General features: G+C 40.1%; 4 protein-coding genes across 7 annotated transcripts; 3 read left to right on the forward strand and 1 right to left on the reverse strand.

Moving 5' to 3' along the window:
- Nucleotides 1-18141: 18141 nt before the first annotated feature.
- poc1bl (POC1 centriolar protein homolog B (Chlamydomonas), like) lies at nucleotides 18142-35448 on the forward strand. Its single transcript, XM_029513754.1, has 11 exons — nucleotides 18142-18297; nucleotides 20582-21031; nucleotides 24496-24665; nucleotides 26690-26879; nucleotides 27030-27215; nucleotides 27306-27423; nucleotides 29073-29249; nucleotides 30348-30479; nucleotides 32199-32309; nucleotides 33412-33564; nucleotides 33715-35448. Exons 2-11 carry the CDS (start codon nucleotides 20649-20651, stop codon nucleotides 33844-33846), a joined length of 1752 nt encoding a protein of 583 aa, XP_029369614.1. The 5' UTR covers nucleotides 18142-18297; nucleotides 20582-20648; the 3' UTR covers nucleotides 33847-35448.
- A 2365-nt stretch (nucleotides 35449-37813) lies between these two features.
- galnt12 (UDP-N-acetyl-alpha-D-galactosamine:polypeptide N-acetylgalactosaminyltransferase 12) lies at nucleotides 37814-47815 on the forward strand. The gene is made up of 10 exons (XM_029514216.1): nucleotides 37814-38648; nucleotides 38929-39098; nucleotides 39529-39718; nucleotides 39865-40050; nucleotides 40199-40316; nucleotides 40702-40878; nucleotides 42681-42812; nucleotides 42972-43085; nucleotides 44004-44159; nucleotides 44422-47815. The coding sequence occupies exons 1-10, from the start codon at nucleotides 38293-38295 to the stop codon at nucleotides 44557-44559; spliced, it is 1737 nt and encodes a 578-aa protein (XP_029370076.1). The 5' UTR covers nucleotides 37814-38292; the 3' UTR covers nucleotides 44560-47815.
- A 14473-nt stretch (nucleotides 47816-62288) lies between these two features.
- Nucleotides 62289-206053, forward strand: gabbr2 (gamma-aminobutyric acid (GABA) B receptor, 2). Its single transcript, XM_029514678.1, has 19 exons — nucleotides 62289-62603; nucleotides 102419-102556; nucleotides 135064-135234; nucleotides 142056-142157; nucleotides 147311-147376; nucleotides 147804-147992; nucleotides 149082-149324; nucleotides 155759-155819; nucleotides 160665-160745; nucleotides 161738-161888; nucleotides 162208-162340; nucleotides 163696-163803; nucleotides 166693-166815; nucleotides 195798-195908; nucleotides 197643-197867; nucleotides 198172-198354; nucleotides 199028-199157; nucleotides 203027-203144; nucleotides 205888-206053. Exons 1-19 carry the CDS (start codon nucleotides 62289-62291, stop codon nucleotides 206051-206053), a joined length of 2814 nt encoding a protein of 937 aa, XP_029370538.1.
- A 4434-nt stretch (nucleotides 206054-210487) lies between these two features.
- elp2 (elongator acetyltransferase complex subunit 2) lies at nucleotides 210488-235170 on the reverse strand. Of its 4 annotated transcripts, none has more exons than XM_029513612.1 (22): nucleotides 235038-235170; nucleotides 234811-234889; nucleotides 234571-234641; nucleotides 234323-234467; nucleotides 232966-233043; nucleotides 232667-232731; nucleotides 232508-232574; nucleotides 229107-229253; nucleotides 228774-228857; nucleotides 228496-228596; nucleotides 223432-223563; nucleotides 222334-222483; nucleotides 221190-221381; nucleotides 220857-220926; nucleotides 220599-220691; nucleotides 219081-219138; nucleotides 217970-218042; nucleotides 217176-217368; nucleotides 214454-214575; nucleotides 214234-214376; nucleotides 213699-213812; nucleotides 210488-213401 (listed from the first exon to the last, which is right to left on the reverse strand). In XM_029513612.1, exons 1-22 carry the CDS (start codon nucleotides 235167-235169, stop codon nucleotides 213206-213208), a joined length of 2505 nt encoding a protein of 834 aa, XP_029369472.1. In that variant the 5' UTR covers nucleotide 235170; the 3' UTR covers nucleotides 210488-213205. The 4 variants fall into 4 exon arrangements, with proteins under 4 accessions (XP_029369472.1, XP_029369470.1, XP_029369471.1 ...); XM_029513610.1 differs by having other exon boundaries at nucleotides 222334-222495; XM_029513611.1 differs by having other exon boundaries at nucleotides 232508-232577.
- Nucleotides 235171-240100: the final 4930 nt, after the last annotated feature.

Below are 240100 nucleotides of genomic sequence, written 5' to 3' on the forward strand. Positions count from 1 at the left end.
GCCTGTGATAGCCGATTTGTTCACAATAGTGGCCCAAGTGGGCAAGTCTTCTTTTTTTTAAGACAAGTTAAAATTAAAAGTAAATACGCAATCTACAATAAAGAATAAAATCAATGCAGAATATTTAATAATTTATGGGTTATGAATCTGATTTACTTTTAGCCTAATGGTTGGAGGAAAGAGGTGTGACCTATCGGAAATAAGGATACAGCCATAAAATGCTGACAGTAAATTTTAACACCACTATCATTAACTCATTACAGTTTTTATTTATCTACTTATTTGTTTGTTTTTTGTGTGGATCCAACAATTACCAGTTATCAATTTAGCGCAAGTGCAGCCAACCACTCTGCGATGTCGTCATTCCTTAGATCTTATTGGACAGTTGGATTTACCAATGTTAGGCGACAGTGGGGTATATTGACATCATTATCTGCTGTATCCTGCGCATATCAGAGCTCTGACAAGCCAGCTCTCTGGGGCTTCAGAAACACACACTTTATAACCCACAGTTAATATACCATAGCGACCCCTTGTATCGCTTGAGTCCATGTAATTCCTGCTGGATCCAGTGAAATTATTCGGATATAAACGGCAGACAAAGAGAGCAACATAATGAAATTGGATATTTTAAAGCCGCGGCGGCAGCAGGAAACAAGAGGAAGAGATCTGGGTGCGCACTGATGAGCACCCTCCGGTGTGCGGATATCTAAAGAAGCAACCCGTTGAGACAGCGGCCCGGCGGAGCAGAGACGTGAAATGACAAGCAGAAGTTGCAAAGAGAGTGTGTTCAGAAGCGGGAAGGATTTCATTTGGCAGCGATTACAAAGATCATGGTCCGCTTGTATCACAGTGTCCAAGAGCCGATTCTCGGACCGGCGCGTTTTACGCACACCTTTTCCCGGAATCTTCATCATCCTGCCCAACAGTAGGTTTTCACGCTTTCATTCATGACTAATGCTGACATTTTAGGCACAGACAAACAACCTGTCTTAGCCATTTAAAAAAAATCACACTCCTACCTGAACTCGAGTTTAAACAGAAATGGGATTTAGTGACATAATTTCAATTGTCAACATTCAGCCTCTACAATGTTCCTTTCAGAACTTTGGTATATGTGACCAAAGTAGCCTAAACTATAGAAAAGATACTAGTCATTAGAATTAGACCGTAGTAGGTTAAAATACAAATAGCAGATAATTTGTCAGATTGTTTTATTCCTATTTATTGTCCTATTTGTGACCATCATGGTTTAGTTCCATTTGATGTTATTCAAGAGGCTAAGTGAACATTTTGCGGAGTCCAAAGCCTCCTACGTTCTTTACAGGTCACACCGTGGCAGTGAGGCCGATTCTGAAGAGAAAGAGTGGAGGTGATTGGGGGGGGCGCTGAGATATTCAATCAGCAGCCCGGTGCGTAGCGCACAGAAACTGATGGAGGAAGCTGAAGTGTGAGGGATTTCGCCTCACTTCGTCCCCGGCTGAATCTTCACTTTATCAGGCGCTGTCAGGCAGCGGTGGAACTGCCGCCCACTGCTGCTGCGCGTTAGGTGTCGTCTGCGGATAAACGGATTTGCCCTTTAGTACTCACACCAAATTGACTCTCGATTCCGAGGGAGAGTTAGTCAGACGGAGAGACAGACTGACAGGCTGGCAGGCAGGCAGGAGGGCTGAGAGGCTGACGATGGAGCTCAAAGTGCGACCAAATCCTCATTCCGGCTCTGCTGCCGTCCACATGAAATGGAAAAGGGAGGAGGAATGTGATAGAAAAGGTAGGCAAAAGGTTTTTTTCCGCTTCATTCTGAAGTATCACTAATATAATTTGCCATAGAGTCACGTTCAATCTATGAAAAGCCCCCCCCCCTCAAAAAATAATAAATAAAATATATATAAGTAAATAAACAAATAAATACAATAAAAAATAAATAAATAAATGCAGACATACTGATCAAAGACTTGTGGAATAAGCTGCTTTCATTTAAAAATGAATCTTCATTTCCAACAGGACACATGAGAGCTGAAGCCTATGGCGCTCAATCAGCCAGACTACCAGGCAGTATTGTAGTGTTAGTAAAGCCTTGAAAGCTGCCTCGGAGTGTAAGGAATATTAAATTCCAAACATTAGACGTGCATTCATTGTAGCTTTTGAGTTCACAGCTGTGCACATTTTTAGAGCCAGCTTTATCACTGGGAATTTTATACTCCAGAACCAAGAGCGTGGCGCTCTGCTGACTCATAGATGGGACCCGCAGCCCTGCACCTCTCACTGTGCCACAGGACCACACCTGTCTCCACTGTGCTGTGGTGAGACAAGTCCGGTGTTGCCAGGACTTCTTCTTTCACCTTTGCAGGGTGTCACAGGGGAGCAGGGACATCGCAGATTGTCTTGTCAGCATCTACAGGGAAAAGCCAATCCCAGCAGCCACTGAGCAAGCTATCACTTCCGAAACGCAACACCAGCTCCAATAATGCTGAGAAAGCGTATAAGAAAAGACACAATGTGCTGTAATGCTCTCTGTGTGCATGCTTAAGTGCATATACGTGTATGATTGCAATCATCTTGTGTCTACTGTACATTTCTGTGATGACTTCTTGCTGTCATGCAGCTGTAACAACTCAAAGATCCACTTCAATCAGTTTTCTCTTGCACAGTGGTGTTGACCACAGATAAGCACTTCTCTGTGGCTGTTATCTCAGGTCATTCTCCTGCAGAGCTCCCACACTTTACACCTCCATAGCAGGAGGTGAGTTTAACTGTATATTCTGTAATGAGAGCAATTATCCACTTCAATTCATAATTCATGGAAGTATAAGGTCATTTAATGAGCCAGTTTTTCTGTTGATAACTGCATTTGTTTCAGTCTGTTGTGCATCATGCCATGTCTGTCATCATCCTTCTAGTGCGGCCTCCTTAATCTTGAACTTACTTTTGACTTTTCAGCAAGCAGGCTTTTATCTTTATCGGTACGAACATGCTTATGCATGTCTGTAAGCAAACCATTTTCCAGATCTGTGTTTCGAAGTTGCTTCTTCTCTTTTTAAAAACACTATTCAGAGATGAAGTATTCTTTGAACATGCTCAAACTTGTGTCACATGTATTACAGTTGTTCTTTTACTTTGGTGCAGATGAATGGTCTGATGCAGGAGCATTGAGTGAGAGAAGATCAACCAAGGTCACAGCATCATCCGCTAAGAAAGAATTTTGTCCGTCTTCAGGTTAGAAGGTGCTTTTTATTCTGTTGTAATTATCACAGACTCCCAAAGATAACACTACAAGGACGACAGCTCTCACACTCCACTTCATTAAAATTAGTAGTCTGGTGGTTTTGAATTGCAATTTCACAAAACTGCTCTGTGAAATAAATATAACTTTATATTCAATATCTGAAGTGATTGCACACTCCACTGAGATTATTTGTGAAGAGGGTTGAATCACTCATCGTTTACTGGAAGCTGTGAATGTAGAGGCCAATAAGCTTTTTCTCTGATGCTTTCTCCAATAGCAGCTTTCTGTTTGTCCTACACTTCTTGATGGAGGAATATGTAAAAACTTAAAAGGAGGTGTTCTGATTATACAACCTTGTTACATATTCTTCCGTTTAAACACTGCCCCAGAGCAAAATTCTTTAATGCTCTCATTTTGTAGGCAATGAAAGCATGTGTATTTTTTCATCTCTGAACAAGGCAGTGTGCAAGTGCACGGAAGCACGTGCACATTTGTATGTGGCTATGGATATATGTGTGCGCTTGGGAAACAGAGGTATCGCTGCAGATTACTACTTTTCTTCACCATGCATAATCGGGCTGAGCAGAACAAAGATAAGTCTACAAAAAGGGTTTGTTTTGATCAGGACGAACCCAGCACTGAGAACATAAGAGAACAGTGGCTCATTCACAAGGCACCAAGGGAGAGGACCCAGTGAAGGGACCAGTGAAGGTCTCTGTAAAAGCTTCCATATCCCTGGGGAATAATAAGGAGAGGAATCGTGAGGGACAGTAAGGCCTACTTCCATTATGTGCTTCTCATAATAAAATTGCAGAAAGTTAGCTTTCAATGATGTGTCCTAAGAAGCATTAATGCACTTCATTGATGTGCATAACTTTTATGGTAAAGCAAATATTACCAAGCCTCTTGGCACATTAGTTGGGAATAGATGGAATAAGAAAGTACTGGTGCTGTTCCTCACAGAGAGGTAACCTTGGATTTTTGTGAACCTTTTGTCTATATAATTCATCCAATGTTCAACATTTAAGGTCCTTGTTGAAAACTGTAGGTTGGATGTGTGCTTAAGGTTGAGAGTCAAAACTGAGAAAGGTGGCGTAAGATTTTGATGGGGATGTAGAAATGATGATGCCTGTTTGTGTGCTACCGCCCCGTAGCCTTGATTAAAATGAGTGGGCACACAGCCTAACATTCAATGTCACTGCCAGACAAAACTCTTCTTTCTCTCTTAAGTCAAATGTCAGACTGCTGCTTGTTTCAGAGCCATTTGGCACCCTCAGCAACCTCAAGCGTACAGGCATATTAAATGTGTACGCATACAAACATGCAAATGAATGCATGTGAGTGAAGTTTTATAATAGCATCATTGTTACATTATGGGCGCACACAGCAATGCCTCATCACTGAGGTGATAACAAAAAGCCAAAGTAATTGATATGAATACTCTGTACAGTCTCATTATAAACAAGTCAATCCAGCTTCGTTGCTCATGAACATAGACTACAGATAATGTAGGGGTAAGATGGGAGCGCTGGCATTACATAAAAATCTGGTATGCAGATTTTCTGTTGTTATCCAAAACTGTTTTGTCTTGATTGTAAGAAACACAATATAGCAATTTTTAAACTGTGGTTCATCTCCTCGTGGTTTTCCAGCAGACTGAGATTCTGCCTCCGCACACTAATCAGAGGAGGAGAACCACTGTTAAAGCTGGCACAATGCACCATTGTTAAGCTGGCTTTTGTGTACTGTATTGTCTCTTTCAATAGGGGAGGATCATTTCAAATGATAAGGTTTTGGTAAAGGGATGCATGGCACGTATCCATTAAACTCTCTGATCATTGTCCTGATTATGGAGAATAAGTAGGACTTATTATTCAACATCAATACTTCAATTACAAGTCCTGTTAATTGCACACTGTGTCTGCGGCATTTTCATCTGGCAAAGTCATTTCGGCTCTGTCAAAGCCCATTGTTGCTGTGGTAATGAAAGGCAATTCACGTAAACGATTAAATGTAAAATCTGGGTGGCCTCTTTCTCTCCACCACCAAGTAGCCTTGAACAGTTTTCCCGTACTCTGCCATCCATTATTAGACCCGATTTCTTATGTGAAGGCAGGGGTACAAAATGAGCCAATGCCTGGTAACACGTCGTGCACTTGATGTAGGTCAGATATTCCTGCTACCTGTGGAATCCTATCAAACATTGTTAGCATCATTTTGACGTAAAAGCCACTTAAACTCTTAACCGTTCTCTTTTTCCCCCAGAAATATGTGACATTTTATGCCATTTTTTTTTATCAGTAATAGAAAGATAGGGTTAAAAGAACAGAATTTTGCCCCTGGACTATTTTCTTGCTTTGTCGTTCCACTCATTTTGTCTGTCCTCTGAGTTCATATCCCTCTGGTCTCAAAATCTAGGTTGGACCCATTTTCATAAAAAGAACTAGGCAACGGAGAAGTACTCATGTAATTGTCCAACCGTGCTACAGCACAAAAGTAGTAGTATCAATGGAAAAGTGGGAGATCGGGGAACAAACCTGACAAGAATGCATTACAACAGAAATTTAGGGTAAATGTCACAGAAAAAGGGCCTTGGTTTGCCCGTTGATGCCCAGATGAGGCCATGTCTGTGAAACCATGGCATTTTCAGACCTTTGTTTGTGATACACACAGTTTAGAGATCACTCATCTATGACCTTTTAATGCCTGTTACATGGTAGACTCCCCGAGAGAGACGAATAGAAAATGAGAGAGAATAACAGATGCTTGGTGGTCGTTTGGGAATTGATTGCATGTCCTCTACCTCTTTGATGACAAACTGCTTCCCCATAAGACCATTTGACAGCATAAACACAAGGTTGCTTGCTCACATTTCTAAATTTTACACCTAAATCACCCAAGTTGATCTTAATTCTTCTCCATGTGCAATGTGCAGCTATGGAAATTATTACATTTATTCTCAATGACATGCTCCAGTTTTGCCACAGGGCTTGTATATAAGGACATTGCAGACAGATCTTTTTCTGTGGACCCGTGGCACTAGTCATTAACCTTCTAGTCAGGCAATTTTGTCCAGTGAAGTGTTTTTCTCCGGATCTGGAGCAGGGTGGATATGAGGTGTAGCTGGGAAAGCCAGCTGCCTTTTCACAAGGTGAAAAAGGCTATTTTCATTGGCCAATTGATAAATGTGGTGTCTGTGCAGGTGCATTGCCCTTTCAGCACTCTTTTTCTCACCCTCATTCATTCTCCATTAGTGCTTCTTGATTCTGCTTTTCTTCTCTGCTCACCAGCTCGTTCCCTAGTGCCACCACCCTTCCTCTCATTTTTCCCCATCTGGTCCCTCTGTCTCTCACACAGAGTCTATTGTAACTGACTTTATCTCTTCCACCTCCTCTCTTCATTTCCTTCTTCTCTGACTCCCTGTCTTCCTCTTCACAGTGGATCAGCTGTTGCCGGTGCGAGTTGAAGGTGACCTGTTGGCTGGGCCAAGGGCTGCAACACAGGACATGGGTCCTGCTTCCTGTTCCCGCTCGTGTCTTGTGTTGCAGCCAGTGGAGCTGCCAGTCTGCTGTAGTTCTCTGCTGGTCTGTCGGTCCGCTGCTGCTGGACTGAGCTCCAAGGACAGATGGATCCTACCAACCATGAACCTGCTCACCCCACTCCACATTTCCAAACAAACCCTCTCTTATCCCCTCAAATGTTCTGTGTAATTTTTAAACTCAGTATACTGTCCCTGTTTAAAGACAATAAAATGTTACTCCTGTTGTATTTGAAACCATACAAGTGGGATACAGTGATTATTTGCTCCGATCAGATATGTGTGTGTGTGTGTACTCGATGCCTTCAGCTCGGCTGCAGCTTTTGTTTGAGGTCATGTCTTATTAAGTGCACAACTGCAGCCCTCAGAGAGCACCTCCCTGCTTGCATGATTGCACCGTGACATTTAAAGCAAATTTAGCACCACCACAGATTCTCTGGAAATCACGATGCCTGGCAAACCAAATAGGTTTTTAATAAGAATTCTCTTTCATCAAATGAAGTAGCACTTATGTCACTCCCAGGAAACAAACATCATTGTGAAGCTTTCACTCCTGACAAGGTCATCAGTGATATACCTCCGAGCAAGGCAGGCAGGTGCTTGCATGGCAGGCACTGGCTGTCCAAGCCCATTTAAATGCCTCGTTATCTTCCCCCCAGGTTGCAAACCAGCAGCATGGATGAAGAGGTTAACAGAGTCAGAGGAGATTTAGCTTTTTGTCTTTATTCTCCTCCCAAACAGGAGAAATGCAGTGGAAATGAAGAAGTAGTACAATGTTTCTTGTTAGTAAATGTAACTTGTGATGCTTTACACTGTCAGTGCAACAACTCTGACTTCCTCAAAAAACGATGCTTATGGGGGAGACAGAGGGGAGTGCAGTGGGGTGAAGTAAAATGGCTGGGTGTTTGTGTTTTGTATGTGTGGTTGGAATCTCTGCAATAATGGGGAGTGGGGAATGTCCTATAGATTAGAGAAAATGAAGCTATTTTCAGAAAGGGGTGTCACTTGATCTGGTTGTGGATGCTTGCTGTTTCCAATCTCTCCTCACCCGTATTGTTTACCAGAGAGAGTGAAAGGAGGCCGTGTGCTGAATGCTGTTTGAGCCGATATTGGCTGACTGTGTTTAGCCCCATGTTCACACAGATGTCTTAGAAGCAATATTATTTATTTACCATAGGCAGCTCCAACATGCAGCTTGGGATGTTCCCTGATGTTCAGACATGTTTAAGTGAAAGTGAAAGTCTGAAGCAGTATGTTCTCATTGATGTTTGTTTTTGTGGCCTTTCTCAACTATTCACTTCAGAATAACTTTCAGCATTTCTTCTTCCATTTGGTTTCTATGTTTAGAGTTGACTTTGCAAATGCTTAGAATGAAAAGGATATGTTTTCGGTTCGAAGACTTATTGAAATTAAGACTTTATCACCATTTTGGAAAGTAATTTGCAGTCAATTTTTTTTGCCAGATTTAGGACAATAGGTCTATAGGACAAATGTGAAGCTACATGCAACCTGCAGCATTTGGATAAAGCAGTAAAAGATGGATGTTTGTGTGCAGAAAAAAAGGAAAAAGAAAAAAAATATTTTGTGTTAATTTATGAGGGATTTTGTGGTGGACTGTTTCTTTATTTCATGTTAACTTTGGACACAGCCAGGCTACATCTTTCAATCTTTCTGCTAAGATAACTGGCTAGCCATACCATACAGAGATGAGACAAATATCTGTTGTCCTAGATTTTACAAATGTGATATGTAATGTATTCTTTTGTGACCACTGCAGATATTTTTAACTTCTAGTAGAAATGAGAGGTATCTTCTCATCTAACTAAAAAGAGTGTAATTGTTTGTTTACTAAGGAGCTACTACAATATTTTTTTCCTGGTATCATTCATTGAAAATGTGTCTGACATCTTTTATTCTGCTGTGTATAAAGAAACCATTTATACCTTCAATCCTGTGCTATCAGAAGCCTAACCTTTTAAAGGACTGAGCAAAATGAAACATTTGCATCTCACACCCAGAGAAGTGAGCAGGACAATCTAAGGCCTATCAGATTGCTGGGTCTTAAGAAAGATTTGCTGTGTCGCATATTTTTCCCCGCCAGTGCAATTTTGTCTGCAATCAGCAGTTGCAGATTTAGAGGAGGAGAGTTATTCTTCTTGCTGCTGTGGTTTAGCACTTGGTATGGAAAGACTGAAGCAACAATTCGAAGTTAAGGAATTTAGCCAATTCCCAGTGAGAGGCATGAAGAGAGAAGGGCTGGACGGCAGGTGGAGGAGTGAGCCGGATGAGTCAAAAGTCAAGCCCTCTAGTTTCAGGTGTCTTGTCACTTTGTTTTAAATCAAATGTGTGTGCATTGCACTGCATGGCAGGCACCCTGAGCTAAATGTCAAACCGCTGGATTAAAAGACTGATGTCGGTTTGATGATGATATGTGGTGAAATTCGCCTCTATCGTACTCTAAGTAAGAGGGAAAAAAATTCTGGGAACGAATAAAAATAGGAGAAAAAGACCCATGTCACACATCAGTTCCACAGTATGGTTAATTAACTATGCATTCAATGTGCAGCCATTCATGCTGAAGAGCAGGTATTGAAAAAGGAATTAGTGATGACATGGTTGAATTCCCATCATCAATTACAGCGTATTAAATGCACCCAAAGATAAAGAGTGGACACTAAGGCCTCATAAAGCCAGGCTTGCTCAGCGTGATAAAAAGGATTGCCAGGATACATCAACCTCTTTTACAAGATGGAGGATGTGGCAGCATAATCAATTATGCAGTCTATTCCAGTGACTGTAGATCCATTCACATTAATTTGTTTAGAATGCAGTGTGTATTTTTGATGCCTCTTAGAAAGGCTGTCTTGGACAAAGGAGGAGAGAATATGGACATTGAGAAAATGGAAAACATGGAGCTCACAGCATCTGACTCCATCTGAAGACCCTGAGCTTTGAGAACTGGCTCAATATGCCAGCCCTCCCAGGGGAGATGACAAAGGAAGGCTCCTTTTGAACAGCTTAGCTATGATAAGAGGCTACAGAATGACCGAAGAAGAAAAGGAGACAGTAAAAGAGAAGGAAGGAGAAGCCAAGTATTAAAGCGGGGGAGTTGAAGATGGTAGAAGAGGGATGAAGCGATCGGCAGCTGGGAGCAATAAAGACAGACTATTGCAGAGAGAAAGGAAAAAGTAAAGTACAGAAAAGAGAATGGTGAAACTGAAATTGAGAGCAGAGAGGAGGGAAAGGCAGAAGCTTAGATAAACAGTGAGAGAATAGAGGGAGAGGGAAGCCAAATGACAGGGGTTGATCTATTATACCTGAGCACTGCAGAGACAGCTGCCACTTTTCACTTTCATTTCAAACAAGGCCAGTGACATTGACACATCGCTTTAATAACAAAAACAAAACCTTTGCCCGATGGTTCAGCAGAAAACTTCAGAACAAAGTTTGATGACCAGGTTGTGGACATCAATGACTTTGTAGATGCCCAGACAAAATGCATGTCGGTGGTTTGGTGGGATGTGGTGCGTCAGTTGTGATGGTGTGAGCACTTGTTTTTATGCTCTTCATACTCCCCTGGAGTTTTTTTCTGCAACTCTATTTAAACAGTTTAGGCAAAACAGAGTGTAGGAATACATTTGCATCGGAAGAAGCGGTTTGAGAGAAAGATTGAACATGTTCTCCTTCTGCAGAATCTGCAGAAGCAAAACAATCATTGCATGCAGTACAGTGAGCACCTTCCTGAGTTGTGTTGTATAGATCTTTCCCACTCACTGGGAATATCTAAAAAAAACCCAAAACACAATAAAATAGATTCTATAGTAACCTGATCAGAATTATAAACACAGGTAGGTTGTATGAGGTTGAGTGTGAGGATTTCTCAGCTTTGAAAGAACTCCAAATACTTTGATGTAAGTTTTCAAAGCAGCCATTTAATCATCAGGTTCAGACAGATTCACATGCAAAGAAAGGCAGTTTTAGAAGATACGACTGTATATATCAAACACAAATTAAGGTTCCAGTTTGGGCCTGTTATAGGGGCGTTTCTCTTTTCACATCATGCATAAATTGTGCCTATATATTCTTATATATCTGCATGTGTGTGTTGTGAGCCCTCGCAAACCTTTGCTCTCTAAGGTTCATGAAGTTGACGGACAGATTCAGATCACAGCTGTCCTCTAACATTGCTGAGCCGTGTGGAAGGAACAGGCAGACAGAGGTTTCCGGGTGCCCCTGGAAGCCCTTTTAAGCTGCTAGAATGTGACTTTGACAAACCAAATACCAACATATGCTAAACCTGTCATGATTTCTGTCCCAGAAATGTTTTACTGGCACTGCCATACTCAGCACACCCACAATGTGTCTGTGGACTTTCTTCCTTTTTGCTGGATGCACCTCTTCACCTATTTTCCATTTACAATACTGGAACTTCTCCACCTACATACAGACCTGTTCCCCTAATCTGCTCCACGATATTTATAATAGCCACATGCCCAATTTCTCTGTGTTTGTACTTTGTGCTGCTTTTGCTGTGGGTTTCATTTTTGCAATTTGTACCTTCTTTCATTGCACCAGTTTGTCTGGGTGTCTTTGCTTTTCTCCTTCCTGCCTGTGGTGCTACCACCAGCTGTGACAAAGCCTTTCTGGACTGATGGAAGTTTTCAGTGATTTGGTTGTGAATTTAATGAAATCCTCTATTTCAACACTGCATTGACACCTGAAGTGAAAATGATTCCATGCTGCCTTTAGTTATGGGGAGTGGAATTAAATATCATGTCCCTTCTCAGGGATTGTCACTTTGCAGAGAATAATAAGTAGAACTTATGAATGAATTCATTTATTTGCCAAGTTGAGGTAATTTATATAAAGGAAATAAAAATCTAATTATTCTTTTAAATGTCATATTTCAAATTTCTGACACTGAAATATTCCTTCTCATCTGCTGTGACCAAAATTCTCTCCACATTGGTACCCATGAGTACCATTGTTCTAGCTCAACGGTGTGTGTATGTATATGCATGTGAGTGTGTGCATGAAATTAGAAAGAGACAAACAGGCAGGTAAAGAGACAAAGAGCTCTCACAGTAGCATCAATATTTCTATAAGTGAATTTGGAATAAAGTGTTGCTTTTCCTTAAAAAAGCTAAATTCCTACAAAAGGGAAAGACAGAGAACCACGGAGGCAGAGGAAAGTGTGCAGATCAAAACACAGAAATCGTGTTAAAGAGGGAAACAGGCTGGACTAATGAAAAGTCTGAGGAATTAGGATGGACAAAGACAGTGTAAGATATAAAAAACAGACTGCTAAAATGTAATAATGTTAGATGGACAGCCATAAAAAGGACATAGAAGGGACAGAGGAAGAGAAACAGAGTCTAGAGAGTGATAGAGACTTTAAAAGATGTGAAATGAATCTCCAGCTGACAGCAGATAGGGGACCGTCATGATAAGTTTCATCCTCTCTATCATCAGTGGGACTACGGTCCAATGCTGACTTATCAGCTGCCAGTCCCCTGCTCAGGTCCCACAAACACAAGGTGACCTTGTGTGAATCAGCCAGCCGGTAGCAGGGAGCTGGAGACTGCTGACAGTGACAGGTGTTTGCTTTCAGCTCCCAGCTCCCACTGGCACACTGTTATTATGGTTTATTCATCCATTCTGAAAGCACACCAAACTATAAAGGGTAAGAAGATCCCCTGAAGAGTGAACATGAAACAGACATGCTTGCACATACTTTACTCCTTTCTTGGTTTAAAGTTAGATTTCAATGTACATTCAATGTGGTAAATCCCATTGGTTGTGAAAGGAAACTTGTAAATGTTGACCCCTTGTCAGAAGCCCTCGCAGATGATGTGAGGCCAATTATGACGTTGTTCCTTACAGAAAGAGAGCTTAAAAATGAATTAAGAAGACAAAGACACGAGTGATGAATTGCTGCATTTCCTAAATTTTGGGGATAATGTGTTTTCAACAGAGCCTGCTTTTCTACTGAAAGAGATAACGACTGCAATATATCAGTGAAATGTGAATTTAATGTGCCTAGGTTGCAAGAGATCTGGAGAATGAAAGTAAGGTTTTTCTGTTAATTTACAACCACAATGCAATTTTCCATTCCATTATCAACACATTTTAGTTTATCACCACCCACATAAGGAGATTCACCTCGGAGTGTGCTTAAGTGAGAAGATCTGAACTCATCCTGATGACAATAAAGCATGTGTTTTTAAAAAAAGGAGCAGAGAGAAGATAGCTTCAGGAGCTTTGAGAATCTAAACCTGCCAAGAAACTTCAATGTGGTGGCCTCAGTGGAAAAATTGAAGATCAAAAATCTTTATCTGTGCACAGCTTGTTGCCAGTTGCACATTTGGGAGCAGGACACTGAGACTGCAGAGGATGGCCTGTACATTACTGGTTGGGTGAGGATGTTTTTATGAGGCCAGCAGCAATGGAAGCACAACTGTGCCGACTGGTTCTGAACAATTGTGTTGTCTGAGGGATTGTGATTAATATGGGGGGTAGCTGAGAAACAATTCCAGCAGTGTTATCAGGAACAGACAGAGGGAGACCAGGGGCCTAATTGCTGGATGCCTATGTTAAGGTTATGTCTAATATTAGTTTGTTTCTGTGTATGTGCTAAAGCAATTCATGAAGTAAAAACTGAAAGATAGGCTTTTAGATAAGAGCAGATTCTTCATTGTCTTATGTGGAGATCATTTGCAACCTAACCAAAAGCACATACCATATTTTTATAGTCTAGAGATGCACTTTATCTTTAGCAGCTGCATGACAATTCCCTACGATGGTCGTCTGTCTCTAATTGCAAATGATTCACTGTTTCCCTACAAATGAGGCTGAAATATGAACAACTAATTCTTCCAGTCTAGCAGCCCCTCGGCAGACTCAACTGAAGTCCCAAAGGAGAAAAAGCAAGAGAGAAAATCACCTTCCTGGAAGAAACCGTCAGCAGCTGTCAAACTCATTTAAAAAGGAACCAATTATAGCAATTTGAGTTGAGTTGGGCCTGCTAATTTCTGAACAGGTCCTGTTTCAAAAGCAGCAGAACTGGCATTCTGCCGGGCATTCAGAGCTTTGGCTGTTTCTGGCAGAGGAGCCTCGTTTACATGCTACTCTCCTCTCCTCTGTTTTCTCTCTTACTCTTTTCCGTCTCTCTCGCTTTCTCTCTATGTTTCTGCTCTGCTCTCTCCAACTCTTTCCCTCCGCCCGATCCCCTCCCATTGTAAATCTGATGTGAAACAAACAAGTTCGATGCTCACTGGACTGAATGTGATCTGTTGCCGGGACGACAGAAGGACAGGCCGGGGGAGTCTGGTGCTGGATGAGAAATTGGAGAAAAGCGAGGAGGTGGTGGTTGCGGTGATGGTCTGTGTGTGTGTGTATTTTAGACACTCCCATCGGGCCCCTGGTAAGCGCGGACTGACTGCTGAGTGGGCTGATTGGCACGCAGACACAAGACCCCCCACCCCCATCCTTCTCTGTGTCTCTTTCCTTCTCCTGCTCATCTGCCTTCTCGCCTTTCCTCGCCCTCGCTCCATAATGCTGTGTTGATGCTCTCTGCTTCGGGTCACGTCATCTACCTAAACCAGAGGATGCTGTTCCGTCCTGCAACCTTGGTACGGCCATCCAACACACATTAAAAAAAAGAAACAATCCTACAAACATACTCAGCCTTGGTGTGCAAATGCCAAAGAAGACTTTGTGCTAAATGATCAAGGTTTTTTCCCTACACACACATACTACTGATCAGCATCACAATATGCTCTTTTCAGAGTTTCACTTGGGAAAAACAAAGGCACTAATAACATTAGCACTAAAAACTGCAATTAATGGACTCTGCAGTCATAATTATTATTATTTTTTTATTTAGATGCTTTGTGATATATCTTGTCTTTAGTGATTATCGAGTGATGTTTTCAAAAAACTGCTATAAATCTGATGTGCCAATTAGGGTTTCACGTAGCCCTATGATAAGGCATGTAACTGACTCATGACTCAAGTAACCCAAGACAATGACAGCAACTATGAACAGTGATGTCAAGTTGCAAAAAACAAACAGGTACTTCAAAGAAGTAAACATAAACTGTCTACTACTAACATCCCAGTATGACTGTGCAGCAGTGCTTGCCACACTGTGAGGTTGAGTCGCTTTAAATTTTAAATTTTATTTAGTGTCAACTTTATTTGTCAACTTGCTTTCACCCTAATCAACCTTGTCACAATGACCATTATTTTTGTTGCTTCTCTGGGCAAAGCCATGTTTACATAGCAATTGGACCAAATTAAACTGCTATGTAGATTCCAAAAAACTCATTTCGTTAATCAGCGGAAATCAACCATTCAGTTTCTTACTGTGAGGGGGGGGTGTGATATGAACACATATTGCCATTTTAATACTTTAAAGTGACCCTTTTTCAGCCAAACACATAACATATTGTAAAAACTCACAATCCCATATGAAGCGCCCAAAGCTCAGACTGATGCTTCACAGCACCAGCTTCTGGTCTATAATCCAGATCATACTTCCGTCTCTGACTATTCAACACACTATGTACAAATCTGCCTATAGCAAGAAAAGCACCAGGTTGACCTCAAAGTGCAATGGATTTTTCTTTTTCATTTGTCTTTCATAAGTCATGTCCTGTTGGACAGAGAGATCAAATATGCTTTTTTTGTTGACTGTTTGTCCAGAATAAATTCCTGTGTGTCTCAGTCTGAGCCTCGTGTACCCAATCCACTTCAAAACAGACTGCAGACGTGCCAACCTGTTTGAGGCATAAAATATGAAATATTAACCAGTACTGTGGGCATAATGATGCGTCTCTGATGGATGCGCTTACCCAGCAGTTTAGGCACACAATGAGTGAGGTCTGACTGCTATATGTAATAATTCCATTGTCAACAGGGTCATAAAACAGGCTCACCCTTCACTATCAGAATCATTAATTGATAACCACGCTCAGTCCTTATGGCTGAAGGTCACTGTGTCTTCTGCTCTATAGGGAGCTAATAAGCTAAGGGAGTGTGTGGGCCAGAATCTATCTCCATTAAATTAAAGGAGCCTGCTCCTACAATGTGACCTCTATTCACTATGATTTATTGCACGAACAGACTAAATTAACATCAAGCACAAAGGACACCCAGCTAATGAAATCATTGGCCCAATAGTTAAGTCACTTCAGATGTGAATGGAGCTGTAATTGAACTGCAGAATAGTAAATAAATAGAAGGCCTACGTCACTGTCGTGCCAATCTTGCAGTGTATTAGTACACTGACAAACTCAGCGTGTATGTCAGTTTTAGAGGTTAAGTTACTAGCTCAAACAAACTGCCATTCATTAGTGGGGAAAAAGAAACCTGAATCTCACAAAGCAATCTTACTTGCACTTTGATCTTAATGTATGAACCCTTGCAGGTAGATTATATGACCCAGAGCTACTGTCTGCTGTCTACTGAAAGAGGAGAGGAAGTTTCACCTATCACTTGTTATCACTTTGTTACTTTATCATCCACCAATTGGTCCCCTGATATATATGTATATATACATATATATATATGTATGTATATATGTATATGACAGGGTTTAGACAAGGGACCTTCAGACCTACGGGCAGTTTAGAGTCACCAATTACCCTAAACATGATGTCTTTGGACAGTGGGAGGAAACCCACGCAGACATGGGGAGAACATGCAAACTCCACACAGAAAGGCCCCATACCTGGGAACCAAACCCTCAACTTTCTAATTGTGTGGTATCAGTGTTGACCGCTATGCCTCATTTCACCCATGTTAAGTGTAATTTAATGAGGCGTATTTTATGCAGTCACTAGATGGCGGCGTTTACTTGAGCTGTCTCATCTAAGAGTTGGCCTATACACATATCCTCATATAGACTAGAACACTAACGTATTTAAATGCACAATTGCATCTGCTGCTCCCTAATAATGGGAGAAATGAGACCAGGCTTGATGCTTTTTTTTCATTACGAAGACTTTTCCCCTACATTAGGAATGAACCTGTCTGTAAACCAATTAATAGTTTGAATCAAGAAAGTTTAAAATGCAAGATTTATACAAGAGTTGTCTTTTTTTGCTGCAAGGCCCCAGATCCTCATTAGGGATTTAGGTCTATTTTCAGATTTGATGAAAGCCCATTGGATGCAGGTGCCACCTTAACAACAGCATATAGATTGTATACTCCAGGCAAGCATGATCCGGCCTGAGCAGGACCTAAAGACTATGGGAAAACAAACCCAGCCTATAATGGCAAACAGACAGAGGGAAGGCCTGTTTGTGTGCGTGTGTGTATGCGGCACATTGTTCATTCATGCACTGGGCACCAATAGATCCTTTCAGCATCAAGACAGGATTTAGGACACTTTGAGACTTGTCACATCTATCTGAAGCACCAGTAAAACTATGTGGCATGACCACACACCAGCCATCAATTCTCAAAGATTACAAATCTACAAAATTCCATCCAAAACAAAACTGAGTCTATCGGCTCAAAAAAGTCTACTTAATTTCTCTGATGAATTGCATAAATTAAAATCTGAATCAAACAGAAACCTTATTTAAAGCTTTTTGGTGGCTGCTTTATAGAACTCAATCAGCTGCATCACAATCTTTTGAATTGTCCCTAGTTGGAAGTTGGGCCACAATTGATTTTTTTTTTTTTTTTTAGTCTTTTTAAATGTGAAGGGCTCGATCCATTGAGACGAATATGCTCGTGTTCACACACAACATTTCTGTTCTCTGCTGTCTTTAAACTTCTCGGGAACTCACTTCTGTAAGTTTTCATGTTTCCATTGTGAAGGTAAAGTTTGTCGCAGGTCACACGCTGATTGAGTGAACCATTAAAATAAAGCACAAGTATATTAATACACACAGAGGTTTAATTTGCATTAAGTTAATAACTAGAGGCAACTATTTGCTGAAACTTATTGCAGCTAGCAGACTAGCTTGAAGTGCTGCGTCAAGCTAACTGCAGGGCTCTGGTTACTAAACCGGAAATACAGTACAAGCATGATTTTGCGCTCTGATAATGTGGAAACAACGAGTTAATATAACTATGCACTATATTCAAAACAACACGTATGCTGTGAGTAAATAGTTTTAATCAATATTTATGTATATTTTTCAACAAGTCTAATAGAAGTCCGAGACATTTACCATATATAGGGCTGTCCTAACTTTAACAGTTTATACTTAAATTAATTATATAAGTACCTCTTGTATATTGTATATTTCACATGTTTTGTGTTGCTGTTGTGCCCTGCGGCGTCCGTCCAACGTTAACTGTGCCGCCGTGCCGCTTTTACTCCGTAAGCCTGTGCCGGAAGCTGCGGAGACGTTGCTGCGGACTCGACTGTGGGTCCGGAGCCCAACGTGGAGGAGAGGATGTGGGTATGCTGACATCTGCAAGCCAGAGGTTTGACTGGAGACGACCGCAGACAGGCGGACCAACAACAGCCTTAGCAACCTCGAAGAAAGTCTGAGACATGTAACTTTTCCCGAAGGTAAACTATTTCTCACACAGACGAGCCGAGCTCTTCGGCTTTTGGTGGAAAATGCGCCGCTGTAGTTGTCACGCAGCGTTACGTGGAGTCCAAAGTGTGTTTGTCTTTACTGCGCTGTCTCTGACTTAATTAGCATTTCCGACACCGTTTCAGACAAACCGCCAACCGACGAGGTGGTTTGACAGCCAAACTGCTTCTGACTTAGTCATGTCAAGTTGAGCAGATTGAAGTAATTAATCGGTTAGTTTAAAGTTGCTCTTTGTTATTCTCCTGAGTCACAGCTATTAATCTCCCAATGCGATGCGATGCTTCCTTTGAGACGTCGCCGTCTTTTGACTTTAACAAACATCTTGGCATCGATCCGCTTTAGATTGAGTGACCTGTTGCTGAGCTGCGTGTTTTGACGGCGGTCGGATCCTGTACACAGACATTACACTTGTCTCTCTAACCCCCCTTCTTTGCCTTCAGCCGCATTTCTCTCACTGCCGAGATGAAACGCACCAAAAGATGACTTCCTCAAGATAAAAGTTTCATCAGCAGGCAGGCCGCACAGAGCCAGGGAATGACGTTTCACTCGGTTTATATATAAGCCAGGGGGTTTTACTTTTGCTTTCAAATGGGGCCTTTTTTGGCATCTTTTCTGTTAAAGTGACGAGAGAGAAAAGAATCAGCATTTTCTCAAAGCGTCCTGTTTTATAGCACAGTTTAATTCTCTGGCCAACTTTTAAATTAAGTCTGTCATTAGTCATCACAGCCTGGCACATAGGAAACACTTGCTGTCAGCGTTGCATACACAGATTGTAAACAGCAAGGAGCATTGGAGAGGAGTCACTGAGTCATTTTCACAAACTGAAAACTGGTTAGCTGGGCTCTGAGAGTCAAGTAGCTAGTTCGTTTTCTCAGCATAACTGTGATTTAAGTTATTTAGCTATCTTGAAATCCTCTTAGGGTGAAATACACACCAAGTGCAAATCTTACCCCTCTCTTGCTTCTTTTGTTTCAATCCCACTAAAAGTGGGGAAGGGTTCAAGCTTCATCTCAGACGGCTCTTCCCTCCAGCAAGTTTCAATCAGTTCCCTAATAAGGCTATCAGATTCAGAGAGAGTGGAAGGTGTGACAGGCAGTCAATAAAAGGGGGTTTTGTCTCAAGGCGTCTCCATTTTGTAACCTCAGGAGTCCCTAGTCTTCTGGCCAGGGCCCAGACTGGAGTGAAAGGACAGTCCCCTCTGATTTTCTAGCCTGGAACCTTTGACTCTCACATACCACCCTTTCACAGTTTTATTTAACAACATTTTCTGAGCTGCAAACTGAAATATTTCCCATTTTAATAATCTGCCTGGGCTCTAGTGTGCATGTGTGTCTGTGCACAAGTATTGCTGCTGAATCTTTCTGGCCCTAACAGGCACCACTGGCACTGTGCTCTAATATTAATGCTGCAATTATGTGATTCCATTCACTTAATGCCAGTCTTATATTTGGCTCAGTAGACGAATGGCATGGATTTCAACATGCTCCATACAGTAAATTATTTATTAAATCATGCTTGTATATTTTGAAGTTTACAAGAACCTGCCTGATGATGACTGAATGTGGAGAATGGAGTTGAATTCTAGAAAATTCTTTAGTTGTAGCTCAAACTATTAAATTTATTATAATCAATGCTTTTTTATTATTTGGGGAAAAGTGATTTGTGCTTTAACAAATAAGACTTAAAACCTCTGAGATTTTCTTAGTAATGGTGCTCACAAGCATTAATTGACTGATCAAAAACCTCACTTGACATGTAAACTTTAAAACTCTTATTGTTGTAAGATTTACTGGAATTACAAGGTGATAAAAACTGCTTCAGTACAATGAAGTTCATAAGTTAACATGCGTCTCATTTGAGTGCACCACAGACTCAATATATTCAACACTTTACCGTAGTGTAAGCCGTAAGTGCCTCTTTCATTTTTGGAATTTGTAGTTAATGAGCATTACGCCCAAGTTTATGCGATAATACTTATGATATCTGAGTTGATTACCAGTAGTCTCGTCTATTGGAGTCATTTCTCCTGAGGGCATTTGGAGTCCAACACTTTTTTCCTTAGCTTAGTGTTTAGGGAAATACCCTCTCATATTTGGCACTGTCTATTTAAACGTCACACTAACATTAGAGTTTAGAGAAAGAGTTCACATGGCAGATATGTTGTCATTTGTAGATGGTGCAATGAATGTTTGTTTTTTTTTTTTTTGATAATAATCAATATTTTTGCTTAACCCTGTGTTTCTTTTTGTTCTCCAGAGGCCTGTGTCCTGTAGGGCACCACAAAGCTCATCTGCCTCACACTGCCTCCTTGGGGCTCTCCATCATGAGAGGGCGCTGCTCTCGAAAACTGGGTGTGCTGGCCAAGGCTAGCTTTTTACTCTGGCTGCTGTGGCTGGGCTACCTTTTGTTAGCACGCTCCTCTTTCCCCCCCACTTCCTCTGAGGAGGAAGACGGGGACCATGACCTTCAGGTGAGGCAGCTCTCCATAGAGGAGAGTGGGGCTAATGGGCAGCTGGCTAGGCCTCTCTACAGTAAGCCATCACCAGACAACAATGTACCAGGGGAGTGGGGTCGGGCTACACACCTTACCCTCAGTGCTGAGGAAAAGAAACAGGAACAGGACAATATAGAACGCTATGCTATCAACATCTTTGTCAGTGATAAGATTTCCCTCCATCGGCACATCCAGGATCACAGGATGAATGAGTGAGTAGAGCAAACTGACCAAACTGACCCATTTATCACTCACTGACTAATTTACTGTGACAGCCAATTACCTAATTTTTTTTTCTATAGTAACTAATTCTTATTGCTTACTTATTTATTTGAAGTTCTAGCCAAAACATATTTGTATCTCTGACCTTGAACACTGCATGGAGCTGATAGCTGTGCTGCAGCTGTGTCAGGGACAAATATTCAATAGAGATTAAGTTGAGCTCTTTACTGGAATCAGTTTTCCACTGACAGTTAGAAACAGAGATGAAGGCTCTCATGATGCACTGCCAGGCTCACCGAAACTGAACGGGTTTAAGCAGCTCTGTCCCTAAATGGCTTTATTCCATCTAGGATTGTTGTCACCAGCAGAGCTTGCGATGAAAAACAGAGTATGATCCATTTTATCAATTTAAAAAAAAAAAAAGTATCTTACTGGCTATCATCCTAATTAACCCCAGATGTGAAATCCATCAGTATGGGAACAACCAGTATTTCTTATAAAGACATTATGTTTGTTTTATATGCCCTGGTGGGTAGCAGTGAAGCATTGATTCTCAAGAGTCAAGATTCCATTTGAGTATAATCTTTCGAGATCACTGCCATTAAATATGACAGATTGAATGGCCTCAAATTGACTAACAATTAACTACCAACGCAGAAAAAAAAATATTGCACAGGTTGGTGAAAGGTACAAGTGGTGTGAATTATTTTATCAGTGAAATGGCTGCATGTCCAGAGACTGACATGAGTGAGACTGGTGAGATGCTCTCATCTTCTCCCTAGGCTGAGGAATCTGCCTGCACGGTAGAAAGTCAAGCCCTGTCCTCATTCAAACATAACAGCCACAAAAGTGATATAATTATCAGAATTATAAATATTCTTCAGATACCACTGTTAAAATATGCTATGAGTTTAAAACTTGGTTTCCTGTACTGACTGTCATTATTTGGCAGAGGATGATGTGTCTTCGCACTGACACAGTGACATTCCTTACGTTTTTTTTTCCATTACATGTGTCGATAAAGCTGTAACAATTCCAAATGTTGCTACACAATTTATTGTCTCAGAAATAATTGTGATTAACAACATAACTGTCTCTTTCTGCCCAGTCTTTTGAAATGACCTTTTTCATTATCCAAATCCAATCGTCATCACTGTTTGTAAAACCATGTGTCAAAATAGTCATCACTGCTTCTCTGTTAAAAAAAAAAGGTAATTTGTCGGGCAGGTTTCGGGCCAGAAACACAAGCATGTTGAGTTTCTCTGGCTTGAGGCAGGACCTCACTGGGCTGAGCATTCGCTGTCACGTTTATATTTCGTCTGCTGTCTGAACGACTCCGCTATGCCCAGCTGCGGGGAGGGGCCATCCACTAATCGATTTGTTTAATTGTGCAAACTGTGAGTCTCAAATTGGTTGTGATAAAACAAAATTTTACCGCAACCATTTTCTTGCATAGCCTGCAAATCGTGTCTTGAAACCAAACTGTCCCAACCTCCGAAGGGACAGTTACTGTTGTGTCGTGCTGCATGATACAGACGGGCACTGGAAACGTGTTTGGATGCTAACAAAAGTGTTACGATGTTTTGACCAATCTCATGAAAATAAATCCCACCATCCCCCCAAAAATTGCTTTAATTGCAGTTAAACAAAGAAACCACGATTACGTCAAACAAATCGCGGTTATACAATTTTGAAATAATTGTTCCAGGCCCATGTGTGAGTTTTAGTAACTGACTGTGAATCTAACATAAAGTGGTAATAGAGACACAGTGAGGAGTGTGTTTACTGGAAAGAACTGTGTGCACTCTTGGTGTTAAAGGTGCTACTATTACTACTACACTGCCAATATTAGCATGAACAGCCAGTTTACTCATTAGTCGAGAAGAAATGCTGAATCAAACAATGAGCCATAGCCAGTGGTGAAATAGATTTTTATGCCTTTAGAGAGAGAGGAGAATGACCTGCAGCAGAGGCCCCTTGGTTGGATTCAAACCTATGACGTTGCAGTTATATGGAATGCACATGAACCACTTGACCGACCGTGCTGGCAGCAGCATTGGATTTAACTTGCTTCTTTTTTTCTACTGCTAAATTCGCATGCTAATCAGCTAGTCCTGGTAATAAATTGTGACTGTGAGTTGAAGTGCATGGTTTTCTCTCAGTGCAATATGAGAGAAAGAAGTAACATTGATCAAGCAGCATAGTTTGACTCCTAGCAAGAATCCATGTTCAGCTGTGGAGACTTACATATAGCCTCTTTGGGGGACTCATATCCATCAGTGTTTGCGTATACTATGATGTTTCAGAAAACAGCGGTTTCTTTATTAACTTTGAATGAACAAAATTAACTCGCAAAGCTCAAGCATTGTTCTTTGACCGATAGAAATAATATTTTTTTCTAGTTTCACACATGTGAATATTTGTGTACATGGCAGTAATCTAATAAAGACCTGGCAGTCAATTATCATCTGCTGTTACACTTGGAATGAGATTAGTGGATCGTCTCATTCAGAGATGATGGTGAATGCCCCTTCCTAACGACAGCCTCTTTAAGGTGCACAAGTTTTTCAGTTTGGCCTTATGCCTAGCAACTATCTTGTTATGTGTGTCTTACCCAGGTAATTTATTTTAAGGTGCTGTGTATGTGCTTGTTGTAGCTTGCACCTACTCCATAATTACGTCAGTGTCCTCTCAGGAGCAGGATTTGTAGCAGACTTGCTTTAGCCAGTTTTCTCTGTCGTAACAGTGTAAACACATTACTAATAAGGGACAATGGCAGATTTCATTACTCATGACTGATACTAGACCATAATATGTTTGTTCTAATCTTAGAACAGACCCAGCCATCTCCTGATTGTGGGTCGAGCCCCTGTTTGCAAAATTACCAGAAATCATTCAGCCTGTATTACTGGTTACATTCACATTGTTGTACACAATGAGCCGCAAAAATACAGCTCATGGAAAAAATGCTTTCTCACTCCCTTTCCCTCCACTTCTTGTCTGCTTTTCTTCTCATCCCAGAAAATTATTAAATTCTTGTTTTTCACATTAAATTTTCATTCATTTCCATCTGGTTCTCCTGTCCTCTCGGCTCTTTTCTTTTTGTCTACATTTACCTACGTTTTTCTGGTCTCCTAGAGGACTACAGTGACATGTAACGCATTGATGTGATACTGTCCCTCCCCCCGTTCATACTTTTGGAGCTCCTTATTGTTTTAATGCTTCCCATCTGGATTAAGACCAGGCATTTCTTCCTGCCACAATAGTTGCTGAAGTCATCGCCCTGACCATATGCAGAAAAAGTCATTGAGTTCATTTAGGGAGTTTATTTTTTTTGTTTTTGTTGCTACTTTTTTCCTTTTCACAAATATGTACCCTATATGTGACACTATACTGAAGCTTAACCCTGTCTCTCTCTCTCGCCCCCCCACCCCCAAACACACACACAACTTAGATGCCGCAGTAAGAAGTTTAACTACCGACATTTGCCCACCACTTCTGTGATCATAGCCTTCTACAATGAGGCTTGGTCCACCCTTCTGAGGACTATTCACAGTGTGCTGGAGACCACACCTGCCATCCTGTTGAGAGAGATCATCCTCATTGATGACTACAGTGACCGAGGTTTGACTCTCAATATCAATAGATAAACCAATGAGATATAGTTGTTGTTTTTTTTTTGGCCTGTAAAAATAAAACTGACAAAAAACTAAATCTTTCAATCTTAAAACTGTTTGTTTAGTATAGTAAACAATCCATAGTAAACAAATCAAACAGGACTCTACTATAAATAGGAAAAAGACGCCATCAGTGGAGTAGTGAATTATTATGCCCCAGCCTAGGGGAAACCAGGGCAAAACATACAAGTGTGACTCCCTTCTTTCCCAATTCCCAAGACATAGAAAGACCCACATCACGGCTGCTGCAGTCCAAAATATGCTTTATTTTACAATAAATGACAAAGTAGCAAAGGTGTTGGGGAGGGCACAGTCAACATTCCAAACATAACCAACTAAGATTTTAATCTAACCTGACAAAAAAATTGAAACTCAATGACAACAATCTTACCTCCTGAACAAAGAAACTGGAGTAAAATGTTAATGAAATCAAAAAGCTACCTCCCCTACTTGGACTTCTTTTATACCAGTCAAACTACATACATTGTGATGCCAAAAAAAGGCAGTAGTTTAACTCTAAGCAAAATGCAAATGTCCAGCAGAGCATAGCACGGTCCAGTGTTTGGAGCAGGAAGGGGGAGCCACTTCCAGCACAGGCGAATTTCCCTTTTAAACCCCAGCCAATCCCACCTCTCCAGCTGGAATAGGAAATACGCACACATACAGGGTGGACTCCACCCTGTAAACAAGGAAGGCAAACAAATACTTAAAAATTACTAAAGGTCAAAAAAAAATGGATAAAGCTTCTCCATGTATTCTGAAAACAATCCAGAAATTATCTTCACAAACAACTCAGGACACATTTGAGTTTTAAATGAGGCTGGACAGTATTTATGTCTTCATGTTAAAAACCTGAACTTAAGAAGGGAACTGTATTCCTGACCTCAGGAATATATGTGACGAAAGTCTCAACTCAAAATTTTTTGGAGGTTTTAACTGCATCTCACAATTTCTAGCAGCAAATGTAATTTCAGCTGATATTTGCAGACTATATGTTAATTCTGGGAATGATACTACTTTGTCTTAGAAACTGGATACAGTGTAGCCTCATGTCTGTCTGTCTTAATGGGATTAGTATTTAGTCCCAGCTCATTTAGTATGTGTTCACTTGAGACATTACATCATAACGGTGACTTAAGTGAGCACTGAGCTGCCACGATGACATTTCCTCTCCTCTGACCAACCTGATTGCATGGAATGCCAGAAATGCAACAGTGGAACTGAGCAGTTATGTTGGACAGAAAGAACACAGTTCTCTCATGTTTCCATACTGGTTGAACAAGGTCTATCTTATCAACCCTCTTGATGGCTTTGGCACATAACATGAGCATTAATATGCTACCTCTCATATAAGAGTTTAGGCATCTGTGAAACAAATTGGAAGTAACTAGGAATTCATTCCTCTGCAAAGGTTTTAATCTGAGCTGATGATGTAAATTGAATTAATCCATATTTTTGGTATTGGTATGGATTCAAATAACTGAAATCATGGTTCATTAAAACAATAATCATTCCATTGTGAAGTCTTTTTGCTAACTGTTTCAGTTTAGCATCCTAATTAACTTTGGCTGAACCTTTTCTGTCTCTTCAAACCCTTGCGAACAGAAAAGAACTTTGATAAATCATTGCACTCGACCTGACAGCCCCAGTAGCAGAGGCATAAAGTTAAGTGATAGGGTAGTGAACAAATGCAGGCCACATAAAGAGCCGTAGTTTATTTTTTCAAAAGTTCCTGAGTTACTGGAAACTTCATTTGGTGACCAGAGACTCCAGATAAATGTTAGATAATAAATGTGTTATGTGTGACCCAAACGGTGGTTTAATGTCGGTCATATTTTTTATATTCTTTTCTGTTCTTTAGTGGCCAGAAATTGAGCAGCTTTAAGGACAAGGAAAATGCACATAGGAGAATAAAATAACAAAGCCTTGAAATTGCAAATGATGATTATGTTTGTGTTTTATGGAAAATAGGCTACTTGAAGTCTCAACTCGCCGACTACATAAGTAATTTGCAACGTGTACGGCTCATACGGACCAACAAGAGAGAAGGGCTGGTCCGGGCACGTCTCATTGGTGCCACTTATGCTACCGGTGATGTGTTGACGTTTCTTGATTGTCATTGTGAGTGTGTCCCTGGCTGGATTGAGCCTCTGCTGGAGAGGTGGGTTGACTTATCAAGAATGCTATAACTTCTCCAAACTCACCATTAATAGAAAATTGAAAGAACCACAAAATAATAAACCATAGTTTCATACTTTTTTTTTAAATCACGTATTTCTATTTCTCATTAGTGGCTATACTTTGTGTTTAGGATTGGGGAGAATGCCAGCACCATTGTATGCCCTGTGATTGACACTATAGACTGGAACACATTTGAGTTTTACATGCAAACAGATGAGCCAATGATTGGAGGATTTGACTGGAGACTCACCTTTCAGTGGCATTCAGTCCCTGAAGTGGAACGAAAGAGGCGCAAGTCACGCCATGAACCCATCAGGTAACATTTGGATAATTCACAAGGTCTGCACACATCAAGATCACTTTGTGACATTGATACATGACTGTATTTTCCGTGCATCTCTTTCAGATCTCCTACAATGGCAGGTGGATTATTTGCTGTAAGCAAAGCATACTTTGAGTACTTGGGCACATATGACATGGGTATGGAGGTGTGGGGCGGAGAAAACCTCGAGCTCTCCTTCAGGGTGAGTTCTGTTGGGGCCGCTGAGCACTTATCTACTTAGCAATTTGAGACAACAGTGTGGTTTTGAAAATATTGAGAAAGAGTGACTAATCTACCCACATATTTACCAGAACCTCTTGCTCACAGACAGAGCAGCCTATGAATCATCTTGTTTTCGTTGTTTACTGAGATGAAACATATCAACGAGGACGGATTATTGACAAATCATTTTGAAATCTTCAAAATGATTTGTCAATAATACCATTGATCATTATATTCATCAGTCTAAAAGCTAACCGATCAGGCAGTAGTTGGTGTGAAAGAGAGACATATCGGTGTCAGATCCAGGGCAGCTGAAACTGCACCCTGATATTGACTGATACCTTGTTGTGACATTGGTGTCACTTTTCACTTGTTTACGTCAATCAAAGTGGCACAGATTTTAGTCTATATGTGAGTTTACAGCATGAGCATGCACAGGTCGGCAATGCAAATTGTGTGTGTATGATTTATAGTGTGTATGTGGTTATGGTGTGAAGACAAATGAGCTGTTCCCCTGAGTGATGTGTTATGCATGTGGAAATAAAAGTGCCTCTCACTGGGACTTTCTCCATAAATAATTTATATTTAGTGAAACGGCTTCAAGTTTGCTTTTGGAGTGCCAGAAATAAATGGTGAGGAGTAAAATCCTGGTGAATTGAGATAGTAGCAGCCATCATGTACTGGCTGTTTGGCTGTGGATATACGACTGTGCCTCGTGTAATTGGAACACAGCTCAGTCAAGTATTAAGAAATATCGTCTCAACAACCTTTCATCCTTTTATGATGCTTGTTTCTTTTTGTTTTTCCACGGTGAAAGATCAAGCAATTATACAATGCAAATTTAGACCAAAAATAAACTGCTCAGATCCAGTTGTGGGATTTGCGAGAATCGCTGTGACTTTATACTCTGAGGTTGAAGGGTAAAGGGCAGCTAACTATGTAATTCAAAGAGGATCTTTAGCACACAATTAGTCACCCCAAATATTTAAATTCAAATTTCTATTATTATCTCTCAGAGGAAGGATTTCAGCTCCTATAGATATTAACAAACCTAGAATGAAAGTACAATTTTGCATATGCTCAAGTACTGATTTCTTGTTTCCTGTTTTGAAAAAGCTACTACTTGGATCCACTAGTTCATTGGGTAGTATGTCATATATGCTAGCAATTGTGAATGCAAGTCAAATATTATACACCTGTCGGGTTAATGATGAACATGTGAGTGCAACCTCTGATTATTGTACGTTAAATTGGTAGGCACTTCCTCCTTCAGGACCCTGCAATATGCACTATTACGGATAGTGGAAAATATAATTGTTGCTGATTCCATTGCTGATTTTCATTCAAATTAAACATGGATCTTTTTTTTATTAGTTGCTACCTTTCTCATTGTTAATGATTGATTAAAAAAAAAAAAAAAAAGATGTTGGGTGAGTTCAAACTTTTTTTCACTTTTTGAACGGACACATACTGAAAAACATTATCCATTCAGGGATCCTGTAAACTTCCTTTTGGGGAGTATTTGACTGTAGTGACAGTATATTCCTCAAAAGTGTTAAAAATGGCAAGGAATATTATAAGGTTATAAATATTATCTTGTCATTGTTTCTCATGTGTTAAAACCCTTAGGTGTGGCAGTGTGGGGGCAGTCTAGAGATACACCCCTGCTCTCATGTTGGCCACGTGTTCCCTAAAAAGGCCCCTTATGCGCGACCAAACTTCCTCCAGAATACAGTGCGAGCGGCAGAGGTTTGGATGGACTCTTATAAACAACACTTCTACAACAGGAATCCTCCAGCCAAAAAGGTACAGGCCTTAACCAAATTTTGTTTTTGTCTAGCCAAACCTTGGACCTCTATCTAAGTCGGTCTGTTACATGCTTGGTTTTCGTTCAACCACTGATGCTACATCCTGATGCTTCCCTTCCATGTTAGAGTTAGATGAATCATATAATACCAGTCACCTGTCTAGGTGTCAGCATGATGAAATACTGCTTGTGTGACTGGGTCAGGCTGATGTGTGTGCAATGTGTGCGCCATGCCTCTCAGGTTCTGAGTATTGGGCATCATCAAAGATTCATGTATATCAGGTTCAGCTATCAGAGAACGGTGCATTATTAATGCCATGGATCTTTGATCAAACACTAAATTACCTGGTCAAGGGGAGATTGAGCACGGTACTGCCAGACTAGACCACCAGCTCCAAAATATTTGGATCTTATTTAAGTACTTGTTTACAGACTATGGGCAGTAACAATGAAGCTGTTATTTTTTGTTAAGGCCATTTTCCTGCATAAAATGATTTGTTTTTGTTGAGATAATAAGGAAGCCACCCTGCTGCACCCCTCAAATGAACTATTATAATCGAGTAGAGGTTTTTCAAAACTACCAGCATTCTTTTAAAATAAATATGTACATTTTGGATTGCAGGGGCTATTGTGACATTGTTTCTTCCAAAAATAAAATAATATAGCGAAACAGCCTACTCCCCTGATTGTCATTCTGTATTTCTTGTAATTTAGAAGGCGTAATTCCAGTTTTTGACTGAAACAGTTTGGTAATTGTAGTTATTTTACAAATTCAGGAAGGGGAAAGGTACAAGGTATGTTGCTGTTCTGGCCTTAGAGCTTTTGAAAGCTTTCTCCACCTAGGCAAACACAACAATGGGAAATTCAGTATGTTCAAAAGGTGTGACCAATCTAGACTGGTGAGGAGGATATCCTAGTGGTAACAGGTTGTGGAGGTGAATGTGAAGGATTCAGTCATCACATGCAGAATGTAAATATTTACTTTTATGGTGTAATTCAGTTGCATCTTAAGTTTTAGATACATAAAAAAGTGGCATGTGTTGCAAAATGTAGGCAATGAACAAAGATGAAGCATACATTGTGTCCTTGTTTTACAGGAGAACTATGGCGATATCTCAGAGCGGCTGCTGCTGAGGGAGAAGCTTAAGTGCCACAGTTTTGACTGGTACCTGAAGAATATCTACCCTGACTTACATGTACCTGAGGACAGGGAAGGCTGGCACGGGGCTGTGAGTTTCTCTCATCCATATCAAAATTCTGTTTATTCCAATCAAAAGCACAGAGACATTGCATTGCAGTCATGGATGTATATATGGTATCTTTCACATTCAGAAATTTTGGCATTTTGATATGAAAGCCTGACAATGTATGCGTTGCTGTAAAAATAAGAAAACAGTGGTAAAAAATGTCTATGAAGATTCACATTCATCCAGGTCATTGTTCTCTGTCTCAAAATTGATTTGAAGGCAATTGGACTTGTATTTGTCTATGACAACGTTCAAAGACGTTTCGCCTCTTATCCAAGGGGCTTCATCAGTTCATGCTTGTTGGTCTACTAGTCTGCACTAGTTTGACCAAGACAGCGGAGAAACACCCAGGTATTTAACCTCTGTGGGTGTGTTCACCAAAAGTATCTGTGAAACCTGTTCCCCTGAATTCCAACTTTGGAGGCAGAGGAAACTGAGGCATCACTTAGAACAAAGATCTGTCAGTTAATAGATCTATGCCTCTACACCACATATTTCCAGTTTAACAGCAGATTCTACGGACAAAGGAAAGGAACTCAAAGGAACACTTCCAAGCCATTGGTTTAGGTATGTGGGTGACACTTGGGTGAAGATCAAAACCCAAGATTTACAACCCTTTGAACTGAACACATCAACGCAGTGAACAAAAACATCAAGTTCACTAGAGAAGGTGTCAAAGACAACCACTTACCATTTTTGGATTGTGACGTTCACTTTGATGAGGACAGAAGCCTCCACATCGGGGTAAACAGTAAACTCACACACACAGACCAATACCTACTTTTTGACTCACACAATCCACAGGAGCACAAACTGGGAGTTATCAACACAGGGCGGATAATGTACCAACCTCTACTCGGGCCCAAGCAGAGGAACATAAACGTCTGAAGGGAGCCCTGAAAACTTATTGCTATCCGCATTGGACATTTGGCAAGACAGCAGCACGGTCCAGAAAGAATACCAACATGGATGATGCTGAGAAAACAAAACACAAATGCAAGAACATTGTCATCCCATACATGTCTGGATTTTTAACAAACATCAAATCCCTGTAAGCTTCAAACCCAGTAACACTCTCAGGCAAAAACTGGTACATCCTAAGGACAAGGTACCACACAACCAAAAAGCAACCTGGTATATGCTGGCCAATGCAGTGAAGAATGCAAGGACTTATATACTGTGCAGACTAAACAACCTTTAAACAAATGCATGGCCCAACACAGAAGGGCAAACTCCTCAGGTCAGGTCTCGGCTGTCTATTCCCATCTAAAAGAAAAGGCACACTCCTTTGAAGACAGCAATGTCAAGCTCCTGGACAGAGAGGACAGATGGTTTGAAAGAGGAGTAAAAGAAGCCATCTATGTAGTAAAAGTGGAAAAAACATCCCTTAACAGGGGAGGGGGTTTGCGACATGACCAATCTCCCATTTACAATGTCGCCCTTTCATCTGTACCCAGGAGAATGAACAACTTAACCTCAGATGACTGTCAACGATCGTGGTTCACCAGTAGTAAAAAGTCTATATTTATTGCGAGGTGATATCTTGGGGATTCATTCAATTAGACAAACTACTTGAACAGCTTTGGGGATGCTGTTCTGCATCGAAGCTTAGAGTCTGATCTGACTGTAGAGGATGAAACCTCTTAGTGTCAATAGTGCAGCATTTAAAGTTTTTACTGATATTATTTGATCTCTTCACAGGTGCGTAGTTTAGGGATCCATTCAGAGTGTCTGGACTACAATGCTCCTGAACACAGTCCTACAGGTGCCCACCTTTCCTTGTTTGGCTGCCATGGCCAGGGAGGCAACCAGGTACATTAACTATGACACACCTTGTTTATTCTGTTCATTAATCTCTTTATATGTCTCATGGACATATTCTCTTCTGTCACTATCTCATGATCCCTTTCACTCAGTGGGAGATGTATCTTAAATGCCAATGTTTTCTGACAACCGCTTAAACGAGCTGCCACAGTTGATTCACACCATAAAATTGGTCTCTGCTAGTGTGTCTGCCTGACTGAAATGTAATGAAGAGAAAATTTATGTTGGTCTTGTGTCCACATATACACAAAAATACACAAAAATATCAGGCAGTCAAATCACACTGTTTAAACTGAACGCCTACTAGTTTCAGTGATGGATGATTTAGTGAGCAGCAGATTATGTGCCTGTGAGGATGTAAATTTAATGCTACAATCGGGCAATAGGCAGTGCTCCTTCCTGTGAATTTCCAACCTGCATGATGCTCTGATTACCCCACTGATGCAGCGCATCAGGCATCCGCAGTCACAAAAATACTATGTGTGACTGAAAATCAATGTTTGAATGGCTCTCTGCTGAAACAAAAACCTTTGGGCTTTTTACTTCTCCCGCCTTCCCTGGCCCACATAAGAACTACGTTCCATTTAAAAGATATATGAGCCTTGCAAGCAGAATGAATGGCAGAGTCTGGGTAAATAAGTTTAAAGCCAGCCACATGGGTCCTGAGTGAGTCTTTTATTAGAAACAGCCATTACGGGCCCCAATGCCCCTGAAAGATGTATTAGATGAAGAGCAGCATGGGGAAGTATGAAGATTGATTGCAAAACCCTCCATTTAACAAGTGTCCCAGGGTTCTTTGCATCAGTCCCAGTGCACCAGGATGTGGAAGTGAGACCAGAAGTGGGGTGGGTCTTTACTGATAAGATCTCTTGACATCAATGCAGACACGCCATACTGTCAAACAGGACAGGCAAGAGAAAATCATCCTGTAATCTTGGCAGAAAGAACAATGAAAAGAAAAATAGTGTATTAATCTCTTCATCAATACTGCTTTTCCAACTGAGTTTCAAAATCTTGTCTAAGTACAAACACAATTTAACTGTATGTGCAAAGCAAACAGCCACATAACCAGGTCTTGATTCTGCTCCAGTACTTTGAATACACATCTCAGCGGGAGATCCGTTTCAACTCTGTGACAGAGCTTTGTGCTGAAGTGCTTGAGGGTCAGACCACCATTGGGATGAGGCACTGTCCACGTGATGGGGAGCTCAAGCCTCCCAGTATCATCTGGGAGTTCAGAAAGGTAAGAATTGTACACATTTACAAACATACTTTCTACCTCCCAAGCACAAACCCAAGTGAACTTTCCATATATGCTACTCTGCATGACTAAACACATTTCACTCAAAATTTCATACATTTCTCAATTTACCCCAATCTTAACATCTCCCAGGACGGAACTATCTACCACTCTCATTCAGACATGTGTGTGACTGCCTACCGTACATCAGAGGGCCGCACAGACACCCAGATGAGGCGGTGCAATTCAGGAGACAAAGCCCAGCAGTGGAGGTTTGAGTGGTAGGAGGACAAAAACTGAAAGTAGCAGGATGCCTCAAGTGACCTTCTTTGACCATAGTGCAATTACTGCAGTGGATGTCTTCTCCGCTGCTTCCAATTCTCCAGCTCTCCCACAGTCCACTCTCCTTTTGAATAGGAATGAGGAGCAAATGAATGGGGGTGAAAAGTCACTTCAAGCCAATGATTCACCCAATTCAGTGCTTTCATACCCACAAGAATAACTGAATATGTGCAGATTGTGTTGGAGGGAGTGAGAATTTCAAGATGAGGTTTATTTGGTCTTTTGAAAGAGACCAATTGATCTTTAAAGAAACTTCCACTTTTATGTTGCTTTCATCCAAGTGCCTCTGCAACCAAAATAGTCCAGCACGCACCGCAAGTGTCATTATTGTCACATGTTCTTGCAACATAAAAGCAGTGAAACTGGTTTGGTTGCTCAGTACATGAGAAAGTGCCTTTCAGATGTCAAATTAAAGCCGATGCAAATCCTTGAAGATTAGATAGGAAAATCATGTTGCACTTAAGAATTTTACCTTCATGTAAAATTGTCTGTTAATTGTTAGATCATCATACTTATTTCTTTAGTAGCTAAAAAATAACCCATTCAAAGGCTCCCTGCTCTAAGTAGATATGCCAGGAATTTAAGGTCAGCATGTTTAGCCCCAAAGCAGCTACTGTACATCCTAGCACACCCGATCAGGTGAGAGGAGAAAAGAACACTTTGGTCAAACCAGACTGTCTGTCAATTCTGTCTCTACCTGTGGAGCCAGTTTCGTGGTAGAATGCTGCTTGAACATGACTTGAAGCATGCACTAAGTGCAGTTTGCACCAGTCAGTTGACAGGAATGTTGCAATCTATTCTTCCCAGATATTCAGCATTAAGAATACTCTTTAAACCCCTCTGTCACTGTGCCTTTGAAATATTGTCATCTTAAGATTTCTTTTGTGCCAAAATACAATGTTCCAATGGATGTCAAATGTATGTGGGGCATATTAAGTGCTAAAATCCAAAATAGCACTGGCTTGATGCACATATTTTTAGTCACAAAAAAGCCTTAAAACGAGTGTCTGTTTAATCTTTAAACTTGGCTGTGCCAGAATGTTTTGTCAAGACTCTTGTGTGTAAATTGTACTTGAAATGGCATCAAAAACACTCCTTTTGATTTTTTTTTTTTTTTTCACTGTAGATGCTAACGTTCCTACTGGGATGTCAAGACAAAGAGTTGTGGTATAACTGTTGTTAAAATGTTTGTTGACTAGCAGCTATATTTGCCGAAAACTGCTTTAGATACAGTAGCTAAAAATGTATGATGGCTCCTGTTTTGTGGTGCATTTGTAAATAACGGTTGAAATAAGGGACCAGAGGGAGGCTGTGCTATTGTAAAGCACCTGAAACTACTGATTATGCAAAAGGGATGATGTTGATTACTTGATATGAAGAAGCGGCTGATTGAAATGGGATGGACATTTTAAATAAGATAATAGCTGTTGGGACAATTGGATTAATAAAAAACTAACCACAAATGTACATTTGTCTTCTTCTTTTTCTTATCAACTGTAAACTGTTATATATAAATATATATTTATTATGTTATATTGCACAGTAACGCTTTCATAACTCCGCCCAGGTATAGTGCTGTGGAAAGAAGTGCCTGGAGGAAAACCACACAGGTTTCTTGATGTGACTTGACAGTGTTAACCACTGCATCACCGTGGTGCCTCCTGTCAATGTGAGGGCAGAATCTTTGTGCTATTATGACCAATATTATGTAAAGCAAATTAATAAGAAGATACATTGCTTTTCTTGTGCCATTTAATTTGGGCTGTGTAATTTACTGAAAAGCTACTACAGCCCTGGTCTTTACTCAGTTCCAGTGAAAGCACAATATGTCATTAAAAAATACAGACAATGAATTACAGGATTCACAGATATTTGGCTCCATCTACTGGTAAGAGAGCAAATGATTGACTAATAACCACAATCTTTTTGGGATCCTCTGGATCAAACGAGGACGATGCAGTGGAGACCATAAAGTTGGCCAAACATAAAAACAGAAATGCACACATTTGGCACATTTGGCAGCAGATGACTTGAACAGCTTAGTCTGTGTCTGTCTTTTAGTCCTCTGCCTGGGGACAGCTGTTCAAATATTTTCAGACAGGTTTCATTAGTGAATCTGGATACCTGATAATGGAAGACCAACTCATCAATCCAGTTTTACTTATTAGAAAAAACCTCTGGTCTCTTGACGAGTTGTTACTGTGTTTTTCCAACTTTCAGCCATAATACTGTTTAAGCTTTTTGCTCCAGAGGGGATTGATTAGGGCCATCCCAATCCCAACACATTTCTAATCTCACAGGCTTTTTGGGTGCTTTATATTTTTGTTTGAATGAAACAGGCAACAAATGTGACTGAATGTGACTCATAGTAAATAAGGAGTGAGTCACAGAGGCAAATATGAAGGGCTTGGTTCAGTTAATAGAAGACTGTTATCACATGGATGATTATGAAATACTTCCTTAACTGTCTGTTGGTTCAGTTGAACATGGGTGTTTCTGTTGTTTCCCATTTAAACACTTGTAGCAGAGACAAGACACACTAAAGTAAAAATAAAGGAAATATTACAGTCTTGATGCCATGATGTCTTTTTTATTGTATTTACTAATTGCAACATATAACATGCACTGGATCTGTCTGTTGTGGAGTTATAACTCCAATGTGAAAAACAAAAAACAGAAAGAGAAGTCTATCTCCATCCTGCAGATACATTTGCATCAAATATCTGTTGCATGAAAATAATTTTCTATCACACTCACAAGACTGGCCCAGTCATCCGTGGTATATTATAATTCCATGGATGACTTATTGCCCTCCCGTGTCTCTTTGTGGTTTTCACAATATGGGTACCAGATCAAACAGGATGCCACTCAAATTACCTTCTCTCCTTGAATGATCGCCTTAATAATTTATCATTTTAATTTGTTTAAACATACGTTTTGTGTCAGATTTCATAGTTAGTATAAAGAGCTTTCATATCAATTTCATATGAATGACAAGTAGCTTTTTATGAAGTAGGGACCCAGGTACATGACATATGAGTTTGCATCCATTTTTTTTAAATACTGAGTACTGAGTAAATGTATTATTATTAAAGAAAGCTATGAGCTATATTTTAATGTGCTATAAATAAAAAAATGTTGGCCAATAGGTTTTACCGCCAAGATACGTATCTTATCTCAGGCTGAGCTCGCAATACGTTTCAGTTAATGTTTAATGAACAGGAAGAAAAAACTGCTCTCACAACTCGTATCTAATGTTACAGCCTTAATTAACGTTACAATTGATTACAGTTCAGAAAGAACCGCAGCCCTGTGCTGTATCTGTCCCCTGTCTTCCTCTCATCGGCTGTCCAAATAAAGACAAAACCAGATTATGGAAAGGGAAATGGCTGACATTTGACCAAAATCTCAGCTGCAGCTGCTTTAAAGGATTGACCAGCGCTGACTGCGGAGTTGAACTTCACCTTCATCAAATAGATAAGACATTCTGAGCACTTCCGTTTCAACTAGCGCGCTTTAAAAATAAAAGCACAAGCTTGGACCGATTGTTTATCTCGGTAATTTTAAAACTCCTTTCAAATTAGTCCAATAGAAGACAGTACAAAATTCCCACAATTTCATCCAGCCTTATAAATCAGAAGTGTGCTGACAGAAATGCTTTACCGGGAAATAGTCTGAGTCCTCCTGAATGAAACAGTACAAAATGACCGCAACTGAAAGCTGTAGGCGTTTTTTTTTTTTTTTTACATTTATTTTTTTTAGCATCGCATAATATATTTGCACGGCGCGGTGGTTTCTAATTAGCATGTGCTACACGTTTTAGCTTCCTCTCCTTCACAAACCTGCACACTGCGGATTTTACTTTGAGATCCGCAAACCGGAAATGTGGTCGCTGCTTCGGTCTGGACACAGTTCCTCCTTCAACACAACTTGACGCGGACGAAGTTTACGACGGGCCCCACACAAACTTTCTCGCTTTTTACACTGACGGACAACTCGGCAAGCGTGTACTTATTTATTTGTCGCCTTTTGTTGAAGTGAAAGCTGAAGAAAACCGTGACCGGGATTAGTTTTGTGCGCGTTGGGCAGCGAGCTAATCCTGTCAGATAATTAATCCGAGCCGTTAATCAGTTCTCGGGAGGCGGGAGCTGCCCCGAAGTCCTCCGAGACACAGGCGGTAAAGGTCCGGATAGAAGAAGAGGAAACAACCCCCCTCCTCCACACACACAGCTGGCTGAAGTCCCTTCCGACAAAATGAAAACTCTCGGTAACTCCAGTTAACGTCGCCGGAGAGTATGCGGTTAAAACTGCAAGTATCCAGCCGGAGTGAGAGTTGAGCTCCTCCGGGGATGAAAGCTCCGCTCTGCTCGGCACAGAGGAAGGGACACTATGGCAGCCTGCGGAAGGAGACATCGACCCAAGCTTGTGTTTTTCTTCTTTGGTGCCACTTTTCTTTGGTATCTGATATTTTCCAGACACAGCTCCGGGGACGTGGGGGAGACGAATCGAAGAGAGGCCCCTGTGGAGGGAGCGGAGCTGGGAGATGAACACCTGAAGAGGACCGTCTACGAAAAGCCCCCGTTAGATTTAAACGCTTTGGGGGAAATGGGCAGACCTGTCAAACTGAATCTGCACGGCGAGGAGAAGAGGAAAGAGGAAGAAAGTCTGCAGAAGAACCAGATTAACATTTATGTCAGTGACAAAGTGTCACTACATCGCAGACTGCCGGAGAAATGGAACCCGCTGTAAGTGTCTGTGTCAGAGCAAAGAAACACTGACCAGCCTGTTTGTCAGGATTCATGTTAAAGTACACAACAAGTGCCACCGCAACACCACACACTGCACTATGACATTATTTGCTGTTTGGGTGGAGTAATAACTCTCTTTATCTTATAAAGCTATCTGTTGTGTTGACTTAATTTGGTTATGGAGGTGTATTTACTCAGCTTCTTACTCCTGCCAACAGTTTGATATACAGCTACACTCCACACCCTTTGCTGCCTCAACTGAATTCTTCCCTTCCAGTTGCAGAGACCTGAAATATGATTACCGGTCATTGCCAACAACCTCTGTGGTGATTGCCTTCTACAACGAGGCCTGGTCCACCCTGCTGAGGACAGTCCACAGTGTGCTGGAGACGTCCCCTGACATCCTGCTGAAGGAGGTGGTCCTGGTGGACGACTACAGTGATAGAGGTCAGGCACAGGGAACTGAGGACAGGTGGAGAGGGTGATGGGCTGGCAGACTGAGGGAGAGGACAGAGCAGTTGTCAGAGGGACACACAAAGAAAAGTTGCTGGTTTGTCAGACAGAAGGGAGAATGATAGACCGGCATTTCAGTTATTAGGGAAGGAAAATCTTATGCTGCATGGGCAAAGATAGTCTCACACATGATTTTTTTTATCTATAGAAATATGCTGGGATCAATTATTTTCTAGTTTGTATTTGTTTGGTATCCAGAGACACATTGAATATTAGTAGGCACTACACTTTGTGGATTGTTTCTCAAATACGTCGCTATATAAATGATTCAATGTCTGCCTCTCCCACTTAACCACTGCTGGCAATACAAAGGCTTGTGAATAATTAGAATTGTTCTGTTTTTTGTCTGTTTAATTTCCTGAAGCTCATCTGAAGGAGCCATTGGAAAAGTACATTTCAGGATTAAGGAAGGTGCGTCTGATCCGGGCCACCAAGAGGGAAGGGTTGGTGCGGGCGCGGTTGTTAGGGGCGTCCATAACTACAGGAGATGTGCTGACCTTCCTGGACTGTCACTGTGAATGTCACGAAGGCTGGTTAGAGCCCCTGCTCCAAAGGTGAGGAAATCCACATCAGGGAAAAGAAAGGATTCCTCCTGCCATGCATTCTGCCAAATATTGGACTTCTGTTTTGTTTTTCCAATTGAACACTATAGTACAAATTTTGCCTGCTTTATAGCACTACTCTCTCCTTTTTCCACAAGAATCAAAGAGGAGCCAACAGCTGTGGTGTGTCCCGTCATTGATGTGATTGACTGGAACACCTTCCAGTATTTAGGCAACTCCGGTGAACCTCAGATTGGGGGGTTTGATTGGCGGTTGGTTTTCACCTGGCACACCATCCCAGAGCATGAGCAGAAACGCCGTCGCTCACCCACTGATGTCATCAGGTGTGTCACATGTGAACATTATTTGCGGATAACAGATGAGATCTTACTTTAAGGCTTACTGAGACACTGCCCAGTTGCGCTAAACCTCATCCAGAGTTATAGGTTATAAAATGAAGGCAAGTGATTGTCTGAACTGTTTCTCTCCCAGGTCTCCGACCATGGCAGGTGGTCTGTTTGCTGTAAGCAAGAAGTATTTCCAATACCTGGGAACATATGACACAGGGATGGAGGTGTGGGGAGGCGAGAACCTGGAGTTCTCCTTCAGGGTAAAAATTCTGTTACCTTTGTGTATTTGTCTTTGTACATGTGTTCTACTTATTCACGCTTCTGAGTTATGGAAAATTGGCATAATTCGCATACTCTCTCCAGACATAGATTATAGCACCAAGTCACAATTTAAAAACAAGACACATCTGGTTCACATTTAGACCTAAACTATATGAAAACCAGTGAAAAAGGGCTAAAGAGCAGTGAAGAATTTGAACATCCCATTTCCTTTGATAACAGCATAATCCCAATGTCAAGGAGCCCAAAGCAGCATTTTGTTTCCAAACTCTTCAACAACAAGGCTGTGCTTTGTGGTGCCTAATTATGATCGAGTCATGACTGAGACACTAACCAGGTCCTCGTGCTGATGTTGATGTCTCTTAGATTTGGCAGTGTGGGGGCAGCCTGGAGGTCCACCCTTGCTCCCATGTGGGCCATGTGTTCCCGAAAAAGGCCCCTTACTCACGGAATAAAGCTTTGGCAAACAGTGTGAGAGCTGCAGAGGTCTGGATGGATGAGTACAAAGAGCTTTACTACCACCGAAACCCACATGCACGATTGGTGAGTCTGTACAGATGATACGTGGATGTAGAAAACTATTCTGTGAGCATTTTGACACATTTAATGAGTGAACTTATTTTCTTTGTGGAGTATTGTGATGGCAGTGTGTTTTTCAACTGCATTTTAATTACTTGATTTCACCATTGGCACACAAACATGCTTAAGATAACATGCACTCCCTTCTCTTACAAACTAAACACACACTACACTCCCACTGTAGTGACAAAGCTTCCCTGATTAAGTGACACTTGGGATACATGAGCAGTGGACACCCAAGGTGACAGGGGTGTCAGGGCATTCTGGTGTGTGATTACCACCTTTCCATGTCCCTCTATGCCAACGGGTGTCACCAACCTCACCTTGACTTGATGAGTGCAGTACAAACACATGATGTGCCCCGCTATTGTATGTTTGCGTGCATAAGAGTGGGTGGGTTAGTGTGAGATCGTGCTCTCTAAACACAGATCAGATGGCTCCGATGAGGCGGCCTTTCCCACCTGTTGCAGGATAAAGCCAAAACACCAAGGCCTCCAAATATGTACTACATGACTCAGCTCCCTCAGCTATTTTAACAAAAGATGATATATTCTCATTTTATCCTCAAATTTTCATAATCTGTTATTTTTGCTCATGCTTCTGAGCTTTATACATTTTCAGAAACTTGCATATTTTGTTGAAAATTATGAGTAGTCTTATAGTATTATTATAATCCTATTACACTAAGCAAAAAACAGCACATTTGTCAAGATTTCTTTGCATATTCCTTTTGAATCTCTTGAATCTACCCCCACAAAGTTCTAGATTTTGTCCCTTTAGGATCACTTGACTACCCGAGGTTTGTTGTTAGTAGACATCACCCCCTTTTTTACTAATCACTAGCATATATCAGTTTATATTGTGTCAGTCACTTATCTATTTTATCATACCCTTCCAGTATGGTAGGCCATTAAATGCTCTCTCTGCAGAGCAGAAAACCATATATTGGGTAACAGGTCACTGCAGCTGAAGTCAATGACTCGATCCATGTAGTTATGTTGCCAACTGCTGTTTGAATAATGAAATGTTCACCTTTAGCTAGATTCAGTTACATTTCTGGGATGACTAAGAGTAGAGAGTGGACATGGGACTATCTAAAAGCATTTTTCTGGCCTTTCCTCTTCATTGGCTTACATTGGCTTCTAATTGCACTTTTAGCTTTGTTTCTCTCAGTGACCTCTTATTAATCCAGTTTTGGATTATCATGGGGCTGTTAGTCACCATTACATTACATGTAACACCTGCACTGGCACTTTATAGTCCCATGTAAGTGGCCCCTCCACTTGCCGCCATTGTCTTCTTATGGTCCATAGCACTTCTCCCCCTTGTGACCTGTCACTTTTGGAATCCCTCTTTTGACCTAATAAATTGATGAAGGGCCAATTAGAGCGCTGCCTGGGCAAACCGCCGTCATCCATCATCATCCTGCTGTGCTGCAGACGGTGGGGTGAGCATATGTGCACAGGCAGATCTAAAGAGAGACCATCTTCTTCCCAACACTGGAGCAATCCTTATGCATGATTTCTGTATTTTAGATAGGTGTTACTACTAGGTGTATGAAGCCATTTACATGAGTTACAATGTTTGTACCACATTCATAGTAAACCCTGGTTGAACCTGTCACTCTTATTTGACTTGGCTGAAGGGAAGGTTTACTGGCATGAGCCCTGTTATTTTGCAGTGGCTTATTCTTTGCAGGATGTTAAGACATTAAGGTGGAGCTGAAATAATGAACGTGAACTATGATTTGCGGCCTTTTTTTCTAGGAGGCCTTTGGAGATGTGACAGAGCGGAAGACGCTTAGAGAGAAGTTGGGCTGTAAGAGCTTCAGGTGGTATCTGGATAATGTTTATCCTGATGTTCACATCCCAGAGGATAAGCCAGGCATGTTCGGAATGGTGAGAATGGAGGCACTGATTTCCATCTTTAAATTGAAGAACAATGAACCAATTTTCAGAAATTAGATTGCACCTTGTTCAGCTGAGCAAAAAAACACTAAAATAGTTTGGAAAATCCTGAAAATATTCATTGGTGTAACAGATTTTTGTTTGTTATAGCTTAAAAACCGGGGCAAGACCAGCTACTGCTTTGACTACAATCCTGCAGATGATCACACAGTGGTGGGGCAAAGGGTCATCCTCTACCAGTGTCATGGCATGGGGCAGAACCAGGTACTGGACATTACTCTTTCAGGATGACAAGTCCTCGTTTTTGAATTAATCTTGATATCTGGTGAAGAGTCCACTTACCCAAAACTTTCAAAAACTATTAAATGTCACAGATGAAAACCTGTCTTATCAAAAATTTCAAGTACTTTTCACAAGGCCCACTGACATTTTAATAATGTTTGAGTTCATATAACCTGAAGTCTTTCCTTCAGTGATATAAAATTGTGCCACATATTTGTTTACAAGAATTTGAAATGCCCCTGTAGTCATCTGACCCAGTCAGTAACCTCATTATGATTAATCGCTTCCCTTTCTTACCCTTCTCTTTCTCCTCCTCATCTTTCTTCCAAACTTGCACTCTTTTATTTTTCTATTTTTATCTTTACAAATCTTGACAATAGTGGACTGAATGCAGCTATCTCAGATAGAAAAATTATATGCTGGTCTTGTTGATACCAAGGAAAATATATTTCCTTGCTTTTCTCCATGTGGTTGACAATCGTCCAGGAAACACTGTGAAATTCATCATTGTTATACCAGCAGCTTTCTGTGGACACACACTGACGTCTCTGTGGTGTTTGTGTGGTTCGCCTTTTGTTATGCAGGACCGCAAACTTTTGACAGTTAAATTGCCAGTTTTTTTTCCATTAGTTGAGATTCACTGGAAATTTGGCATGCAAGTCAAACAATGTCTTTCTTTTTTGATTAAGTGATTTATTGCAGTCTGTAAGTGAAAATCTCATCTTCATTTTTGATGGCATTCATTTCCATGCAGCAAATTCTATTTTAATTTCTATTTCAAATGAAAGATTTGAAACTTTCATTAAAAAAATGTGTATGTTTCCATTTACTTGCCATTTCATAATTGAAAAAAAAAAAAAAAAGTTTTAGATTGAAATCCAACTGCATCTCCTCCCACAGTTCTTCGAATACTCCTCGAATGGTGAGATCCGCTATAACACGAGAGAACCTGCAGGATGTGTTGTAGGGGACAACATCAGCACCTACCTGACTGTCCAGCTGTGTAAAAAACCAGGTCAACCTGTGCCTGCAGATCAGAAATTTGTCTTTCGGAAGGTACAACCATTTATTTCTGTTTGTGTCTGTATTTATGAATCTATATTTAAAGAATGAAGAGTTGTAAGACAAAGACAAGTGTAACACAATATATCATTCGGTGTTACCGATTATTTATTGTATTTTTTCATGAGCCACCACTTACCTTCAAAATAAGGCAGGGACCAAGTTTTCAGTCACTGACTGTGAAAAGTGATTAACAAGCATGGACCTATTGTAATTAATTGTAATAGTACATATCGTCCAACTTGGCTTTTCTCAGGATGGAAGTCTATACCATGTGGTGAGCCAGAAATGTGTCGAGGCAATAGTCAAGACAGACAACGGGACCCCAGCACCCTCCCTGCAGCCCTGTTCAGACAGCCCCCACCAGAAATGGTTCTTTGAGGAGAGAACTTAAAGGCATCAACCCCGAAGATATGTACAAATCTCTCTTTAACCTAGACTGGCCTCCTGAGGAGGAACATTGGTGGATTGAATTACACATTTTTTTGTGCGTGTGTGTGCCTTGCCCTGAAATGAGCTGAGAAGAGGAAGCTTTTATGATGCCCTTCCAAACTTCCAAACTTCAACCTTTGCACATTTCTGCTGGCTGGATTTAATGAATCAGCAGAAATTCTATTGATGATATTTGTGGGAATATTTTTGATTTTGATGCTGTTTGTGGGACGCAGGAGTTCACTGGAACGGAAACTGCTTTTCTATATAAGGAGATACTTGACAATTAGTGATAATCTGTTGATGGCTGAAATTTTTCTTTCTACATTTCCTCACTCCACTGCTGGTGAAATTTTATAGAATGAGCTGAGATTAGCTCAGTGGCTATGTACGCACATTGACAGACACAGAAACCTGTGTGCTCCATCTGATAGAAAAAAACTGCTTAACATCTCAGTCAAAAACAGAGATTGCTTATTAGGTCCTGGCTGACATCAGAGATGTTCAGTTACATCATGAGACATTCTATATTCTCCTCTAGAGGGGGCCAACACACCTCTCTGCACTAAACTTTCCTCCTCTGTACTGAATATCTGTACTCTGCTTTCTATTTATCAAGAGAAAGTGGGACAAATCTTCAGGTATTTTGTTAAGAACCTTTTCAAGACATTGAAGACTTGCTACTCTTAACATACTGGTGGCTTAGATAAAAGCCTTAAATCACAGGCATATGCAAGTACCCAGCAAATCTTGAACTGAATCACTCAACTACTGATAACAGTCAAAACTTTTATTCTCCTCTGAGCTCACTGAGGTAATTTTGAAATACAGGTCTAACTTAAAATAAAAAGGGCAGTTTTTTTCACTCATACAAAGACACTGAGTGTATTATACCTGCGTCTGCAGCTTTAAATGATTAATATTAGCCAAATTTAAAGGATTGAATTCATGCGTTCATGCAACTATGTTGTTTTTTTTTGTTTTTTTTAATGATGTATATTGGAGAAGAGTGAACTATTATTATCTTACAGTAGCAATATAAACATGTAAACAACAGTCACAACATTGTATGCAGGTGGGTGGAATTGTGTAAACACTGAAATTGCAAGAATTGGATTTTGTTTCCCCCTCATCGTACTGGTCCAACAAGAACCCATAGAAAGTGATAGATGCAAAAGACTTGTAATTTTATTTCTCTACACATTTTGCAACCATGAAGGAAAGTGTTGAATATGTATGTTTTGTTTTTTGTTTTTTTTTTACACAATGAGACCAAATGAAAGCAATAGTTTAAGTTATGACTACATGTTTATATTACACATGCCCTTCTGCTGATAATATACAAGGGAAATAGAACACTCCTGTCTAACTCCTGAGTAAATGCATGCAGTTTGGAGGGTTGTGCTGATTTGTGTACACTGCCTCTGTTTTGACAACTATAGATCCCACTGTTTGGAGCTGTGGTCACTTCTGTGTCTGCTCCTCAGGCGCTGAAGAGGGAATAAAAGAAACATGGCAGAGGAGGAGACGGTTATTGGTGTCTCCAGAGTGCTGGGATGGCAGATGGCTTCCTGGCTGATTTTTCTTTTGTTTCGATTTTTTTTTTTTTTTTTTTTGGTACTTTCCCAATTCTTTACCAGCACCTCTCCTCTGTGTCAGGGGCATGCACCAGCATATTGTCTTTTGAACTTGCACCAGCCAAATCCTTGTGACATGAGAGCTAGTTTAGTCATTTTCTTAAGATTTGATTTATGAGAGGAAATCAAGAGTACAGTTTTTGACAGCAGAAGTAGATAATGGAAGAGGACGGCTGAAGTACTTTGTGACCTCTTCCTTACCATTAACCTTCACAGCCTGTTGGCCATCAGTCTCAAAGGTGCTCCATTTGGAATTGATGTTAAGGGATAATCAGACTAAAATAGATTTTTGCTATTGATTGAGAATGTATACTCACAATAAGATAAACGAGAGATGGGAATGGGAGGACTTTGGCTGTGTCACAGCTGGGAGAAGAATAAGATGTATAATGGAGATTTTGCAGGAACATGCTAACATCTGTCCATATGAGCTCACTTAGTACAAGCCTAAAGGGACTGAGCAAGATGTGCATTACGCACCACCTGGAACTTACCTTTACAATTTTACTGCAGTGTGCAGAGCAAAAACAAAAAACAAAAAAAACATTGCAGGATAACTGCACTGACACAAGCATAAAATCAGTTTCAATCATACTAGAATATGGAGTAACTCCTGGGGTCAGAGTTCCCAGTAGCCCATAAAGGCTTTTACTGCCAATACGAGTCGACCACGATTATGGACACGATTATTGTAATAAATGGACCAAATGACCAGGAGGAAGGTTGGGGTGTCCTTCACCCAGAGAGGGAAAGAGGAATCATTTCAGGGCATTAGTTGTTTTGGGTTTTTAAGCAAGAGCACCATATCTCAAAGCTGTACACGGTTGCTTGTGTGGTTGAGCTCTCTGTGATATCAGACTTCAAAATTGCTGAAGTGAATAATATCCACAAAACATCACACTCATCGGGAATATGTGAAACTGCTCTTTGAATACAGTGTTTGTGCTTTATGGTTTGAACACTTAGGAAGTGACAGTGTTTTCATTTTCTTTAGCCTGTGAATGCTGTATGAATATTCTACCCTGTCATTAGGGGGGTTAAGTTATTGTTCAGTGTGGCCATCTGTTATTCCAGACATGCTCTCCATACGATGGTGTTATATTGTATGCTAATTCGACGTTCTACACACAGTTGCAGTAAAATTGATATTCGCAAGCTGGGGTCATATTTCTCTGGCAGGTGATAAAGGATTTTTATACCAAGCAGACGTTTGTAAATTGTGGTATTCCAGGAATGTGTTAGAGCTGTTGAACCTGTAAAGGGGCTGATTGAACTTTGCCAAACCCTAATGGACCAGACCGTGTTGCTTTACAGCAGCATATAGTTCTTTGCTTATAATGGGAACTCATCTATATGGGAAATTCTGCACAAATAATAATGCTGGAATTCAACACTGAGTTTGATGTATTAATGCTCTTAGATACTCCAGTGGCCTTATATTGTTATTAGGAAAGTGAAGGATGTGATAAACATTATTTTTGTATTTGCTGGATTCAGTAACTATATTTGAATCTTGTGAGCTTGCTTAAATTTGTTGGAAAATGCAATACAGTATAAGTAAAAGAAAATTTTTCATATGGATGAATGCCTCTTCTTGTTCATCAATTTCTTTGTTTTTCAGTGTTCAGCTTTATGTTAAAATCGAGAATCAACACTTGTAGTTGAGTTCATTTCCGTGACAGCAAATTCTTTTGCTCTCACAGTACACCGTTGTTTAACTGTAAGACTGTGACTCATCAGCATCCCGAAGCAGCGAAACAGGCGATCCTCCACATTCAACTGTGATGGAGAGGTGAATCAAGCTGCTCAGAGGAAAGTGAGAAGAAACAGATTTTCCAACCATATCTAAATGGTTTGATTAGCAGCGACAGTGCGGTGGAGAACAGTGGCTCTGTTTCCTCGTGTTTTGACCCTCTGCCCTGCAGTCTCTGTCAGTTACTCATTGATGATGTGTTCCTCTTGTTTTCAGTGCACACACAGGCTGAGTGTGGACTACAGGGAATGATCCACCATGTCAACCTGGTTTTGGCATTCTCAGATTAAAATCGAACACCTCAAAGGATCAGAAAAGGTCAAAATACATACAAGTGGAAGCTCCAGCAAGAGACAAGGTGGTTTCTCTCTTGCAGAGAACGACGTGGTCTGATGAACTTCCCACAAATCTTCACATTCTGACAAATCTCTGCTGCTTCCTAAGAAAATGAACCCTGCTGCCATCTTCAGTTCTGCCTCATCCTAATCTTTTGGATGCATCTCTGAAGTTTTCAGTACAAAATTGCATTATATGTGAAGTTCGGTGACTCTCTCCACAGAAACTCTGTATTTCGTTGTAATTTTTTTTTTTTTTTTCCTTTTTTGCAGCACCAGTGTCCAATAGTCGCATGCACACGCTGTATGATGGTTTAGTTTATGTAATCCCCAACACCCAGGACAGCTCAGGAGCACTGGCTGCTGGCTGCATACATTAGATGACACACTTTCACTTTCAGGAGGGCCTCCAGACGGTGCAGCAAACATGTGAGGCCTAGATACAGAGATAGCACAACATTGCTTATGTGCTGCTGCTGCCTTGCGTCTGAAGTGGATCAAACAGTGAAGAAAGCAGCAATGCTTCCTTTAAGTTTCTCAGTTGATATAGTCACATAACCCTGACAAATTATCGGTTTTTTAAGCAAGCAAAGTCAAACTAAAACAGTATGTGACCTTGCCAGCTTGAAAGACAGCAGAATGCTCACAATGACATCTAATTATTGGAGTTAAGACGCAAAGGTGTGAATTTCAGGTGTGTATGCCCTTAAAAATAGGCATCTGGAGAACACAGTTTGTGAAACATAAATATTGCTATAACACTTCAGTAGAGCGAGGATGGGAAGAATTATGGGTTGCAAATGATGTACTTAGAAATACTCAGAGTACCAGCTTCCCAGATGTAGCTTGACTTAAAGCCTTTTTCGGTGTTGAATCGAGCTCAGCTAATCCATTTCAGTGTAACCAGCCAATGCGGTATCAAAGGCAGATTGCTTCTTCCTTATTTTCCCTGAGCTACTCCCTCTGTGGCTTCCAGTGGAGTTGGTCCTCACAAGGATCCCACTGAGAAACTGAGCAATCACAAAAAAACTGCGCTTCCATCTTCACCCTGAGCAGATTAAACATAGGTGAGAATTATCAAAGCAAGGAGGTGAGTCTTTGACTTTGATTATGAAGGTGATTACAGAATGGATCATTTCTCACCCCACAGTCAGAACGTAGCTGTAAAATGGTGGACCACATCTTCGTTAATGACATTAACGGACTAATCCTTGATAATGACTCACATGTCACTTGCACAGACTTGCTACACAGATGGTTCAGTTTGTAACAGGGTGCCCATGGCTGTGTGTTTTGTGTTTGTTGTATTAGGAATTGCCAAAAGAAGAAAGGAGGACTCCTGAACACCTTTTCAGAATCCTGATTTTTATGTGCAAAACCAGATTCGAAACATTGTATGCAGCAGCAAAAGAACTCATTTCACTTAAAATGGCGATCTTGTGAACAGTATTTTTACTTCTTGCTGCAGTGATTTGCTGTTCCAATACATCCGAATCACAGAATGCAAATCTGGTGATCCTGGGTGACACTTTTGATGTAATTAATGAAGCATTTCCATGGTGAGAGAGGCGAGGGAGTCACAGTGTGTTTCACACTTGTCTGCTAAAAACTCAGTCTGTCACTCTTTTCTCTCCCACAGCAAATGGACATGGCAGAATGTGGGTACGTATTTAAATGTCATAGATGGAGGCAACAGTTTGGACTATGGCGTGTTGTTCTGTGCAGATATTTCTCTGTGATGCAGTTTGACTCTTCACACTCTGATTGGTGTTTTTCCACTGAGTTTTCTTGTCGGCTGCAATGTTGAAACCTCTCAAGGAGCAAATCAAGTTTGGCAGAAATTATGTATTCTTCTAAAGAACACCAGAGTCACATTGATTCACACCCCGGCAGACTGTGATTTTTCACAGCCTCCCCCAACATAGCCTACATTGACAGAATACCTCTTTAATGTGTTCCTACGAGATAAAAATGCTTCCACAGGCGATTAACCATTCTGTCCCGCTCTCATTCATTTCACTTCATCAGATTACTTGATTGCTTGCCAAATGGACTGCCTCCACCCCTCAGGGAAATATACTGTATACATTTCCCGTGGACAGAAAGAGATGTGGTTGATTTATTTCTCCCCTCTAACTGTGTTTTTAGGTATTTGATCTGGCTTAGTTTAGTTCACTCAGGTCCACTTCAGTTTTTGAGATATTATTAATCCTTCTAAGCACTCATTTTATAGTCAGATTTATTTAGTTGCCTCAAGGATTCAAGTCTTGAATACTGAAAATGAAAAGGTATCCGTTTCCAAATTTTGTGGGAACATATTACCATTCTAGTCTCACATATTTTCATCCTTAATTGTGTAACCACAAATGTGCTCCATCTCTGTGCCAGATCACCTGAGCTCCAACTTCCTGTCTAAAAGGCTTGACATGTGCTCAATGCTGCAGATCACACTAGAAGACATATTTGTAGACACTTTATGAGAAGATTCTGAACAGGGACGCTTGAAGACAAATTTGAGACTGAGTGAGAACTCGCTGCCTGATACTGTTTTCTCACCACATTCCCAAGAGATGAAATAGGTCTCGCACGCTGACATATTAAAGACATGGGCATTTATTTTCACAGAGTATGACTGAATTAAATTCTTCCCTCTCTTGAGGGGCTTTTTCACTGAAGCGGGTCAAATGCATAGATCCCTTGCTATCTGGGTGTGCTCATGTGCGAATGAAATGCCTCATCACTTCGCAGGAGTAGTGTCAGCTGTGTAAGTTAGTTATGATGGTCCTCCACATGGTCCTCCAACGCGTAAGCATGAGAAATATATCTAAATGTGCTTGTTGTACAACAAATACACAAACAGCACTGACACAGCAACTCCAATATGTATGTTTTACTTTGCTCTGCAGTGTGCTTCAGATCCAACTATTCTGAACCTGTTCTAAATGCAAATATTTTTTTTAAACATAATTTTCCTGCCAAGGCACTAATGACTGTGGCCTATTAATATTATCTGTTGGTGCAGAGGCAGTAGACAAGAAACCGATGAGGGAAAAAATGAAGCTGGAAATTGTCAAGCTCCAAGCTCAAGCATCTCAGAGCTGACTAATGCCCTCTTAAGAGAGAGGCAGTACTTAGAGCTTGCAAAAAAAAAAAAAAAAAAAAAGAGAGAGAGAGAGAGAGACTGTCCGTGCCTCTGCATAATTCATTACTGATGTGATGATGATGTGCTTGGTCAGATAGACAACCAACTGCCCTGGTATTGGAGATGTAGCTTGGATTGATGCAGCGTACACATGGTATTAATCATGTAAATCATTAAGCTGATGTCTTTGTCAGAGTTATTTAATCATACACACCAGTGCATCTCTGTCAGTATGCCAACCTCCCAAAGTTTGACCAAACTTAACAGAAGCCACCTATCAGCCCATTTAAAGCTCAATAATTAACTTGTTTGCCCAGTTTTTGCAAATCAAGTCCCATGATAGAGCACACCCGAGGCTCTTCCTCCATCGGAGCTCACTTAACTAGCTGCTGGCTGTACAGCAGCCTCCGACGGACGTCTGCTCAGTAGGTGTTCAGTAAGAAATGATTGAGGTCCATTTTTAGGAAGGTTAAGCTTCGATTCTCTAAACGTGTAGAGTGTTCCCCTGCCTCCACTGTGCCACTGTGGTTGGACACCAGCTCACTGTGGGTGTGGTGGTGGGAGGGGGGCAGTGAGCCAGGTTATTGCCCTTTCCAGTGTGCCAATCGATAAGGCTCAACATCGCAGGGCTCAGAAAATCTCTCAGCAGAGACAAGAGGTAGTAGTCTCACACTGTCAGACGATGCACTAATTGCTTGCGGTTGCTACCTTCACCTTCCCTTGCCGGATGATCTCAGCGATGAGAATCATTCTCTCGGCCCCTGGGTGTCTGTGGAGTATGGGCCCTCAAACTGTTGGGGCCATGGGGACGGCTGACATTAGTTTTACAGGTTTAATGAACACATGATATGTTATGAAACACAAGTTGTACTTTGGATGTTTGGATACTGTTACACTGCTACACCGATACGAAATGAAAAGAAACTCACGCGCACACACACACACACACACACATACATGCACAAGTGTTAACACTGCTTTCTATGACGGCCCTGTTTTTGGAGTAATAGTACTCCAGAGTGACAGGTGAGCAATGCTCAGCGGGTATGGAAATGGAAATAGTGCATGTTGGACTTTGCTCACTGAGCCTGCTTACTGATAATGAGCCTACAGACATGTGGAGGAGTGGCAGTGAGCAGGGCCAACTCCTCTTACTGCCTAACTGCTTTCATCGGCCTGCTTTCATCAAGCTCAAGTGCCACAGCTATTAGACCTTTGTGCAATGTTGAAGGGGGGAAGCTGAGTGTGCCAGCACGGTTGGCTAGGTTACTTCCAAACTACTTTCCACAGCAGCTCTTTGATTAACTACTCAAAATTATGATTAGCCTTAAGCATTTTGAGTCATTTAAACATACTGCATGAATACATTTTAATTGATTTTTTTTTTCCCTGTGACTTTGCAGAAACAATCAAATTTCACAGATGTAGATTTGATACATTTTTCTATTTAATGTTGAATCCACTAACATGATGAGACTCCACAGTAAAGTGTTCCTCATTTCAGCCACTTCACAAGTACCTAAAGTTTCATTTTTGCCTGTGTTAGAATGGCAAAGGGTTTCTCATCTTTATCAATAGATGCAGTGACATAGCAAGTGGAATTCACCCTGGAGTCACTGACAGAAAGGCATGAGCACACTTTTTCTCTCAGTTCCTATCAGAGGATTGACTTACTCTTGACCTGTGTATGCTTTCACCATTAACTCGCATCTTTTGCCCTCTGCTCTTTGTCCAATTTATTCTTTTTATCATTCGCTACTTCTAGCGAATGAGGGATGCCAGAACACTACTCTTGATGGGTATCAGTAATATGGAAAGTATGGTATGTAGTTTTCTTTCTAAAATGGCACACCTCCATGAAGCAAACACTCAAAGGATGCAAGAAAAGACACAGACACAAAATCTATTGAGTGCAGGCAGCTAGGGGCATACTGTGGAGTTCCTGCCAGAGAGCAGCCTGGGAGTGAGTGGCAGGTGGCCTGGCCCCAGGGACTCCTAATGAAGAGAGTCTGCCAGCCTGCTTATCGATCCAGCCACATCAGCTGATCTGATGCCTGGCTGAATGGCAAACTAGACGGGGAACTTAATGGGCACCTGGGGCCACATACACACACACAAGACATGTTCAACAGGGTTGTGTAATTGGCTACACATATACATATCTCTGAGCATGTATGTGTCAGTTATATTTCATGTTTATCAAACTGAAAAGGCAGAAAAGACAACAGTTGCCCACCTGTCACTCAGCAATGCAACATTTCTGAGACACTGCCCATAATCTATTCACAAGTGCACACACACACACACACACACACACACACACACACACAAAACTCTGCCATCACAGATGCTCCTTCAAGCTCATTATTTCTGGGACTGTTAGCTTATGGCTTGTCGTGTTGGCTGGGTAATGCATCTTAAGCCGAGCTATCAAATATGAATGAAGCACTGACTTCCTCATCTATCTTTCATGACTTTCATTTGTTAAACTATTTGCCTGCAAAAATATTTTTGGATGTTCCCTTACTGTTGTGAATAATGTGCTCAGGCAGCAGCAGTTGGTCTATTAAAAAACTGAACACATAGTTCTGGTTTGTGTGAATATTATTGTTCAAGGGGGTGGGATTGTTTTAAATATTTGTGTGAAAATGCTTAAGAACCATAATTGATATTTTACATTTAATGGTTTGTGTGACATCATGATTAGTCATGATACAATACCATGCTCTCACAAGCAGTGTGAACCTACAATTTACTGTGTATATATCTGCGAGTTTTTTCACGTCTGTGTGTGTATATGTAATTTTCATGAGAGGATATGTAAACAGATGCATTTTGCATGTTTTCTATGTCTGCATATACATTTTTTAGAGTGTCTACATTTTAATGGAGAATATCAATGCAAACGTATTATGTAATGCCACTGACCTAAGACATGTCTGTTCGTTTATGCAGACAGAAGCACTTCTCAAAAAATAAATAGTATGTATGTAAGAATCTATTATAGTAATGTGTGCGACTGTATGATTACATACCATCTTTGCATATAGTTACCGTGTTAGCTGTCCAGTGTCAATATGCAATTGTGTGATCTAAGTTTGTGAAGCCCTCCTTGTATATGACTCTCCTGCCACCTGTCCCCTTTTGTTTTGTGCTCCATACAGGAGGTGAGCAGCGTTGTGAACCAAAATGTCTGTTTATTTTCAGAGTTAATCCTTAATTACTTTATGTGTTGTTTGTAATTTGTGTAGAACTAAGTCAGTTTGTCACCTTTGACTGAAGAGTTACCTATTTTTTGATTGTTTTATCTGAATAAGCAGAGATTGCCTCCAAGCAGATGTTGTCCTAGTCTCAACCTAAACACAATGCTGTAGGCAATCACTAATCAATACACATGCTGAAGCCCAGAGAGTCTGCGTGTCTCCTGTGTCCATTAGTACAATCACTGGTGAAGAGATATAGAAACTCCGTCCTGAAGTCATATTTTTCATGGACAACCACCCCAATCAGCACGCACATGGATAAATTATCCAACGGCTTTTAACCTCTTAAAAGCAGGCACCTCTTTGTCTTGCTGGATGGAAAGAGGCTGTGTATAATTAATGCTGGTCGGTTGAGTTGAGGTGGGAGGTCTTGGAAAGCTGAAATCTAGCCCTTCCAACAATAAGCCATGAAGTGGCACATGCACATGCATCATCGGCTATCATTAACTTGACCCTGCGAAATACCTGGAGATTCTTTTTCTCTGCAGCTTATTCTTTGTCTCTCAATCTAATTTCCCCGCTGAACCATTTGCTCTCTTTGCCCTTTTCTCCGGCTCCCTTTCACTCTCCTGAAAGTACTGTACTATCACTTTGAGTGAAACTTTGTACAAAGATTTATTTTGTTGAAGAATGGCCATGCATGTAATGATAGTGAGAACTTGGAGTAAGTGAGTGCACGTGCACACGAGCATGTATGTCAGTATAAGGCAGTATAATTGTGCTTGATTTTCCTGTATATTTATCTGTTCTTGCTCACTGATCAGACTGACAGTTTTTATTAATAATTTTGGGCTAATGTGTGATAGCGTGACTCCAGCTTTCCTACTAGGTCATTTATGCTGCTCTCTTGCCACCCCAGGCCCTCATTATCGAGCTGACAATCTGACATCTGAACAAGAAAACAGAGGCGACACATTGACATAGTGTCACTTCTGACTTTCGAATGGAGCTCTTTAAACCTGAGGTTATGCTGCATTCAACAGACTTGTTCTATCTTGTTCATTTACCTTTAGGCATGTCTGAAAACTGCACTGGGTCTGAATTCTAAGGCTATACATATTTGTTTGTCTGATTTTCAAGTCTGAAAACAATATCATGACAGCAGAGAGCGTTTTTCACCATGCTGTTAACTGAGGAGTGGTGAAGAATAGGAGCATAATTTTAACTAACTGCATGAAAAGGTTGTATGTTTTCAGGTTTGTTTTCTGACTGTGTGTTTGTTCTAGGGTGGAAATAATGTACCCTTTCGTCTCAACACACGCACATACACAGCACTGTTTCTTCAGAAATCCTCTTTATACTCCACATATTTTGAGGAAAATATCTTTTTATTTATTTATTTTTGCATCATGTGCATATTCTTAACTACTCTGTTTTAATCTTGTTATATTCATCCCACAGGCATGTGGAATTGCTGTTGAAACAATCACCCTCGCTATGAAACAGTTATGCTGTAGATGACGTTGGAAACATTCATTGTAAGTGTGATTATGTAAGACATAGTTCTTGCTATTACTAGGACTTGACAGTAATCAAAATAGTGTCCTCCCACAGTACCACCGCAACTGAAGCTCTTTTGAAGGCAGTGGCCTACTTTACAGTCTCTTCTCATATTCTTGATTTAATGTCAAAATGGAAAGTCTTAGATAACCCTTTTCTGACCAGGACTAATGTAGCACGACCATTCAAAATTATCTATTGCAGGTATTTAACAGAAAATATTCTTTAAATCATGTTGTGCGTATTTTCTGGCCCAAAATTAACCTGGAAATAGTAATAATTAGTTTATGCTCATCTGTTTTTTTCTGTGAACGTGAACGTTGTCCTCAGGTTTACAGACATGCATGTTTGCAATCATAGTGCGTCTTAAAATCATGAGCCATCATACAGTATATGTAAAGCACATCCACAATAATCATAAGATGGAATTAAATATAAAGTTTCAATTGATGTCAGAAGTGTATTGTGAGTGATGTCAGCAGTAGTGATGGGTCAGCTCAATAGCCAAACACAAGTTACACCGTGTTATATAATTTAACAAATAAAAAAATATGTGATGAAAAGGTGCACTTTAATAAAGCAACAAATCTAAATTAATTTCAAATCATATTTTTGCCGAGATGGACAGTCAATTTGAATAAAGTTATTCTGTTATTACGTCATGACGCAGCTTATGTCATTACGTAAGGAAGTCATCGCAATGTCATTTAAGAGCTTTTAGCGTTAAGTTGACCCACCTGAAGCAATTTCCCCAGAAAATGAATTGGTTTCAATGATTTTCCGCCTCGTCCTTTGTAACGCCGAGGGTGATATTTCCGAGTTTATTTTTTAAATCGAGCGCAGCATGAAACTTGCCAACCAAATCCTCCGACAAAGTGAAGCCGCCGTTCAACAGGAAGCTGGCGGCCATTTTTTCTTCTGGAACGCAGTGATTGGCGGCGCCATTTTATTTGCGGCTGCGCAGAAGAGTGGAGCGTCAGGTAAGGCCTTCCGGAAGGGCCGTCTGCGACGCTGCGAAGGCGAGTTCACGCTGTTGAGCGATGGTAAGGTGAAAATGCCCGCTGGGGCCTCGCTAGTGTCGTTTAGAAAGCCTTAGACTATGGCCTAAAACAGGAGTAGCACAGTTGTATTTACTAAACCCTGACCATCTGTTTACAAACTGCTTGTAAACACGTTGACATGTTGCACGGGTGTAAATAATGATTAAAAACAGGGGATTGCTGTAACCTCCGTTTAGCTGCCTCAGTTTCGATGATGTTGTGTGCAAAGTGTCACTCTGTCAAGGTTTACGAGAAAACCTGAATGGAACAGAGCTGTTGTTGATATTATTTGAAACACCTGTGCATTTTAATTATTCAACATGTCTGCTGCTCAGAAGAGATTCCTGCATAGCTGGCTAAGTCTGTCAAACAGGACAAGTGACAACATTTGTAGGGCTCTAAGGATGTGGTTTGTTAATGTGTGTATGTTTTTTATTTTTTGTATGTATTGGTCTTGTGTTTGTAGACTGCCAGTGGACAGGTGATGGTGCCGTGAGGATTTTTGCAGCTGTCTTAAGCGTCAGCAAATCAAGGTAAATTTCTTTTGGTGAATATATTGTGTGTATGTATGTGTATATATATATAACCTTAACCCTTAAAAAGAGGGCATTCACAATTTTAAATCGTGCCTGATTCAATTTTTATATTTTGTATTCGATGGCATGATGGGATTTATCTGCTTTTGGAGTACTACATTACTTCTTAAATATTTTTACTGCATTGAACACCAGTGAACTTTCCGCCAATTTTGTCCAGAGATGGTGTCCCACAGCATTTCTCAAAAACTGAGTTGCACAACTGTCTTTGGTAACCACAGAAAAAATTTAATTGGGAAACTCCATTTTCAAGCTCCCCAAAAAAGAACAATGTGACTCAACCCCCTCCTTTATCCAAAGGGGAGATTTCCTCGTTGGCATCTGGATTGTTTTAATCTTTTCCAAGCTCATAAAACATGCATTCACCACTTCCATGCATGGAACATGGCCTGTTGAAGAATTGCTCCTCAACTTGTTGGTATGCATGGAATGTAAAGGACTGTGACTCCAGATTTTGAAACCAATTATTCAAATAGCTGCCACTGTAACTGGCAGGGCAAGCGTGTCGAGAACAAGGGAGAGAAGCATCTCAGAGATTCATAATAAATTGTTCTCTGCTGTATAGTGCAGTAATTTTTCCATGCCATTTCAAGATATTTTGTGCAGGTAAGATCACAATTAAGCGTTATTTTTTTTTTCCTTCCCCATGTTAAAGGATGTGAAAGTGATAGCATAACTTAATTTACTGCACCTTTGTGGGTAAATAGTGGATTAGTGGCAAGATGGATGGATAAATGCACTAACCTTGTTTCCATTCTCACACTTATTAATCAAAACAGCATACAGGCGTGTAATTGTGTTGCTGTATTTAAAAAAAAGTTACAGAATGAGTTTACATGAAAGTGACATGAAGTTGATTAATTTTCTGTGAGACTGTTCAGTCAGCTGCTAACTCTAATATCTTGCAAACTATCTACATGGATATTTCTTCCATGAGCACAACCATCTGAGGAATGAAATATGCGAGCATCATAAATATAATTTTTCATTCATACTGTTCTGAATACCTGCCATTTAAAATTCATGGCGCATTTGCGTTGTATTATCAGAGTTTAGGTGAGGGATGTCCTCTGGTCACTCCATTAATCTCTATTAAATAGGAGCACGTTAGGCATGTCTCTGTGTGTTGATTGGATGGACTTTTGAATAATGATTTTTAGGTGTTTGTAAGCATAATTTTGTTTTTCATTTTGCTTTTTTCTTATTGTTCTTCAATACCACAGTTCAAAAGAATGTCAGACACATATTTACAGCTGTGTTTTAGATTTCTACATGAGCATGGTCACTGAATCTCTAGCCATAATATTAATTTCTTCACTGCTTTCTCTCACTGCTCAAGTACCAACACAATTATTTCACTGTGTGCCCTTCATAGCACACAAGTATGTTCCAATTAGTGTTGATATATTGGCTTCACATCTTGTTTAGTGAGGACAGACAGAGCCATGATTGAAAGTTTAATGAATGATTCATTATCTGGAATAAAATGGACATTTTCATTTGCGTTTCTGCAACAATCATTAGCTGGTGATGTCGCATCTCTGATTTTGGAAAAAAAAAACAACCCAAAAACAAAAAAAACAAAAAACGCTCAAGTGTCCTTTTGGAGTTGTTTGTAATATCTGGAAGTACAGTTTTGGTATAAACCCTGCTGTGTGCTGATTAAGAAACACTTTCAGACCCTTACGTTGCCATTTGAATTGTTTGTTCATTGTCTTGTGTTTTAAAGTTTTGTCTGTAGTTGATTGTACTATCTTGTCTTTCTGTCTGTGTGTTGAAGGCATGTTTAGAGCAAGGAGGGTGTTGTTTCGGGCGAAACAAACAGATGGGCTGACAACTTGACCTACTTTTTCATCTGAACTGCTCTGAATAGAAAAGTGGGATGATGAGAGAGAGGAGAGTGAAAATAATTAAATGTCAAAACTCTAATGAGGAAATTATGGAAAGAGTAATCATTGCGAGTAAGAATATTAACTCTATGAACGAACATTGGAAGAGTTGGTGTTTTTTACAGTACACACGCTGACGTCGTCCTTTGTATGATGATTGGAAATTAAGACTTATTTTATATTTTCACTTGTTTTGCACTTTGGGCTTCAACATGTCTAGGTCACAATAACATATTTAGTCTAATCCTGAAAAGGAAGAAATGTATTATGCTCTTACTAATGCTTTTATTCAGGCACTTTTTAAATCAACCTTTTTGATGCTGATTGTAATTGTGCTTGTGATATAACTGTCTAGGTCAACGCAGGACTTGAAAGGCTTTAATTTTTTCCCACATGTGGAGAACAGTTACCTCCTTGTAGCATTCTGTTCTCTCCCCACGCCTCTTTAACAATGCCATGAATTGTGCTGCAAACTACTGCAATTATATATATATATATATATTTTATTATTATATTTTTTTTGGGGGGGGGGGAATCACTGTGATGAGGTAAAACACTATCTGTGGAAAGTGCAGGAATGTTATAGATCCCATCCCTCAGAGCTGGCCAACACTGTGGAAAGCTCAGCTGGAGGAATCGTTCCTTTTCACAGTAAGTGATGCCCTAGGCAAAGGTGGACTCAGTGGTCACAGCCCATGTTGGAAGCGACTGCTGGATATACACACTAGTCTGCTAAGATTAATCACAGCATCCAAACTATAGAGTGTGCTATTACAACTCCTTGTGTGTGTGTGTGTGTGTGTGTGTGTGTGGGGGGGGGGGGGTCAAAGTGCTGCAGTGTATAGCATAAATGTGACAATATGTCATAAGCCTGTACACTCAATGCCAAAAAATGGAAAGGAAGAGATAGCCAACTATAATTAATTTTATTAAGGCTGCACTCATTTTTGCAACCCTTCATCTAAACAAAGTTCTGCAGATGTTTATTTTAGTCTCTGTATTCCATGTACTGTGAATCCATTCATCGCTTTCACTGTAAATATGGGGACAGGGCATGTTCAGCACCAGGGACAGCGCACAGGCTTTCCAATATGTAGACTTCGCTGTCCCTGGTTCTGAAATTCTGCTAAATTCGTGGTTAAGTATCGATGAGTAATATGTGATTATATGTAGACGCTCCAGTCAATCAATAGTTAAGGCGATTGGTGTATATCCACGCCAGCTCCATTGGAACGATAGAGTTCACTTTTACTGTGAAATTGAACTTTTCCTGGGACAAATATACAAGGATCTGGTGAGGACTCAGTCTAGCTTCAGTCTGGTTTGGCAAATTTTGTGCTAGATGGCTTTATTTTTGAGACATTCCACGGAATGAAAGTACATACGTTTTGTTATGCATTTATCGTTGGCCATAGTGAGATTTTTTTCACCCTCCGCTTCAGAGGCACACATCTACCTAATACACCATTTCTTATGCTGTTCAAGGATACTTCGGCAGGTGCTGCAGCTACAGAGCGGCTCAAAGCTCAGCTGCCTGTGGGAACAATCTCACCATCACCGAGGATCATCATTTTTAATGAATCAATAAAAATATAGCTCGAAGAGCCGTTTTCCATTCCGATGTGATTGTTATGTCACCTGCAATACAGCACAGTTATACGCATATATACAGCCCTATATAGTTTAACTGCTATGCTCCGTGTATGCCTGAAACGTCGTCTTCCTCCTATAACATAAAAGCCCTGTAAATCCTCCCCTCCCTCCCTCCCTCCCTCCCTCCTCTCCTCCACATTCAGTGCTCCCTCTTGTGCGCACGGCGAGCAGCAGCAGCAGCATCCAGGGCTTCAGCGCCTCTCTGACGCACCATCGTAGATGAGTGTCCCGGTCCCACAGGCTGTCAGGGAAAACTGTCGATATCTCCTCCTCGGACCTCTGCGGCTATGCTTCCAACGTCAATTGTAGCCTGTGTGTTTTAGTCCGTTTTCCATTTCCCGTGGTAGTGTAGTGCTTGTCTGATTCGGCGCTGCGTTTGGCTGGGATGCCCGCAGTTGACATGTCTTGACTGGGAATTTACTTCGCAGGCGATTCTGTTATCGCAACAACTGTCAGCCAGTGACTGAATTGTGTCTACACTTACAGGTTACATACTGTTTGCTGAGCATCATACTGGACATTCTTTTGCCTCTGAGATAAGTAATTCAAATTATTGGGGAAACGCGGGATTGAATCAGCACAGTTTGACAGGAGACAATTTGGATGACGGACACCGAGAGGCAATAGCTCTCTGCAACGCACACCTCTGCGCCCTTGGAATATTCTTACTGAGGGACTGTGAGTAGAAATATTTTCAGTTTGCAGTCATTCCTTAGGACGACTTTGCCCACTGCTCGGGCTTTTTCGGCTTTCGTGTCTGCTGTGCTTGAAATACGATTTTTGCTTGACGGGCAGCCGTCAGAGCATCCCGGACGAGCCCGAATTTACGATGCCCAAACAGTGAGGAAAGGTAGGATCTCGCTCGGTCACCCTGCACGGTAGCATGGCTCCAGCCCGGAGGGACTGCAGCAGCTGGGAGATGGTGATCCCGACGGGATGCCTGCTCCTCTCTGTTTTGCTATTTCACCCAGCCATGGCCAAGGTGTGCAACGACCGTACCAAACACGGACAGGACAATAGCTGGTTCACCAGGGACGGGGAAAACTTGCCCATCATGGTTCTTATGCCCATGAACGAGTCGGCCTTGATGAGCAGCATCAGCCAGGGGATCGAGCCGGCGGTCCAACTGGCCATCCAGCATATACGGGAGTCCAGGAAGTACTCGTTCTCACTCATCACCAAAATCTACGACACAGAGGTAAACGCACGAAATCAAACTAAATCCTTTCCCTGAACTGCTGCTGGTTGTGGACGCGCGTTTAGTTGTACATGACGTGTATGTCTGTGCATGTGTGCGCGCGCTCTTGCCCCGCAGCGCTCCACAGTGTGCGTCCAAGGGGAAACGCTGGGTTCTGTTATCTGCGCAGCCTCGTTCAGGAGCTTGTTTTCATTGCGTTAAAGTCAACTGCCTTCTCATCTCCCCAAATGAGAACGCGGTGCTGCTGTAAGGCACATCTCCCATTTTCGCCTCTGTTGCTGCAGTCGCTGATCATTGACGGGGAACTCCAATGTATAGCAGCACCAGAAGGCTCTGCATCACCCGGACACCCCAGAAACACACTCATTCTCTCCTTATAGGCTGTGGGACGGTTTAATGGTTTCCGCAATCTCAGGAGGAAACATCCTGACCAATATGTCTGATAATGCAAATACCATCCAGCGCTGACACCATTATTTATTCTGTCTCTCTATAATCGCCACTTTAGAGGAGTACGACTCAGCTGTCTATGTTAAAAAGATTTTCAGTCACGAATCCGGTATGTCGTAAGGATGATAAAGCTGTTCCCATCGTACCTGAAGATGGCGGTAATTGGATGTACGATTTCTTAAGACTTGCATCCTTGAATCTCGCAGTTTTCAAGATCAAAATTAAGATCTGTTTATTTGATAATAGCAGCAGTAATATACCGCTTCAACCAAATTACTCCTGAATTCGCGCCGAATATCTGCAGTCTGAGAATGCAGGCCTGCTCTCCATAATTTGTTTATGCTTGACCAATTTGAATCAGTCAACAGTGCTTACACTGGCCTTTGAGTTTTTGACAATTTCATTGCTTTTGAGGATAGGCTGTGGTTGGATGGTTAGCAGACAAATCTGCTGGAAAAGATGACTTGCTGCATACATAAGCAATGGTGATGAATGATAGATAGGCCTAATGTTAATGTATTTTTAATCTTTGGTTAACCCACGTTTGTCTTACTGAAACTTGGTTCTTATTTCTTTTGGCTTGTTCCTGTGTAGCACATATTCAGTATACTCTGTGCACAGGTGTCACAATGTGACAGAACACACAATCTCTGTTGGCTGAGGTAAACTCTCGCAGACAGCATGCACTCAGATCATGGGATTAATATGCTGTTAAGAGAGTTATGATTTTTTTTCTCCTTCAATACCCCTGAAGAGAAAGATGAGCTGGAAGCAAGAGGTCAGTGGGCCAGCCTGACATCTGCTCACTGGGAATGTCTGATAGTGATGCCAGCTTTCTAATTTTAGCAATCAAAGGGAAGAGCAGAGAATTGTGTTATTTGATGACTTTGTGGTCAATCACTTAACTCTACTACACTGTGGCACTGCCAATCCTGTGGTATTTGACATTTGTTTTGTATACTTGCCATCTGAAAAACCAAGCTATGATCATGCTTTTTGAAAAGCCAGAATAAAAATATTCCATGTCTATTCAAGAACCATCAGTTTTTCCATCAATTCCAACAGTGCACAGATACATCGATAAACTATGTATATTGCAGCACCCTTCTGTTGTTATCATTCTTTTGGTAGCAGGCCTTGTAGAAATATATTTGTTAATTTTAGATCAATTGTTTTAATGTGGTGTGTTTGCTACTGTCCAAATGTATCCTGTCAGCTTTGGTTTTATTAACACTCAGAAAAAAATAACTCTGCCAGCAACATATGAGTATATTTACAAGCTACAAGAAATAATCTGGTGCAACTTGGCATGGTTACAGTCAAGTGACCACAGAGGCCACCATCAAGTACAAATGGCAGAATATAACAACACAATATTGTTATTGTATATTTACAGTGAATAATAAAATAACAGTCAGGGACTTGAGTGAGAGAAACACGAGTCCAATAACATCTTAAGATATGAGAAACTATTATTGTTTGTTTATATCAGATGAGACATTGGTGGTGTCTCAGTACTCGAGCATTTACAGGTAGCAAAGACCTTTGCCCAGAGTTATCACTGTGGGGTTGACTATATTGGTTTTGGAGCCTTGACATGTTTATAGGAACAATAATATGGAGTTTATAATAGTGCAGCCATTAGCAATCTACCATACATGTTTTCATTATAGATTTATTGCCATATAAGCTCTCACTTGCACATGAATAAAAGTCTGCAACACACATACAGATGCACCCAGCCTCGCTGCATACCACATGCTTATGTCAGAAAACAATACATGCATCAGTGCATTCATTGCAGCTAGCAGCAGGTCAAGCGTGTATGTGTGTTTTTTTTTTTGTACACATGTGTATGTGTGGGCACTGGGATTTGGCCGGGCAGATGTAAGTAATCAGTCCCTAAGCAGAGGCTCTTTATCCCTTTATCCCCTGTTGCCGGAGCCATGGGTAGACTGAGCAGGCCCAGTCCATCCCCTGGTGGTGTGGATCTGGGTGGTGATGGGGATGCTGAGGCAATGAGGGGCTGTCCTGCAGTAAAAGGCCTGACAACTGCAGTTGCGCTGTTAGAATGAAACAGGTGAAAGTTAGAGGATTTCACAAGCAGTTACTGGAGGTAGAGCAGATGTCCTGATGTGGAGATGATGATCTGATGAAGGCTAGTGTGAAACTAGTTTGAGCAGGCTGATCAAGATATTTCAGCTATCTACACATTGTAGCTGGTGGAAGACAATTCCGAATAAATTTTTTGCTTTAAAAGTAGGGAATTGTAGATAGAAAAGAAGCGAGATGGATTATAGCAGCAGCTCTAGCTTTGTGAGTGTGGGTTTTAGTGTAACCGAGGAATGATACCGTAACTCTGCAGCCTTAGAGGATCAAAGCTTTGGAGAGGATGGAAGCACTGGAAAAGGATGGAGGGGAGACTCTGGGCAGTTCTAAGCTAAGCTACGCTACTTCACAGCTTATAGGGTGTTGGGCAGGCTCTTGAGATGGACCACTTTGGGAAAGATTACTTTTTAGCAGAATAATGAGCAGTGGCATGCAAACCTTTTGAAATAAAGTAATTTTGTGGTCAGCTATGGCCAATCATGTCAGACAAGAGATACAAATTTAAATGTCAAATTCATAAAAGTGACATTTTCTGCTAAGCAATCTAAGACTGCAATATTTCAAAGGTTCTCATATTCAAGTGTGGGGAAAATGTTTGTGTAGTGGCATATTAAAGAAATAAACCTCATGCATAGAAACGTTTTAGTTCTATGTGCTGGCAGTATGGTACAGTGGTTGTTATATTAATACTAAAGCATAAGGTTTACTTCAGTATTAAAAAACATTTGTTACACAGCCCTGTTGACTCACAAATGGATAAAATTAGGAGAGAGGAGGACAGATATCGTCTGATAGTTCAGAATAATTTAAAAGCAAATTCACAAAGGCCTAGTTAGAAAAACTGTTGAATTGACTTAGTCAAATTGAACTGCTGTGCATCCACAGCTTACTTGCTTACTTTAGATTAGTTTCTGGGATCATGTTTCTACAGGCTGTTATGTTTTGAAAGCAGCATTGAACCTCACCTTTAGTCCCATTACAACTTGTTGTATAGTACAGTACATCTCAGCTGGTATATTGCCATTATACATTCAGTTTGGCTTACTGACTCTATTTTGAGTTGATGAGTACATGACAGTGCAGTTTATAGACAGAGTAAGAACATTAGTGTTTTATGCTGTGATTGTAAATTTGTGCTCGTGTTTTAAGTCTTTGAAGTTTGAATAAAAAAGTGACTGTCCCACCAAATATGCGTTTACAGTGACCCAACACCCTTTGTTTAAGGAATGTAAAATTTATTTTTAATGCCATTGAAGCATATAAAAAATATTATGATAATGTTGTTGCTGATGACCTTTTCAAAGTGTGGTTGTGAAGTGCAAATATAAATAATTACACCATGTTTGTTTTTTCCTCATTGGTGAATGTGGAGCAGATAAAATGTGTCGATTTGTGTTGTATTGCTTCAGCTCTTTGGGCCTCACCTCTAGTTCATCCTAATATATAAAGCCGGAGCAACTACACTTTGGCCACTTCTGCTTTCTGCTTACACCCAGTGAATTTTTGCATTGTGTGCTTTTCAGTCGCAGCCTAGCACATTCCTCCTGTGTAGGTTAAGGTCTAAAAGGTAGTAACTTTGCTGTTGAAATTCAGTTAATCAATTGATTATTTCCAGTTACTGATTCTCCTGTTGTATGGCCAATTGTGTTAGATTGCACACTTTGGGTTTTAACACCAGAGGTGGATGGTGTCATCTGAGGTAACAAAAATTCAATATCAACTCTTGGAAACTTCACTTTTCTTTTAAAAAGAACAGTCCCCATTCTTTGAAGGAAGTGTTAAATTCAATGAATGTACTTTAAGGGAACGTGCCTCTGTGGTATCATGTGTCCTGTATGCTAGTGCAATGATCCTGTATTTTAAAGGCAAATCAATCCAACCACAAAGACACAGAGTCTGCAGTTGGATATGTAGATCATATACAGTGTCCCAGATAAAGTAGGATATTTATAACATATGACTGTCCATCCATGCAATATTTTGGGCCTCCTGAGACTGTGTTAGCAGTGACCTGTGTTCAGAGTTACTGCACTTAGATTCGTACAGTATAAATCGCCTCTCCTTCTCCCCTCAGAGGGCTAGATGCAGAATTTCACATTTGTGCACGTTGGCGAGCCTGAAACCAGTGTACAGTACATTTGTTCACAGGGGGAAGAGCACCCCTCTGAGTGTATGTAAGGCATTCTGTCATTTTGTCAGAAGAAGTTATGTTTTCTGTGAAAAGGCATTATCATATTGGAGGTCAGGGCGCAACTAAGTCAAGATGAGCTGGTTCGGGGCTGTTGGCTTTTTTCAGGGTTGAAGATTCGTTTTAGCAGTGTATCATTAGTTTAATTTGAAAGTTCATTCATTCATCTTCAACCGCTTATCTGTTTCTGGTTCACAAGCCAATCCCAGCTCACACCGTGCAAGGCCGGGGTACACCCTGGACCGGTCGCCAGTCCATCACAGGGCTAATTTCAAAGTCTTTGAGACATTTATTTAAACCTGATATTCGTAGTACTCAGTGTACCTTACTATTGAGCTTCTTTGTAGGGCAATCTGACATGGGCAAAATGAAGCAATTCCTTTGGACATCTTGAATGTTAGCGTTTTATATTGTATGTCACTTATTATCTAAATATCTGACACCCCCTCAATGCCAGAGCAGTGACCCAGGAGGGTCAACAGAGATTACCTGTCACTGTTCCTAGGAGAGAGTGAACCTTCAGGAATAGGGAGAAGAAGCCTATGACAGCCTGGGTACTCTCCAGGCAAACAAAGTGCTGAGTGTGGCTGTATCCACTGACCCAACACAGATAGTGGGGATCAATGTTCAGCAGCCCTTCTCATGGAAGGAAGGAAGCAGATCTCAGGGGACAATCAGAGAGAGGCGAGAGAGAGCTGTGCATGGTTAAGCGATGGAGATCCCAAAATAGGATTATATCATCTTCTGTACAGGAAGAGGAAATGGCTACCCTCTTAATTCCTGTTGGATCATAATGCAATACCATTTATGTTGTTTCTCCGAGGCTACATAGTTTAATGGCCATAAGAAGGAAAGCAATTACTGCATGCAATGAGGTATAAGAATTAGAACAGTTTAGGGATATCAAGATCTTGTGTTAAAACATCAATATGATTAGAGTATTGTGTCTAAATCATTGTAATGTTTTTTTCTGCTTTTTTTAACCATGATTCTTTGAAAATGAGAGAAACAGGGGTCACTGTGTAATAAAGTTGCTAAATTTGGGTATTAATTTCTGACCTTCTGCCTGAGTCAGACTTGCAGTGGCCCGGAGGGCCCAAGCAAGATAACCAGAAAAATGAACTTTCTTGATAAGAGACCCTTATGTGCCCTGAAGCTGCCTTTACAACAGATACTCTGACACACAAGCATGCATTAAATGGACGACAGTATGCTTGTTAACACTGTAATTTTCATTTTTGTGCACCACACACACAGACCTCCCTCCTCCACACACACACACACACCCACACCCACACATATGGTGAAGGCTGTTTTCACTTGGCCTCCCTGCAGCACTGCCTGAGGTCAGGACAGTGTGGTCAGTTAGGCAAATACATGCAAAGTGTTGTTCTGTTTGAAAAGTGGAGACACATTATGGTCAGCTTTATAGCACATCAGTTCCATCCACCCTGGGATAAAATTCAACCCTAGTAATAAAACTATGGTCGTCAATAACTAGTGTAACATCACACCTTTTTTCACCTTTTCAAATGTGCTGTTTCTTTCTTTCACAACATTTGTTTGATTAAATTTGACGAAAATAGAAAAGCATTTTCTTTTTTTCTAAAACAAAAGAAAATGTAGCACTCTGGGTTTTGTGCTTGGTCACTAATGTTGGATTCAAAACTTGTTCTTGTTTCCATCTCTTGTTCATCATTACAGTGTAATACTGCAACAGTTGACCAACTTCGAATGTTTTTCCAAGAGGTTTGTCCCAAAGCTTCCGAGGCTGCTTCAGTATACAGGGTGTCCATAAAGTCTGTTTTAGAATTTCAAAAAATTATTACAAAAGAAAATGGACAAATATGTGGAAATTATTACAAAATGAGGAGTAGATATTGAAGTTTTGTTGCCTCATTTAATACACCTCTACGTGGGCACCATTAGTGGCACAAGGCACATCAAGACGATACTCAGTTTCTTTCCATGTTTGCTGTAGCATAGCCTCATCAATGTCCACAATGGCATCAGTGATCTTTTTGCTTTAGGTCAGTGATGTCCCATATCTTTGTTTGATACGAGATATATTTAACATAACCCTACAGAAAAAAGTTCAGGGGAGTGATATCTGGTGAACGAGGTGGCCACCCCTTCCAAGAATTAGGCTAAGGGTCAGAGCATTGACAACTACCTATTTCATCAACATGGTACCTGAAATACACAAATGGAATGTGATTAAAAACTGTGATTACCACTGAGTACATACAACAAATCTGATTAAGATATCTCATCAATCGCCTTTGGAATATTTTTTTTAAATCGTAAAAAGACTTTATGGACACCTTGTATTACTTCACATCAGCCACTGAGCAACATCTTCTTGCTAATATGCTAACACATTGTTTTATTTAATATGATATTGGTATTCTGAGTGTAAAGTTTAATAGGTGAGTTCAAGTGTGACAAAAACAAATTAGCCTTCTGGCTTTCTCCACACCTTGCATTTGTGGAGTAGATTACAGTGTGTTGGACTCATTGTTTCTGAATCTCATTGTTTATGTGACTATGTTGCTAATTTCAAAGTGCAAGAGAGAATGCAGCATTAAATCTTGTCTGTGGAGCCAGCCTGCAGGGCCTGATGTGCTGACCAAATCAAGGGCTAATCGCAGGAGAGAGGCAAAGGCTGACTTCAGTTTCAGTGAAAAACCAGAAAAATGTATATTTGATCATGAGTGCCTTTAGTGATGGGGAAAGGATGGGAAATAGTTTGTACACTGGATCTGTGTGCGGAGGCACTTATGTGAATGTGATTCTTTCAAGTGGATACAATCACCCCACACTGATGATGTCAAAATTTAGGCAGTTACATGGCAGTGTAGTTGAAGTTCAGCACAGCAGAAGGCTATTGTGTATCTCACCCATGTTTCTTCACTGGTAAATCTGCTTTAGTGTGTCTGACTGAACTCTAATTTCACTCTTTTGTCGCCCAACTAAATAATATACAGTCAATGGCCTATTGTCAGCCTAGACTCATTCATGATGTGGTCAGGACAACACTTGGATAGTGTTAATTGAAGAATAACCTATAAGCAAGACTAAGTATATATAGATGTGAGAAATGGCAGCCTCCTCTTCAGAAAGTAGTCCTAATGGCTTATGTCTTAACATGCCACCAAACCACTTTCGATAAATACATTCTAACACAGTACCTTCCCTGAAAAGATTAAAACTGAGTCCAAAACTCTGCATATGTTGCCTGTAGATAATTAAGGGCAATGGATGCTTATACAGTAAAAACTTTAATTAATTTAATTTGAAATAATCAATTTCAGTTTCAAATTAATTTGTCATTGTCACATTTTAATCTCCTTTTCTTTGTGCAATTGTGTTTCCCTAGCAGATGCTATGATGAAGCATCTGTTGGCTTGTCCCCTCCTCATCTTTCTCTTTATTTCTTTTCTTTGCTGTTGTCCAACTCCCAGAGGTGGTGAACCAGGCATCTGGCTGCCATTAAAATTAAACAAGCAGATACTCTGTGAATCACATAGCTTTATTGTTATACTGAGGGACACCCACTGGGAAATCACCCAGGAGATAGAAACAGGATTGGAGAATGGATGAGGATGTGGGGGAGCCAGAAAATGGAAACTTAAGGAAGGTGGAAACATAGAAGGTGAGACAGAAAAACTTGAGGGTAAAAAAACACTGCAAATGAAACTTTGAAGTTGGAACACACAAGATCTGGGATGAGGATGTTTTTATTTAGTACAGCCAAAAATACTGACAAGATGACTGCTGCTTAGTGTAACACGAAGTCAGTTTGTCTAGCTGCTTCTGCTGGTGCATCTGTAAAGCTGTCATTTGCACAGAATGTTGACATAGTGAGTGTTTTATCTGAAGCTATAGCATGTTTCACTGCAAATGACTATAAAATTGCTGTCTCTAACTCCCTAATGTGGAATGAGCATCAGGATTCTTTCATAACGATATTTGTGATGTTGTTTTGTTTATTGAGCTCCCTTTTCTGCAGACAAGATCTAGGAGAATATGTGTTTGTGTGCTTACCAACCCCAAGAGAGGTGCCCTGTTGTTACATGTCTGGAGAATTTCCACCACTCAAAGGCTGTGTGTATGTGTGTGAGCAAGAGAGACAAAAGAGAGTGAAAAGCTGTAGGTGTAAACTCTGTTGCTTCTCTTAATGTTGTTTGACCTTTAACCCTGAAACACAGCAGACTCTGACCAATGCAATACTATTCCTGATGACCTTTTTGAAGGATGACTTGTTTTCTGCTCCACATTGTCTTTGTCAGCCACTATTATGCCTTCATCCGTAAAATTTTACATCCCCCTCTCTCCATCACCGTCAGCTTCAGTCACTCCTCCACACACACATACACACACACTTTTGTGCCTCCCCATCCCGCTCCCATGAGTGGACAGAAATGAAAGTATTATCATGGAAAGGGTGTGCAAATACTCTGTGCATGTTCCTGTCTTTGGTTCTCAAGGGGGTCCAGCGGAGAGAGTCTGTCCTTGTCAGTCCTGTAATTACATTAAAGCTCATGTAATTCATTCCCAAAAAAAAAAAAGAGAAGCCAACTGCTGTCTGCTTCTTGGGAAGAGGTGTGTGTGTGTGGGTGTGTGCGTGCGCGCGCGCGCGCGCACGCACGCACGCACGCACGCGGGTACACGTGTATGGGGTGTACAAGCGTATGCTGACTTTAAGAGAAAATTACTTTATGCTGGTGCTTGCATGCATCCACACATACAGTGTGTTCTTGACTCTGATGGCTTCTGACCTGGTATGTGTGTCTCTGTCTGTATGCGCCTGTGTAGTTGCGTGATCCAGGAAGCACGCAATGTGTATGGTTGTAGCATGTGTGCATCTTGTTCCCAGGGGTGAATGGCAGTTAACACTTATTCCCAGCAGACAGGTTGGCTGTCATGGCTACAGCTGGGTGCATGGAGAGTCAGACAGGTGCCACAGAAGAATAATAGCCCTTCTTTCTTTGTCTCTGTCTCTCTTTTTCACCATGACATGCACCTACATGTGCATACACTTAACAGCAATGTTTTCTCACACACGCATTCACACGGACACACACGAAGCCCCTGCCACAAAAAAACTGATGTTACCAGTTGTTACTGGTCAACAGAGGGCACCAGGATGCTGCCCATCCCTAAGATGCCTTTTGAAAAGTAAAGTCCACTGTAATGGAGGCTCTCTTACTGATATAAAGCAATTAAAGAATGAAAGTAAACAATAAGATGAAAATGTAACTTTCTATAATATATCTAAAGGATAGCCTTAGTGACTTAGTGACTGCAATAACCACTTTTAAAATTCCTCATCAGAAGTAAGACCTAATCCAGCATTGACAAAACAGCTTTTCAAACCAAGATTTTGCTATCCCAAATAAATGATCAGACAGATCAGTGAAGCAGTTTCAACTAAAATGCACTTTGGCTAGAGCTGTGTCTTTTGTATTCCATGAAGATTTGTATTTCGCATCAGGACATATCATTGTTAGTGCTTTTTCTCTCTCTCTCGGGAAAGGTGCTCCACAAGAGGAACAATTTTATACTTTCAGTCACACTGATCAGGACCTTCACGGAGCACCTGTCAGAAACACAGCTTTACAGTTATTAATTTACATAAATAGACTTGACTTGATTTAGTGCATTAAAGCTTCCTTGAGCAATATCTCATGCTTTTGTGCTGCAAGGTAACAAACTGTCTATTTGAGTTTTGCTTTTCCTCTTACGATTTATGCCATTTAGATTTTGATGTTGTGTAAGGATTGCCCGAAAGTGTAACTTGTGTTTTGTTGCTGCTAGTTGGCCTTAGCATCCATGTGCCTCACTGTAGCTATTTATTCCAGCAGTCTCTGGATACACATCAGACCTTTGTCCATTTGCTGCCCACTCATTGTGGCTACTGCTTCCCCATCCATGATCATTGAGGCCTGTTTGCCTAAAGCAGTTGGTAAGCCCATTGTGTGCCAAGAGCGATAATAACAGACAGTAGAATCGCAGATGTAACGTACACACAAATACACAGTCCCTGCTACACTCTAAGTGCCCATGCACGGTATCAGTGGTATACACATCTGTCATGCCAACCAAGAGCAGGCAATCATGCCACATTCAATCACAAAAGCCTGTGCAATGTTGATAAGAGATCGTTTGCTCTATCTGCTGAGGCACAGTCGTAATCTTTGTGCATGTATGTATTTCTGTGGATATGTACATGTGTGTATTTTCATAGCTGGATGGTTGGATAATTGGATAGCAAAACAGATTAAATTGTGCTTTCTTGTGTGTATCAGTGGAAATGTGTTTTATCAGAAAAAAATAAAAATAAAACAATAACATGCAGGAGTGGGCAGCATTTTGTTTTCAGCCATCCTCACTCCATTTGTCAAACAAACCACAATCCACAGCCCTAAAAAAACCAAGAACAGAGCCGTATCCACATAGCTTCTCCTGCAGTGTGACGCACAGAAACGCAGTTTTTTACTCTGTGAATGTTATTCTTAGCTGCTATGCATACTGTAAGGAACTAATGCTTCTTTGTTTGATACATTTCCGAACAAACTATGCTATGGAGCAGGAATTGACTGTGACTGTCAGACTGCAGCTGATAGATGTGATAGGGTCCTGATTGGACAGACCTTGGGCTGCCTGTCTGACTAATGAACTGTTACTGTCACACAGGAGCCTTTTATTGCTTTCTTTATGGGGAGAAAGAGCTCCTGTCTCTTTACCGAGTCAATTTCTTGCTATGCATACACACAGACACGGATTTGCTCACATCGCCCTTCTCATTTTATGATTAACATATTAAATGAACACGTGGCCTAAGCCTAACACTGACTTAAACCTTTATCTAGTAAAACTACACACACACACACTCTCTCTCTCTCTCACACACACACGATTGTGAAGTATTACATTGAGCCATGTTAGTAAAACTCAGTTAGTTTGGGGTCTTGGGTCCGGTTCCTTAAGTATGCAGCATTTGACATGATATTTGTGATGTTTAATCACTTGTCATACATGTGTCACAAATAAATTACAATCTCAAGAGCTAGAAGGACCTCACAGTGCACACTGAAGTAGGCAATTTGTAAGTTTTCTACCTCATCATTTTAAGAAGCATGTGACCATTAAATACTTTCAGGCTAATATAACCTAGAATATTATTTTTCTTCTCTTTTCTTTTTTCTTCTTCTTGTTCAAAAAACAAATGATAAAGAGAATGTAAATATTTATAGTTCGGACTAATGTCCATTGATCTATGGGAATGGGGCCTTGAATATTAACTTTATAAACTTGTGTAGCACAGCAAGAGTTAAAATATTTGTAATTACTAGTTAAAATGTGAACTCTGGAATGGAAAATTGCTGGATATATTTAGTATATTATAATTTTTATCTCAGACGGTGGTATCTAGTGAAACACTACATGGTTACATGCTCCTACGTCCATGCTCATTTCTTGCCTTCTGTCCAACAAGTCTCTGCCAGAAAGCAGCTTCTCTGTTCTTGTTGTTCAATGTCTGTATTGGTTTCATGGCTAAAATCAGGGTGAAGGCAACATGTCTGTTTTATTCTTCCTTTCGGGAAACATCTAAGAATAATCAATGCCACCCTTTTGCTGGTTTTTAGAAATGGGCCCCTTGTTAAGATGGATCCAACTGCATCTGAATTTCATAATTTAATCACTGTTAGTTAAATCATATTCTAAATAGTCATTTATATAATTACTATTAAACTTGATTTCTTGTTGTGTGATGTTTCATGGCCGCACTGGGATAATTGAGGAATACACTCCAGAGCTTTTGCTACTGCTGCCAAGAAATACTGGCCATCACTTCCTCCTCCTATCCATCTTTTAGGAAACCCTTTCATTATTTTTCCATTATTTGAAATTCCAAGGTAAAAGACAGTCAAGGGACTGAATGTCAACAGTTGTGTTCAGCCAGTTCAATACGCTATACATGACGGATAAGGCAATTAAGTCACCAAGGCAATGCATACAGTACACTGAGCTCTTGCAATAACAAGATAGTGGTGCATAGTTTCTTTGAGATGGCAGCCTGTGTTTAGGAGGATGCATCTATTTTACAGCAAAACAAGAACATCCATGCCATCTATCATCCCTGCTTTTTATACTGTGATGGTTATGGGGATTTTCGTGAGCTTGTATTGCTTCAGTTGTGTGTGATGGATGTGCCCAATGAATGCTGAACACTGGTTTGGCTGATGACCCTCCAAGCTGTGAGAAGGATACCTATCATAGTAATGCAATATAAAGCAGTTGGATAGTGAGTGAGATTTCATTATCCCACGTAAAGCAGATAATTCCAAGGGCCATCTGGGGGGATGGAGGTCATTATTCCTAAAGCAAATTCTTATTAACATTTATATTTGCATATCACAACACTTTGCTGATGTAATTGTAAACAAGCTGTCTATTGGGCAGGATGGTGTTAGGCTAGCTATTTTTGATCTGGTAGAACACCAAAAAAGGTCTGCCAATGGTAACAATCTTGAGTTGCAGTAACTTGTGGCATTGAAATTTGCTAGCTTTAACCATCTGTCAGACTAAATGCTAGACTAACTATAGAAAATGCTAATTTTTAAATGTCTACTTTCTTCCCATTTTACAGGCTCTTTAAAAGGCAAAACCAACTCTTGTCCACACTGAGCTGCAGTCCATGTTACACTAATTACTACATTTATCAGTATGCTAGTGAAACATTAGTGATTAGCATAGCCATTAAAGCCACAAGGGTCTCCCGTGGCATAACACAAAAGAAAACCAGGAATGAAACTAAAATGTTTTAACCCTATTTACACGGCTATGTTGATGCAATTACATTTCCACCTTTTGGCCTTGGATGACAACAGTGTGAAGGGTCCTTTGGCACTGCAGCACTGTTTAATGTATGCAAATTGTGTGGAAAGGGGACATCAATTAGAATTGGCAATGTGCACATGCTGTGCGTTTATTCAAGAGGCTGGTAAACCTGTTAATTGTATGTATCTGAGGTATCTGCTGCGGAAGCTATTGACTGGATAAATGCAAACAGACATAATGACATGGTTGCAAATGAGCTGTCCTGTGTTCTGTTCTAGCTGTGATGACACAGCCTCATCTTCAGTCCACATACATAAGGTATACCGACAGCAATGGATGTGCGTTTTTGTGTATTCAGTCATCATCCAAACTTAAAAAAGAATAAGACTCACAGTCATGCCATGTGCATTAATATTTAAAGGAGGCATACTAAACAATTCTCCAGTGCTGACCTGTTGCTCAGTGCACTCTTATTGAATAAATGAGCATGCCTCATATTTACTAAATCACTGCTTTCAAGATGTATGAATAAGAATTATACATGGTCCCTAGCGGTTGTTGGCAGCCTCCCTCTACATAAATATTATCTGTATGCCCTCTGCACTTTGCTCTGTTGACTTGCTCTTACACACAGGGGAACTTGTATTGATTTCTACAAGGCCTTCATGTTGGTTTCTTCAGCTCACTGGAAACACATTCACAACACATTTCAGGAATGGCAAATCCCTGTTTCAGATCGCAGATTAAGGAGAGAATTAGTCTAAAGACCTTATGACTAAAATATTGCTTTATTAAATTAAAGTGTCTGCATGTTGTTTCTTAACCACTCAGGTTGTCACTGGTGTTGCAGCAATGGGGAAGTCAGTGTTAGCTCAGTTCTTCCTTGAGGCAGAATGTGTGACAAAGATGGCAAGATGGCCACGGGGTCATGACCATTCTTCTTTCTTTGATAGAGGCCAAATGTAAATGTCAGCGATGTCTGAACAAGAAGGCCTGTTGGTCTCTGATGCTGTACAGAATAGGCTGTGACAGATGGCCAAAGCATTGCAAACTAGAACTTACGGAAATGAAGCTGAACTGAGGAGATGTAGTTCTAGAAGAGCTCAGGATCTTTAAAAGTAGTACTCTTGTATTGAGAAGAACATATAACATAAAATTTCCCTTTAAATCCTGTAGAACTGCATTGATTTGATTGATTTTCTGAAAGCAGTCGTAACCATTGATTTGTGTCTCGAACTTCTTTGACTCTATTGATCAGTTACGTTTTGTCCTAAAACCCAGAGTTCAGATGTCATATTTTGTTTTGCAGAAGCCTATAAATAAGCACTGATATACAAAATGATTAAAATGATTGCTTCTTGCACCATCAATGGCATCAATAGTTATGCATTACTAGTATACTAGGCCAAGAAAAGCTACTTTTTTTTCTTACAAAATAAAAGATTTTGTTTGAAGAGCTGAAGAGCAAATCTGTATTCCACTACAGCAGACAAGGCAGACCCAGAGTAATGTGTGTATTTTAATTAATTTATTTATGAGGGCAACTGAAATATTGACAAAGCTACTTAGACACTGGAGACTGAATGTCTTCAGTGCTCAGATCCTGCAAAACTCATAAAAGAAATGGTTTCCTTTATACATAGATTGCTACCCTAACCCTAATATCATAATCTCTGCATTCAATGAGGATATGGAGCCCAAAATTCCAAAGGACAGATATTCCATTTCATTCCAAGGAATATGTTCATGATATGTTGATGATATCCACGTTTGCTCTGTATGTGGGTTACCAATAGTTAAAAGGGTGCGTATTTTGTTTATGCGAATACGGGTAGTAAACGGAAGAACTGAAGAGATATGTTGAATAGACAGGAAAATATGCAATATGAAAAAGGTAGACAGAAGAGAATTTTTAGAAGAGGAAATAACAGATCAGCTAGAAGAGTGCAACTGCTTGATGAGACTAGTATGAACACAGCCTGGCATGTTTACTCTTGTCCAATGACAAGAGAGTGGTTCTGGAAAAATGTGTGTGCAATAAACACCAGACATGGGCACAACATTTCTGCATCTGTGAACAGTTTGATCTGCACAGACTGAACTCATGGCTTGATGTTCATGTCCCGAAACTTCTGTACTCATGTGTGTCATTATGTGAGTTTAATTGCACGGATATCTGTCGAGGTGTATCGTGTGTGTCTGTATGAATGCGCTTGCCTCCGAGATATTCATTTGGGGTTGCTGGCTGGGGAACGGAAAGGCACATGACAAGTGCGGCAAGCTTATAGCAGAGGTTCTCAGACAGTCTGGGGGGGCAGAGGAATGGGGTGGAGGGATAGGGGAAGTGGGAGCCCATGTGCTGCTCCTGTCACATGTCGCGCTTGGCACAGTAGTGGGCGAGCGGCAGGCGGGCAAGGAAAACACCACCCACCGGGATCTGTGGGTGTGGGGGCTGGGTGAGCAGGATGGCTGCTTCTTCCCCAGGCTTTATCAAAGGAAAAAAATAAAATGCAGAGAGATAGATCTGCCACTAACAATCAGACTAGTCGCACACTCTGCATACCACAGAGAGAAAGAGAGATACATGCATACTCAATGTACTCTATGCATGCGTATAGTAATGTACAGTGACAATGGGTTTTCACTTTTTCTGCAGTGTGCTAAAATAACATTGATGGACGTGTTCTAAAGTAGCAGGCAAGGTTTTTGTTATGTGCAATAGATATTGCTGAAAAAGACTCATTTCATTTCTGCATGCTCCTGAACAGGTTTTTGTTCAGGGCCTGTTTTGCATTTGGCTGCCTCCACTGCTTAAGAACAATCATCCATTTTTCCAATGCCCCATTACCCGTGCTTCATTTTACTAGGAGGAAGGTACAGTAGTAGCCAGGTGAAATTGAGCATTAGTTTATTTTTTTGTTTTGTTTTTTGGTCAGATCATCATTTAGCATTAAAACTTAAAGACCTTAAAATCCATGAAGTGGCATATATAATTCTTATCCGATAAATGGTTCAAATAAATGTTTACTGTTCTTACATATTTATAATACAAAAACATTTCAATAATTTATAATTTGTTTTTTAAAAAAACATTAATTCAAACTGCACAAATAACAATAATAAAATATGATAATCGTATCCCAATAAGACTCTGTAAAGCATTGCCTCGAACAGTTTGATCACTTTATGATTTTGCCTGCATTTGTTGTATTGTGATGTGCACTCATGGAGAAAGAAAACGTTTTCTGCTTTCAAATGCTCTGTAACTGGTGCAACCTTTTTGACAGGTGCATGCATGATGTCCAGTCTCATTTAGATCAAGAGACATCTCAAGTAAGATCAAAGGAAATCAGATACATCTAGGCTCAGTGTGTCACAGGAAAGGGGGGGGTACATTCAATATGTAAATAAATTATGTCTGCATTTCAGATTCAGCTGAGAAACATTCAAAGTTGTATTCTCAATAAAACGCAACAGAGAGCTCTAGCAGGATTAAGAAAAGAAAAATTAAGAAGCGGGGAGCTGGGAGCTTTTTAATCTCTGGTGGAAACCTGGCTGTGTGTAGTCACACTCTCTTAAATAGAATGTCAGACATATGCCTTTTTGCCCATAGCACCCACTAACGCTGAAACACAGACAAGGTTCTCCGAAAAATACCTGTTGATTTTTAAGCATAAACATGTAGCCACACAACAACATTTGTTTGAAGACCTCTGTTTACCCATCGGGCCTTCATGCCTGTTGTTTGATTCTCAAGGCATGCAACAGTCCACATCCTCACACTTCTATTACAACATCCCAGTTTCCCCCTTTACTTTCTTCCTCTCCATCACACCTTCCCCTTGTCTCCACCATTTCTACCCTCTGCTTGGAAGTGATGGATGCTGTATGCAGCATACAGCAGCCCTGTAGAAACATTTTGTCACACATTATCATTATGCACCCAAGGACCCAGGGACGCCTGTGTTAAAGCCAGGGACCCTGATGCTGTCATGTCCCCCGATTATTGTGTAACCAATGGATTAACCCTCAGGTAGAAGTACCCTTTTCTTTCATTGTGCAGGTTACTACCACTCTCTGGGGTGTGCATTTATAAATATTTATCTCTCTCACTCAGGTATGGATGAAACCTGTGACTGATTAACATACCTGCAAAATCAAGTTCTTTAGGGTAATGCGACTTTTATTCACACATGCCACAGCTAGAAGGGGTTGGGAAATGGAATGGGGAGCTTCAAGATTTGTTGTTATATTTACTTGTGTGCCAGGATGGAAAAGAGAGAAAAGGGGGAAAAAAAAAAAGATTTCTTGGGTTTAATCTGCTTCTGACTTTCTCTGAACGGAACATTAAACTGCTTGGCAAACTCTGAACTAGAGTCACTCTTTGTCTAATCTGCTGATTTGGCTCTTGGTGAGATTAAGGGTTATGGTTTAGAATGAAAGAGAGTGGGAGAATAGCTGAAGAGATGAGATGATGGAAAAGGCATGGATCGAGACAAGAAAGCAGAGATGGAGGAGGGGGCAAAGCAGAGTAGGGTAGGAGAGATAGAAAAGGGGAGAGAATTGCAGAAGCTAAGTGGGCAAAAAAAATTACAAAGAAAAGGTCTGTTCTTTCTTGGTTTTCAGATAAATCCATGTGGTTTTATGAATTTATTTAGAGCCATGGTAGGCAGGGTGTTGATATTGATGGATGGGCCTTGTGGGACAGGGGAGGTCGCAATGTCCTGACCTCCTTTAATGAAGCTGTCGACAACATACTTACAGGTTACGTCTAAAAATGCAGCTTTTATTGTACTGACCAGTAGCTTGTGCAAAGGTGCAGCAGTTTGTAGTTGAAAAATAGTTGTAGCTTATTTCAAATATTTTTATTCTCTGTTCCAAATTGCAAAAGATATTTGCAGTGGCATGGTGGGGACAGAATTTGAATCAGTCTCAAATGTAAATCAATTTATATTTTGTTGTTGCATTAGAATAATTTGCAATGAGTCACACTTTCATTCTATTGTGTCACTCAAGAAACTAATATCACAGCCTGCAGTCTGACAAGTAACAATACTAGTGTTGTCATCCTGCTCAGCTATGGATTCATCCTAAGGCCACTCATTATTATTGCATGCTACCAGTAATAGGTTTGACTTCTGATGACTGAACTAAGTCGCAGATTACAACTATAATTCTTCCTTCACTACTTAGTCCGCAGCATCTCCAGGTGGGTTTAAGTTCAGTCACCACTGCCGCACTAAAATCTGTACAGAGTGATGAATTATATAAACTCTGTTTATAATGGGGGATCAGGGGGACTTTCTTCACACAAATATATCATGAAAGGATATTTGTAGGGTTTTCTCCCATAGGGATCTGTTGCTGTAAGAACCCATATTTGATGGTCTCACCCCCACCCTTCTCCTTCTTGACAGGCCTATTTGTCTTGCCTGGTCAAACCTATTCATTTGGCTCACAACTGCCATAAGTACAGTAGTGGTACATTTTATTTATAGCTCTGATTCAAAGCTCAGTCTTCTGCCTGGCTAGCAGTGCTTGCGTGCAGTACAGCGTAAATATAGCATCTCTTGTGTTTTGCTCTCGCCCCTTTGCATCATTTTTTTTAATCCCTTTGTTCTCTTGTTTTTCTTTTCCTTAACTTTGACTCACATTAAATGGAATACTTGGATCCATGTGCATTAAAAACATGCACACACAATCTTTATAACCTGTAGCAGTGCCAATGTCTAATTGGGCTTCTCCTCTATATTTCCTGTCAAATAATAATACCCTGTATATATATGGCAGTGTCTTCACTTTTCTTCTTTCATCTAAACACGTGTGTGTTTTTAAAGAACATACAATATATTTTCTCTTCCCATGCAATGTGCTGGATGCACAAATTGTGGCATGCATGTGAACATGAATAATAGAAATCTCTGATTTCTTCCCTATCTGTCTTCAGCATGGTTGTTTGAAGCATGGCTAATACATTGTGTTCAACCTGCAGGGCTAAGAGGAGGAAATGTTTGGATTACTACTAAAGTGTGTGATTTTGAAAGTGCCTGTACTGAAAATTTGCTCACTGTCTACTGTTGTGTATCTTTGTGTGAATTTTGTGTACATGCTGGACTGTGTGTCTGTTTCTGGATGAAAGACGGTAGACATTCTCCAGCAGCGTTTAACCATGACGGTTATCAGGAAGAAGACAAGTGTATTTTTTTCCTAGTAATCTTAAGTTTCATTCACTCAGTTAGTACACACACAGAGGGAGAAAGAAAAGTTGGTGAAAGAGAGAGGCCCAAAAAACAAAGCTCTCTCCTGAGTTTAAAAAGTGTAAAAAGGAGAAATACACAGTATACAGTATTTAAAAGATCTTACATACAACTGAAACCAGCCGGAAGGGCCCCTCGCTGGCAGCTGAAGATGTAGTTGTAGCACACACACATTCTCAAACCCTGCCCACCTACACACACTCTCACGCGGTCCTTGCCCACGTTGCTCAAATCCCCAACAGTCCGGGCCCCGTTCCACACCAGTGGCTAAAAAGATGGGGAGCACAGCTGACACTTGTGCCGAGGAGAGGAAGAGCAAACGCAGCCAGCTCCCTCTTCTTCTCTCCTCTTCCAAGTGCTGCTGCTGTGGCGGCTGCTGCTGCTTTTATAGGCTTCTTCTCCAGGCCATTTAACATTTCATAGCATTTCATAGCAGTGATGCATGGCTCTCTCCTGGGCTGAGAGTCCCAGCTCTAGTTTATTCATCAACTTCTTTGTTTGACTAACTTAGCCAGGAGAAGATAGTCCGATTTCAGACCAGACAGAGGGAGCATTTTTTTATTTTATTTTTTTTAAGAATTGTAGTTGTGTCCGCTGGTTGCACAAAAACAATTGGTTTGCCATTGTATATAATAATGAGCAAAGAGAATAGGATATAATATCATCTTGTTCTTTCATTTTTAAATATGAACAAAGTTTAGTTATTTGGTGGCCGTGTAGTAGGATGTTGCTTCTCACATGCTCTCTTGCGTCACTTTTCTGTTTTTAGCTCTTCTTATCTGAGTTACAGTATATTCATCTTCTCCATCACCTCTCCATTCTGTCTCCCTCCTCTCTACATTTTCTGTTCTTTACTCTCTAATTAATGCTCCCCTGTTTCTCCTCTTCGCCCCACAATGTTTTTCTCCCAGCCTCCTCTGTCAGGAGGAGCATGGGGAGCTAGTGTTTTCTCATTAAATTAGCAGGGAACTGTAGAGCACAACATTTTTATATCTGCCCAGATGCCCATTAGTCCAGCAGCTTGGCCCAACTGATGGGAACACAGATCAGAGGGCAGACAGTACAAGTCCCCACTGGCTCTGCCTGATAAAACATCCTGTTTCACGAGCAGTGTAGGAAGTTGGTTGTGACAAAGCCACAAAAAGGCTGCTCGGACAAGTAGTACAAAAGAATGGGAAATGTTTGCCAGTTATTATATATACCTAACAATCTGCACAGCAGAGTACATGCCCTTAACAAGGCACAGCATTTCTGATTTGATTAGACAAGTGAAAACCAAATGCCTTTAGTGCATAGCTTTGGTGGAAATTACATTTAGTCTGGCGATTGGAATCATCCTTTAATGTGTTTCCTCCATGCAGCTATTATATTTAAGATAGTAAAGTGTCTGATGCCTAGTGTTTACCTCGGCATGCATCAGGCATCCTCTCATCGTATTTTCTGAAAATGCTGATTGTTCATGTAGACTTCAGTGTGTTGTGACAACAGAGAGACAGCAGGCAGGAAGCAGGGGGATTGAGAGAGGGAGTGGAGGCAAAGACCAGTGAGAGTTGGTAGGGTGTAAGGAAATCAGAGCTGACATAAACCACAGCCACAAACCTGCTAACATGTGCGCAGATAGGCCAATTATCCATTTATCTTAGTTAAGGTTTTGTGCATCTCAAGTTACTACAATTCTTTTACGTTCACCACATACATTTCCTGCTGTCATAATATTAAGGTTGATCTGCCTTTGTAGATCTGAATTGTAGAACATGTATATTTTTTTCTGGGCTGTAATTCAAGGCCTACAAGGTATTTGTGTCATCTTATGCACCCTAAAGTTGTGATCAAGCTGAGAAAACAGAACTGACAGGTGACATCAGTCCTGCTGAACATTTTGATGACAAGATCAATCAATGGGAACAATTACATAGTTGCTGTATAGATTGAGCAGCGTTTGGATGTGAATCAGAAGGATCTTTTTCTGTAGCTATGTGTGTAGGCTGTGTAACACTCCCTTCTGTGAAAAAAGAAAATGCTATTGATGCCAATACTTCAAGTTGTGCGTGCAGGTGTACTGTGTAAGTGCAGTGTACATTTGCTTGACACACAAGACCTAAATAAAGGCTGAATAAGTTTGGGCCACTTTTGTGAACCAGCAGCATATAGTCCTATACTGTAGATGACTCTGTGAATTTACATCACAGGTACTATCAGCTATTTCTCCTACTGCTATCAGCAGCCCATTTTTAAAACACAGATAATCAGTCCCTGCCAAAACACCTCAACTCTGTAAGTTATGAAGACGTATTAAACAGCCTCTCCCAGCAGCCCCCCTCTATGTGCATGGTTGGGTCAGATAGATTGTACAGAAGTGCCTGTGGCTGACTTTGCTCTTCACTGAGGCCAGCCTTAGTGACACCACGGAGCACTGAAGGAGGCTAGAAAACGTGCATATTCAGTGAACCAGAAATGGAGCTTGTGTGCTGTGTTGGCAGTTTATGTGCATCATCTGATTGTCTAATGCTAATTAACTGAATCACATTAACATAACAAATAGGAGGCATTTAAGCATATGTACACACATTTTCAGAGAGAGAAGTATCTTTAGACTAAGAGTTCATGTTACACACACGCACACACACGCACGCACGCACACACACACAAGTACGTCTGTGGAGTGGGCTGCATTATGACAGTCATGCATCTAATTGAAGTTCCACCTAGCATTTGAAACCTTTCTGGTTATTTGCAACAAGCTCAGTGGGAGACTGTGACACACACTCAACACAGATTTATGATGAATTGGTTCATTTAAAAATATATTGAACTTCTGCAACCATGGAGACAATAGCATTCAACGATTTTGCGCTCATTCATTCCCATTCATGTTCTTCCTCTCCCCCTCGTCAGCCTCTTACACACACGAAAAAAATGTAGACAGTGCCTGTTGTTTCAGAAAACATAGACACTGATAACATGCACACACATGCGTACTTTTAGGCGGGGGACCATTTTAAAACTGCAGAAATGGTCACATGTACACCAATGATGCAGTTAACCCCTTCAACAGGTTCTCTGTTGCCATGGAAACATGCTGCAGGCTGACCGAGCTTGATGTGAGTGAACAACCCATTTCCTTAATGACCAGTGGAGACATGCAGACACATCCAATGGGGTGGGGGGTGAACTCATGTGTGGTTATTAGAGGACATGGTCAGATCATCAGTGCCTTCGCCAACCTGCTTTGTATCCCATCATTGGAAATGATGAAAGAGACTAAGTAAGGGGCTGGTTTGTTCATCAGTGATTGACATGACTCCTCCTCCTGCAAAAGCAACTGATTCACATTGCATTCAAACACCGGCATGGTTCCCCTTGTTTTCCCTAATGACCTCCCCCATCATTATCTACCCGCGGTTTGTGGCTATGTGCGCCAGTGTGGAGACATGGAAAGAGAACAGTCTCATGTTCAATCTGCATCTCTGTGGATAAGATGGGAGAGTCATAGAGTGCGAGTGAGCAAGAGATTTATGAAGCAGTTCCCTCTGCATTCTTCTCTCCCATGAATCTGCCCACGTGCTGCCTTCTAACCACCTCATCACAGCAGTCATGGAACTTTTCAACATCCTCCCTTGATTGTTTTCTCACTCTTCTGCTTTTGTTGTTCCTATTCACATTTTCTCTACCTCTTTTCTATCTGTCATGCTTCCTTCTGCAATTTGTGTCTCACTTACTAGCTCAGTCTTTGTCATTCCTGAACTCACTTCATCTTTTTCCCCATATACTCCTTATTTCTGTCCCTCCATCCCGCCTTCGTACAGGCTCTTCTGATGGAAAGCACATTCTGAAGGATTTCTCTGCTTCTGTATGAATCAGTAATGTGCTGCCACTACACTTGTACCCTGGAGAACCCAAATTAGGTGTAAAGAGTTTACACTGTCATCGTAATGCTGTCAGTCCTCATTTAGAGCACCTGCTTGTAAATTAATTTGAAGATTTGATGGAAAGGTGTAACACCAGGTGCAATCACCGTGTTGTGACTGTGCTTGAAAAAATTGTGATACAGTTAATTCAGCTGCACTTACAGGATCCAAAATAAGAGTTATTTTCTTGCACATTTTGCTGGATCCTTATCTACTTCATAAAAATTCCTGAAATGCAGTATCAAAGCTCAGCTGTAGCACTGAAATCCCAGCTCCTTCTCACACTCACAGTTATAGCGTCATATCCAGGGGCAGTGAATGAGAGGGGAGCAGTTTTATCTGATCACAGCCAGTGGTGGTGCCTCATCAAAGGCCTTCCGGCCGGGTGTGTTCCCCTGGGGCATTGCCATCCTCCAGGAGATGTATCAAACACATGAAAGAACCTCCAGAGTCACACCCCTTGCCATCACAGCAGCCTGGATTTAACATCGTACCTCTCCGGTAGTTATTTCCTGTGATTCTTTTTGCACTTACATTGCTCATTCTTTCCGGTTTTATTTATGTGAGCTGCTTTTTTCCAGTTGCTTTAAGCTAGAAAAGCAGGGTTTAAATGTAGCAATTGTTTTAAAAGTCAATCTGAACTTAAACATTCTCCTTTCAAGTTTATCAATCGCAGGATCCATTTTCACCGCCAGACACCACAAAGAATTCAGTTCTCTGGCTAAATTTGAAAAAACTGGAGCAGTTTTGTAAGAACAGATTTGTTTCACATGCTATAGCCTGTTTAGGAAAAAATGCAGCAGCTTTCTATTTTAACTATTCAGCCATTCTTCTGTGCTCCACAATATAGCTGAAAATACAGTCACACCTGGCATGTGCTTTCTCACAGTCAGCTGTCGGTGACAACAGTATTCACAAGGATGGGGGCACAGATGCAGCAATTTTAGAGGCAATGGTGCATGCCAACGTCTGCCTGATGAGTTCACAGAGAAAGTAGTTCATCTTGCTCCCCTGTTATTTTATTTATTACTACCTGTCGGAGAGGGGAACACATACATACACTAAATAAAGTGTAGGCAAGCCAGACAATCAGATGGGCAGAAGAACATGTTTTTATTTAGCGTTGCTTCCTGTCCTATCTTCTTTTCTTTCTCTTTTCTCTTAAGCATTTTTTGGTTCATTATTTTCATCGCATAATGGTTATTCTTGTTTATCTACGTACTATAGCCCTTGTTTATACGGCATGTCACTTTGGCTCATTATATTTGCCAGAGGCTTTTAAACACATCTTTAAATAGTAGCTCTGAAGCCATCGGAGGATTAAGTGGAGATGTAAGAACCCTGGCCGCCAGCAGTAGTGTGCTTATGGTTTGTGTGTGTCTTTTGTTTTGTCAATTTGAGATGAACTGCTTTGGCCTACTTGTGGTGGGGGCAATTAAGAGAGAACCCTTCGGCAGTCGCTGTTGTGGATTTCCGGATTGTCTCACTTGAGTAAACAGTAGTACATTTCCAATACACACATGTACACAAGCCAAAGCACATGGAGTGGGAGTTGTCACTCTGTAGGCACCAGATACCTGCTGCATCCATGAAAGACAGTGACACAGGAATGATGATGAGCATGATTTAGACTGAGGCACTTGTACAGATGGATAGTAATCACAAAAGTCTTGTGACAAGACAGATAACAAATGAGATATATTACTGACTGCTGATTGGTATTGGCAAAATGAAAGAAAAAACTTAAGATGGTAATTCAATTTTGAATATCACTTCTGGACTGTAGAATAAGCTTTCATCCATCCATCCATCTTCTACTGCTTTTCCGTTCCCGGGTTATAGGGGTTGCTGGAGCCAATCTCAGCCAACGGTCCTGGTGAGGGTGAGGTACATCCTGGCCAGTTTGCCAGTCCATCAGAGACAAACAGCCACCCATGCTCACCTTCAGACCTATGGAAGATTTAAAGTCACCAGTTAACCTAGACATGCATGTCTTTGGATGGTGGGAGGAAACCCACGCAGACATGGGGAGAACATGTAAACTTCCCAGGCCGGGAACTGAACCTGTGACGCGACAGCGCTAACCACCACCTCGCCATGTTGCCTAGATTAAGCTTAGAAATGAAAATTACCCAGTCAAGATTATAGTGTGGAAATTTTGCTTAAGTCTATCCACAGCCCATGCTGGTAAATTGTAAGACAAAGTCCAGAATGAGGAATGGAGACATTCTACTTTAATGGTGTTTGTGATTGCAAGAAGCAAAATCTGAATATTGAAAGTCTGCTATAGCAATTTAGTCTTTGCAGATGCTGAATTCTTTGATTCTTTCAAGTTTAGATGAATATGTTTAGAAAGACAGTCCTCAAAGAAACATGAATAAAGCTCTTGCCTTTACCAATGATGAAAATCCTTGTTCAGTGATAGAAATATGACTGAATACAATAGTTTGGTAGCTGTATTTTAAGCCTCTGTTTTAGGACGAAGGGCTTCTGGGGAGACTGAGAATGTGTGAGCATGGGCTGTGACGTTCTCATGTTGTGTTCTACACAGAGGGCAGCAGCCACACTTTGTGTGGGCTGACTCTCCATCAGTGATACATCAGGAAAAAAATGTATGTTTCCCTCTTTCCTACTTCTCCTCATATATGCACACCACCATCTTTTCTCCCTCCCTCGTATACAGCATTGCAGACTTTCATAGTTGAGAGAGTGAAGGTGCCCAACACTATTTGTTTTATTTATGAGGGGAATTCAATACTGGCTTAAGGCCTGTCTTTAAGACTGGCCTCTTATAGTCTGTGTTTATTGACAGCGTTTGTGGTCTTCATTAATATTACATTTTTGACATCCTGACAGGCATTCTCAGAGGACAGCAGCAAAATAAAGTTTTCTTCTTCCCCAAAAAATTCTCCAAACTTTCATCCAAACTTTTGACAGGAAGTTTTTTTTGGGTCTAGTTTATCTTAAATATAAATATCAACTTAACTGGTGAGCATGTATGGAGAAGTCAGGATTTTTCTCTTGACGTGCAGGAATGAAAGGGTAGAATGGTTAAGTAAGTCTTTTACCTGGAGTTTGAACCTAGTCTTAATTTACTCTGATAAAAGAAAGAACTTGTTTCATTTTAGCTAAAAAAAAAAAAAAAATCAGGATTATTACAATATAAACTTCATGGCAGGCAGAGTAGCTTTGCCTGTTGGTCGAAGAAATGGCAAACATTGAGGAGCATTAGAAATAAAATGTTTTCATAGATTAGCAGCATGTTATGATTGCATCCTGATCTTTTTTTAATGTGGTTTCCTTGCATGGGATTTTTGCTCTCTTTAAAATAATTCAGACATATAAACAGGCATCCAAAGACCCACCCACCGCACCACACAAACAGGAGCGTGACAGGTGTGATAGGTGATGCAGTCACAAAGACTTACTGGTGGTGACTGTCACTAGAGGTCCCTGGGGTTTGTTCTGTGGTCAGAGATTTGGGATGCAACAAAGGAAGACTATAATTGTGATCTACTCAATAATTCATCTGTGGATGAACTCAATACACAGAGTGGAAGAGAGCGACGTTTGGGTTGACATTAAGCATATCAGCCTCGTGCCCAAAAGATTACATTTCTGTCTATTGTTTTAACATGATTCTTATTAATTAAATCTGGGGCTATTCAAGCACCAAGTTATTTTGTTGTGTAGGTTTCAGTATCACTAATTTATGCCTTAGAGAAAGACATCTTATTTATGAAACGCTTGTAAGACGATCTCCCACTACAGCTCTACCAACAAGGTGTAAAACACCATCTCTAGATTGTGCTTCCATTGTGAAGGTACATCCCAGGGCTTATCTCACCTGCCTTCACTTTGTACTTCTCCCATTCAACTTATCTGAATGGAGTGTATCTTTAAAGATAGCATCACCATCCAGTCCATGGCTACATTGCTGGAACACAAAATGCTCAACTTGCTTTTATTTTAATCAAAATTCAGCCAAATATTGGCCTGATTTCTGTATGCAGCAAAACCTTCCATCATAAGTAGCACCTATTCAGTAAGTGGATTGCTGCATTATAACTTCATGAAGATCCTCGGAAAATAAGGAACAGTCGCAATGCAACTGCCAGAGAAGGAATTTTTATCCCATGTTGTGTTTACATACCAGCAGAACCACCTTTGATGGGATTAGAATCACTAAAGATGTGCTTTAGCCAGCCTGGGAAGCCGCTAGCAGGGAGAATGTGCAGGGATTTATGCATTTTTGATGCAGCGTGGGGAGGAGTGGAACTCTGAAAAGGCTGCATGACCCATTTAGAGAGCCGTGGAATTCAGACGACTTGTCATGCCACAAAAAGAGAAAAATCTTTCTCTCTCCCTCTGTGTCAGGGAGATGTATGCAAAATGTGTGCTTACGTATGTTCTTTCCTGCCTGGTAGGAGTTTTGTGTGCACGCAGTACATGCAGATTTTTCTTTCCTTCATTTGTCTCTCTACTTTGCATTAGTGTAGATACCCTTCTTCATGGGCTTCATCTTATTTTAAGCGTTTCAGTCTGTTTTATTTAAAAGCTTCTGTAATGAAGAGCTTTGTGACATCCTGCAACACTTCAGCCCGCAATCCACTGAGATGGCATCTGGGAGGCTAAAGACACATGCGCGCGCACACATGCAGACAGACATTCACTTTTATCCACACAAATAGTGGATTCAGAATGGCTTCTCCTTCTGTCCCCATCTACGGGAAGAATGCAATTTTCTTTGTGACATGGCCTTGTACACAAATTAATTTCCTTTGCAGTCTAGCCCCTTCTCCCCCTGCGCCCCCTCTCCATACACACATACTCACACATTTACTTTCTCTCTCTCTCTCTCTTTCTCAGTAGCTATGGCAACACAGTGTGGTACGTCAGTTTCTCAAACGAGACAGTATTGTCCGATTGTTCGGGCTGTCACATTCCACATTCCTGCTTTGCTGTCACATTGTAAGGCAAGAGAAAAGAAGATAGGGCGACAGGGGCAGAGAAATTCTTTTCATATTTCTGTGTGTTTCAGTCACCTCAATGCAGACCAGTCAATAAGTGATTCCTTATAAACAACAACCACTCATAGTCAATGCCATCAACTAGAGTGGGGTCTTAGTTCAGAAATGAGCTATTGTGAGATAACAGTTGACCGCCTGGTCAGATGCTGCATGTGTGTGTGTTCATGTGTCCATGTGTGACTTCCCATTCTTGTAGGTCTCAGTGATTGATGATTGTTTGTGCACACTGTTGGCATGGACCCCAGTCTGGTTAAATATATACTGGGTGATGAATGTCGTATGTCGTGCGTATTGTAGGTGTGTGCTTGCATGTGTTTGTGGGAATGAGTGCACGTGTTCTGGTGGTAGTGAATGGCAAGCACAATTTAACATTTAATCCGTACTAAAGTAACGAAAATACCAGGCCTCTGAAACTTAATTATAACTCATGCCAATAGACTGTTGAATGTGCTGATGTATTGCTGTTCTATTGAAAGTCAATAATTTTTTTCATGGTTTTTTATATATATATATATATATATATATATATATATATATATATATATATGTGTGTGTGTGTGTGTGTGTAGTAACATGTTTCAAATATTTCAAATATCTTAAATCAACATATGAAATCTTAAATGTGGAAAAAAAATAAGTAATTACTGAATCTGGATCTGTCCCACAGTTCAGTTTAGTTTGGGCATCATTTTAGTCAATGTTAAACATTATTGTGGATTACTCATCCTTCATGCATACTTCACGTGTCATTTGGATGTATTTATCCATTTACCTTTATAGGCCATTCCACAATCCCTCTGCTCTCCTGTCAGTGACTACTGAATACATTTTCAGTTAATGTTAATGATTGATATGCACATTTGCTTGCCTTGTTATCAGTTTACTTGAAAAATTTGGTTAGGTGATTTACTAAGAAATTATTTAGATTTAACTGAAAAATGCAAAGTTAACATTCAGAGAAGATGAGTTAATGATGCAATACTTACAGCCATGACCATTAATAACTTTAAACCTCATGGACCTGAGGGATGAGTGAAAAATGGAGAGTAATAGAGAGGCTGTAGGGATGAAAGAAGGATAGGAAGTGGGAGGGCAGAAAACAATAGTGGTGGGTAAGTGAGAGAAAGAGGGGTGCAAGTAACTGTGTTGCAGGAGATTAAGAGGGAAAGAATTAACCACTTTGGTGAAATGGAGAAAGAACTTGTGGATGCAGAAAGAAGGGCGAAGGTTTGGAGATTGAAAGAGGGACCCAGGATTCCTGGGAGGTGGTGTTCTGCCATAACAAGATTGATATGCATGGACAGAGGAATCACTAGGCTGCAGACTGTGCTTTGCTCTATCTTACATGGTATACTCACAGACCTCCACAGCCCACTATACCTTTACTAAAGACAGGTGCTGCACTCTCTGCTTGTTACAAAGGTGTCAATAGATGGTCCCTGTAACTTTGAGGAGGATAAGTAATCCACAAGTGTTTGTCCTTTCAGACCAGATTAAATATCATTTGCAATATCTACCTATTTCTACTTAAAATGGCTGTTATTAGATAAGCAATCATACACTGGATTGCTGGCAAAGTCATCTAAACATACATGAAAACATGACTATAATTGTGGGGAAAAGTGTTGTAACAAAAGACAATGTCAAACTGAAACCGAATCTAAAATGAATTCTCATTATGTGTTTAATGTTAGAAATTAATGAAACAATCATGCCGAAGAAGATGACCCATTAGGTCAGAGCAAAACAAAGCATGCAATCACAGGTCGTTCCTACTCTTTTTTTTTTTTTTTTTTTTTTTTTTTTTTTTTAAACCCCCCCATCATCACGTATGCATCGTGTCACAGAGAGTCTTACTTAGCCTTTTGAAAACTGCTCTCTGCTGTCACTCTGGACTTATGAGAAAAGTATCCTTTATGATGTTACCTAGCATGGTCTGTACATCTATAACAGAAAAAAGACTGATGCAATCTATTTTTTGGCCTTTCTGGGAAGGACAGCTTGAAAAGTGACAGGAAATGGGGAGTGACATGCAGCAAATGACAGCAGTTGGATCTGAACCAGCTTTGCTGATGAAGACCTTGTAGCCTCCTGCTCGTGAGGAGAGTATTCTGTCTATGACCGGCACCCCAAGGGAATGATGGGGGTTTTAAAGAGACAGGGAATGACTAATGAAATGTGCCCTGCACTAAATCGTTAGCAAATGGAGTACAGAATACAGTTAGCAAGTGGGTTAAATTTCCTAGCTTTACAATACAATTCACTTGAAATGCCATGCACAGATAGTAATGTTAATGTCGAACCAAAAATAATGAAGTAACGATACTCAAACTGTTACAACCAACTACTTATTTTTCTAATGTAAAATAACTATATAGGAACAAAATAGCACAAGATAAAATCTACAGGAAATGTTCTTACAGGAGAAGTTTCCTTTCTTGCTTTCTTTTAATAAAAACTTCAATACCACTATCATCGTTCATTGGACATAAGGCTTGAGCCTGCAGCTGTTAGCTTAGCCCTGTATAAAGGCTAGAAAAATAGGAAACCAGCAACCTATCTCTCCAGTTTTTGCATGGGAACTTCAGTGATGACAAGACCCCCAGAATCTATTGCATTTAGCCTGAACCTGTTCAACACATTACCCTGTATGTCACAAATATCTATCTTCTTTAAATAGCTGGCTGATCCCATTGAAACTCTTTTGGGACTCTTAAGTATACTACTTAAATATTTCTTCATGTTTTTTAAACCACATATGAGCCTAAATTAAGTGAACTTGACACTTGTTCTTAGTGAGAAAGAAGGGGTTAAGAAAAAAGAGAGGAATTGGGATAAAACTTTCATGCAGTTGTCAGTAAACCTTTCAAGTCCCCAAATGAGTAAGTATATGAAGGTGTGTGTGTGTTGTCTTATTTACTTCTTAGTCTGTGCTTCATTTCAGGAAAAGTTTAATATAATCTAACAAGTACTTTGAAGCAGAGCAACTTCTCATTTTGAGTTCATTAGGGCAGCGGTTCACAACCTTTTTTCAGTGAAGTACCCCCCTGTAAATGAATTTTTCAGCTGAGTACCCCCTAACAGTTCAGGGGTACTCAGCTAAATAGCCATAAACCATTTTTAAGGGCTTTTGAATTGATTGCTATTTTTAACATATATTAAAAAAAATATCACATACCCCCTGGAATGTCCTCAAGTACCCCCTGGGGTACACGTAACCCCATTTAAGAACCACTGCATTAGGGGTTGTGCTGTCAATGATAAAACAGAAATAAAACATAAAGTGAAGACTGTCTTGAACCAAATTTGGCTGTGATGCTGTTTGTAGCAGCAGATATCATGACTACCAAATGAAGAAGAATGAGGAAGAATTGCTAACAGACTTTCAGAAAAGTTTCTCATTTGGCCTAAACTTAGACCTAACCCAAATACCACCAGACTGAGTCTGATTGCAATGCTGGACTTATTTACGCATGTACAATTACTTAGAATCACCCTCCTTTTCCTTCCGCTTCCTTTCTCCTCTGCTCTGATTTACTGGATTCATCCATGGGAGAGAGAGTTGCAGACCAAGAAACAATTAACTTGATAAAGGGCTCTCCATCTCTTTTTCTTCTTCCCACTGTCTGTCCACACCCCCTTTCTCTCAGTCTTCATCTCTTACTAGTTAGCAGGTAGACCAGCTGTGTATGGTACCTCTGTGGTTTCTAAAACCTTTATTAAATAATTCACAAATACATGACATATATATTGAACCCTTGTGTTCAAATTCTGCTGGGAATGTATGAAAATAGCCAGAGGTATCATTCAGGAAGAACTCAAACTCTGGACACTGAGCTGTGAATGTCCATTGAGTTTTTTGCGCTATGGTGCAGCTTAAGTGGGAAAACTGCAGAATATTTTCAACTATCTCCAAAGTGAATTTAACTGCAAATGACTTTTCTGTTTCATTTCTGTTCACACTCAATACAGTCAGAAACTGTGATAGGTATTGTTGTACTCACTGTTTCCTGGGATGAACAAGAAAATTCCCAAATTATCAGAGTTGATATATTATTTATCTGGGAACAATGCAAATATGAAACCAGTACTGTTCTGTGTGAAAATGACTTTGATCAAACGGTTGACCCACTAGTTGGTTTCAGTTTAGGCAAAAGTACCCCTCCTAAACAGAAAATGTCAAATTAATAAAATGCCAGGACGTGAAAAAAAAAAGGTAACTCTAACATTTCTTTTTGATTGAATAAGTAAAATTGATTGTTTCCACATTCCTATCCTTTCTTTTCCTCTCCTCTGTTTCTACTGTCTCCTTGGGGATGGATTGGCTCATTTCAGTGGGATTAAACTTTGGTTTGTCCCCCTCACTGGTTCCTGCAACATGTTCCAGCTGTTGTCAGCCCTTAAGACAGCGTCTGCTTCTCACACAGCACAGATTGCTAATAAAGGTGCAATGTGTTTGCTGCTGGATGGCTGGATTTTTTTTTTTTTTTTTTTTTGTGGTGGTAAAAGTGAAGAAGAGTGAAAAAGACTTGAAATTACCAAAGAGCCTTTCAGTGTGCTATTATAGTTATCCTGGTGGCCATCTAAGCTCTCTAGAAAGAGAGATAGATTGAGTTCAATAATAAGAGCCAAACTGCAAAGGGAGAGAAGAGGCGATGGAGGGCAAACAGCCATCAATTTAAGCGTCCCAGTCTGTCTGCAGTGAATTTTAAAGGCCAGTCTCTCCCAAGATAAGTGGTGGGTTCCACGGGTTTTTGTACAGTACAGTGTGAAGAGGACGTGGAAAAAACAAAACAAACAAAAACAAAAAAAGAAAAACCCAACTCTCTCACTCTAGTCTGCTCTCAATTTGACTTCATCCACTTTCACTCAGTGTGTACTCTCTTTGGATACACTGGGGCCCACTGTCTAAATGTTACCACAAGGAGACTTGATGCTTGTTGCATTCACAATTCAGTGTCATCCTCTTCTTTTCTCCATCCCCTTCTCTTGCTATTATTGCTCTCTTCAACATACCTCACTATTGCTTTTTACACTGGTTCCCTAAGTCTGTAAATTACCTGTCAGCCATGTCTTCCTGGTCGTTTAGAAAGAGAAAAGCCACGGTGGGTTATATGTTACACCCTTGTGGACCTCACAAGAGGCTCATTGATCGGGAACAAATGGCTCTAGCTTCTTGAAGATCTTATGTCTGTGTGTGTGTAGGGGTGGTAGAAAGTAAAAAGGCTGCCATTGATGTGGGGGAGGTAAGTCAGCGGTGTGGAGTGTTGCGCTAAATTGACTGATGAATGACTTCTCTGAACTCAAGGGAGCCTTCTTTATCAGTTTTTTTTTATTGATATACTATTACAATAATCAAAGAAACTTTATCCTTTACACCGAAATTGTAGAAGTTTGCTGCAGACTGGTTCACATACAAAAGACTCAACCTTGTTACTTCTCTTCTGAGAGTAGTTTGTATTGACAGCCATGACGGAGTTTAGAGGATTAGTTAGGTTTGTACATGGGGAAATAGATAATCTCCTTTAGATCTGACCTGTTGGCAGCACCCTGCTAACTCTATAGGGCTTTATTATGCCAAGCATATGTTTTAACAATTGCTGGCTTCAGTCTGACTTGCATTTCCTCTGCTGGCTTGGAGATGTGGAAGTAATTCAATGAGGATTGCATGCAGGAGGCAGATGTAGTTGTTACTGTAGAAAAGACCAGTTTTTTGCAGCTGCTGCAATTTTGCTGCACTGCTCAACACATCAGGGAGCTCGGCAGCACAAAGGCAGGAGGGATGAACACATGTGCCCTGAAAGGCAACAGCAACATTTACAGTGCTGTTTCTGTTCTTTGTGCAAAAATGGGTATTAATAACATTGTAGTGTGTATAATTTGAAGGGTTTATGGTAACAAATGTTCATAGTTTTAGTTGTATATTGTTATTTATTGTTTCTCATGTTTGCATTTGTAGAGGCATATTATGAATAGGGATGTTTTTATAGACAAATTTTTCAATTCTCAATGAATTCTCCTTTCCAGTAGTGTGTGTGTTTCTCTGTGTTTGTGCTCTTATTTGTCCCCCCTCTGTGTTTTGGGCTTTCCCAATATAAATATTCTTGTTATGTCAGTATCCTTAGTAAAACATTGTAAGTAAAATCTGCTGGCTTAAGTCTGGAAAATTATTTTAAAATAAATGAAACCAGGAGTGAAAGTTAACAATAAATTGTGTTTATTGGGTTGAAAGAAGAAATGTTATGTTGTTGAATACATCCGATTCACACGTAGTTAAAGCTGCAATACGGTCACAGATTTTTGTTTGTTTTTTGTTGGGTTTTTTTTTTTTTTTTTTGGTAAATTGCATCACATCTCAGCCGACAGTGTGTGAACATCTTATTATAACCTATAAAGACACACATTATGTGATGGGATTCTTGTACATTTTGTTCTCGGTAATCACCTGTGCTGTTGGCCTTGTCATGAATAAATGTAGTGTTTGAAGAGCAGATTGGTTCTGACATTAGATCAGGCTCTTCCCTCCCTATTTCTCTCTTTTGAAATCCCTCTTCCACACACACACAGACATGCACACACGTGTGTGTGCGTGTGTGTGGGGTGTTGGGCCTCAGGTTGCTGATTTGGGTGCAGTAATTTGCCATTAGACAAGGGACAGGTGCAGCTGCCTCTGTTTGCCGCGCTAACAAGGCATTTCATCATGGTTAGCTCCAGCCTGGTGCTCTTATCAGCTCTTGTTCTTGTCACAATATCGCACACTCAAATGCACTCACGCATACAGTACACACATCGCAAACACTAGTGGTTTCCACTGGGTCATTGTACATTCAGGGGGTGAGATGGAGGATTTGGATTTAGAAGCCTACACTGACGGGTTAAGGACAGGATTTCAGGTTCCCTACAGAAAAGATATTCAGTATCTTTTCGGTTTTGGCAAAAGACTTGGCAAGACAAGGCCTTGTCTTATGTACAGTTTAACCCTTTTCAATAAAAAAGAAAATATATCCCGCCTGTCAAACTTGAGGGACACCATGCCTCAAAATTTTCTCACAGTATTTGATGTTTTACAATCTTGCTTTCTACTTGCTTCTGTGCATACTGACCATTAAATATATGCAACATATCCCATTAAATACTAGGTCATTCATTCATTCATTCATTCATTCCAGGACATCTGTTTCCTCACATTAAGCCTGACTGAGTGTGATTTATAAGTAGCACAATAACAGTAGGCTAATGCCATCATGTAATGCTAAATCGATAAGAATGAATCTGAAAATGCTTTGAGTAAAGGTCAGAGTGAAGGAAATGTAATGGAGACAATAGAATGAGGACCATTTGAAAATAACTCCTCCTTGGCCAGATGTCCCATCAGTAATATTCTTAAAATGGTTGGAGGTGGTGCAAACTCAGTGGAGTGAAATGTCAGGGAGACATTGAGCTACAAAAAAAAAAAACATTAATATCCTGAATATTGTAACAAGTAAAGTTTTAAAATTTAATATACATTTCTAAAGTCAATGAGTGAAGCACAACATTGTTCCACCATCAGCCCTCACCCACCAACCACCAGTCCCACCCTCACACTCACAAAGCGGTCAAACCAATTACTCTGGGCGTTAACTCCATCGATCGGCTCCAAATGGCCTCTGAGTGCCAGGATTTAGATTTCAAACTGCATAAGAGGGATATAAAGTGATGTGGTATTTCTTGCTGCTCCACTTTGTAGTTCAGTGCTGCCATGTATTTCTTATTGTAACAGCTTTACAGAGATATCAGTATCTGTTTAGAGCACAATTCTCACAAATTAAAAAAAAAATAGACTAGAAGGTACAGTCTTCACCAAAACCCCTCAGAAACTGATTAAGAATCCTTGAAAAATAAATGTCCAAGTACCATTAAATGTGGTTATGAAATAGAGATGAGTGAAAGGCAGAGAAAAGGGAGGAGAAAGGGAAAGGCTTGCATACTGGAAGGAAATGCCATAAGGTGATGGAAAGATTTGGAATATAGTCAAAATAGTCAGTGGATTTGATAATAAAATGTACTAGAGAGCCACCAAATCAATCCCATGGTCATGAATTACTCCATTGTGGGGTTATAATGGAGGGCAGGTTTATAATACTGGTTGACTCAACTTTCATTAGAGCACGGTTAATGTCGGGCTAATACCTCTCCACTCTCCTCTTTCTCCCTCTCTGCTCGTTTCTCCCCCATTCTCCTGTCACCTTTCCTATCTCCCTGTCCCTTTACTCTTTGGTCCCATTATGCTCTCCTGCCTTCTTCCTGGCTTTGCCTATCTGGCATTAAGCTATAGAGCGTCTCCATAGCAGAATAAGTATTGATTAATGTCTGAGTAGTTGTACTACCTAATGAGAGGCTAAATATAGCCATCATTATACTGGCACTGACACAGATTCCTCCCTCATCTTGTGCACAAAGTGTGGATAGTCACACGTTGGCTTGACAACAGACCAGTCAAGGTTCTGTGAGCAGTCACAACAGTGTGTGTCACAGAGTGTGCATGTGTGTCTTGCAAAATTAAGAGGGGCAGAATGACGTGGGGGGGGTTAATGAACAGAAATAGAGAAAACAGTCTATCATTTCTTTATTTTTAACTTGAAACTTGCTTTGCTTTCTTTTCTTTTTTGGCTTGCTTTATTCTGGTTATTTCTTTGCCCTATATTATTAGGATTTAGAGATGATAAATCCCCAAAGTCATTTATCAAAGAAAAATGTAAAAAAGTCTTTCAATCCGTCATTTTTGCCATTTGCTGCTGCTCTTTACTTTGTGTGATTGTAAACCGAGTAGAATCTAGAATACAAAACCAAATGGGATGGGACTCTTTCATTATTTATTCAATTTCATTGACCAAAATAATTAGCTCATCAAGAATTTTATCAGCAGTTCATTGAGTTTTCACCCTTTTTCTTTTGGAAGCATAACACAAACCTGTTTTGAAGACTGAATCTGAATTTATTCATCTGTTGTGGCCACAATGACCAGCAAACTGATCTCACACACACACACACACACACACACACACACACACACACACACACACACACACACACACACACACAAATGTAGACTGACTGTTGTTGGGTTTTAAATGCTGTAAAGGAGTTTTATTTGCTGAAGAGCATGTGAGGAACATAACCATTCTTACACTTACACAAACTGTCACTCACCATAATAAATCATCTTAAACCTGCAGTATCAAAAAGCTCTATTTTACTCATACTGACAAGTTTAGTTGCCCACATTTATTTTCTGTTGCATGGTAACCAATTGAGAGTTGCAATCCTACCAACCCACCTTATTATGGCCAGCTGGAGAGAAATGAATGATAAGAGTATGCAAATGGGATATCTCCCTTAATAGCCTGCTGTTTTATTCAGCGTTGTGGCCAGGATAAGGAATCCCCACTGTGTCTAATCACATCTTTTCCCTCTCATTTCACCTGAGGCATATCCGCAATCTAGTCTATTTTTGACTAGCACTACAGCATACATTCTTCTCTACAGTGTGACTCTGTGTGCACAGGGGGAAACCATGTTTTCACCAGTAATTGGTCTACTACTTTAAAAATTGAGAGGCATTCACACAAAAAGATTCTGATGACTTCAATCTTAGCACATGATTAAACCTGACTGTGTGAGTGAAATGCAGGGAGACAACTGTAACAGTTTGTGTTCTCGCTCTCAACTTGTGCACTGAATGAATTCACAGCACCATATTGTTGTCTTCTCAATGTAACAGGCAAGACTAAAGCAGGATGTAAACTTGTCACTCCCCAGTCATAATGCCTGCCATGCTCTCAATAAAGTTACCAACAGATCACAACATACAGCCCCATATGTGTAGCGAGGAGTCTCAATCCACCACATTTGATTTACAATTTTTCAATCTACACTCTGGAGGACTTGCTGTGCTGCTGTTCAGTGGGAAATCTCATTCAGTTGCCGGCTGATGGCTAACAAGGTCAAATGACTCTCCAGATGAGATTGACTATGTCAGAAGGCGGATGCACACAAACACACATGCACACACCACCTGCCATTCAGTCAGTCAGTTCATCTCTCTGTCAGCCACACACAGGAACACATCGTGAATTGAGAGGTTATAAAGACGTGTTTACTGCTGATAGGAATATCATTGCAAACTGTGGATATCAGGGAATCACAGGCAAAACCAGCTCATGTAGCAATCAATAGAAACACAGTTTTTTTTCCTCTCTTCTCTCTCTCTCATTTTCACATGCTCTTTTCCTCCGGTTGCCATAGTGATGTGAAATGGCTGCATTCTGCAGCACTGGATCAGAGTGGGGGCCCGCTTCTGCAGCTCGTGAGCTACATTGTTTTACATCATGATTTCAAGATAGACACACACAAAAGGCTGCAATTATGTTAGTATGTGCCACGAAGCTGAGAGAGTGGAACAAGTTCAGTGATGGTTGAATGTCAGATTGTTTTATCTGTATACATTACCATTAAGTGATACTTGTCAGTATACTATTTCTGTGTATTCATCAGTGACCTTGTGAGCACAGCAGTATTTCCTTGTTCAATTGATATTGAGATTTATTGACCAGTTCACAGTTCAGCATATCAAGTATTGTCCTCATCAAACTATTAAACAGGTTTTGAAACTCCTGACATAAATGGAAAAAAAAGAAGTAATATTTCTCTATAAGCTGGAGTTTTTGCAGAGGAACATAAAGTCTGGATCGGCATTAAGGTTTTCTTTTGTGTCCCAACTACACGTAAAGCCCAAAATTGGCAGGGTATACCTTTATCTTTTTATGTGAATGCCAATAACTTTTCCCTCCATATCTTCTTTGTTCCTAGCCTATTCTTTCTTATCAACCAACTTTTTGAACTAGCTCTTTGCATTACTTTGCACTTGCTCTTCGCTCACTGTTTTTGCAATAGTCACTAATGAAAATGTCCCCTTTCTCTCCTCTTTCTGTCTCTTTCATCATCCCTGCTCTCCCTTCCACCCTGACCATAACTCTGTCTGCAGTGTGACAACGCCAAGGGGCTCAGGGCCTTCTTTGATGCCATATGCTATGGTCCCAAACACCTGATGATCTTCGGCGGTGTCTGCCCCTCTGTGACCTCCATCATTGCAGAGTCCTTGGAAGGTTGGAATCTGGTGCAGGTAGGAGATGTGCTGATTGTGTCACACTAAAATGCATCTCAAATGTATTTAATAATGTTGGAAAACACTGGATTGTGCCAAATCACTTTGTAGAATCAAGTAGAATAGATATGCTAACTGCAGGTATACATCTTCCGAGGCTTCTCAATTTCCCTGCGTTACTACAAGAAAAGTAGATTTTGCTGCTTATACTATCCCAAAAGGTTCTGGTATTTGAACCACCTTGTTATGCAGCACTGGGGGGCACTGAAAATAGGTTTTTCAGAGTGTTTTGTCATTCATATGAGCTAATACAAGTTTTGATTATCAGGTCAGCCAACATGAATTAGGTATGAATTATTCATTTAATACATTTCAAATAGATAATAGGTTTTACCATTCAAAGATTCTTGCTTTCTAAATGTTATCATTCCCATTAACTTATTAGAGCTTTGAGTGGTGTTTAATGCCCTAACTGGACAGTCACATTCTTGCATCTGGCATACCTTTGACCTCTTGAGTTATTTCTTACAGTTTCTTTGACGATGTACTGTACTGCAGTAACAAAAAGGGAAATGCTCCCTTCCAGACAGTACAATTGATTTCCTCCAAAGCGCCACAAAGGTTATCAGGCAAAGATAATGTAGGAGTGAAACTTGTGTTTGGGAGAGAGAGCATAATTCAAGAGGCTGCATTTTAAACTGAATGTCACATTATAGGGTATATTTCTTCCTTTTGCAATCACTTTGCTCTGCTGTTTTTCATGTTCCTTTTTGCTCACTGTCTTGCCAGGGTCACTTGTGAGTAGAGAGATCAGCAGAATAAGGAAATGAAAGGAGTATTTTTTGTTTTTCCGGTCACTTACTTTCTGTGACTCTCAGACAGATTCAAGTCATAGTTGAATTTTAAGTCCTCTTTAGTCTTTGGGTTTGGGGATGTAGATGTGTGCGTGCAAATGCTCCTCTCTCTCTTTATTGGCTTGCTACTGTATGCAATAATTACCTGTGAGAAGTGGCAGTCCTCAGCTCTGCAGAACACTGGACCTGGAACAGTGTGCTCCTCAGAGCACTTTGGCAACCAGACCTTTTTACAATACAATATATAGACCAACACTAACAAATTGATGCTGGTCTGATATGCTTTGTGATACTGCATGAATACCAGACAGCAAGTCTGGGCATGTCACTGTTGAAGGAAATCTGACTTCTGTTGCCACAAATACCTGGATGTCTTTATTCAGGCTAGAAAATGTGTAGTTGCAAGGACACTCAGCAGCTGTAGAGCTGTAGAAAGACAAGTACTGCCACATTTTCAGAGTTGCGGCATCAACCTCATATTAGGTTTTTGTTTGCGTGACATGCCTACTCACTATTTAGCACATTGTGGAGACTCATGACTTTTTGAATCAGATGCCCATAAGCTTTGTAGTGTCACATGGAACATAATTATTTAGCCTATTAAAGAGCTAATGTCTATAAAAATATGTTTAAATGTGCATGAATGCTGTTACATTTTTGTTTTTAGGTTAGCAACAATATTGCGAAAAGACAGCTTTTACCTTTTCTTTGGAGTATAAATCAATTAAAGAAACTACTTTCTGAGTAGTTAACATGTACATATCAAACTGGTTCTTGCACTTTGTTCCAGTCCACCAATTATCATTTACAGTACTTGTGTGGATATGTTTGAGAACATACACACAGGTGTGTATACATGTGTCAAAGTGTTTTCATGCTTAAGTGTCTTAATGACAGACTGACAATGTTCTTTTTTGAGAACTTGTGATGGAGAGTATTTATCAACTGCTGCAAGCTAGGATGAAGTGTTTATCTTTAAGAAAAAGTGCTCCCTGAACTGAAAGGTACAGGGGAAAGGAAAGATGACTGAAAGTTTTGAATTCAGCACGTCACAATGTTTAGCCTGCCATGTCAGCAGGAATCAGTTTTTATAACTGTGAATTCTGTCACCCTGCATATTTATTACCCAGCCCTGGCATCCTGTCTGCAGGATTGTACTTGGTGTGGAAGGAGATAGAGATTTTTCCATGGTGATTTTTTTATTTTTTTTTTTTTTATGGGCCAAGCTCATCATTTCCACATCAAAACAGGGAACTGGCAGATACCATCTACAGTTGAGATAGCTGAGAGAACAACCACTCCTGGAAAAAGCTTAATCATACGCCCATAAAAATAGCTTTCAATCAGTTTCAATGTTGATGCCTAATGAAGTCAGCTTTGAAACGCTCAACTAAAATAAACTCCCACTGCATACCCGTTCATTACACTGCATGCACACACTTAACGTACATGCTTGTACTTAAAGCAGAGGCGGATTTAGAACAGTTGTATTTTTGTATTAAAAACAAACTATCAATAATTGTTTTAATCCTTGTAGGTGGAATAATGACTGACAAGAACTACATGCAAATACTATTAGCACTAATTGTGGGCTGATCTACTTGTATCAAGGTGAGGGACGTGTAAGCAGAAGAGTCACTGGGCTACTTCTCAGCAGCCTTACCAGCTTTTGGACTTTAACAGAGGCTTGACAGGAACACAAACTGGGATTTTAATAATTTAAAGCAAATATAATTCTAAAACTAAACTTTACTATAAAATAATCACATTTAAAAATATAATTTCAGTGAATTAACTGTCCTTCAAAATACAAGTCAGTACAATTTTGAAAGGTGCGTTTGAGAATCCTATTAATAAAAATGACTTTGCTATTTATGTATTACAGTTCTATCATTACTAACACTCTGATGTGTTGATTGTACCTAATTCAAAGCAGGCCATTGACTTCACAGCCAGAGTAAAATGGTACAATGCAGAGATGGATAGCACATATAGTAAATCACAAGATAGTATTTCACATACTGTAATATAGACTGTCCATGTGTGCGCGCGCACACACACACACACACACACACACACACACACACGCTTGCGAACATGCACACACTCGCACACACCAGTGTGCACAGATGGCAGGCCATAGTGATTTCACCAGCAGTGGAGAATTAAGCTCTTAATGTACTGTATGTAAGGATTTATTCATTCTCACTCTTTCCAATGCTGATTCTGTCTTATGATGCTTCTGTTGTGGTTCATTTGTCCACCTACTTGCCTGAGGGGTTCTACTCGGCTCTGTAGCTACAGTCACTTTTTGTAATGCCGCACTATACATGTGCAAAAATGACTGCCAAAGCAAATTAAAATGGTGGATAAGAATGTTGCTCGGGCCAATGGACAGATGGTGAGGAGTGGATTGAAGAAATGATGGAAAAATAAATAGACAGGAGCGATTGTAATGGCATAACTTGAAATTCAGTAGTAATAGATCAAGACACAGCTGTGGATGTGAGCTTTTATCAGTGATTGATTGCTTGTTTTTTTTTTCTTTTTTTTTTTTCCCCCAGAAAGACAATGAATGTTGAGGCATTGTCTTGGCAGCCATCTTGGTGTGTGATTAATCTTGTGTTGTTCTCACCACGACATTACATAATTCCAGTAAGCATTTGGCGAGCTTGTTAAATACTTGTTGGCACAGGTATTTGTAATGAGCCAACATGATGCACTCTCTTTACCCTGTTTTCTAAACTTACAAAAGGCCTTTTCCCTCACAGCAGCAGTGTTTTTTTCTGTAAATGACTCTTTGGTGTGCCAGAAAATAGTCCCAACCCAACTTCCCATCAGTTGCTGGCCCCATTCTCACCCGTCAATTTGGGCTATCAGTGGTAGCAGTGTTGATTTTCAGCTGTATCAAGTGTCTAATGATAAATTATGCGTGTATTTGCCTGTTGTAATTTTGAAGAGGTCACAGCACACTAGTGCTACTCCTTCAAAAGATAATTTGTTGAAGTGCACTTGCATTGATCATGTCCAGTATTGTTTGTAATCATGCTAAAATTTTGTTCATAGCTGCTAAAAGCAATTGTAAACTTTACCTGGCATCAATTTATGGCTTTTGGGACAGTCTTTTATTATGCTCATTTGCAGACATTTCAAGACATGGGTTGAAAGCTTCAGCTCTGTTTCTTCAAGTTTGTTGCTGCTATGGTGATTGTGTGTGTTTTTAAGAGCGAGAAGTCAGTATGGATATGTACAAGACTTATAGCTTGAGGCTTCAAAATCATGAAATGTGTGATGAGCTTTTATTTATTTATTTATTTTTTGTTATCACAGAATTTATTATCTGTAATAATCCGAAAGCCAACAGAATAATCCTGATGTAATCAGGGTGATGGTAACTTCTGGAGTTGGTTGGTGAAAATACATCTTCCTCTCAGCACTCTACTTAGCTGTTTCATGCATAGCACTTGTCAGTCAATATTTTTACAACAAGCATTTTTTTTTTTTACTCTTGTTTGTAAACTTCAATAAATAAAAAAATAAATAAAAACACTGAATAATTAAGCCAATATTTAGGTGGAGGGAAAATCTGATGCCAACTCTTAGGTATTTCATCATGGCCTGGGCACAAAGCTAATATTTACCTGTATATGAAGCCCATTTTTCTTTTCCACTTGCTATATTGATTGTCAAAGCCTCATTAAACCAGGCAATTTAGGGGCAAGGAAGCTGCATCCTTGGCTCTTCCCAGTGCAGCATTCTCCCTCTCTTTTTTTTTTTTTTTTTTTGGGGGGGGGGGGGGGGCCACAGGGGACGCCTCCAATTCTTTAGGGTTGTATTTTACCCCATTTTCTTTCTCTCACTCTCCCTGAGTGCTACACTGGATGCTTCAATAAAACATGTGATGCCTAGCACTGCAGTATTCTGCCTTACTTACGTCAAATCCTCCTGTGTACCGTATCAATATTTCATGACTTCCAAAGTTTAGGCAAAAATCTCAGAGTGCAGGGCAGGGATAGTGTGAGCATCACAATAGATTATCATCATGTATCAGCATTATGAGCAAAGTCCAGCTTCATTTTTGTTTGTGTTAAGTGTAGAGTGCGTGTTGGTTTTGCCCACTTGGCAACAGAAGGATTTATAAACTTTTAGAAACTAAAGCCTTTTGACTTGCCCAAACCAATCGTGTGTGTTTATTACCATGTGCAGGGTTAAGTTTTCTGGCTTAATTTCTGAAGTCAACTCCCCCCAGCAAGGCCTGATTATCTCTCATAGTTTCTAGGCAAAACCTCTGTCTTAACCACTCCAACTCTGATGAAACGTTCACTGCTACATTTTAGGGGGGCAGAGAATTGCTTCTCTCATGTAATCTGTATACAAGGGGGTACTGTTTGGAAATTTTGTGGTAGGATGACTCAACATCCTTTCAACGGGTTGTAAATTACAGTCCACATTTCTGAGACAGCCTGCTGATGAAGTTGTACAAGGCAAATGTTGACATTTATTAAAGCAAAGCTAATTCAAAGACAAAAATGGAAACCTTAATTCCAATGTTTTCTGATTGAATCTTTCACAATTTCCCTCTTTTCTATTGCCAAAGGAAAAGTAAATGTCAGAGGTTGAAGAAAATATTAATTACTTGGCATGAATCAAATTAATTTATTTTTTTTTTATCATCATGAATGCTGCTTGCACTTGTTGAATGCATCATCATGTATATAAAACTCAGCTCACACTATTCCAAGTGCTGAATGCACACCATTTGATAGAAAACACGGTAATTAGCTAATTAGCAACGTTTGTTGAATACAACACGTTAATGGGATGTAAGTGTTGGTGTCATATAATGAATAAACATTCTAGTTCATTCATTATGTGGCACTCAATGACACCAAGCTCTTTGACGGTACGTCTTTGTTTTTGTTCGTCCTGAGGAAGTAGGAACAATTCTTTCTTTTTACCTCTGACACATCTTTGACACAAAGGTCTATGAGACTCATTCAAAAGGAATACAAGATGAATACATGCTGAATTTCCTCCCTTGGATTCGACTGCTATCATTCCCCAGTAGTTTTCTGAAAGAGGGTAAGTAGAGTAAAAAGAAAATCAGTGTGTCATACTCACACTACTAATGATGGTGTGAGAGCTGCCAGCCACCAGCAACAATAAAGAAACTGGACACATCTTGTTTTTGATGTTTCTGTAGTACAACCGTAAGATATCTTTTTTTTTTTTTTTTTGTTCCCCAAAATCCTGGTTCCCTTATACTTTCTCTCCTTTCTCGTTTGGAGTTTGTAGTCTCTGATATTCACTCTATAGGTCACTTTGAAGAGCTAGTTTGCTGTATACAGCTTTTAGCGTCTAGATGAAAATAAAGCTTTGAACAAAAAACCTCCTATGATAAATTCAGAGTACCATGTGCTATTTAACAGTGAGATTTACCAAACCTTTAAAGTCTTCTGTCATCCTCAACTCTGTCTCTGATTTTTCTTCCCACAATATATGGACATTTTAGAACCATGGGACTAGGTAGCTGATCGACCCAGAAGTATTTGCCGGAAACTGGTTTCTCTGAGGCCAGCATCAGGAGGATCCTTTGTATCGATATCAAAAACAAGGGCGGACTCGCTGAGCAATTGGACATCAACGAGGACTCGGCTCCATTACAAGCCATTAAAACCATAACGGCTGCTTGGAAAGAGTGAAGCTTAGAGGATCGATAAAGGGCAGTTTAACTGTCTGACACAGCTCACTAATATCTGAAACATCAACTCCCTTTCAAAGAGAGAGAGACATAGAAGAGAGGAGAAAGTTAGTGGGTGAGAGTAAGTGGAAAGACAAGGAGACCATTAGAATCCTTTCTATCCTTTGCATACTCTCCTTGCTTTCCTTCCTCCACCCCTCCCTGCTGTGTAGTATGCATCTATAAAAATGATGTAACCTCATTTTTCACACACTAACACACTCTAGAAGTGCGAGTCGAATAAGAACCTTATTTTCAACAAGTCTAACCTGAAAAAAGAACATTTAAAAAATGTTCATACTTTCATTCTAAATGTTCCTGTTGAATATTTGTAAACATTTTTGAAACAGTACATATGAAGGTGATATTTTACCTACATGTGCCAACTACAGACCTGCCCATCCTTCAGTGCATGGCACTGAATATGTCTGAATGGGCTGATCAAAACAATTCATGTCACATCAATAGAGCCAGGCAGAAAAGCTTGAGGACTCTTTCCACCTTCTTACTTGATTAAATTTCTTTTCCTCTGTCACTCTTTTCTGCCCCTCTTTCCTCCCACATGATCCTCTTATGCTTTATCGGGGCATCAGAATGCGGAAGCGTTAAACCTCCTTGAGATTGATACTGAGCTCAGTGCTATTTTCATTTCCTGTTGGTGGAGTCATTGAATACCTCTCTTTTTAGTCTACTGCTGCAAATGGAATCCATTTTGATAACATGTTATAGTGTCAGGCCACATCATTATGGCGTCGAAAGCCAAAATTACTAATAAAACATAGTAAAGGGAATGAATGTAAATACCAAAGGGAAAAATAAATTATGTCTTGGATGGGACTGTGATTTATTTTTGCGATTCACCTTTTTTTTTTTTTTTTTTTTTGTGATATGGCTGGAAATCCCAACTGATTTGTGAAAGTTGCACACAGTGTTACATATATATGAAAAAAATTTATGGATCTCAGAGGAGGAATCTTACTTGTATACCTTGAATTTTTCACCACAAACAAATAACTTCTTTTTACTTCCATCAATTTCAGTGATTTTCCTTTTTCAAAATTAAGTTGTTTAATTAAAAACAGATTTTCACTTTTTGCTCATTAAGTTCTCCATGTCTTTGTGGACCATACAACAGGTTTTGGATTTATCTCAGGACACAAGACAGACTATAGGGATGCGATCCATAGTGGTGTTAATGAGAATAATCTCACTCTGAAAACCTCAAAAAACAGAATAACTTATAATCAAAGTCCCAAAGAATAGTTCAGACTTCAATCCATCATGCATCAATGGGGACAGTGTGGAAAGACGGGATGTTCACACATGAGCTGAAGATTTCTCCTTGATGGTACACTACTCTAGGAGAAATCTTCATCATGAAAAAAAAGCCATACTTTATTTACACACAATATTTATGACAGAAAGACCATAATTTAGTAGAAATGCTGTTGACCCATAGAGCTTCCCACACCTCACTTATTATGGATATGGCTGATTTGAAGCAGTTTTAGAGGAAGAACAGCACAAAATTCTTCAACTTTGTGCAGAACAGATCAGTAATTTAGGTCATTGCCGTGAAAGTGTTTTGACCAAAGGAATTTATGTCACTGTTGTCCAAAGCTGTGACATTGTTTAATGGGTGTATACTGTGAAGACACTAATGCTTCTGTTTATACCTGTTGTTTACCATCTGGGTGCAACTCTACAGTTGATGTAAAAGTTGAGTAATTTGCATTGGGTTGCCTAGATGATATATCAGTGTTTTACATGTTCCTTCTCCCTTTCCCTCTTTTCTACGTTCTGTTCGGTGGGTAAATTTGAGTTGCTTACCAAGACTTATTTGTCTTTTCTGGCTAGGCAAATGGATTCTATCCACTTGAATCACAAATCTCACTGCCATTTGGTGTCCTCTTTGAACAGCTGTGCTTCTTGGGCTCAGACTCAGACAGACAAACAATTGTTCATATGGATAAAATGAACATGCCCACACATGCGCAGATGTAGAAGCGCAGAAGTATCTATTTTGTATGCAGTCTTTCCCTGGCACTTCTAGCATGTTTCCCCATGTCAAATTTGTCTCTTTCTCCTTCTTTCCTCTCTAAGCTTCATCCCTCTTTCTTGCGCTCAATCTCTCCTGTAACAAAAGGGGTTTTCCTTTTTCAAAGGGCCTCGGAAACCCTTGGGCACATGAAGTAAGAACTGCTATAATTGGTAAAGATGTGGTGAAGCGTTTGTCATGAGGAAGTTCCATATTCTAATTATGCTGGCAGAGATAGAGAAAAACACATGAAGGAACTTCTACTACTTTCATGAATAGTCATAACATGCTTTGTACTGCATTATTATACATTTATAGTACGACGTGACAAAAGATTTATCTGCAGTATCACATTTACATGTGAATTGGTATGTCCATATTGGAAATGAAAGAGCAGTTCCTTCATGTAATAGGAACCATAAAACAGCCATCTTCCTAACTGCTACTATTTTAGTGTTACAAATGAAACTATCTCTGCATAATATCATATTTAAAATGTAATGTAATGTACAATGCATGTACAGTTAAAGATAAATCTGGAAATATGACAAATATAACTAATAACTAATTTTCATGTGCAGAATGACTTGCAACACAACAACTGCTCAGAACACACCCTTATCTTATGTCATATTAAACAGACTATCTAGTTGATTAGACAGTTTGGTCACTGAATAGTAAATCAGTGTGTCCACATACAGGACTGTTCTTAACTAAAGCCAATAACCATTGATGGTGTAGAGCTATACTTCAGTTCATTCATACATTTTGCAGATTGTAGACTAGATGGATAGTGACCTTCTGTGATAAGGTGAACTGTGCTGTAAAATGAAAATAAAGTGAAATAGACTGGAAACAGACTCAAAACATTCTGAAATATTACTGAAATATATTGAATGGTAAGCATTCAAGCTTTCTGAATGGATGTAAAGACAGCAAGAGCTCTTCACGTTAACAGACAGCACAAAAACTGTATGACTCACAGTGTGTTTTATATATAAATGTCCTGAGATGCAGACAGCACAGCACAGCTCTGTTTAAAATTTTAATTCAAACCTTTTAGTGGTTTGCAAGCAGGAGGACCTGAGAGACAAAACAGAGAGCAGTTCAGCTAGCTCATTAGTTCAAAGTAGATTTTGTCTGTGCTCATACCACTCTTTCTCTCTCTCTCTCTCTCACACACACACACACACACACACATTACATTTAGACATTCCAACAGTCACTCAGATGCAGTCATGACTGTCTGCGGTAAACACATAAGCATGCATTTATGCTAATCCACTCACACTCACTTATCCTTGCATCTCAATGTTCTGGTCAGTTCACGCATTCATACACGGAGATACCCAATGACTGCTGCTTAGAACAAAGAGAAAGTGGGGTAAAATGAGCACAGTGTAGACATGAGGTCTGATTTTCTGGTGCAAGAAAAATTTATGAATAGCTATCCAAATGCATCAGAAGTGCTTCAACTAGTACTCGTTCTTGTGCTCCTGTCCTTTCTATTCGATTAATGTGCTTTAGAATGCTCATCCACATAGTCAACATAGTTCTTAATGGACTCCAAAAATTTGTTTGCTATTGTGAACCAATAGGAGATTCCCCTAACCCTGAGAGCAAGGCTAGACTAGGCTATCATTTTATCTCTAGCATGCAACATTAAAAAAGCTTTTGAACTTAGCAATGATGTTAGTAGTGTGCATTAAATGACTGAGAGCTCTGTCCACTTTGGGGCATTTGCAAGGAACTCCCAACACCTAACTGAGCAGACAAACCAGACTGCATGGGAGGAAAAATGGTAGCAAAAATCACAAATCCCTGGAGACTATTTTTGAACAGGCCACTCTGAAGCAGGCCAATAAGTTTATCAGTAAGTGCTGCCCTCTGGCAAGAGGTTCAGGGTTCCTCTCTGTAGACTGAACAGGTTTAAAACGCGTTCACTCCTGTATCTGTTAAGCCCTTAAATAGTAGCAAATAAAATAGAATGGGCACTGGCCCATGACCTCACTTGATCATATTTGCATTAGTACCTGCTTTAATTTATTTCAGAATTGAGTGTGTAAGTATTTATTATTACTGTTATTGTTTTGTGTTTGGTGTAGTGTGAGTGAGATTGGGTGCTTGCTGTTGTTGGCTGTAGCATAGTTGAAGAGCCCATGACAAATTTCTTACTTTTTAGGGCAATAAAATTGATCTTAATCGGTCTGATATAAATATACGTTGCTGTTTTTAAACGTGGAAAAACATTAAAACCTTTGAAACCAGTAATTGTGGCCTGGGAGCTTGAGGGGTTCATCAACATGTTGTTATTGGAATCAGCAGTTGTTAGTCTCCCGGCACTGAGGGGTCACATTACCATGAGGACCACTGTTGCCTTCACTGTATAGGACTGTCTGTCTGGTCTTACAGAACGAATGCTCTATCTACCAGTACCACAAGGGTTACACTCATTTGGACAGGTCAAACAGGGAAAATTGCAAAAAAAACAAAACAACAAACAGATATAGATGGATGGATGGATGGATGGATAGATAGATAGATATGGAGATACACACACACACTTTGTCTAGGGCCTTAACTTGTGGTGATATGCACTAGAAATCGATACTGAGTTCCAAATTTTCATTTCAAGATGAAGCAGATACTGTTTACTCTAAAGGATCATTGTAGAAGGTTGCTAAGGAAGGGGAAGAATGCCATGTCACCTGATATTTACCACTCAATAGGTTAACACCAAGGGGGTCACCACTTCCTGTGGTGGAAAGCTGTGCATTTTTAAAGAGACTGCAGAGACTTAACAGTGGGATAGCAGCTGTCCTCTCAGTGATAGGAAACGTGCATAAACGCACCATCACTGACCTTTAGCTCCAATAAACACCATTAAATATGAATAAGGACATAATTGAAAGTAACCACTGGCACTTTCTTTTTTTTCCCTGCACCCCACACGCACTTACACTTCAGAAAATCCCAAGCCAACTGCACATTATCTGACTGAATACTTGGCCAAAAATAATCTTGACATTTTCTGTGGTGTCATTAGGACACACTATTAAAAACGGCACATGGTCAAGCATTTGATAGTGCCCATAAATGTTCATACTTTACACAGTTTATTGACCATCTAAACAACGTGGATTACTGACATGTCCTGCAGTCCTCTTATCCTCCAGTTCCATCACTCCAGAGGGATCTTTTTGCAGGGTAACAAAGTGTTTGAGATTTATAAAAGACAACTCGCGGGAACCGAATTCATAAAGGCTATCAAAAGATCACAATGGCCACCAGTGAGTGTGAAATATTTATTTATTTGTTGATTATTTTCTTGAACGTCTCCACCTTGCCCCCCTTACTCACTTCTTCCTCCTCCTTGACCTCTCCAAACAGTTTTTATGAATCACTTAGGCTGGAAGAAAGAGGAGGGGGGGCAACCATAGGTTTTCTTTGTTTGTTTGTTTGTTTTTTTTTTTTTTTAAACTTGAGCTAGATGTGTCTTCTGCAAAAGTAAGTTTGATTTTAGGCTCTGTCGTGTCATTACTTCCTTTCCCCCCACTGGCAGAAAACAGTTGGAGTAATCAGCTTAATTGGTATAATTATGGGATAAGCAGTGAACCCTTGAACACAGGCCTCTGCTTTTCTGTACGGATGTGTGCAGATTATGGGTGCAAACTTTTCCTCATCAGCATTTAGCGAGGCCCCCATGGGGAACAGAGCATGTTCATAACAGAGGCTACATATCCAATCCATGTTTTTGTTTAACTTCAAAGTAATCTTTTGTTTTGGAAGGAAAACAAAATGAGGTTTAGATGTTTAGGGGGTGATTTGCTGCTTCTGGTACTGATGCCTTGACTATGTGAGTGGTATCATGAGATCAGTTGACAAAGAATTTTGGGGGCACAATGTAGCGCTCAGTGGCAGAAAGCTAGGTCTCCATCAGATTATGGGTCTTGCAGCAGGATAATAGACACACTTCAAAAAAAGCTGTCAGGACATTTACAAAACAGTAGCTTTTACAGCAATCTGAAAGGCTTGGCGTAGTTTACAAAAGAGGAGTGGTCAAAAATTTCAGGAGAGAGATATGACAAAATAATTCAGTTACAATTCATTTCAGTTGTCACCCAACAATTACCACATTCATTCTGCTCTAGTCTAAAACTGCCATGCAGAAACCAAAATAAATGCCAGCCACCTCAGACCTTGGAAATGTCTCACTCACCAGAAGATGGAATTTTGAAAATGTACAGTCCTCTTTGAGCTAACATTTTGGCCTCTGCAAGTCTTTGGAAATTGACCAGAGACCAGATGTTATCAGATGCCATCAGTGAAAAATGTTGAGGGCAGTTCATTGAAATTAATCTTCAGACTGGTTTCTGCTTTCTCAGATCTCTTTACAGTGTATTTGACAGCAAGGCTATTTCATGGCCACCATTCAAAGAGTAATTGAAAATCCATGGCTGATTGACTCAGACCCTTGGTAATTAATTTTCTTTCAGTTGCGTGGAAATAAGATAAACACCCACCCTCACTTCAAATATTAAAATCATTGTGTAAATGAATAAACTAAACAGTTTAAAATATATTCACAACATTCTTATCACAAATTGTCACATGGATTTTTATTTATTTATTTTTTTTTTTAAGCAAACACTCCAGCTAGCTAATATATGGTTCTCTCTATTTAAAATTCTTCATTGAATCCTTGTGCATTTTGGAAACTTCTGTTTTATGTTGTTATTGTAATACACTCTGACTGACCAGAAAAAGAAAGAAAGAAAGAAAGAAACAAATAGATAAAAACAAACACTGTTTAACTTCAAGAATTTCGGTTGACTAATGGGTGTCCGGCAGATGATTGGATTTGTTGACTTTCAAGGCGTAGCCTTACCACACTTTAGGCAATATATCCTACTGACTTTGGTGAGTTTTCTCGCTACCCGTTGGATGAACTGTCATAACTTTTGTACACTACATTCCATGGCTTGTGATGATGTCAAACATACCTGCCCAACAATATGCTAGTGTTTTCTTTGTGAGCTTGTTGATGATGTTAGCAATTAGGTCAAAGCACCACTGTTCCTAAGTTGGCATTAGATTAGTGTTGTTTCAGTGTAGAGCTTATAAGTACAAGTTTTCTTGTCTCTGCTCAGTGAGTAGGAGTGATTGCAAAGAAAGGTTAAAAAAGTAAGTAAAACAATCAAATTCATATTGTGAGTGGTGTAGTTCTCTCATGAAATAGATGATCAAACCCTGGCTGACTTCCAGGCCCTGACTTGTCTCTTTTTAGGTGCCTAACACCACAGTGACTGATACACACACACACACACACACGCACACACACTCACTCAAGGTGCCTTCTGCTCCACTGCCTCTCTTTATGGCAACTGAACTGTTGATCAAAGCAGGGATACCTTTAGAAGTTTGGTGCTCATTCATCTGTTTAGAGGCAAGCAACAAAGATGGCTGGAGGAGATTTCCACACGTTTAGTGGCAGACTACATCTTCTATGATAAATACCAAGTCAGAGATAAGGCTCTGAGTTACAATTCATTTTTATAGTGGAGGATCCACTTGTAGAATATTATTATTTTCTTGATGTGGAAGAAAGCAGCGTAATATTTTATTGCCTGGCATTGATGCAGCATGCAGGCCAAAATACTCGCCTCGAAACTCTCCTCAAAATAACACAAATGGAAATTACATCTACATATGATACCAAAGAGGAGGCACAAAAGTGACATCTGAGAGTTCCAGGAAAAAACAGAGAAATATAATATCACGTCTCACATTGAGGGACCTTGGAGCCTGTGTGTTGGGGATGAGCTGCTGATATATCCCCTCCAAGCTTAGTGTGGGAACAGGCCGCATCAACATCCCAGTCATGTTTGTAGTGGAGCACTATATTGCACTATAATCATGATGCTGTGGTTGACATTTCATTGTGTATATTGAGATGACATGCATATATAACCAAACAGTCACGGTGTGGGTGTATTGTATGTCATTATCTGCACCTTTACACACCTAACCGGTATTGTGTTTGTTCATCAATCAGTGAAATTGGCGGGGGGCCCTGTGGCATTTCTTAGCATTTGATATGTATTTTGGCACATAAAGTGGAACTTTATGGCGCAGAAATCCTTCGACATTTTCTGCTACTGCTATAGCAACTGTAAATGTAAAACACACAATTATGGGAACGTACCAGTTTCTGGAAGTCCTTGAGAGTAATGGCAATAAAACATCAATCACTTCAGCTATTATGAAATACCACTAGAAGGACATTAGGCTACATGGCTATAAAAGTATTTTCTGCTTCATGTAAGTTGAACAATTATGTGAATTTTCTGGTAATTTTTCTTGGTGCATGTTTGTCCTTTTTTTTTTTTTTTTATTATGCCAAATAATGTCAGTATTATCAAGACTCTTTGACATAATTTCTAATGCATTTAAATTGTAAATTGAAATTCCATATTTCTTATGGGGCTTTGACAGTTGCAGCATGTCACTTTGAAAAGTTAGACATCAAATAGGTATGAGATGTCATAGCTTGCAAAACATGCAAATTGCCTAATACAGCTAATATGACACACCTTAGTTGCAGTGGAAGTAATGGTTATTAATTTCCTCATAATTTTATCATAGCACACAGAGACCTTTCAACATCAACCTTCCTTGCAACTGAGTCAAAAGCTTTAACTATTCTGAATAATTGTAAACTAAGTCCTTTTAAATTCTGTTGCCTGTAGATTGAAATTAGAAAATGCCTTTGAGAAATGACCCCCACCTCCCCGTTGTTGCTGAATGTTATTGATGTTGGCTTCTCTGTAGGGTTTCACCTCATTTGACACAGGATAGAGGGAAGTGTGTGCATTTGCTCTTTAGTATATTTGCCTGTGTTGCAGAAGGGTGGTGCTCACCACCCTTTAACCACACTTCAGGAAGGTAAATGCTGCTTCCACCCACCTTTAAGCTTCTGTTCACGCAGCACTGATCCACACAGAATTGCTTGGTGTAGTGGTGAGTGAATGTACAAAGGTAATATGAAGAGAGTTAAAAGGAAGTGTGTGTGTGTGTGTGTGTGTGTGTGTGTGTGTGTGTGTGTGTGTGTGTGTGAGAAAGAGAGGGAGAGAAAGAGTGAGAGATTGGGTTGGGAAAAAATATGGCTAGACAGATGGAAAAATGAAGCAAAGTGAGGTAAAGAATAAATGAGTACTAAATACATTATGTTTGGGTGTTTTAATGTTTCACACTCATCATAAACTGTTGACAGAATAGAAGGTCCACCAGATTTAAAGACACAGGAAGACCGTGACTTCATTTCTACTTCAGTATGTGGTAACTCTGTGGGCCTTTAATATAATTTCCATGGCCATGAGAAAGTGCCACCTGCAAACACAGCAGTGACCTAATATTTTCCCAAAGGACCAACAGTGTTCTGCTGACAGAACGAGGAAACACACACTTATGCGTACACTTATCACAAACATACAGCAATCAATAGCCTTGTAAAGCACCCATGATTGAAACTGACCACTACTGCCAATTTTATTTCCAGCTATAATCAGTCATTTTGTCATTTTAGCTAGACAGAGTCCCTAATACACCTGCAAAAAGGCCCCTGTTGGAAACCTCGAGCCTTTGACCTCACAGTCATAAATCCAGCAGGACATAGCATTTCCCCTATCAGTGTGGCTCCAACGGTATCAAAAGCTGAATTTTGAAATCGGAAGAAAAGATTTATTTATTTTTTTTGCCTTCCAAACTGCCTTTAGCTCAGAGGGGATGCTGAGGAAGAGTGAGAGCATTGAAAGAAAAGGAGGGGAAAAAACAAAGCAATTTGCATTCGCAAAGAGGTGCCCTGACACGCAGGGAGGCGGCGGCGTTGTTGCCTGGAGGACTGGAGGACTGGACGACTGTTGAGCAGTGGAGGAAAATCTGCTATTCTCTTTTCTCTTTGGAGAAATGGGCAAGTGTTACATCCCTTGAGGGTAAGGAGGGTTGCACAGCATGGTAATACATTTTGTGAATATCAAATAAAGGTATGAATACAGCCAGACAGCTGAGAAAAGGCTGAAATGAGGAAAGAAACTGAGGCTGTGGAAGAGGTGATACTTTTCATCACCATATTTAAATGCAATCATGTTCCCTGAATACGTAAATATTTTCATGTGTCAGCAAGGTTGCTCATGTGCTCTATATCTTTATTTCAAGTCACCATAACTAAACTGGACAAAATTGGACTCTTGCTATTTGAGGAAATGGGATACCAAATGGGATGCCATGTTCTATGAATGACTGTTAGGTTGATCAGATGACTATGAAGGCACCAGTGAGTGATGTAGTACAGAGCAGAGGGAAGAATGGTTTACTGTTTGCAAAACAATACACGCTCTTTCTTGTCACTCAAAGTTTCAACATTCAAACATTGTTTCTGTTGTTTCAGTTCTATCTTGGATTCAGGACAGTGCAAGATATTTTAATTCTGCACAAACTCAGTAATTGGATGATCTACGACAAACTTTTTTTCAAGTTGCTTCGTAGACGCCCTGAAACTGATGCCATCAATGATTCAGCCCCACTTGTTTGAGTTGTTCAATAAGTAATGCCCCAAGATATTTTTTTGGCTGCTTTATGAAAAAGGCTTTTCAGAGCCATAGGGCTTATTTATCAATATGAGGAGAATGAACATAGGCTGAGGAGGACACAGAGGCGTTGAAGAAGAATGCAGGGGGTGCTTGCTGTGAGTCTTGCTGTGACAGACTACTGCAAAGTGCAATCACAATGTTTTGGCTAAAGCAGATGGCCTTGATCAATAGTACAGCAGGACTGGTCTTGGTGGCCACAGAAGAGATGTAGAGGGCGAATTCCACAGTTCCACAGTTCATCACATCTTAATTCATTCTAACCTTGGATGTATATTAGAAACCTCTTATGTGTATTGTGTACACATTACTGACGTATGAAGATCTGCATATGCAGCAGGACAAAATCACTGTTGAACTAAATCACAAGATTTTGTATTTGTGAGACAATAAACTGTAGTTAAACAGTAGTTCAGCATTAATGTATATCCTGCTGGAAAATGTTTTCATAACGGTGATATGGTTATTAAATACTTTTCCGATACTTCTGTATACATTATTTACATCATCCGTCACTGACGAAACTCATTCATTATTTAACACATAGGCTTCGTTGGTGCATCATGACATACACCACAGGCATGCAGTCAGCACTCAGCAGTACTGGGTTCAGCTCTGACGTGCTAATTGTTAGCTATAACCAAAAAAGCTTCCAAAAGTCATAATAGAGCAGAAAGAATAGTTGATAAGTGACTAATTCGGTGATGTGGAAGAGATTTGTCTATCAAAGATTGGATAAACTCCAGGTCCAGGCAGTTGACCTTAGGAAAATATAATATATCATGAAGTACAATTCATTTTGCAGTAGCAGGGAAGAAAGAGGAATAGCTTCTGACTGTGTACATGTTCACAAAATGTTTCTTTTGGCAAAACGGTAAAGCCCTTTGCAGTTCCATTTGACACGGCAAAGCATGTTATGTAATTTCTGGGTGTAATAATTGTAATGCAGCACTACTTATGAAATCCAGGGAAATGTCATGTAGGAAGTGATTTATGATTTACGCTTCTCCAGTTGTTTCGTTCTTGTGTTTCCCACTGCACACATTTTTTTTTTTTTTTCTGTTTAATTTTATCACCTTTCAAGAGATTTCTGCAGTGCCACATGCTCACTTTTACATTTGGAAGGCATTAAATAAGAAGTACTGTGTAGGCCAAGAGAAGTGGGACTTGCTGCTTCAAGACTGTGTACAAAAATCCTACAACATATATTTGCAAATAATGTACATCTTAGAAGCAAAGACGAAGATTGAATGTGTTTCGTTTAAACCCTGAAAATCAGGCAGGCACCTACTGCAGTCTGTGCCTCGTTGTCATCTCATGGGGGGGTTAGTATTTCACTGTCAGTCAGCAATAATCCACCAAACTCCCAGAAAGTCACATGTTGGGAAATCCATTTGATTATTTGATTCTATTCTGTTATGGTTTATTCAACTCCAGTGTTTTTCTGAGCACTTGTGTCCAGTTTAACACATGACAGCAGTCAGGCTGCCATATAAGCAGATTAAAGAGCATGCTGAGTCTGTCTGTACTAGTGTGATTTTTTTATTTATTTTTTTTTTTTGTATAAGGCTAGTTTCACAAATCAGCAAGACACAAATGTGTATCATGTGTGGGTGAGTACTATGATGTGGATTCATGTTTTTTTTTTTTAAACATTAATTTTTTTATTTTATTTTTTTACTTTCAGCACTGTGTAACAACAGAATCCATCAACCGCTTATCCGTCAGGGTTGCGGGGGCTGCTGGAGCTGATCCCAGCCAACATTATGCGTGAGGGTGGGGTCAACCTGCACAGGTTGCTAGTCCATTGCAGCACATTGACTCAGAAATAGTTTTTCTGTTTTCCAATTTGAACGCATTACTAATCGAGATATTAAATACTCTGTATTCTGTCAAATTAAGTGATTTCCCAGTACATCTTAGTCAAGTCTCTAAGTGGGCTGATAATGCAGAACACATCTCAGATCAAGGGAACGATAACGTGGTACTCCAGCTCCCTACTAGAAAAGAGGCTTTTGCTCGCCCTCTATTTATTGATGAATGGTATGAAATGGATCAGGTATTCTTTGCATTCTGTATATTTGGATATTTATTTTTTAAAACAGAAAGTTTGCATGTTCACTTTCACATATTTTCATGTTTTCCTCCTTTACTTTTCCCACTAATTAGCCACTTATCAACCTATCAACTTTGCAGATTTATGCAAATTTGCAAAGCAAATGTGTAATGTTCATTATAGATATAGTTATATACCCTCTGACCACTGTCTTTTCCCAATATATATTATTATTCTAAAAGTTGGAAATGGATAAATGAAATAATAGTAATGGTTCGCCCCACAATTTGACTCACAGAAGTACTGTATTTGGTTTGTTTCATGTTAATTCCTGCGCCTCACAGAAATTGAGTTCATCTTTTAACCCAGTCGTTATCTTATCTTCAAAGTTGACCCACCATTTTTTGTTACATCAAACATCCCTCTAGCTTACCTGCTGCATTGGGAGTCCTTGTTGGTGCCAGTTTTTCACAGCGTGATGGATATAAACACACCCTAAGCTGTAGGAAACAAAAAGCTGCTGTTTAAAAAAAAAAAAAAAAAAAAAAAAACACCGTCCAAGGATAACTCCTCTGTGTTTATACAACGGCACTACAGTAACAGGCAATGTTTTCAAGAGAGTGCTTCCTCACAGTGGTCACTTCCTTTGACTCTGAAGAAGCACCATGCAATAAAATGCTAAACTGCCACCACTCAAGGCAGCATGGTGTTTTGCAAAAGAATTATTGACTTTGGGATATTTTCATAACAAGTATAAGTAGTTTTGGAACAAGACAACACTGGTATGTACAAGCATGTTCTGCTTCTCCGTTGCTTAACTAAGATCTCCTTGCTATCTCTTCTCTTGCTGTAAGTAGAGGAGAGATAGTCTGCAAATCAAATTAGGTGCCTAATGGAGAGAGATGAAGAAAGAATGAAAGATGAGAGAAGGAAGGAGGAGAGGATGAGTAACAATAAATCAGGAGGATTACATTATTGCCTGTTTTTGGGAATGGAAAAGAGAGTGAACGAAGGAAATGGGGTTGGTGGTCTGAGTAATATTGACTTCAGGGGAGCTTTTTCAAGGATGCATAACCAATTACACTGACCCTCCCACCACAAGCTTCTTTTCAAATTTGGGACAACTCACTGGAACTCCAGCTGTGCTGCAGTGCTCTATTAGATCCCATATTGGCCAACGTCTGTAATGGAATCCTTTGCTTGAGCAGCCAAGGGGTTCTGCTACTGTCACACACATATACACAGATACATACACACATAAGCTCACATAGAGCGCTGCCGGCAGTTAATGGATTTTTTATTATATTGATATTTGAGAGTTTTGTAAAATCTGACAAGGATATAGTGGCTGTTAATAGTTTTTCATTGCTTTTTTTTAAATTGGTCTCATATTAACGCAATCAATATTTTTTGATTAAAAATGAGAAAAGGTGAAAGGTGCTGATCACAGTGATAAATGCTGCAGTTCCCCTCAATCCTCTGGTAGTACTCTCTTTATGCTTTAAATCATTACAAGGGAAAAAGCCCTGATTATTTTTCTGTATGCTGCATGCCTAGCAACAAACAACACACAGATAGAAGTAAGTGATAACCTGATGAACATAGTGCTGCATATAGCAGAAAATATCCGGCAATATTGTCCCTATATTTGGTGTCAATTCATAGTTAATTCACATTGAAATGCTAACACATTCAACATAGTCTGATACTATTTCAATATCACCTTACTTGTTTTATTAACTTGTTTACTCTCCTAACATCTTCATACAAACCCCCTCAGTCTGCCAATTCTTACCATATACATCATTTCTGTAATTAAGCCGATAATATGGGCTCAAGTATTGGGCTTTGACACAAGTATTTTACATTCAGACATGACCTCGGGAAAACTGATGTAACTGGATATCACACCCATACACAACTTCAGAAGGTGATTGTTAGAAAACAAAAACCGCTGTAAAGAACAAATGTAAAGGAAAATGTCTCAAACAGAAAGTGTTTGTCTTCCTTATTCTGAAGATGCTGCTTCATTCTGCAGAGCAATCTGCATGCATGCTCTCCTTTCTCTTCCTCATATTCTCTTCTGGCTTTGCATGAAAACAAGATACTGCCATCCATGGAGAGTGGTGGGGGGAAAAAAGAGAGAGTGAATTTACAGGAGAACAAAAATGATAAAGGAAGACGACATTGCTCATGAAACCATCTGGGTGTTCCCAGCATCATCCTCTCACTTTGGCACAGAGGCTGTGTTTTTCTCTTCTTCCTCGCTCTGCTACATGCTGTGTCTGTTCTGTGTACCCATGCTTTATTTATCACTGCCTTCATTAACAATTTAATTGAAAAGCAAAGGGAAGAGTCACATCAGAATATTATTGAACCAAATGGGACCAATAGAGTCCCATAAGTGTGGACCGTAAATGCTTTCTCCTGTAAATGGGAAAAACTGAGTGAAAGACAGAGAGAGAGAGAGAGAGAAAAAGAAACTAGAGGTCTGCCAACTTAAAAGATAGTAATTTGCAAATGCTGGCTGTCTCCAGTGAAATGTTTGCCCACTCAGAACATGAATCGCCTGTGTGTGGGCCTCCCTTGCACAGCCCATACATAACGTATTATAGGATAAATATTACACCGTGCAATTTATTGGCTGGTCTGTCGAATAATTTAATACTTTACTTAGCATTAGTAAACATGCATATTTCTCTTTGGAGGAAAGATGTGGGATTTTTTTTTTTTTTTTTTTTTTTTTTTTTCATCAAGCAATTTTCCTGCAGCTTCCACCATTTGATGTCCTCAGCTTAGAAGATGAAACATGTTGTTAAAGTGGGACTTGCCATCTGTGTGTGACTGCATATTTATACAGGGGAGGACATTCAGGTATTAAAAGTTATTGGGATTGAAACAGAAGACATTTATGTGGCCAGGCCAAGTGCTGTGAAAAATGCCCAAATAGAATGAAAGAGCTTTTTTCTAATGAAGTAAAACACTTCATAAATTGATAAATTGACATTAAATTGGTGTTCATTAAATTATTTGTCTCATTTAGAAAGTATTGTTTCTCGTAAATTCATACTGGAGGTCAGAGTGGGCTGCTAGCTTTATCCTATATTCCAAGTGATTTGTAACACGAATGATAGCTTGAAACACTTGTGGTCAGCTCGATTTGTCAGTACAGATGGATTTCAGTGGCAACAAATTTCATCAGGTTGACAAATGGAAATGTCTGTTGAATAAGAAAACATAGTAGCATAGTAGCCAAAGATGTGTTTAGGTTTATGCTACCTAACTAACTAGAGTTCCGTCATAATTTTGTGTTTTCACCTTGAACAGATTGCTTTTTGTATGTTATGATAAAATGTCACTTAATCCTGATTGGCGCACATAAGTATTTAAGATTACATCTTTGTAAATGAAGCCCGCCTGTTCCAAAGAAATAAACAGAAAGCTAGAGCAAGCAAAAAACAAAAGAACTGAAATAAACATTTTTATCTCAAAGATGAAACATTAGTAATGAAAAGTCTGTAAATGAAAGATACCATCATTCATATTGAGAGTTTAATTGAGAAAATATGATTTTATGGCTTGTGAAGCTGAGCAATGCTACAATTGCTGCTAAGGGATATAAACGTATGCAGCTGCCTTCAGAATGCTCAAAAGACTTAAACAAAGTGCAACTTTATATCTTAGAGTGAAGACAGCAAACCTTTTTTGCAATATGTTCACCACAACTCGGCCCAGTAAGCAGAGAAAAATTTGAGCTCCTGCAATGTAATCCCCTGTCTCCCAGAAGGAATCAGTGTATGGAGAAATGGACGGAGAGAACTGGGAGAAACGGAGGGAGAAAAAGAACAATAATGGTCTCTACAGTTCAGCATCTGCTCATAAATCATTCATAGGCAGCCAAGTGGCAGCAGCAGGGAGCACAGTGAGATTTCAGGTTACCGTATCAAATCTCAATTTATAAATAGAATAGCTATGGAGCTAGGTGGCAGAATGCCATCAGTCAAAGCCCCGTACCTCCCACCTCCCCCTGAGCCTTCACTGATTTCTCTTCATCCAAAGTTTGGCCAGCATGCAGTCATGCTATCTACACATGCTATTCGAGTCTATGACCAAAAGTGTGGCTTTGCGTGCGTGGCTTAGCAGATACATGTAATGCAATAATGAAATAGGAGGAAAAAAAAAAAATAATGGGCTTCTCAAGTGAGCTTCACTTCCTCTCCTCTCACTTCATATCAGATACTGTCAATATCCACTATTTACTCCATTAGGGTACGGATCGATAAAAAATTCTTTCCTCGATCCTTCTTATGATAGCAATGCTTCACTGCCACGCGTATCCATCGTTCAAGGACAACTTGTTGACAGATGGCTGCATGAGTCCGGTGAGCTCGTCTCATGGCGTGGAGGTGATAAGAGGAGGGGTTGTCTGATCTTCAATGTTTCCCACACCAAGATACATGCTGACACCGTCTGTTGATTAATGCTCCATATAACTGCCACATCTACCACGCCAACCCCACAGTATACTGAACGATAAATAGGTCCATATGAATAATTTAGAGCTGTAAACTCCGAGAGGAGGGTGTCAATTTCTTGTATACATGTTCATGTGTCTAATCTGATTTACAGTTTTGGCTAATGTCCTAATATCCATTAAATTGCACATGCAGACATGTTCTGTTGTTATATTTTGCCATTGGCAAGAGACCACGTAGAAAGCTCAAACAGTCTTGGCAGCTGTTTTATTGTGTCAGGTAAGCCCAGCGATGTGGCCAGCCACAACGCAAGAATGAAGTCCAGGAGCTTAGGCCACCATTCAGCCTGAGACTTATGTAGCTTTAAGTGGTCAGCTTGAGGGGAAAAGCTTAGCATCTTAATCTGAGCTCAAACTCCTTAACACCGCATAAACACGTGAGATGAGCAAGTATCAGCCTTATGATGATTAACTGAAGCTGTAGCCATTAAGGCTAAATATGATATTTTTATGGTTCATTTTGCAGATTATAGTAGAACAGGTGCTCAGTAAGGCTCCTCATTCTTCTCACCCTTTCCTCACAAACTCATAATACATATTCTTCTTGTTACTCTACCACCTGTGTGGTTCAAAAAAAAAAAAAAAAATGTCAGACCAAGCTTCACAAAAGGAATCCTCAGAGAAATGAGGTTTTGTGTGCTTGAATGAGATGTTCGTGCTTTGGTGAAATGAAAAGCCTTTAGTAGAAAGCCTCTGCCTGCATCAGTGGCAGTGCATGTATGATTGAATGCTTGTGCAGGGTGATCCAAATGCTAAATACAGGGCAAGAATGGAGCATCATACTTGACAATGTCCTTGTCAGTGAAGCCAGTTGGACGTATGAGAAGGGACAGACATAGCTGTTGAAAATGACAAGCTGAGAGAAGAGACGGAGAGGAAGAAATCCAGGTCTAAACGATTGACCTGAGATAAGAGTGATGTGCTGGGCTGTTGTGCAAGGGCAGCAAAGAATAAACAGACCATCACTCAGGCATTGTGTGTGGGTGGGTGTATACATGTTGACATTAGTGATAACATGACTGGCATGTTAAAGCAGGGACTGCAGCAGGCCGAGAGCTATTAAGGCGACTGTCACATCACTCACCTGTCTAGAGTCCAGTTAGCCAACATTATGTGATGATGTGCAGTATCCTGTCACATAATGTAGTTTTAAAGTCAATTTGAATGAGTTTCCTTGCAAGGAAAAATCTTTTTGTGCAGATATTAAACTTCATATTTAAATAGGAATAAGGAATTTTTACAGAAAACCTGTTGATGTTTAAACATGTTTAATTAACTTTCTATTTACTTTAAATGTTAAGTCCTCTTTTGTTTTTATCAATATCATTGCTGTTACCAATTCTAAAGACTTTACCTCTAATCTTGTTTTTATGTTTGACTCTCCTTTCCATCACAGCAATCAGCTTCCACTTTTTTTTCTTCTCCAGCATCTGTGTGGACCCCCTACTCATACAGCATGCAAACACATGCACACGCACACACCAGGCCAATGTGTCTGGTCTCAAATAGTCCCCAGCTATTTGGAAAAATAAATCGCCAATCCCTCGCAAAATTGATTGTGATGCCCACCTTCAGGTGTGAGTTTGCATAGTCATGTGCAAGTATTTGCAGTGGTCTCAATGTCCACTGGAAGAGGAGCGCTGTGTCACATGCAGCATTTTTTTATTTTGTCAGTTAATTAAAATAATACAATTTATTTGTGATTTTTTTTTTTTTTTAATTTGAGAAACTAAGAAAGAGACACATACAGTAATTATATTTATGTTTAACATTGTACAAGAGAACACATTTTAATTTCATACATGATTTAGAATGACTTTTCTGGAATATGATATATCAGTAGTGGAATTAAAATTTTGATTATCTGATTATTCTCAACGCTGAGCCATAGATGAGTAAGTCTTTGAGTACAAATTGGTTTTTGCGTTTCTGTAGTGCATCCACTCACACACACACCTGTTGAACTCACAGTAGTCACTTTACATATGCGTGGACCTGAAGAATTGTGCGAGTGCGACTGTAGCAATATATTCTCCATCATTTTCACATTGCAAGGCTAAATTGCAGTGTAGTGGCACAGATTTAACTTTTCTCCATTTAATAGCCATCTTTAAATGAATTGTCTTCACCATGCTGCCTCACTTCTCTTTGCAGAAATAGAGACACTGGCTTGCTGTTCTCCACCAACACATACTTGACTGAGTCATGTGAGAATATTAAATAGAAGATATGCATGAATGCTGTATGTCTGCAATGTCTTTGCAAACTCATGGTGCACACACATCACAACTATAACGCCATAAATCAATAATGAAGGGCACATCATTCCTTTATCATCTTTCTTCACTCTCTTCTGTGGATTAGTCTGCATCAAATTGTTGGTTGTTTTCAGCATCAGAGCTTACACGCTTCTTCTACTATCTACCTGCAGTATTCATCTTTCTCCCTGCCCCATCTTGTGAATTTTGGATGTGGTCGGTGTGGGGTCCAAAGCTTCTCCCCTACTGCCACCTGTCCAGCTGGGTTCTCCCATGGTGCACCAAATGCCTCTCTTGAATACTGAATAAAGCTCTGGACCTCCTCCATGCTTCCTGATCAACAGCACCACTGTTACTGTGCTATTACTCTGCACAGGGTCCAGGGGCTCTGCCAGGATGGATGGGCTTTGAATCGGTTGTGCTTTGGGCAAAGGTGGAGATAATAGACATGGGTGTGTTGAGCATTTGAAGTTTTTTGATACTATCCCATCTGATTATGAAGCATTTTCTCTCAGTTTAGTTACTTGCTGGTTATTATTAGTTATTATAATTATTTTTTTTTTACTTTCTACCAGCTAATACCTTTTTTTCCAGACTGATTGTGCCCAATCAGAAGAGATTATTTTTCTGTATTTATGTGGACTGCGGAAGAAAATGTTCACTGTCAAGAATTTGCATTCATATTTTCAGTTATATGACCAGTCAGTATTGTCCAACAGCTACGCTCGCTGTCTTTTCTTTGGGGAAAAGCAAAGAACAATCCCTCCTTCCTTCCTCATATCATGAGAGAGAAAGGGAATCACTTTAAATATATTTTTACCCGATTTGGACAACTAAAAAAAGTCTAAAAGTCTGAATCAGTCTGAATTAAATGCTGGCCATGTGCAAGGTTTTTGTGGCCCACAGGTAATATTCATAGGGGGACTTGGTGACCTGCTAATCTTGTTTTATTGATCTCCCATAAGTGTCTGCTGCAGTGCGCTTGTATTACATCTATGCCAGAACGCAGGGCAATTTCAGAAACAGTATCCATTTTATAAATTGCTGCAGAATTCATGGGCTAAAAAGTAGAAGTGGGAAGAAGTGAGGGTAGCGGCAAAGTTTCCTTTTTCCTTACAAATTTTCTCCACTGAGGGACTAATGAAGGATTATTATCTTATCCGTCTTATCTTTTACTGGAAGAGAAAAGGAGACACAGGAAAGTCACACAGATAGCGTTGATGACATCAAGCCTACAGCCTCAAGTCTGATTTGAACCCAATTACTGTGGTTAGGACTGTGATTTTCTGTTACCAGAGCTATTTGGAGGAATTATTAGTAGTTGAAAAATCCTCTTGTACCTGTTTATGGAATAAGTTCACAGTATTTCTGTATGGTAGGAACACCTTTCTGATCTTGTCGGTGCAGAAATCCTCTAACACTAACCCATGAATCCACACCTTTGCTATAATCAACATAAAAGCTGTGAGCAAAGCTCTTACCTAGCATTCATTTTTATCTTTCTATCTCTTACGCTATAGCCACTTCATTATTCAAAAGCCAACCTAACAATTAGCACCGGGAGATCCTATTGCAAAGCAGTCCTGTCAGGATCAATCAATGCTCTTAGATCCTTCAATGTGATTAGACATGCTCCTGCATCTGCCTTATTTCTCTACAAACTGCTTGTTCTTGAAGACGTTGTGAGGCTTGTGCCTTTAATTTATGCACCAATGATTCCCATTGTCATGCCAAATCAGGCAGGTATACTGCAGAAGAAATAAACAGACACATTTTGCAGTGGGTGTTGGTAGTAAAGGCTTTAACAGCGATATCTCGGTCATTAGCTGCAGCAATCTACTGTGGCTGTGTAATAATGCAGTCAGAAAGACCAACTACCTTTATCTTACCCACTGACTCACAACACCCAAGTCTTGCAAAGAGTACTAATAGCCAACTAAATGAGAAGCAGTTATAGCTTCTGTGGGATGGAGGATAGATGGTCATAGAAGATCCCATGTGGATGTAAATGGTTTCCTTGCCGGATTATTTGCATTTCAATCCCTTATTCCCTTTCCTCACTCCTCATTCCTGTCGCTCATCACTGTCCTTATCAAATAAAAGATGTAAAAGGCCTACAGGAGCTCTGTAATCAACAGCCTGAACAGTAGCAATGGCAATTCTAAGTTTGAAGGCCCCACAAAAAAACAAAAAATTGATGATTGACTTTGGAAGTTTTAAATGCAATCAGGAAGCAGAAAGAAAAACTTTGTCTACTTCTTGGTGAATCAGCAGGAAAACTTTCCATGGCTTCTCACTTTGCCTCTTCTTCTGTCTAATTTTTCACTCTTGGACCTTTGTTCATACATAAACATAAAAAAAAATTGTGATTTGAATAAGCCCAAATGGAGAAGCAGAAAGCTTTTGTACTCACTTCAAATAGATTGTGATAAGTGACTGTGTGTATAGAATGCTTAAGTAGATGAACCATGATATCGGTGATTCACCTCAAGTCCTCACAAAATTGTTATGTCTCAGCAGGGCCAGACGAATCCTCTGTAAAGTACCAAGAGCTTTGGTGACCTTGTCGTGAGATAACAGGGAGAAGCTGCCTGGAGCCCATTGCCACAGTTTTAATTACCTCTGGCAAAAGAGAGCAGGTGTGGTTTGTGTGCATCAGAGGGATCTGCGGGTCGAGAGTGTGTGAATGTGTTTGCTGCAACTTGTGCGTGATCTGTGTGCATGTGCACACTGCATGTGTGAATCTGAGACTGGTAGAGCTCTCCAAACGAACACCATTCTATTTGGGCCGGCCCTCTTTAAAACCCTCTTACATAAGCCACTACTCTCAGATGTGTGATATCATAGAACTATTTTTGGCTTTTCCACTGAAAACTGCTGTTCACAGTTAGATGAAGACAAGCCTATTCTTTAAATATTACATTGGGAGTCCCTCTCATCTTTGCTGTCTTAATACACTGTTGTCTTTGGTTGGCCCGGATTGACCTGCATAAAAAAAGAATCACGTGTTTCATTTTGGTAAACTTTAGTCCCTCACATTAGATGACCTGGATTTAGCAGCCAAACTGTCCTAAATTTTGCCTTAATATGAAACAGATGGAGAGAGTTATTTTTTTAATCCCACGATTGCAGATTAATTGGAGATTATTTTCATTGTGCAATTCAATTCAGCACGAACAGACAGTGAGCAGTCACTTATGTTGGATCCTTGGATGTTAATTCCTTTTCTCACACACACATCTAATTTTCACAGAACCTGATGTGTTACTGCATGATTTAAGATTTAGCTGCACGAGTGCAGAAATTAAAATGTGATCACTCACAGCGCTTGGATTTTTTTAAATGTATTTATTTATTTATCTATTTCAATTAATTGGATTGAATAGTGGACAGTATTTTCTGAAACATAACATTTTCTGTCTAACATAAGTTTTTCCGTAGTGAAAATACAATTAAATGTGCATATTTTTTTCCTTATTAGTATTCCACAAACATCCCAGAAGAACAACGTTGTGTCATTTTGAACTGAAGTATGTATTTGTTGTGATTTTTATGGCTGTATCACCAACCTTTTAACTGACCTAGTGAACTGATACTATCTAAAGAATCATTGCCTGCTTAGACCCCTGTGAAATCTACCATCCATCTTTCTGTATTTTTGCTCCAACAGTAAAGTATGAGCATGATGAGTGCTTTAGCTGTTTAAATTCAGCATGTGTGTTTAGTGGTCAATATTTTTCTTCTGTTGTTCCTCTGGGATTCTCATCTCTGAGTTCTGTTGTAACAGATGAAACAAGTAAAACTGTGCCAATTGCAAAACCTACTCCTACAAAATATTACAGCACAGGTGAACCAAGAACACAGAGGAGGAAAGGATACGGTTGTGGAGTGTGTGAACTGGTGCAATCAATTTGGATTGAAAAAATCTCCAAGTGTGGCTGTAGCAAACCACCGGAGCTAAACAGAGATTAAGGCAATGCTGGAAAGACCCCTTGACGCCTTCTAAGGCTGGTGGGTGATTTTGGATTTAGCAGTGGTAGCACCTAATTAATGGCTGTAATCCATGTGTTGTTTTAAAAGCTTGTCTTGTTGATATATGAATGCAAACCCCTGTGGGTCTGTGCAGAAATGGTGATTCAGAGGGACAAAAAAGGTTTCCTGTTGATCGGGTGATGAACCGTAGATTCTTGCCTGTATGGAAACGCAGCTTGCCAGCAACAAGTTTTTCCAGTTAAACACCAACATTTGACCTTTGATTCCTCAGTAAAGATCTCCGATCTGTCAGTCACTCTCTTTTCAACCATGCTAGAGTATTCTCTGTGGTAATCATTTTTCAAGGAGTGTATTGTACATTTACATCAGCAGTGTGGTTATTAATAAGTAGTGAAGATGTCTAGAAGTGGAAAGAAGCTTAACAAAGAGATCAGAGTCATCCCTAAAGTTAGGAGGTGCTTGAACTCCTCAAGGCTTTACTACGCTTTAAGCAAATCTACCAGTGTACCTCTTGCTCTCAGTCAGAATTATAATATCCTCGTGTTGATCGCTATCATGAATCACAAGTTCTTCTTAATCTCTACAAAGTATGTAATTAACCCTGCACTGATTCATCATTAAATTAACACAGAGAGGACAGTGAAAATAGAGCACAGTGTTATTATGGTGCGTAGCTGATGTTACCAAAATATTCAGCATGTGTCAGACCTCTGCTCCGATGTAATGTATGTAATGTAATCTTTCCAAAGGTCTCTTTGGTGTTTCTTAAAACTGTCTCATAGACCATGTATTAGTTAGACACTGCTGCCAGCAACAGTTATTTATAAAGTTGTTCAGACTTCATATAAAAAGTGCAAACTAAAGAATAAAGTGGCAGATCTTTGTCTGTTCTGGTGAGGGCTGGTTGTTACATTGTACAGACTTGCAAATTCTAATCTTAATACAAAAACTAATTGCAACAATTTTTGCCTCCAGAGAAAATTAGTGACCTATTGTTGAGTGTGTCGCGGAGAGAGCGAAACTTGATTAGCATGGAAATGACAAATGAAAGGTGGAATTGGAGGGAATCAGGAGTGTGACTGTGGGTGGTGATGGTGACTGAGTGGGTGTTTTAGAGAGAGAAATGGCTTTTTATTATATATTTATAAAATATAGTGCCAGCTGTAGATCAAAACTCCAATGAGACAAACAAATTTAAAATTATTTTGGCAAAAACAGGTTGATTTCATATAAAGACATTTTCACAATGTTTCATCAGATGACCAGAAACTGCTGTATGAGTGTAAATTTTAGTTCAAGACTCGGTCTTTTCCACTCAATACTTGGTATATTACTTTCAGTGAAGTTTGTGCTTGCTGCATCATATTTAGTTCATTAGCTGTGGAAAAATTGTTCAAAACTTTGCCATTTGCAGGTAAGCAATTTCTCCCTCTTTTATGAACATGAATTGATTTACAGGAGATGTGCTCAAAATTAGCTTGGACTGCAAAGGTTGAACAGAGTAATGGGTGTGTGTTTTTTTTTTTTTTTTTTTTTTTAAAGCAATTAGTGTTTGAGGTTCAGCACATTTTATTTTTGTAGTTAAGGGCTCATGGGTCTTGGTGTGTGTGTGTGTGTGTGTGTGTGTGTGTGTGTGAGAGAGATAATTCAAATTCAAACTGCTTGCTTGTGAAGGATGAAAATGCTTACGTCGGATTTCAAAGCTGCTTTTCTCTTGTCATCGAACCCAAACAGGTACACGCCTATGCAGGACAAACACACACATTCACACACATACATGCATACAAACATGCATGTACTTCTCTTTTTGTGAGACATACTTAAAGATGCATTTCACATACCTGAGGAGATGATGCATTTCCTGATATCATCAGAACTGCCAAACAAAACTTAGAAGTCTTAACCCTCAAGCAGCCCTTGAATTTCTGAGGACCATTCAAAATGTTCTCAATTGTCAAAAATGTCTGCACTCCCAATATCAAAAAGTAAAACTGGTCCTCACAAGCACAATAGCACAGGTAGAGTCATACAAACACAAACATGCTCAATGTGAAGCCATCTTAAAAGGTCATGCATACAGGGGTCATCAGTTCCGCCCAATATTTATAGATCTATTTCCAGTCAGTCTTTGAAGGTGCTTTTTTACTGACATTTGAAGTCATTTGAAAGCGTCGATTTATTCACCGCCTGAGACAATAAATGATTGACCACAGATGATTTAATCCTTGACCAAAGCAAGGCCTGACCTGAGATCTGGCATCTGCTGCATTGGACTCACTGACACGGTACTTAACGGTGCAACTGTACCAACATGAAAGAGAAGCCGGCAAGCATACTTGTATCTGTTGTATTTATTCTAACAGTAAGATGCAGCTCACTCTTTTTCTTTGTCTTTTTTTCATTACAGCTGTCCTTTGCAGCCACAACCCCGGTTCTTGCAGACAAGAAAAAGTACCCCAACTTCTTCCGTACTGTCCCCTCAGACAACGCTGTGAACCCTGCTGTTGTAAAGTTCCTTAACTACTACAACTGGAGCCGCGTGGGTACACTTACACAGGATGTCCAGAGGTTCTCAGAGGTCAGTTCTCCTTCTCCGCTTTTTAAAGACTTGTGTCGAAGTTGTCAAAGAAACTCCCAAGTACAAGTGAGATCAGTCCCGAATGCACAGGCATAAAATAAGCACCACTTTGTATGCTCTGAAGGATATATATATATATATATGTATATGTATGTATGTGTGTGTGTTTATGTATTTGATATAATATTGACTTAAAGAAGGGGTTGTGCTGCTTATTCTGCGATTCATTCTGAAATGAAATGAAATATAACAGTAATTGTTGCACATTAGGAAATGAATGGAATTTGATCTAAAAAAAAAATTTAGCATTTATTGAATTATTACATATCTCGTATTTTGCAGGCATAAAGGGCATGTTCTCTTTTTTTTTCCTTCCCAGAGCAGATAAAATCCCATACTGACCTGTGGAAATGTAAATATTTAATGACATGGTTTGGTATTATCAGCTTTAACACAAATTTCTGAAAGTAACATTCATTTACACAGCAGTTTACAAGTGTTGTTCTGCTGCACAGAAGTCAGTTTAGTTTAATTTATTTCCGTCTTGCCCCTCTTATACTTCCTAGGTTTGTGTGAAAAGCCTCTGTTGTTCTGGAGCTGAAGGTTAACGCCTCACTAAGTGATAAAACACCCATCACACTGTTTTCTCTATCAGGGGAGATTTTCATCTCATCATCTACAGATGACAGCAGTCTGGGAGTAGTAACAGTACTAAACGATGATTGGCATTTGTTTACAATTATCTTTCAGATGATGCCAACATGATTTGAGTGGGTGACAAACAATTAAATCCAACTATTCCTCTCTGAATTGATGTTTTTTCCCTGATGCAGCAGTGAATGGAAAGGTGATTTAAATTAAAACATTTCAAAAACTAAAATCCGATCTTAATCCTACCTGACTCAAATTTGACTTTTGCTGGTTGGAAAGAAAAAGTGTTTCCTTACACATCTGTTCCCAAAGAACAAAATATATCAGTTGTTTGAGTTTAACTTTTGTATTAAAATATTATCATAAGCTATTACACAGATTGTTTTACTACAAAGGGAAACAGGAGAAATGACATGAAACCATAGGCAAAAAATATTCAACTTAAATTGTAAAATTGATGCTGACTTGTGAGTGGAACTCATTCCCTTTTCAGCAGTGTTGAACATAAACAAACCATACAGATTTGTCATATGGTTAACGACTCAGACTCATGGCACGTATTTTATATTAAATCATCGACATGGGAACATTCAGTTAAAAAAAGCTATGTCAGGGGTATTGAAAGCATAAATTTGAGAAACATATTGTGAGCTCTCGCCTCAGGGCCTGGTTGAAAACAATCTGCTCAGCAGCTGGGGGTGGGATGTGGAGGTGAGGGGTGTATAAGAAGTCTCACTGCAAATCTCAGAGAGCCCAAATCCCTTTATCTCTCCCCTCCTGAAAGCGCCAAGGGGCTTAGGACAGGAGGAAGACGGACGGCCCGATTCAATCAACCTGCCACAAGATTGGCCTCTAATCCCGATTTACAAATATGCAAGCATCGCTTCAGTACTTCATGATTTGTACAATCCTCTGTCATGTTCACAGCATGCTGGGCTTTGGTACTTTTGGAAGTCACTGCAACGCTCAACAAGACAAATGGTTGATGAGATGCAAAGTAATAAATAAGTGCTTAAATGCCACCAAAGATGAGAAAACTAGTATAGCAGTGAAATGCGTGCAGTCTTGGCTGCCTTTTAATGCTTGATTGGGTTGGATTGCCTGTTGTCTGTTTTTAATGTTAATTTGTATTCATGAATGCATGTAGGTCACTTAGATGTGACACGATGATTTTAGAATATGATTATACTGTGTATTCCCAGTGTCTAATTATTCACTACTATGTAAATGGGAAATGTCGTCCGTTCAGCAAACAAGGGAAGTCTGTTGTAGTATTACTGCATTATTCCAGCAGAGTGCTGAATCATTCAGAAATCCTATGGAATCATCCTGTTGAGCTAGTCTTCAAAAATAAAAAATAAAAGCATTATTTACGGGAGATTACATTTTAAGATATTTGGAAAAAACATTACACTAAACAATTGTATGTACTCATGTACATACAAATTTTATATTGAAATTAGATTTTTTGCTGAATTGCCTTGCACTGTATACTGTATATACTGTACAGTGTGTGTTCGCACTTGTGAATCATGTGCATCATAATGAATATACTATTCACTGTTGTCACCTCCACCATCTCCACCTGAGTCCTTTTCTCTCCCCTTAACCCTCCCTTACTGATCCGCAGTGCAGTTTCCCAGGGAGACAGCTTGCAAGGTTAATGTTACATAACACAAGTTATAGATTCAGTCTCTGCCATTCCCACCACACACACGCGCACACTAACACACACGTGTGCCCTAGGAGTGTAACCTGTAAGGTAAAGTCACCTCTGCACACTGCCTGTTTTTGGATGGGCACTGGTGTTCCATTAACGGAGGTGTTTGCGGGTTATTGTTATGAGCAATGAGAATGTGTAAAAGCTAGATAGTGTGAAAGTGTCTGTCCACACTACACACAAACACACACAGCAATCAACATTATTGAGATTGTCAGACAAGCAGGGCTCACCTTGGAACAAAGCAACCATCATCAGTTAGTCAGATGACAGCCCTGACTGAGAACAGGATTAGGACTCTGTCCTCTGCCTGGAACCCTCTGAGCTCAAGTGTTTAATTACACTATAACCACTGATAAATTTATCTGAAGTTCCTCTCGCAGCATCCACTCATTCTTTCATAGAAATCCTGCTTGCAATCTAAAAAGTGCCTGGTTGTAAGCCTTGTTGAGTTTTTCTCTGGCCACCAGCTGCTCTTCATTACAAACAATCATGCAGTGTCTAAATTCCTCTTCACAATGAGTCACTCATCCATTGTACAGTGTAAGTAAGGCCAAGACAAGAGCCTGTCATCAGGCACAGCCATTTGTCACGCTAGTTTGTGTAAGCACATGACTGTCATAATCGTCTGAACTCTGTGATTTGCATGCCGTTTTCCACAGCAAAGTAGCACGTAGTATGAGAGAGCCAGATCTGTGCAAGGACCCATCATATTGCCACTTTTGTAAAAGCCAAATTGAATAAAAATGCACCTGTCACATCCACTTTGGCCTCTCTGCAGTAAATGTACTGGTGGACAGACAGATGCATTGTGAAGTGTAGAGTCACACACATGAAGCTCAGACCAACAGATGGAATGATAAAACACACCTGCTAACACTGTGTGTAACACTATTTGAACACACCCAAGCAGTCATTGTGGAGGGGCTTCACACTGAGAATGTGTCTGGAAATGACGATGACGATGTGTCTGCTTGTCTCACACTGTCTTACTGATGCCATCTGAATTTTCAAAAGATACTCTCTCGCTGTGCGTCAGTGCCCTCACTTTTCGTCTGACTACAGCTGCCTGCAGGGTGCGGAATTTGGTTTGTTGTATGTTTTTTGTTTTTTTTGTTTTTTTTTTTTTAATTGGATTTGTTTGATTGTAATTGTAGTTTGGAAAGTACTTGTTTCTGAGTGAAAATGCACTTACTTTATCTTAAGATCGACCTTGATGTCAACTGCTGAATTTTAAGTCCTACAGAATATTCCAGCTGGAAAATGTTGTCTTATCGTTAGTCAACCAAGCCTAATATTGATCAGTCATTTAAGTCAGATGCCAAGCAAATACAAATTGACTACCATCTTAATTTAGGAGAATTTCCTGGACAAAACATCCCATTTGAAGGTGCGAGGACTTACACTAGTTTCACAATTTTCTGAATTTCTATAAAATAAATAAATAATAAGTAGCACTACTTTTCAAAAAAAAAAAAAAAAAAAAAAAACGCAAAATACGATACTTAGGAGTAAAAGCTCTGACGACTTAATCTATGTTTTTAACACTGGCGCTTCTAGTTCTGCTTCAGAGACATTTAACAGTGCTCCAGTGTGCCCCAAGCATAAAGCACACATGCACATTTAATAGAAAAAACTGAGACAGATAGCTGTTGTCTCCAGGCTACAGACAGTCGAATCGAATAGGTGTGGGATGATACTTCATTCTGTCCTATTCACCCAAAAGATTCGCAGGATATCCCTGAACTTCCTTTGCAGCTCAGTCCATATTTATTTAGGTCATGGCTGTGTGGTGGTGTTTTTGTGTGTGCCGTCCTGTGTAAGTTGGTAAAACTCTGACCTGTCTGAACACTCACTTGACATTGTCATTTCTTGTCATTTTCTGCTTTGTGTGTGTGTGCATACTTAGATGTGCAATAGGATTATTTCTCCTCTGTATTTGCTGCTGGGGATTCCCAGCCTGCCCCAGACAATAGAGGATGTTTTTGTTACACAAGAAAGCTGCTCAGTTTTCTCCTCCCACCGTCCCTCAATCCATCTGTCCCCCTCCCCTTCATCCCCTGGTTTATCAGACACACTCAGTCCAGCAGAACACAGATGCATTTGTTCTTTTCCATTTCAGTGAGTCAAACACAAAATCAAACTATTGAAAATCCTCTTGTGACAAGGATTTCAGAGGTGAATGGTGTTGTGTGTCAGACTTATGCACATCTCCATACTATATGTCTTGTAGAAACATGATTGTTGCTTGTCATTTTTTCCACCCAGCTGCCATCCCATTCTTGTTCAGGCTGGTTTCCTTTTAGTGTTTCCAGGTCTTTCGGATCAATGCGCAACACAACAGGACATTGTAGCCTGTCCAGAGCGCTAAGCCAATTGTTTCTCAAGAGCAAAAACGGGTTGTATCGATCAACAACAGCGTCCCTGTTGTTTCAGCTCAGCAGTCAGTACATTGAAAGGAATGTTTGTACAGGAGTGAGTGATATACAGACTGATTTACCATTCCCTCCGGGGTATCAAAAAGAAGGAGGTGATTATGACAACAGACAATTAGCCATGCAGCAAAAAAGCTAATGCTGTTTGGACTTTGTTTGTAGTTGGCCAGAATTCTGTAACTAATTAAATGAAATGGTTATTTTTTATTAGTAACAGCAGTAGCATCACTATTTCTGATGGTAGCAACTTTAATGGCTTTATGTCCTTTAGATGTGTTGACTGCTGTAACTAATTTCACACCTCTTGTGTGCTGTACTTGCTCATGAAGTGCTACCTCACCTGAAATCCATCTCTTCATCAGGAAACGCCCACACGCCATAGCTGTGGACAGTGGAAGCTCCTTGTTTCTATCCTGACACAAACAAGGGTTTGCTCAGACTGGATCTACAGCTGTTTCAGAAAATCCCAAATGGTCACAGCATAAAATCATATAAATGTCCAAAGAAATGGATTTAAAGTGTATTTATTTAGCCTAGTTTACTTTATTCATGTCCATTAATAATTGTCAACAACAGCAAAACACATTGCCAGTCTTTAAGTTGCCTTCCATTGCTTTTTGAAAATGTATTGGGAGCATCTGCAACATGAGCAGGATGTTTTGATGCCTTTTCTCTGTCCTGACAACTTATCATTATAAATATGAATATAAACTGACTTAGCCTCCATTTTCTTTCAATAAAGAAACTTTAAAACTTTCAGAGATGTTTCTGGCAAAAATTTGGAGTGGAGCAGGAACAGTCACTTTCAGTCGCAGTTTATGTATAAAATTAGTTTTTTAAGGGAGTGAAAGCATGTATTTGACACAGTGTGTGAGAGACAGACAAATAAAAAGCAAACACACTTTATCTGTTAGCTGTTATGAGTCTATTCTGCTAGCTGAACTTGTAGTATACTGAGTTTGTCTTAATGTGGCCCCTAATGCCAAATTCTCGAGTGGGGCTGGAGGGTCCTTGGGCCGCAGGGCATGGCCTGAGGACGTCTGTGAAGATTTGGCCAAAGAGAGCAAGGGAGGAGTAGATTCCATCAGTAAAAGTCATATGAAAACCGCAGACATTATGACTGCTTATGACTGCAGCTGATGATGCTAATAATGGCTGCGTTCCGTTTAGATGCAACTGCTCATACTGGCTTACTGACATATCTTACTGAACAGCCACATTACCTGTGATGACAAGTCCAATGGCGGACAAAGGCGGAAAAGACCTTTTCCAAAATTATAACTTCAAAGAGGAACTATTCACAACATCTGTGTTTATTAGGAGGACTAAGGAGTTTTGATAAACAAACTCAAGCTCCTAATCTCAGTGGGATACCTGCTCCATTTTATTCTCTCCTCTGATCCCATTACCCACCAATCCTCTGAATCAATTCATCAAAGCAGATACATCTCCTGCCAATACATTTACAGCACTTTGATATGTTGATGAAAATGGAAAGCTGCTTTTCTTTGTGTCTTGTCTTTCACCATTTAAGGTACAACCTTAAGACCCCTTGATACATACTGTGTATACTAACACGTTCTGCAGCTTTTGTGGCGCAATGACCAAGACATTCATTTCACTCTAACATTGCTATTCTATTCCATATATCTAAATTTGTGTCACTACAACATGGCGATGCCTGTTAGCATTTTTAGACTTAAGTATAGCAACAAGGTTGAGATCCCACCTAGATTCCCGCCAGCAGACACTGAAAGTTGTAACTCTGAGCAGCCAGTCTAAGCCATCTCAGAATACAGTTCAGGTGCTACAGACTGAAAGATGATTGAAGCCAAGTGCTCAAAGGTCAGTGTCAGGTCTACAAGAAAGAACTGTGAAGCTGCTGCCCAAGACGTATGAATGTGTTGGATGATAAATAAAAGCAGAGACAATGAACATTTTTCATTGTGAATTATCAGCCACGCTTATGAGCTTTCTCTTTTCCCCCCCTGTGCTCTCTTTTCTGGTTCTCACAGGTGAGGAATGACCTGACTAATGAGCTTGAGAAAGCGGACATTCAGATTGCAGATACAGAAAGTTTCTCCAATGACCCCTGTGTCAATGTTAAGAAGCTGAAGGTAAGAGATCAAGTCTGCACTCTACACAGTCCTACCTAACTGGTCCATCATAGATATTTCTCCAATGAACTAGGTTCCTATTGATTCATATTTTCATTTTTTTTAATGCTACACATGTATGAGTCCTTTTCAATTAATACTCAATTGCTGATAATTTTTCCAAGACTGGTTTTTACCTCAACTGAGAAGAGCAGGAAAAAATTAGACATTGTAATGGCAATATTGCCAGTGACCTGCTCTGACTGATGGATTTTTCCTGTCTTCTGCTGTTCTTCTTGAGATGAGACACCATGAAATTATACCATTATTGTGCCAAAATGTATAGATAACACAACATATGTTTACCCCATTTACTCATAGATATAGATTGATATAAAGAAAATGTGCATGAAATGTAGAGTATGTTCAGGTTCATATGATTTCTAAATTATCCAAACTATGTCCAGAGGCAATCAGAGATGCGCTTTACCTCTTTTACCACTTGTATAGACATAGTGTTACTGTTTATTGTGAGTAAGAATGTAAAAGGGATGAGCATGGATGTATTCTAAAAATAGTAAGTGTCATACCTGGCACAGTGAAAGGAGGATGATTAAAATGAAGGGGATGGAGGAGAAAGAAGGAAAAAAGATTCAGATTTCATGAGTCTAAAATATGTTGTATGCAAAATGGAGCAGGTTGTGAGAATTTCAACAGAATATCACGAGACGGGAAAAGTGAAACAGGAAGATCAACCTTTTTCCTAAAATATATGTGCTGCTCTCCATTTTGAAGGCTGACATTTTAAGCTGACACCATCGTTCCTTGATCAGCCCTGAATATGCAAATTACAGTGTTGCCTAGAAAGCTTTTCAGGACGTTTGGATGGGGTGGGTGGAGACGCCCTATGACACCCTAATGGTCTGTTTCTCGCTCTTCTTGCAACAGCCGTTTTGTGTCACTCCAGCAGCTACGTAATATGATGAAGTCGAGGGTGACACATATTTTGCTGTGAAGGCTATTCTTTTTTTGATAGACTGTTATGTGTGTGATTGTGTACCTGTGAGTGAGTGAGCCTCTGTGTTGGGGAGGGGTGTTAGAGCTAAGGAGGCTATGGTGTCACCGTGGGTTCCACAAATAGAGCACCCAGCTGGAATATTCAAAAACAACCAGGCTTTGCTGCTGTTCCATTCACTCACACATACCCCCTTAAGTTTAGTCACAACCAAGTCTTTTTTAGTCTATACGTTAAATAACAGTTCCAGCACACTGGAGTGCTTTAAGATGTTTGGACTGACAGGCAGTTTAAGGAGCTGGTGGAGGACCGCATGAGGGGAAACACTAAAAATCTAAATGACTGTAGAACTTATTTATTATGCATTTGGTTTTCCTGTCTCCTCAGATATAACTTAACATGGTGATTGTCCATTTCATTTTTTTCTCTTTGGATTTGGATGGCAGTGGGTTCACACTGCATGCACTGCTTTCAGTGATATTCTCAAATATAGCTGATTTATAAACTGACTTCGTTTCCCCTCACACAGTGACACATTATTCATAAAACAGGTTCATTATTTATTTAAACTTATCCCATACATTGTTAATGTATTTGAGTCAGGTTTACTTAAAAATTTGACACAGAACCCATTGAATTCATACATTGACCCTTGATTTGAAAGCATTTTTTTCTTATATCATTACACACCGATGCCCACACTGAGGATTATATGGATGCACCCCTGGTATGTGTCCACAGTACCTCCACAACTTTACAATAGTAACTGATTACTGTATAACATATAATAAACAGGTAATCCTGGTTGTAAATAGAACTTATTTTTCCTTCAATACAGAGTGAAATAAAATGAAACCTTATGCAATTATAGGGGGCTTCTTTGTAATGTTGGGATTTGGTTACAGGTACGTTACATTGCAATGTGAAGTGAATTTTTGCACTCAATGATACAGAGAGTGCTGTTTTTGGTATTTTGCATTTTTAAAATAGTTTTTATTTGTCAATATTTTCCATTATTTTCACCTTAAAAAGCTGTCCAATAAATTACACCAACACGCGACTCAATAGGAAAATCCCATTGTGATTTTTCTATTGAGTAGGAGTTTTGGATAGAAACCAGTTCCTTGTGCATTTGCTGATCCAAATTCCCATAAAAGCAATGAGGTGCAACAAAACTGTCACACTGCGAAAACTGACACCTTTACCTCACGTCCAGTTTTAAAGACCAGTCAATACGAAAGTTTATGCCTGAGACAATGACAGTTGAGTGTGTTCTCCACTAATGTGAGTTTAGCAACAGGATCAAGCTTACTTAAATGCCAGTGTTTACTGACATTTTATCAACTTTTACTTTGAACGCAGCACCCTGTAAATTCCATTTCAGTTGACAGTTTTATGGCCTTAATGCCTAAAATGTAATGCTCGCCTCGGATAAAAATGACATGCGCTCACAGGTATGTGATTTGATCATATCTGCTTACAGCACATGAACTGTACAGCAACCAGCACAGACAGGGGCGATGGTTTTAGTGGGTAGAGGCAGCACATTGCCCTGTCAACAAATCATATTTCCCATGAGCTCGTAAAAGACCCTCATTAGTTCTGTGTGTGTGTCTGTGTGTGTGCGTGCTTAATAAGCCTTAACAGTGTCTGATTGGGCTTATGAGCTACAATATTACTCAAACCATTATTACATATAAATCACTATGATAAAGTTACAAACAACTCCATCACAGATAAAGCAGCCATGTGTGCCTTTACCACAGCCTTCTCTGAGAACGATCATTATTAAACTTAAAAAAGCTTGATCAGTGAATGTAATATGCACCCCTGTGGAGCCCTAGCAATACAAAGCAATATAAAAACACAACACACTCACTCATTTCCTTGTACATAACTATGCAGACTTTTCATGTTGTTGCCGGGCAGGCCAGAATTTATACTGATGCTTTGGTCCTTGGCCATAACTGGAGTCATTTGAGTTAAGTGCCTTTCCCTGAGGGAATGGTGGTGTTATTGAGGGGCCATTAGCATGTCATGCACACATGCACACAGAAACTTTCACTTTCTCCCTCTCGTATACACCAACGCATACACAAAAAAAAAAATAATGCACGAGTGCACTCTACAAAAGCTGCAAGAGTTGTTACCTCCCCTTCTTGCAGAGCAGTGAAGTAACACTAACTCCTTGGTACAAAACACTTCTTGGATGTCTTAGCATGGTCCCTCGCTCTGATTAGAACCCACCAGAGAAGTCTTTTGATTTTGCTTTCTAAAGCCTTGTGTCCTCTCTGATGTGTGTTTCTGTGTAAGTAAGAGTCTGTTCGTCCCTTTGTCCATCTGTCCGTCCATACCATGGTCTGATAGAGCCAGAGGACAAAAGGAATTGGAGTTAGGACGACAGTGATTGAGTCCACCTTCTGATTTCTGATTATATGATGCTGCAGAGGAAGAGTATTTCTGTACTAAAGGGTTCTCTGTGTTCCCTATAAAGAGAGGGCACTACATGTTCTCAAAAATGAAAGTTTGAAGTCTGCAAGGCCTCTTAATGGTTATTATGTATGGCTATTTGTAGTGTATAGTATTTCCACCAGTCTTGTTTTACGAAATATTCAGTGACGTATGATAACATCAGCCATGTTGTCAGTTTGTGGATATCTTTATATTGCTCTGTGAAAACCCCTGTAGATCTGGTACATGAGTACAGTGGAGCTCTGTCAGGGCCATGTAAAGCCCTAATGACAGACTTTAAATGAGTCACACATTATCTCAGGCCTTGTTGAACAGATGTACAGTCATCAAAACAGTGTTGGTGTCTCTTAAATTTGAGGCAGTTCTGAGTGTTTCAAGTGTGTGCCATCTGCATGTGTGCACTAGGGGGTTGCATGACTTCAGATTTTTTAAAGTCAACTCTAATGTGATGAAAATCGAGTCGACGTCGACTAGTCGCTGATGACGTCATTCATATTTTTTCGTCATAAAAAAACTCACAGGAGGAGGGGGGAATGGTCGAATATCTTTGACGATGAAATTCACCAGCAAATTGGTGATTTGCTGCCGTCTTTTCTCAGTTACAGCAGGGCGTTTGGTGACGTCACTAATTGACTGCTGCTGCTGTGATGATTTCGGCCGTTCCTCAGCTGCTGTTAGCAGGTGCCTTTTCAGAAGGGTGCGCGTAGCACTTGTACTTTTGTTGTACTTGAAGACAGATTTGCATATTTTGCAAGTGACTGCACTCGTGTTCTCATCTTTGCTGAAATATTTCCACACACTTGATTGTTTGCCGCTGCTAGTACCAACCTCCTCACCTGCCGCTCTCTCTGAGGCGTCCATGTTGTGTACTACCAAAATCACGTGATCAGCGACTAGTCCACGTAAAGCTCAAACGTCATTGTGGAGCAGTAAAGTCAACTATTCTGTGCAACCCCTAGTGTGCACATATTGCTCGTACTTGTATTTGTACCATCCATATTCATTCGCACATTAACAGACAGACTGTTGTCCCCAGAGCATGATTTTTTTTTTTTATAAGCCCCCCACCATGAAACATGCTGCACTTCCACCCAGGCAATCTGAATTATTTAAAAAGTCAATCACCAGGCCATATGCTGCGAATCCCCTTGTAAATTTGTGCTCTTCATCGTGGTGGCAAAGAAGGCAATTCTGCCTGCTGACACTAATGTCTCTGTTATTATGAATCTACTCTTTGAAACTTTTGGTTCCCTTCATCCTTCAGTCACTAGTTTGACTTAATTTGTAGCTGCTGATTTGATAGACACAGTAATAAAAAAAAAACAACAACAAAAAAACAGTACACACAATATGGCTGACTATGCCCAATTGCTATAAAAGTGTAATGTTGCAGAGTGATGAGAATAGGCATTACCTCATACTACTGCCAATGTTTTTTGCCACTGGCTGTATTGACGAACAAACCTCTTTTGATAGGAAATGTCTACAATGCAGGATTGCAATATTACTGTAAAGCCAAGGGATCACATCGAAAAAAGCTTACACAGTATAATGAACTGAGCTGCAATACGCCAGTTCCTTTTTACAGTATACACTTTTTACATTGTGAAGGTACCAACATTTATATGCCTGGCTGTGTTCGCTTAAAATGCATAAGGTCATGATGCCTTCCTCTTTCTTTTTCAAGGACAATGATGTACGAATCATCATCGGGCAGTTCGATGAGAATCTTGCTTCCAAAGTCTTCTGCTGTGTAAGTCTTCACTCTATACTCATTTGAACAGAAATCTTTGCACATTAATTTCTCCTGTGCTGTTTTTTTACAGTTGATAACATTTTTGTTTTGAGATATAATTAGTGTGTTGTTGTTTAAGGGAATGCTTTGGAAACTGTAAACTAGACTGTTTGTGTGGCACATGATGGCATTTGCTTCCAAAGCTGATGGAAAGTAATCTTGCCCAGGATTTAGACAAGTTGAATTTCTAACTTAACTGGATTGGATTGACATAAATTTAACTTTATATGGTTTGGTTTACTCTTTTCATAATTACACACATGCTGTAAACCACGAAATCTCAATAAACATTTAATAAATAAATAGTCATGGTCATCAGAATAGACCTTACTGTCTCTCCCTGCTATCACATTGCTTCAACTTTATTTTCTTCTGACTCTCTTAGGCCTACAACCTGAACATGTTTGGCAGTAAATACCAGTGGATTATCCCCGGCTGGTACCAGGGCAACTGGTGGGAACAAGCAAACACCACCAACTGCACCACCAAGAAACTTCTTACGGCTATGGAGGGATACATCAGTGTGGACTTTGAGCCGCTCAGTGCTCGGCAGATCAAGGGCATCTCTGGCAGGGTGAGTCACACACACAGATGTGTTCCTGCTGTTAACAAGAAATTAAAGTTCCGACATGAAACATGGAGTCAACATGTGATTGAAACAAGACTAGGTCAAAACCTAGTCTATGGCTGTGCTGCTTATGGTGTATTGATGTTGACTGATTTTTATAACCACAACATTGTGGCTGATTTAGTTATACTTCCATACTTACATACCTTTAGTGATAATTGTAATGAAACGAGTATATTTTCCAAAATGGAGCTGATGCACAGTGAATACTTCACTTGCCTGCAATTCCAGGGCAGCTGGGAAACCACAACAACTTGGTAGCCTGCTTGTAAAAGGAAGTGTCGCCCAAAGACTCTGGTTGGGACCTGTACATAACCCAGACAGAGGATGTGTAAGAAATGTTTTGTGAAAATGTCTTTTAAATTTACAAGAATGTCCACACCCTGCTTCTACCTCTGAGTCCAACTCAGAGCAATGGTGAGCAATGGTTGAAATATGGTCGGTCAGTGAATCAGTCAGTGAAACTGAGAAGGTAACCCAACACGGGAGCCACATTTATTCCATTAAGGTGAATAACTTAAATCAAATATTACATCTCTAATATGTCATTCAACACTAGGGAGTCATATTGGAAGAATTTATGATGTACAATTACATTTTTCTCTTCCTCATCACACAAAGTTTTTCTCTCCTTTTAATTTGTATGGTTGTTTCTCCTGAAGTGTATCTGTGATTGTGTCTGAGGGCATCTGTTGGAAAGTACTCCTGTAATTTTTTTTGCACAGACAGTAGAGAACTGCATGCATGTTTGTAAACCACAGATCTCAACCAAAATCAATTACAGTACAGGGTTTGTTTTCACACTGCACTGCTGGCAAAGGTGTACTGATCCCAAAAGAGACTTGTTTCCAGTAACTTTCTGTCTTAAATTGTGTGGAAAGTAAGAGTCCATTCTCCTTGGGCCAAGTTACACTTATAATACTGTATCTGAAATAATATAACATAAGTGTATTTGTGAAGATGAACATTATGTATTAAACGGTTCTCAGACCTCATTACCTTGACTTGATTTCCCCCGTATTACCCCTCTTTCAGACCCCGAAGGAGTATGAGAGGGAATACAGCCGAGAGCTTCAGCAGAAAGGTGTGGAGGCCAGTAAGTTCCATGGCTTTGCATACGATGGGATTTGGGTCATTGCAAAAACCTTGACCCGAGTGATGGAACTGCTCCGACTGAAACAACGGCAGAACACCTACCAAAACTTCACTGTGGATGACCGCGAAGTGGGAAAAATGGTGCTAGACGTCATGAATGAGACCAACTTCTATGGTGTTACAGTAAGTTATGGAACAGATTGGCTAATTTATATATTACAGATATAAATATATATTGGTTGGTTGATTTAGTTTGGTTTTCTCCTTACTGTCACCAAGCTTCACAAGAGGAACAAGTCATTTGTGGGTCACAATTCCAAAAATAATAATTATGGTGATGTCTGTACTCTTGTTGTGTACAATAAACAGTGATGGCCAAGAAGCCTTCACTAACTTGTCGAAAAGTAATGGTTTTATGTCCCGCTGTAGATAGCCGCAGATAAAAGCTTTATGAATCAGGATTTGTCCAACAGTCCAGCTGTCTCTGTTTCACTCTCATGAATGCTGTATCTTAGTAATGATTTGAGGGAATTTCTTCCAGTTTTGTGTAGGCATTTATTTAGACTTTAAGAAATTGATTACCTTGTCAAAGGTCAAGGGGCAATGTCACAGCGTCCACAAAAAACATTATTTTCACATTGGTAATGGAATATCTCCTCAGGGGAACGCTTACTTATCCCTAAACTGATTAGATTTAGTGGTCAAAGGTCAAGATCTCTGTGAATGCACGTGTTACACGTAATGAAAAAAACCACTAAGTAATTACAAAATTGTAATTATGCACAAGTGCTCAATGTTTCAATGACTGTAGATAAACACAGATGCAACCTATAACAAGTGTGATTACCAATTTTAATGTTTTTTAAGTATGACTGTTAAAAATATGAACCAAAACATTACAGTCTGACATGTTGGGAGTTAAAGGGACTTTCTCTACACTGCAGCCAACTCACTTCAGTGCTTTCTAGATTTATTGTGTTGGCTATGCCAGCTAGAAGTTCAGATTGTGTGTGGGTGGATGGGTGTTCTCACTCTCACTTCATATTGACCTATTAGACTAGAAGATGTCTCTTGTTCCCCAGTAAATGCCATTTCATTATTAGACTATGTCCTGCTGCTCCCAGGCTCCACTGCCAATAAGCATGCAGGTCCCTAGAGTAAAATGTAGCATCACTAATATCGTATTCTTAACTCTATGTACTAGTAAATGACCTAACCAATGGCAGTAATGATAAAAAGACAGTTAAAAATACACATATATATATATATATATGTATATATATATATATTGCTAAGAGAAATTCACCAATTCTGGTGGACTGAGGAAATCAGTAAAAATGGAACACAAGAAAGAGACAATAAGATAGAGTTAAAGATTTTCTTCCAGTAGAAATGTCAGCAGAATGAGAAAGAAAGAGAGGGAGAGAAAATACCCCTGGAGAAAATTGACACAGGCTACTGGCGTGTATTATTGTCCGGCCCTTTGGGGACTAATGTCCCTGGTGGTATACTGTATGTGTGCTGCGGTGCTATATGAAATCCTTTGGGTCCTCAATCCTCATCCCTCTCCTCTCAGCACAGAACCACTCTGCTGATCAGGAGCAGGCTGACATTGAACCTTTCCACAGCGATTCGGCAAGGCAGTGCAGCGAATATTGATGACTATTCATTCAGTTTTTACTCTCGGCACACGAAAGATGATGAAATCTACTAGGTTGTTGGATTAGTCTACCAATGTTATTCTCCCCTTTCACTTCTGTATTGATTCATATTGATCCCACATATGTAGCCATCAGTCACTGAAGGACTTATTTCTTAGAAGGCTGCCCTCTGTAGAGAGGAAATGTTTGATAAAAGCAAGTCATTAGATTGTGTTGTATTCCATCTAAGTAGGCTGCTTTTGAGGGGTTTTGTAGTGTTGACGTGGCAATATGATTGTTTACTTTTACAGAGGAACATTAAATTGTAAAACAGTATGTAAATGATATTGGGAATGGGACACGTGGGGCTGAATCTTTTAGAATAGCTGCAGTAAATCTGCTATAATCTGCTAATCAGTTGCATACCAAACAACGTTTAACCGGCTAAATATTTTGATAGTGATGTTTTTTCTTTGACAACCAGAATCCTCCAAAGAATAATAATAATAGTAAAGAAATCCTCACAGAATATTATGCATTTCATAATCAAATATGTAGTTTGAAGATGATGCCATTGCAATATGATTAAATGGATCTTTGACGTCTGTGGACCATTATAGCAGTTCTTTTAAGGGATTACATGAAATGAGATCAAACATGCTCCTTTATGTTGCACACACATAGCACATAGAAACTTCCACCCACACATGACAGCAAGACACGAAGGCACTTTTCCATCCATGCTGCATACATCCTTTATGCCATTTCTGAATAAATATTTCTAAGGCAGCTACACTGCCTGGCCAAAAAAAGGTCATAAACTAATATTTTGTTGGACCGCCTTTAGCTTTGATTACGGCACACATTCGCTGTGGCATTGTTTCGATAAGCTTCTGCACTGTCACAAGATTTATTTCCATCCAGTGTTGCATTAATTTTTCACCAAGATCTTGCATTGATGATGGTAGAGTCTGATCGCTGCGCAAAGCCTTCTCCAGCACATCCCAAAGATTCTCAATGGGGTTAAGGGCTGGACTCTGTGGTGGCCAATCCATGTGTGAAAATGATGTCTCATGCTCCCTGAACCAGTCTTTCACAATTTGAGCCCGATGAATCCTGGCATTGTCATCTTGGAATATGCCCGTGCCATCAGGGAAGAAAAAATCCATTGATGGAATAACCTGGTCATTCAGTATATTCAGGTAGTCAGCTGACCTCATTCTTTGAGCACATACTGTTGCTGAACCGAGACCTGACCAACTGCAGCGACCCCAGATCATAACACTGCCCCCACAGTGCACAGCAGGCACTAGGCATGATGGGCACATCACTTCATCTGCCTCTCTTCTTACCCTGATGTGTCCATCACGCTGGAACAGGATAAATATGGACTCATCGGACCACATGACTTTCTTCCATTGCTCCAGAGTCCAATCTTTATGCTCACTAGCAAATTGAAGCCTTTTTTTTCTGGTCAGCCTCACTGATTAGTGGTTTCCTTAAAGCTATACAGCTGTTCAGTCCCAATCCCTTGAGTTCCAATTTTAGTAGTTTCTGCAATCTCCTTAGATGTTTTCTCTGCTTAATGCATGCCAATGATTTGACCCTTCTCAAACAGTCTAACATCTTTTCCACGACCACTGGATGTGTCTTTCGACATGGTTGTTTAGGAAATGAGAAGCAACTCATTGCACCAGTCGGGGCTAAATAACTTGTTGCCAGCTGAAAGATAATCGCCCATGCAGTAATTATCCAATAGGAGGCTCGTACCTATTTGCTTAGTGAAATCCAGGTGGCGACTTTTTTTTGGCCAGGCAGTGTATTTTGGAGTTTTCCTCATTTGCTTGTACGTTCCAATAACTGTTTAACCTTGATTTAAATGCTTTTGTGCTCATGTGCCTGATCATATGGGATCAAGCCCTGACTTTAGATTTGTCTTTCTGGATGTTACAATGCTTTGCTCTTTGGTTTGCTGTGCATATATGAATGTGTTGTGGTACCACGCCAGAGTCATTCTGTGTCAGTCTCAGTCCTGCTGCTGAATCAGTGGCTGAGGCCGATGTAGCAGCAGGAGAGTGATTATTGCGGGCTCCCCAGTATTGATCTAGCTGCTGTCAGAACCACAGACAAGCCTGACATTAGCTGGGAGTGATCTTCCAAGTTACGCAGCAGTGATGTGGACTCACTGCTGCAACCAGAGGATGTGCAATCTGGAATTCATCAGGGAGGGTTGGGCGGGAAGAGACACAACGGGTCATGATTGGGGACTGGCAAGTGTGAGTCTCAGTTTATTTCACTGTTGTTGCATCTGGTGGGTGGTCATTTTGATATCTGTGTCTCACTGAGTGATAGTCACTAGGACCGCCTTAGGCTTAACAGTCACCTCCAATAGAGAGGCAAGACAGAAGGGGAGAGTTTTGTGCATCTGTTTTCTCAGTTAATGCGTGTGTGTATTTGTGTGCATCAGTTACAGTCACAGGAAATGTGTTGCTACCTGAAACCCAGAGGATGTCACACCTGCAGCCCAAAGAACATATGACCCCAGCACTCCAGTCACTGACAGAATTCTCATCCCATATTTGCCCCTCACCCCCCTCATGCCAATCTCACCTCAGAGAGATGCCTTTACACAACAAATGCTCCACCAGCCACCACTGGGACATAAGTCTGAACTCCTTTGAAGGCAAGACAAAGGACGCTTGCATGAGTCAATACACTCTGGTGAGGGTGCCCAAGCTGTAAGAGCACAATACCTTGTGGAAACAGGCTTTAGAGTTACTCATTTGAATTTTGGTCAAAGGAGGTAATTTTAATCTTCGAAGCACAGACGTTTATTTCCAAATAAGAATGTCGGAGTTGGTGCCTCAGCATATGTTTGATCTACTTTGCATATTCTACAAACTGTGTTTACACTTGAGAGAACAAATTGGGGGCGGATAAAATAACCACACATCATTTCAATAAGGTTTGTCATAGCTCCACTTTTGCTTATGTGACAGCTAATTATAATGGCAATACTAATGCACAGTGAGATCATGATGGTACAGTTACTCTGGAAAAGTGGATACACACGTATACACTCATTGCAAGCAGTTCAAGTCATGTTCCCTGTTTTCAATTCATGTAGTCTGACTCCGTTTGCACTCAATCATTATCTGAATGTGTTACCTGATTAGCTGAACTGAGGTGAACTGCATTATCCTACTTAGACATAAGGCATAATATATTGTAGAGAGGCAGCACGGTGGCATCGTGGTTAGCGCTGTCGCCCCACAATAAGAAGGTCACGGGTTTGGTTCCCGGCCTGGGTCCTTTCTGTGTGGAGTTTGCATGTTCTCTCCATGTCTGCTTGGGTTTCCTCCGGGTACTCCGGTTTCCTCCCACCGTCCACAGACATGCATAGGTTGTATAGATTAACTGGAGACGTTAAATTGACCGTAGGTGTGAATGTGAGCGCGAGTGGTTGTTTGTCTCCGTTTGTCTTTGTGTGTTGGCCCTGCGATGGACTGGTGACCTGTCCAGGGTGTACCCCACCCCTTGCTCAATGTGACCTGGGATTGGCTCCAGCAGCCCCACGGCCCGGAAACAAAGATTTGAAGAGGAATGAATGAATGAATATTGTACAGAATATTGAGCAATGGGTGACTAAACTGGTTGTTTAGTCTTGACACCGAGGTGTGCAATAGGTACCAGAGGACTTGTTTTACATCACATGGGTAATGTGGAAACTTTTGAGACTCTGTATCCCAGGAATATGTCATCAGCAACATATACATGCACATATTATAACAGTGTTTTAAGTGCATTCACATAGCCCATAGACATACATGCATGTGCACACTTAAACAAACATCAAAGATGCCACACAAAGAGCGGGATTCAAACGGAGGGGTGGGATCCTGCTCCACGACTTCAAAGCGTACCATCTTTTTGAGGCAAAATTGGCTCTCCAGCTTCCTTCCCTGTATTTCCCCCAGTTCCTTTTCAATCAGCCAATGCAAATGTTCTCTCTCTCTCTCGCTCTCTCTCCCTCCCCTTCTCTCTCTCTCTTTCTCTCCTTCTTTTGACCGACACATACAAATGGATATGGATTGATTGATTGATCTGCTCTCACCTTTTGTTAACTGTTAGCCAGCCAGGAATATGTAAACCCAGTTAAATATGTAATTAAGGATCTCTGTATGCAGATGGCGAATTAATTGAACAGTCTTGGTTGATGAAAAGGGAGAGAGTGATAAAAATACAGAAAGAAGGGAAAATAGAACAAGAGACAGACTACATGGGAGAAGATAAAGCGGCAGAAGCAAAAACCGATTTAAATGAGGCTTTCGTTATTGCCACAGTTAAATTGCTTTTGTCTACCTAGTCTGCATTACCATATGCTCCTTCCTTATCTTGTTCGGATGGAGTTACATCAGGGATTATTTTATATTTTTTCCTTGTTTTACCGATGTTTGACCAATAACCACACTCTTCTGAAAAGAAATCAACATCCAGAAATGAAATGTAGAATAGAAACTTAGACATATTCACTGACCATGACACATTGTTTTTTTTATCCAAATACAGTCTCACTTAAAGATTAACCTTTTAAGTGCGGTCCCAGATTGGCACCAATGATGAGTAAGCCAAAGGAGATCAGACTACTTTTCTGGCCTGATGTTGCTCTAAGGATATTAGCAAATGAAATGGCTGAACAATAATTTTGTTTACCTCTGTGAACAAATCAATTTTGGCTACTTCTAATCAAATTAGATGCAGCGTGCTGTCTCTAGCCTTTGCCTCCAGTAACAGAGAAGCATTGTGCATACGTTTTGTTGGAGTAAGCACCTCATCTTTTCATCATTCTCTTCTTTTTTTTCTATATAATTTCACTTCACTTCTAATGCTGCATCTTTCTTACAAGACTGTGATGTTTTATTATATATATTCGCAAAGTCATATTTAAGCTGGACCCTTTTTGTTCCTTCTTTTCAGGGTCAAGTAATGTTTCGGAATGGAGAGAGGATGGGCACTATAAAATTCAACCAGTTTCAAGGTAAATTTGGCATTACTGCGAATGTACACCTTTTAACAACTAGTATGTATTTTCTTTTCAACTTTCAGTGTTTCTTTACTCACCTCAACCTTTGATCAACCTATTTTGAAAAAAAAGCTGTTTTTTTTTTTTGGTGGTTGTTCTTGTTTTTTTTATGCTTTCTTAACTCTCTCATACCGAGCTCCAGGCAAACACCCAATGACTCTACTGAGCAACAGTTTTTTAATTCCATCTACTTGATGTGTTCAATAAACCAACAGTTGTTTCGGAAATATTTCAGGATTACCTTAGCCCTTTGGAAACTACAATTTTCTCAAGTCAGAAGTCTGCCATGGTTGATATACTGGTACCTATAATTGATCCAAGAGGGCTTAAGAAAAGCTTTTTAGCAACATTATAATCTCAGAATAGGGATGTGGAAAGATTTCACACTTTCAAAGTCAGATGCTGTGTACACACATTTATCTCATTAGTTGTTTTTCTGGAGAGGATTCCCGTGATTGCATAATAGGAACACAAATCCTTTGGTCTGTTGTCTGTTTTTCCTTGCTATTTTTTTTGGTTCGTAGACAGACACTACTCTCTATGGGCTGCATGCTCAATCCATGTTTGTATGAGTGCAGTGAATCTAAAACTCTGAACTGCCTGGTCCATGGCATTGGTAACAGTGTGATTAAAAGATGCATCTGCATGTATAGATAATGAAGGTTTGCACATAGAAATATGCCTCAGCCCTCCCTCCAAATAGCATCATGCTCAGCTTATCTTTGAGCCAGCAGGGCCTGCTAACGGGCAGAATAACATCTTCATGGAGGGGATTCCCAGCTCCAAGGCTCCCTAGACTGTATGTAGTGCACTGCATGAGGCTGTTCAGCCCCGTCTGCCTAACCATCTTATCTTTGCCACTGCAGAGGGGCTTGATTCCTCCGGCTGCTTACATCACACTCTGTCTGAGTGTGTGTGTGTGTGTTTTCTGTCTGGGAGCATAAGAGAGATGGAAGGCAGTATGTGTGTGCTCATTTACATGCTGGTGTGTGTCTGCCTGTAACTGACCAAACATGCATGGACTTTCAATAACAATATAATGATAATAATGTTATAGCCTAATCTCGGTGGGTTGGTAAAAAGATGCATAGAATTCAGAAGAATATATCGCTTTATGCCTATTCATACCGAATTAGCACGGTTAATTAATGTGTAGTAGAAAGGTAAGTGACATATTTGTAGTGACTGCATAATGAAAAGAGTGGATTGGGTGGTGATTGAGACAAATGCTCTGTCCCATCTCCGTATGTAATCATTGAGTATATACTTAGAATGAAAGTTAATGGAATGACGCCAAGAAAAAGCTAAAAGATTTTACGAAGACTAAACTTTAATCTTAACTAATCCACGTTAGTTATTAATTTTTTGTTGCCTGTTTGTATGTTGTTGTTTTTCTTTTTGTTTGTTTATTGTTTATTGTTATTGTGTTGCACTAATCCAGGTCAACAGGTCACTCAAAAACTGAACCTTTTCAGCATACGTCTTAACTGTCCTTTTTTCATCGCATGCACCAAAAAGTCCTTTAGAGTTAGTGTATGGTAAAGCACAGGTATACACAGCTACACAGAGACTGATCTAAGAACTGTTAAAACCCAAAAGACAAGCATAAAGTCAAGTATAATAACTCCCATCTTTACATGTATTGCAGGCCATGTGCACCAATCAAACCGAACAGTAGGAGCAATTTATTGGGACAGAGTGCCGTCACAAAAACTACCTTTGACTGGTGGTTAGAGAGAAAAGTGAAGCATCCCTGGCAACGTTCTGGCTGAGTGGTTAGTGCACATGCCATGCAATCTCTGTGTCCTGGGCTCAGCCAGGTCCTTCCCTTCTCTGTCTCCCTGTTATCTGTTGGCCTTTCTGCCAATTACTGTCTTAAAGGCATAAAAAGCCTGGAAAATACTTTAAAAACGAGCATAGCATAGCTGATAGAGAGGCAGAGGTTCTCCAGATATGGTTGACATGTTAAAATTGGAGGTTGTGGAGCAACCAGTTTGAAAGAGGGTCAGGCAGTTTTGGATAAGCACCTCAAGACTATATTACATTGACTGAGATGCTGAGAGATGTTGAGAAAAATTACACGGATCCCTCAGCCTGAATCATAGCCACGGGCCTCTAATATATTTTTCTTTGTGTGCTGTTACTCTTTCCATATTTCTTTCTCTCTCCTCTCCAAGAGCCTTTTTTCCAGTGTGCCTGCCACCCTCACTTTCTCAACTAAATCCTTGCCTATGGTGTATGTTACACCTATCTCTTCCCTCCATGTAATGTCTCCTCCAACCCTCTTTAGCCTTCACTCTATCACTTCTTCTTCACTTGTCAGGGATCATGAATTTGTCACCTTTTTGACATACCAAGAGTCTGGGCTAGGTGGAAAGGAGAGTAGGGACAGCCCCATCCTGAATATTTCAAAAGGCAGTGATCCTCAACATGACCCTATCATCTGTTCTCAGCCTCTGATCCTCCATTTTACACTGTCAGACGTTCTGAGTCAGGGGCCTCGATAGCTCTCATTCCCACTGTCTCTCATGGGGATAAGCGATAGCTCACTACCAGAGGTCTTGATCGTAGTTGTAGTCCCTCTGAGTGAAGATCTTAAATCAATTCAGTACCAGGCACAGTAGATAAGAAATCATGGCTTTGTCACTCTGTAAGGAATAGAGAGGCTCAATAATACTGTATATAAACTGATCAGCCACAATATTAAAAGAGGTTTTAATATTGTCAGTCTGATTGTGTTGTTTTTTTTATATATATATATATGTGTGTGTGTGTGTGTGTGTGTGTGTGTGTGTGTGTGTGTGTGTGTGTGTGAGTGAGAGAATCTTCAGCAAGAGTTTGTCCAATTACTTCTAATCAACAATTTCCTTTTTCCTTGCAATTTAAATGGCGCACTTCATAAGAAGTGATCACTGAAGCGATGAAGCAGCAGTTTTTCGCCATGCTGGGATTTCACACATCTGTGTGTGTTTATCCAAACATTAATACCCAGATTGGTCACTCCAAATAAATAAATAAATAATATTTATTTGGAGTGACCAATTGAGTGATGCATTTATTTTGGCTGAGCAGAACATTGAGTTTTACCAGCCTGCTGCGGCCATCAATATTCCCCATGGGGACGGAGTGCTGGGATAGTGTTGTAGCATCTCAAAGTAGGACTGCTGATATACAATCCCTTACGCTGTTTAGATCCCAACAAAAGATGTGGTCAAAGGAAACACAGGCATTGATCGTTTCGTACTGATAATGTTGAAAAATACAACCCTTTATTGTTTTTACATTTAAAATTTGCCATGCTGAAGTAGTCACATATAGAAGAATTAATTCAGTTGGAGATCAAATGAAGTGATTTACCAGGGGTGCACAGTGTTCTCTGTAAAGGCTGATGTTATCTCTCATTCCCTCGACAAGGGCAAAGCTACAAAGTTCAATGGGGCTATAAGAGTGATAACCAAGAACGATTTGTACACGCACAGCAGAGGAATTTACAGGTTGGCTGTAGTGCTCATATAAAAAGAATCAGAATAATCTCTGCTTTCTCCCTTCCCCTGCTTCTCTCGTCTCTGGTGTACACTCAAAACTAATCTTTATGAGTGAAGGCTCAGGTTTCTTTTTGTTTTGTTTTTTTTCTTTGACAAGGTCATGCCTTCTCCAATATTAAACCTAAGGGACTCATTCTGAGAGAGAAATCCTGAATTACTTCTGTTTAATCAGAGCTCCAGTAAGAATGGGGTGCACAGTTGTTCACTAGTGTGTATCTAGAAAACATAAATAAACTAATACAAATATCAAAGAAGGATTGGATTGTTTAACTATTGAAGGTACCTCTAATGGAGCACATTTTAAATCTGCACCTGCTACATTGAGCTTTTTTATGTCTCTTTGAGCAAGTTTCTGTCATATCTGCTCCTTATTGTGTCTTACATTTCTTTGTTGTAAAACAAAGTGATAATTGAGATTATAAAAAAGAAGAAGATCAATTACTTATCATAATAAGATGTATCTGAAATTTACCACTGGAGAATCATAAAAGATAATCTTGCCAAGCACTTACTGTTATTTTGTGATATTACTAATGGGTTTTATAAGATTTCCCTCTGATTTAAATCTCCCTGAGGTTGCACCTCTGTGCCAGGGTTGACAGCTTAAAACTGGGCCGTTCTTCACTGTATCCAATTACTATTTGAATTAGATTTACTTGTTCACTTGAAGTAGCATTTATTACATTCTCTCTTGATACTGATCCCTGTAGCTATATTTTATAAATCTATAATAGTGATACACTATTTAAGTTCTTCATTGCTGAATTAATTTGACCACTTGAAATATTTCACAAGCCTTGCCCGAACACTGGGCAAATATTCAGCCAGTGGTTTGGCCGTTCGTCATATGAATAATTTTTTGCCTTGGCAGCCTTGAGACTCAAATGATGCAATTATGGTCTGTGGGCTGGTTGATCCACTACTTTGCTCCAGACTGAAATATTTCTCAATCAATCAAGTTACCTTACTGGAGACTGCTGGTGGCCCCCCCGACTTTTCCTCTTTCCTTTTGACCACTGGATGGGTTGCCATGAATTTTCATACAGACATTCATGTTCCCTTCATACTCTGTAACTCTAGTCTAGTTTACTCCCATCATCAGGTCAATGTTTCAGTTAGTTTTTCCCAAGTTGGTGGGCGAATCGGTGATGGTGGGATTGTCTGTTTTTGGTTTTGCTGCCATTCCCCCCGTTAACTGCATCCACTTGCATATGTTTAAATATCTAGATACACGTCTGTGTTTTTGTTTTAACAGAGGGACAGGAAGTGAAGGTCGGAGAGTACAATGCAATCGCTGATGTGCTGGACCTCATCAACAACTCCATAAGGTTCCAGGGTATGAACAACTTCAACTCCAGGTTTACTTGTGTCCCTCAGAGGGAAATTGATTGTGCAGTAGGTAAAACACAAATATAAAGGACAAACAGGGTGGTAGTGTGCCAAAAACAACAGCAGACACAACAAGCATCACAAGATAAAACTAAAAAAAAAAAGATATTAGTGTATTGGCCTGCTACTGTTTGTGACAGTGTGCAAGAGTTGACTGAAAGATGTGAAGCCCATTGAAGTAGAAAGTATCCTGATGCATCTGATGTGTGTTTTTATATACATTACAGGCACATCCCTGTCTTCACTCATTCGTTTACTCACTTACTGTACATACATACCAAGACAGAAATACCACTCAGTGTGGGGACCCAGCGCTCTCTCTTACCACTCTAAACTGCCTTTTTTCAGCTCAATTATTTAGTATATTTTTTGCCCCGACTGTGTTTGCTTGTGTTGACATACTTTGTAATTTGTTCAATCCCCCTGGCTATTCTCCTCTTCATCACCCTTGCCCCACAGAGAGAAACTAAAGGACGGTACCATCTAAAATGCTTGTTTCCACTCCCCAGACCACAGTAACTGGAGATGTGTAAACTGATGCCATTGAGATCGATTGGCACACTGACAGGAGAAAAATAGAGCAGAAGATAAGAAAGTGCAGGGGGTAACCACAATAACTTGACTGTGGTGCTTTGAGATACATACACTGAACTCAACTATGGGGAAACTGAGGAACAGGAAATGGATCTCAAATAACTGCATGTCTGCTGAAGTGGCACAGCTTTGTAGTGGAAAAGGAAAAGATTTGAAAGAGGCAGGACTTAAGCCATCAAAAGAGAGCAACCTCACAGGAAAATGGGAAAATGTCTAGAAAACCATTGGACAGTATGCTAAGAAAATACCATTTAGAGTGACATTATGTTTGAGGCTCATGTTAATAGACTGTCTTACAGCTTTACATTTGCTCTTGTATGTGTGTGCCACTTCCTTTCTTCTCAGGCGTGGAGCCTCCCAAGGACCGTACTTTTGTGCGTCTGCAGCGGCGCCACATTAATGTGCCCCTCTATAGCATCCTGTCCACCATCACCATCCTGGGCATGCTCATGGCTGGGGCTTTCCTGTTCTTTAACATCAAGAACCGGAACCACAGGTCTGTGACCGTTATTGGTAACAGCTTTAAGAGCGAGGGGTTAGATGAAGGTGAACTACTGAATTCAAATACATACACGTAAGGTGTTGAGGGAAAGCAAATGAGAGGTCGGTGTGAAGGGAGATGAAAGAGCGGGACAAATGAAGGACGAGAGGACTTACTGGAGATTGAGCAGTATTTGAACGAAATACTGAAGCATGAGGATGATGATTACTCTTCAACTACCTGGAGGCACATTATTTTCACTCTCTATACATGAATATCATTCTTGTATTTTATAGATGATTGATTCTATTCTTTTCTGTCTCTTGTCCTCCAGATTAATCAAGATGTCCAGTCCTTACATGAACAACCTGATAATCTTGGGAGGCATGCTCTCCTACGCCTCTATCTTCTTGTTTGGTTTGGATGGAGGTTTTGTCTCTGATAAAGAGTTTGAGACGCTCTGCACTGTGAGTTTCCCGAACACTTTTCACCACTACATAAAGTAGAAGCCGGGCAGATTAGTTTTTAATGAAACAATAATAACGTCCTTTGGTCTCTTAATGTAAATTCCCTGCAATTGCATTTTCCAAGTTGTTACATTAGGTTTCACGTAACAACTTCTCAACCAAAAATCCACAAGTAAAAATATTTATCACATAAACAAATCCTTGTAACTTCCATGTTTGGGGAAAACAAATAAAGTAAGACATTTAATTTAATAAACAAATTAAACAATGAATAAATGAATCATTAAAGTGACCAAATGCTCAAGCACGTCACTCGTTTTCCAAAATTCTCAAATGTCATACTCATTGAATGCTTCAAACGCTAACGAGATTAGCTTTAGTCATTGCATTTAACTCAACTTTAGCATTTTTGAAACTTCATATAAGTAAGATGAGCTATAACATGGAGAATGTTGTTGAAACACTAACCATCTGCTATGTGACAAACCAAGCAGAAATTGATTGAATCTCTCTTCGGGTCTATAGCTAGCATGGAAGACATTACGTTTCGCCCCTCAGGTAGCATTACTGTGTGACTTTGTACATGCCAGATTAATTAAAGAGTTTTGATTACAGTGATAACTGGTTTCCGCTGAGATATAACACTCCTAGACACACACACACACACAGTAAAGTAGTATCAGACAAGGCAAGTCTTGTGCTCTACCACCTGGCTAAAGCTTTGCTGCAGAACCAAATCAGAGCTTGTTCCTTCAGATGAGGTGGTACAGCAAAGAAGCACAGAGGTTGATCCCTTCACCATCAATCAATATGTGCTGGTGTCCTTGAGAAATTATGCTGTAATTGTTTTTTGCTGTCTTTTTTTCACAAATGCTCTGTCCTTGCCTGGCTTTATTGCTTTCTCGACATGGTGGAAAGTGTCACAAGAGGAGAGCCAGGCGTAAATGTGTGTGGGTGTAGAGGACCTGCGGTTCAGATGTGTTTCACACAGAACAACAGAGACACACAAACAAACATCAGATAAAGCTGAAACACACAAGTATACACATATACAGACTCTGTAGCTATATTAGGATTTTGTTGGCTTTATTCAAATTCAGAGCTTTTAAAACACTTCAGCAGTGTCTTTTGTGCAAAAACAGTACAAGCTCTCAGGAGTGTGACAGCTTCAGTGGTCCAGGACATTCTCCCAAAGCTCAAAACCTGAAGAGTAAAAAATAAATTGACAGTTTCTTATTTTTAGAGCGCTTTACAATGTTAGTTTGAATGAGCTTCTCAAGAAAATATAACTGTCAGATCAGATGTTGTTTTAATCCTTGATCACACGATTATCTCTTTTCCTGTGGTTCTGATAGGTTCGGACATGGATTCTCATTGTTGGATACACCACAGCTTTCGGAGCCATGTTTGCCAAGACCTGGAGGGTGCACGCCATCTTCAAAAATGTGAAGATGAAGAAGAAGGTATACATGAAAAAAAAAATTAAATATTGATAATACTGTATTAAATTTATAATGTATTGAATGCTTCATTGACCAGTGGCCTTCACTATATATTTATTTGTTATTATTTAATGGAGATATGATCTATTCTGTCTAAACCTGGATCTGTAACCTTTTTTTAATCACTGCATGTGCTTGATAGGATAAATACCAGTTCAGATAACCACAGAAACCGATAGACGTGATGGACCTTATCCAGGAGGCTTCATATTGGTATTGAAAGCCCACCACTGCTGCGTGGGCGCTGGTATTCAGACACTTGCTTTTAACAAACACTGAAAGACTGGCAGTCCATGGCACCTGCTTTTAGAATCATCTATGAAAGAAAAAAAAATCTGAAATACAAATGACTCTTTTAACATCTGACCCAATCTGCTCCAATGGCCCAGTTATATAAAGCGGTGCCAAGTTCACTGAGTGTAACTGTGTTTGGTCTTCTTGTATTTATAGCTCTTGCCCTCCCCCTCATTGTCTCTCTCCCTATATATCAGAGGAAGTGTGGGTGGCCTGCCACAAAAAGAGCGAGAAAGACAAGGAAGGAGGGATGGATCAAAGAGTTGGAGAAGTTTAAGAGATATAGTGGCAGAAGGGAGGGTACAGAGACAGGAGGAGGAAGACAAAGATGGCCAGAGAAAGGGATGAGACAAACGGCTTTGAAAATGGGTTGGGCACTTTACGATGAAAAGTGGAAAGCTCAAAAAACGGCAAAAGATAGATAAAAATAAAAAGACTTCAAATTACCAACTAAAAGAAAAGAAACCATGAGTTGACTCTACTTTTATTATTGCTACTGTAATTTTGTGGTAAGGTCAGTACACTCTCACTGCATCGGCTGTTTAAATGTTTCCAAATTAATGGCAGTTGGCCTGACTTCTCATATTTTCATTGTCATATATTCAAAGTATTCATTAGAGGAAACCCAAACAGTTTTACCTCTGTGTGTGCAGTATCTCTTTCCTGACCCTTCACGGCCAATTATCTTTGATCCATTCATCCTCTCTAGCTTATTTTCCTTTGCTAAAGGAGACAACACAGAGGAACGATTTTCTACTACCACTTAAGCCTCGAGATATATTCTCTGTTGGCTCCAGGCCTGGGTCAGTGTTTTACAAACACACACACATCTATGTGTATGTGTGTCTATATGTTACATCACACTTGCTCCACACTGATTGAGGGCAGTTGCTTTGGCTTCAGAGGGGGGCAAGCTGGAGTGTTGGCCATATTTTCTTCAAATAGTTGGGCTGGGAGTGCCTCCCGCACTCCCTCAAGCTTCGTTCAATCTTTTTGCTCACACACTGGGAAAGCATCGATTGTAAATCAGTGGTGTGTTCAATAAGGGTTCCACTCGGTGGGCTGTGGCTGGTACTTCTTCACTTCTTAAAGAGCTCAGTGCCAGAGACAGTATGCAGTGGTGTGAGGGGGTCTGTCAATCAAGGTCATTCTTCACCACCTACACACAAAAACACACCACAGACACACACAAACACACTCAGTTAAAAATAAATCACCAGTACTTACACCCTCACCCCTACTACTTTCGTAACACATGTGCACATACATATGTATATAAATGTTATATAGTGAGGTATAAAGGTTAGTTCATCTGATAACTTCAAAATCTTTCATTTTCTTATGCTTTATTTCCATGAACAAATTCATCTGTATACATGAAGACTATAGAACCCAACAAGTATGTCTGTGCCAATATTAGTGGAGAAAAGGAAATAGTAGATAACACTTCAGGTAATTCAGAGTCATTACTCAATTTTTCTTGCAAACTCATTGGCACAGTAACATATCATATTTGAGCAGATGGTGGTGTAGAGTTTTTAAGTCTTTAATTTGTCATTTTTCCCCAAAATATCACACATTTTTCATATCATTGTTACAACTGTTCCTTTGTTGGAATTATAGATTTGTTTAATATGACATATAAAAAGAGTTGTTTTTTTTTTTTTTTTACCAATATTCAAGAAAATTTCTTTCTTCTTTCTTTCATGTCTTTTGAAGTTTCCATTTAACATTTGACATGCGTTGCTTCTCTACTCTGCCCTGATTAGCAATCTTTCTACAAGACATGTGCCTCAACTTTCCTTGCCAATATTTGTTCAATGCCATGACCATCAAAGCAGAGCAGATCCAAAAAACAAACCCTTCATGCATCTCATCCTGAGCCCACTGGTGGATACACAGTGTGAGACCTGTGTGTTGCATCTGGGCTATGTGATACTCTCCAAACACAGCCCTGCTTGTGTACCCTGACCTTTCTTTTGATCTGCAGTTCCAGATAGTCAAATGCTATTATAAATAAAGATCACAAACAGGTCACGGCTTTCATCCTTCTAAAGTTCATGGTACAAAAGAAGCCTTTTAGTGGTCAACAGTGTTGGCTCTTGTTTGGTGGATCGTTTCCACATTCTCTGGCCACAAGATAGCAAATCCATCATTTGTTGGTGGCTTAATATTGACAGAACTAGATGTTCCTCAGAGTTTTAGAGTTGTGCGATGTTTGATGCTTAATATGCAACATGTAGTGTCAGTATGAAATTCCGAACAAGGTCTTGGTCTTTGGACACAATTTGGCTGGTTTCCTGTCCTAGTAGGTGGTTAATTGCAGCTAAATGCGGTGTAATCAGTCCCTGATTAGATGTTAGAATAAAACCAGCAGGGGTCTGGGTCATAGGACGAGGTGAGAATCACTTGGTTCACATAATTACAATGGTCAATAAGAAATGTCTCTATGTCCATGTCCATAGAGAAATGGCTCTATGGACATAAATACTATTACATAACATTAGCAGGTGTGAACTATTTGGCTAATACAAGCATCTCTTTTTTTCCTTCCAGATCATAAAGGACCAGAAGTTGTTGATTATTGTTGGCGGGATGCTGCTAATCGACTTGTGCATCTTAATTTGCTGGCAGATTGTGGATCCGCTTAAGAGGACTGTGGAAGAATACAGCTTGGAGGTCAGTGTGCTTTGTGATGTTTTTTCACACTCTCCAAACTTGTGCTTGATTGGGGTTTTGTTTTTGTTGATGTAATATGATTTGCCTCAACTGGGAAAATCCCTGTGGCATAAATTCTTGCTAAAAATGCCTGTGTATTTGGAGTTCGGGCAAACAAAATGTCCGCCTTGGGCTGTAGCACGAGCATCTGTGTTGTGCTTGTTATTTTTGGGTCAGGATGTGAGCCATCGCTGCCTCCTGTGCTCATCCCATGGCCGGACATTTGCCAGCTTGGATGTGAGACTTTGGCAAGGCCTGTTGGAAAAGAGGCACTTGGCATCACTTTCTCCTTGTGGTGTGGGGTAGAATGAACTCTACTTTGCTGTGACTGGTTAGAGAAGACTCAGATTGTCTAAGACTGGTACAAGATTAGTTTAGCAGTGTGCCCGATTGGCTAAAATGAACATATAGTAACTTTGGCATCAAAGATTGATGGTGTGTGAAAAGTGTTTTCAGTTAGTCACAACACTATTAGCAGATAACTGTCAGTGCCATTAAGGGAATGAAGAATGTGAATCAATGAGGCACAACTGAACATTTTTTATTGTCTGAGGATTTAGTCACTTTGGCTAAAATGGCAGATTGAGTTATCATTCCTTCTTGTCTTTAGAACGACATTTTTTTCAGGATGCTTTAACAGTTTGGTGCATCTGTCTCTCAATCTTCTGGTGCAGTTTATCACTTGTGTGTCCAGCAGACTACCTGAAGACCTAAAGACTGTGTTTAAGCACTTAAGTCAGGAAGGTTTCAGATACTAAAATAACTTTTATCATTCATTTCTCAGAATGTCAGCACGTACTGGGGTGATTTTCTACTGTCCTACTGCTCAAACATAAGGCTGTGGAATTCAAATATGGGCTTGCATCAGGCTGAGGGCAACTAATGCAGTGTAACGGAAAAATGAGCTAAGGAGCTGTTGCAGTAAGGCATACTGTACAAATGGGATAGGCACTGCATCTGCATGTGACACTGAATTTTTAGTGACGATGTTCACTGCAGCTGTGGTTTGTTAAATGTGAAGAATGCTGTTGAAGCAAGTAAAGTTTCAAAAGTGGCTGACAATAATGTTAAATCATGTTAAGTACTTTTTTCTTTTCAGTTTACTGGATTTGTCTATGCCACTGGGCTTGTTAAACTAACAATAGCATGACTGAAAAATCTATTTTGCATTGCTATATATTATCCCCTTTATGTGGAGAAAAATAATGAAACAAGAAAAATTATGTTTACACTACTGTTGGTGCTAATAACTGACAAGCAGGAGCAATTATTCTGCTGCAGCTGAGATTAAATCCTATGTCTTTGAAGACCACACACCAAGGATCCTGCTAAGTGGAGATTCTCCCTAATGAGTTGTCTTTCAAGTCCCCTAGACTTCTGTATGTCAGCCAGGAGACTGTCAGCATTGGTTCGGATCCTTCGTGACCCTTCTACTAAACAGAGGTCATCAGAAGGTCGCTGCAGTGAGCGTAGGGTTTAATGGTGGATTTTCATGGGGACTTCTTTTGATTGTATTGAATAAATGATGTTACCTTTTTTGTTGCCAAGTGTTGCGAAGGATGAAAGGTTGTCTGACACTGTCTTGCACTCAGTTTTGACTTTTTCATGTGTTCGATTACATGAAGATGTTGTGAAGTGATAAATAGTGCTTATGTAAGAGGAGTGGGAGCAGGTCAGCCTCTGAATTTTTTATACCCATCTCAGACCTTGATGAAAAGATTCTTGTGGGAGATCTATGAGGAAGAAACCTGTATGTAATACTGTAATAATCATCTCATGCTTCTTTTGCCATATTCTGAAGGTACACATAAGGCACGTTTACAACTCTGGAAAAAGCAGTATTTCATTTCTGATAAGAGCCACTTACATATTTAAGCCTGCCTAGAGGGGTGTAATGAACCCTTGCCTAACATATTCATTTGTGAATGTTGTCAGTGTGTTCATTTGAATCCTTGTGGAGTATTCTCAGACTCTAAGCCTCTGGCCAGGGGAGTGTTGAGAATATATTAAACACTCAGTGTAGGAGTCTGCACCCCTCTGGGGTCATGGATCTGCATGCTTGGGCTCAGGCAGAGGCTCCCCAGACCTACTCCACCTGCCAGACTTACAGCACCAGTAGCAGTGAACCCTTGAGGCTCAGCTAAAGGAGAGGCAGCCTGGGGCTCCTTTGTGCTCAGTGACTCCAGGCTTTTCAGGTGGGACCAGGAACCACTAGGCAACCCAAATACACAAAAACTGGGTCAGGAGTAGGGATAGGCTGGGAGAAAACACTGGAGTTATCTGGCTGGGAGCTATATAAGTCATTTTAAAGAATAACAAATAAACATATTGCCATCCCACTATGTTTATTTGTTGATTGCACTACTAGAGCTGTAGAAGGGTTAGACTTTGAGGATGCAGTGTTGGTAAGCTGGGGCCACTGTGCACAAGGATCCAATCCAAAATGAAGTTTCAATAAAACATAGCATCATTTCACAAAAATATTCAACCTGGCAGAAGTCCACCCAGGTTTAATGGCTCATATTAAAGCCCACTGTGTTTTTTAAAACTGCAATTTTTTTCACATATATATCTACAGTAGGAGGAATGGGGGTGGTTGGGTTAGAGAACTGGCTAAATGGGACCATGGTGGATGGTTGCATAGCTCAGAAACCAGTGAGAGCAGCCCTTGTGACTAACAGTAATTGGCAAAAGGAGAAGGACCATTAGGTACCCAGTTAACTGTGAACTCTTGAACATTTTTCATTTTCTTTCTCTCTTTGTCCAAACCCTTTTATGATTTTGAAATTTAAATTTTTCTGGTCCAATTCATATTGCCATATAAAATCAATAAAACTGAAAATTTTAACAACAGTTTAGTTTAAATGATGATAAGCGTGTGCAGAGAGTTAACATGATCGATGGAGTGATGATTTGGTTAAAAGGAAATCTGTCCTTCACTCAGGGAATTGTGCTCCACGAGAAAGCATTTGGGAATTGATCAAGCAGCCCAGACACTGCTGCAGACTGTAGTTAACGGTTGTTAGGGTGCAGTTTATCTCCACTGTCGTGTACTGGTGAAAAAGAAAGCAGGTCCACATGATTTACAAGATTACTTTTTTTTTTCTCTCTGATTATTTCTGGTTCTAGGATTTTAATTCTGGACTGAGGTTTATAAATTTTTTCATTATTACTGTTGAAGTATATTGTTAGAACATTAAGGCCTTGGTGAAGTAAATTGTAAACAGCTGATAGAGAATTACACTCATGACACCATGCATACCATCTTATAGCGTAAGAATTAAATAAATAAACAAGATGGCATTAAACCAATTATATTTGATTACATTAGACTAGTCTGAAAATGGAATAGCCGACTGTGCTAAAAGGACCAAAAAAAGACCAAACCCAATCAAATTTTGACCTTAAAATCCAAAAATGAAATTGAATCAAAGATTTGGAGAACTGTGACACCGCTAGCTTCCAGTCATTATTGTGATTCTTGGGTGGGCTTTAAATTCACTCCACTTACATTGATTATTTGTTTTTATTCACAAGGGGGTGGAATATTAGATGTTTACTTTTTTTAGTCCTGAGATGATTATCCTGTTAATAATTTTGATCATGTCCCAGGTGCTGTCGGACCCAGGCATGGGTTAGCATGGAATGTGCCTTTGGAATCACTGCAGATTGTAGTTTTAGGGTGCTTTTCTTTCTGTCTCACTCTCACTTCCTTCCTGTCTTTCTAACGCTGCCACCCCCTTTCTTTGTCCAACTGTATTGAGTAGAGAGTAACATTGACCTCAGGGTGCCAGACTTGTATCTATCTGCTGTATCGAAGGTTTTGCTGTTTGACAACATTGTGTACTGAACAGCACTCACCAGTCCGCAATTTGAGCCATCACACACAAGGTCTTGATAACAGGGATAGTAAGAGTCAACATTTTTTATAGGAATGTTAGTTGCATTTTAAATGTTGTGAAGACAGATATTCATCAATGCCGTAGTGTGTTTGAGAGCAAAGCAGATTACACTGAGGTGAGCTCTTACATCTATGTCCTGTGTGGTCAGAGATGTGAGGACATATTAATATTATAAGTAGATAGCCGGCTTTTGTTGAAATTGTAATTGAAATGATCTTGCTCATGCTATCTAACCAAGATTTAGCCTGTTGAAACATGGACAAAATCAATCCTCTGTATCACCAGGGGTGAACCCTCTGCTCTGAATGCAGGAAGCTAAGTTTAATGAGTTACCATTAGCAAAACTAGGGCATCCCCCTTTGCATCCTTTATTAGCATTAGCAATAAGATGAAACTGTGAAGAGGCTGACAATAGATCCTCGTGGAATGCTTCATAAAATATGACTGATTTAATACCCTACAAAATAAAAGTAACGAAAGGCTAGAGATCACGGAGAGAGTTAAGGCTTTGAGTCTCCAAAATGAGATGAGAGTGACCCCGAGTCTTATTTCATGGCTGTACTTCAAGCCCCCAGTTCTAATTACAGTATGCAGATGATGTGCCTTCACCAGAAATTACTTGCGACCTTGACATGGTGGACAACCTCTTTGAACCAAGCCTGGCTTCTGATCTGCACTTAAGTGTGTACAATACAAAAAATAAAACTTAATTGACTGAAAAATTTCAGATTAAAGGCAACTTTGCCAAGATTGTAGGATTTTTTTTTTTTTTAAGTGCTCTAACCACTAAATCCTAACAGCAGAGAAAATATTGTGCTTATCTTTTCCCTGGGAGCTCAGTGAGTGCAGGAATCAGTCTAGCTGCTCCAGAAACGTCCTGAGAATTCTGATGGAGATGTTGGACGGCAGTGAGCAATTAGATCCATTTTGTGCCTTGTTAATAATTGAGCATTTGTTAATGGCGTAGATGTTTCAGCAGCAGGGCAGACTGCTGGTAGCCATCAGATGGAGCCCTTTTGACTGACAAAGATTGCAGTCTTAATGCAAACATGTGCGTTGAAGCACATACATGTGTGTGGATTGAACTTCTGTATTTTCTGCTCCATGTATCCACACCTTCATACAATGACCTTGTATGCATGTTTGAGCCTGTATATGTATAGGTGGAATGTATGTGCTCACTAATACATTGGCTTTTGTACCTAACCTTGTGTGTTTACATACACATTCACCTCTTTTCTCATGGTACTGGGCATTGTCCCCCTTTTATCATGAAGGACAGACAGTGGAGAAAGGATGATTAGCATTCTGTCGGAAGCGGCTGCAGATCCCACTTCTCTATAGTCTCTCATCTAGTTTCTTTTTCCTTCCCCTCCCTCCATCGTAATTTTTTCCAGCTTGGAAGTGCTGTAAGCAGCGGCAGGCGGGTGAGCTGCAAAAAATAAATAAATAAATAAATAAATAAAAAATATTGCAGTGTGGCATCACCATGGCAACGGCCATGGTTTCTGACATCCATAACACACAAAGGAGCAATTTTGATCTGAGACAAAAATAGCAGGTGAGGGCACCCACTTCAGCATGGTGACACATGCAGAGAAGATGTTCAGTATTTATAGAGCAATACTGTACATGCACGGGGCTGAAAGACCGTCACTGACTGATAGGAGCAGATGCACACACACTCTGCACGTTTCCAGATAGAAGTTTAGGTTCACTCACAGAGATTCCCCTCTGCTTTCCAGCCTCTGCCGCCCCCACCTGTACCAAGTAAGGCAATGAGAGAGAGCAAGAGAGAAGGGAAGGGGGCGGGAGAGGGGGTGTTCTAATGCACTCATCTATTCCCAATACCTTATCACTGCAGTAGCGAGCCAATATATGACTCACTGGTAGCATTAAATGTGGAAATATTCCTCTTGATGTGTTAATGGTGAGATGATGGTGATTAGCTTAAATGTGAGGCCTCATTATCAGCAGTGGAGATCAAGACAGGTACCTGAATGCTTGGCTGAGTCGGAAATGGATGAGGGCTGAAGTACAGCCTGCAGCTGACCAGAGACTAAAGAGCACTGTTCAGGTCTCCGATAGCTGGCCTTAACATAAATCCTGTGGTCAGATACCAGGCAGACATTTTTTACTTGTCATTACAATACACCTAAAGTGGCATTGCAATTTTTGTTGCTGATAGGCTTTGAAGCACCATCTGTCGATGGTGTTAGCATGCTGTTGTCACAGGATGGGGAAAGCACATTGTTATTAATACAATTTCTAAAAACTGAGGCAAGTCACTGTACGTAACTCTGCTGAAAGCCACAGACGAAGAAGGCAAGTTTTTGCATCTGGTGTAATTTCTATTAATAATTACATCAGCTCAAGTTGACAGCAGACACCTGCTGTTAGTTGTTCTTCGATGCTCCAAGCTAGTTTGTATTTACTGTCAGTTTTCATGCATCTTTAGTTGAATCTATTCACAAAAAAATAACTGCCTTAGAATTGTTGTCTTTCAATTAAATAGATTCTATGTACTGTAATTATACATGAATGCAGTGTAATGTGTAGCACAATAGCACTCCTTCAAGAGGTGATCATCCAGATTTTCAATGTTGGATATTTATGAAGTTGAGTTCAACTTCTCACTGTAAAGCATGCACATTAATAGCTTCAGGATTAGAGGATAGATGGTAATTTAATACTTAAATATTAGCGTTTTTATATCTAAGTTTAGATTGATGGCAGATGTTTCTTTCACCCTTTATTTTTTTCCTCAGATTTCTGTGGGTGTCTTCTCAGACTATTTTCACAGATAACAAACTCTCTTCTGCTCCCATGGCTATTAGGTCTTCTCACATTCAGTTCCCTCCCATTTATGAAAGTTTTTTCTATTTCATCATCCCAGTGAAGGGCATTTATGGAACGTCTCCATATATAATACAAGAAACAAATTCCTTTTAATAAGCAGGTTTCCTACAACACAGCTTGCCACTGTTACCATGTGCAGCAACCTGTCCTTCCATCTGAAAAAGTAGATGTCCAACAATCTTCTGTATTATGCAGTTTGGAGGACGTTTGAAGACATGTAATTCAAAATTGATGTACTAATAAAAAATTGTACATCTCAAAATTTCAGCTTCAGTGTTGGGAGGAGGTGAAATACCATTTACATTTTGAAAAGCAAAGGTTATTCAATTGAATAATTACCTCATTGGAAGTGGTGTCATCAAAAGGACCAGTAGTAATGTAAACTATGTATGCTTGTTAAATGTTTTTGCACAAAAAATAAAGGCGTCTTCAATTATCGTTGAACATTGCAGCTATACATACATCAACCTCTGTTGTTGTTCCTGCCCTTCCCCCCACGCTTTCACACAGGTTCTCCTCTGCAGTCCCTGCAAACTGTTGATGTTGTGAATGGCATCTCAAGGGCACAATATATATATATATATATATATATATACATATTTTTCCCACTGTCAGTCTGCTCTTAAAAAAAAAAAAGAAAAAAAAAGCTGAAAGGATAGTTATATATACATTTCATTAAATTCCATTGGCTCTTAATTCTCAAAATTAAGCATACTGCATCTAGTTATTTTTAGAGAAGCTGCACTAAAATGCAATTCAACCCAAAACTGAGATTCATGAATAATTTATTCTGTAAAATGAAGAACAATGTCATCTGCAGCATTATCTAAAATGGGCTTTGAGGCTCCTTTGTTAGTGTTGAGTAAAGCCCTTGCCGAGATCAATGCCTTTTCAAAGTAAACTGGGTCATTAAGGGATAACCACCACCCACCTAGGCCTTTTCTCATTGACCAACCCTGGAGGGAAGAAGGAAGGCTGGGGGAGAACAGAAAGGGAAGGTACAGAGACTTCACACATTCTAGGTGATTTGTACCAAATGGTGATCACCAAAAGGAAGGTTATGCATTGCACTGCATGTGTTGCATTATTATGTTGCTTCAAGTCCTGTACATAACAGAAATCTCAACAACATATTAAAATATGCTCAGCTGGAATGATCATCTTGCTGATATGAAACCACATAACCACCTCCAACTTCAAATCACAGACACTCATTTCAGACATCACGGTTACATCTCCTTATAGCTATTTCCGCAATTACTGTGAAAGGTTCAGAGACACCAGCACACCTCTGATAGTGCCTCTGATGTTGGACTGTTATTTTGAAGTCCCCCAAGGTATCCTCACTTAGTGTGTCACATGTTTTACCTCAGGGATACCTGCCTCTGTTTATAGTCTTGCCTGTTTTTTCATTTCCCAGCCAGCACACCCAGGCAGGACAAAAGCCTCAACCTACAGAGTGCTGCATTATGAACATTCATATCTTTTTACAAATAGTTTTCTGTGATCATGTTATTGATTAACATTCTAAATCATCTTACACTAAAGAAATGTAGAGAAAAATTATTCTGTCAAAGCAAGACCCAAATGAATGATAATTAGAGAGACATGATAGTGAGCACAGTCACAGATGACAGCTGAGTCTGTTTAAGCAATTTGTCTTGGCTTGAATAAGTTCAGGTCAATGCTTCAATATTTTTAGTTAGTTACACGTATTTTACTGCAAGGGATTTTACCTCTGCATAGGTCAACTACAGAGTGTGTTCAATCAATAAAGCTGTTTGAAAGTTTGAAAGCACTTTCATATTTGTTGTGTTTTTAGTGTGCTCAAAATCTCTGCCTCTGTCCATTTTCTCAAGGAAATATGGAAACCTGGATATCTCACCAAGTCAACTGAGATTTCACTTTGCGCAGGATTTCATCATTTCTGTGATGAATATTTACCCAGTATGTTTTGCAATGGTTTGGCAATATAACACAGTACAGTGGTATTTGTCTCGTGAGGGACAGCAGTGTACAGTATTTGTAAGCTGACAGCGTTACCTGTGAATCATACAGGAAAAACCCGAGGAACTGCTCCAGAGGTGCCATGTTTGTTGACACTCTAGTAGGTAAATTGGATATGTGGTTTTGCATTGCTGCGCCTCTTCAAGTGAATCTGTCGAAAATGGCTCAGGTGGCAATATTTAGCTCCTTTTACTGTCCCCTGTGCTGTTATTTCTCTCTTTCTGCTTTCACCTCTCTGTATTTCACTCTCTCTATCTGTGCAACAAAATAAGCACCAACATACTACTTACCCATGACCCCCCACCACCAAGAGTAGCTCTCTTTTGATTCCTGCTCACTTTTTGCCCATCCCTTTTTTTCCCTGCTGATCTCCTACTGCTCCCCCGCAATACAGTTGCTAGGCAACAGCTGATTGAACAGGAGAGGTAAGCAGTTGACCAATTAGAAGTCTTCCAAATTGGTGTCAAGCATTCCCTCAGTTACAGCTAAGGCTTTATTCAGTGTAAGTGGACACTGGGCGAGTGTGTGCTGTTTGTTATTATGGTGTTTTAACGTGGAAATAATTGTTTAATGCTTATTAGCGTATATTTCTGTGTGTGTGTGTGTGTTTCAGATATCGAGCTTCCCATCCTCACATTTACTGTATTTGTGTCCATGTAATGCTGTGTAATGTGCTTTCTGTTTTGTTTCTCTCTGTCTGATCTCTTCTTGCTTTTTCCTCTCCATATCTCTCATGTTCTCTCACTGTCCGTCTTTCTCTCTCCCTGAAACATACTCCACCAGTGACCAGACACATTCATCAGTGTTCCTCCTCCAATGGGCTCATCCACAGCCCCGAGGAGTCCATTATAGCTCAGCAGCAGAGCAGGTTTAGGGATAGGCAGCTCTATCTCATCTAGCTACAGGCAGAGACATGATTAGTTATAAACTCTAAATAGTGATGCATCTCTCAGCGATGGTCATGAACCTGTATATGATGATGAGGATGATGATGATTATGATGATGACGGTGATGGTAATGATGATGGTGCTGGTAGCGCCAGAGGCAGTGAGGTGATGAAGAGGTGCACTTAAACACACATGCTTCTCACAGTTCTTCAGCCATCTCCATTCATTTGACCATCATTAACTTTGTTATAATTTAGAAAGCCACTTGTCTTGAAAGGGAAATGTGAATGTGAATTTAGCCAACATTCAGTGACCTGAGCCCAAACAGCTACGCCCTCAGTGTATTCCCAGCGGGTAGTTTTCCCTGAACAAGCCTGTAGCTCATTAGGTATGTGTTTATTTTATTACTCCTTTTGACCTTCATTTAAACATGCAGACCAATTAGTGGACAACTTGTTTCTTTCTCAGAGTAAAAGCACAGATTAAGCTAAGGTGTACTGAATTGGCCTGTCCTTAGTCGATGGGTTGAGTAATAGGTTGTTGGAAGTCTGGTCAACGAAGAAATGTTTGCTTGGCTTGTCTTTATGGTCTTTTTATGAAATACAGGTTTCTGACTGGCACCTCAAAACATTCTTTGTTTTTTTTAAGAACTAGATATTACTGACCTGCGTCTGTGTTATTTCTTTAAAAGTGAACATTTTAGTTCAATGGTATTTAATAGAAATATTTAGAAAAAATAAACTGTTCCCTTTCTTAAAAATGTCCATATGATTTATTCTTTTAGAAATGATAATTTAAGCGGCTCATCTGGTAAACATTTAAGATCATCCTTCCAGAAGATGGAAGGCCTTTGTTCCATGTCACTCCCTCTCCTCCCTCCTGTAACTTTCCTGTCTTTTAGAGAAGGAGCTCAGTCCCCAATTAACAACACGATACACAGTGATATCACATCCAACTAATGCCATGCAGAATTTTTATTTTCAAATTGTTAAGTTTTGACATAACTTTGATTATTATCTTTTTTATTTCCACTCCAATTCCTAATTGTAACAAGCAGTTTCTTGTGCTAACACCTCAACGACAAGGAGAGTGAGACTTTGGGGCCTTAAGGTGACACTGTGTGAGGTGACGGGTCAGTTAGAGAGGTTAGTTCTTGTTTGTCCTACATCAAAAACACGTTCACAGCTGTTCCTATGAGTTGGTATAGGAGACCACCAAGGTCGGCCAGTGATGGGGAGATGAGAGCACTTTGCCACTGCTTGAACAAAGTATGGGTGCTGCCTCAGCACTCTGAGCTCAGGAATACAAATACATTCAGCTAAGTGGAAGATTCTTTTACACAAGTCCTTGAGGCTTCTGCACACCGCAGACTTTTCACTTAGACTATAGAGCGCTGAAGATAGAAGGAAGGGGCAAGCATGGTAGGGGACTCAGAGTGACTCAAGGGAGACATAGAGGCAAGAGGAGAGTGAAAGAAAGGCAAGAAGAAAGGTGACGAAAGGTCATAGAAAATGAGGCATGTGAGAGAGAGAGAGAGAAAGTGAGAACTAAGGAGCCAAACACTGGAGAGGGCTGCCAACATACCAGCTATAACTATAAGATGGAGATGTTTAGGGGGATAAAGTTGAAGAGATGTGATGAGAGGAAGGGTGAGGAGGGGAGAATAAAGGGTGTCATGGACACTTATCATCATACTGCTGAAAGTGACATTGATTAGCACTTGCCATCAGCAAGGAACCCGAGAGCCAGATGACAGGAAGGTCAGATAATTAAACCCAAAGCCACTGCAGTAAGCTTGCACTACGCCCACCTTGTACCCATCCCCCTCCTCCTAACTTCCTGGAGTTGAATATGGTAAACTTTTGTTGTGCATATTGATCCTTCCTGGAAATGGAGTGCAACATATGTAGTGAAGTTATGGGTTAATTGTGTATATGTGAACATAAATGTGCGCATGAAATGTAGGAAATTGCCGCAAAAATAAGACAAGCAGAGTATATGAGGATGAATATCAGAGTTTTACAGATGCACTCAGGGAGCTGTCATTGGATATATGTAGTAAATAATCCACCGTTGTCTCATCTGTCTGTGATATGATGTTGTGACAGATACGTTCTGGCCAATCTGAGTGATGTACTGGTTGTTTGTGCTCATGTGACTCTCACCTCTGTTTCAACCCTCTCTTCCCTTCCTGTGAGTTTGTCCCTGTCTTTTCCAAAGTCGACTCTTCAAAGAGCCCTCATGAGCTTTTTTGGCATTGTGAGTTGAACACGGTGAGATTGGATTTGACCCCTGTGAATTTTGTGCTTGCTTTGATCTAAGCATGCATCTTTTTTTAGAAACAAGCCCTCACACTTTTTGCTGTCAGCTTGGCAGTAAAAGCATTAATTTTGCTTCAGGCATTTTTAATAATGCTCTTTAAATTGAAAAGAAGGGGTGGTGTAGGTGACAGGAACGAAACATTGAAGGGGAAATAGTTTCAATTAAGTGGTAATCTGATGTTAAGCATTCTAAATGGATCACAGCCACACGGTTTACTGAGTTAAGCCACTAATATCTTTCTTTGAGGAAATTTATAGTCTAAGCAGGGCAAAGCTGAGGCGATATTTCATTGTTGTTGATCGGCTTCTTCTTTTGGTACTATGCAATTGCTGCTGGGACCTCTGAGTAAAGAAAGGCTGCATTGCAATCGACAATTATCATTTTCTTATGTGCCAATATCCAGTATATTCAATATTTACAATCACCTTTACACTACAGCAAGTATGAAAAAGCTTGTGCCTGATTACAGCTCTCTGTCCCCCCTCCCTCTCCCTCCGGTGTCGGCAGCCACCTCTGCCATCCGCAAACCTCCGGAAACACAGAGAGCAGAGGGTGATTATGAATGTCCTGGATCAATACGCTCAGAAAGTGCATCACAGGAGGGGGAGGATATAAACCATATGGTGCAATTTGAACTAGACCCCGTCCACTTAGCTTGCCTGTTGCCCCTTACGGAGCTACATGGCATCCCATTTGGTTCCTTTTTTTTCTTTAGGAAATGTGAGAACTCTCAAGTTTACTGTAACTGCGGGATCAGAGAAGCATTTGTCCTCACTAAGCCAGCATCATGTAGCATCTGGCAACAACATTACAGCTTCCATTTCTCATCCCACATATTAAGTAATCTTTGTTACGATAATTTCCAGTTAAAAAAAGAAAGAAGAAAAAGAAGTGCCCCATCGCAGCTATCACAGCTTCATTTAACATTGCATAATGTTTAAGCTAGAGCATGAATGCTTTTGGCTTTCTCACTAAACGATTGTCACTATGGGACATAGCATGTTGACACATTAACTACAAAGGCCCAGAACTAGAAATAACTGCTGAAAATTACAGTCATTAATGATGAATTACCTGTCGTGTGCGAACTGCTTGTTTATTTCTGTGTTAAATCATCTGATTGCTTCTCTGTGGCACATTGCACATTATCAACTGCAGCGTGACAGGCGCTCTCTGCGTGAGATTTGAATGGTGAGATGTGTCACTGTGGATTAGTGAGAGCAGCGACACAGAGGAGGCGTTGGAAGTGTAGAAAGAGAGGGAAAGAGCATGAAGAGGTGATGGTGGAGATAGACTGAGAAGGAAAAAGTAGCAGACATTATGAGATTGCAATGAAAATTTGTTTGTCCACATTTGCTTTTTACCTGCCGATGTAAAGCCATTACTTAAGGATGTTTGCTGAAGAGGTGTCATTATCTTTCAGGTATGCCCCCCACCCCCCAACATCCACACCCACCCGACCTCACTGACAGCCATCTGTCCAGTAATTAACCTGACTGACACGCTGGCTCATCTACTGTCTCACTGCCCTTCACACATTCTGTGTTCTGTGCTTTCATTTTGCTTGCCTGTGCACCTACTTGTGTCTGCCTGTTAGGTTGTGATGCTAATGAATGTATGTCTTCCCCATGCGTGACTTTCTCCATGTTCAGAGTGTGCATTTCATATTTGTATGGCAACTTTACCCAACTCTTTTATATTTATTTTAATTCTTCATTAAAGGTCGACAGGACCAGCATGGAGGGTGGAGAGAGGAGAGCAGGTCAGATGGAGTATAATGATAATATGATAAAGAGACTAAGAGAGCGTATTAGAGGAAGATATTGATGGTTGATTGTGAGCAGCACAGTATGAAGCAGCAATCTCAGATTCTACCTGACACCAGCATGATCTTTCATACTGAATGAATGCAAAGCTACAATGACTCACCTCACTGGTCTGCTCTCTACACACCTGACATTTAGACACATTTCTTAGTATGTGCTTGTAAGACTAATTGATGTTAGGGTTGTCCTGCTGTTTGCAAAAATGCACAGCATTGCACCAATGCAGCATTCCTCATCGAAAGAGGTCTGTATCTGCAGGGTGGTGTCAGGTTACAAACAGCCATGCATTTCCTGTTATGTATAATATCTGTATCTGTATTATTTCACCTCATCCTGCAGTGCATCTACTTTATACTGGCATTACATCCCATCATGACAGTTACATACAGAGTAGAGTAGTTCTCTGATTGTTGGCATTGGTATTGTTTTTTAGACTAGGCTTATTAGGATAGATGTTGAGGCAAATTCATGCACAGAATTCTTACTTCCTTTCAATAGGGGCGTTATGTCATCTTTGTACATAAGCATACACAAACAGATCTTTACTACATATACAATTTGTGTTCCTTCAAAACATAATGCTATTGACTTGTGCTCAGATTAAATGTGCTGCCATGTCCTTAGGATGATATTCACGTATCAACAAGAGCCTGATTGGACTGAAAGATCAATAAGTTGGCAGAGAAGAGACAAGAGATGAGACAAAGCAAGACATGAGCAAGGGAGAAAGATGTATTCGCTGTTCTTCATTACACCTATAAAAGGAAAGAAATGAGAAGTGGCAGCCGGGGAGTAGTTGCATATTGTTGCAGTTCAGTCCCAAATCAACCCTGAAGGACTTTGTTTTGATGTACTATATAGCTATATAGACAACAACTAAACAAAATGTGTAAAACCTCATATTACTAATGCAATGCAAGTAATCAATGCGAGTGGCATTGAAGTGCAGGAATTCCCATGACAGAGCACAAAGTAGGGCTGATTTTATCTGCAAAGTGAATTTATATCCTGGGCATGAAAATGTACTGGAGACAGAGGAGTTGGAGTTAAAGTGGGACAGCGCCAGAGGAGCTGAGGTGAGCAGCACAGGGAGGGACAGATAGCCCATCAGAGGGCTCATCTGTCTGAGATAGCTGGGTGTAATTCTCATGGCTTTGGTTTTTAATTAATCTGCCTTAATCAGAGTTGAAATTCTATTCTTGCGTTGCAGACTAAATTAATTCAAGGACATGTGCTCAAACAGCAAAGTCTGACTGTGTACTCCAATCTTTTTTCCTCCTTTTGTTTTTGATTTCTTTCCCGTTTTCCTTCTTCCTGGCATGCCTCTCCAAGGGTTGTTTGTTCCTCATTTATCCTTCTTTGCCTTCATTCTTTCTATACTTCCTTTTTTCATTTCCTTTCATTCAGATAAAGTCTGATATGATCTAAATATGGTATCCTCCTGTCACTAAAAAGAGAAAAATATGGTGCCTCTTGTTTCCAACTTTATACTAGTCACAACCCTGCCTGCCAGGGAATGTGCCAACTCTGCAGTGCCCTCCTATGGTAGGTCTGTGGCCAAGGAGGACGTGGGAGCACCTGCTGATGGTCCCGATGGCCAAACTCAACCAGCTGAGCCCTGAAAACAACCACCATCTGACAATAATAATAATCTCTCTGTCACACCGCCAACTCCGTGAGGCCAGGAGATCCAAGAGAAGCTATTACTCTGCTGGCTGGGGGTTGGCCTCTTCCTAATGTCTATCTCCTGTTCAGTCGGTTGGTGCTATACACTGTGGATATCAATCACCCTCTGGATACATGGTGTCCCTATCCAATGTCTCTCTCTCCCATACCATCTACTTCTTGAAGGGAAACGGAGTATGATCAATAAGCAGACCTGTAGGTGAAAAGACGATAAGAGATCACAGAACGTTCATGTCATTAGGCTTCAGTTTGACGTCATTGCTTTAACCAACATCAACAGAAAGTTTTATATATATATATATATATATATATATATATATGGTGGACTTGTCCACTGGACTTGTCCCCCTCTCCTATTTCTTTTCCTTTTGGACTTCTAATGTCTTACCATGGCTCCCAGATGCCAGTTTATTCTAGACACCTTCGCTTCAGATTTGCCGGTAAACTGTTAGAAAAACCAAAAATACGAAACAAAAATGGATTTTCTTTCAAACAAATGTAAGTGCTGTTCCTCAACTGGCCTCACCATCACATCTGTTCCTCAAATATGCACTACCTATCTGTGCATTTTGTATGAGGTTCTCACTGTGATTTAATTAGCACATGACACAAATCAGAAAGCCAATGACATGTATTAACCCAATCAACAAGAAGGGTGATTGTTTGTTGAGCATCAGGTAATGGTGAAGTCTCCTACTTAGATGAATGGAAAATGTCTTAGAAAGCTGCTGATGACAGAGTGGGTGTGTATGTGTGGATGTGCTGTACCAGGCTTCACACTTATTTTGGTACTTTAAACAGGGTCCAACCTATAACTGTAAAAAGCATGTGTTCCTGTTAAAGTGGGACCACAGTGAGGCATGGTTTGTCCAAAAAGTATTTGTTTTACGCTTTGATCTACTTTCTAAAGAGCCATTTTCTTGGCATCCTTTCGCCCTTTTAACTCGACCAGAGGGAAATCCAGCTCCAGTGAAAGAGATCCAATGGGCTTGTTTTCTGAGCTACAGCACAGATATATTGGATTGGAGAGGAAATAGGCTCACGTTGAAAGAAAGTAAATGTGTGTTATAGTGTGTATTTGTATTTCAGTTACCACTGTGGTGTGTGTGTATGTGTCTAGGTGTATCTGTATATATACTGGTGTGTGTAAAATTGTGTTTTTGATTTCTGTGTCTATACGTGTGTGTGTGTGTGTCATACATGCCAGCAGGAAAAGGGAGCACCCTTTACTGCTGACTGTACCATTCATACCTTGGGGGGGGGGGGGGGGGGTGGTAATTGAAAATGTAATGCTGGAAGTTTTTTACAGTTTCAATTTTAGGTGCACTCCAGTGGAACATATGCATGTGACCTCACTGACCTTAAACATGAGTTCATGCAATTTATTAGCATCTCTCGTCATAAAAACCAAAGAGCTATTTTCTGTCCTCACTGGGTGCATGATGCAGTCCACCATGAGGACGTACAGGTAAACAGGGAGAGGCCATGTTATTCTTATGGATTTAGAATTTCAGTCGAGCTGTCTGGATTAATTACGCTAACATTCAGGTGGGATCCTACTCTGTTATGATTGGTAGCTTTGTATCATTCTTGGGTGTAACCAGTTACTGTCCTTGGGGAGACAGGCAATGACAGTTGAAGTAATTGACTGTTAAGCTATTATGGATTTACTGCCTGTGACTGGTGCAGCACATGGCAGATTGGCCTAGACTGTACACACGCTGCTCATAATTAGCCCTCTCTTTCTTAAGCACACACATTTACCAGAGGGTAAACACAAACATTGCAAAGTGAGAATCTGTTTTTGGTTTTCAGTATAGCTGTATATTATACTGTATGCAAAGTACATGACGCCATCGTCTTGCTGTGTGCGCTGTTAGAGGTGGGGGTGCAGGGATGGAATTAGGATCGTGTCTGTGTTGCTGTTTCTCCTTGGGCACCAGTAGCCAACCATAAGGTGTTGTGTTTGTCAGAGCCAAGCTTTAGCTAGGTGGAGAGATGCCCCTGGGAGTGTCTGACTCACCCATGCCTGTGTGGGTATGTACACATGCGCATGTGTCTTCCATGCAGAGGGTGTGAGGTGTTGGCAAGGCTGTCATATTGAGCCAGGGGCATTGAACTCATTGTGTCAGCTCCTCCAGGCTGCTATTGATGCTCCTATCATGTAACGCTCTCTTCTTTGCCCTTAGTGTGGCTAGATTTTTGTCACTCCTCTCCCCTGATACGTGCGTGCAGGCATGTGGGAGCATATTTGCAGTTGCATTTGCAGCTGTGCCTGAGTTTGCATGTTTGTTTGTGTTTTTCTAAGACAGCTTCCTTCCTGTTCTCACAACATATCATAGAACTCCTGTCGGGCACTGCTGCATTTCTGCATCATTACGTGTCTCCCTAAGGCTCAGTGAGAGGCAGGAAGCTTTAGGCAATGGATTGAGACCAGAGAATAGAAAGAGTAGATGGAGGGTAGGAGAAGGGGGGCGAAAAACAGGACAGTGGTTTCAGGAGCAAGAGATGTAGCATACTGTATAGCAACTGTTTAAATCGTAGGGCTAACTGAGAACAAAAATCTTTGCAACAAAGAATAGAACAGAATATTTCATGAGACAAAAAAAATTGAGATGGTACTCCATCAGCACAAGGTGGAGAGGGATGAGAAGAACATTGAGAAATAGTTAAGTCAGCAAGACAAAGAGAAATATGGACAGTGTAGGGCGGAGAAAAATGTCACTGCTGATGGTACAACTTTTCTTTAAAACCTGCCAATCAGGTGGAATAATTTCATTCTTTGCTGTCCCTCGACCTGCTGAAAACCTTCAATAAAACAAGTGACCACAGCTTAATATATACCTTGTCATTTATATCATAATAAATAAAACAAAAATACATATATAATCATTGGATACTTTAGATCAAATATGGTGTGGCTTCAAAAACACCTGAGTCCTGTAACTGAGTCAGGTCCATAGAGAGCTGCAAAGAGGAAGAATTATAGAGCCTTATTCTGCTTGCTTCTATACACGACACCTAAGTGCGCGCGCACACACTAACACAAGCTTATGAAACTATCACTGCAGAAAAGCCTCTCTCCGTACAAGCTCTTTAAGTTGGCCTCTTTACAATTTGGCACTATAAATGACCAAGCAGTTGATCACACATAGGTAATCGTTTTAATGATTTATTTTACCCAAGTAAATTTTAAAATGAAATAGTTGCCAATAATCTATCAAATCTTCTTTTATTTTAAATGCATCAAAACATCACATAAAGGAATTTGATATGTTTTAAGCTGGAAATATTTCCTCAAGAAATGGAAGGATTTTCCTTTACTTGATGTCAGTGTAGTGAAGATGCATTAGACATCATCTTTCAGGTTTTCAAACATTACAAAAGAGAGGATTTGCGATTGTATGTATGAAGAAATAAAGAGTTAAAAACATGCATAATTGAAAGGAATTTAAATGAAGTAGAAACAGAGAATTATTGTCAGGCAGAGGGGACGAGTGATGACGAGACTGTTGACAACGAGATGACAAAGAAAAAGAACGGCAACAGAGAGAAAGATCTGAGTTATACAACAGCAAAGGAGAAAGGTTTATAAGCACAAAAAAGGTCATTTTCCATTAAAGACACACAACTTCATAGTATATGTACAGAGTAAAATGAGCGGGGAAAAAAAACTGGGAAACAGACAAACAGCACACGGACGCCTCCACCACTAACACAGTACAGAACACAGTGGTTTGCTTGTGAATAACACAGCCAATTAAGCAGCCACAACACAAGGCTCATGGCAACTCAGGGCCTCAAAGGACTCAATTACTGCTCTTGGTTTACAGTGACACAGAGAGTGGCCCACATTCCTCATAGTGTGGTTTCCCTCTACTGGAAGTACAGCAATTCTAATTGTTGTCCATATGCAACAAGGGTAAGGTTCATGGTTGACTTACTGTTGATTTATATGCCTAGTAAGCAACTGTCATGACAGTGTGTTTCCAGAGAACAATGGGATTAGGTTGTTTGCTTTTTCTGATGGAGAATTTTCCGGTGGGGATTTTGCAAGCTAATTTTCTTTTCTGCATAAAGAAGATGAAAAATGTGCATTTGCAAAAATGTTCAAATAGGTCATTTATTGTCTGCATTCTCATTGTTGCGTCTGATGTTATTCGGTACTGAAGGGGCAACTATCTGCAAGGAAATTAATTCATTCTGTGAACATATTGCATTTGCTCAAGGCAGGTTTGAATACAGCAGGTCCACCTGTTCAATTAATGTTTAACATGGCAGATCATTTCTGGTGATTTCCTGAGGAAGATATTATATGATCTAATAGGATGGTCTTGTATCTGACAGTGTAAACAGCCAGGGCTGAGAAAATGATTTCCTGAACGTAAAGTCAGGTTCTGGCACACATTACTTTGGCAAAGGAAGGGGGGATATATAGTGAAGCAGATAAAATAAAAGAGGGCTGTTACTGGCATAATGATTTTGGGGCTTTTATTTCAATGTGTTGATAATTACTGTCACTGCTTCACACAGACAGAGCTGCGGCACCAAAGGCTGCTCTGGTCGTGAGCAAAAGCAAAAATAATCACCTGGAGGAGAAAAGGGGAGGGGTGGTTATTAAATAAGAAGAGGAAAAAGGTTATCAGTGAATGTCATCTTTAGCCTCTCAGTCAAGAGCAGGAAGTTTGCCGTTAAAATAAGATTTCAGCAGTGGACCATTTTAGTTGTAGTGGGGCACAGAGGTGTGTGAGTGTGTTTGTTGTTGGCACATGGAGAAAAAATATATGTGATGCAGGTGTGTTCGATACACATTTTTTGTCAAACCCCTACTCATCTCAGAGACTGCTGATTTACAGGGACAGTGAGGGTCCATCTGTCCTGGACTGGAGGGGCTGTTCTACAGCAGATCACGTTTGGCCGGCCTGCAAGCTGGCAAACAGGACCAATTAAAGCACCAGAAAAAAGAGCTGAAAAAAGACAGATAACTGGAAGGGAAATGAAGGTGAGAAAGATGGAGAAAGGAGAAGAAAAATACTGAAGGGTGAGGTGATGTGTGAGAGTAACTTGTCATATCTGATGGCTTATCCTCGGTTCTTGGTGCTCTCCATTTGTCACAGAATAAACCAGGATTCATGAGCTTCTTCAGAGCTACAAATCCTGATTATGGCCCTTCAGATAAAAAATGACATCCAGGTGTTAAAGGGAGTGTGTTTGTGTGGGCTGGATGGTTTAATTTTTCCTTGGGTAACAGAGAGGGGGATGTTTGTAGAGAAATGTGGACTGATTGATCTTTTGCACAAACCCTGGACAGTACTGGCACAGTGTGGACACAGCTCCATAGCAAAAGCAGCAGTTGTTGTCCTGTCTGCATCTCTGGTTACAGAAATGCATGCGCAGTGTTAGTTGTGAGGCCTGTGTTGACAGCTGTACGGTATGTTCTGTCAGATGTGTGAGATGAAACAGAAATTTGAAGATAAAACAAGTCTTCCAAAACAAAGATGTTCCTTGATTGCTGCAGGCAAGGCAAGGCATTGTGGGTTTTCACTGTCATACACTTCTTCATTGTAATATGATATTTGCTATCAAATCATCAATAACTTGATAACACTCTACATTGGGCTTTGTACACACTGAGGTCTGTTTGTTGGAATAAAACAATAACTTGACTCTGAGGCCTTCCGAATGACAACTGAGTAAAAACCAACTAAGTGAAGAGTGAGTACGTAGAAATATGGTAGTGAGGACTCTTTCCATTAAGACCGATTGTGTGTGACTTTGCTTTAAAGTTCTGGATTATCTATAAATCCATAGATCCCCCAGCATGACGCAAACTTCCATATTGATGCACCCACCTCTAACCCAACTGGAGTACCCGTTACACCCACCACACATCATGGAGCTATGCGGTGTGTGCATGGGCGCTTTGATGAACACTAGTGTTACGACAGAGAGGTGCTTTTAAAAAAGCAGTTGGATCCTATGATAATCCTATGATAAGCCTTAGCTCGAAATCCAACAGACTGCCAGGCTATACCACGGCATTTGCATATTCTAATGAGCCCAATGTTCAGGGTTAGCCGCTTACACTAATGACGCGTTTAGTTTTTAATAAATCAGTTAAGGCAGCTCCCTGCTGGAGCCCAGGGGGCTGCAGTGTGTGTGTGTGTGTGTGTGTGTGTGTGTGTTGATCGCTCTGAATGAATATTTCATTATGATGCACTTTTGTGTATTTGTGTGTGCCATTACGCTGTAATTTTGTGAGACTGTGTGAATGAGCAAGTCTGTTAGTGAGCACATCTAGACTCTGTATTAGTGCTATTGCTGGCGTGTGTGTGTGTGTGGGTTTGCCTTGGGTCTGCATCTAACAATCAAAATGAAAATGACTTGGGGACAGCTTCCTGTCTGCTGGAGGAGCACCGTAAATGATGCATTTCATCATGGGATTACAATTTACTTTAGTTTTCTACGACACTTTAGAGCTGGTAGGATTTTCTTTGCTGGCTTTGCTGGCAAAGGTACAAAAATGTGATTCTCAGGTGAAAGGTGAGACTTGACACACGCTGGCATAAAGACCAGTTTTTTGTTTGTAAATAAAGTCTGCTAAGTAACTTCTGCTGCAGGAAGAAGCCAGAATGTGCTTCTTTGTATATAATAGAGCCAGAGAATCACTGAATACAATGAGAAAACTGACACTTGGCCAGATGTAAATTTCCCCGCACGAAGCTTCAGTCTTTGGGCACTGGGAGGTCAGCCAGTCCTCTGCCCAACATCAAATCAGTCTTTTGTCATAACATTGTTTTGCCAGTTTCTCACACAGAGGGGAATAACAAAAAAAAAACGAAACACATTCACAATTTCATCATGCGACTGCCAATTTGGCCCAGTGGAGGTAGAAGGTCGTCAGGTCCTGATTCTATCAGAAGGATTAGTCCTCACAGGGGATCACAGGGTTGTATGAAAAAAGGAAGAGAAAAGAGGCGGATTGTCAAGCAAGCAAGAGAGCAGAAATATTTCAATGTAGACGACACATTCAGAGATCATTTTATCGTCATTAGTGTGGGGGGAGACTTTATTAAGAGGGATGGCAACTGGCAATTCTTCAATTTAATAGAGATTGAAAGATTTGTAGTGTTAATGTGTGTGTGTATAAAATAAAAAACACTGAAATAACATATGTTTATTTTTATGATTTATCTTTTCTCGTGTTTTTTTTTTTTTTACCTCGTCCCCTCATTTTTAAGTGAGCCAGAATAACATCTGTTAAAAAGCACTGGAGTGGAATATTCTGGTGACCCATTCAGTGGGATGAGGACACTACAGTAAAAACGCACGCACACACACACACACACACACTTAAGTGGGATGGCCGCGACCCACATGGCTTGGAGCGCCGGCGGCATCTTGCTGCCCTGCCACCATGGCATGTAGGTCAGCTTCAGCCAGGGGCATGCCACCCTTACCCTCCCTCCCTCACTCCCTTAGCACCCTCTCTTACGTTGCCTTCCCTCTTTTCTTCCAACCCTCCACACTGGATTCTTTCTACTTTCATTCCTCTCATTTCACCTTCCACGGCAGAGCTTTTCAGCCACAGTGTAATTAGGATGGTAAATAACCTGACATGAATTAATGTGCTACCTGATGACATTTTGTGATTTTTATCCACCAGCAAGTCAAGTCAACAAAACTTAAAACTTTTTGTGTACCGACAAACCACAACAGAAGTTATCACACACAATTTTCAAATATGGGGATTTCTTTCTCTTTAATAATAAAAGACAAAAAGTAAAATCACAAGACATTAACATAGAATAGCATTATTTTCTGTGTCCTGGGATTCTTATGATTTTGAAGACTGTCTATTCCTCAGCTTTTCATCTGCAGTGACAAACAGCATCACTAAACAGCCTATAATTTTATAAAATTGAACTATTTTTCCACACAGTCAAATGTTATATTTAGAACAAATTCTTGATACAACAGAAGCTATCCAGTATATTTAGTTCTAAAACTAGACACATTGTGAAAACACGGGAGGTGAAGGGACAAAATACAGATGGCTTTGAAAGTTGTCTTTTATGATTTCAGCTATGCAGAACTTTTCAGGTAATATTTGGGCATCGTGTGATATTCAAGTCATGAGCCTCATGAGGTGATGGAATCAGGTGCTTCATTGTTATTTCACACACCCACACCAGCATCGGGAACAGAGAACAGGGTCTATATAATCTCATCGCCTCAGTGGGGAGGCTGGCATCATCAAGAGCTGCGTTTAAACATCAGAGAAGTAGAGGCTGTTAGGTGAGATGCAATTGTTCAGTTAAGCTGTCTTCATCAGAGATCAGCACACGGCAAACACACAGGTGTTGAATTGTCTATTTGTTGTCCCTTTTTCACGTTGTACATGCCCATTGTTTTTTAGCAGACAGAAAGCAGTTATCTACCTAACTGTATAGTAACACAGAGCTTACTCACTAGCTGTAGGTGAAATAGAACAAATAGGTAGAAGATTGATTTGGGTGTGTATTATTATTATTATTATTATCTTATTTAAAATTTTTTTTTTTTTTTTTTTTTATATGAGATAAGTGCAACAATTGGAGTTGCAGAAGTTCCTGGAAGCAATAATTTGAAAGAAATAGCATTTTGAAAAACAAGAATTCAGGGTTTTTTAGAATGAGCTGTCTGAGTTATGACTGCAGTCTTTCTGTAGTATATCTTGGTGAGTCTATCAGAAAATATTCTCTGAATGAGTCGGAACTGTCTTTTGGCTCCACTTGTATTGACCTCCCTGTCCAACCAGCTGAGCTAATCACCCTCCATGCACTTCTCTTATCTGACTGTCTAAAGGCCATTATGGCTGTTCAGAATTCGATAGAGGGCCGTTGAAAATGGTGCTCGCTACTTTGCAAATCATTTCCTATAAATGACTGTGGCCACCAGGATGCCTTTCATCCACCCATCTCTTTGCCCTTTGTGCTGTTTATTTGTTTGTTTTTTCTCTCTCCTACCCTAAGCTTTCTACATTTCCTTATTCATTCCTTTATGTGGACCACAGATGCTAGCATTTGGTTTTGTTTCTCTGTTCATTAAGCCTGTGAAACTCTGGGGACTCATTTAAAACCAAATTAGACAGAGAAAATTTTAAATATACACAATTTCAGTCATTTCTTTTAGTGACACTCAATATGTCAAACAATGGAAGCAGGCTGAAAGTGAAATATACAAAATGAAAAATATGTCTTCATATATACTACTATTGCAGAGTGAAGGAGACTGTGAAGGATAATGTGTTTGTGTATGTCAGATAGTGCAGTATCAGTGTGCTGAGTGGGGCTAACCAGGATATACCTCCCCCTAACGCGTCACTGATGATGAAATCCAAATTTGTTATCTTGTTATATCGTTTTTAGTGTTTGAAAAGAGATTTCAAATAGCCTTTGATTTTGTAAATGTAAACTATGTAAACTATTCCCTGGAGTTTTAACAGCATTTAGTGAAATGTTTGGCTGGTAAAACTTTTACACTCTTCCCAGACCCTCCGGAGGGATGGAGTGTTTCTGCCTGTGATAGCACTTTATACACACACACACACACACACACACACACACACAATGCCTAGTCATATCAGGTATGTGTACATTCATTATGTGCAAATGTAGGTACCCACAGTGACATGTGCACGCACACACTACACATACAAACATTCACCTCTGTGTGCAGTAACCTCTCGTAGCTCTTGGTCAGTGGCCTTCATACAGTCACAGTCAGATCCATATCCAGACACCAGCTCCCAGAGCTGTGACTGTGGTGTCAGGGGAAAAGCACAGATACAGGACGCTCTGGAAGTTGTTATAACTTCACACATCATCTAGTGTTCATCTAGTGCGCTATAAAGATCAACCTTTCAGTGATTGGAAACGCGATTTGTTGGTTATCATAACAAACACATTCAAGGGAAGTTTTATCCTCCTACAGAGCTTTTTACATCATTGCATGGTAACTGCAGAGAAATCAATTGCAGACTAATAACTCATTCACATTTTTTTACAATATCAAAGAATCAACCAGGACAACAGGATGGTGTAAATTATGTTCTAATCTCCACCATTGCAGGTGTGTAAGAAGCTGACAGAGTGAATGGGCTAAAAGAAATTCAGTGAAGAAAAACAATAAACTGGATTCTTTTCCTTTATTTCCTAACTGAAGTGTCTTTCTCTTCATGTTGGCTCCAACGTTGCCTCCATCGTTCCACAGAGCTTTCAGCGCATTCATTCACCCTCCTGCTTCCTCCTTTAGGAATTTCTTCCTTTCTTTCTACTTCTTCTCATTTCTTTTTTCCACACCATCATTTCTTCCATCCTTCCTTATTATTCAGTTAAATTTTCTGATCCATACTTCTTTTTCCTATCTACTCTCCATCCCACCTTCTATTTCTTCCTCCTTGTTGCATCACTCCCTTCATCGCCTCATCGAGCTCCATCTCTCCATAGACAATCTTCCACTACTTTGCTGTCTCCAGCCCTCCCAGAGTGATCCCTTTAGAGGGCTAATGCTGTGAAAAATGACAGTGAACCGGCACTTTTACTGCCATTGCCACCGCTTTGGGGCTGCCTGCCGCCTACAGCCCCGTTGCCTGGCAACTGCCCAGACAGCTTCCTTCCAAAAGGCAAGAGCTCCTGTCTGCTCCGCTGCGATAGAGAGCCGAGTCTAATAAGCATTATATCTCATTTTGTCTTATCATTCTGTTGTTAGTGACACAAGTTTGCTCGGAGCTCAGACTATGCAAAGAGCACTGATGCAGAATGTGTTTCTCATACTGAGTGAAGAAAATCATTTGCAAGAGTGACTTCTTGGAGCATTGTTGGTTGAATAAGAGGCTGCTCAGCCTCAAATTATAAATATACATAAGTGATGAAGATGCAGTTGATGCATTGAAAGCTTTTCAGTGTAAAAAGATAATGAGACTGTGACTGCATCATGTATCCTCAGATGGTGGAAGAAGTAAATCAAGTTTTGGCCATATCATTGTCAGCGATCTGATAGTTGTCTCACAGGCTTCATCAGAGTAGGATTTTAAAACTTATTTTGCCAGTGAGGCTTTAATTTATGAAGTCATCCACAGTCATCCACAGTCATCAGTTTCATTGTATATATTATTTTTATGCTGCTGCTTAGACTCAATGCTACGATACAATAGTTTTGTGTCTGAGTATTCAATTTACAGTTCTTAAATGTGACACAGAAAACTGGTCCGATGTAAAAACAACAATCTTACATATTCCTTCTCTGAAAATAGCCAAGGACTTGTTTGGATGCCTGTAAGGCAGACAGGCTGAGCTCTGTCTTTGTAAATTGTCATCTTCACTGCTGCATTACAGCTACACTTCAGCAGCTTGCCATCTAGCAGACTGATTGTCGTCATTGTTTGTAAAGAATATAAAACTGTATCACATCGTATGTTCAGAGATCTTTCCTGCCAGTGGTCAAATCAGGACAACTCCTCCATAATACATGATTCTCTCATGCTCAGTCCAAACTCAAAAATAGAAAGAGGAGAAAAAAAAAAGTTGAGATATTTGTCATGATTTTTAAAAAGCTTTCCTATGTCAATATGGTCAAATTTTCTTACTTGAGTGGCAGGATCTTTCCTCCGCATTGTGTTAACTAATTATGGTTCTTCTGTAACAAAAATAAATAAATAAATAAATACATGAAAATAGCCTGCCGGTGCGTCATCACCTGCCCCACTTTTCTGTCTTTCCTCCTCCTTCGCAGCTTTTAAAGCAGGAACCTCGTTCTACCAGCCTTTCCCCTAAAGTTAACTCGATCAAGTGCCAGAGTTTTCACAGATATGAGCGATGTGAACCACTTGTTTGCCACGGGAACTTGCAGGAGGAGTTATGAGAGTTCTTTGATAAAGTGTGTGAACTAACTGCTGCAGAAGCAATCCTCACTGTTTAAGATCATCGACAGATAATGGGGAACTCTGACTCTACATCCGAGTTGTGTGTGCTAAATGAGAAAGATAGTCAGAAAGTGTGGCTTCAAAGCTGGAATGGGAATTAAAGCTAGAAAACGATACTGCAGCACACTTCAAGGACATCATAAATGAAATGGCATAGGACAATTTCTGTTTAGCTCTGTGTAGAAAATAAGTGCAACCTCCGTGTGCCACAAGTGATAATCCTACAGAGAACCACTAATGCAGATCTGTCAAGGTCATACAGAAAATGTGAATTCTTGCAATTACTATTAATGTGAGCTGAATGGAGAATATGGTGCTCAAAATGACTCGTGGAAGAGATATTTCAGCACCTCGAGGCATACGTGTGTGTATTTATCAGTGGAGAGCGCATTCACATGCACATATGTCATTTGACAATAAATACACAATGTGTGCAATACATGATGATGGAAATAAAGCCAGCATTTCACTAATGTCCTCTCATATTAAAGTAGGTTCCTAATTAAATTGTTTCAGTGAAATCACACACCATTTTGTTGATGCCTGTACAAACATACACACAACCCATCTACTGGACCATTAGAAATGTGTTAATGCCAATAATACAGAAGAAAGTCACACGCAGTCACACACACACACACACACACACACACACACACACACACTCTCTCTCTCTCTCTCTCTCTCACTCAGAGAGCAGGGTGGTAATATGCCCAGCCTTGCCCCAGTCATCTCACAGTTTATATATTGGTGTGGCCTCAGATGAATCCATCCAGCCAAACTAATACTCTTATTAAAGGGTTTTTAAAGCTCTGCCTTACAGAGAGCTGGAAGGGGAAAGAGGGGTGATGTGTTTTAGCATATTAATATCTACCTCAGGTGCTAATTTGCCCTTTGAGTCACCTGTGTCATGAGCTGCAGCGAAAGACAAGTGGAAATAAAAAAGAAAGCAAGAGAAACGGAGTGACAGGGACAGGATGGAGAGAGAGTGTGGTGGAGACTGGGTGAGAAACAAGGAAGAAAGGGGGAGGCGTAAATCACATTAATGAATAAGCTTCATTAGTTGTGCCCATTAGGGTACTAAGCACAGATTAATTTAACTTCAGCTGACTTTGGAGGGATCCCAGTGGCCACGATGGGAGATGGTTTGATTACACACCTGGATATTTGATCACTGACTGATCCTCATTCTTACTATCTGGGGACAGTTTATGTAGCTTCTGTCCCTGCATGTCAAATAAGTACACCTACAAAGAGAAAAATAATGAGGGAATTGGTGGTTTGCTTTCTGACGATTTCCTCCATCTTGAGCACATTTAGTGGTTTTATGGCTTCTCCTCTAGGAGATGCTGCCTGTTTCCTTGTAACCACACATTTGGCACTTTATTTAGATTATTTGTTCATTTGTCTAATTTGGTTAAGTACTTCTTTGGGTGTTGCACTCAATTCTTTTCCTATCTCTGTGCTTTTTGTTTATCTTATCACTAGGCGGACCCTCAAGGCCGGGACATTGCCATCCGCCCCTTCCTGGAGCACTGTGAGAACACCCACATGACCATTTGGCTCGGTATCGTCTATGCCTATAAGGGACTTCTAATGGTGAGAGGGAAAGAACACAATTTATTTTCTACTTACAAACTACAGACTAAAATATGCAATAACTGTTGTTTAATTGTTTTAATGTTTAATTTAGAGAAAACACAAGAAACTTGTGCGACCAAAAAAAAAAAAAAAAAGGACGAGACTCAGTGATTACCTTCCTAGCAACAAACTTTCACCCTGCTCTATGTGCCTTACAGATAATATTCAACTAGGCCAGCGAGCCTAATGCAGCCTAATGAACCTACAACTAGCTTCCTCTTCCTCTAAAAGCTTAATTTATTTCAGAAATGCTTGCATTGAACCTCAAGTGTATATGAGTATGTGTTTGTTTATAAGTATACAAGTATGCTTACAAGTATTCCCTGATTTGGATCATAAATCTGATTGTACAATAGAAAAATAAAATCTGGTTATCATAAATAACCTAGACAAAAAATATGGAGAAACAGAATGACTATATTGCATCAATACACTGTAAATCTGTCTCTCTACTGGCAGAAGACATAAGAGACAGACTGAAATGTACTGCTCAGGAAGTATTCAGGCATATAAACACTGCAAAAACTGCGTAATGTGGTGACATCAGTGTCGTACTTCCTGTTGCCCCTAATAGCTGAATGCACAGACATTAAAGTGAGATTTTTAGCATAGTTTTCATCATCATCATTTCTGAATAATGTCAGTAAAAATCAGTTGATTTATTGTGTCGACTGATTTCATTTGAATATTTTCCACTATCCCAAGCTCATCAGTGGAGTACGTACGGCAGACACACCCTAACCATTAACCCTTTACACACATAAAGGGCTGATAGGACAATAAGAGCAGAAGCACAAGCCTGAGCAGCATCTCAGCATCTAGCCATGTACCTGTCGGACCACAGGCTTCTCACTGAACGTTTACATACCTTAGCAATTTTCCATTTCCTCATGTTTTAAAACCTCTGTAAAGCAGGAGCACTTGTTAATTATGCAGAACTCAGTACATTCATGGTGAGGCGAAGGAGAACGAGCCAGATATGGCAGTAAATCGTCTTAAGCAGATTGAGAAAATGCAGAAGATGCTGTGTAAAAAATATCACAGAGAAACATCAAAGACGGCAAGATGGAAAAAGTGAGGGAGCTGAGAGTTAACATGTCAAAGGGCTTCGGTTTGAAATAGTAAGACAGGAACAAAGAAGTGAAGCAGGTAGAAACTGTTTGTATGAAGTGATTGGCAGGAGCCCACCTCTGTGTAAATCAAAGACAAAAAGAAGCATCAAGGCGCGCACACACACACACACACTTCCCTGATACCTCACATATACATGCTCACCCACCTGAGGTGCACTAATCCTCGATGACTGTTCTTTAAATTCTGCTGCTCTCATTTAGACTTCAGAATAAGCAGGCAGACCACCTTGCATAGCACATTGAATTATTCAGTAGGCTGCTGCTTCTGCAACTCTAATGTTCCACAAGACCCTCACTAAATAAACATTTGACCAGCATGAAACCTGAGGCTGCTTTAAACTGCTCGCTTTAGATGATTTTTCTCCTCGTTAAGACTTTATCTTAGAATGAAGTCAATTTTAGTTTGATTTTCTTAAATGTTTTATAATGTAAAGTCAGACCTGTGTGCTATTAGTGTTTACGTGGAACGATAAAGATACACTGTGTACTGACCCAAAGAGAGTTAAATACTGCTTTTAAATGTATGTTTGTATTTCTCCGATTGTCTTTTCCCTGATAGTTGTTTGGCTGTTTCCTGGCTTGGGAGACCAGGAACGTGAGCATCCCTGCCCTCAATGACAGCAAATACATCGGGATGAGTGTTTACAACGTGGGCATCATGTGCATCATCGGTGCTGCTGTGTCTTTTCTGACTAGAGACCAACCCAATGTGCAGTTCTGCATCGTAGCGCTGGTGATCATCTTTTGCAGCACAATCACTCTCTGTCTGGTCTTCGTTCCTAAGGTCAGTTTTCTGGTGCAGGAGGAAGTGTGTGTGTGTGTGTGTGTGTGTGTGTGTGTGTGTGTGTGTGTGTGTGTGTGTGTGTGTGTGTGTGTGTGTGTGTGTGTGTGTGTGTGTGTGTGTGTGTGTGTGTGTGTGTGTGTACCTGAATAACTGCCAAAAACTAGAGTGTTTAATTATCGCTACTTTCACACACCACAAGCCCTGGATCCTAAAATGCTGTGTAAGCATTTATGTGGAGCTTTTTTAGTCCATGTAATTTATCCCACAGCGCATCTGTCACTAATACTCAGAACCGCTCTTCCAGTTAATCACCATGAGAACTAACCCAGATGCGGCTACCCAGAACCGGAGGTTAAAGTTCACCCAGAACCAGAAGAAGGAAGACTCCAAGACCTCCACCTCGGTCACGAGCGTCAACCAGGCGAATACTTCTCGGCTGGATGGGCTTCAAACTGATAACCACCGCCTCCGCATGAGGATAACAGAGGTCTGAGCCAGAGAACACACAGACATGTTGTACTTAGATTTTTAACCACTAATCAGGATTTTACAAGACAGAACAAAGAGCAGCAGGTAAGAGAGTTTTTAATACAACAGCTGAATTAGGAGAGGCTTTAAGATGTAATTACAGGTTCAGTAAACGGCCAGGGGCTTGACAAAAGAAGGAAGAAATAGAAAATAAACTTGAAAACATATGTATTGTAGCCAAATACCATACATGCACTTTATATGCACCTCATTTCTTTGAAATGTTCATTCATACTGAATTTGGGTGGTAAAAGTCTCTGAGTCTCTTCAACTATCAGGTCTCTGATAGATGAGTTACTATTGTCCTTTCTGTTATTCACGACACGACTGTTGTTCACTGACACTCTTGGAGGACGAGTAAAGTTATTTTGACAGCCGTCTTTCACAGTCTTTCCCAGGAGTAGATACGTAAAGCAGCAGCTACAGCAGCTTGTTGTAAATACATTGAATCGGACTCGACGCCTGCTAATCATCTGATAACCTCAGAGCCCGTTTCAGGCTGTCTGAACAATCTATGCAAACTTGATGCAATTAAATGCAGTTATGTTTTTTGTTTATAATGTACTTTCTCTGCTTTATGAACTGTTTAATCAACCAATCATTTCTCTTTCTTTTTTTTCCCATTTGAAAAGTTGGACAAAGAGCTGGAGGAAGTGACCATGCAGCTACAGGACACTCCAGAGAAAACTCCTTACATCAAACAGAACCATTACCCAGACGCAAACAACATCCTCAGCATACGCAACTTCACAGATGGCAAAGGTGAGAATGTAGCAGTTAGTTTCCATCTATGGTCTCTTATCTACAGCCCTTTTTACAGGCATCTTGTACATTGCTGTTGAAAATGACTTGTGGGAATGCTTTGAAGAGCTGGAGTAAAAGGCTTATGAAAGTCCTGGGGGGCTATGTATGAGACCCCACTGATTTTAGGCATTCAATATTTAAGTTTTTATCTGGAAAATCTTCCATCTCATGAAAAAACAACCTGCTCACTGACAAAAATTAGCAGAATTACATGTGCAAAAGGTGACACAATGTGAAAAAATATCTAAAAGAGTAAACGTTTTAGTAGCTCCTCCTCCTCTCCACCTGTATTTTAGCATGTGCAACCAATTTCTCTGTGAGATGGGAGAGATTGATTTCTATATGCACCCAGGCTGAAAAGCACAAACTGATTCACAATTGTAGCTGACCCAGTTGGAAAATGTTGAAAATATAAGCTCACTCACACTGACTTTTCAGCAGGAGAGAGGCTGATGTTAGTCCAGTGTGAAGCAACAAAGAAAAAACTTAGGATGATGAAGTGTTGGTGTGTTAGTCTGTCCAGCCCATGTCAAATCCAAGATGGTGAAGCATTCCCCCCTCAGTCTCTGCTGCCCGGGTGCTTTGTGCTCAGTGCTCCTGCTGGTGTGTGAAAACTACACTGCGCAAGTTCGATATAAATCAGTGGCATCTCTCGCTCTTTTCCCCTGTGACTGCGTCTGATGCAGTTCTTCAGCTCTTATGTGTACCGCCATAATGAGATTCATTTCTCATTTTATTACACTTTAGAGGGATACACATTAAAATGCTTTATGTCATGACTATCATAAAATTCACAATTTGATAATTGTGAGGAATAAGAAGGAAAGCCGATCTCCATTTCCTGACAATACCGTTTGCATATTTAATGCCGTCGGTAAATGTTTTTAATGCTGCGTTCAGAGCAGCAGCTTTAAGGAATATCTTAACTTTTTTTTTTTTTTTTTTCAGTCGCTGGAGCACCTGTCAGCAGCAGGTGAAGAAGTGACACAGGGGTGCGCTGCTTGACAGCAAGTCTGTGATGTCTCAGAATGAGTCATGAGATTAGCTACAGTATTTCAGTGTTGTTGGCAAGTTCTGCACATACTGTAGTCACACTTGATCAACTCTTTCACCTTTAATTATAAATCCCACCAGTTATTTAATGTTTGGGGTGCGGAATGGGGAGGGGCAACGAGGCGGAGGTGCTCTCTTTTGGAGAATGTACTCGAGAAAACATTTGTTGTGAGAATGAGAGTGAAAAAAACAAAACAGGAGAGAAGCATATAGACACACAAAGAGCAATCAGGAGCTCAGCTCTTAAGATCCACGTCTTAGCTGTCCCAACTTTGGCCTGATTCATAGTGTTTTAACTGGCAAACTGGACTCTTCAGATGGAATCAGTGAAATTTTACACCCCAGCAGCACCACTTTACATCACTCACCATTTTAACAGACATGAAGCGATATTAATGTAAAGTCTGATGTACCTGCCAGGGCAAAGCTGCTCTCAGGGGTGCCTGATGGAATCTTCTCAGTTTGGGAAGGTAGAAGAGTAAAGCAGCTGTGCTCGTTCTGTGGATTGGGAGCAGAGCGTGTTGGGATTGTTTGAGGAACTTCTCATCTGTGAAAGTTCATAATTACGTAATGAACTGATGGCCGTTAATGAGTACATTCAGAGGGCTACGTGTCTAAAGCTTCCTCTTTGTGTCTTAGTTTGTTCTCTGCTTCCTTCTGTTTCTCCTTTCGCTCTGCTTCTCATCCATCGCAAGTTTGCACACACAAACACGCACCAGACACACACCCCCCTGTTTTAGTCCAAATGTTGTCTGGCTTAAAAATGAAATGAGGTGTTGGGGGGAGTGATTTTATGTGGCAGTAGCCTCACAAGCATAGATCTAAAACAGAAATATGGCTGTGTTGTCGGGCTGTTGGTTGGAGCAGCTCAATGTTAAGAAGTCAGTGCCAAGATGATTTTAATGAGTAAATAATGAGCTACCATCTGTGAGATTTTTGACCCTCCTATATTTATCCATCAAGAAAATAGCATCAAATTCCTTAAATCCTCGTTTTTTTTCCTACAGATCTGAGAATATATTCCTATTTATCAAAAATTATATCATGAAAAGAAAAATTGTTGCATATTACCTAAAGAATAATTAACCTGCCTAATTTAACATTTTGTGTTTGTTCAGAGTTATATGGCAGCAGATGGCAGTTGGCCTGAATGTGCTTTTACAGAGATTTTTTGGAAGAAAACAATAATGTTAGCAAATATATGGATCTGTTTCTAAATATTTTAGATCACTAGATGCATATTACATTTAAGTGTATGAAATGTCAAACAGTCTAAAGTGTTTTTGATAATCACTGGATGAAGTGAGAGTTCAAACAAAGGCAGACAGAACAATTGGTGCTGATCACAAACACGAGTCTGACGCACATTATGGAAATAAAATCACAGGTCATTAAGCCCTTAAAGCAGCCTACAAACATTTCCCAGCCTCAGTCTGCTTATGCCAGACAGTCATGATCATCATCTGCTCCTAACTGTAGTCATCTGTATTCATAAGAGAGCCGATCTAAATGTATTGGGGGCCATGAATGAGTGGCTGTTACAGGAGTAGAAAACCAATAGTGATGACACTCACTCACGATGTGTGATGTATAAGCACATGGCAACACTGGAGACCAACACAAGCATAGGACAGTAAAGGTGCAGTTTTATCTGCATTACCTTAAAGTAAAAGTCTTAACTGTACTGTACTCTGCTTAAAGTCTTGTGAAGTCTGCGACTGGACCTGATTATAGTACATGTGGGGGGAAAAAAACGAAACAAAATTCAGTGCCTGGTACACGTTCTGCGTCTGAATGTGTATAAATATCTATGTGAAGGCTTTTAACACAGCTAACACAGAGAAGTACAAGGTTAGGCTCTTTTCAAAATGCAAAGTGAACTGGTCTGCTTTAAAATAGTCCAGTGAGCTCAGATGTCCAATCAGGTCGTGGAGTGCTGTGATCAGTGAATCAGGTCACAGAGTGCTGGGGTATCTGGGCCAACTGGGGAGAGAGATCCGTACAGAAAGAAATTATCATACTTTCCAGATGGAGTTTTGGAGCTGGGTGTTTACTGTAATTCTTTTGGTGTTTCAGGCTCATCAACTGCAGCAACCTCCTGCAACATTAGGAGAATGCAGAAATCGTGTTAGGCAGATCTTTTTTTCTTTTTTTGTCTGGTATTTTAAATGTGTGAAAATATTCTTTAAAAAAGAAAATCACGATTATAGTTTGACAGTCTGAATACTCATGACTGTAGCCTGCAAATGAGCATGCAGCTCACAAGGCCTGTGTGAAGTTTGTCCCTGAAATATTTTAAATGTTGCAGTTCTTCATTAAATTCACAATAACGTTTCAGGACATGAACATTTTGATGACATGGTGGTGATGCACTGGATTTAACTTCCGACAAGAGCGCTCATATGGGAGTTGCACTCCCATTGTCAGCGAAAGAAGATTCACACCTGCAGTAAATACATCATTTGATAAGCCTCCAGTGCTGTAGAAGAACAAGTTGTATTATGGTCACGTTAGTTAGCACATAACATGACATTCGGCCAAGATTAGCTGATTATTGCCTTTTTGCATGGTGTCAGGACAAAGTTCTAACATTCAGAAGCCTCGTTCATGACGGCCGTCCTCCTCAACAGCTGAAGAGACAAATGAGGTTTAAGACCGAAGTTTCAGGACCAATGAGAGTGTGCAGCTGGGAATAGCTGAAAAATGATGCATGTCAGCCCGTTTCACACAGGCCATCACATCATTTCTGGTGCCTGCGTATGTTTCCAATGCAGATGGAGAGAAGTCGATATTGAAGAACCACCTGGAGCAGAAGCCACAGGCACAGTGGGGCTCCATGGATCCTTCCAGAATAAACAGAGGTCCTCTGGAGGATATCAACTCGCCTGAACAGTGAGATCTTTTTTCTTCTGCACCTCTCCCCCTGTGCTCCTCCCCTCTGTCTTGTCAGCTTTCTCATCAGACCACACGTCACATCATCACAACCACCAGCCGCTCTCAGGCAGTTGCTGTGGCAACAGAGCCTTGCGAAAGCATGGACCGTCTCTGTACTTTTCTCTCCCACGCACATCAACATACATATAGCCATGTAGGGTGTATGCGTGTATTCTCTGCAGCAGCATGTATTATCACCGAAAGAAATGGGCATGTATGGTGTGTTTGCATTTACCTGCAGTAAATTGATTTGTTGTCCCAAATCATAAAAGAAAATGGTCTTAAACGCTCAAAACACTCATTTGACAAATGCAGATCTGCATTCACTTATTACTCAATAGGCAGCAAATCTGAGGACTGTCAACTTCATCAATGGGGGGAACACTTCATTCGTGACTGAGAGCTCTCACTCCCGTGTTCATTAAACCAGGACTGGGAAAACAATGCACAACATAGGGGGACAGATGAGTGAATGAGGGATAGACAGTCAACATGGGGGGGTAAAAACGGGGGCAGTTCACACACTCCCTGGGGTCTGTGACTGCACAGAGAAGATAGATTAAGACAGAAGGATGTTTAGATAGGAAACGAGGTAAATCGTGAAAATGAGAGAAAGAAAAGCTATAGACTCACAGATGCTTATGTAACTAGTGATTTACAGCTTGCATTGGAAGCAGCTCTGAAAATAGACAGGGAGGAGAACAGAAGTAAAGGAACACTCAGAGCTATTCCCATGCCACATGAATGTTTGATCACATGGAGGGAAGAGAGATGAAGAGGCAGCAATAGAGAAAGACATAAAGAAGTTGGTATGAAGAGAGGAAAGGTGGTGGAGGTCGAATGGTAACATTTTGGGACACACACCAAGTTCATGTGATTGTCAAGTGTAACATCTATGTAATATAAAATGCCAAAAATATAAAAAAAAATATTTTCATCAAAAATGGGACAGATCAGGGAAACTGGCTGCGCCTGGGGACTATTAATATTTCAGAGTTCACCTAATTAAGACATTTTTCTAGGTCTATTGCTGACTGAGAGTGAATATGATTCTCCCTCTTAATTTTTTTACGTAACTGGCATTTGGTTATGCAATTTTCTTGCAAAAGGCTCGCAATGGCACTGGCGAACTGTCACACCAGGCAGAAGCATGAAATGTTGTTTTTGTCAGATGATCCCAGAAGCTGGGAGGCATAGTGGATTAAGGACTTCGAACAGAGAAGAAGGGAAGGAGGGTGCTAAAGCGTGGAGGGAAAACAATGAGAAGAATTGCCCAGGGTCTGCACAAACTATACTTTGGCTGTCAGTTCTCGACAGGAATGTTCTTGATGACTAATTTCACTGTTGATTAAATGTAAATTTCAATTTGGATTAGTGCATTAGACCAAAAGTAAGCAAGCAGTCACAATCATATTTTTCATGATGTGTTGCTTTTTTTTGACCATGTAGGACATCGCATTGATCGGCACACTGTGGCTAATGAGTAGCAGAGCGAGCTAACAGTCTTCTTACTGCCAGGGAGCTTCCACATACAGTACCTGTTCAGCGTGTGTTCACGCTTAACTCCAGTTGGCTGGTTATATTATTCTGGCACAATTAACTGGCAATAATATTTAAAATTTCCAAGCCATTACACTGCTTTGACAAGTTGTGATCGCTCTCTTTCTGTTTTGTTAACATCAGGGCATTAGTTTGCGAGGGGTTTTGTTGTCTCTGTAAAATAAACAGAACACAACTGATTAGTATTTCTAGTCCCCTGCTTACTTTTCAGTCATCCTCTCTGCGTCTATTCTTTTCTCACTGTTGCTGTGTGACATTGTAAGGCTCTTAACAGTAACGTGGTGAATCTACATGTGCTCCTTGTGTGCTCTGTGTGTGTGCTGAATTCAGACCAGAACAGATTACGCTCCTCCCTGCATGTTTTCCCCTTATGTCTTTGTTAGAACTCTCAAATAAATAAAATATGCTGAAGGTGAGTGTTAAGTGTTGATAAACACTCACTGACCTCTAATCTGACACAAATTACACCATGGATGCTTTTGTTACATAATTTATGGAAAGATTCTTGTGCAAATTAGCCTTACACACTGTCATTGTTTTATTTATGGATGGAATTTTTGTGAAAATAAATTATTCTAGACCAAGGAAATCCTTTCCTTGGGGACTCCAAGGAAAGGATACTGAGGTTCTGATCCATCTCTAGAGCCTCTGATGCTGGATATTGAGATTTAAAGCAGCGTGTCCCTCATTAGAATTTTATCCTAATGACACGTATACAGCCCAGCCCAGTTACATGGAGAATTGCATCCATATTGGATGATTTGGTAGCAGTCGACCTCCCATGGTAACATCTTAGTGCCAATGCAGAGCACAGTGTTTGCTTTACGTAACTAGAATCAACAATAAAGATCTGAAGGGTATAGTGGTGGAAAGGAGTGTCGGGTCTTCAGCCTTTAATCAAAGAGCCAGCCAAAGTTTGTCACATCCTACATTTCCTTAAAATGCACACTGACATCGGTGGTTCCATGTGAATGTAATTGTAAAATTATCCAAATTTGACCTGCAGTTGGTAAAATTATAATCTGCTAATGAACTACAGTTTCACAAAAAAAGTACAAACAGAATTAGTTAGCGGGGAAAAGTGCTTTGCTTAGTTATATTTTACATATCTTATATTGTACCTCACATTCTCTTTTTGCAGCATACAACGTCGACTGTCCTTGCAGCTTCCCATCCTGCACCATGCCTACTTACCCTCCATAGGAGGGGTTGATGCCAGCTGCACCAGCCCCACTGGAAGCCCTGGTTCCAGCCCACGTCACAGACACATGCCCCCCTCCTATCGGGTAATGGTCTCTGGCCTGTGAGCTTCATTCACTCCCCCACCTGGCTCTTTGCAGAGGAGACATATATGGTTCTTTTTTTCTACAACAAATAGACTGATATCATCAGCGTATGTGCGTATTCTGTCTCAAAACAAGGAGGACAGGGGGAGAAGAGAGGGAGGGGGGTGGGTCAAGTTTCACTCTTTGTATCTCTTCACCCCAGCCTCTCTTGAGAACTGAAACCCTCAGTCAGGAAGGGGTGGGAGGAGACAGTGGGCAGTGAATGACCCTATCAACTCCCACAATTCACAGCAATGTCCCGTTGTTCATCTGCTCCCCTTGCCTAGGCACATGCACAGTCAAACACAAACATACGCAAATACACACACACACACACACACACACACACACACACACACACACACACACACACACACACACACACACACACTCACTCACAGCCCAATAGCAAAGCAGCAGTGGACCAGCCCTGACCTGACGTGTAGCCTTATCTGCTTCAGAGGGGATTGTCTTTCTGTTCCTTATTTTTATATGTTTGTGCTCACAGCCACGCGTGAGTTCGTCATCTAACTTGAATATTTCACTGCTTCAGTGACTGGATACAGATGTGGAGATGTGGAATTTAAAAAACCCAACAGAGAAATTTGACTTCCTGTCCCCTGCCCGCTTCCCAGCTTTGTGGAGACGTGTAAATATCATTATTTCTGACTTTGATGTAAGCTGTATGCTGTACGCTTTGTATATGCTGTGAATGGACAATTAAAGGAGTTCTAGAGCGGCATTTGTAACAGAGGCAGGCAGTCATGATAATTTCAAATGAAAACTTGTAAAACATGGCATCCAACAAGGAATTAGATGTGTATGAAACAGACATGAATCTGTTTGTGTCATCGTTGAAAGGTTAGCTTATGGGCAGCAAAGGGAGATACATCAAAGACTGTGAGTCACACCCCATGAAAAGGCTCCGTTCCTCCAACGTGGAGAAAACGTTCATGGCTCTTTTTTCGTTTTGTTAAATTTGCACTGCAGGTTTTTGTCAGATTTCACAACAAGCTTTCATTGGCCTTCCATATTTATTTTAATCAGAAATTGAATTGATCATTTCAGTACTTCATCAGAAAGCATGTTAACCAGAATATCGATGCTATGCCTTTTAAAAAGTCTCCAAGGCTGCATATGTTAGATAACTGAGCTAAAAGACACCGCAAGAGTGTTCCACAGTTGTCATTTTATGTGTGTTATATGCCAAGAAATGCACATATTCAGATGTCCACCTACAATGCAAGAGAGCACCTTATGAATTCAGGTGCTTTTTGGGCAAGGCATTACTGATGGGCCTGGTCATATTGATCCCTGCAGAGTGGTCACTACAGACTGTTAAGATGTCCATCTGATCAAGCCCTCACAGCTAACCAGCACAGTTAAGGGCCATGAGGTTCACGTAAATGACACAATGGCACAAGACCCTGAACAAAGATGGCTTCTTCCAGAGAAATAAAGCTCATGAATTGATGGTGGAAAGGATGTAGGTCTACTGCCTCCACAGCTAGTTTGGACTAAGTGGCTGACCTGAATTTCCATGAGTGGATGGTAAGGACAGTGAACACATGAGAGCCTTGTGAAATAAACCCCAACAGGCTGTAGCTTTCAGTTTGGAGAGTGTGATGACACCACTGCTGGTCACAGTAATAGAGCATAAAGCACAGACACAGGGCTTTTTCACAGATAATATTGAGTGTCACAAAAAATCACTTCACACAGCAACGGTGAACATACCTCAGTTGCTATGGAAATGTAATTCAGTGCCGTTGAACTCGGCTCAAGAAGGCTGCACCGAGCAAAACGGTCATCGACTGCGTTGTCATTTTTATGTAAAACTGTCCTCATGCAGGAGACAAGAAAACAAAGACTCTGGACAAAAAAAAAAGACTTTTTGAGTGTGAGGTTTGTTCTCAGCATATGTTTCACCATTGGTGTCTTGGTTTTTAGTTTTTAAGGCGTTTGTTGAGCGCTGTGCCTGTTGTCTTATATTGTAGCCTGCAGGACCCACAAAACATATTAGGGTGAGCCCTAATGGCACTTACCCAACAAACTACAGCATTGGCCACACATCTGTAAATTGTACATGTCATAGATTTATTTGAATTCAACGCCTCAATGCATGGGACAGTGTGGGAGAGCTTGGTGAAAGCTCCACTTAAGCTCAGGTGGATTTCTTTTCCAAGCTGGTGTCTGAACAAACACATTGTCAGTCGGTCTTCTGGTGAGAGGTCGGGGTGGTGTGGGGGTCCACCTGCTGACGGACATATCGTGGTGACTCCCTGTAGAGCTCTTCCTCTTCCAGGCCCCGCAGTGCACAGGAGCGAGGATGTTCTGTGCACAGATGTCCAAGGAGTCACACTTGTCCCGCACCCTCGCCAACCGGAGAATCATGGTCACTCGACAAGTGAGTGAGAGACATTGTCAGAGGATTGGTTTGATCCTTCAGGAGAAGAAAAACCACCCGCACATTTTATATATTACATTATATGTGATTGTGTACAATTTGCTGATACCCTGATGATGGTGTCCATGTATGGAATATTTGGTATTTGGCTTTCTCAAGACGGCATGAAATAAAATGTATAATTCACAGTTACCTCTGTTTTTGCAACTGTCGTGACAAATTCACTCCGTCGTTTCATCGTCTCACCTGCAATTGGTTTAATGTATATTTCCGTACAAAACAAAGAATTCAGTTCCTCGAACCCGTTGATCAGCTCAGACATGTCAATGCCAAGATTCTCAGTGACAAGACTCATCATCATATCAACTATGCTACTGGTTCAGCAGTTACTCACTGAGGGCAATAAATTGAAGGTAGTAGCAAACGATCAATCTTAACAACCCACTCCTGGCATTCACCAAATTCTAGATCTACTTTTTTAGTCTACTTAAAATGCCAAATGCAAATCATCAGGTTTTGTTCCAGTTTTTAAACTGTGCCCTGGTGTTTTGTTTGTTTTTGTTTTGTTTTGTTTTGTTTTATTTTTTTGTTGTTGTTGTTGTTTTTTTTTGTAATTACAATTCATTTTCATCTTTTTTCACCATGGAAGAAAAATTGTTCAAATGCAACCGTAGTAGGTCAAGGGCTCATAATTTCTTGTAATAAATAACGTCATGCTGATGGTTTGTATTTGCAACAGGTCTTTTTACCTTTTTAGTTTGAAGGTCAAAGTGACATATACGTATATAATTATATCTTTGTATGTGTCATCATCAGGGTTTCTGGAGAACATGAAACATACATGTCCAAAAATTTAACAATATGACGTATATATTAAGTGGAAAAACACACAGGTCCATACTGTTACTGTTTTGTCAGTTAGATATGTGGTATCACATGGCGTTAAGTTCCATTAAGAGTTTAAAATGGTAATCAAAAACTATGTTAATGCAACATGTTCAAGAGGGGCAATAACTTGTTTTCTTATTACAGAAAGAATAGAGAACTATATATATATATGTATATGTAAAGATCTTTACGTACATTCTCATTTTTACATAGGAAATATTTCACTGAAGCGCCACAAGGATACTTGGAAGTCTTTTTTTTTTTTAATTTACAGTATCTGTAACAATGTTATGTACAGATGAGGTATAGATATGAAAAGTTGTGTAAAATAAGTATCACATTTGGAACACCTGAACATTTTTGGAGCCATTAGTTGTGTTATGGGGGGATTTGAATAACCTTCTTTTAATGTCTGAATGTTATGGACAGCCTTTACTTTTCACATCAATGTTAAATAAAGTGAGACTGAAAATAATGCAATGTTTGTTTTCATGTCAACACAAGTTTTTGATGTAGTACAATAATTGCAGTGGTTAGCTAAAGTATGTTTGCATTTAAGGCAGCTGTTGCCTCACAGCAAGAAGGCCATTGGTTCGGTTCCCGGACCTGAGGCCTTTCTGTGCGGAGTTTGCATGTTCTCCCTGTGCCTGTGTGGGTTTCCTCCCACCATCCAAACACATCATGTTTGAGTGTGAGTGGTTGTTGGTCTCTGTCTGTCTCTGTGTGTTGGCTCTGTGATGGACTGGCGATCTGTCCAGGGTGAACCCCGCCCTCCCCAGGACAGTCGGCTCGGCTTGACTTCAGCACCCACCCGTGACCCGGAAACAGATAAGTGGCAGAAAATTATTGAGAGTGAGTGTTTGCATTTTTAATTTAGACTTTTAAAGTCAATAAACCAGTGAGGAAGGTTCTGTAGCTGGTAGTGCTCAGAGCCTGCGACAGAGGAGTACACCATGCTGCAACCATTTATGTAAATTGAATTACTTTATCCTTCTGCAACAGAGAATATTTTGATATGTTGTGGCACCAACAATTACAGACTCTCTCTTGCTTATTATGGCTAACCAAAAAAAAAAAGATTTTTAATTTTTATTTTTTTTTTAAGGAAAATAAACAGCAACATATTAATGCTAATGTGGCTTCTTTGGAACATCAAACTAAATCCATACTTCCATGCACACACTCTTAAAGGACAAATAGGTAGTAAATGTAGCTGACTAAGAAACACTGTCACTGGCAATAGCAAAATTAGAGCCTGATACTCTAATGCCTCAGAGGACAACAAGTAACTAAAGAAATATTAACTGAAAGCACAAATGTGTGTTTTTAATGAAGAGTAATACCACTCATTTGCCCACAAACTACAAAGAGCAGACCAGAGCTGTGCTAATTGTTGCTTACTGATTCAAAGATCACCGGAAATTTTGCAGAGCAGTCTAAAGAGAAGTGTGTGTGTGTGTGTGTGTGAGTGAATTCTGCGTGACCTCTCTCATCTGAGTGGGATCATGCTGTGCAAATGGAAGGCGGGTTGATTAAGTTGACCTGGTGTCAGTACAAGGGGAGCATCTGTGTCCTCCTTCACATCAGAAGGTTCCATTGAAGAAATGAAGGCTTGGCTAGAAAGTACATGAGCCTTCACTAATATATCCAATTTATCCTGTGTGTTTAAATTAAGCTGTATTGATTTGGAGGCTGAGAAAGAGGTCGACACACACGTACATGGAATTCTGTGGAGCGTCTTTGTGACAGTTTTTATGTGACAATAACTTTATTTTATGTGTGTGAGTGTATCAAGGTCAGAGAATTTGAAGGGCGTTAATCAAAATAGTAGCCTACGCACAAAACTCTAAACAAAGAGTTTACTAATAGTATAGTTTTGACCACGCTAATGGAATGGAATGGAATGCTTTATGGATGGCAGTGTCATGAGGTTGTTCGCTTCATCTTTTGGTCCACGACAAAATATCTCAACGTGTTGGATGAACGCCCTGACATTTTGCACATTAATAGTCTGCATTGGATGAATACTGACAGCTTTTTCATCCAGCACCAGTTCATTATTTGTGGTTAGATTCACTCTATGTGAATATCTAAAAACTTAGATAGAAATCAGAAGGCTTTATGGACCACTCTGATTGATTTTGATCAACAATGTTTCGTTGTGAATTGTTCGGTGTAAAAGACTGCTTCTGTGTTCAGTAGATTATCTGTGCTCCAGACCTACAAGGCTCATCTGTTTACACAGCAACTTTTACATTTATCTGGCTACAAACAGCCTCACTGTACTGTAGGAAGCACTTTGGCAGGAAAATATATACCGTTCAGCCCCACACATACTGTCGCGTGACTCATTTGAGTCGTACATCCATGAACACAGAGGAGAATTTGGAAAACACATATACCACACCAACAATAAAACTAGTTGCCTCTAAAACACATTTGATGTTTTTTCTGTCTCGAACTTTTTCTTAAAAACGTAACCAGTTTAATACAGTAAAAGAGATGCTTCAATTCCATTAAATTTTGGACTGTTCATCTCTCAGAACTGACGCTGACACAGAAGAACAGTGTGCATCCAGTTTTCACTAGCCTCTGGGAGTTTATTACCTGTGCCAGTGGTCACCATTTCCCCATTAATCTGCAGCATTCAAGGATTTTCGGATGTGACGTCTAATCTCTCCTCAGCACCACATTAAGGCAATCCAACCTCATCAAGATGAGTGGTCAAGGGCGTATTGGAGCAGAGCATATGCTTTATGTATTAGTATGCTAGTCAGAGCAGAGAGCTGAACTCATCACGTAAATGCGAGATGCCAACTAAGTAAGATGATCGTGTTTAAATTGAAACATTACTGATAATGATTCGATAATTAGATTGTGTTATATATGATGTGGAAAACATATTGATATGTGGCTGTTCTGTCTCAAAAAGCAAATTTTGCCATTTGAAAAACATCCTTCTCCTAGAGGAGCATGTGCAGTCTGGGTTGACTGATGCCTCTGTACATACCAGGATATGTGATTAGAGGGAGAGTTATGGCCAGTAGTTACAATCTCCTGCAGATACATTTAAAGCTGACATATAATGACGGCATGCTCGACTGAGTCCACAGTAAATCCAAGAGAAGGACACTTCTGTCCTTGAGAATCCTGTTAAGATCTTGACTCGTTCTCAAAAAGCAGCTGTGCCCTAATCTAAATTTTCAGCACCATTGCTGTATGAGTTTATCTTGATCTGTTGTAATGTGCCTATAAAGGACCATCCCTGTGTTTAATTTCAATAACAAGAATTCATAGATACTCACAATTCCTACCAAGGCTAAAACACTCAGGTATGACTCTACGGGGCTGCTGTGCGTTTTATGTTCGGTGATTTTTTTATAATCAATAGATCTTCATTTACAGTCTTTGGGAATTGTAGATATAGAGCTACTTTTATTAATTGGTCATAAAATAGACAAACACATTGCAAGCTGTTCCATTGATGACATCTTCAACCACCAGTGAGAATTGTGTGATCATAATGATCTGACCATCATCGAAGCGTTGACTCAGATAACCTGCCTAACTATTGGACCTGTAGGATTCCACCCTAAGGTCATGGAGATTTTACCTTCTTCTGTCAGCCTTCAGACCAGTTCAGCTGTGTGCAGACAGGCTGTGGGGCATGTTTGTTGTGGGTTGTCCTGCGACTAAACCCATGACTAGACTTTTTGTCGCAGGGAGTGAATGGCTTGCCAGCAAGCAGCTGTGGCCTTGGTGCCCCGGTCAGGCCTGCGGCTCTCAGTCCAAGTGTCTGTTTCTGTGTAAGGGACGTAATAGTGTCATTGTTGGTGGTGCTAAAGAGCCAGTTTGTTGATGCTGAAGATTTTGACAGTGTGGTCAGTGCTGGCGCTGGCAAGCTGGACCCAGGAGCTCTCCTCTTCAGTTTCACTCTCTCCGTCAGTCTGTCCATCCTTCTTGTTGTTCTCACAACCTGCTTGGCCGGCTTTGGGCCTCCAGCGAAGCCTCTTGACTGCCAAAGCGTGACTTTGTCTGAGAAGAGACATGGTGAAGGGAAACAAGAAGACACTGATCTGGATGGAAATAATCATTGGAATAATTATTAATAAAAAAAAAAAAAACATTTTAAAAACTGAGCTTCCTCCTCTCCAACACAAAACATTTAACAGTTAATGGATTGTTCACACACACAATTCTGTTATTTTTAGCAATTTTCATATAAACTTATTAACTCAACAACCTTGACTTGAAAAATGACAAAATTGTGATCCCTATCCGAGGATTAGGCTCAGATGAACCTTGTGCTCATGTTTGGCTGTGGAAGGATACAGGGTGTCTGTTTCTGCACAGCGGATCCAGTCCTGTCCTCCCATGAACTCCTGGTCAGGACTCCACTGGTACAGCAGGATTCTCCCACACTCTAAGCCAACTGCCAGCAGGTAGCTGTGTTTGGAAAGCACCAGAGAGCTAGTGAGCCCACACAATAAACTTTCACTGACTGTATTCACTTCTTTATCCCAAACTTCACAGCAATGACATACGAACAAAACTAAAATTTTTGATCATTGTGGAATTTTCGATTTTAATCTAAATATATACATATATTTTATTCTGACAATGAGTTGACATGAAAAACATAATGTGCTGTGTATCAGTGGTTGAAAAAATAATTCATACACTTGGTTTCCCTGAATCATTTCAGTCAGCAGATAACTAATTTCCTCATCATGTCTTAGATAAACACAACCACGCCCTGAAATAACATCCAACAAAGTCAAAGATTTGAAGACAGACAACCGTAGATCCCATGCCATCCTGGTCTATCAGTAAGATGATGCTCAGATTGATAATAATGTATGCGTACCTTTTCGCAGAGCAGAGCAGAGGGCAGAAAGCTACAGCTGTAGCTGCATCACCCACATCCAAGACGGAGGAACAAGGTTTTATCTCAGGAGGAAGCACAGAGTTTCCAGTGTTCTCTAATCTGCATGGGCCCCAGACTATCACCTGGACACACAAACACAAAGCATCAGTTTCACCTTCAAAGCTAACTCTTTTTCATAATTTGTTTGTTTTTGAATGACCTTCTTGTCCCGACTGGATGTCACAAAGTATTTGCTGTCGGGGCTCCAGTCACATGACCAGATGATTCGGCTGTGTATGGCATTATCCTTCCCTGTGTGTGCGTGCAGAGAGAACTGCGGCTCTGCATGGAAGCAAACACACAAACAAGAGCAGAAATTACAGTAAGAGAGATTACATTTCTGGAACAATGTTTTCACACTCCACTTTTAGGGAGACATGAGCGGATAGCCAAAATTTTGTTATAATTATTGTAGTATGACATCAGCACATCTAGTCTGCTGCCTTAGTGCTCCGAGGCAACAAAGGCCCCCCCAAGTAACAAATAAACAAGCCAACAAGACAGAGAACCTGATTCCAGCCCTCCATTTCAGTCAGTTTTGGTTTATGACCGGCTGCTGTGTATTTCCCAGCCTAAGTCATTTCAGAGCCGAGATTGGTTTTCCCCAGAGAGTTTGTTTGTATCCTGCTGGCAGCCCCCTCTCTGTGCGTACGCCGCAGTGCTGCTCTGCACTCATACACACACAAAAAACTGAGCTGGTGTGCACACACAGTGGTGTAACCACAGTGTTGCCACCAAAGTTAACCACCATGTCATGTCTGTGAACTCACAACATTCTCCGTCGGCAAAAGGCGCATGCAAGTGTGCACAAACACACACACATATATGGTCGTGGGTATGTTGTTACGGAGCACAGGAGGAGTTCCTTCTTCTTCTATTAAAACTCTCTATTGAGGATCTAGAAGGGCTGTAGAACTGCTCAGCCCCACCACACACAGATGGAGACCAGATAGACTGAACAAAGGGAAGTAGAGATATGTTAAGTTTAGATTTGGCTTACAAAATCATGAATGATATGAAAGAATGGCAATTGGGAAAGGCTACAAAGATTAAATACAGAGCCTTATGAAAAAAGAAAAAGGAATACGGAGGGTTGGGAAGTAACGGTTTGTCCTTAATGAAGATGTCTGGGTGCTTGACACACAAGGGGGAGGACGGTGGAGTCAGGAGGATATAGCGAGCCAAAACAGGGTGGAGGCAGAGAAAGGGGGAGTATAGAGGAAGTCAGTTTGTTTGATCAGCTCTGACTTCGTTTAACCTTCTGTAGTCTGACCTGTGTGTGTATTCTTCACAATCACCTTGAGTGATTTAGAATCCAACTAGAAGGGACTAGGCCCAACCCTCTTTCACTAGCTCCTAACACACACTGCTGAGCTGTGCTGTGCTGTCCATGATCAAGACTGTTGGTGCTGGTATGTTTCACCCATCACAGCTGAGGGCTAATTCTATGAATGTCTGAATGTTGTGCTCTGCTCCTGTTGGATACAGAGATAAGGTTATTTGTCTGGGACAAGGTGCTGAGATTCTCTCATATAAATAAATTCTCCTTGCAGCAGCCTCTTGTTTATAGACGCCCTGTAAGAGGGACGTTGAGAGTAAGGATGCACAGATTCTAGTCGTGTCTTTACCAGCTCAGGGCACTTGCAAGTAGAAGTATTGAACTAAAATGAATGCTTATTTTTTCCTTTGGTTTAACTGTTCTTATGTAACAACTATGACTAACAAACAGTTTAGTGCAAATAGTTCACAAGTTGCTAGAAACTGATGTGGCCCCATTTTGATTCTCAGATGACATCCATCAATAACTTAAATCAACAGTCTAAATGATTCCTAATATAATATAAAATTTAGAGTAGGTTACAACTGTCTGAAATGGAAAAAACATCTTGTTATTTGTATCACACCCGATGAAATGCTCAGATGAAGTGTACGGAGTTTCATATATGAGTATAGGGAGTGGGCCAACAGATGAAATGCACTTCATTTCTCAGACCACATAGAAACTCAATTTACAGGACAGTGCTGAATTTACAGAAATAAATCTATTTCTAAAGATTAAAGTCTTACTGAAGGCAAAAGTGATACATCGACAAGAGAGGCCTAGGTTGGAGTCTGAAATCAAACCAAGTGGACTAATCAACCAATGAATGAACAGGACTTGTACATCTCCAAAGGTTGCACAACTCCAGAATTGTTAGTTCTCTACATCTTCATCTTGATCCCGGCATGCCATGCACGCAAGCTCATATTTGATGAGCTATCACATTGTGTTGCAACTTTTCCACACTGACAAGCCCTCTGGCAATAGATGACATTAAATGAAATATACAGGAAGGCATCTGTTATGGTCTGCACAGTTATTGTCCATCTGAAAGCTCCTGTAGCCCGTTCCAAAGCAGAGGGTCTACTACCTCAAGCATCACCTTCATAAAGGCATTCATGTTTTTTTCCAAACGGGAAAGTTTGAGAAAGTCAAATTGTGGTGAATTCACATAAATATGCAAAACAATGTCTTCTTATTTAATAAAACTGGCTTTTCTTTAATACAGGCAACATGTCACTTTTTTGGTTCTTTGCCCTATTAATGGGGGGGATTCTTCCAATTGGGCCAGATTTACTTGGAAATTGATTTGGAACAAATCTGCTGATTGGTTTACCTCATTTTAATTAATTTGAATTAGAGAAGCTGGTTCTGTCTGCCAGTTAGACACCAATATTGTCTTGTTTTGAAATTCAGGGACCGCATTTCTAATTACACTTTATTTATATTCAAAGCACCATAAAGAGCTATCATCTTATCTTGAGTCGTAGTGCATTAGCAAACAAAATCCCCAAAACACAATCCTTTAAGGTGAAAACCTTATTAGCGTCCCCTTTCCCACCTGGACTTTCAGCGGTTGGCAGGTTCCGTCGCCACAGAGACCAGGTGCGATCGCGTGAAACGGCCAATAGGAACTGTGCATCAGGTGAGAAGGCCATCTGGGTGACTGTGAGGGTGTGGCATTGCAGTGTTTGTAGCTGACACCATGAAGATGTACTCCACAGCAGCACTGCTGCATGCTCAGCTTTAGATGCCTGGTGAGACAGTTTTGATCAACAGAAGCTGAAGAAACACACACATCCACAAAACATCTTTAAAAAATAATCTTAAATCCCATATTGTTTGTCATTCTGATTTTTCCCATTGTGGCTTATTCTTTTATTTTTCTTTGTTTATATAAGATCTTTGTTTGTCTTCGCCCCTTGTCTTTACATCTTCCTGTACAGTGCTTTATATCAAAAGTTTGATGTGTGTTAAAAACATAAAAGGTGTAGAGGAAGGAGGGGGATCAGGGTTAGCCATAAAAAGCCATAAAAAGGAACACGAGGATGCGAAGGAATAAAAGAAAGAGAGACAGAAAGACAGAAGGATACAGGAGAAGGGGATGAAAAGAAGAGAAGAAACAGATTGAGATGATGTTGAGGTATAAAGAGAGAGGAGCTGCATGTGATGATGCCCGAGGTCATGACAAGTTACTATCACTGCTTGATTGACAGCACCCCCTGCTTGGTGTACACTATAATGTCAGTATGTATGTCACGATATTCTATCTTTTCTGATCCACCAGCCTTTGATGAGGGGTGTCATGAAGTCTAGGCTATGATGCGATCTCTGGCCTCGCCTTATCACACTGACCTTGCATGCGGATGCCACCACCGTCCTGGTGCTGTCAGATGCTAAACAGAACATCTCAAAGCCATGGCCATACCTGGAGCAGAGAGAGGAGAAAAATCACAGAGATTAATCATGAACTGGCACAGGGAACGTGGAAGGACACAGGAGATTTAAAAGAAAGACAGGTAAATGGTGGAAAACAACACAAAATATGGCCCCAGTCTAACATTGTAAATGCAGTGTTTTGTTTTTGCAGAGTGATCCCCTGACAAGCTTTTAGGCTCCAGCCATCACCATTCGCTGACAGGTAAATAAGTAGTTGTTGAAATTAAAATGCTGATCTGTGATGACTGGTTTTCCTGCTGCTGACAAAGATAAACAATGATAAAGCTCCCACAAATCATTCACAGCCTAATTAGTTAGCTTGCTTACTATCACCTAGTTGCTTTAAAGTCTCAACAAAGTGCAATCCAATGTTTCAGTTCAATGGAGAGAAATTCCTGCCTCCACCAGGAGGCTTTCAAATGCTGCAGCAATTTGGTCACAACAGTGAGATTATTATTTACGCCACAAAAATAATCTGGCCACTTACTCATTTTAATGGTTCTATTATGCTCTAAATGATTCCAGGGGGTGAAGCCAAATGAAGGCAGAAAAATGCTTTTCAACACACACAATGCCCAAACCTGGAATCAACGGACATGCCATATGTTATGTTTATGGCGGCCTGACTGGTAAATGGATTTAACACTGACTACAAATGGAGGCAATATTTTCATCTTGGAGAAAAGGCTTATGGGATTTACAGGAAGTTGTATTCTGATTGGCTGATGAATACAGTGAGGCAAAAAAACTGCAGCTTTGAGAAATTAATCTTTTTCAGAAATGCTGGGATAAACCAAACACAGTTTCATTTAGAAATGTAGAAATGTTGAATCATTAAGAGAGATATCAAAATGCTAATGGTCACAGTGTATGTAAGATAAATGGAAATATGTAGTGGAGATTGTGATTTTAAATGTTATTATCTCAAGACTGCAGACATTGTTCACACTCACAGGTAATTGAAACTAAAGGAAAGGTGAGAGGGTTTCAGTATGCTGTTATAGCAGAGGATCACTTCAATACTCACAATTTCTGGACCTCAGGCCAAAGTGTGTTCTGAAGAAGATGATCTTCAGGTGGTGGCTCTGCACGCACGTACGCACGCACACACACACGCACACGCACGCACGCACGCACACACACACACACACACACACACACACACACACATATAGTTAACCACAAACTACAAAATCCTTACATAACTGTTACTTGCAAAGCCCTGAAAAGAGCTGTTATAAAATTCAAATACAACCAGCTTCCAATTTACTAAATGAGGATTACAGCCAAGTGGCCATTAAAATTTCCCTCTTTTAAATCACTGTACTGTTCGCCCAAGTTGCCAGCAACAGAGTGTGTGCATGTGTGTGTGACAGGTCTGCAAGTTAAATAGAAAGAGAGACCGAATAGGCACTGTAAAGACAGTATGCTAAAAGCTATATGTTAGACTGAGAACATGATTGACCGCCTCAAGACAATGTTCCATCACATTCACTTACAAGTTCTTTTAGGATTCAGCTTGCATGAAATCCTCAACTCTTCTACTTGCTGCCCCCTACTCAGATAAAAAAGCCGTACTGAAACACTGCAGCTGAGGGGGATCAACTCTAGCTGGTTGCCCATCTTCTCCTTCAGACTGCAGGCTCTGCACAAATCTGTCCAGTCACTGTTTTGCATGCAACTGAAAGCTACACCCCTTGCGTTTTTCTTATTGGTCATCGGCTTTCCCTTTTACCTAATTATTCATTTGTCTCCCTGCAGCAAAAGGCGAACAAATGAGCGAAAATTGTTAACAACCGTCTCCGCACTTGGTTGCTCCCTACACAGCTCAGGGTTATCAATACTTACATTTTGCAATCACATAAGCCTGCTTTCTAATTAGCATTGCAGATTAAGGAGTGGCTTCAATCACAGTGATGACAGCCCTTCACATCCTCTGGCCCAGGGGTTTTAAAGAGCAATGCCAGGTTTTCTTCATTTAACTCTCATCCATTTCCCATCTACTTATTTCCTAAAATGAATTCTTTAGTAATCCTTTTTTTAATTCCTCCTTTATTGAGTTGTCTCCTCATTTGTTTGATACATTTCCCTTCTCAAAAGTGTGTTATATTTGAAATACTTCTTTTTTTTAAATTCAGTTTTCATTCTGCAATACTGAGACTGTAATTTTTGTTCCTGCATTTTTTCATCTTTGTACATCACAGTGTCCTGTATTCTCTACTTTATCCAATACCATTCATCAGCCCCTTAGTCTTCTACCCTTTCCAGTGTGATATGGTCAACCTTGGGCACCATGTGGAGCTAAGAGTGATTACCAACAGTCTGGCTGGCTGCATATCATTGTTTCTTATAAGAACATGTTGCAGCTGAGTGATGAGGAATATGAATCAGTCTCTCAGGCTGTAGTAGGAGGCAGGGATGTCTTTTAGCTCCAAAATGTTTTATCAGGGAAGGTTAAGTTGAAGATGACAACAACTGTTTAAAAAAATACACATATGTACTGAAGCAATTTTTTAAAAGTGTGTTTTATGTAACTTTACAGTACCAGTCATGTTGAGTGGGTGGAAGTAAGAGTCCTGGTACTGATCAGATATGCTGTTGAATTGCTGATCATCTGTGGTTTTTGGTGCAAGGTCACCTGTACATAAAAATGACATTTTGTGAATTTATTTTACCTTCCATAAAAAAATTGTAAAAAAGGAGAACAAACTGTCAATTTGATAGAGGTAGCTATTCCAAGAATATTGATTATCAGACAAAATCTGGCTGCCATCTGAGCTACAAAGCTGAGCAAGTATTTTACCTTGAAATACAGCCTTATTGGACAGACCCAAGGCAGGTGTGCTGGCTCCTTCTGGAAGGTTGGCAGAGTCCTGACAATGAGCAGATAAATGAAGGAGCAGATACACACATCAATAACCAAGAAGGGTTTTCAAGCACAGCAGGGAGTCACTCAGCACATTCAAAGTCGGAAAACAAAGAGAACGAGACACCACCAATAAAGAAAGATTGGTGAAATCTGCACATATGAGCAAACAGGAATTGTGCATCGGGGGCTCATGAATTTTAACACTAAATACGGAATGAAAATGACATTAAATTGTAATAATAGATAGTAATTTAATGGGGCACTCACACTAGATGTCAGCAGTTTTTCTCTTGACGACCCCGATATGTTAGCAAAGTTCTCCACAAAATTACGGGGTGCTTGAAACACTCTCAGGACCTTCTCATCCGCTCCAGACACAAACTGAAACCTTCCAACCATGGCCAGACACTGCATGTCATAGCCATGGATCTGTGGACGTGAGATTTCATGCCACGTTGGCTGCAGGGTAATAAATATACAAAAAAGACTGTTAAGATCCAAGCAGCTGTGCCAGCATTTCCACAGCTCCTCTGACGCACAACGCAGATTCTCGGTTCTAAATCCAGGGATTTGAAAACAAAATTGATTCTGCTGTTCAAATCAAACATTTCCAGATTAAGATGCAAAGTGTTTTCACAAGAGAAGATGAAGGCCTCAATAACTGAATACTGTTATGAATACTGGAAACTCAACAAAACTCAGTTATGTTTCTGTCTAAAATTTATTTCTTAATGTCTTCCCTTGGACAAACTTTTAAGTAATCTTACTTAGTGGCTGGTAGAGCCTCCAGACAAAATGTTTCCACAGGTTATTTACATACAATAATATAACATAAAAGATGTCTAATGTGGTCATTGCTTCTCTGTAGAAATGTGAGCAACAGGTTGATTTGCTTTGCTCTACATTCTCCCCCTTCAGGGTGCACAGAGCTGCTGGATGTGTGTGTTGGGAATAGGCTCGCTGGTAAGTTCCTATGTGTAACCAATTCAAAAGTCATTTAGCATACAGGTCGTTATATGCAAGGTGCAAGCATGGCTGGAGAACGAAGATGGTGCTCTGATTGGTTGACTGCATGTTACACTGAATACATTGCCATGAATAATTAAGAGAACCAGTGCAACTCTTCTGAACCATGTACCTTTCACAGCAACTGTTTTTTCAGCTGTTAAAACAGCAGAAAGTTGATGTGGAGTCCTTCTAAATCTACTTGAGCAATGCAGTGTAAAGCTTCTGCAGCATACAAAACATGTTATAGGTTCTGATGATATCCCACAAAGGTTCATACATCTGGTTAGCATTGGAATGATGGAAGCATGCTGGAAAATACCCATGTAATTGGCTGAACGGAGTCACTACAGCTTACATTCCGAATTTAGTGAATTTTAAATTGACTAAATTCTGCCTTATTTACCAGTTTGCCATCTTGTTTCCTCCATGGAGTGAAGAGTCTGGTGGTCTGGTCTGAGCCCACGCTGAGGATGAACTCACCCTCAGGATCCCAGGTGAGGTCCTGGACTGCATTAAAATGACCTGAAATAACAACCCCCGGCCTCCACTCTCCCTGGACAGAGCACTGAAACAGTAAGTCAAACTGCTACCATAGCTACCCATAGCCATCTGAATGAAGTCCCTAATACCTATCTTCAGAGAAGTTTCTGGGTGTGCACTGATTTACTTAAACTCAATAACATGACCTTATCCTCCTTTTTTGGCCACTACGTCCTTACAAGTAATCTATCATTGTCATCCCTGCAGTCAAGACAACCACAGTCCAGAGTGTTCTCATCTGTGGGTCCCCAGAGGTGGAACAAAATGTTATCAGAGCAACGGCATTCCTCTGTCTTTCTTAAAAATTCATCTTCTGAGAGCACCTCTCCTTCCACATTTAATGGCCTAACAAGCCTAACTAGTAATTATTGTGTACTTTTGGTGCTTTACTTTACTTGATCTCCTTCTGCTTATCGAATAGACGGAGTGCTTAGTACTTTCATCGAGGTTTCCTGCTACACTAAAGCTTTGGTGGGATCTTTCACATTTAAGTTGCTTTGGATAGACGTTTTTTGATAGATAAGTAAATTCAATGCAAAGTCAACAATCTTTGGTGACCAAAACCTGTGCCATACCACCTGCACATCAGAAGAGTGGTTTATTACAAGTTTGGCATGGCTGTCTGAAGTTGATCTGAATTAATGATCAACACAGCTTTGTGCTCAACTTAAAATTCACCTGCCAAGCTGACATAATTACAGAGCAGTTATCACTGCACTTACAATTCAACTTCCAACCTCCAGTCTTTCTCAGGGACATCCAACAAAGACACATCCTTAGCCAGTCAAATTGAGTGGCAGACAGTAGACTAATTACATTAATCATTGTCTCTCACTCACTCTGTCACTAACCATGTAGCAATACATTGAATCTTACTTTTAACACCCTTGTCAATCTTCTGCTTCTGGACAAAAAAAGCTTTACATTTATTTTTCAAAAACAATTTGAACTTGACTCTCACCTCTTTGTCTTGGTCCTTGCACCAAAGATGTAGTGCGCCATGAAAAGCATGAGCCAAAATCATGGAGCCATCTGGGCTCATCTGGCAACCATAGAAACCCAGCGTGTTGCCACCTACCTCCCCTACACGCACCTGGTATGAAAGAAAGGACAGAGAAACCCCAAACATTTTACCGATCAGAATTACCAACTTATTTGCACATTTCTATCTGACATCCGGTGTCATTTGATTTCTGTGTCATTGTCACAGGCTGGCGGCAGAAAAGGATGAAAGCAACTTGAAACAACATTAATGTGCATCAGCTGTAAAGTAGGTTATGTTTTGTTTCTTAATGACGCTATTCCTGAGTGTTTTGAATTAAGCACCTGCTTTTATCCTATCACATTCAGACACGCGGTAAATAGCCTATCTGCTCTTTCAGACACCTGGGTTCTCTGTAAAGGTTTTATAGAAACAAAGTTAGGGTTGTCAACTCTGTTCTACATCTGGCACTGATTAACTAACAGCCTGCATTATGGTTGATAGAAGTAGAAAAACAGCAAATTAAACTGACAAGTCAGATGAGAAATTATGCAAAATGGATCTTATTAGGGCTGAATAAACTGTGTTGGGTTTTTTAATCACAAAATAAATTTGTCTAATACAAAATGAAAGCAATTGTAGCACAGTATATCGCATTAAACAAATAATCATGAAAAATGGCAAAGCTTGAGAACACAGAAGGATTTACATGAATTAGATTTGGGTGAGAGCCTGTGACCTGAGCATCACGTTCGCAGGGCAGCTCACACAGACGGGGTAAACCCTCTATAGGGGTCCGATCTTCCAATGAAAAATGCAATCCAATTTAAAAAAAAAAAAGCCCATAATCTCAACTCAGCAATGTTAGAAAATTTGGAAGCAATTTGATTTTCGGATTCTCACCATCTGTCCAGTCTTGGGCACCGTGCTTTTTGTGTGTCAAGACAATTCCGTATTGAATTTTGTAAATACAAATCGATGTTGGGGGCAGAAAGCACATTTTGATTTCAGTGCAGTTACCAATTACACTGACAAATAAAACGCACATATTTGAACTCTATCTCAGGACACAGAACAGACAGACAAAAGCACCAAACAAGTGTGGGAAAGATAAAAAGATAAAAAGATAAATTCAACCATAATCATAAATAAAAAGATTCTTGATTTTTGTCTATTTTCATATTCATCCTTTCACTAAAATATATATTCACAGAAGAGAAATGAATTAGTGATACTAGTAGTGTAATTATTAACTAGTAATATTAGTAATGCAACTAAACAGGAATTCTTTTTTAAGCTTCAGAGAGATTTTCAGAGAGTCAGTTGTCATAGATTGACTTGAAATAAATAAAGAAAATTAAAACATAAAGAAAATAAAGAAATCTGGAGTGCAGCACAGTGGCATAATGGTTAGTGCCATTGCCCTCCAACAAGAAAGTTGGAAGTTGCAAGTTCGGTTTCCAGGCCTTTCTGTGAGGAGTTTGTATGTTCTCTAAATGAGGACTTGGAGGTAAACTGGACTCAGAGGGGATATGCATTCAAATCGATAGCAGCAGAACCCTAGAGAGCACCACCATGCCCCCTCAACACCACTGTGATCCACATCCAGACAGAACTACATTATAATGTATCTCTCCCACTTTTAATTATCTTGTGTCTTAAATGATATGGATGTTGGCTGCAAAGAAATATGGGAGTGATAAATTCATACTCATGATTAAAATCTAAAACAATGATGTACAGTTTAGTCTTTTCTTAAAAGCAAGGAGTGAAAGTGTATTTGGCAGCAGCCATGATCTGAGGCACCCTGCAGGAGAAAGGCATTAGAAAGTGTTGACATCCATTAAATGTTAAACAAACAAGTTGAAAGGCTACACAAAAACACACAGGCAGAAGCACACACATAACTTTGCTGTGGCTACTGTATATGGCAGTAAACTTGTGTCCTCGGTCATATGCCCTGTTAGGGAGCTTGCATTGCTCATCACTGACCTTCAAAGTAATGCCTGTCTTCAGGCTGAAACATGGTGGAACTAATGACAGCAATAAAGGTAGACATTCACTTTGAATGGCACAATCCTCAAGCCATCCAGAGAGACAAAGCAGGAGAGAGGGGGAGAAAGAGAGAGAGAGGAAGGAAAGGAGGGAGGGAGGGACGAAGACAGGGAGGAAGAGATACGGTCAGGTAGAAACGTAGATGGTAAGACTGAGAGAGAATGACATGCAACATTAAGCAGATTGATTTTAAATTCTGCACACAAGAGCTGGTTGTAAATCATGCTAAAACTTACAAGAGGCAAAAATCCTTCATCTGTCTTGTTTATGAGAGGAGGAACAATATGGATGCACAGCGTGCCTTATCACAAGCCAGCGGGGGTATGGGCAAGGAATGGAAAGGGGACAACAAGCCAAGGAAGGCATATATCATTCTTGGAGGGAAAGAGAAAAGGTGACAAGGGCTAGACAAGCTTAGCCAGGAAAACCCACAGAGTACAAAGCACAGATTTCCAAATCAACTTTTCTGGCAGTAGTACTGACAGATACAATATGAGATTGGCACTTTCCCTCAATTTGTCTTGATTATGGATGCCTGCAACTAAAAAACCTATTTTCATTATCCATTAGACTTTTTTTTTTTTTTTGATTGTCAATTGTGTGATCAAGCAATACAAAAAAATACAAAAGTTAAATGATGGGGTAAGCTGCTGTTACAAAAGGACAATTGTATATCAAAAGCAAATGTGGACCCGTTTGAAAAGGCCTAGGAAATATTTACTGCTTTTGTTCAGTTAAGAAGCTTCAAATGGGTTAGGATTACTATATATATATATATATATATATATATATATATATATATATACACTATATATATATATATATATATATATATATATATATATATATATGTCTTCAGGCTGAAACATGGTGGAACTAATGACAGCAATAAAGGTAGACATATATATATATATATATATACATATATATATATATTTTTTTTTTTTTTTTTTTTAATGACAGGAAACAAGAAAAGCCTGAATTCAACCATCTGTATTGCTCTGCACATCTTGGCCTTATTCAACCTAATAATCACACATATACACATATGGCCAAGTGTAACTTCAAGAGAGCACACAAGCTGAGGTCTAGAATTAGGTTCTTCACACAAACACACAGGCAAACTGACAATCCCTACAGGCATTGGGGTGGCCCGCTGTGGTCAGTCTGAGATGCTAATTACCAATGTGTCTCGTTAGTAAGATGTACTTTACGCAGCAGTGGGCAATGGCCACCCCACTGCTAACCCCGCTGCTAACCCCGCTCTCATTTAAATCTCACCAATTATTCTAATCAGTTTAAAGAAGTGGAGCACTTCTTAGTAAAAATCAATTAATTAAGACACACACGGCTGATCATTTAGTGCTATGGAGTTTACGCTGCCAAAAAAGTTCAATGTCCCATATGTCAAAGCCTATGTAAAGTCTGTTCACATTACAGAGAACACTGAAAAAAAGACCATAAGCCCTAATTGAGACTAACCTGTAAAAATACTAAATACTGTTTTATGCACTGGTGTTTCATTGTTGCATGTGTGTGCGTGACAGAGCTTCACAGGTTATGCTTCCTTTGTAAGCTAGGAACCGGTCAGTTCAAAGGGTTTGGCTTTCATCTGAAAAGGAAAAACAAGTATGAGCAGAAACGGAGGTAAAGATAAATGGAAAGGAAACTCATACACTGCATTTTCACATTCAACAAAAAGGTTAGTCCAGATGTGGGTCTTTATTTACTTAATTGAGATTTTTTTGGCATCAAGAGAAAAGGCCTGGGTTGAGTAAGGAGACTGGCCACACCAGACTTCATTTCAAACACCTACTGCTGATTTTCTTTTCCACTGAACGTCTTTGTCAAATCATGAAAAAAGGAATATGTGACTTCAGCACTGGCTTCAGGTGCTATACATCAGCCCTTTGTAAGAGATTTTTTTGTATTGCTCAATTGTGTGCGCTTATTTTGCTTTCCAAAGTCCAAAGATGGGGAAAAAAGTTACTAATCAAGTGTGAAATCTAATCATGTCAAAGTGTGATCAAAGTCAAGGACCCTGCCATGGCGAAGGTGAACCCTTTCCGTGCAATGGGATGAGAGTATACAAGTGGGAGAGATGTCTATGATGTCTACATGTGTGAGCATGTTTTTGTCATTTGTTGACGTGTAATAGCTTCTGCTCATTAGAAATTATTTCCATATTCTATCAGCTATGTGGCAAGGTAATCTAAGGTACTCCTGAACTACCTGAGAATTTGCCAGTTGTATGAATAATAAGAAAGCTTTGGGGCAGATGGACAGAGGACTGCTTTTTCTTAGCCATCCACACTTGCGTTAAAATTAGCCCCTATCTGGCATAACAGCAGCTGTTGGGAGCTTAGAGAGACGATATGGAGGGGAGAAAAAGGAAATGAGGAGAGAGCTGGTGTGAGAGAGGGAGATGAGACGGGATACAAGAAAGGGATGAAAAGAGGAGGAGGACAGAAAACGACAGAGGGCAGGTGTGAGAGCTGAGAGGGAACGACAGATTGTGGTAAAAATAATGAGGAAAGAGGCAGCACAGAGGCTATGGCACATCTTTCCCTGGTCTCTCGATCCCCTGTTGGATGTGTTAGGGAGCGGGTTGTAAAAGAGGGGGTTCGGTGTGAGTGAGTGATAGATGGGAAGATGGGGGAGGACAACCTCGCCTTGTCTCAACACACAGTGGTGCACTGGGCTGGGAGCCTCTTCATCACCGTCTATCACTGTTATTCCTGACACCTCAATGTCAGTGAGAGTAGAAACCAATGCAGGGGCACTGACAGCAGGAGAGAGGACACTTGGGGAGAACTCAAGCTCTGGATCATGACAAGAGCAACCAAAAGGGAGGCTAGCAGAATTAGAGGTGGAAATTGGCACGTGGGTCTGTGAGATTGTGTATTTCCGACAGAAGATGACTGGTATGACATGTATGAGGTCAGTGTGTCTGAATGCACACTCCTCATATTTACAGTTGACACTAACCTGCTCCACCCAGACTCCAGATACCTCCTCAGGAGCCCAAAGGATCATAGTTTTGTCCATAGAAGCAGAGAGTAGACTGAGAGGTTGTTGCAACTCACCACCTTCAGGGGGAGACAAGAGTCGAAATGAACATCTTGAATGCAAGAAATAAGTTTATTTTTTATCTAGATTTACTTTAGTTTGTATTCATATGCTCCTGTGTCATGTGGATTCTTACTGTTTATAAAAAATCTTTGTTGAAATTGAAAAAAATTTTTGAGAATAAACAAATAAAGTACATTTGTAGAGAGCAGGCTGCCAGTGGACTCCATAGACCCAGTTCTCATGACCTGCCAGGACCGTCTCAAGAGACACAGCAAACACTGAAGGCCAGATGAAGAAAGTTTTCAAATGTCACTTTTATGCCACAAAGACAAGTAAGGCAGGTGATGAACCAAGTTGGAAGAAATGCTCTGGTTTGAAAAAAATGAAGTATGTTACACTGATAAAGGTAAACGCACATACACAAACACTTTATGGAGGTTGGTCACCACCATAAAACCTCAAAAAGCACGTCTCTTTAGTTGGTTAGTAATAAGCTTTTTATACTCAAGCCAGCATGGCTCACTAACCTGTGTCCCTCACTTCAAAAACGTCCTCTTTCATTTTGATGGTTGTGTGATTGTCCTTTTCACCAGTGTCTGTTTCACACTTGGCACGCAGCCTCCACACTCTGATGAGACAGTCCTGGGAACAGCTGGCTAATAACAAATCTCCACCTGTATGAGTCAGAGATAAAAAAAAAATTTGGACTAGAAGACTTTTTCTGTCAACTCTTAAAATACTGTAGCACCAATGATTTCAAAAGGGTCTAAGTGAGAATGGTTAAACTGACAGAGTTGAACCAGGTTGGACAATTTAAAAGCTGTGTCGTAATTACTATAAAGCAATTCTATAAAATATCAAACAATTAGGTAATTCAATAATATGTGGATCAAGAGGGAATTTGTTTACAACTATTTTGATATACAAAAATTGCAAACACTGGCTAATGCCAGCTTCTTGGCTCTGAGGACTGTATGCCTTTGTTGTTATACATGATTAACCACTGAACATCCCTGAGTTTTGCTATTCAGACGAAAAAAAAAATGCATTCAAAGATATTACCCAGGGCTCTGGGAAATTCTAAGATTTAAGAGATTATTTATATATATATATAACTTCAAAAACTATAAGGTAAAATATCTATAGACTTAACGTCTGCTTTTGTCAATTATTTGTAAACTGTAATCTAGTTAGAAGTGAAGATTGGTCCTGACTTTGATGTATCCAGCTAGACAGCAGGAGTGCAACCCAATACATACAGACGGAAAATCAAAAAATGTGCATGCCACAATCCCTGAGTTACCCTGTCTCTCACGTTAGGTTTCATCCAATGGCCACTGGCCCAGTTTTGCCAAAATAAACAGACATAATAAAAAGTCTTGCTACCACCTAGGGCCTGCTAGATGCTTGAGAAGTGGGAGGAAGGCCATTATAGTTTGTCAATCATTTTATAATGACACTGATGATAATGACAATGTTGACTGGTTTTACTTTTTGCCTGCAACTCTGCCAAACCTACATGCACTGATGACTTTTTTGATCCCGTCTGACTATTTTGGATTCAACATTGTTTTTTGAGGCTTACCCAGGGGGTGAACACTAGCTTTTCACTTATTTATGACATTGTATGCACCTTAACACTTTTTCCCATGACCCCTTGATTTATGTGAAATGACCCACTGATTTTGAACTGGTAGTGACTATTGCTCAGGTTGATTCTGATAACAGACTTATAATATTTCAGAGTGATGGCAGACTGTTATTCTGTACTAGTGCAGCAATTTGCCATCAGCCTAGTTATAAAAAGCAGAAAGATTTATTATCTTAACAGAGAGTAGATCTTCTCATGCCTATGGAGATATTTCACACAAACAAACTTGCTGTCTGTTTCCTGGCTGGTAGCTTGGCTGTGTGGAGTAGGTCATAGACTGCAAGTGACGGACGGAGACACTGGCTGAGAGGGTTGGTTAAGGACATGAAATTGCTTTTATACAGTCAGAACAGTGCAGGAATGAAGTGCCTTTTAGGAGAGTTATGCAATTAGTAGAACTTGGATTGGATCTATCCATTAGTATGTGCTATCACAAGGCTGAAGCTGGGCAGAGAGAGTGAGGTAAAACTCTACACAGACAGTGAATAGTAGGGGTGGGAATCTTTTATTTTTTATATTCTTTGATTCCGATTTTAGGGGCTACGATTCGATTCAAAGCAATTGGATTCATCATGATTTCTGCTTCAATCTATAGGTGTGCAAAGGATCCTCATGATCTACTCCAGTCTGCTTTGTAAGACAGAATGGCAAATGGTGACATAAAAATGCCTTTTTCACATTTATTAATTTTATTGCAACATTTATCCATGCTTAGATGGAATTGTTGTTACTGTTGCATACAACCAATATCACATATTGCTTAAGTAACAAAAATAAAAGTCTCTCTTTATCAAAAAAATATAGTGCAGTTAAACATGGGTTCCCGAAGTGCTTAATCCTCATTTTGCAAATCTTGCACAAAATCCGCGATCACAGAATCACAGAAGTAAACATTAAAACGGAATTCATTACAAACACGGAAGAACAGAACTGGCTGACATTTTACATAAAAGTTTTTTTTTCTTTTTTTTCCCTGGAATAAAAAGGAACATATCTCTTGGGAAAATGCTCCACGGAGGTCACTAATAATGCACGGTCCCCTACCCATGAATGAATGAATGTGGTGACTTGAGCATAGTGGTCGTGGTTCGATTCCCAGTGGGGGCATCTGAACATGTCTAGGTTAATTGGTGACTTGATGTAAATGTATGTGGTGACCTGAGCAGCATGGTGACGTAGTGGTTAACGCTGTCGCCCCACGGTTCGATTCCCGCTGGGGCACCTGAACACTAGGATAATTGGTTAATTGGTAACGAGTGATGGATAGGGCTACAGCAAGGACCAGACCAGTGACCGGACCCCTGCAGAGAGTAGAGGCTAGACCGGATCAGACAAGACACCAGACCCCCAGAGACTAGACTAGACTACACCAGACCAGACCAGAGATGGGACCTCCCCAGAGAGTAGACCAGACCCCTGCAGAGACTCGAGGCTAGACCTGACTGCAGCCCCCCCGTTGGATTTGATATTTCAACCAAAGTTGTGGGACGTATGTTTCATTGTTTTATTGTTAAGTTTTTGCCTAAATGTGTGGAAGCATTAAAGTTTTCAGTTATAACTGAAAAAAAATTGTTTATATTACATTATTTAAAACTCAGGGTTAAATTAGCATAAAACAAAATTCTCAAAAATTGAAAACTGGAAAAAAAAAGAAAAAAAAAAGGGAAAAATTAAAACGGAATTTGGAAAAAGATAAAACGGATTTTATAGGGCTGGAGGTAAAAACCAAAGTGAGTCTAAATTTTTGCCTTCAACAACCATTATTGTAGTTTCCTCCTTGTTTTGGTGCGTACCGCACATGCGCATGTCAATCAATCATGTTTTTAGGCTCTTTAAAACCCCAATGACTGCATTATCCAGCTTAGCTCACTCTTTAGAGAGACAAGACTAAACAAAACAAGAAGCACAAGCTAATAAGCCCTCAAAAAATTACAACCACCATATTAAAAAAAATATATATATAAATTAACTTCCCAATGTACTGAACACATTGTATGTAAAATGTTTTTAGTTATTTAAAAGAAGGATCTGTTCCCTTAGTCCCTCACAACATCCTAAGCAACAGGCAGAATTGTTGATGAGCGTGACATGTACTACTTGGCCTATATGCCAAACAAGCAGTAAATGCATTTTTATGATCAAAAATACTTTGCCTAGCTCTTTTTATAAGCCGTGACAAAACCCAATATTCCTACTGTTAGCAATTATCATGTGAACAAACAAGGTTCTGATCTTAATACAATAAAAATCACCATTACTTCAAACACTAGCACTCACTTATGGATGTCCATGCAACTCCACGAACCCAGTCTTCATGTCCTTGTAGTGACATAGCTTTCTGGAGCTGCTGTTGAGGAATTAGAAAAAGTTAATTGTTGCCTTCAAGTTTTAGAAACTTATATGAATGAGTTGGCAGAGAATTTGTGAATGAGTCACCTGTCCATTAGACTGCACGTATAGATGCACCCGAGAGTCATCACCGCCACAGGCCAGAATGGGAACTGTAAAAGACGATGTTTAGGTTTTACTTGAACTGCACATCTAGATTTTAATAATGGAAGGTGGAGAGGTATGTAAAATAAAAAAAGGCAAAAAGGGACAGCTCAAACTGAGAGCGCACTTTGAATATGATATCTGGTTACAAGCACTAACATCAGGAAGGCATGAGAGGAAAAGTGTATGTCTGTGTGGTGGACAATTTAAAGGATGACTATGTGGGTACAGCTTAGCCTTACCTTTGCTGCCTGGCAACAGTGTCAGGGAGACATCCATCATGAAACCACTGCCAAATGGCACAGTATGGAGGCACTCAGCTGGTAAACACATATGTAAATGGCGTTAAATTTTCTGAGACATGAGACTTTTTTTACACAACAAAAAATGTATATCATATATATATATATATATTAAAAAGACTGAAATGTATATCTTCTGGGCTTTGTGTGGACAATATAGACATTTACTAAAGGATGCATTTCTTCTCTTTCCTCTTGTTCCTCTTTTCTTTTAGAGGCCAAAGCTCTTCAGAGATGTGACAATCTGCCACAGCAGATTATTATCTGATAAAGTTCTACCCAGTCCATATTCACACACTTCTTGTCCATGACCTTCCAGCAGTGTTCAGAGTTCATCTGGACTCAAATGTGGACAAAGGTATTACAGAAAAAATTATTATTGAGAGATTTACATTATGACAGTATATTGTAAATGTATTCAATAAACTAAAAGTGTAGACATAATAGCTCTGATCAGAAATAAAGAGCTCTGCAGAACTCCAGATATGAGCCAAGTGATCCAAGTCCGTAAACACTGCCATGCCTTCTAGTAGCCACCAAGAGGCAGATGGTCACACTGTAGGTTCATTCATTCATTCATTCATCTTCTACCGCTTATCTGTTTCCGGGTTGCGGGGGGTGCTGGAGCGAGTCCCAGCTCCCTCTGGGTGAGGGCGGGGTCACCAGTCCATCACAGGGCCAACACACAGAGACAGACAGAGACCAACTACCACTCACACTCACAGTCAGACCTATGAACAATTTACAGTCACCAATTAACCTAAACATGATGTCTTTGGTCAGTGGGAGGAAACCCACAGCACGTGGAGAACTCCACACAGAAAGGCCCCTGACCTGAGAACCGAACCTGTGGCCTTTGATGAGCAAATCAAATAACACATTTTTTCTTATCGAGTACTATTATGACTCCTCTACTTTCTGGATAAATTTGGTGTCTCATATCCAAAAAATTTTAATGTATGAATTAAATTGAATTGAATGAATTTGCAAGGCCCTGGGAGGAAAAACTGTCCATTCTTGTTAAAGTCACTTTTCAAGAATGTAATTTTATAAAAAAAAAAAAAAATATATATATATATAGTATGGTACAGGTTACCTCCATGGTTTCTAATGTAGCATTAATGTCTATTGGGGTCATCAGGTGATTACTTTGGCACAGACCCAAGAAAAAAAAAGTTTGTTTAATCATCCAAAAAAAAAAACAAAAAAAAAACCCAACCAATTCAAAAACCTCTTTCCAAATTAACCACAAATGTAGACTAAAATGTATATTTTCCATTTTGTGTTTGTCAAATACCTTGTTTGTTTTCATTGCAGAGCCACAGTCTGACTGTGGAGTCGGCTGCTGAAGAGGCCACCAGGATGTTTGATCCATTCACATGGAGGGCGTCCACAGCACAAACCGGACCAGTGTGGCCTTTACACTCCACCGACTGTCTGAGCTGTGAACGGGAGGAGACATTTTAGAGCTGTCGGTGAGGAGAAGCCCAAAACAGTGAGCCGTAGTCACTTCTTTTCTTTTAATTTTTGCAGCAAACGGCTTGCCTTGTCATTTTGAGCCTCCCAGAGGATGAGCCGATTATCTGAGCCACCTGAGACTAGATGACTCTCCGGAGCTGTGACGGCAAAAACAACACAAGTAAGGACAGATACAGCACACACATTGTTCTCCGGCGCACTTTTTGGTCTGGTTAGTTAGTCATACACTGAGCTTTGTCACATAGTTAGAGTTACTGTTTATTTAAAGACGAATGGATAGCAGGACACTTCAATAGGCCGACCCACCACAGTCCTCTCTGTGGACCCACTGGACCGCATTGACTCTGCCGGTGTGTCCGTTCAGCACAGCCACAACTCTTCTCTCCTGGAGGTGCAGCAAATTGTGTGTTTATGAAGGAAAACAACAAGACAAATTAATTCATTAACAGCGGCTGGCCGGCCGATTGTCGTTGGCTATGACGATTGAAAAAATGCAGCGACCTTTCCAGGAGAAACGAGACGGATTTTAATACCTGAGGGTCGTACAGAGCCACAGAGTTGCATGTCCCGAAAGCTATGGTTCCTTCACGACTCCAGGAAACAACATTTGGTGTCCTGTTGGCACAACAAGCGACATGGCATGTTTCGATTATGGGCGCCGCCATCTTGGAAGATGAAGTTGTGGTGTTACTGTAAATATGGCTGTAGTTAAACATTGCTGTTCTCGAAAAGGTTCCGCATCAAAATTTCGACATTATGATAATACTATTGTTTTAGAAACTTTCTCACACATATGATATCATAAGCATTGCTATTGATAATGTTTAGTGTGTCTTAAAGCAAATACATCATTTTAATTCACTTTAGTGTATCTTTGATTCATGTCCACTAGATGGCAGAATATAATAATATAAGCCAGAAAGGACACTCCATTTAAAAACATTGGTCACAAAATGTATTTTTCATTTCACTGAAACAATTTTAGCAATAAAAATTACAACACCAAAGGATAGATCCTATTGTAAGAGGCCCAGGGGAATTAACCAAAATAGCGTCAAATATTACAGGGGTCCAAGGTTATATCAGATGAGAGCTGGTTGCTGATGTGAAGTATGGAGACATTTTTAGCAGGATGAATGCTTGTACACAGATACCGCAAGATATTTTAAACATTTTGCTTTGAATGGGTTTAAGATAGTCAGAATTAATATCCTATTATGTATGCTATTTTACATTTATTTTGAATTGCTCTAACAACCACAATGCCACAGTACACACGCAGCTACGTCACACTGTGATATCCCATTGCCACGGGTTGACTGAGAGTGACTGGTCGCAGCTGAGCTAGCTGCTAGCCAGGCAGTCTTGCTTGTTTAAAAAAAAAAAACTGGGCCTTTTGGATTTCAGTTGAAGAGGTGACGTTTTTGTCACAAAGACTTTCCAAGCACCTACTTGACATGATCAGGGGGGAAATTGTGATGGCATGAGTGAGCCCTTGAGAGGATATAATAAATGACAACATAGCCAAGACAAATAGGGGCAGAACCAAGGAGGAAGTGAGAGGAGGTTGAGGGTTGCCTCTGTTTTTCGCTGACCATGCAGAGTTGTAGTACATGTGAAAAAGAAAAATAGACCCAGTGTCATTAACAAATGGGTAGAAAACCATTTGTGTTTATCTTGGTATTGTTATCCCTGCTCACTCAATCTCAATGAGATGACATTTCGGTTGATTTGGCAGGGTGAGAGGACCTGTCTGTGGAGGATACCCATACATATGGCTCTTATTGCAAGAGAGATATATACCTAGATGGCTGCTGGGGTGAAGCCAAACAGCTGTGTCCCCAAACATCTCTGTAGCAGTTTGAGCGTGTATTTATCATGCTCCTGTGGAGAAACCTGGACAAAAATCTGATGACTTACATAGCATTCATTTAATCAAACTGAATGGATCATTGCAGGAAAGACAAGGTTTATCCAGAAAGACCAATTTTTCCTGGAGAAAGGATAGTAAAGATATCCCTTGAGACGTTTTGGATTTTGGTATTATTTGTTCATGGATTTGGGATTCTTGGTTTCATTTTCTTTTTCTGAACTTTTTTATAATTAATAATTAATTATTTTATTATATTAATATTTAGTCTTGTTATTTATGTGTCATTAATTTATTGAAGAAAGCTCAGTTTGTTATTTCAGAAGACAAACATGATATAATTCTATCATACTTCAATTTATCTCTAATAGAGTGGCCCCAAACTTCAACCCAGATCCCATAGTTGAAAAACTGTCCTGTGTATTATGCACAGGTGAAAACCCATCTCACTACCCTATTAATCTGAAATTTATGAAAGCATAAAATTAAATGTGCTTTGCAGTGTAGATAACATCCTTAATTTTTTTTATTCATTCATTTCATTGTGCTATATGTTGCTGCCAAGTGCTCCATTACTCATTTTGCCAGAGGAGCTCTAAAGCCTTCTTGGGAGAGCAGATAGTAATTTAGGGACTTGCTGTAATGAACTTCATACTTAAGGATATACTTAAGGGGTTGAGGGACGATGGAGAGCCCCTCGGTTTTGTTTTGTTTAGCTTTTTTTTTACTTGAATATTCTCCAGCAGTTTATGGTGTCTGTCTGTGATTTAATGCTGTGGTTGAGACAGGCTATAATATTTCATGTAATGACTCTATAATTATACAATTACACTTATAAGATCGCTGGTGAGAATGGTATTTTGAAAAAAAAATATCATTGTGGAGTCTTTCTCTGAGCTGTGTTGAAAAATAATGGCATAATACACTTGCATGCAAAGTTTCATAATTGGAATAATTAAATTATAAAATAAAATACACAGCTAAAACTTGTATTTCAAGGAGGTGAATTCAGCTACAGGACTATGTTATGGTCACTGTACCAGTATGTGGAAGTATTTAGAGGGATATTTTTTCTGAACAAGTTCATCTGACCAGCAGGCATGGGGTCATGGTTGCCTTGGAGGCAAAAGTGAATGTGTGAATTATGGTGTGAAAGTATACAGAAAACATGGAGCATTAAATTAGCAAACACAAAATGGAACCATGTGTCAAAGACAAAGACAACCATGATCGTATAGGAATATTGGGAATGTACATAATGAGCTAACTTTTTCACATCGGCATGAATTGTTTTTTAAAATTTTCTTGAAATTTCTCATATTTGTAAGGGGCAGCAAAAAATCTTGGAGCATCCTACTTCATTTCTGCTTTTGAATTCCAAATTTCCAATTTACTTATCCAACAGGGGAACTTTTTTTACATTATGTAGTGTGCAAAATCGCTATCTCTTTAGGCTCAGCAGTTCCTGTCCCAGGAGCAGTACAGCCAGAAGGAATGATCAAGAGAGAGAGAGAGAGAGAGAGAGAGGAGAAAAAGTCAGCACTTCTGAAGCATGGCGAGAGACAGTAGCAGCTGTTGGCAACACAATCGCACCATGCATAAGCATCTTTTATTTAATGAGTAATACCCTTGGACTGTACAGATGAGTATACACAAAAGGGACTTCCTACATGAATGGGTTTTCAGGCAAATTGTCTAAATGCAATGTGCCTAAAAAAAGATTAGTGGCAGAAAAGCAAATATTGAATATTCCATAACAAATTAGATATTGTTGAGAAAAACAAGGCTACTTCACTGCCAATGGTATGGCACTGAAAACCTCTACAAGAATTTGCAGACTATTGTGTTTGTTTGAGACTGTGGATTGGAAGCTATTTATCTAGATGATAACTAAACTATACCCTCTGAGAAGTTACAGGATACATTATATTTCTTATCTCATTCTGCCTCTTGCATTATCTACTGTGACTGGCCAACAGAAGTTGATGCTGCACAATGCAAGTAGCCTGAGTAGAGCTTGTTTTCATCTTATCACTTGGAAAAGAGCCTCAGAGCAGATTAACACAAAATACAGAGATATTATCAAGTTAGTAGTAGAGTCATTCGTCAAAGTGGAACACAACCCTGTTCACTCATTGCAGCCAAACTGCTTGACTGCCTTTGTAATGATGCAGTGTGTGTGTGTGTGTGTGTGTGTGTGTGTGTGTGTGTGTGTTTGAACCCTGTGTAAACAGGGAGGACTGAACTAAAGCATAGCTTTGGGGTTTTGAATAAATACTGGCTAGGCCTGAGAATGGCAGGCAGTCTTAACACACACACACACACACACACACAATGCCATTGTCTCTCCTGCTGACACAGAGAGCTAGCCAGCCACCACAGTTACTATAGTTGATGATGAAGCAGGCAGTAAAGCCTTCAGTAACAGTGTCACAGTGCTTATAAGCCATATCTGCTCTCAGCTATCTGCTGCATTTGTAATGTTAAGAGCTACTCACCACTTGTCGTCTAGTGGCTACAAAAGTTAGAAATAACTCCTGGAGCCGCACTAAGATGCCAAGAATTTGGCAATAGTTTGGTGAAGAGCAGATCTAGACAGCAATAAAGCTTACTGATTGATATTACGATTTGAAGTCACTGGCTCAGATAGTAAGAAGAGGCTTTTTTATTGGTAGGATATTTCTCATTTTGGGGAACAATAGCAAGATTTAAAGAATCTCTGAGTTGCCAAATAAGGCTTATACACAATGGTAATAATACAACTTTGAAATATACATACAAGTGAGTATGGGAGGTGTTTTGGCTTCCAAATTGGTTCAATTGTTTAAAAAGAAATGTGATGTCATATTCCTCTCAAGAACATTACGGCCTTTGGTAAAAATAAACCTGTTTGGAAAAAACGTAATAAATTTCAAAACATGCAGTTTAACAAAGACTGATTTGGAGTGACGGATATATTGCCTTTCTGATATTTTGGTTTATCCCCTTTGGCATTCTCTAATCTTGAGATCTGTATTGCAAAAGCAATTTGGGGAATTTGGGAGATGTGCTGTGTGCTAACTGTTGGTAACGGGTAAATCTCACAGGTACTTTTGTGCATTTATGCATCCTCCAAAAAAAAGTTTTTTTTTTTTTTGTTTTTTTTTAATGCTACAAAAAATGAAGACCATCCATATTCATCTGAAAACACAGCCCTCCGTGAAATGATGCTTTTTATCAGTGCTTTCATACAAACCTTTTCAGCACTGGTCATCCTTTCTAATTTATCTGCCTGTGGAGGATAATTTTAGTCAGTCTGATCACAAAGACAACAGCCAAATTTATGGGTTTCAGTTTGTTTTAAATAATATGACTGCAGATTTTTGTTTGTTTTTCCAGTGGCTGTTTTACTGATTTCAAACAAAGTGGGGGAGTACCAAATCAGAAACTCACACTTTGGCATTAGATTAATTTATCAAATTAAAAGCCCCTGCCTTAAAATCATCAAATGCAGCCTAAACTATAACGATGGACAATGTATGCTTCTTACAGACAAAAGACAAAGTTGGGAACTTTTAAGGATAAGCATGGCTTTCTGTGTGGCTTGGTGCAGGTAGTTTTGATTTGCTTATCTGGTGTGTATTTGGGGAGGCTGATAAAGGATTCTCTGTCTCCTGGGCATAATATTGGATTCTTTGTATCTGGGATCAAACTGGAGCTACGTTATGAGGGAAGCACTGCTCCTCT

Source organism: Echeneis naucrates, chromosome 11 (assembly GCF_900963305.1).
Source record: "Echeneis naucrates chromosome 11, fEcheNa1.1, whole genome shotgun sequence".
Taxonomy (NCBI): Eukaryota; Metazoa; Chordata; class Actinopteri; order Carangiformes; family Echeneidae; genus Echeneis; species Echeneis naucrates.

Excerpts from the sequence above, each read along its gene's own strand:
- poc1bl (XM_029513754.1), top strand. The coding sequence starts at position 20,649 with ATGAGAGGGCGCTGCTCTCGAAAACTGGGTGTGCTGGCCAAGGCTAGC. Across the intron at positions 26,880-27,029 it reads ATTGAGCCTCTGCTGGAGAG|GATTGGGGAGAATGCCAGCA; the intron begins GTGGGTTGACTT and ends CTTTGTGTTTAG. Across the intron at positions 29,250-30,347 it reads GGAATCCTCCAGCCAAAAAG|GAGAACTATGGCGATATCTC; the intron begins GTACAGGCCTTA and ends CTTGTTTTACAG.
- galnt12 (XM_029514216.1), top strand. The coding sequence starts at position 38,293 with ATGGCAGCCTGCGGAAGGAGACATCGACCCAAGCTTGTGTTTTTCTTC. Across the intron at positions 39,099-39,528 it reads GGACGACTACAGTGATAGAG|CTCATCTGAAGGAGCCATTG; the intron begins GTCAGGCACAGG and ends AATTTCCTGAAG. Across the intron at positions 39,719-39,864 it reads TTAGAGCCCCTGCTCCAAAG|AATCAAAGAGGAGCCAACAG; the intron begins GTGAGGAAATCC and ends TTTTTCCACAAG.
- gabbr2 (XM_029514678.1), top strand. The coding sequence starts at position 62,289 with ATGGCTCCAGCCCGGAGGGACTGCAGCAGCTGGGAGATGGTGATCCCG. Across the intron at positions 147,377-147,803 it reads CTTCCAAAGTCTTCTGCTGT|GCCTACAACCTGAACATGTT; the intron begins GTAAGTCTTCAC and ends TGACTCTCTTAG. Across the intron at positions 195,909-197,642 it reads CCTATAAGGGACTTCTAATG|TTGTTTGGCTGTTTCCTGGC; the intron begins GTGAGAGGGAAA and ends TTTCCCTGATAG.
- elp2 (XM_029513609.1), bottom strand. The coding sequence starts at position 235,169 with ATGGCGGCGCCCATAATCGAAACATGCCATGTCGCTTGTTGTGCCAAC. Across the intron at positions 220,692-220,856 it reads CAATAAGGCTGTATTTCAAG|GTGACCTTGCACCAAAAACC; the intron begins GTAAAATACTTG and ends TTTTATGTACAG. Across the intron at positions 213,813-214,233 it reads CTGCTCTGCTCTGCGAAAAG|CTACCTGCTGGCAGTTGGCT; the intron begins GTACGCATACAT and ends TTCCAAACACAG.